Below are 224,005 nucleotides of genomic sequence, written 5' to 3'. Positions count from 1 at the left end.
AGTGCCAAAGGCTGTGTAAGGGCACGTCCTTATATGGGTCACACGGACTGCTGCCTGCAGCTGATCCAAAGCTCCAGGTGACTGGGCGACGGGAGACGTCTGCAGCTCGAAGAGCAAATGGTATCCTGGGCTCCATCAGAAGACAGGTGGCCAGCAGGGACAGGGAGGTGATTGCCCCTCTCTACTCTGCTCTTGTGAAGCCCCATCTGGAGTACTGTGTCGAGGTCTGGATCCCCCAGTACAAGAAAGACAGAGAGCTGTTGGAGAGGGTCCAGAGGAGAGTCATAGAGATGATCAGAGGACTGGAGCACCTCCCATACCACAAGCTGAGGAAGCTGGGCTTGTTCAGCTTGGAGAAAAGAAGGCTGCCTCACTGCAGCCTTTCAGTACCTAAATGTAGCCTACAAGCAGGAGCGGAATCAACTCTTTGAAAGGCTAGATAAACAGCAGGACAAGGGGAAATGGTTTTAAGTTGAGGGAGGGAAGATTTAGCTTGGATATCAGGGAGAAGTTCTTTGCAGAGAGAGTGGTGAGGAACGGGCTGCCCAGAGAGCTTGTGGATGCCCCATCCCTGGAGGTGTTCAAGGCCAGATTGGATGGGGCCCTGGGCAGCCTGGTCTGGTATTAAATGTGGAGGTTGGTGGCCCTGCATGTGTCAGGGAGGTTGGATATTCATGATCCTTGAGGTCCCTTCCAACCCTGGCGATTCTGTGATTCTGTCTAGGAATGACTGCTGTCTGTGTGCCCAGTTCTTTCCCTTGTCACCCTGGCTGTCTGAGGCAGGATACCAGGCAGGACAGTTCTTAGCCCAGACACCTTGCTGAGCTTGTGGGCTAGCAGGTCTCACCTGCCAGGGACATGTGGGTGAAGCTGGATGCTTCATGGTACACTAGCTCTATAAATCATCTGCAGTGATAATACAGTTTTCCTACCATATAAGGAGTAGGAATGGCTTACTCTCCATACACTGTTGTCTTATTCAGATCAGAGATCCCAGGTCCCTGCAAGACACTCTCAGTTCCATGGGCACATGCCACAATTCCTCAAGTGCTCAGATGAATGAAGTCCAAACAAAGGCATTTTCACTCCTCTGCAGCCATCAAACACAATTCACGTGGTTAAATGGCTGAAAGTGATTTATGAAAGGAAGAAGTGGAGAAATACACAGAATGTTTCAACAATTACAGTGTTTGAAAACTTTTACTATAGTTGCAGACTGTGACATTTTAAGCTTGAAATAGAAGAGCGTACAACGATGTAAAAACAAATTTTACTTTTTCTGTGCAGGTGTTGAGGTCTTGAAAATAATGATGTTGGCCACATGGGGTGTCTCCTTACCTTGACCTCTACAGAGGGGACCAGGTGCAGAAAATGGTAAAGAGGAATTTGTGGGAAAATTAGAGTACACCGCTCAATAATCTTATTTTAAAAACAGGCCTACCCTGAATATATTCTTTATTGCATTCACTGAAAGCAGAAATCTGAACCACTATATTTCCCTTGAATAAAATCCTCTCTGGTGTTAGGCTGCATAAAGCAGCCTTGAACAGCAAAGGATTTGAAATATGAATTAGCTCAGAGAGCTTACATTTTAGACTCTGGTTCTATAAACCTTTCTGCAGAGGCGGATCCTGCTGCCTGCATAATGCTCCAGTGGAGTTCTGTAGCATTCCAAACCATCTAGAGCAAACTGTGAGATGAGAGCTCTAGTTTGTATTCTATTACAGAAGTATATAGTAGATTTCTTTTCTATAAGCAATTGCAAAAAGCAGTCATCTCAGAGAACCTTTCTAGGAAGAGAGTGATATTCCTTCTTATGGTTCAAGAGAAATGTATACATCAATTCCATAGCTGTGTATTTTATTTTGTATAAGGTACGTTCGAGAGAAAACCACTAATTTGTGTGAAGACATTTATTTTTCTTGTGTTTGTTGCCATGGCAATGCTGTCTCTAGTGGAAAGCTGCATTTACATTTAAAGAGGCTTTTTTTTTTTTTTTTTTTTCTTTTTAAAGATAAAGGCAGATGGATCCTAAGAGTAATTTATCTTACTAAGAAGGTTGCTTTGTTTAGAACATTTTGAGACTGAATTCAGTGCAACAAACTCGATGAATGTTGGCCCAATCCCCAGCAGACAGGCATGAGGATGCCACATGGACTTCCTTGTTTTCTAGCTTGTATGGAATGATAATCCATTCCCCTGAACTGCAGAAACACAGGGAGTGGTGCAGCAATTAAATCCATACCATGTACTTATTCAGACCTGGGATGTCTCACCCTTACTTCTATTTTTATGTAAGGAAGACTTACAGCCATCTCGTTATAGGATATTTTTAAGTCCTGCACAAAAGCCACTTAATATATCTAGAAGTCACTTTAAATAGTTTTAGCAGTATTCGGAAAATCTCTGGTGAAGATCAGCAGCCCTCCATTTCCTTTAAACTACTTTTGTGTAATACAGTGTATGCAAACAAACATTATTGTTTAACTTTCACCTCCTTTAGAAGCAAATAAACATTTTTTCCTATGGTGCGGCTGTGAAAACAGGAATTGAGCAATATTTAGGAAGACACAAACTGCTTTTTGGACTATGGAGTTTATGGGGTTTGGTCCCCATGCTGTAAGGATGAACTCCCTACAGAGAGCACTGCTTCCACTGCTGCTCCCAAAACATAAGTATGCTAATTGCATTGCTGGATTTTACTGGCGTTGTTTTACATGAGCAAATTCTAAATAAGTATCAGATACAGAACAATCTGAGATTTTCAGTGGGGGCCCTAACAAACAAACAGACAAACAAACCCAACAAGCCATTGTCACAGTCATTGAATCATACCGGAGAAGTTTGTTATTTTGGAGGCAGAATATGGATCAGATGTTACAACAAAATACAGAATGGATGTACAGATGATTTTTTGTTACATTACTCTAAGTTGATACTGTTTTTATAACTTTCTAACAAAGATGATAAAACATGATTGAAATTTGTGGTTTATGCTACCTTCAAATATTTAACTACTCATGTATTTTTCCATATATGAGACTAATAATAAAGGTTAGCTAACTTTCACTATCTGCTGTTCCTTTTACAGCTTTTGCTTCTATATTCATTAGTAAGATTCTTCTCCTGAAGTTTGCAGATGCACCTGCAAATACAAAACCTGAAAGTTCAAATAACAATATGCAGATGATATTCTTATATTTATGCTCTGGGAGGTTTACTAAAATCAGTTTCCTGAATTTTGGGGCCCTGAGAGTTTCAACTAGTACTAAATTTTAAGCAATACAACAGTTGGAATTGAAAAAAAAAACACAACAAAACGAAACAAAACAAAAAACCCACCATCTAATTGAGGTTATGGGATGACTGAACTGAACTGCATAATAGAACGTTTTTGCAAGCAGGGGAAAAGTAGCAAGAACAGGATGAGAGATTTCCCTGCCCCCCAAGACTGCAAAAGGACGTCTAGCACCCTTAATTGACCAAAACAGCCCTCCAGTCAATGAAAAGCCAAAGCATTTTCATCATTTCAGCACAAGCCTGCTTTGATTGCAGCACAATAGAACATAATCTGGCAATTCAATTAGAATATTATCTGATTAGAAGTGCAAATATTAAATTTCCTCTATGAACTTTTCTTTTACGCTAATAATTTACTGTGCTGTTAAAAGACCTATTGTACAACTGTTGATTAATTGTATCAGTTTTTAAAGACTAATTGCTAAGGAGGTTGCAATGGGTTAAATAAATGAATGCCTCCAATTCCTTCAATTCTTTGTTTTCTAGCAGAAACAGAAGAGCACTCCTTAGAATCTTTTTTTTTTTTTTTTTTTTTCTTTCTGTCTTTTTTTGGTTTTTTAGGGAAATATGATAGAAGAAGGAAGGGGAAAGTTCAGAAGAGTTCCTTTTGAGATTTGTACTTCTGGCAGCTGTCATATGTCCATTTTACCTTATTGCTTTCATTTGGATTTTAAAACATGCAAGATGCAGCCCTGGAAGGGCAAGCAGAGGCAACAAGGAGGAGCTGATTTCCAAACTGCCGAGAGTATCTGAGAGGCTCTTACAAATCAAGAATGCTGCTATCCCTTTCAATTCCCTACTTCAGTATTGATAAGCCATAGATGGAATGGGTTTCGACATGTATTGCATAAAGAGCTGAAAGCATTACCAGTTAGGCAAGTGTAAGCACACTCTAGAGTTATACATCAGTGCATCTCGACAGGGTAGTCCACAAGACACATTAGTATGAACTATTTTCCCTGTTTCAGTGTAGAGTGACATTAAAGATGGTAACTTGTTCAAAAGCTGCAGCTGAATGTTACAGTAAATATATGCTTCTCTCATGAAACAAAATCCATTTTAAATAATGAGATACACACTCTGGTATCTGATGATCCACCCTCTCTGTGTACTAAGACATAGACCAAAGCTACATTCTTCCTGTCTAGGTAGTATCATTTCAGCTATATTCCACTGCTAGTTCTGATGCATCAAATTTAATGATTATAGCAATCTGTTGGAGATTTTTTAAAAATACACTTTCTGCATTTGATGTTTCTGATCACTACAGAAAGCTTCTGCTATTTTATAGTCTGCTGACTAAGCTCATCTGTGCACCAGCTGCATTTTATCAAGGCACAATGTTTGCCTTTTGAACTAGCTGATATATTTTACTTTAAATGAAGATGAGATATACATTCTTTGGCAACATTTAGAACCTTGTTCAGCACAATATCCATTTGCAGAAAGTCATAGCCTCCAACTAAATGGTACACCAAGCCATGGCCATCAGCCCAAAAGAGGCAGGGGGTAAAAAATCCTAGAACCAGAAAAAGACGCCAAGTTTATCTGATGGATAACCAAACCAGGATCACTCTTTGTCATTTGGACAACTGTTTGTCCTACTTGACATTGTGCAACTTCTCTAGGCTATTGTTACTAGTCATTATCCTGCTAGGAAGGTTTTTTTAGTATCAAATTTAAGCTGAGTCAATGGTGGTCAGAACTTTTTATCCAGTCTCCCCTGAGCATAGAAGGAAGATTGTTATTTTCCTTCTGCAGCAACGTTAAAACTGAAACCAGTACTGAAATGTTTGCACCTTTCCTTGAAGGAAAAAAATAGGAATCCCAATTCCTCAGCCTTCTTATGGCACATTTTCTAGACTTCTGTAAGATTTAGTTCTTTCTTGAAGAGCAGAGCCCAAAACCACATTCATAACCCCAGAATAGTCCAGTCAGTACCAGGAGATGAAGAACATACAGCAAGTCAAAAAGCTGCCAGCAAAAGGCACTGAGCTATTGTGAAAAAGAAAAGAAAATCCCTCTTCCAGTGCAAAACAGTGTGATTAGCTAGAAGGGTTATCCAGATGGACATAACTATGAGCCGTAGTAGCAATTCCTGTGCACAACCTAAAACTACTCTTAAAATGGATGAGGTTTTTTTTTTAATGTCTGCACTGTTTTTCCTACAACAAACCTAGTCAGAAACTACTTACCACCAAATGCATTTCAGGAAGTTGTTTTATTATGCCAACTTTTTGGTATCCCAAATCTTGTTGGAGCAACGCTTTGTGTCTTCATTCCTCGGGTTCTTTTTGCCCTTAGAACTCTCTGCATTCTCTCCCAGCATGGGGAAGGAGGTGTGTTTTGTTTTGTTTTACAAATGTTAAAACTATGAATATCCAATCATTTCACCTAATTTCAGCTCAAAACACAGAACTCCTTTATTTATATTTTGAGTCAGATCACCTTTGTTTTCCTGAAGAAGAACTACACATAGAGGATATTGATTTGAAGCCATCAGAACACTGAGATATTCTAATCAGTAAATTATTTTCCTCCCCAGAAGAAACTAACCTGTTAAATTTGAATTTGTATTTAGTTCCCAGTCATTGGCTCTTGGTATAATCTAACTGATACATTAAAGAGCTCTTCTGCATCCGTTATTATCTCTCTACAATTATACATGTACTCTTAGGTCAATTTTCAATTTTCTGACAAGGTTAATTTCTACCTTTCAGGAAACAAGTGTTTACTTTTTATATAGAAAGCACCTGAGCCCAGTCCTACAGAAAACAAACAAACAAAGGTGGAAATATACTTTATGTGTTTTCTTGCTTAGTATTGCTTAAACTAGCAGATATGCATAGTAAAATATACCTTATTTTCTCGCAGGTCCAATACTTGAAATAGAAACCATTTATTTCTACTTTACCATCCCCTGTGGCAACGAAAACTTAGGCTTTAGGCTGGACATGAGGAAGTATTACTTTTCAGAAAGGGTGGTCAGGCACTGGAATGGACTGCCCAGGGAGGTGGTGGAATCACCGACCCTGGGGGTGTTCAAGGAAAGACTGGATGTTGTGTTGAGGGACATGGTTTAGTGGGAGCTATTGGGAATAGGTGAACGGTTGGACTGGGTGATCTTTTAGGTCTTTTCCAACCTTGGTGATTCTATGATTCTATGAAAACAACTTTTAGTCTTTTTCTCATTATTTTAGTATGACATTACCAGCTAACATGCTAAGTTTGAGCATAATCTTGCATATTTAGAGCACAACTGCAAGCTGTTTTAGACATTAGCAGTAATTGTCAAAGGTTTGAAGCCTGTCTGGGGAGCAGAGGGAAGCTCACGCAGGAATTTCATGCACTGCTGGAAATCCCTACCAGACTGTATTATTTGCTTCAGAAAGCAGCTAGAAGATGTGCCTTGTACTAGGAACTTTGCCACCTTCTTTTTCCAAATAGTCTTTTAGTTCTGGGGAAAGTTGACTACAGTTCCTCTGTGAAAAATGGAGCACAGACAGTGTCTCAGCCTGTCTAGACATTCTGGATGCTGAGTGTTTAATGTCCTGGTATAACATAGCTGGACTATAGCAGTGGAAAGTGATGAAGGCAGGAAAGACAACAGGCAGAAATTCTGGTTTAGCAGGCATAAATACACTGCTGCTTTAGCTGCTCCATACTGGTAGTCTGCAAGAGGCTTAGGAACAATTGCCTAGATTATGTCAAGGAAGATTTGTCTAGAGAAATCACAACTTCTTACCACAGAGATACATCCTTTTTTGTATACCTATTTGCTCCAAGAAATAGCTGGAAAGAACAGTTAGCTATCAAAAATTGACACTAAAATCACAGTCCAACAAGTCCAAAATGGGAAACAGGATCTGGTTTGTTATGTTTTCCTTTTAGCCGTATTCCTACATGGATACTGTTCTTTCACATGCTCTTTTCTGTTTTTTCGTACTCAAACACAGTTTTAAGGAACAATTCACTAAGATCCAGAAAACTAGGAACAATACACAGGAAAACGTATCTCAGAGGGCAATCCAAAAATGAGGAACCTCAGTAACTGATCTCTGAAGTGTTTGGGAGCTGCACAAATGATTGATGTACAACATTTAAGTGTGTTAATTAGCTGAACGAAGAAACGTGAAATAGCCTTTATGGCTCTGAGTGGCTGTAGAATTTGATTAAGTGGCATTAAATTAATTAATTGGCATTAAATTAATTAATTAAATGGATTTAAGTGGTTGACCCACTTGATTCTCAGGTACAACTCAAGTACCACAGTCCACGAGCACTGTCACTAAGGAAGTTTTGAGCTATTGCAAAAATTGGAAGATATTTTAACTTATTCCATTTCCCTGCAGATGTTGTGGCATCACAACTGTAGACACCACTAAGATCTCTTATATTAACGACTTCAGTCTTCAGTTGGACTAGCAGTTGCTGAAAGTGTGTGCTTTCAGCCTCATTTTATGTAACAAAGACCACTTAAACAACATGAAACACGAAGTCTTGAACTGCTGAGCCACAGTTTGGGCACAGGGTTCAAAGCAGACTGAAATATGAGAGAATTGGAGATATTACGAGACTTCAAGTCCTACACAAGGTGCTTTATTATAACCATTTCCTTGAACTTTCATTTTGTCCTTCTGTTGTCACTAATTTTAGAAGAAAAAAGGCAGGGGATTTGCATTACATTAGGGCAGATGGGAGTCTCAAATTACAGATTTAATAAGAGCTGTTTAAGGCTTCTTTCTACAAAGGAACCGTCACTCCCCAGTCTGGAACATCAGCATAGCCACCCCAGCTGGCTCACTACCTTCCTTGGAACATTACCTTTCTGAATCATCTCAAGTACAGCTCAGGTACAGTCATGTAAATTCTGATTCAGGTAAATAACTTCACCTGAATTACAAAGCCAGCAGAACCAATTTCCCAGCATTTCCTGAAGTCTAAAGTTACCTACTGAGGTTCTAGATGCAGGCCAACTTGTGCCAGGGAAGTTTTTGGGTGTTTTGTTCTCTCATTACAGTGAAGATCACTCACTACTCAGTGTTTTATAATTTGGAATCATCTTCAGGAGTGTCACCTTCAGATAAAATGATGTTCTCATGTAGTTACTGTTGCAACTCAGTAATACCATGCAAAGTTTTCTCAAAACTGCATTGTGATTGAAATAAAAAGAAATACAAAAGGAAGAGACAAATAGATGTCTAGGACACAAAGATTTTATTTTCAATTTATTATTCATCCTCTTCAGCTTTTTCTATTACCAGAGCCCACTAGTATTTTGGCCTGTTAGCCTTGGACCATGATCAGTATCTATAAGTAAATGTAGATGTACAAGTTTGCTCAGGGCAGCGGATGTGGACAGAAAAGCAAGTATCTCTATCTGGATATTGCCTCCACACCTAGGGAACCCCTCACAAGAATGATGCTGAGCTGTTGGGGTGAGTCCAGTAGAAGGCCATGAAGATGATCAGACAACTGGAGCACCTCTCCTACAAAGAAAGGCTGAAGCAGTTGGTCTTTTTCACTATGGAGAAGGCTCTGAGGAGACCTCATTGCAGCCTTCCAATACTTAAAAGGGGCTTATAAACAGGGAAGATGCCAACTCTTTATACTGTCTGATAGTGATGGGACAAGGGTGGATGTTTTTAAATTAAAAGAGGGGAAATTTCTATTTGACATTAAGACTTTTTTCTTTTTCTTTTTTTTTTTTTTTTTTTTAAAAAAAAAAAACGCTCAGAGGGTGGTGAAGCACTGGCACAGGCTGCCCAGAGAAGCTGTGGATGCCCCCATCTCTGGAAGCATTCATGGCCAGTTTGGATGGGGCTCTGGGCAGCCTCGTCTGGTGGCTGGCAACCTGCCTGTGACAGGGGATTGGAACTGGGTGACCTTTAAAGACCCAACCACTGTCATTCTATGGTTTCATGATTGATGATCATTGTATGATATAGACTTGAAGATATTAATACAAATAACAGTAGTTGCTGGAATTTTTAAAGGTGTAGAAAACCGGAATAAAGAAGATGGGCTAGAGAAGAAGGGGTCACTCTTCTCAGTGATGCCCAGTGAAAGGACAAGAGACAATGGGCACAAACTTAAATATGGGAAATCTTACTTGAGAATAAGACTTCATTGCATAAGCACTGGAACACTCTGGAACAGGTTGCCCAGAGAGGTTGTGAGGTTTCCAGCCTTGGAGATGTTCAGAACCTGACTGAACAAGTCCCTGAGCAACCTGCTGCAGGCGACTCTGCTCTGAGGACTTGGATTAGACAGTTGCCAAAGGTCCTTTCCAACATCAACTAGGCGGTGACTCTGCAGCAATCTCTATTCAATTAAATGACACAGCAACAAACACAATCATCTCCTCTTAAACCCAAGACTACAATCAAGTTCCTTCTCATCTCTGCTCCTGTGGGTCTGTACCTTTCAGACTGTCATTGTAAGATGTAATGTTTCATTACTGTTCTTACAGTAAGGAGGGTTTTAAATCAATCCCCCTTACGGGCTAGTTTTAAGTGTAGCCTGAACAAATGTAACAGATAGCTTGGAAGACTCCTAAATGAGAACAGCAAATTAAATGAAGATGTTACTGGCTCACTAGACAATTTCTGATAGTTTTAATTTGGTAACAGGGCCAGGAATAATTAGGAAACCCTATTGCTTAATCGGCGCGAAATCAGTAACATTCTTTGTCTGCATCCTGTACACCAGGAAATAATAAGAATTTTCACCAAACAGGTAAATATTATTAAATAATGGCTATCACTGTGCTGTAGAACACAACAGTAATTTGTCGCCTTTCCTGACACAGAAACTTAACAAGCCTGGTGGCTGGAATATAAGAAAGCTATGTATCATTTTTAATTCAATCTTGAGCTAATCTGCTGGCAGGAAGAAAGAACTGCCATTTAATGAATAAAAATAGCAATCTGAAGAGTTAGTTAATGGTAGTTACCACATATGACAGTGGTTTGGACAAAGATAATATCAAGAAATTGTCCTTCAGTGATACATAGATGATGATATAGCAAAAGCAATAGTATTGCATTAAGAAAATGCAAAGGAATTTGTATGACATAGCAATAAAAGTGATATTAAAAGAAAGAGAACAAAGAAACTGAGGAGAAAGATAGTACTGAACCTTTAAAAAAGGCATTAGCTAGAGGAACGCTTTTCAATGACTGTCTATGAACTTTTTCTTTCCACCCTGATAACAGAAAGAAACAACATTTGTTTCCCCTCACCCAACAAGGAAGTACTCATAAGTAATATTTTAAAGTAGTTTTTCATACTTAGCACATAATTAGTGATAACTAAGCTCAGCTACCTCCCATCTTGGATATGGAGTATTCCCAGCCTTCCAAATATCTGATGAGTCTTTTATAACTTATCATGCAGTAGTATGCTAAGTTATATTTTTACTGTAACCATTATCTGTTTTAGTTATGTCAGAGTAATACTAACATCCAAATAATTTCAACCTAAAGCTGCTGTCAGCAGGAGCCCTTACCTGCAGAAACATCAAGGCAATTTGCAAGTAAACTAGAGAAATTCAGCAAAGAAGTTACCCCTATGAGAACAATGACACAGTCCTTAATACTGATCTTTTGTTGTTATTTTAAGGTGCATGAGAAGCTTTATTTGAGATTTAAGTAGAGTATTAATCAAGCTTTAAAGATTCTGCCTCCTAAGTTGGAGTTGTTGAAGGTGCTTACCACACATCATGCTTTCAATTGAAGCAGAAGGTTTTAGTCAAATACGGCAGTTCTTCTTTTCCCTGTGTAACCTTTATTAGTTAGGGTCTCACATAGTGTATTAGCTATCTCCAGTGAGGACAAATATCCTGGTTTAGCTCCTAATTCAAAGAGAATGGATACACTTATTTTAGCGGTAATTATAAAGTGATTACTTGGGCATCATTAAATCATCACACAAAGAGTATGAATGACTAATACATACAAAGTTGGGGTGGGTGCTTCCCATACAGAAGTAAGAATTGTTTTCACAAATTTCTTCTTACTGTCGCCCATCTGCTAATTTTCAAAGCCTTGCCACAGTAAAGAGATAACAACAAACAACATTTTAGTGTTACATAATGATAAGTAAAAATACACCCCAGATAACCCATAAAGTTGGTGCTTTTAGAGCTTGTACAACACAGGTATTTCTATAGTTATACTACACTGTTATAAGCAGTGAAACACTGGCCTTAGATAGCTTAGGCTTGAGTAGGCAGATAGAGTGGTTAATACCTTAAGATGTCAAGTAACTTTCTGAGGAAGGGGATGCACAGAAGGCTATATTTCAGTTGTAGATGTTTCCACTTACTCAATGGAAGTGTTCAATATCAGGTTAGAGAAGGCTTTGATCAAATGAAAGATGTCTCTGGTCTCAGCAGGGCAGTTAGACTAGATGATCTCTAGGGTCTCTTCCAATCCAATTTATTCTATGATTTATTCATTCATCTTTTGGCTACTCCTTATATTACATTCAGAAAGACTAACACAGCAGAAGGACAATACAGGAACATAAGAGCAAAAGGACCAACACAGACAGGACAGTATGTCAAAGGAAAGTAAAGGTGCTTGCCCATCTCCAAAGATGTAGGCTCAGTGAAAAGACTCCACATGGGAGAGATCTCCAACCAGAGATCCTTCCCAGGTGGCTGTCAGCCCTTAAATGAGGGTCTAAGAGTACAGCCAGGCTCCACCCAATTGCCTTCACCTGTGCTACCAGGACTGACCTGGTCTTTTGCACAGATGCTCCATCAGCGCTTCAGGTGCTGTAACTCAACAGTTCCCATACACCTTGTTAACTGGAAGAGAAAGAAATGCTAGAACCAGGGCATATTTTATTTTCATCTCAGTTGCAAATTCACTGTAAAACAACCCCACCGCATTCCATATTGTTCTCAGAACTGATAGAGCAGCACCAGGTGAATTACAATGTTTTCTAGTACAGATGTGGTTGGAGTGATTTGCACATGCAATAAGCGGAAATTTTCCTCCTTTGTGTGCTGTAGCCACAGTGAGGACAACATTAAGGAAGTCCTGCAGGCAATAGCTGGGTGTGGGGAGTGGTGGTGTATTTACCTGCAGTGTAAATATTGCAGTAAATTTGCAGCCCTTTTACATGTTAGAAATCTGAGACACGGGAAAGGATCAGGATTGGTCAGCCAGCAGCTCTGAATGGAGCTGCAGCTGTAGACAATCAGAGATAAATAGTAGTGAGTCACTGTATGTTACCTCCATGAGACTCATCTCTTCTGTGATGTACCTTTGCACTTTTATTTATTTATTTATTTATTTTACATTTCTGTGTGTACCGGCATTAAATAGATGCCTTTAAACAGCAATATATATTTTAACTAGATTTATGTCCCATTCAGTGTTTAAGGATTGCTTCACTACTCAATTATGTGCTTACAGAAGAAATTTCTCATAGGATGTATTACAAAAAGCTCTTGGTCTCTGTATAGTAGATAATGGGAAGGTAGTAAAAGACCAAAGTTAGTTTTGGAGGGGAAACACTGATATTTGTAGGGGGGAAGCTTTTCTCTTGGCTGTGTATTTTCTAGCTGAGAAACACTGAAAAATGAAATGATGAAAATTGTTACTAAGTAGACTCTTAATTTCCTAGTGGTGAGCCTTTGGAAGCAAAATGTGACTTTCCAAATCTCTGGTAAGTTACACATTCAGAGGAAAGTGACATTTATTATTTTCCCAGGAAACATAAAATGGATCTAAAAGTATACGCTATAGAATTCTAGGGAGAGCCGATTCAACATCCATTCCCCTTAAGAGTTGTGACTGCAACAAGTCATTTTCCCTTCCTCAATGAATTTTTTTGCTGCAAAGTGGAAATAGCCATTTCTAAGTGTAGTGTTTATCTGTACACAGAAGGTACAATTATTGCCAACACAAGCTGTGCTGCACTTCAACTTGAAAGTTAGAAATAGCTCCTTGTAGAGATCTTAATTTTGCAACTGACCTGTGTGTATAGTTTCAGGGATGAGAACTGAAAATATGTGGGTATAAATAAGTGATTTAGCAGTCTGTGACATTTAAAGGATGCCATTAGTAACATTCCATGCATGACAACATTTTCAGGCGACTGAATGTCCATCTGAAGAGGGGTAAATAGTCATAGAATCCACTTGTAGAAGATAGAAATAGCACCATTAATGTCTTTTCAATAACAGCAAAAGATGTAAGATGCTGTGATTTCAGAATCATGGAAATAGCTTTTCTCATTGCTTGAAAGGATAGAAGAAAACTGAATCTTTGTATCCCTCACTCTCCTATTCCTATGGCTTTGTGGCAGGACAGAGTTGCCTCTCTCAGGTGGGCTTAGGTGTTAAATGCTGGTTATGTGTGGCTAAGAAAGGATTGACCCAGCAAGCCATATCTAGCATCAGTGTTGCTTTGTTTTTTGTGGGATGGCTGAACTTCTTTTACTTTCCTGGGAATGCTGGTACCTAAGTCACTCAGTTGTGGCATTTAGTACCAAAGCTGTGCTAGGACTGTGGGTGTAAGTACAACAGCAGAGTTTCCCCTAAGAGCAGCCCCCTACCTTGGGGCTCAGCCTCAGGCACTTCAGTCATAGAATGCTGGGGTGGGAAATGGGCAAAGAGGGGTGAAGCACCCACAGATCAAGAGGAAATAGTTCCTGACACCTGAGGCAGGGCAAGGGTTGCATGGAAACGGCAAGGGTTGGAGTGAATTTGAGTTGGACTGTGCAGAGAGGGGCACAGCTGAGCCTATTGGGCTCATAGATCTGATGCTTGGCTCTGAGAAATTTGGGGGAAGAGCGAGCACCTGCATAAACAAATTGTGATTTATTCATTTGGTAGGGAGAAGCTGCAGAGGCAGTGAAATGCAGTAATGGGAGAGCTTGTCGGGACTCCTTCTGATGTCTGGATTTTGAGACATTTCACTTGGAATTTGTTTGCTATTCTCCAAGCTTGACAATGTTGGCTCTGTTTTGGTGTTGCCTGTCTGAGTGCTGCTGCTGAGCTCAGGGAGGCTGACTTCTCTGGCACCTTAGAGTAAATTGAGAGGAGGCTTCTTTCTACCATTTTCTTCAGAAGATGCATCAATCCATGCTGTCCTTAATCTTTTCTTTCTACAGACTATATTGAAAATCTTCAAGTATTTGCATAAACAATTGTCAAGGAAGTAGAGGTGCTGCTTTGAAAGGGGGATGGTTATATTGGTCTGACTCCTGGAAAGGCTTCTGAGACAGGAAGAAATCCTACTGCAGTGTGGTATGAGGGAACACTGAGCATTTACCAGCTGGTCTCTGCATCTTCAGCGCTTAGGCCCCAGCACAGCTCCATTGCCTTAAGTTCTGCTGCAGCTGGAAACTGAACTGATTTTTCTGGACACCGAGCACTCGGCACCTTGCTGTTTCCAGCTCCTTGCAGAGATGGACGGTGATAAGGAGGAAGCAAAGAAGGTGCTGGGAGGTGTGGTGGGGAGCTGGGCAGAGAATTCATTTGTCATCTGGGAACTGACTGCTGAAATGTAAACCTAAGCATTAATGTAATCAGTTCTGAACTATGCTGGAACTTTATTCAGGTGTCATCGCTTTGTGAGGTGATGACACCAGATTTGTTTGAAACAAGTAAAATAGTATTTGATTCTTAATAGTCTGTGATGATTACTTTGAAAACTAGAATACTTCTATGATAAATTCACAAGCTTAGCCAATTAGAACCATGTAACTCAACTTTTTTGGCATATTTTTATGGTTTGTTGCACATTAGTGTAATCTACTTATGTGTATAATTCAGTAATAATCTCAAATTACTCTTTGGCTAAACAAGAGGGAATCTAATAAAACTATAAAGAGTTTTGATATGAGTAACACTTATTTAGTTGTCCTTGTAACTGCTTTTTATACTACTTATTCTTAAAGTGCTCCATTCTTATGTGTCATTTTGCTCATTGTGCAAGGCTGCTGGTTTTTGGTCAGTGGCAGCATTACCTTGAAATGTGGATGAATGGCCTGTTTTGCTCAAATGCACTGTGTTTTTCTTCTGCAAGTTCCATGGAATGCATCTCCGTGCATCTCCAGCCAAGGTGATGCCAGGCAGCTCTGGGATCTTACATGAAATATTCTAATACTCTTTGTTATTCTCTTTAATTAACTTCTCTTGTACCAGAAGTTATTTCTTCCACTGAAATATATGGGAATGTGCTAGGCTGGCACTTCTGAATTATTGCTCTCGCTTCACAATCTATTTTTCACAAAGTGCACTATTCAAATTTGCTTTCCAGCGTTAGATGAGAGATCATTAACCTGCCCTATTGACAGCAGGCATACCAGTACAGAGAGCAAGAGCTCACAAGAGCTGCGCTGCTCGGTAACAGGATGAAAAATACCTTAAAACTCGGTCTCAGCTTTACTACACAGGCCAAGTAGAACAACAACGGATGGAGATGAACCAATGCATAATGAGGCCGTGCTCTGGGGCAAAGCCGGAGCTCTGAGCGGAGGCACGCTGTGCTCGGTGCCTAACGGCGGTGCTGGGTGCTGCGGAGTTCGTGCCTTTAACGGCTCGTGAGGGATAAAGATTCCCGTACAGCTCGGTGCTGGCAGTAAGGAAAGATGGATGCTTGGCCGCTTAGATAGCAAACAGCTAAACTGGAGGGGAGAAGAGGCGGCGCAGCTTGCAGATCCAGTCTCGAACTAGAAGCCGCGAAGCGGCTGTGCCAGCGGCACCCGGACTCCCGGTGCTCAGCCCCCTAGAACGGCGCGCCCCGGCCCGAGCCCGTGTCTAGGCTCCCCAGCACCCCACCTTCGTAGGACGCAGCGCGGGCAGAGCCTCGGGAAGGGGCTGTGCCCGCGGCCCTTCCGCAGAGCCGGGCGCCGAGCGCCGAGCGCGTGTCGGCTCACGGCGGACCCACGGTCTTCCCGGGGACGGGCACAGAAGCGGGGCGTCGCTTCTCCGCTCCGCTCGGGGGGACCGCGCGAGGCCCGCGCCGGGAGGAGCGGCCGCCACAGCAGCGCCCCGCGCCGCCCGGCCCGTGCCCTCTCCCTGCCGGGCAGGTGACGGCCGCCGGGGCCGCGCCGGGAGCGGAGCGGAGCTCCCCTCGGCGTCCCCCCGAGATCCGGGGACCCCGACGGGGCCGGGTGCGGCGGCCGAGCGCCTCCGGACTCTTTGCCGCGCGGCGGCCGCTCGCCCCCTCCTCGCGCGCTGCCTGGCGGAGGGAGACGGCGCGTGGCGCCGGTCGCCATGGCAGTGGGCTGCGTGGGCGGAGTCGTCGGGGCCGCAGCGCGGCGGTGAGCGAGCGCGGGAGGGAGGGAGCGCGCGCCCCCGGCCCTCCCCCGCCCCGCGGTGTTTGCGTCGCGCTGCAGCGGCGGAGCGGCCCCCGGCGCGGCCCGGCCGAGGGGCGCGGACCCACCGCGCCGAGGGAAGAGCCCCGCGCTGCCCCCGCCGCGCGCCATGGGCGGCCCGTAGGGCGGCGGAGCGGGCTCGGCGGCGGCGGCGCTGCGCGGCGGCCATGGCGGTGGCGGTGGAGACGCGGCCGGAGCTGGTGGGAAAGCGGTTCCTGTGCGTCGGCGGCGGCGAGGAGCCGGTGGAGAGCGGGCGCTGGCGGGCCGGGGTGATCCGCGCCGTCTCGCAACGGGACTCGCACAGCCCCGACCTGGCGGTAAGCGGGGCCGCGGGGCCGAGGCGGGGGGCAGCGGCGGGGCCGGGCCGGGCCGGGCCCGGCGTGACACAGCCCCGCGGCGGGAGGGCGGGCGGCGCCGGACCCCGCGGGGCGCTGGGGGGCCGAGGCTGGGAGCGCGGAGCTCAGCGCAGGGCTCGGCCCGGCCGGGGGGACACGGCGGCGAGGAGGGCCGCGGGAATGTCATTGTTTCCGCTCCTTTTATGTCCGCTGTCATTGCGCGCTCCGAGGCGCGGGTGCGGGCGCGGGGGGCCGGGCCGCGGCGGGAGGCACGGCCGCCTTTCCCGGGGGTGGCCGCGGAAAGCGCGGTCGGTGAGGCGGAGCCGTGCCCTGCTGTGCCCTGCCGTGCCGAGCGGGCTGCGGCGCGCGGGGCCGTCTCGTTCCCCGCTTTTGTGTCGCTCGGCGCTCCTGGAAGCGCGGTGGCACGCAGCGCGGCGATGTGCGGACGGGATCGGGGCGCTGCGTGTGCTGGGGGTGGCGAGAGGCGCGGCGCTGCCATTGGCGCGCGACTGTCGGGCGAACGGCCCCGGGGCTTCCGCGCCGCCGCAGCTCCGTGTGTCCGGCCGCTCGCCGCGCTCCTTGGAGCTCCGGCTCCCACACTGCCCGGGCTTTGGGCTTTGTTCGGAACGTAGAATGCGTGCGACACCTGAAACGCCGCTGCTTTTCTGGTCTGTACTGTGCGTTGTTTGTTGTTTCATCAGATACAACTCGCGTAGAGGTGCCGTAAGGAGGGCTGAAGCGAGGGGCGCTCAACCAGCATCGGGACCGTGGCTCCGGCTCAGCAGGTCCCACACGCTGTCCGCTATATGAGTGCACTCGTGTTTGCTCTTGCAAACTTTGGTGGCCCGGTGTTCTCCGGTGCTCTCCCCTTACGGGCTGGTACCGGACTTGTGGAGCATGGCAGGGCTCGGCGCGTGGCTATCTGGTTGCCTGTTTCCTGTCCCCAAGGCAGGAGCAGGTTTAAATCACAAAGGGTGGAGGAACCTGCAATGAGGCTTCTGTTAACAACAGGTAGTTTATTGGGTCAGGCTGTCCCACGTAAGTAATTAATCTCTCACTGGTTGATATTTGTTAATATGAACAGCCTCTTCCCCTGCTCCCCTGTGAAGAACAGTGGTATTTTTCTGTCAGGCCTGGTTCTATGTGTACTGTCTGTGAGCGCTGCTCTGATTCATCCATGGCTTCTGTTTTCAAGTGGCTATCCCTCTGAGCAGCTCCAGACCCTTCTGCTGCTCATCACTGGAGTGAAGTGGTAATTCCTGCCAGCAGTTTCACTGCACCCCAGCGGCTTTTTATCAGTGTGCTGGTAGGCTCCTGGTCCCTCTGAGCTGGATGGCCTTGATGGAATTGCACAGTGCCCGTCTCCACAAGGAGGGCATTTCTAAGGTGGTTCCAAAGGATCTGGTACTGAATTACCTCTTTGTTCTGGCTTCATGAGTACTGCCTCTTGGTTAGTGCTGTGCAGAGACGGAGAGGTGATGGGGAATGAGGTGGGTGGTGTGTAAAGATGGAGTTGGGGTCGAGAGGAAGAGCTGAGAGCTAACAAAAGCACAGGTTGAAGTGTCAGTATTTGGAAATGGGCATATATGGACTAACAGTTCTGCAAATGTGAAGAATCTTAGGGATGTGTGGGGAAGCCTGGAGGCAAGTGAGGTACTTAATGGTAAATGGCCACTGGGCTTCATAGAAGCACATCTGTTGGAAACCAGGTTTTGTTGGTTGTGGAGGAACAGCTCGTTAGATTTGGAGCTCCAGATCTGAATGTTGGACCACCCACTTTGCTGGGCAGCAGGCTTATGGAGAGTTCAGTTGTGATATACTAAGTTTCAGGGATGCATTTTGATAAGTAAGTACTGAAATATTTTCATAGTTGAAATTACTGTATGGGTAGGAAGATGAAGAGAAGTCAGTTACGTGTTTTCGTCTTCCTAAGATGTCTTTCCTATTCCCTGAAAGTATGTTAAATAGTTGTTCCCTTGCAGTGTAGCTAATATGTGATCTTTGGCTAAAGAAAAAAAAAAAAGACATTTTACAAAGACAGAAAAATGCTAGAGTATCTCCTGTAGTTTTATGGAAATGCTGCCTTTATCAGTTTATCCATTGGGCAATCCTATGGGGAATGTGTTATGCACTGCCAGTGAGTACTGTTGGTTCTCCTGGAGATGAGTGCTCTTGCTCCTAACTGCTGGAATCCTCCTTGCCTGGGTTCTTGCCTCTTTTTTTAGTCATCCTGTGATGTTTGCAGATCTTTAAAAAAAAAAACCAAAACTTGCTGCGCAGGTGCAATATGCATAATGTGGGAGTTTTCTTGATGATTTTCATGGTCTGAATCACATTGTGATAGCTAGACCTCTTGATCTTCCATTCTTGAACATTCCTGGTGCATGAAGAGTATTTATTTAAAAACAAACATACAAAAAGCCACACGCAAATAAAGGTTTCTTTAAATGCACATCTCTGTATGTGTATATATACATTTCGGTAGCTACTGACAGAATTCGTAGCGCTTTTCTGCTTAAGTAACAGTGAGTGTTATTGGAGGTAGCCAGGAATTGTATTTCTTCTTACTACTAACTGCCTGGAAAAGTCTGTGTGCTGCTCTGATGGCAGCGATAAGCCAGAGAAGAGAAAGAGCCGGCCAGCAGGAAGGAGGAGGGGCGGTGCCATACGATCCCCTGCTCTCTGCTGTCCTGTAGGAGTTGCTTTCTGGGGCACAGGTTGGGAAAGGCCTGTTGAGTGGCTTCTGCCAAGATTTGATGTGGTCATGGCAGAGAAAATTTCCAGTATTGCACTTAAAAAATGTTAGTTTAGTGGAGTATGTGTGTATATATACTTCCATTTTAAATCAGTTGAATTATTTTACTTATTGGAGCTACTTCAGAGATCTGTGACCATTCATGGTTTGGAGCTGTATATTGAGTATACTCACATATCCTGCTGTCTGCTCTCTATTATGAGAGAATGGAGGTAGGCTTTTAAATATATAATATGCAGTCCTTTATATAAAAATACAACGTTGTGATTTGTAATCCCATATGCTTTTATTACTGTTCTGCTGCCATGATGTCTATGCGTTGGAAGACAAAAATCGAGTACTTCAGGAGTCCTCACTATCTTCTGACAGAGGTGCCCTGTGACAGGGTTAGGTGTATTGCACGTACATCCTTTGTGAAACTAACATTTAGGGATTGGAGCAGATGCCTCCTTTTTGTTTACAGTGCAGCTTATATGCGACAGTGGGGGAAATGCATGAATAATTTTGATAAACCATACTTTTGTAATATCTCAGTTTGTAATTTGCTAATTAGGGATTGTTAATTCAGTCTGTCTACTGAAGCCTCCTGAAGGAAATAAAGGCAGACCATGCCTTTACCTGAATTTACCTCACAAGTAAGCCAGGGCAACTCACAGCTGAAATTTGATGATTGCAGTATGGCCTTGTCACACAGTCACAGAACTGCTGCTCTTCTGTGTGTTACGCTTTTCTGCCTTTCATTGATTTTAGTGCCATGTTTTGTGTGTTCCCTGTTTTCCTTTCACTAAGCTACTATTTAAGGAGAAACTGAATGTATTATTATTTTTTTAATGTGTTTGAGCTATTCCATTTAAACATGAAATATTTTTATTGTTCCCTGTTTTAGAATTATGTGCTTAGCAGCTTTTACTTGTTAACCTTGTAATATACTGAATGATGCAGAAACATCTTCAAAAATATTCTACAGGGTAAATAAAGAAATATGCTTTAATGTAGTTGTGCATAGCTTGGTGGTGGTTAGGGGGATTTAAAAATACTGCATGTTTCTCTGCTAGCATCTGGGGTAAAGATGAAGAGCAAGTTGTTGGTGAGAAGCCTGTCACGTTATTTACTCCAGCTCTGGGAGACGATGCTAAAAAACATGCCAGGGTTTATCACATCATTGCTGCCTCTGGATCCAGACAAGGGATATTGTTGCAGGATGTGTGTTGCGTGAGTTCTGAATTTGGTTTGGAATGAGAGGGAGGGGGGAAGCAGCAGGGATTTAGATGATTTTCAATTGTTTCTACTGTTCTGGGTAAGTCCTGAAGCCAAGCAGAGCCTTGTACATTATGGTGCATATCGGCTCGGCAATCTTTTCTTGGCTCAGCAGTAAAGAAAACTTCCTATTTCCTCTCTGTGTTTCCAATAAGATTGAGTTTGTCATCCTGTGTCTGTGAATGTCACCTCATCTGTCTCCCAGAGTCAGTGCAGTTGGTATCCAGTTTCCTAGTAACCTCACAAAAAGATCAAATGTGGGAGCACTCCTGTGAAGCCAGCTGCGGGGCTCAGGCTTTGTGCTGTCTGTGCCTCTCCTGCTCTTTGCTTTTGTACTCATCGGCTTTGGAATGTGGAAACCAACAGATAAATAAAGCAGTGCTGATGGATTTTGAGGGTTTCTTTGAATATCAAGACTGCAAACAGAATTTAGGTGCCCTAATCTAGGGAACAGGTTAATTAATTGGTTTGATTATTAATTTAGTTTCTCAGTAATGAGGTGATGGATGAGATACTGGAAAAGGAAAGTTTGTTCCTGTACTCTAATCTTTCAGGAGGCATTCAGAGAGACGCTCTGGGTATTTTGTTCATCCAGAAAGCAGTCATCTTACAAATAATGTATTATTCCTCATTCACATTACAGATTTTTTTAATTCCAGAACTTCACAGGAGCCTTTGGATGTCTGTTAGAAGGGCTGGTGCACAGCCATCTTCGGGCTTTTACAAATGAGTAGTCACTTTGTAAGGAGCCATTCGTTCTGTGCAGATGCCAAGATCTTAAAACCTGCTAGAGAGCTGCAGGACTTTGATGGCAAATTAAGTGATGGCAAAGTGGTATTTCTAAAATTTGTGCAAAAGTAAGCTCAGCTGCTTTGCAGTCCTGCTGTTGCTGAGCTGCAGAGATGCTTACTTCCCCCAGTGGTCCTGAATCTCTGCTAGGATCAGAATTGAGCTTCCATTTCAGTAGGGCTTCTGCTGCTTCTGGAAGAAGGTCATTGTTGATCGCCTAATAACTTTGCCTGAAGTTGATAGCAAGAAGGCTGTCTTGGAAGAGACATACTGCCATAATGTGATTTATTTTTTTTGGCCCATTTTCATGCTATGAGCACTGATTGCTGCTACTGCAGTGATTTCCATCCTAGCTTTCCACGATAGGAGCTAAGTCATGTTCTGCATGGATATGTGTGATCCATCTGATCCTTCTGGAGATTACTGTGTTCATGACTGAACTGAAGCCAGCTTGCTTCATTGTTTTGACTTATTCAGAAAGTTGCTCTCCTTAATTGATGTGTTGTTTCATACACCACTTATTTTCACTTCAAGTGGTGGAGTAAGAGCTCAGGAATGAGAAGAACCTCAGAGACCTTGCTATGTTTTGCTTTATGGCCTTATTTGGAATATACATGTGTCTGTGTGTGTGTGTGTGTGTGTATATATATGTATTTGTTACTACTTTTCAGAATTAAGTGGAATGGAGGAACCTGACTACTTATTTGGGAGCTGCCTGGGTGCATATAGAAACTGATGTTGGTCTGTATGGTGCTTCCTGGACACAAGAGCTGCAGGATAAACATTAAGGCCTCTAGCTCTACTCAACCATAGCAACATTTTTAGGCATTTTGGAGACTGTGGTTCCACAGACATTTCTCTTGGTGGCACTGCTGGCTTAATTTTTAACCCTGAACACTTTCCTGGTCGGTTCACCATATGGCATGCCAGGCGGTGTTGCTGAGGCTGAGGAGGTGGTATGGGATCACCTGGAGGCTGAGGGCAGGAGCAGCTGAAGCTGGCTGCGTTTCCAAGAGAAGTGTTGTTGGACCCATGGCTTAGTGAGGTGGTTGAAAGCTAGCTTAAATTACCTTTGTGAGCATTGCAGTAGCTACTAGATGCCCTAACCTTCTCAGCTCTCATGCAGGGGTTTTGTGCTGCAGATAGATGGATTATATTGATTCATATTGAACGGTCAATTATTTTGCTTGAATAAGGAAATGTATGTTCAAGATAGCCTGTCACATCATCAGCCACTGTCTGTTGGTGCTACACTTATTTGCATAGGCAAGTTCTGGAAAAAGATACATGAAGGGAAACATAAGCCTATCCATATGTTATAATGCTCACACCTCTGCCTCAAGTACAATGCTGCATATAACGTTTGTGCATGAATGTGATCTGTGTGCACGTTCTGACCAGCAGTGTATTTGCTGTAGATGTTGTGATGACTGCTGCTAGGCTTTGCTGCCAGTGATATTGCTGTGTGTGACAGCTCGTGTAGGCAGTGCTGGCCTAGGAGTTCAGTTGGCTCACCAGGTTTCTCTTTCTTGCTAACTGAGCCAGGCTGTTTAATACAATGATCCTTTAAAATCTGGAGTTGCTCTGCGATAGAGAGACGGCTTGCTGAGTCGTTGCCAGGTGGCCCAAGACAAATCTCCTTAGTCCTGCATGTCTGGTGAGGAAGGAAGAGAAAGCTGTATGTTGGAGGAACATTGGCAAGAGGGGGTTTACTTTGAAGCAGTCCTTCAGCATATTTCCTTCCTTCTTGTTGTTCTTGGCTTCTCCTCTTTCCTGAAATACAGAATTTACTAAACTTCACAAATAAAGAAAACAATCCCAGTGCTGATATCAAACAGACAAATGAATCAGCACAATCTTAGGAAATGCATAATGCTGAACTGCTCAGTTCCTCTAGAAAGTCCTGTGGAGTTCTTTGCCTGGAGTTTGTCATCAATCTAATTCTTTCTGAAGCAGAACTGGAAGGTTTTCATTCTGCAGCCTTGGTCAGCCTTGGCAGCTTAATCTTCAGAGGCAGGAGGGAGTGGATGCTTGGGTTGCGTGGTTCATGGGGAAGAATGACTGCTGGGCTTTGGGCTCACAATGATCTGCAGAGAATTAGAAGCTAATGGGGGTTGTGCTACCAATATTTCAATCAAATACAGAAGCTGATGTGTTGGAAGACTGAATTAGAACCACATCACATGATCCTTTAGGCTGCCACCGTGACACCTAGCTCTCCCGTCTCTACAGTTCTGCTACATCCTGGTTCCAGTTGCAGTGATGGGAAGCTTCATCCAGCAGGGTCTTTGGGTTTTATAGCCCTTGCTGGATTTTTCCTAAATGAGCTTGTAGGAATCTGTTTTTCAATCTCAGTGGCATCCTGTGGCAGAGATGGCTCAGGCTTTAACTGCGCTTTGTTTGCGATATCGCTTGCTGCTGTTTCAGACGTGTTCTGATTCCTGTGTTGGGTGTACAAGTGAAGTCATCCCTTATTTGCCTTTTGCACACCACAGATGATTCTATTAGCTCTGCTCTACCCTTCCATGCTCCCTTCCTGGCGTGTGTCAGCGTGGCAACTTTCCTTTACTATTTCTTAACCCAGGAAACTTGGAGATACCCATTCAGTGCGTCAGTCCCAACCAGCCCTCAGTGCCTGCCCAAACCAGATTATTCTGAAGTGCAGAGTTTGTTTGCATATCTTAAATGGCTGTCTGCAGTGAGACGTGCAACTGGGTGTTATTTCCTTCCTGCAGGTTCTTTGGATAGATTTAATTTCATACTGTCAAGTTGAATTTAAATGTTTTCAGGAAATAAAGTAACATTTAAAATGAGTTTTAAGTCGTAAACATTTTCTCCTGTGTAGTATATTGATGATTTTTATTTCAGTTAAGGCAACCAAGCTGTTGCAGGTTCATTTGTGTTGGTCAAACCTAGATGATGGTGATCTGTTTAATAACAGTGAAGCAGTGAGTAAAGATTAAAAAATGTGAGGGGAAGGATAATGAAATATTTATGGTTTGCTGACTGTTAATCTGGGTGGTCTGTCCTAAATATATCTGATCCTCTCGTATACTGTCGTATTTTAACGTTGGTATATGGGTCAGAATGTGGCATGAATTTAGACAGTGTCACGACCATTTCTCAATCTGGTGGTTAACTTTTCTGTGTAATGGGTTACTTACAACTTCTGTGTGATTTATTTGAAAAGATAATCAATTGTGGCTAATTGAAAGAAATTTCAGTATCTTTGCGTGAATGGAATATGGTTAAAGTGATTTGCTGCTTCGTACTGTGTTTTTCTTTCAGATACTGGTAGCCTATATTAATTTCTTCCTTTGTTTCCTGTGCGTTTTGACAAAATTTGCTTCTAGTGACAGTCAGGCCCCAAATGAGATGGATTACAACTTGAAAAATATGGTTCTATGTTGAATTACTCATTGGGTCACTTATTTTCTAACTCCATCAGATGTTTTTATGGTTTTTTTTTTTTGAAGCTGAATTTAGTCCTTTCATAAAACATGGTGCAGGTTCTAGTATTCTAACATGGATAGACTTGCCTTTCACTTGACAGTTGAAAAAATTGCTTACTGACACTTCCTCATTCTTTTGAGCTCTGAAATAATGCCTAGTCCCAGTGAAACAGGTGTGTGTCTGTATACATTTTGCCATGTTTTTTTCTTTGTCAAGACTCTTTTGTCATCGAAGGGCTTTTCTGTTATCAAAGTTGTTTTTTAAATGTTTTCTCCTTCTGGTACATTTGAGTGAGGCCCACACCTCGATAACAAGGCAGCACAGCTCACCAACTGGTTTCAGATGTGGTACATGGAATAGAAGTTGAGCCCACATGTTACTTTTCTGATAAAATAATGAGCACTAAAAAGCTAAGTGCAGCAGTTTGTATCTGAACGTAATGGAGTTCTGCAGCTGCTGCTGTTGATTTGGATGTAGTTGATATCTCTAGGGAGTTCTTGGGTCAGTTGGCTGGGGAAAAGGACAGCACTCCATAGCTTTTTTGAAGTTGTGCTTCACATTATAGCAGTCTGACTGGTTCCAGGTGCCTCGTACTTGTGAGGTCAGGAATGTTCACTGATATATTTGCAAAAGTTTGCTATTTGAATGGAAATAAGTATGAGTTGTATCTCAGTGTTTTTCCTTTTGTTCTTACAGAAGAGGTGTGCCTTGGAGAGGAGCTCAGCATGCCTGCTCTTAAGAAGTGTACCTTCAGCTGAGCAGAGTGCAATGCAGAAGGGTGCAGAATGGCCAGTAGGGGTTTAAAGACTGAGTTGGGCAGCATTTGGAGAGATGGGGAAGAAAGAATTGGAATTGTTAGTATTTTTGCTGAGAACCTTTTGTAAGAGACATTGACTACTCCTGCAGTAGGTGTGGACTACCTGCAGGCAGTGGGGAAGCAGCTCTGTGTGTGTCTGTGCGCATGCAGCCCACTCAGAGTTTGTGCTTCTTGCTGACTGCCCTTGCAGGTGATTTTTAACTAAAGCTGCAATTGAATTGTGTTAGTTATGAGAGCTCCAACAGGCAGGTAGCCTTGATGAGGATTAGTTTATCAGATGTCTGGTAAAGTGCAAACTGACTGCAGCTCGATCCACCCTCCGGCTATTCAGAATCTCAAGAGGGTGAGCTTATTGTCTGAACCCATAGACCAACAGAATTAACCTTTTCTTTCAGGTTTCTTTTTTTTTCTCAATGAGCTTGGAAGAGAATGATGTCTAACTTGAATATGCAAGCGTGGTACTGAAAGCTACTTTTAATTAATACCAAGTGCTTTCTTCACCACATTGCTGCCAGCATCACCCACAGCCCATAACTTTCTTTTGTAGCCTGCCAGCAGAGCTGTGAGCAGTGCAGTTTTTGGAGCCTTAGGCAGCAGCAGCCTCCTCACCACTGGCACAGGACATAACTGCACGTGGTCACATCTGAGTATCTTGCTACAGAACTTAACAATTGCTGCTGTAATTCTTGTGCAATAGAGCATGCAGGACTTCAGCTGTGCTGTGTTTTGCTGGTATTGTTGGTTGGGAAAAGAGAGCTAGGGTTGTGGGTTCTGTGGTTATGGCATTGTAGTGGTGAAGGCTCTTGTGCACACTGAGGATAGACTAAGGGCAGTGCGTGCTGTTAAGTTGTGCTTGGAAACATTTTTCTTGTTTCTCCATTGGTTATTTCTGCATAGAAGCACAGAATGGCTTGAGTTGGGAAGGATCATCAAGTTCCAATTCCTTTGCCTGTACAGAACTTTAAACTTTTTCCCAACCTGTCATTAATGTTCTTTAAAATGGATAATACTTGTTCAGACATTATAGTGAGAGATTTTACTACCAGTCTGGAGGAGAATGAAATCCCACTTGAGTGGAGTCACGCCAAGTGACTTAACAGTGTGAAGGGTGGGTAGCCACCGGGACTGGCTTCAACTCTGTGTCTGTAGCTTACAGCATGTGTGCACTGTGGGAGATAGATTCCTGAGGAAAAAGCCATACAGCAGAAAGTGTTCTAAATGTTACCAAAAAAAAGAAAGACAAAGAAATCTTCAGACCTTCCAGTAGAGTGGTTAATAGAATTGCACTTCCAACTTGAAGGCATTGTGAAGGTGCTTCAAAATGCATGCTATAAAATTACATCTGTGTACACCTTGCTGTGTTCTGTGCTTTTTCTTACCTTCTAATGTTAGTAATAGCAAACCTCCAAGATAGTTAGCTTAAGAATGTTGGCAATAGCAAGTGTTATGCAGGGAAGGTTATGTCTTACTGTCATGTGAGCATAAATGTGAGAAGATTAGGCTGATTTCCTTGTGGATGTGTGAGTCAAAATTATTGATGTTGCTTTTGATTTTTTTATCATCCAAACAAAACACTCCGTCTGATGTTGTCTTGGGCCTGTTCAGCATTTTCTGTTCTCTCTATACCCCACTGATGAGCAATATTGTAATTCCTCTGTGGCTCGGATCTCTTTACTGCGTCTTTTTACGGTCAAAACGTTTCAGGTTTCTCAGGCACATCCTCACAGTGGAAGGCCCGCAGGAAACGTCCCTTCTCTCAGGCAGTAAGGTATTATTTACAACTAGCTACTTCCATTTTTAATGTGAAGCGTAAAGCTACTGAAGCCGTTGGTCGTTTGTCTTAACAAAGACGAGAAGGGTACTGCTGTTAGCACTAGATGATTGCGCTGATCTGCTGGCTCTTAGGCTCTGTAGGTAATAAATAGAGCAAAGATTTAGTGGAGGGCTGTGATTTTTGTTTTCAGTGATCTGAAAGATTGGGGATGGTTAACTTAAATGGCTTTGTGTGTGTGTGATTTTGTTTGTCTGAAGGTAAGACTGAGATGTAAACAGGCTGTGAATCACATGATAAACCTCTGCCAAGTCACTGTGCTGGAACTGCTGAGATTACCATTTCTGTGTATTTCTGGGTCCATGCAACTGTTTGCTTTGCAGGACTCTTTGACCAAGACCACGCTGTGGTAGGTGCTGTGTAAACACAGAACTAAAATCATCTGAGCTGGGGAGTTTACAATCCACGAGGAGAGGGAGCTGGAATGAGGACATCACAGTGTGTTGTTTGTGTGCTGCTGCTGAGCCTTTGGGAAACCTTGTGACAGAGGAGATGTGAAAGAGGTTTTTGAAAGTAACTCGAGGACTGTTTCTTGGTTATGTTTGTCAAACATAAAGGACAGCCAGGAAATAAACTCTAAGGTGTTTCTTTTTTTGAAGCAGCCAGTGACAGAGATTTTGATCCAAGGTGGATCAGAAGCAGGACTTGGCACTGTGCAGTTGAGTCTCTGAAAGTTACGTTGATAGAGAAAGAAGGCAAAATGATGAACGTAAGACCAATTGCTATCACTGCAATAGGGTATGTAATACAGAATGACCTGTGTAGCAGCATTTGTGAATGGGTGTGTGTTGAGCTGGATTCTCTGAAGTCTAAAGGGAAAAAATGGTGTAATAAGCAAGGTATGAACCTAGGTAAGGCTGAAATACAGGTCTGAGTGTAAGGACCATGGAAGACTTGATAGAAACAATGCTGAAACGAAAACTGAAAGCTCTGTTTTAGCCACACGTTGCTTGAGAGTGCAAACTACGCAAGTTAGTATCAGTGAGTGAGTTTAATTGGTTTCTGTGACCCTAGCCATAGGGTTGTGCTAAGTAGTCTTATTCAGCTCCTACTTTAAGATCGATCTAGATTTCTTTTTTCCTGCAGAGGGAAAGTATTGTCTCCACCATGCATCTTCTGTTTCTGTGCTATGAATCTGGGAAGTTGTTTTTCAAATGAATTGCACTGGCGATTTTCAGCTCTGTGTGCAGACCATTTGTGGTTTAGGAAATTGAGTGGTAAGTGGGACCAAGTACTTTCATAGTATTTTTAGTAGAAATTTGAATGATTACTAATCTCAGAAAGCTTGAATGCTCACAATGACTGTAAGCTGGCAGTCACTGGTGTTTTGATGGCAAGGATTGGTGGCCACTTGAGTTATCACTAGGCTTAGTTATATACTAGTTGGGTTGTATGTTGTGTTTTATGTTACAGATGTGGCTAATGACCTCTTGATTTTCATTTTGTTGTAGCAGTTTAAACAATTGGGAGTGGCACTAGAGTTGAGTAATGGTCAAAGGAGCGTAGATTGCCTAAGCACATAATAATAGTTGAGTTCCTTTTGCTGTGAGGAGCTGACTAATTTGTCAAGATGTCAAATTGGTCACAAGCCAAGCTCATCACTTCTGTGGTTGCATCAAGAAAGACAGAAGAAATGCTCCATATGTTCTGATTGGTATTCGTTCAGTTTTGCCTAACAAAATTTTAGGTGTTAAGTAGGGTTTGTGACACCTTCCTGTTTTAACATCTCCAACCTGCTGATGAAATCTGGACCACCCTATCATATATCCTCGTGATTTACTTCTTACTTCTTCCACAGGAGGACAACCTTACAGAGTTGCCAGGGGAGTTAAAACCACCAGTGTGCTTGTAATGCTCTGAGGCTTTATGCCTCTTGAATTAAGAGCGAGGGATTATCCTCATTTGGTAGATTTGGAGCTTCTATGAATATTTTATATTGACCAAGTTGTTGGAACGCTTAGCTGTGTGAACATATTGGTTTAGTTTAACGGGGAAAGAGGAGGTGGAGGTGTCTGGGGAAAATAGGCAGGAGCAGAAAGAATTTTGTCTTGGCAGAGAATGCGAGTGCTGTTAAGCTGTCCTCCCTTGTTTTTTTTTCCTTTGCTTTATTTTTTTTTTCCCTTTGGCTTCTTTGTTTTTAAGCCTACAGGACTGGTGTTGTTGAGAAGAACCAAAGCTGTGGGTATGTGAAAGAAAAGTATTTTTTTCCATTTTCTACTCCTACTCACAAGAGTGGGCTGTAATAATTTAAGGATCCAGACTGAGATGTAGGAGTCCTGGAAATGGGTGTGCCTGAAAAACCAAGATAGCCTTAGGTATCATTGTGAGATGGTAAAGTAGATATCCTCTAGACTTATTTCATCTCTTCCGAAGTAGGAAAACAGTTTGTTCACAGGTTCCAAAAAAGATTATCTGAACTATCAAATGTGGTAAATAGGGCAGTCCCACTTGATGAAGGACAGAAGTGCAGCGTGTCATAGGGTTCAGTCAAGGAGCATGACTAAAGGACTGCATGGGTGAGCAGTTCTGTAGCAGTGCCTGAGTCCTCAGAGGTGGGTGTGATCCATCAGTGGGACAGAAAGCCAACTGCAGCCTAACCCAAATTCTGTCTTCAGTTCATTGCTCAGAGAATCTATGAGATTTTTCTACCTTACTCTTCACTGGTGAGAGGAAATGTGCCGTTGTAGGGAAACACTTTTATGGGCTGAATTGAGTGTAGCTTTCCTTCCCTCTGTTTATGTTGTAGGCTGTCTGATAAAAGGACAGATGAGAAGTGAGATCTAAATTTGGAGAACTGTGAAGAAAAACAGTACTCCTTGAAAGACAGACATTATTTTCTAGTCTTACTAGAGTGCAGACAAGCCCCATTCAAAGGTAGAGAAACTATTAATAGGTGGTTTGGTATAGCTGAATGCTAAAAAGCTTGTCCAGTCTTTCCCCTCAAGTCCTTTGTATTTGAAAGGGAAGTAATAGAGCTGAGAGGGTGGGAAGAGGGAGTGAAAGAAGTGCTAAAGGAAGTTTATCTTCTGGGAAAAGTAGTGTAGTTTTATTTTTGGAACACAAAGAGTGAATGGAGGGGAGTGAAATAATTGGGGTTGTGGCACTTTATATTTACACAGATCGTGTTTTTTGGTATCCGATGCAGTTAGTCCCCTGCTCTCATTCTTGGAATACATTTTTGAGGTTTCCCCTGTGGATCAGGGCAAAGAGAGCAGAGATGATTATTTTCTGAGCGGTGTCCTGCTCTGGCAGCTGGATATTTCTGTCTTTATAAATGTCACCTTAATGAGCTCTATTACAGTGACTTATCTTCCACAAGGCATGGAGTGCCCTGGATGAGGGATGCTGCAATTCTGGATGCAGCAGGTGTGAGATCCCAGGATTTTGGTGTCTGTGTTGTGGAATGTGTTTACTGTGGTGGCATTGGATGTGTTGAAGAGTCATTGTCTGGTGCTAATGTATCTGCTAAGAGTTGGGATGGGAGCCAGCTTCCTATTTTGGACAAAAGAGCCTTCGAAAGCAGCACTAGCAACATCAACTGATTTGTGAGCTTCGTGCTGAGTAGTCATTTCTTTATTCACTGTATCAGTTCTGCTCTCAATTAAAGCAGTTGTGTTGACTGAAAATGTTGACAAACCAAGACACAGTACCTTGCAGATTTGAATCTTCAGGTGCTGCTTTTATTTTTATTTACAGATCAGTGGGTCCAATTTCTCTGTAATGTTTTCTTAGCTGGTCTTTGCCTACCTTCCTTCTAGGCCTGGTTTTGCTAATGTGACACTCTGGCCTAATAAATCTGTTGCCAGGTAGGAACCCGAAGCCTTTGGTCAGATAAACGAGCTGCTGTGCTGCAGATGGAAGGCAGCTGCAGGATCCATGTAACTGACACTTGCTGGTATAGTCTGCTCTGGTTTATTGGTGAAACTAGTATCTAGTTGTCAATGCAGCACACAGCACTGTGAAGGCCTGAACCATAATTAGTGTTCAGCACTGTTGGCAAAAAAAGTCAATTTAGATGATTATTAATAAGGATTTATTGAACATTTGAGACAGTGAAGTTTTTCTCTATGTTGTCTTACTGGGTTTTCAGAATATATTGAACACAAGCATATCTTCCACAAAAGGCATTCAGGCTTGATTTGAAGGAATCCATCTTCCTTTGTTAGTGATTAATCACTGGAGTTAAAATAGCTTTCTATTTCCTATTGAGAAGCACAACAGGATGAATTTCAAGCCCTGTGATCCCCTCTGACCATTCTGCTGTATGTTACCAACTCTCTGTCTAACCTTAATGTGAGTCTTGACTTTGAATGTGAGCTAAAACTTTCTGCATTACGGATGGAAAAACCCATGAGTTCTTAGAAAGCTCTAGGGCTGCCCAGAGGTGTGCTCTCGGTAACAAGGAAATATAACTGGACTTTAAAAAGAATAACCTTATGTTAAAGTGCGGATATTCTTAAAAGAACCCAAGTCTTGGTGGTTATTGCCAGTGCTTGGCTTGCTGCTCAGAGCCAAGTGTGCTTTGTGCTGCTGAGAACAGGTTTGCAGGCTGTTAGCAACTCAGTTCATCTGGCACTGTCTTCACACTGAAGCTCATACATTGGTAAAACATCTTGATGAAAATGGAGTGGACGTGTTTGCTATGAGATTTGCTGTTGAGCAGAGAGTCTCTGTAATTAATTACTTGAGGATATCAATTTATTAGCTCCTGACTAATGAAAAGCTGTCTCATGTAGCGTTAGCTTTTGTCATGCAAAGACACTTTGTAGAAGAAGCCTCTGATCCTGGCGATTCAGACAGGATTTTCGCTTGTATTCTCAACAGATGAGTTATTTGGATCACATAAATGTACCTTGCCTTCACAAACAGCAAAAAGAGATGAATCATATCCATTTTCTATGAAATGTACGTAAATAGACATAAAACTTGAGGTTGACTGACTAGGCAGACATTTAAATGCTAACAAGAAACAAAGCCTCTTCCTGGCTTTATGCAGAGGATATAGATTTTTTTTTTTTTTTTAAAGCTTAAGCGATTTATTGGCTCTCAGCATCAAGTCCTTCCATTTTGTCTTTTTCTATATTAATGTCTTATACTCTAAATAAATCACTTCTGGTGGAGTTCGGATGCATGGCCACACGTCTCCACTGGGTATGTCAGAATTCCGGGTGAACATGAGGATCAAAACTTCTGGCTTGATCCTACCAGGAGGAATTTGCAGGTGTGTTCCAGCAAACACTGGCTCGTATGCAGCAATCATAGCTTTAGTGGAAATCACCTCAGGTCCTGACGCAAACAGAGCATCTCAAGATGTTCGGTCACCCGCTGCTACCAGCCGCCATTGCAGAGCACTGCCTCTGTTCTCAGCCCAATTTCAGGCCTGCTGAGCACAGAGAGGAATAGGTATCCTCTGTCTGCTGCTAAGGCTAGATGCTGTAAATCACTGCTGTCTTCTGGTGTCTCTTGTCTGTGGCGGTGCGGCTGCTGGCTCCTGCTGCGTTCCAAGCATGGTGGGAATGGGAAGGCTGGGGGAAAAATGTTACCAGCATGCTTAACTCCAAGTGTAAGGGAAAAAATAATACCATCCCAAAAGCTTTGAGAGGCTGCCAGCTTCTGTTCTAGAAAAAGAAATGGAACACTGAGCTGTGCTGCTTTCTCATGCCTGAGAAAGTTCTCTTTTTTTCTTCCCAGTTTATTAACATTTAATATTTTTCCAGGGTTTTTACTTTTACTCCCAGAGGTAGTCGATTGCTACATTCAAATCCCATCATAAAATAAAAGAGGCAAGTTAACACTTAAAGCACATGCAGGGTTTTTCCTGATGTGGTTATGACTCCAGTTGTGTCATCTTCCTCGTTGCACTGCTGTTGCAGTAAGCAGACCTTCCTTCTGCTGCCTGCGGCTCTTGTACTGCTGTCCTGCGTGGGCTTGCTGCCCTTTCCTCATGTGGCTGTTGTTACTTCTATGGTCCTTACACACTATTCCTGTATCTCCAACATGGTTTCAACATCATCTGTACAACTATATCAACTTTAAAAAAAAAAAAAAAAAAAAAAAAGACCCTAAATTAAAGATCTGCTAATGGTTCTTTATTTTCTTATTTTCTGTCCTCAAGCAAACCTATTTGCATGGATCACTTTTTCTACTTTGAGACTGAAGACAAGGGCCAGCTGTGGTGAAATTCACCATTCTTAAAACTCTGTATTCCAAACTACAGGATAGCCACGTCACTTGGGAAAGGATAGCAGAGGAGTGGTAAAGCCAACAGTGGAGCTGCCCCTGGCTGAGTCTCATCCCAATATACACACAGCTCTGAACCGTCTGGCACTGCACATCTTTGGTTCTGATGGCAGCACAGTGGGACCCAGGCCTTCTTTCGTCTCACCTGTGTTTGCTTTGGGCCCTTTGTCCTGTCCTTCTGGAAAGCAATAGTTATTCTGTATCTCAACAAGGGACAGTGCACCTGAAGGGACAGATCAGTATGCTTTGAAATGTCAGCCTAGGGAGTGGGAAGAAAAGTGCAATCGGCCAAACTGATTTCCTTACATGTGAACAGACGCTCCATCTAGACCACAAAAACAACAACAAAAATTGTTTGGAAGTAAGCAAAAGGCTCTGCCGTGCCTTGCTTATTAATACAGCACACAGTATCTGTGTACTGATAAGATTTCCAGTTTCCAGTGGAGAAAAGTTGGAATGATGGCCTTGACACACAGGCTGGCTTTTAAAGGACTCTTTTGGAAGAAATTTAGTTTGAGATGCATGGCTAACATTTTTCATTTGTTGTTGTTGCAGCCTGAGGTGTGCACTTGTGCTTTAGCAAATACTGACTGTAAATTGCTTGGCACAAAGCATCCCGGTTCAGAAGAACCTACTTTTAAACTGAAATTTTATCTATAAGAATTTTACTAATTTTTTTCAAAGGGCTCTCTTGCAAATTGCTGCTATGTGGCTGGAGAGATGTGCTGTGTGGCCTTCATGAATAAACATGAACTTCCTATTTAAAGTGAGGTTTCAAGGTATGGATGCTGAACTGCGAAGCTGCTGTCAGTGTGTGCTGTGCAATGGCCTCATGTGCAGCTGTGATTTAGTAAGCTGTACCAGATTTCAAGCCGTCTGCATTGCAGCCTTTTCGTTATTAATAGTTAATGATACCGTTCCCTGGCTGTAAGCAGATCCATGCCCACAGCCCAGCACCCGGCACAGGGGATGGGTGCATGCAGGATCCCTGCTGTGCAGCACAGTGCGTTTTGCTGAGAGTGGTGTGCATGGCTCTCAGGGTGGGAGCACTGCCTGGCTGCAGGGCACCCCTGGGCATGCTCAGCATCGGCCTGCTGCTCCTCCTGCATGGGCACACCCAGCATCGGCCTGCTGCTCCTACTGTGCTGGCCTTGGCCTGCTGCAGGACCGGGTTACTGTCTCATTCGTTGTATGTCTGCAGCCAGTGCAAGGTTTCAATTAGATTTGCCTTCGGGCGGTTCTCAAGAGACGGAGGGGGAGGAGAAGGAAAGGAAGCAGAGAAATCATTTGTGCAATTCAGAAGTCTTTGGAAAGGCTGCTGATGGGAGGAGATCTGAATTTCCAGGGTATCTCAAACTTGGAAGCCAGAAATGTGGATAACGCAATGTTGGAAACTACCTTTTATTTCTTGATTTGTTTTTTCTGTCACAAAAGGAGCACGGCCGACTTGATTTGTCCTCGGTTCAAGCAAGTTTGAGAGTACAGCGCTAAAAAATAACGGCTTTACTCTTGCACTTCAGAAACAAAGAAGGCAACTCAACCCCAAATGGGGACAGTGAAAAACAATCTCACCGTAGACTCTTCTCTTTTGCTGACAGAATGATGTCACCAGAACTGTTCTGCCAGTGCATTCCTTACCTCCTGCCTGCCTGTTATCTCTGCAGTTTTGAGTCCCTCGGGCTCCATCCTGCTCTGTACATACGAACAGGCAGGCTCTCTCAGGGCCTGAGGGCAGAGAAGGCATGAGCCTTTCCTACAGCAGAGAATGGAGGATATTGACATGCCGAGTGCATGACAACATGAACTGTAATTGAGCTATCAATAAGGCTTTGGAAGGGGACCATTTGTAGTTTGTCCTCTGAACAGAAATGAAAGAAAAACAGCATTATGTTTGCAGCTGCAGTAGCAGTCCTACAAATTTAATTTGTATTTTCAGATGGAAAATTTTCCTAATAAATACTGTAAAATCAACATGTGAAGAGAAGGACTTTAAAAACTATGTTTGGTACTGGTTGGCCATAAGCATTTTCCTCTATTTAGCCTTCATATTAGTGTTCAGACTGCTTGTGTAGTTTCATATTTGCACTTTGAAAAATGAATTCAAGTGGAAAGAGTTTTCATACTTGGAGCAGTTTTAGTTTTTTTCCTTTCAAGATACCTTAATTCCTAAACCTTTAAGCAGTGAAAAAGTCAGACTTTTCAAAAGTTAAATGTCTGTGCTGTTACTGAATTAACCATGCAGTGAGTCTGTAAGTCAAGAGTCACTCTTGGCAGGTGGCCCCCGCACAGGAGGTTTGGCAAGTCTTCACCATCAGTCGTCCATAAAGAACTGAATGTGGGCTCTCACTCCATGCCTTGGTGCTGCTCATAAGGGCATGAAGGGCATTTAGACCTGTCAGAATGTTTTACCGTGCTTGGGCAGAGTGTTGCAGTGAACTCGCTGTCCCTTGTGCCAGGAGGTTTGTTCCTAGTAGCTGCTTTGCTACGCATGTTGTTTGTGTAGCTTTATATAGATATCCCTCTGCTTGGTGGTATTGCACTCCCTTACATTAGAACTGAGATCTGTGTGTCCCAGGTGGGCCCCAGAAAGGCAACAAGATGCATGCAAGACTGTATTGCTTTTCCATTTTGATTAAGCTGCTCTGTGGAAGAAACACTGACTGCTGTCAGTGATCCAGAATGTTTGGGAGCCAATTAAAATAGATAAGGCATAGCCGGCTCCCTCAGCCAGCTTTACAGACTGTTCCTCTTATGGAACTGGACTCTGTTTTAGGGCACTTAGAGCCTAGATGTGAATTTCTAAGTTTGGAGAAGAACGTGTGCAGAAACGAAAGAAGTCTTAGGTAGGGATGCAGGAGGTGAAAATGAAATAATTGAGATAGAGTCACAGAAAGCCTGTTTGTCCCATAACAAGCCCTTCCAGCCAGATGCAGCAGGGAGGCTTTCAGAAGCCTGAGATGGTGTGTAGAAGACTTCTGAGAGTGGTTGTTTCATGGCTTTAATAGATGCCATTCATAATCAGTGATTGCTCTGAGGAGACAGTAATCATCTTCAACATTATGAATTTTGTCCTGAGAACAAAGGAAGAAAAGACCTATTAATTGCAAGCTGCGCCTTGCCTTTGCTAAGGTGATGAAAACCTGATCCTCTCATGAGTGCTGGCATGTGCTTTGATGTTTCAGACACCAGTATTACAATCCCCCTGTATTTACGATTGCAGCAAGAGTGTTTGCTTCCTACTTGTAATGCGTTAACTTGTGACATGCCCTAATCTAAAACAACTTTGTTCAGCAGCAAGACATGCAGCTGCTCTTTACTTTGAGCAGTTGTAATCAGTACCAGAGCTCTCATTATTTAGAGGTGTGGCAGAAATTCTTGTCTGATGCCATTTTTTCAGGCTTTTCCTTTACCTATAGTGGTGCTTTAGTTGGCATGCTGGCATGGCAGTGTGAGTGAGGCTGGCTGTGTTTGCTGGCAGAGGGTTCGTAACCTGGGCGTTGGAAAGTCTGGAAAAATGCATGTTGGTGCATTTTGAGTGTAAAAGGGCTGAGATGAGAAAGAAGCTTTGTGTGTTTGCACTGAAGTCATTAGCAAAAGGGAAGTGGAGGATGAAGCTGCTAACTTCCAAGGGTGCGGTGCTGTACCTCAGTGTGATGCTGAAGTAAGGCTTATGGAGCTGAGTGAAGTGACACAGAATATCCTTTGCTTGAGGTCTTTCTCTTCCTGGCTCTCTCAGGAGAGGAGGATGTGTACCCTGCCATTCTTGTGGGTCTCAGACCAGATCTCTGGCTGCCAAAGTAGTTTTTTATATGATTTCCTCAAAGTTGACTGGTAAACCAAGACTTTATTCCTTCTGTCAGCTGTGATTTCAGTGAGACAAATTATATGAGTGAGGTAAAGCAGGTGTAGTTGATCCATTTTCATGAAAGTTTTTCTTAATCCTGCGTCCAGTGGAATCTCAGTATGTTGGTGCTGGGTAACTTCTAAATAGAGGACTTTCAAGAGCTGCTGAAAGGAGCCAACAGCCTTGGCTGTCTTCTGGAAATGATGCGGTTCTCCCATGCATTTAGGCTATATCAACTGGCCGTATTAACACTTCTCAGATTGCTGCCTAGAATAGACTACTTTTACCATGAAAGATGATAGTTTAAAGCTTGCCAAAGGTCTGCAGACCACATTATTTTCTGTTTCCACAGTATCACACCATGCCAACCACATAAACTGGATAACTTCCAATGATTTTGAGCATCTTTAAGTATTTACAGTAGAAACTCTTTCTAGCAGTCATGGCATGGTAATTAGAAGTAAAAACGATGCATGAAAGAAATTTAATCCTGTAGGTAGATGAATATCTGTAAGTTTTTTCTTTTTCCTTATTTTTTTTCAAGTAGGGTGGTTTATTATTAAGCTGTGCTATCAAAATTCAATGAAAAACAACCACTGATATCTCTAACAGACCCAGAGCAAGCTTGATAGCAAATTCTACTAGACTGTCCTAGGTAATGGTTAATTATTGAAGATCATCTCAGTGTCTTGATGAAGCAGATATTAGTGTTATTACAAACACAGAATCCCAGTTGGCAATATTTTGGTATTTCTTAGGGGAAGTTGGGTGATAACATGGTAACTTTGAACAAACTTGCTTAGTGCACAAATAGGTAAAACTTTTGTCTGGTTTTCTCACTGCAGCTTTGTGGATAAGCAATTGGGAAAAGTTGTGTGTTATCTGGTAGCAAAGTCTGCAGATATAGTTATCCATTGACACAGAGATGCCTGAATCATCTTGTCAGAAAACAGAATCATTTGTAATTTGTTTTCCTTAGAGACCAGCAGGTCAGTGCTAAAAGGTCGAATCTGGCTGCTGCAGTCTGTGTCATCTTCTGCAGTGGATTTTCGGTTCCAGAGTGTGGAAGATATCCATCAAGGCACACTTGCAATGCAAAACAATTTGTTACCGAGCTTACGAGCCACACACAGCAACAATAAATAGGTGTCATTCTGCACTTCATAAGTGTATACTTACTTGATGGTGCTTACAAGGGTTATGTTGCTCTGTCAGCTACTTTGTTTAATTAAAAAAACCCCAGACCTATAAAAACCCACCTGCAAGGTCTGTTTCCAGCATTGAATGAATGGTGAAAAAGTTTGTCTTGGAAAGGTATTTGTTCTTTAGCTGCCAGCCAGTCATTTGATCAATGATTAATAAATTTCACACCAGCTCTTTGAAACAGTCGCAAACATGAAAACCTTTCCTTCTGATTCAGTGTGGAAATAGAGATGGTGAAGAACAGCTGGGCAGGTTGGTGATACGTGAGCGAGGAGGCAAGTAGCTGGTCTGAGGCAGCCCAGGCATGGGTCGATGGGCTGTAAATCGGAAACATTGCACAGCCCTGCAGAGATCAACAAATTAGCAGACCTTCTGTGCAGCAAAACCTCTGGTTCATTAAATAGTCTCTAAAACAGTCTGTTCTGACCAGAGTGCCCCACAAATGAGTAATGCCTCAGGGAGATCTGTTCCTGCTGCAGAGATTGGTATCCTGACAGGAGAACAGGCTCTGTGCTGATGTATTGCTTCTCCTGCAGGACTGGGAAAGGGCCAGGTAATCTCACTAGTTCTGGAATGGCCTCGCTGGTTCTGTTTATCTGATCTTGTACAGCGAGATTTATTTACGTGGATCCTCCAGTCAGGGGAATTCAGAATTTACCTCCGTTCAGATGTTAATGGCACTAAATCCATGGGCGCACACTGAAATCTGTGCTGTTTGTTCCTGGCCAACAAGGGGAGGCTTTTAGTGACAGCTGCTTGGGACTGGGAGGTAACCCTCCTGTTTGCTGTGCAACGATGGCTTCATACAGCACCTAGCATGATATGGGGTTCCTCTGAAACCTGGTGCTTCTTCCTTTCTATTACACCTCTATCTCTCTCAGGCTGGATTTACTGAAGGTGCAGCTGTACGATGCATTCATTCTGCAGGCTGGTGCACTGAAACGTTGCTGACCATGGCTTGATTTCTACATAGGATCAGCTTACTGATTGTGCTCTTCTGTCATCAGTAGAGCTGCTGCAAGGAAAACAAACCACAGCTACCTCTGGGTTAAATGTCATGTTGAAATGCTCCCTGACTTCCATGGCTTTTCTTCTGACAGAGTAACAGTTAAGATTTATTTCTGAAACTGTCTGAGAATCATTTTTATCGGTCCAGAATGCCTGTTTCTTACTGCAGTCAGAAACAAAATCATGCAGTCTGGTTATGCTGTGCTTGTGTACAACAGGACTTACTTGCGTAATGCCCAGATTATTTTGTTTCCTTTGACTGTGGGAAGAGCAATTTTTGTCTCAGAGTACTAAATTGGATTACGAATTGAGGCATAACAAGAAATGATATCAGCAGACGCTTGACTGCGTATTGGGACTTGTTCAGTATCATCGCAGACTGTCCTCTGAGTGTGCTTCAGTGCAGTCCTTCAGTGAGGGCTTGGAGTGAGGCTACGTGGTCTCCGTGTGTGCGGAAGGCCAGCAATGTGCTGATAGAAGCCCTGAGAACAGATGAAGCGAGAGCTAGCTCTGATCCATCCGCTGAATTTCTAGCTTCCACCTCCTGCACCACCAGGCTGCGAAGCGAGAGTCACATGCACGGATACTTGAGCAAAAAGCTGTTACTTAATATAACTATTGTGCTTAGAAATGTTCCATACTTGCCAACCTGTGGTCTGCCCTCTGCTCAAGCTTGTTTCACTGCAGCCACATGGGTTGCCTTGACCCTTGTGCTGTGGCCGGAGCCAGGGCAGGGAGGGAGTGTGACTCCCAGCCCAGCTGCTGCCCAGAGCTCCCTCTGCTCACGTGGAGTGCATGTGGAGCTCTGAGGTAAAGGGAATTGTAATTGCTGCCTTATAACTGCCGTCATTATACTGTAATGTAAATGTTTTTGGCAGAAGTGAAGCAGATTTACTGAAACTGCAATCTTTGTTGTTATGCTTTGATGTGGTTTTGCTTTTGTTTTTTTTAAGATGCAATCCTAGCGTGTGAATTAAATACAAGTGTGCTGGAAGAAGCCCTTTGCAACTGCAGTTCTTTACTCCAGTGGAATTATGTTGCTTGTTTTAGGTCATGTTATTTAAGAGGCTGAAGCTCACATTGACAGTTGGATCCCTCGAGGTTATTTGGTAGATGTGGTAGGCCCTTCTGTTTACAATTTAGTGTAACAAATACTCACAAATTTCTACTGGCAGGGAACAAAAAAGCCAAACCAACCTTACATTATAATTGCTTTTTTAATTGCTATCCACTTCCAGGTTATTATTTTCCCTTCTTAATTTTAACAGGCCTTTTCAAAATAAAGTGGTTTTGCTATGTCAGAGTCCTTTTCTTGATGAGATATACATTATCCAGTTCTTTTCATTTGCATTTGGATATCTAGTTTTACAGAAAACCATCTTTCTAGTATAGTGGGGCGTATTACAGTGGTGAGGCACAGAAAAGCTGTGGATGCCCCATTCCTGGATGTGTTCAAGGCCAGGGGCCCTGATCTGGTGGGTGGCAGCCCTGCCCTTGGCGACGTGGGAAGGCTGCTTCCAACCCAGGCCATTCTGTGATAGTAGATCTAACATTTCACTGATATCAAATGATTCCTGGCTTTCATATGCAGTGCTTGCATGTGTTTGTGGATTGCTTACTCTGTCTTCTGGCATGGTTCTTCCAAAACACGTATAATTCTTTCTACCTAGAAGGAGAATTCATAGGTATTTTCCCAGTCACACAGAGCATATGTTTTCTTCCTGTTGGCTGCATTTGTGTGCCTGTGCTTTTTTTCTGGCTGCAGGAAAATCGAGCCATCAGGAGGCTTGGTTTTGTAGACTTCTGCTTTCAGCTCTTAAATAAAGCAGTGGGCAGACCAAAGCAGTGAAGTATTTAGTTTTAAAACGTTAAGCTTTACATAATAATGAGTTGCTTTTCTTAATCATAAGCTCACTGCTTTTTGGATATTTTTGTTCTCTGGAAGAAAGCTGATCAGTAGTTTCTGTCAGACCTGTTCAATAGTTGGAAGCTATCTGAAGCCTGGCTGTTGCCATTTGGCAGCTTCACAGAAGGGGTAAATTACCCTACGAGTCATGACTTGCTAGATGTATGACATTATCTCTGCATAGATAAATCAGCAGCTCTGCAGTGCTTCAGGTCTAGTACTGCTGGGCAGGTACAGCATTCCTAGATAAGCACTGCACAGCCCCTTCAGAAGGAAACTTTCTACGTTGTTACAAGAATTGCAGCTCTTTGTCATCAGGAGTTTCTGAATTTCTCAGACTGTGTCCTAATCCTAATCTATTGCAAGCCTTTCCAGGCTGCTGTGTTTGAAGGGGTAAGTGACTTTGGTGAGGGTGCCTGTGTGTGTGTGAAGTATTTAAATCCTTATGTTCCTTGTCCTCTTTTTTTTTTTTTTTTTTGTTTTGGGCCATGTGTCAGGACAGCTTGACTGATGGCTTCCAAAAAGCCAGGGCCCTCTGCCCAATGGGTCATTGCTGGTGCAGCCCACAGAAGCTGTGGATTCCAGCTGACCCTCAGCTGCTGTTAGCTCAGTGTGCTGTCCTAGCACTGAAATATGGCACACGTACTTTGCTGTTGGCTGACAGGGCCTTTCACCTGTTTGGAAGGTCATTCTTGACTTTTAGTGGTTACTTGAGGCTGTGAGAGATGGATGAAGATGCTCTGATAGTGCTTGCATGTATATCTTTGTATATGAAACAGTTTTGATGTTTTACAGTGGTTTGAGTACGTCTTGAAAAGTATCTGAAATGAGTTGGTGTCTTTTCTGCCAAGTATGCTCATCCAGCCAGCAGCTTCTGGTTCTGTTTTTCTGCTTTATTTTCATGTGTTGCTGCTTGCCCCAGAATGGATAGTTACACAAACCACGTCTACACCCACCATAAGAAAAGGGATTGTCCTGTCCCAAGTTTCCCCTCACCCCAACTGGCAAGAACATAATTTTAAAGGTCTACTCTCTACAAGTGTTTGAGTCGCTAGCCAAGAGTTTGTCAAAAACATAGAAACAGTTCTTTCCTGTTCAGTAAATGTTAGTGTAGTGGGAGGGAGTTACTAGGTAGCAGATGCACTGTCCTGGGAAATGGTTTTAGAGTAAAAGAAGTTATTTAGACCTGTTAGACTGAGCTTTTTGTCTCTTCCCTTTTCTTCAGTTTTACCTATTTTAATCTGTAATATAATGGTTTGGAACAAAAATTGTGTAGTGTAATAGAGACTAGTTGTCTATAAGTACTTAATCTGTTGCTGCTTGAAGTCTGTTTAAACTTTATAACGATAACAACCCTTCCACCTCTACATGATTAATCTAGAAACCAGGGGAAGTTTCTAGACTTTGTCAGAAAGAAAAAAAAGATCTGTATGTAAAGAACCTTACTCAATTTGCACATGTGTTTTCCTCTTTTCTTTTTAGGTTATCATGTGATTGTGAGTAAATTGTGAGAAGTGAGCCTTACTGCTGAGGCTCATTTTCCCTGCCCCTTCTCTTCCAGCTCTACTGTTTTCTCTTACTTTCAGGTTTGGAGGTCTGTACTATTGGGCATGTCTCCCTGCGTCCTTTGTTGGCAAAGCTCTCCAGGAATTTGTCTCACTGCGTTTAAGTGGTGTGGGAGGGAACAGGGTGAGGCTTCAGGATGTTTTGAGAGATTGGAGGGCTTGGAGGCAGGGAATTCCAGGTACTGGAATAAAAACGTGCATCTCTGAGAAGGATTTTAGAGTAATGGGGTGAGAGTGTTTTGGAACAGAAGAAACTGCACTTCTGATTCTGGGACAGAAGTTAATACTGGAAAAACAACAGTCATAATAAAGCAGTGAATGGTATGAGAGGCTTGTCCTGTATAAGCAGCTGTTAATCAGTAGAAGCAATGAAGCAAGATATAATCTGTAAAGCAGTCTGTACGTGTGATGTGGAATAGGTCACTGAGAATTTTTTATTACCTACTCCCATGTAACAGCGTTCTGAATTGGGCTGCTACAAGTTGTCTCCTCGCAGACATGGGAACATCACAGAAAACCAAGTTTTACTGTTGAAATGGCATAGGAGAGTTCAGAATATGCGATAACAAATCCGATTTGCAGATTTGGGGAAATCTGTTCATTCTTCATGAAGTCTCAGTTGTTAGGTGGAAATCAAATTGCTGTTTAAATGATGGCACCACGAATTGAAATCAGAGACTAAACCATTGTTAAATGAGCACGTTCATTATCTACTGTTTTTAAGTCTTTGATTTCTGTTTCAGGTGAAAGAAAATTTCCAGTCTGTCACTGGATTTCTGAGAGAACTAATGGCTTAGGATGTGTCTGTGTTGCTTGCTGGGCTTGAGCTATGCACAAACATGAGCAGGCAGACTTGCTAAGGTAGCATTCCTTGTCACTAGTATACATCATCATTTGTATCTGTGCCTTTAGTACTGTGTGCTGGATGCAAACAATCTGTGGGGGTAGACTTTGAAACAGTGGAGTAGAGCTCTGAAAAAAGCCATGAAGTACTGCTTTTGGGGGCCTGTTTCCTTGCTGTTGTTTTCTGTCCACGCTCAGATTTAGCTGATCGTGTGATGCTGTTTTGTCTCAGCTTGTTTCTTCTGTGAAATTGGGCTGGCAGGCCGGCTGGTAGATGAATTAAATAAGGAGCTGATGATAGCAGTTGGTAGGTTGTTTACGCAATGCTACTGTGGGAGATAATTAAATACCACCCGGGTATTTAATGAAATACGGAAGGATGCTAATTCTGGGAGGTAAGAATAAAGAGTGTTCTTGTCAGATTTGGTAATTGCAGTACTCCTGTCTATCAAGTGATCCTGAATGTGTTTGCATTTTCTGGAATGAATGAATGTCACAACAATAGAAGTGGGGAGATCCTGAGCAGATAGAGATGAACAGCAGCAAGTTGAGAACTTTTACCTATTTAGAAAGAGCAGAGCACTGTGGGGCTGCTCAAGTGTTTTCCTCATCTTCTTGTAGTGTGGTGCTAAGGTGGGAGAACCTCTGCAGCAGTATGTCAGTAGCTGTTGCTGTCTGCAAGTTGGCTTCATTAGTCTGTGAGAGCCTGATACTGGCAAGTCCCTTCAGCTGCTGGGCTGCACAGGGTAGGTCTGGTTCTTGGAGTTGATTACTAATAGCTTGTGAGCATAATTGGATATAATGAGCGTAACAATTATATTCATTAGAGAAATGTCTTAAAGATATTCATGTTCTCCAGTCCTACTGTAGCCACTGCTGGGGTGTGTCAGCTGTGTTTAACCTCTGAGATGTTGGTAACTGTCACCCGCGTGAGATTTTATTAATTGGCCCCGCAGGGTCTACTAATTGGAACGGGCCAGCTCTGAGTGCTAATGTGTGAATTACGGGTCAGGTAATGATGCCAGAGCAGTGATGAGATCTGGCATTTGCAAGCTGGGGCAAGGCGAAACTTTTTTTCTGCCCGTGTCTTCAGTTTATTGTACTTGGGTGCTTGCAGTAAGAACAGAATATTCTTTGTGCTGCATGAACCGTAACAAAGCGGTAATTGATTTGGTGCAGTAAGCAGGTGTTACATCAGTGCCACTGTTACCTCCACTGAAGTAAGAGGCACCACGTGCGTGGTGGCAGCTGTGGCCCTACCCGCTGTGTTAGCAGCACAAGGGCACGTGCTGCTCTCTGGTTTGCCCTGCTGATGGATGCGCACTGCTGATGTTCTGCTTGGTCTGTGGCAGGGTGGGGACTTAGGCGGCTCTTCTTCTTCTTTCCACTTAGGCATTTTGTAATCTTGGGAGGAATATATTGCTGTACTTGTTAAGTTGTGTGGTATGCTTGATTAACTTCACAAACTGCCTTCTTTGCTTACAGTTAACTCAAAATTGAGCTATTGTGTGTTCGTGGATTATGTATAATTATACTTTCTAACTTGATTTCATTTTTGATGCTTTGATTAAACTTTCTAACCCTTGACTATTCACATCCTTGCAAGAGTAGGAGGGAGTATCGCAAGTGCTGTGCTCAGGGATATGCAACAAGAAGATTTAAGGAACAAAACCAATTGATTTAGCTGGCTGTCTAGTATGGTTTTCAATATGTTGAAAAAAAAATGAAACTAAAGTACAAAAAATCTGCAGGCATCACTGAGATAAAAGCATCTTGGCATCTCTATTTAAAGGCATAATTTATGCCATTTTATATTGTCTCCTATTCCTTGTTATTCCAGTGCAAAACTTAATTAAAGATGCAGGTTGCAAAATGAGGCACTGAGTTGTTAGGAATGGTAATGCTATCAGCCCTGCTGAGTGGTCCCACCTGTGGCACTTTGTAGCTTCAATGCACCGCAGCAAAATAAAAAGAGAGGTAGAGAAATTTGATCAGTAATTTAGAAGGGGGGAAGGATGTAGTCATCATCCGAACACCTGGGTCAGTAAAACCATACATTTCAGAATAATTCTTTAAGCAAATAGTTTGTTGTTGGTTGGTTGGTTTCTGAGAAATTAAAAGAAAATGGAATATGCCGCTCTGTTTGTGAAAGCCTGCATTTACCTGGTTTTGCTGTTCATTATGGTGCACATGATTAATAACATATTTTAAAGTTAGAGGTTTTTTTTAAGTCGTGAGCCCATCTTTCCCATGTAGAATGTTTCCTTTGATTCTGAGGGAGTGATGAATGAGCGGTTCCTTTGACCCATCTTTCGTGCTCCATACAAGCAGCTTTTCACCCAGCTTGTACAGAAGAAGGCCCTGTGGAGTGGATCCCAGTTAAACAAAGCAGACTCACTAGTTCAGAAGAGCATGCTGACCAGTGTGTGATAGCTGCCTTATGCATTCTGGAGCCATGAAGCACTGGGTAAGGCACGGGCAGCCGGGACACATTTGCAGCTGTTTTGCAGCAGAGGGACTGGACCTGCAGTTTAGTTTTGTTCCTGATACTGTCTGAACTGCAGACTTATTTTTTTCATGCTTCGAATGGGTGTGTGAAACATGCTGCATCTGAATTAGTCATCAAGGAAGGTAGATGGAAGGAGGAGATGTTTCAGTAGTGCATGGCTAGCAGATGCGCAGTGGCAATCTCTGTGCTTTTGTTAGTTCCATTGCTCACCATCCAGCTGTTTGGGACAGCTTTTGGGCAGCTTCCTTTCTCTGTTCCCTCTGCTTTGAGACAACCTCTGACCCCACTAACAAGATGCGTGGGTGAGGTGGCTCTGGTCCAGCAGCAACTCTGGGTGCGGTCCCGGCGCACCGAATGACCCCAGCTGAGCACACTGAGCGCTGGGCGTGCGCTGCAGCACAGCACCGCTGCTCTTGGGCTGGGTGGGAGCTGTCATAGCCACGTCACACGGAGTTCAAAGCAGCGCTTTGGCACTCGGCCTGGACTCATAAAACTGGTCTTTGCAGGTCCTCCAGCTCACTTCTGACATCTCTTCCTTGTTTGCTGGCTGCGGCCCAAGCTGCGCACTCAGTGACGCTGGGCCAGGTGCGCTTTGTATGCCGACTGCAGTTACCAGGCGGCACAGGCACTGGGTGTCCCAACTCGCATCTGTGTGGGGTTACTGTGATTTCATCCAAAGTTGTCTGAAAACAGGCATGCATGGCTTATAGCCTCTCATAAAAATATGGTTCTGTGTGCAGTGGAAGGCTGGATAAGTTAACCCCGTTTGGTATCCTTGCCAGACATGGTTTCTGCTGACCCTTCACCACAGTGTTTGGTTTCAGTGCTGGGAGCTATGTGGGATTACATGTGCCTCTGTGCTCTCATCTGTTTCAGTGTTTGCTCTGAAATTAAAAATGGAATTTCTTTTATTTTTTGAAGCCTAAAATGATCATGAAGATCACTTAGCAGCATGCACAAGAATTCAAAAAAAAAACCACAAAATTCCTGAATTCCATCAGTGTTTTGTAATTGGGGCCCCCCCCCCCCCCATCCAGTGTGTGGAAGGCTTTCCTTGTAAATCAGTGCCAGATTATCCACATAAGATGATACTTTATCTGTAAAAATAGAACAAACTCAGCAGTGCTGGAATCGATCATTTATTTCTTATGCATATGCTCTCACTAAAGCACCATTCTTGTGGCATGCGATAAGCTGCTGAAATACAGAGCATGCTGTTTTTAGCAGGAGCCAACAATTCCCTAATCTGTTAGGATGCTGGGATTATATTTCTGAGATTGCTTAGCAGGGATTTTAGGGCAGAGCGTAATGATTTCAGGCTGGTTTTTAACCTTAGGATCTTGCTTTGGAATTGAGCAGGGGAAGGTTTTGCTTTTTTTAAGTCATCAGGCTGAAACAAAGGCACCGGGTGTGTGAACATTCAGTTTTCTGAAACTGTTTACATGATGATTAACATTTAAATACATTACAGCCCCCTTAGTTTATATGTGTAGCTGTTCATTGCTTCCTTCAGTAACATTTCTTCTGGGAATGTGGTACTTTCTGGGCGCTACTTGACAAGGCAGGAAAACATGGTTAAGCATGAAGTCACTTGTGTTTGTGGTTAAAAAGCACAACTAGACAAATTGTGCAGACATTGCCAGGAAGGTGAGTGCTGTGTGGTGACAGAAGAGCAGGCTTTGCTAGCAGCGTTAAGGAGATTTCAGGCTGAGTTTCTTTGCTGATGTGAAACAGTGGTCTTTGTTTGGCTCTTCCAATGGCACTGGGAGCGCTGTGTAGCCTCATTGATTGGATCCATGCAGTGGAAATCTGACCTTTAGCAGATGTTTGAGAAGCTGCCAGCATTCAGAGTGATGGGCAGGCGAGACAGCTTGTTCCTTGTTGTGTCGATGAGAACTTCCATTAGATTGGTAACATGCGTGACAACGCCAAGCATTTAAATGATCAGCAAACATTGTGAAGCAAAGCAGATTTTCCTGAGCTGCAACAAATTACTTATTTTCTTGATGTGTAGTTTTGATAATTGATTAGCTGATAAAAGTATTTTGATAATTTAAATGTATTTTAATTTTTTTTTTTTAATTTAGATTTTAATTAAGTTTTGACTTTGCCTGTATTTGACTTAAAGGTCAGTTTTAGCACGCTGTTAGAGCATCAGTTGGGGATAAATGCTTTCAAAGAAAAAAGGATGAGCCCAAACGGGCTGGGGAGGGGGAAGGCAGCAGTGAAACATATCCCATCTGGAGCCCTTGGCTCAGAACAGGATGTTGCATGACTCCATGCAAAGTCTGCTCTCACGAACTGCATTCTAAGCAGTGTAGGAGATTCAGCTGCTCGGTGGTGGGAGTTCGGCATGAAACGAGGTCTGTTTTCTCAAACTCCAGCAGTTAGAAGTACAGGAAAGAGGTGGGACCTTATAGGAGATTTATGTGATGAATAACTCAACAACACCAGCAGTTGCCAGATTAAACCCTTTCCTGCAGGTGCTGGCTTTCCTCAGAGCTTTACAATTGTTTTTCAGTGTGTTACATGTGGGAAGAGAAATTATTTAAAGGATTAGGGGTTTAATGTGAAAAAAATATAAGGAGCGGTTTGCCTGTTTGTAGGTTTAAGTTGTAGAATCAATTGCAGAAGGATTTCTCTTGTCTTGGCACTAGCTGATTTGTGTACCTGTGTGCCTTTTGGGATTGGCTTAACCAGTTTGGGCATTCCAGATTTCCTTGGGCACAGTGTACCCCACCAGACAAGGCAGTGAGTCATGGATGTACTGGTGAGAGAAGCCGCATGCTTTAGAAAACCTGGAAATCTCTGCCCTTTGCTTGCAGTGCTCAGGAACACCTAATTTTTCCAGCGTTACAGAACTCGTTGGGTATGTTCCTTGATGATTCCCGTGAATTTGTGCCAGAGTTCTTTGGCAGCTCATTTTGGTATCTAATAATCTGTACCAAACCATATGAAGGATTTTTGGATATGTGCAGTGTTCTTATTGCTTCTTCAGAGAGAATGAGAGAAAAATGAGAGAAATTCCCCTTCCTTGTGTTTAGACCATGGGGCATTACTTGTGAGTCTTGTTTGTTCAGCCCCCATCTCCACTGATCATGAGGTAGCAGCTGCGGTCGTTCCCTGGATGGGTTAACGTTTGTGTCTGTTGTCTTTTCATCTGTGACCTCTTCCTTCCCACCCTAAGGGGATTTAGGAATGGGTTTTAGCTGCGGCATTCCCTCCTCCCCCCTTCTTTCCTGCGCAGTGACTGAGAGCGGGGCAGCTCAGCATTACCAGCTCTGTGGGAAGTGAAATGCATGGGAGGAAGACTGTCTTTTTTTCTTTCTGGCTTAAATGCCATTAGTTTTCATACATCACTGAATAAAAATAGTGGTGCCCTGTGAGTGATGTCTGTGAGTGATTGCAGACATTGACAATGCTCTGTACTCTGATATGTGAGGTATTGGTGTCACAGTGAGACAAGTCAATCAGAAGCCAAGAGAAAAACAATAATGAACATTACTTTCAAGAATATTCATCACATTCTTTTAATTTAATACTGTATTAATATGTTTGATGGTAAAAGAAAGATAACTGACTGCCCTTTCTTGTCTTGGATGCTTAGGTGAAGTTCTGTGAGTTGGAATCATTCCTTTCACATCCATTGCAGGTTTGCTGGAACAAGAGGTGTATTATATGTGCTGTCTGAAGGAGGTGAAGACTAATTTTAGAAATAACGTTCAGTTTTTAAGTGGTTTATGGAGTGAAGCAGAAGGCGTTTGTAGGGCACAGCACACACCTCAGGTGATTCTGATGTATTTTGGAAACAGATTCACGTCTTTGTTACTATCAGTAAATACTTGTGTTATCTCACACCACTAAGAATTCTACAGCTGGTGACTCCTTGAGTCAAAGGTATCTTCTTACAGTGTGTTGGTTTACCTGGAGGGGAAGTTATTCAATCATTTAGAAAACTGAAGCAGCTCTGAGGTGCATTAATATTGTGACAGACAAGAACTTGCTGATGATGATACCTTTCTGATGGATTCTCATTAAAATCCACATTTAAAATGTAATTCTCATTTGCAGGAAAGCTTCTAAAGGAAAAAAAAAAAATTCTGCAAATGCCGAATGAGTCCTCAGTACTGAAGGGAGGCTGGTCTTCATTTTCTGTGTATGGCAAAGGTTGAGTCAAGGGTTGCATAAAGCTAAACTTTTCAGCCAATGAGTTCTTACTGGGGAAGTAAGTAAGGAAGGGGAGAGATGAGAATTACCAGTCTGCACATTCGTACTTCTGGCTCCACATTTTAATTGTTCTGTTCTTTAGAGGATTTAAGTAACTTCCATAAATATCAGTCAGTGCAGTAGGTAACCTGTTGTATGTATCCCATCTAGCATTTAGAAGCTGCCTTTGACAAAAAGAAAAAGCTGTTTTGCTTTCCTAGAAACTTGCGCATAAGGTGAGCAAATTACCTGTGGCTCTGAATTGATGCTATTTTGTTCTCTTTAGGATGCCTCCTGAATTGCAGGAGGACTGTTTTTGAAGTTGCAGGCACAGCTCCTACAGTTGCAGCCTGTAACACCATTGTGCAGGAACAAATCTCCTTTTCATTTAGCATTACCATCTTTGAAATGCCGCTTACTTGAAAATACTTGCCTTGCTTTATTACAGGGAGTGCCCATTTGAGCTTTTCAGAGTCAAAAAGCTAGAGATGGCTAATACAGTAATTAAGGTTATTTATTTGACTAATTTAGCACCTTTTATGTATACTCATTGCAATTGTGTTGTTCTTATGTCCTTACCTGTGGGCTTAAATAATAAGAGTTTTTGGAGCTATCTATTGGATCTATTATTCTCTTGATGTTATCAATGGATCTATTATTTTGCCTTAGAAAGATCTTTACAAAAAAATTGCAAGGAGAGCAGAAAATCCCTGATGTTACTTTTTTTTTTAGCTGTGGTATATTTGACATTTCTTGGACAATTTCTCATTATAAAGTAAGGTATGTTATGAGATATTTATTTTTTTCACACAGTTAATGTTGGTTTGGAGAATTGTGGTACTGAGAACTGAGATTGGTTAATACTTAGTTAAAGATTAGGTGCACCATAAAAAGTTGAACCACCTTGCTCACGTATTTGAGATATTTGCTTGCAAGATGGAACAAAAAATGAATGTGCAGAATTGTGTCTTCTGAGTAACGCTAGCAGACAAACATTGAGAGAGGGTGTCTTCATGTGTGCATCAGAAGTATTTTCCACCCCTATATTACTGAAGCTAATAAGCATCAAGAACTGTGTGTCTGAAGTCTTTTCTGTGCTATGACCTTAGCAGCAGCACGACAAAGCAGGCATTGTCGTTGGAGCTGGTCAGCTCTGGTTCTGTGATCATGAGTGCTTTGTACTGAAACACCCCAGCAGCACCTGGAAGCCCACAAACATCTACACTGTGTTATCATGGAAGGATACCTGTCAAAACAGGTAAAATTGGATTGGAATGATTCTATTTCTGTTCTACGATACGGGTACTGCAGCGGTGATGTTGCGACTTGCTCTGCATCATGAACTCAGAGCAGAAACTCCTGACTCTAACCTGTATCTCTAAAGTTTGTTAAAACAAATCTGGCAGAAGACTTTTGGAATACAGAAGGTATTTGGGTAAACTGGGACCAAACAGTCCATGTGCATAACTAATAACTCATCATTCTGATTAAAAAACATTTATTTAGTATTGTGAGATGAAAAGAGGATTGCCTCAGTACTGCCGTTTCTTGGTAGTTTACACACTACCTGCAGAATTGTAATGCTTTGGTCAAATATCTGATGAAATCAGATCAAATTACAGATCTCTGTAACTGGGCAGTGGCTGCCGATGCTGAGCAGGTGAATTAAGACACTGTAGGAATTGAACAAAGCTGTGGTTTTGCTCCCAAAGTTGTGCTGAATTTTGGCAGCGTGTTTACTACTGTTATTTGCTCATGTGTGCTGCCAGCCCAGATCCTAATCTGCACTAAGGATAGCTCAGTTCAGAGCTAGAATGAATGTTGCTCCCAGTTTGTAGACCTGCATGCTGTGATGTAACAGGACCTGTAGTGACTCAGTTCTCTGTGGAAGGTCTTGTCTTGGAATTCAAATAAAGGAAAAAACACATCTGAAAAATCTTAAATCTTTTGAAGCTTCAGCCTGTTAGCGTGGATTTTATTTTCCTTCTCTAATGCTACAGCTACTGCATAACTTCTGCAAATTTTGGTTATGGATCTCTTGCTAGCAGGTGTTTTCAAGCTTTTGGACACATCAGCAGGTTATCTGAGCATTTATTTTTGAATGGCTGACGTCTCTGTTATAGAGGAGAAGACACAGATCAGCGCTGTGAGACAGAGGTGTGGTTCTGAAGGATGACACAGAGGGGGCTGAAACCCAGAGGCCTGAAGCAGTTTGTCAGTGAGGCAGCCAAGGAGGGGCTCTGCACATGGGGTAGCACAGAATGCCACCACCAGGCTGATGGGAAGCTGCAAGCAGGGTGTGATTCAGGTCTGCAGAACAAAAAAATCAAACACAGCGGTAATAAAATATGTCTGGGCCCTAACTAGGAAGAGCATAGAAATTATGTGTGCTATTTATGATGCAGCTTAGACCTGATTTAGGCAGGACTTGGAGAAGCAGATTGCGGACTGGGGTTATAAATAGCATTTCACACAGAAGGGAAAGTGAGTTACTATTAAGACAAGGTAGATATTACTTCTCAGATGGAAGCTTAGGCTTTAATTAATAGAGTACATTAGCTTCCCTACTCAAATATTTCTGGTTCTTTTATGAAGGAATACACTTCAGGGAAATACCTTCCAACATTTTAGTGGATAATAATCAATGAAGCAGATAAATATTTAACCAAGTGTCTTTTACCTTTCATGATTCTTGTCTTGATACTCTCATCAAGTTTTACTCGGAAAAGGAAAATTACCTGATGAGAATCACTTTATTGGCTTGTTGTTTAAGATCATTTTTCTTGTGTGTAAGGGTAAATACTTTGTTGTCATCAGAAAACAGAAAAGCGTGACTTGGTAGTTGGAAATAATATATAAAATACAATATCTTGTCTTCTTGCTAGATAATTTTTCCTGCCTGCTCTCATCGTACTTGTGCATTGCTCTCACAGTCTGGCAAAAGGACAGCAGTAAATTGTGCCAGGCTGCCTAACACCTTGCTGCAGGTGACTGGGAACAGGCCTGGAGAAAACAACTGCTACAGTGGTGCTGGGTGATTGGTGAATGCTGCTGCTTCAGCAGAGCTCAAGTCCTGGGGATGAAGAGCAGCAGTGAACCACTTCTGTCCGAAAAGTAAGCAATTGCTGTTACCACATGCTTCATTCCAGCCTCCTGTAGTGCTCTGTGGCCTCTGACAACCAGCAAGGCTAACTGTCACCTTGCCTTCATGAGGTATCACCACTGCACTACCAAGATCATCTGATAGCTGTTAAAATTTATCAGTTAACCCTCAGTGCTTGAAATGGCCTTATCTCCATCCAGTCACCTGTCACATCTGCAAATAAGATGTATATAGTTTAAAAAACAGCAACACCTTTTTAAAAAATAACTGTTTGAGACTTTGCAACAATAGTTTTTAGAAATTAACGTTACATCTAAATTATAGTTAGATATGGTAAGAAAAGTTTCCTGCATTGTCTGATGACAAAGAATTTGAAAGACTTCCTTTCCAAGTCTGCAGGACCAGGAAATTGTTATGTAACTGGTATATTTTAACTAGGTGCTGCCATGATTTAGTAGTTAATACATTCTTGAAATTTCAATATTGCTTTTATTTCTTATTTCAGATGAGAAATTTGCTGTATTTTTTGGCATCTAAAGCGTTTTGAAAGTGGTAATACTTGGCTTAGGTGTGCTTGAAAATCCCAGCATGGTCATAATTTAATTTTTGGTTTGTGTGTCACTTGGCTTTGCCGTTTGAATTTGGAGAAAAGGTTTGCAAAGTAAGTATGTCAAGTATTTTAAGTACCGCCAGTGTTTCAGACACATTTTAAATAAGATTTTGCATTCCTGTGGACTCTGTTTGAGAGGCAAATCTTTTTGAGAAACTCATTTAAAACTGTGAATGGCATAAAATACAAATACTGCTTCCTTCAGTGCAATGTAGTTCACGTTTTCTCTTTCTCAGCTGTCTGTGTGGAATATGTTTTAAAGTGATGCTTGGAAGACGTATCTGCTTTTTGAAATGTCCGTCTTTATTTTCCAGACATGGTATTGAGGCATCCTAGGAGGATGCTTTTTTCTTCACTCACCATCCTTGTGATCTTATTGATACTCTACACAGTGTGCTGGTTGCTTAGCAATCCAAGCTACAGGCAGCAGCACCTAACTGCAATATACTGGCAGTTTTCTTCACTTCTGCAGCCATTTTTATCTGCATCTTTTCTCCTAAAGTTACTTGTGTTCAGGTATGCATTGCAGAGAATGCAAAATTAGGATTTCAAAATTAAGCCTAAATTATATACATTGTTCATTTCTATGCTTATTGTTTATCCATATTGCATCGTGAGACTACTATTCGTTTGAAATACATGTTTTTATTTAAATAACTGTTTTGATGCTTTAAGATAGAAGAGAGCTACCTCGAAAATTCACGTTTACTGAAGCACGTATTCTTTGCTCCATCTGTTCCTGTTTCCTCCTGCATATGGCATATATTTAAATGTCTTTCAGCAGGCGTGCATCTCTGGTATATTTAGAGGACTGTACAAGAGATTAGAGTTGTCTTCCTTGTTCATCAGTGTATGAAGCGTACTGAGCTGTCTCGGCAGTGGAAGTCTATGATTACTGTAAGTCCCTGATCTGTGATTATTACCCTTTACTGATGGTTCGTGCTGGCAGCGATGAAGTCACTGAGAGAAGCCTCGGAGCTATCGGAAGGGACTTCAGGGAGTTGTGGCAGTTAGTGGATGGAGCAGGAGTACACGTAGCGTTCAACTCCATCCTTCCAGTGACAGACAGGGATGCTGAGAGGACTAGAGAACCCATCTGATAAATACGTGGCTGAGAGGCTGGTGCTATCACAGGAATTTTGGCTTTTTCAACCATGGGGCAGTGTACCCAGCACCTGGCCTGATGGCTGTGGGTGAGTCTCGCCTGTCTCAACGGGGGAAAGGGATCCTTGTCCAGCAGCTGGCAGGGCTCATTGAGAAAGCTTTAAAGTAGGAATGAAGGGAGAAGGCAATAAAATGAGGCTCACTGGAGATGAGCCATGGGAAGCAATGCTGGGATTGGTGGGACGAGTGGCTGAGCTGAAGTGCATCTCTATCAGTGGCAATGAGCAGGAGGAGCTGGAAGTCACTGTGTGGCAGACAAACTATGACTTAATTGCCATTACTGAGATGTGGTGGGATCACATACATTGATTTCCAGGAGCTCTGAAACATCAAAGGCTTGATGCCCTACGGATATTCTTCATTCTTTGTGCACTTCAGCTTTCTGGGTTGTAACTGAGGGCTGCCTCTAGGATGTAATGTGCCTGTACTATGTTCCTTTCAGTAAAGAAGGAATTAATGTCTTTAGAATAATTAGTATTATGCTTCATGGTGGTGGGCTACGTTGAAGGGGACTTTGAAGAGTTATCCCTTTTGCTTTCATAGCACAAATCAGAAGATGCCATCTTTGTCTCAAAAAGCAAATGAGTTGCAGGATGCCCTCATTACATTTAAGAGAAAGTGTTCTAAAATCCTTAGATTCATCGGCTTTGTATGTTGAAAGTAAATACTTTCCGGTCTGCAAATGCAAATGAAGAAATTGTGTTTAAGAAAGAGTATTTTCCAGATTGGTGGAAAAATATAAAATCATAACTGTTTGTAAGAACGCATAGAGGTAAGAAAACTCACAATAGTGAAGGATTTGGTAGTTTGAAACCAATCCGTTGCTGTTATTCCAACATTTGTTTAGCTTTTCCTTAGGCTATGTGGGCTGATGCCAATATATTCTCAAATACCCATCTTTTTTTCTCTACTGTTTTACTCGTATGGTTTGTAAAATGCAGCCGTATAGCACTTTTATGTATGAAACAAAGGAGTGCGATGATACTAAGAGTTTTGTAATGTGGAGTGACTATGAAAATTGAAATGGGAACGGGAAGGATGGGGAACATTTTGGAAGTATATAACCATATTGCAAGCTCCTTATTAAAGAGAAACCCTTCTGCTATCTTCTGTTGCTATTTCATTGCTTTTCCATGCGGAAATGGGTAGCACTTGTATGACACAGTAATAATTTTACTGCGTTAAGCTGTTTTGCTTTATAGTAAATTGTGCTTTGATTGCATTTGATTAGTTAAAGATATATTTAGAAAGGCTTGGCTGCTGGGTAATGCCATTTCCATCAAAGAAACAATCTGTAAAAACCTGAGAAGGCAGGGATATTGGGAACAGGATGGGAAGATTAAGTTTTATAAAAACACTCTTCCTGGCTCTGTTCCCTGTGTACGTTCAAGTAGCTTTAGTTTATACCAGCTAGGTATTTGGCAATGGCGTCCGTTTCAGAATGTAAATGGAGAAGTTTCTCAGAGCCTAGCTTAATTTGCAGCTCCACAGAATGCTAAAAAAGACTGCTGCGGCCCAGCAGAGCACCGAGGCCATCTGGAGCTCTTGACTCTGGCTGTTGTTCTCTCCCTCTCTGCCCACAGGGCTGTGCTCGCTGCTCACCTTGGGATGCCTGGCTCCATGGTGCCTTGGCTGGGGCTCTGGGCCTCCCTCTGGGGCTAGGTGTGCAATGGGAACTCCAGCAGCCTCCTTGCTGGGCCAGAAGCGAGCCGGTGCCAAACATCCCATTGCAGATACGTGCAGTTAAAGCCTACAGCTTACAGCTGATGCTGGAGGATGTGGGGAGGGAAATGCTGTTATGGGCTTGCATTTTCATTTGCCAGCGTGGGCATCTTGTTCTACATCTTACTGTTTGTTTTCTCGTTCTCTACATTGCTGTGTGCTAATTGGAGGCATCCAACGGAAATTTGCTTTTCCTTTGGGTGGTACTATGTTAAAAATTTCTTGTAAGAGATTTTATTTATTGTCATTGAAATGTGGTTATTGTAAACATAGTAGGTTTTGAAGTAAATCTCTGCTAAATTGTATCAAGGCCTGCATTTTTGTGTTTGAGGGGCTGGAGAGCAAGGCTGTCTGGCAACTAGCTGTCTGGATTACATACCAGGATTTTTAAGCATAGGACAAGGGGGATGGCTTGAAGCTGTAAGAGGGAGAGATTTGGATTAGATGCTGGGGGGAAAACACATTCCTCAGAGGATGGTGAGGTGCTGGCACAGGCTGCCCAGAGAAGCTGTGGTGCCCCATCCCTGGAGGACTTGAAGGGCAGGTTGGATGGGATGGGGCTGTGGGCAGCAACCAGCCATTGGCAGGGAGTTGGAGCTGGGTGGTGTGCAAAGTCTCCTCCAACCCTAGCTGTTCTGTGATCTTTCAGGCTATGTATCTAAGAATTCTGTATTTCAAGATGACTTTTAGCACCTGAGTTTTGAGTTCTCAACCCTTACTTTCATGCAGTACAGCTGTATATAGTGTAATGTTCTTTGTTTTAATTCAGAAACATTAAGGATAAAACTTAATGGGCCTTGGGACTCACGTTGAAGCCAGTAGTCCACTTGGTGTTGATGAAATAATATTCAACATGGTACAAATTAAGTGTTCTTTTTGCCTTATTAAATGCATATTATAAGAGGCGTTTGATTACACTAGACGTAAATATTTCAGTAGAAGTCCTTAGGTGAGAAACAGGGAACTGCACATCATGATTTCTAGTGCAGGCTTTGGTATAGCACTGGACTGCATAGTGACTGGTACATCTGCCATCACTTAGGAAAGAAATGACCTGTATTTCTTAAGTACCCATCAGCTAAAATGAGTCATTTTAGCACACAGGGATAGAAGCTTAGTAGCCACCAACACTTGTCCTCAGATCCAGGCAAGCAGTGGCAGCATGCAGGCAGAGTGACTGCATCCCTAGTGTTGGGTGTGTGGGTGGCACAGGGTTGTGCTGCCCAGCTCTATGTAGCTCTGCTTTCGTGACTGTTCAGAGGGCTGCAGGGTTTGTGTGGTCAGGCGTATTTATTTGGAGCAGTAGAGACTGGACAAGTCACTATTTGTGGTGCTGCATGTTGAAAATTTCACCATGGTTGTTGTGTTTTGGCTTTGGAATGGCAATATTTTGTTGCAATTGTTTGGCTGACTCTGCTGAACGTTAATTTGTTGTCTTGCTTTACTTGGAAAAACACTTGAAAAAAAAATAAGCTATGGGCTTATGCTGCTTCCTGTTGGAAAATAGTGAGTTACAAAATTAGCACATTAATGCCAATTATAACTATAATATCATCCCGGAGGGAATTCTCCCTTTCTGCACAAGTGTGTACGTGGTGAGAGGTCTTGAGTGGCTCTGGCAAAACAAACTGCTGTATAGCTGACGAGGCAAGGAAGCACGATTTGGCTGAAAAATCTCAAAATCAACATACTCTCTTAAGGAGGCAGATGTTGGAGGAGCTTTTGCAGTGCACAGTTCCACCAGCGAAGCAAGAAGATGGAGTGTTTTCAGGCTCTCTGCTCCTTGGCGGGGTTCGGGTTGGCTTCACGTTTTGCTTTCTGGCACAGGCTGCTGGATCGCTTTTGTTTTTCTCTCCCCTTTTTATTCCCTTTACTCCCTTTCATACTCTCTTCTCCTTGCAGCAGTGCGGTGTCCAGGGAGTGGGAAGCCCTGTTTGCTTCAGAGCCTTTACTCTTGCCTCGCAAAAATGTGTAACACGTTTTCCTGTTTTGAGCACGTATTTGCTAACAAAGAATGGGTGAAAGGTTGTGCTCCACGTTTTCCCTGTGCTGCTGCTGCCTTTCAGAAATGAACTCTGGAAAGCAGGGGGTAGCTAATAGACTTGGCACCAAGACAGGAGCGTGGTGAGGCTGGCAGTGCGGCTCCCCTTGGGGCTGTGGGCGGGAGGGATGCGGCGCCCCGGGCAGTGCAGCTGGCCCCGTGCCATGCTCCCTGCCCCGCTTCCCTGAGCCGCTCCTTTGCAGACCGGGCTGCTCGGTGCCAGGAGGCCCGCAGGCAGCTCACAGTAATTCCCACCACCATTGCACTGGATTTCGGTTTGTTTGGGGTGCAGATCTTGCACACAAAACACTAGATTGCATTGCAGTTATCCACCAGTTCTGGCAGGGGTCCAGAAGGCACAGCATGTTGTAGTGTGACTGTTTCTCAACTGCTGGATCCAGTTTAGGCTTATCTGTGTTTTTCAAAAACATTTGCTCACTTGATTCCCATTGCCTCCTGTTTTTAAACTCTCAGTGGTGCTCAGCCCTGTGCTTGGCCCCCTGCCGCATCACAGGCTGCCCAGGATCACTGAGTGTGATGAGCAGCAGGAGGCACGGGGAGCAAGGGAACTTCGGAGAATGATTTTGACTGTGCTGTCACTGACAGGTGTCTTCACAACGGAGCAAATGACAACATTTAAACATAACTTTCCCTTTAGAAGGGTTCAATGAAGGTGCAAATGCCAGGTGTTGCTGAGATGATTTGGGATATGACATTCTTCTGCTTTAATGCTGTACTGTATTTATTGTTAAATCTGTTTTGGTTGTCAAATTACTATTCCCTAGCTTTGTTACACATTCCATAGCTTCATTTCTTTAAGTCTTCTTCATAGAACTGTGCCCTTTAATGAAAGGTGGCTGTTGACAGTTTTTAGTTTGAGGCTTTGCCATTGCTTTCCACTCACTTGCTAGAATAACAGGTGGCAGTTTAATAACGAACAGCTGAGGCAAAAGGGTCCTTTCTGTATGAACTAACTATTCAAGTAGAGCTGATTATAAATGCTGCTGCAGGAGGGGAGCTGTGGAGTGAGCGAAAGTGGCAGTGTGAGAGGAGCAGAACCATCTCTGTCGTCTGTGTAGCCGTGCAGATTTTAAGTGGAGACGTGACTGTGGGCTGCCACAGAGGAGAGTAGCTGCAGTGGGTTATTATTATCATCAGACTCATGCTTGCAGAGGGATAGGGAGAGTATAGGAACAGGGTGGAAGTCATGTGGGTTTTAAAAAAAAAAATCTGTGAGGGGGGAAAACTGGGAAGATGAATTTTGGTATGGGCTCGGTGTAAATTTAAGTTGTGTACACCAAAGGGAGAGGGATGAGATGAGCAGGAGTGCTGTGTAGCACGCGTTTCACAAGTGTGAGACAGGCAGTCTAGACAAGGAAGCATGTTGCAGGCCTAAAATTAACTGAAGCTAGACAAGATTTTTTCAGTGACAGCAATGTAAGTTCTCAGAAGGAGATGGAGGAAGAATCTCCAGTTTCAGAAGTTGCCATGGGTGTGAGAGCTGAAATTCAGGAGAGCAAATCATCTTGCCCTGTCCTACGCCAGGTTGAGACGAGCAGTGATGTGTTTTATAGGAAGAGGTGTTTCTTCTTTGCAGTGTTGTAAAATGCATTATAAAAGTGGAAAAGAAGAAAAAAAAAAAAAGTGATCTTGTAATGTAACGCATTTATGAAGTTCTTGTTTTCTAATGTGGATAATATCTGTATAACTTTTTGGCTGCATGTTCCCTCCTCTCTTTACCAGAGGAGACAAATGACTTGGCATGGTCAGCTTGGTAAGCGCAGCTGAGGGGGGTTCTGGTTGTTCTCCAGCTGTGCACTGGGGAGAGCCCTGTAACATGTAGGGCAGCAATGATACAAAATCATACAGATGCAAACTGGCTCCAAGGTGATTTAGCTGGAAATGAGAAGTGTGGTGTTGTGAATGTTTTATTTATTTATTAAGCCAGAAGGATTGGGATCCCATAAGGGTACCAACGGCAAGGTGCCAAGTGGCTTCTGCAAGTGGAGCTGGGAGTTCAGAACTGTGTATTGGAGGTGCACAGAGCACAGAGGGCTTATGGTGTTCTTTCTGGTTCTCTTCCAACTGACTGCTTTTTTTTTTTCTTTTAATCCTTGAAGCAGTGTGGGTTTTTTTTTTTGGTTGGTTGATTAGTTTGCGTGAATTTAATTATGATAAATATTTGAACAGATAATAGGAATCATCCTCAAAGCTTATTGAAATATATTAGTAAGTATTTAGTGTCACACCTCAATCACAGGGTAAGACACCCAACATTAACAGCTATGTTTTGGCAGATGAACTCTTTATGTCTTCAGCACACGTGCTCTGCTGAAAAAAACATTTCTTCTGTGGCGCAGGAGCTGATTGAATTGTTATTTCAATACCATAACAGTAAAAGGGATAATACTAAATAAGCTCTCACGTGAAATTTTAAAACACGTGCTTTCAAAAGTGCATGTAGATTCTCCCATGCTGTGTACAAGAAATAATGTGTATCTTTTCCTGTTTTTAAATTTCTCCAGGTATATGTGGAATTTGATGACCTTGAATGGGAAAAGCGAGAATGGGTTAAAGTTTATGAAGATTTTGCAACCTTCTTGGTGGAGTACCAGCTGGTCTGGGCGAAAAGAAAGGACCCAAGCCAGACTCAGGGATCAAAGATCAAACAAATTCAATGGCCTGCATTGGTAAGATGCTTCAGCAGTCTCGTTTATTTAACTATTTTAATGTCTCTAATGCTATGCTCCTTAGGAAACCAGCTAGTTTACTTTGGTGGTGGTGGTTGTGGAATGTGGTGAGTGTGGAAAGGGAGGAGGGTAAGAAAAGGACAAAGAAAATACAAATAAACCATGTTTGTAATGAGAGGCTGAGTGTGATGTGGTAAGTCGCTCAGACTCATTTCTAAATCGGCTTAAAGCACTGCAAAACTAGTCTGAGTCACAGAGTAGAACTAATGGCTCTTTACATGGTCAGAGCATCTAAAAAATATTAACATAATAGGAACACCTCTTCTGCTCTGTGGAGGATTGAAACTAAGATGAAAAAGAAGCCTGTAACTTTGTAACACCTTCTTTATGGGAGTTGAGCACATCTAATGTTTGGATCAAAGGTCAGAAAGATGAGAAAAGTGAAGAAATATCAATAAAGTGATGATTGCTGTCTTGGCTCATGAGGTGATAGTTGTGATGCTTCCTTTCTGGATTGATGCCCAAGCATAGAGTTGCAGAGAATTGTTTGACTGCTGTGTTTGTTGTTGATGCATCTTTAGGTAGGTCTGATAAATACCAAGAGTCTGATGAGATAATCCTATAAGGAATAAACATGTAGCCCCCCCCCTCCCCATTTTTTTCCCCAGTATCACTTGTAGTACTGTAAAAATCAGAATTGTAGAATCCTTAGAGTTGGAAAGGACCTTTAAAGGTCACTTCGTCCAACTCCTCGACAATGACCAGGGACACCACACCTAGACCAGGCTGCCCAGGATCTGATCCAGCCTCACCTTGAACGTCTCCAGGGATGGGGCATCCTCCGCACCTATGGGCACCACCAGTGCCTCGCCATCCTCATGAGAAGACCCAAATAGCTCTGAGGCTTTAGGAGAGATTGGTATTGTTCATTTATAGAAAGTTGTGGCAGATTTCTCTGGGATTGTCAGGTGAAAAAGGAGCTTTACCATATTCCTCAAAATGGTGAGGAAGGGGACATTTTAGATATGTTTAATAACATGAAGCTCAGTATCTGCAACTTCAATCCTGGGTTTGCTATGGGAAGATGTGGTTTGGAATGGTACTTGCCTATGCTTACTGTTCCTTCTTGACTTACCTTGAATGATTGTGTAAATGTGTAAAACATGATAAAATTTTGGACATGTAGGCTCTTTCAGATACTTCCCTGTACAAACAAATTTTCAGTTTCATCTTAGTATATATATTGAAGGAGGGAAGATTTAGGTTGGATGTTAGGGGGAAGTTCTTTACTAGGAGAGTGGTTAGGCCCTGGAACGGGCTGCCCAGGGAGGTTGTGGATGCCCCGTCCTTGGACGTGTTTAAGGCCAGGTTGGACGGGGTCCTGGGCAACCTGATCTGAATGTGTATGTTTGGTGGCCCTGCCAGGCAGGGGGGTTGGAACTACATGATCCTTGAGGTCCCTTCCAACCCGGGTGATTCTGTGATTCTGTGATATCTCTCATCCCTTGAGAGAGAATTTTTAGTTTTACAGAGTAATGTCACTTGCTCTTTGATACCACCCATGTCTCCCTGATTGAGATGAGTATTTTAAAATCTGTTAGCAATTTGGAATGCAGTATATGTATACTTGGTTATTTTAAATGCTTTTAGTCTCACCCTCTAGGGTATGGAGATTCTTCTTGGACTTCAAAGAGGTGTCTTTCTAGAAGGTTTTCTAGTTTAGTTGGTGATCCTGTCACCAAGATAAAAGCATGTCTTTACTGATGTGTGAACATCAGTTGCACCTTCTTCTCACTACAGACTTAATCAAACTTCATCTGATCCAGCTAAAGGCAGAAACTTCTTTCACCCCTGTTTTATCAATTGTTTTTTAAATTCTTGCTTTAATGTTTAAATTCCTGAGGTAGCTGATGGGTCTGGGAAGGAAGGTCTGTACAAGGTCGATCTCCTGCTTTTACATTAAAAAAAAAAAAAATAATAAAATTCAAATCACATAGCCCAACACAGGGCTCAGTAGCTTGTTAGGGGACAGTTTCCAGATGGTAAGATGACAAGTTCTCAGCATTTGTGCTTGGCCGGCTTGCAGATGTTCTAACAGTTGTTTTCTGTGTCAAACTCTCTAGTCATCCATCCCTGTTCCAGAAAACTCTTCTTTAGGGGGGAGCAGTGATACAGAATATTAACTCAGATTAGAGCAGATGCCTTCCGTGGAGCCTTCCCAAAGTTCTGCTCCTTATCAAAAGCTGCACTGAGCCCACCAGGACTTGGTGAACATGGAGAGTGCTCAAACTGCTATCCTAAGTATGTTCTTTATTTCCAGCCCGTCTGAACACTGATGTAGAGTGTGACATCTGTGAAAGGGCATTTTTAAGTTAGAACAAGCCTTCTTAAAAATAGGGAAGCAATGGAAAAGGTGGTAGAAATGTTGGTTGCACAACACTGAAGGGAATATCTGCACTTTCGTGTTAAGCCCGTGTTGCTGATGTGGTTTAGAAGAGTTGTCTTGCCATAGTTGCTAAATAAAAGTCTCAAATGCGATGCAAGTATATTGAAAAATTATTTACGTACTGTCTTGTCTTCTTATTAACTACCAAAATAAGAGTTTCCGGTACAATTTCTTCTAGGTACCTAATGTATATGTAGCAAAGCAATATTTAAGTATGTTCACGTAGTACATGCTGCAGGATCTTGGACTTACTAAACATAATGAATGGAAACTGCTTGTTTATTTAGATGCTGATCACCTTTTGTTTTTCTCTTCTTTGATCAACGTACTCTGTATTTACTGGGTGCTATTCGAACTTGATTAGAATGCAAGGTCTGTAATTTCTGTGGGCTTTTCTGTAGGGAATCATCGCTGCATGCTTCACAATTACCAATTTCTTTTATTATTCAATTATGAGATGCGCTGCCATCTCCACTTCACATGTGAAATTGCTGGAGTTCAACTTGGTCACCACATGTGCTAATCTGAATGCCTGTGGTGTGCTTGTTAGCTTTGCTGACCTTGTCTAGCTGTGTTCTAAGGTTGTATGCTCCTAGGCCAGGTGCTAAGAGAGTGAGGAAATAAGAACTACTGCCTCTTTCTCCTTGTTTAAAACCTCTGTAACAGAGGCAGCAATCAATTCTCCCTGGAATTCAGTGTTTTTTACCATTAGCTTATCCTGTCTGATCCTACCTCATTTGCTTCTGGTGAATTTTCAGCAAATGAGCCTGGAGCCTTAGTGGCAGCATGCTTCATTATATCGGGATGGCTGCTGCTGATGGCTATCTATCTGTGAAAACCTGCTGCAAAATAAGGGAACTGTAATGCCCACCCATGCTGTGTTCAGATGCTTTTCCTTCTTGTGAGGTGGTTTTCCTGGACATAGCAGAAGAGAAGCCCTGGGCCGCCTGGCTGGCTGCTGTAGCTGGGAGCTGCCTCTAGACCACGACAAGAGAAGCTGTGATGGCACTGCCCCATAAATAGCTTTACAATAATGCAGGCTGCATTAACCATAGCATTTCTGAGTTCAAGAGTGCTCAGCTGTGCTGGGTGCTGTATAAGCTCAGAAGAAAAGACTATCCCTATCTCAAGAGAGCTTACAGGCAGTATAACAAGTCAAAGTCAGTGCAGGTAAGGAGAAAACAATGACAAGTGATGTCAAGCATAAATGTAGCCTAGGTATTAGGGAAGAGTGTTTGCAAGTAACTACTGGAGATGTTTTACAGATGTCAGTGCAGAAGAAGCCTTCTCAGCTGATGGAGTAGTGTGAAAAAGAATTACGGATTTTGAAAATACAACAAGTGGGTAGTGGAAATTAGTATGCATCTCTACAGTGAATGATAATAAAAGTAGCCTGTATAAAGTGTTGCAACTGAAGGCATCGGCTTAGTTTGGTAAGCCAGGGGGCTACAAATAGAAAATACGAAAACAGAGTGACAGGCTGAAGGTGTTGGACTAGAGGAATTACCAGTACCTGGGAAACAGGTAAAATTGCTTTTGAATTCATCTGAAAACAACTTTGAAGAAATTGAGATGAGGGATAATTTTTTTTAGCTGTGGGTGGAAAATAATAGTTGTATTTAAGGGGGAATAAATCATTCTCCCTGATTTAGAAATAGTCTGGGTATTAGGATGTTTCAGATCAGTGATACTGTCACGCCTATTGTACAGTTAAGTCTGGAGGCTTAAGGCTGTGATGGTATCTTCTTAGCAGCCAGCAAGGGAGGTGGATGTGAGTGTGTGGGCAGGGTGACAGTGGGGAGCCAAGATACTCATATGGACAAAATGAGATGCTTCTGTGAGCTGTCAATTTGAATTTAATTATTCTCCCTCTAACTGAACATAAAAATGCCTAAAAATAAAGTGTAGAGAGACAAAAAGAGTGAACTGAGGACAGAATCCACTAGAGACTCTCTCAGAGAATGGTAAAATGATGTGGAAGAAAGTTAAAGGTGATAGACTAAAAGAGCACACCAAGGTGGAAAACTAAATTGTGGGGTTTCTTTAATAGCATCAACTTTATGTTTTTAAGGAAGAGAAAGCTTTGCTATGGAAAAGTGATGGAAATGTCAATAACACGATGAAATTAAAGTTTATCACTGAGGATGGAAATAAAAGAAATTTTAGACACCCATTTTAAGGGATTTTCCCATCATCTTAGAAAGAAAATAGGGGAAGAAGGATAATTGAAAAACCAATTAAGATTAAATGAGTTTAAGATAGATAGATTATGGCAAGGCAAGTTCGTACGTTGAGGAAAAGGAGCCAGGAGTGGATAGGGAAGGATTGTAACTGGAGATAAGGGAAAGCAAATGCCTTGAATGGGAGAACACTTGAGAAACTTCTGCACATGCAAACGGAAATGAAAAGAGTATTGTAGAAATGGGGAAGGAATACTATTCTTTATTTTGGCAGTTTTCCTTTTGGAAGAAACTGGCAGTCTCCGGCGGGGTAGAAGCCAGAAGAGGGAATTATTTGACTGAATCAAATGTGATGAAAAGTAGGGGAATGGTTCGTTTAGCTGGAGGAGCAGAGCTGGGTACCCGGGAAGGTTGCAGATGGGCAGAGGTGACTGGTTAAGGGTTTTGTGTGCTCTCCTGGGTATTTTGTCAAGTGCGTGGTGCCTATTCTTACATCTATAAATAAAACAGTGATGTCTCCAGAGTTTGCTTTTGAATTCAGTATAAATTCATGTATAATAAATCAGAAGAATCCGTACTAATTCTCTAATGGTTTGAATGTGGAGGCTGTGCTTCGCTAGCTTTACAGTGCTTACCTTGTCAAACCAAGATATTTGCCCTATGATCTCAGCTAATGTAAAGCCCTGCAGTAACCGTATCACTGCCAGTTTCAAGACTGGCATACGGCAAGAACTGGTTCTACTCCAGTGGTACATTTCTGAAGAGTATATTTGAATTTTAATATAAGCAAAATCTGCTTAATGAGGAGATCCAGAATATGCTCACTGCCTGGAGGAGGATGGCTGCAGGAGCAACTCAATTCCCCAGCCCACTAAAAAAAAAAACATATGTCTGTTTGCCTGACTTTTTCTTGGAACAAGTGAAGTCATTGCTAAACCAGTGGCTTGAGAACAATCTTTCCTGGGACACTGTCCAGAGCTCTGCGAGAATACAGGGCCCCAGCCAGGCTTATAACAAAGCCAGGAACAAAGACTGGGTCTTCACATGCGCTCAGTAACTCTTCTGCACTGTGAGAATCTCCAGTTGCTTTACAGTAGACAGTGCCAGTGGCACCTGCGGGTTCTAGGCTGTCAGTCTGAGCCTCATGCTGATGAGGAGGTTGCCTTACAGAAGAATGAGATTTGTCAAGTGGTAGACTATGCATTTGTTCTGGTGAGGTGTAGAGAGCTTGTGCGTTCATGTGCTGACTGTGTGCTGCATTACTTGGTGGTAAAACTGAGGAGTAGGAGTGTTTGTGGTCATGTGGAGGACGGACTCATGCAGCCTTCCCCCCTCCCTGCCTCAGCTGCCCGTTGCAGAATCCATCCACTTGAGTGCAGTCTGCTTCAGCTGGCTTGACTGTGTTGGATTATGAAGCAGATGCTTATATAGTGCCAGATTAATGGCATTTGTGTCACCACTCTAGAGGAAAAAGTGCAGTCTGAACAGCCACTTTCCACAGAGCGTCCGGATATTCTGGAGACAAATATAATTCTTTATTTTTGGTATGATGATGGAAAGTAGAACAGGTCCCTTGTTAGTTCTTTTTTACACTGCGATGCACTACGGCCTTTTCAGTCACTCAAGAATTTGTTTTCTTTCTTGTCTTGATGGCCTAATTTTAGTTTTTAACAAGTTAGTCTTTACGTGGTGGTCCCTTGAATCAGACTGGCCTCCTTCAAGGTAGGGAGTTCCTGCAGATGCCACCTACTTGCCCCTGAGTTTTAACACATTTCGCGACAGCCCCTTCTGCCTCTGAACAAGGCAAATAGAGGATGGTAGATACCACAGTTAAGTCATTGTCAGGCATTCCAAATATTCTGTGGTGAGAAAGAAGTTCACAAAGGAGGTTGCTGCGTATATGGAAAATAAGGCAGAGAGAAATCTTGTTCTGCAGAGGCGTAGGAATTCATGAAGGATTGGAGTTTTCTTCAAATTTGGGGGGAAGAAGTGCTGTTGTTCCCAAGAAAACCGATCAAAACTACTCATGAAATTTTTCAGCGTCTCCATTGTCTGCGCCCAAAATCTGGTGCTTGTATACCTGCTAGTGTGGGGGCCTGATGGGGTGCATGCAGCAGAGGAGGATGTGCTTGGAAATTGTCAGCTTCATAGGAGATATTTAAGACACTTTTGAGCTTGAGGAAGAGAAAGTTTAAGTAACTGACTCAGCACAGCAGCAGTGACCTGATTTTTGCTGCATTGTGAAAGACAGTAATGCACAGAAACAGCACTTGGAGATGGTTCAGATTATTTTGTTGGAGAGTACATTGCTGTAATATTCCCACAGAACATAAATGTCTCGAGCAGTACCACATCCCGCCTGTGTACTTTGGCACTGGCTTTTTTAAACTGCTGCTTACTGGTAGCTCTTGCTCCCCATGCAGGCTGCAAAGCAGAGGCCATTACCTTCCCAGGACATGCTCCAGATGAACAGCTGTAGACTGAGATCTGTCTCCCCAGACGCCTCCTTGTGAAATATGGGTGTTGTCCTGCAGCCTCCCACTGTGGGAGCGAGTGATAGAGTGGAAAAACATGCTGCAGGGGAAGGTTTGTCTGTGGCCCTTGTACTTCTTGTTCATTTCGCCCTACTGCATACTATTCCTTGTTCCAAAGATGTTGTCTTAAGGTATTGCCAATGGCAAGTTTGTACTTTTTGTTTGTTTGTTTTTCTTTATTCATGTTAATTTTGAGATTCTAAGTAATGGAGATCAGTTTTTGAGAGGATTTAGCTTTGTAAAGCATACTTCCATAAGTTAAATAGGTAGTCTGCATTTTGCAATTGAATTGTGTACAGAGAATTGTTTTGAATGTTAAATTCATTTGCAGAAGTGCCAGAATTCCAAATAAAATCGGGTGTTTTGTTTTAGAAGCTAGCCCTGAGGTAACAGCACTGCAAATCATTTCAATCATACAGGCCTGAGAGCTGCCATTTGGGCAGATCCTCTAGAGAAAGCCTCTTTACTGTGTCACAGCATCCTGGAAGTTTCTGTGCTTCAGGCTGCTTTGTGCTGGTTAAGTATTTCCTCTTGCTCTCCAAGGATTACTCAAAATAAATAGCAGTGTTCTGCTTAGCATCCTTCAGCTGTAGCATTAAGCGGCACTCCCAGTTGACCATACCTCTGTCACTTGCACCTGTTCAAAAGGCAGCAGTGAAATGCTGATGGTAATTTGTATGTATTTCTACAGAAGATACAAATCAAGTTTTGTGAGATTCCATCATCAAGCTGGACAGTTCAGGCAGCAATTGCACGGAGCTTGGTGCAGGATATCTGCATGCATATTGGTTTTCCATTAGTGCTGAAGAAAATGAATGGCTTTGTAGCTCTCTGGATCCGTTACAACTGCCTTGAACTAGAAGAATCAGCTCCACTTTAGAGATGTGGTGGTGAGAGGATATAGGCAAGTGGATCCTGTTGGCTGTTTCAGCAGAGCGTTTTGGAAAGTCAGCTTCTGAAGTGTGGGATTTGTGAGGTTGGAGTAGATAATCTCCTGAGGCCCTTTCCAACTCCTACAATTCTGTGATTTGGAGGAAAAATTGAATGTTTACAGTGCCTTTTGTACATCTCTATCACTCTGCTCACTCATAGCTTGTTTGTTGCTGTTTATGTAACTAGTAATATAGAAGTATGGGTTTTAGATGTACTTATGTATGTATACAAATACACACACAGTTATGTATAAAAATAATGCTAGCATCTATTGACCCGTAACTGTTGAGAAGCTGTATAGTGAGGGAAGGATGTCAGCACAGTACTTGTCCGAGTGGTGGCTGCCCAGGATGAGCAGAGCTGTGCCAGAAAACTTCCATCTACAAGCAACAGCTCGGTGTTTTTCTTGTGATAGCAAGGAAGAGCAGCTGGGTTTTACACCTGTCAAATCCACTTGGCAACTAATTTTGAAAGCCACCCACTGCTAAAATCTCCACTGCTGCTTCTGTGCATTAATGACATGTCAGCTGTGCAGTACTGAAGCACTGCTCTCTTCATGCTGACTTGAGTAAGATGACTTACTGAAGGCATAATTAGAGTTTTATGAGTTTCTTTTCCTCTTTTCCCAGAATTCCAGCAGCTTATGCTGGGTGCTGTTGTGAAACCCATGATGTGCTGTCTTAATGCATACCTTCAACATAGAGCAGCATGGAGAATGCAGCCACAATGCAAAGCATTTTCTGAAAAATCATTTCCATCTCTTGTACGTTATGTTTGGATACATACGGCCTTGTGCCCACTACAGCATCAAGGCAGCCATTTCCTCTAAGGTAATCTTTTCTATGGAAAATTTTGAGATGCAAGAGCCAAGTTGAGAGATCTTAAAATAAATAAATAAATAGTTATTATTATTATTATTTAAAAACAAATTGGTATTGGTACAGGAAAAGAATCGATAACGCAGGCTTTGGAAGACTTCAGTCCTTTGAGTCCTGATGGTGTGGAACACAATGTTAGTGTTAGGGGTAACGAGCAAATTGAGCTGAAGAAAATGATAGTGCTTCAAATCATGGATCATGGTGCCAGTATGTTACCTGCGTTGCTGGAATGCTGTTGGTAGGAAAATGCTGTCATCTTTGTGTGTTTTTGGCAGAGGTTGGGAAAAAAAATCTCACTTTGCAGCTCAGAGTTGGAGTTCAGTAGTGTAATGGCAGTAATTTTTAAAGTGCTTCTGTTCCATACAAGGGTCAAACCAACAAAAAGGCTACCAGACTTCTAGCTCCATCAGTTACAGATGTGCTTTCACAACAAGTCCAGCCAATCTCTCACTGCAATTGCAGGGGACAGTGCTATTACCTCCCCTTTTCTATTCTTCTGCTTGCCCCCTATCTCCCTCCAAATTTCAGAAGATCAGCAATCTGTCCCTTGGGCTGTGTGCACACACTCTTGCTCCTACCACATTATATAAAAACATACCATGTAGGTGATTAAGTGCTTGTGAACAAATCTGTCATTTATTACTGTTATGCATCTGTACCTGAATGTAATTTATCATTTGTGGTTTATTATATTTTTATTTCAGTGTACCGTTCTGTGCTCTTAGTGCTCAGCATTTGAAAAAAAAAAAAGCTTTTTAAAGGAAGAGAGCTCAGCAGTTAGCTATCATTAACAGAAAGTTATTTTGCTGGCAGCTGTTGCAGGCTTTCAGCTGCACTAAGGCAGACTAATTTGAGCGCTTGTAGCAAAAGACTGCCTTTCTTCTTTGTCGTAGATGCTAAAACACTATAAATGACTTCTCCACAATGCATTTAAATCTTTTTTCTTTATCGTATAACAGGTTCTTGTGAGCCACAAAAAGACAAAGTCTCCACAGCAGCTTCCAGTGCTGCCTAGGATGTTCCAGCTGTGACTTGACAATGTTCATCTGGGATTTTTAATTTATATTAGCTTGTGGAAAGCGAGGAACATGGGGAATTAGTTGAGGAGCTGCCTGCCTGCTCCAGGTACTCAGCCTGCATGGGATGCTCACTGGGACACAATCTGTATTTCATATCGTCAGTGCACAGTCTGCGGTTACTTCATTTTTGGCAGGCACCTGTCAGGGGTTCAGGGTGCGTCACCTCTGAGCGTGCCGGGGCGGTAGGGCTGTGGGAGCCTGTTGTTTCACTGCTTCCCTTCTCCTGCCCTCCCAGTGACATCCTCCTGGCCCTGGGCTGCATCAGGAAGTGGAGTTAAGGGCTGGATGTGCCAAAATGAACGTCCAGTGACTTTTTAAGAGAAAAAGCAAAAGCTTCAAGTGGAGACGTTTGCATTTATTGTTTGCAGTGTGCGTCTTGCAGGGCAGATGTCTGTCTGAAGCAAATGATGAACAACACTGAAGTCATTTTAAAAAGTCATTAGGTATTGAAAAGCAACTACTTTGTTATATGCGTGGTTGTGCAGCACTGCTTTCTGCCGCATGGAATGTGCATGTGAATGGGAAAAGGATACACCAATGTGTGGATATTTTTTTGTCAAACCATTCTTTCTTGAAGTGAAGCATAGCAGTTTCTTCAGCAGTGGCTAGTGGCAATTCTTTAAGATAATTTATCTTAATTTTTTTAGCACGCACTGCAAGTGTAAAACACTGTTAAATAGAAGCAACATTTTTTTATACCAGAAAGCAAGTCAAAATAATGCTAAAACTGTCAGTTCAGAGCTAACCTCTGCATTTAATACTAGACCAGGCTGCCCAGGGCTCCATCCAGTCTGGCCTTGAACACCTCCAGGGACGGGGCATCTGCAGCCTCTCTGGGCAGCTGTTCCAGCACCTCACCGCTCTCTCTGTGAAGAACTTCCCCCCTGACATCCAACCTAAATCTTCCATCCCTGAACTTAAAACCATTCCCCCTCGTCCTGCAGTTATCAACCCTTTCAAAGAGTTGATTCCCCTCCTGTTCGTAGGCTCCCTTTAGGCACTGAAAGGCTGCAATGAGGTCACCCCACTGCCTTCTTTTCTCCAGGCTGAACAAACCCAGCTCCCTCAGCCTGTCTTCGTATGGGAGGTGCTCCAGTCCCCTGATCATCTCTGTGGCTTTCCTTTGGACCCTCTCCAAGAGCTGTCTGTCTTGTATTGGGGGCTCCAGAACTGGAGACAGTACTCCAGATGGGGCCTCACAAGAGCAGAGTAAAAAGGGACAATCACCTCTAAACCATCCTAGAAAAGTTCATTAGGCTGACTTTGTAAGCAGTCAAAATAATTCATTAGTCTCAGTTCAGGTGGTTTTATTCCACTGATTAGGGAATGGACCTTTGTTTGCAAATAGTATCCTTTATTGGTAATTAATATTTTACTAAAGAAACATGGCTGACCTCAAATGACCCTGAGTAAATCTGACTTCTTGTTTACAGATGGGTGAATTATTAACATAAATAAAGATATAGCGTTTATTTTTTTTCTACTGACTGTCATAGGATCTACACCAGTCATGGGCAGAAAGAAGTATTTTATTAAGCTTTTTGATCTTTTATTGGCTGCCTTTGTATTCCATTTTTATTGCTTTATGAAAAGGGCTTGGTCCATTAGCTAAACAATTATCAGAAATTTACATGAAATCTCTCAACATTCAATTTTTGAACAGAACTGTTCAAGAAAAAGTGAACTGTTCTTGTGTGTAATGCATCATTCTGAGGAAATCTTTGAGTATTTCAGTTTGAAATTTCTCATCAGTTCTGAGACTAACTAACTGGGTAAGTACCTCATTTCTTTTAATAAACGATGCATGATTGTATTTCTGTTCATGGCTTTAGTTCTGGATATTTTTGAAAAATTTTCGTATTTCATTGAAGGGTTTCATAGGGATTTTTAATGCATATACTGCATTGCTATAGATTGTTCCAGTACATCACAGTAAGAGTAAAATATTGCGTTGTAGGGCTGGCTGAACAGATCCCTTTGAAACACTTAGCTGAATCCTGAAATCAGCCATATAGTACTTATAATAGTTGGTTGATGAATTTAGCTACTTTGAAAGTATAACAACAAAGCTATACCTTCATATGAATACAACCAAAATCCATTAATTGTGCTGTATAGATTTTTTTTTGCATTCATTTTGCATTTAAGAGTGTATCTGTTTTTGGAGAACATTTGCATGCAGTTTGGTACATTCACCTGGAATAGCTCAGGGAGGTGGTGGAGTCACCATCCCTGGAGGTGATCAGAGAGGATGGATGTCACACTGAGTGATGTCGCCTAGAGCAGTCAGAGACATGAGTTGATGGTTCAACTAGGTCACCTTAGTGGTCTCTCTAGCCTAAATGACTTTACTCTAATCAACTGTCTAGCGTGGCTCTGTTACCAAGCTAAAGTGTGTTGGCTTTTCTGTTTGTCCGGGGGTGGTTTGTTTACGTTACTCTTACTATTCTAAATTGCAGTACTTTTATTACTTACAGTGCTTGAAGTAATGATTCATAAAACATTTTTTTTTATTACTTTTAATGCAGACTTTCATTTCACACCAAGATATCAAAATAACTATAAAATTTTGGGGTGTATCTTTGTAGCCTACTGGAGGAATAGCTTGAAGACACACGAAAATACATTCCCGTTTAGGAACCTTTTTAGTAATGGATTGTGTACAAGAGGTCTCAGTATCCCCCCCATAAACAGCTGCTGCAAATTTGGCAGAATGAGATCCTTAACTAAATCCTGAGACATGATGCTAACAGTTTTAGTTCTGAAGTGTGGGCAGTGCCTTCAGCTTTCAGAACGTGTCCTGCAGACTTCTTAGGACAGACCTAATTATTACTGAATAAGAAGCATTTTTTTAATCTGAGGGCCGTTAAAGCATTGGCTGATGAACCTTTATTGGCAAGCAGGGCTGGCAGGTATTTGAGTGCAGTCATCTTTTAAGACTCATGGAGTCGTATAATGGCTTATATTGGAAAGGACCTCAAAGATCATCTATTTCCAGCCCCCTCAACTCATGGTGCAATTAATTTGTAAATGGAGAATTAATAATATTTGGGGCATTTCACTGCAGTTTGTAGGGAAACAGCATTGTCAGGGAGATCTTTTGGAACCTTACTGTACTGGAAATAACCTAACATTTAAATGGAATCACTGGGTGTGTTTATTTATTAAGTACTGAGAACTTAATTGGTATTTGTCTACTTCCTGGTAAGATACTAGCTTCCATCCTGTGGAAGAAGCAGGAGTAGATATTGCATCAGAATTTGTAGCAAACAGTAACTTGTGGGGCATCACCTACAAAGAATTGCATGGAGCTCAGCTGGATGCAGCCAAGTGTGCTGGTGGGGCAGGCTGCAGGCAGCGGCGGTGTGATGGGGCAGGGCTGGTGCAGCCCTGGCAGAGCAGTGCTTGACTTGGTTTGGCAGCAAAAGCATTGCATCTGGTTGTTATACGTCTGACCGGTACGTGCAGTATGGAGAAAACCTGCTGTGAATTTTTCTTTGCCTTTTTTCATCCCCTTCCAAATGTGGTCAGGTAGAAATGCAGATCAGCTGTCTGCAGCGATTCACTTCCTTCAGACGTGCATCATCTCAGATGAACTTTTCATAGGGAAGAAAACGTTTTTCCAAGTGCTCTCTTATTAACAGTTCTAATCTTCTGTCTGTTTTGTATATATGCTCCATCTTGGCAATTGTTCTGGGTATATAAGCACTGTGGTATTTATAATAGTAGAGGATTATGCTTACAGCAGTGCTTGATGGCATTCCTAATTGATCACACGGTTATTCTACAATGAGCTATTTTCCTTTGTTACTGTCAAAATACCCAGTGAACTGCAATTAATCATATTTTGGCACATGACTGTGAAATTACTGCCACTGCTGTAGAATGTTGATTTCGACATCTTTGGCCGCTGCAATTGCTCAATTTTTAACGATAGACGTACTTGGAGTTCCTTCAATACAAATAACATTATTGGCACACGTACCATTGTGTACTAGATTATTTATTAGAAAAACCACTGTACCTTTTACTGGGTTTTTAAACCCTCTGAATATCTAAAACAAGCTTGCTTTTGAAGTGGCAAAGTGACCAATGTCACCCCTTTAAACTTGATGAATGCATGCACAAAATAGAAGTGAAAGCAAGAAGGACGACTGTTACAAATGCCCAGACGGTTAACCCAGAAGGTTAACTCTGCTGGATGTCATTTCACTGGTCCTGTGTCTGTCTGCCCTTAGCTACAAAGAAAATTGGTAGGACTGGAAGGGATTACAGGCTCTGTCATCTCCTTTAGCGCTTGGTATAACCCCTCCTCAGGGCCTTTGTTTATGTTGCTTTAAGCAAGTTCTGGATAACAGAAGAGTCGGAGTGGCTTTTTTCCCCTTCTGCCAATTTTTATAGGATTCAAGTTTCCTTTTATATATTCATGGCACTTTAACATATGCTTTAGGTAATGTATTTACAATGTGGCACTGATCTCTGTTTTGTTTTGTTTTTAGTAATTATTTAAAGAAAGTACAGATCTGTTAATTAGCAGTGGATGCTAGTTGCCTTTTGAGATTCTTTGACATGAACTAAAAGACCCATTTATTTTCATGAGGGAGAGACGAAGATGGGAGATAACAGGAAAGTCATTGCAAGATTTATAAAACACATGAAATTCTGAATACTGTTGTTATGCCGGCTAGCAGTAACATTTTGACTTTAAAAAGTAAGAGGAGAAAAGCCAGTAACTGTTTATATCAAATTTCTTACGGAAAAGGCATCATTAGGCCAAAGCAGATAATTGCTTGTCATGTGGAATTCTATTTTCAACCATGATAAAAAGCTGTGAGTAGCCAAAAAATATTGGTAATCAAATATGCAGGCGACAGCCATTTTAATTTATCAGAAACCATTGCTTATTCTTCCATTTTCAAAACTAGCTATGAGAATGTATGAACTACCCACAAATTAATTGTAATTAGTAGGGCTGATTGATATTGTTGTGTTTTTAAGGCTGTAATGTCTTCAGATAGTCTTCTCATCAGAGTAGAAGACATAAGAAAGAGAAGGAAATCCATATGTAAGATGATTTTCAATCCTGTGTGTTTTTCAACAGTTGTAATTCTTGACCACTGGCTTTATCATTATGCTCTTCTAAGTCATCTGTCGTGCGCAGTTCCTATCTTCAGCAGCACGTTGGGTGTCACTGCCTGTAGCTTGGATCCACCTTCATGGAATCTTTGCCCGCTCCCCCTCTTCCTTAGTGGCTTTGATGAGTTCTCCAGCACATATTTCTGCCTCTCCTGTCTTGCAGACAAAATGTGTATTATGTTCACTATATTTTATTGCTTACAGGTTAGCCACCCTCTGAGGGACTAGCTTACAAGTGGGAGCTGTTGTGGAGTGGGGGGAATAACATAGTTCCACACTGCAACGAAATGATCAAGTTCCTTAGTAAGAAAATCCATCTTTCTGCTGTACGTGGAGAAATGCCAGACTTTCACTGCGTGAACGTGGACTGGGTAGTGCTCTGCTCTGAGATTAACAGGGCACTGTACAGACCTGAGTCATTTCTCTAGGCTCACACAAGCAGTGATTTGCAGCCTGGCAATAGTGTTAGGCTCAGCTTGCAACCACGAAGGCTGGAAACATAATTCTGTTACTGAGAAATCATTCTCTTGAGCAGTTTTGTGGCAAGACATGAGATGATTTGTCACTACGTAGGATCCCTAGGCATGGGAATAGGAAAGATTTTTTTCCTCCTTATCTTGGTCAGTTTCCCATTTTGATAAGATTTCAGCAATCAGCCAGAAATTTTGACTCTGTTAATCTGTAACTGCTATTGGGATTGCTGCCAAGCTGGGAAGGGAGGATGCAGTCACTTCTGCCTTGACTTCAGGATGTGCTGCTTGTCTTGACGTGAGGTTGTATCTCGTTCTGAAAGGAGATGCTGTCAGTAACAGGTAGGGGTGTCTGCTTGAACTGCTTGTGTTTGGTTCTGAGGTATGACTGGTGCCTGGGTGAGTTCTCTGGTGCTGTTTGATAAAACTGCAAGCAATATCAGCACGTCTTGAGCTGGCTGAGGGGCGGGCTTTGGGATAGAGATTGCTGGCAGGAAAGAGGAAACTGGGAATTCAGCACAGAAGTAAAAAGCTTAGGTGTGAGGGGTACTGGGGATGGAATGCAAGCATCGAGCATAGTTGTGTTGGTTACCTCCTTTTCTGGTTGCTTTGATTATTTCTTTATCATTTCACCATCAGCTTTTGTTTGCCTAGATAGAATCTGTTACCACGCAAGGCTCAGTCTCTAGCAGGCGCTGCACGCTTTCTTTTCCTACCCGTAGCCAGGATGAGGTATATGCTGAAGCACAGCTTTCTCAAACAAATGACTGCCAGGATATAAGGTCATCCTCCACATTCAGAGAGCTGATGCAGAAGCGCTCTGGTGTTGGAAGAGGGAGTCTTTGTTCTCACATCAGCAAAGAGAGGCTGAAGGTGGATTGAATGATTCTGTGCTGTCACTGCAGCACGTAGCTACAACCTACTGAGTTAAGTGCTGTTGGTGGTAGCTGTTGTCCTCATTTTACCTTTGAAAGGAAAATTATTGCTGCCGTGGAAAACTGCTGATCAGAAGAGAATAGAATTCAGAGGATTTTTTCCTTTTTCTCCATCATGGCAATGTTTTCATGCTGTTATTTTTGGAGGAAAGGATGAGGAGGGTCCCTTGCACTGATCCTAGGGATGTTGAGTCAAGCACTGGCTATCTGAAGGAGGATGTGTGGTTGTGTGCTTAGAATTCCAACTGCAGGACTCTACATGCACAAATTTCATCGGAGCTCTTGGAAGGAAAACTGAAAGCAGGACACTGTGACACCTCCACTGCTTCTGCATGTCCAGGATGGAGGAACAGGGTGGTGGTCAGAGCAGCAGTGTTCCACAAGTTCTTCACAATGCCTAGGTTTGAGGGATTGCTGATCCCTTTTTTGTGAATGTCACTTCAGCCAAACATGATGCTGAGGGGATACAACATTCTTCTGCATTCTCTTTTTCCTCTCTTTGCCTCATGTTTCACAAGACTGATGACTGGAGGGAGGTCATCTCGGACAGATTATAGATAGTTTTTGTGTAAGACAGAGAAAGCTTTTCACTTCCAGGATGTCCTAAACCTGTAGGGACAGAACAGTGGCTGCACAGCCTGTTATGTTGTTATAGAAGGGGCTAAGCAGATTTCTGAGGACATTCAAAGATGCCATTTAGCTATGGCTTTCTTCCTGTGGCTGTAGCAGATAAGAGGTCCTGCAGACATCCCTTTTGAACCCTGTGCCTGCAGTATGGCATGCCAGGGCAGCATGTGGAACACGATCTTTGAGATCAGGTCTTAAAACCAGTGCTTCTTGACACCTCCAGTACCTTAAGGGCTGCTCATTAGCTTCACATCTCCCTTCTCAGAGCATTCCCTTTATGGGAACTCTAGTTTCATGTCTGTTAAGAATTCAGCCTCAGTAACCTTACTTTTGCAAGGAAACTTGAAACCATAGTAGTCTAGACAAAAAAAAAAAAAAAGAAAGAAAAAAGCAGACATTACAAATGTAGACGCAACATGTCAGAGTACCATTTGTTCCTCCTCTCATTCCCTTACAGTTCCTGAGAGCCATTTGGCATTCACTCAGTGACCTGATCCTCCTTCCCCTCTTGTGCTGTGAGGGGCCATGTCGTGGTGCTGGTAACTTGCCTCAGGCACAGGGTGCCTGCCTGCAGCTTATTGCTTTGCTTGGGAACTAGCCCGAGAGCAGTGGCACTGGAGCCTGGCATCTCTGTGCAGTACAGCAGTGTTTGCAATGACCGGCTCCTCCAAGTAATCCTTGGTATCTTCTGAGGACAGGATTTTTCATGCACTCAGTTCCGCTCCATGGTTCCTCTTTTAGAGCTGAATGCTGCATGCTTATATTGTGCACAGTGAGTTTAACGAGTTCACAGGATGCACAGCATGCAGCTGCTCACAGGCACGTCACTAAGACAAAGACGGTGTTTCAGTGTGACAGCTGGTCACCTGACAGGGTGCCATCTCGGGGCCAGGATGCTAGCTGTGCCCATGTGTCCAGCTGAGAGCACTGCCATGCAGGCTGCAGCAAGTTAAGGGGCTGTGGCCGCATGCACAGCTCCCCTCGCTGGGCCCAGTCCTGGGCACAGAGCGCCTGGCAGGACACCCACCTGCTGTGAGCCATGGCCTTGCCTGTGCTGCCATGCTGTCGGGTGTCCCAGAGTGGAGCTGATGTGCCACAGAACAGCACCTGGGCTTGTTGATGCAATCCCCAAAGTACTATGCTGCCTAACAGGAATGAGTTGCTGCTCTGGGAGGAGCATCACTGCCATATCTAGGGGTCTGTGTGTTACTGCACAGACTGTCACTGCTGTGTGGTGCTGCACTTTGTATTTAAACCTCTTGTTCATCTCCAGTTGGCAGAGGGAGGGCAGAGCAGTACGTTACTCACTAAGTATAAGCTGCTCTGGGAAACGTATTACATAATTAACAGATTTATTTGGGAGATATTTTTCATATGTATTGACTGTTTCTCTGTGTTTTTCACACCAAAAGCATGGTAAATTGTCAATATAGTATATACAGGTAGTCTTAATTTTATACTAATCATAGTAAAAGCAGAAGGAGGCAAGAAAAGACTCGGTAAGCTAAGTGCCAAAAAAGCATAATAACTTATCCATTTCCAGTGTATGAAGGATGAGTGAGGGGAACAGTTATAAGAGATACAGGTAGGTATACAGACAGGTGTAAACATATGGATATTTTTTTATTTATCAAGCCATGGAGTACCAAAGATCTATCTATATAGGTCAGGCAGGTTGCATCATCCTCTAATGGTAACCTTTTGTGAGAAAAATGAGTTACAAATTTATATTCATACATTATGGTACAGATCTCAAATTGTAGCCTTATAAAATGCATGCATGTTTTAATTATTGGATTGCCATATTCATACCAGTCTCAGATTCTGTTTTTCTAGACAGTTATTTACTGCTATACTTACGGTGGTTGTACTGGGGAGAAGGCAATTTATATTATTGAGAATGGAAAATGAAACTTCTTCCTAATTAAACCTTTAAATTGCAGTCAGCAGCATTGATTCTTCTAGTCTGGCTCTGCTTTATGTGCAGGAAGGGACAAAATCATATCTAAGAACATCAGAAGAATAACAAGACTTGAGTTAGGTACAGATCTGTTCTTTAAGAAAGAAAATACTCATTAGGAATTGCTGCTTTCTCTGGACAACTGTATTCTCTTGGAAAATGCTGCAAGTGGTATGTAAAGCCTGCAGCAGGTATCTGGGGGACTGTAACAAGCTCTGGAAATTAATACATTTTTCATGACGTGTTTCCAGCACTGTTAATGGAGTCGATGCAGCTCTTTATTGTAGGACCGCATCCTGCCGTGTAGAAAACAGGCAGGGCTATTGGCCAGGCCTGTCTGTGGCTTGCTGTTAGCGCTGGAACTGAGTCCTGCCGTACACTCGGCACTGCTCTAAAGCGCTTTGTCACACGTTTTCCTTTCCCCCTTTCTAAGAAATGCATTGGCTTGCTTTTTGAGGGGTCCAAAGGAATGCTGGATTGCATGAACTGTGAAGGTGTTCTTTGGCTGTAAAGTGACCCTTTGATGTCAGGACCCCCACCGCAGCCTGCTGGGAGGGAACAGCTGATGGAAAACACTGCCTTCGGTGTCAGGCGCCTCTTATGTTTCTCTGGGGTGCTTACATGGCCAAAACATCGAAGGTGGTAAATTTGTAACGCGCTTACTGAGGCGGAAAGGCCAGTTATACTGAGAATTACACTGGAGGTTGTTAGCATGTAAGAGTCAAAGAGCAGACTTAGTATTTGCTGTCTGCTCGTGTTGATCTGTTCTTTTGGTTTTGGCAGCGTGCTGCGTGTGAATCATACGCAGAGGCCCCGGGAACACAGCCGCCCGCGCAGCAGCATCTGCCTGAGTCAGCAGCAGCCTGCGGCAGTCGGTGCCCGCGGGGTGCGGTGAGTCACGGCGCTGCTCCTGCGGGCACTGCGGCTCAGGGCAACAGGGCACGGTGCGAAATGAAAGTGAGCTGCTGTGCTCACCGCAAAAGGGAAAGGTCGTACCATAAGGAGGGGGAGGAGAGCCCTCTAATATGGTGTAAGGATGTCGTATTTTTGGGTCGCCAGGGACTAGTTTACAGGCGAAAGATTTCTGTAGTGCGCGCAGAGTCTAGCTGCTCCATTTCTGTGAGACTCGGGTGTTCTTTATATGAGTCAGATTCGTTTTAATGGGTCCTCCTGTACCATGTGCGGTCTTATCATCGTCTGAGCCAAGCAGATAGTTCTTCAAATGGCACTCCGTTATGTTGCAGGAAGTGTGAGTACGAAATTAATTATGCATTAATTCTGGCTGCAGCACCTCTCATACGTGCGGTTGTATAGGAATATCAGTATGAGTATGAAGTCACCTCTATATCTTGTAACTGTTACAGGAAAACCTTCAAGAAGTAGTGTCATTTCCCTGCCTGAAGTGGTAAGAGCACTGAAAGCACAAGGGCTGGCTGGAACTGGCCAGGCAGAGGGTTACATCTCTGAGAAGGCATGCTTCCTATCAGAGCTAAAAATAAAACCTGCGAGTCCTGAGCACCAGAACTTGCCTACCAGCTAATTACGGGACTCATTTACATAGGCTTTCATCTCCTTCTAGGGACTGGTCTGAACAGCCTTCTGTTTAAATACTGTTCCAGCTCCTGTGTCTGCCTTGCAGCGCAGGTTTTTAGGCTCCTTAGCTCAAAAGGCAGCTGATGAGGGAGGTTGGTTTTGAGCAAGGTCTTCTGGATTTGTGTTCCGTGGCAGCCTGCCAGGGCCTCCAGTTCCTCAGCTATTGGAGGAACAGAGCTGCTTGGCTTGTGAGCAGCCACATGCTTGGTATTCGGTTTTGGAAGCGCAAGGAGATCGTAATCTCAAACTGTAATTTTCTTCCAGGGGAGAGAATTGTTTTAGAGTGAGAGAAAACATGTAGTTCTAGTTAGGGGCCCCCACGCCTTCCACGCCTCGCATGTGCTTCTCTAGGTCGGTAAGTGGAATATTAAAGCTCAAATGAGATTGCTGGTATCTCTGTGAGGTCAGTATACTTCCTCGTGGTTGAGTTTCTGTAATATCGGTTTCCATTTGGAGTCTTGGAGATCACAGAAAAAACAACTCTTGCTTTTAAAGCCATTACCCAGGCTGCAAAGTCAGCCACTGAAAAATTAATACAAACAGTATTTTTGTTGAACTGAGTGTATAGTATTCTGGTGTGTGGTATATTAAATGTTAATCAAGAATTCAGTTGTTCCGTTCCATTGCTGATGCTGTAAAAAAAAAAATAGAAATGATCAGGTGTCTTTAATTAACTAAGCATTTTTTTAATGTTTACTTTAGGTCAAGGACTATCTAGTGCTTATTTCCAGTATTCTTCATAGTTTCTGCTCTACTTTCTAATGCATGGAATAGTTTTCTTATCAAGAAGTATCAGTTATGAAGACATATCCTTTGTTTTCCTCCTTTATTAAAGTTCTTAATAATGCTTTGTGCTCAGATGAAATTGAAGTCAGATTGCTTTTAAGCTGGTATAGCACAGAATCAAGTACACTTTTCATTTTGGTAATAAAAACAAATATTTTTTTATAGGCACAACTTTTGGAGAGTAAACTGCAGCATGTTTCCTTTCTGTCCAAGAGGATCTGTTGATGGATACCTCATAGGTTGTTGCTGCCATTAAGTATGCTCTTTTAGAATCTAGGACCTTATTGAAGGTTTTAGACTTCAAACTTTCAAGAATTGCATACAGGATTTTTTTCTCATTTTCTGGTGAAGTGTAACAGTGCCTTTCGTATGATCTTGGAAATAATATCAGTACGTCTTTCTTCTGTTCCATGTGTGTATTTGCTCACTGCTTTGTTGGCAAACTTCTTTTTGAACACCCAGTCTTAGAAAGTATTTTAATGTAAAGTTCACCCAAAATAATGATTCAAAATGTGCTTTTGGTGTTTGGCAGAACACAAAGGGAAGACTAACGTCACAGAGAAGTGTTGGTGAAGTAAAGAAACTGGGAAAAGTCTGACGTTTTCCTCTGACACTTGTGATGGTTTAAAGATACTGTGTGCTTGCAGATCTCCTTAATACCCCGTGTCAGTTGGTCAGCTATTGTTTTATAGTAGTATCCTTTGATACCATCTCTTTACATCAGCCTTGTCTTCGTAATGTTTTCTTCTAATATCTCATCTGTAAGATCTTGGAGAAAATTTAGTTACAACACTTTTCTAAGATAAGAGTTTTTGTTGGAAACTTCTTTAAATGCACGAAATAAATACATAAAAATGTTCATCTGAGCAACCTTTTTAACTAAGGACAATAATAATGATGTAGATGTAGATCTTTACAAAATCAAACCTATTTCAGGATTGTAGAGAAGTAGTGCAATCTTAAAATGTTTTATTTGGGATTGTTGCCCATCTCTCACAAGAGAGAGGCGTTGACTGCATAGAAGTGTCAGCTGTATCAGGTTCTCTGTAATTCAGAAGCATTCGCATTTTTAAAAAAATATTTTGGTAGTGGAATACCACTAGCTGTCTCATTTGATTGTTTTACCAAATACTGTATCATTGTTCCAGAGAGCAGATAGTGCTCACGTGCCCTTATTTGACCTTTTATACAGCCTGCTCTTTTGGTCTTGGTGTTAGCTCTAGGATTTGTTTGATAGTGGCAAGAGGTACAAGAAGAATAAGGACCACAGGAAGGAAGCAAAAGGAAGTGCTTTGTCCGAAAAGTAATGGAGATATTGCTGTGTTGTGCTTGCTGCCCAATGCTGTGCTACAGTGATAACAAAAAAAGACTAAAAACAAAAAAAAACACACACAACAAAACTAAGCATGTGGACACAGCAGGCAGTTACACTGACTCACAGAGGACGAAATAGGATGTGGGCTTGGCTCAGGAAGTCAGTCCGTAAACCGCTACTTGCCAGCATTGCTGGGTCACCGTGTGTCCCCTCCTGCCTCTGTGGGGCAACCGAGGCTGCAGGGGTGGGTTGGAAGCAGGCAGGCCTCCTTGGCTAGCTGCTTGTGGCTTTGTTAAGAAAGGGGGGAATTGGGGAGTGACCAGTTCCTTCTGCTGTTCTACACCACTCAGACAAGATTGTGTCAGCTAGTTTCTGTAGGAAAGATTGCTTTTTTGATTCCTTTTTAGCTTTCTGATATTTTTTTTCCTCTTAACATCCTTTGTGGTTCAGAGAGCTGTACATGTGGTCAGAGAGGGAATTAGGCTGTTCCATGTCGACATGCCTTCTTCATGTTCTTTTTCTGCCCTCTTAGAAGTTTCTCTTTGTCCTCTTGTGCCCCTGCATTAAACTGAAGAACTCTCTGTACTGATTTCAGCCTCCTCCATGAAGACAGATAGGATAGATGACGGCAGCAGCACAAAGAAACGAAGCTGTTAAGCCAGATTTCTGGGCCTGGCTGTTTTCTCCCCCTCGCTAGCAGCAGTGCTAAATGCCCAGATCTGCCCCAGTCCCTTGTGACTGCTGCAGCTTAATGCTGCAGCACTGGCTGCTGTGCATGGCCCTGGCTATTGTCAGCCTGAAGGATTCTTCCCCCAGGACTTCAAGGTGCCTGGAGTAGCTCTTTCATCAAAATCTTCTCTGGTCTAAAGTATGCTTTACCAGAAAAATTAATGCAGCAAGACAAAATACTCCATAGTTTTCAGCCTGTGGTCTTCGTGACGTTGGTGGGAAATCCACGCAATCCCTAAGTTTGTATATGGTTTTGTTTTGAGCTTTGAAAATGCAAGATAGCAAAACCCGATAAGGCCGTTGCTGAGGTCAAGCTTCACAGTGATCCTGTCTGGCCTGTGTTGAGGGCTACCACTGACATGTCTGTGGGGCACAGAGATAAAAGGCAGCGCTTCGCTGCTTCCTCAGCTGGGCCCTTGGGCTCTCCGTATGAGGGTCATTGGTTTGAATGCAGTTATCAGCGCTGCTGCACGCTGTAAGGAGAAGAGTGGAGCTCCTTGAAGACAGCTTCCTGCTATCAGTGTCTGCTAACAGGGCAGTGCAGTCAGCTGCTCTGAAACCATCAGAGAAGGAAGAGAATTGGAGGGGTTGCCAGGTGAGGGACCAGCTAAGCTGATCACTGCGTTAATGGCAACAAAGCCTTGTGAGAGAGGGCCTGGCATCTCAGGAGCTGAGCAAATTGATACGGGGAAGCCACTCCATATTTTTTTTTTCTTCTTTGTTCTCAGAAGTAAAAGTCCAAGGTAGTACAGTAATGTGATACTGCCACAAAGTTTCATGGGGAAAGCCTTCTGTAAGCTGCTTTCAAGGAATGGTTGTCCTCTGTGCAAAAGTTGGCAGCCCACTGCAGTGTTCTACCTGCATGAACAGTTGCACGTATGGATTTAAGTTGTGCTGTAGGTCAGTATTTTGAAGTATTAAGATACAAAGTGAGGTTTGATGTGCAGTTATGCTTCCATGCTTCAAAAGTACCTGCACATGTGAGCATCTCTTAGAGGAATACACTTAGGAGGAATACAACTCAGTACCTGAATCACCCCTTCGGCTAAACACAAATGTTCTCAAAGGTACCGGGTTTGCACTGTTTTTTTTTAACATGTGTTGTTGTATAATATATATGAAAGCATCTTGAACTTCTCGGGTGGGCACAATGTGCAAATGTGGAGATATTTTGGTAGAGCTTCAGATGGGTTGCATGTGGTGCCCGTGGCCGGGAGGAGCCACACAGTACTGCAGCACGTGCGGCAAGTCCCAGTGCTGGGTGCACCGTGCCAAGCAGTGAGCATCTCACACGTACAGTGAGCAAACATGCCAGCTGGCATCCCTTGTGTTTTGTGATAGTGGTGTGAATGTTTTGATAGCAGCTCTGCATGTTGAGACCTGTGATGAGAAGCTGCTTTTTTACAGCCCCGCCCTGGGCTGCTCTGTCAGCCAGCGTTCCTCATGTTTGAGGTTTCTCAGCCAGGGTGGTTATCTTTGAGAGGCTGGAAGAGGTTTCACTGAACTCCGAGGAACATGAAGGAGTCAGTGCAGGTTGTGCTTTGGTCTGCTGCCCTGCACCTATATTTTGGAAGAAGAGTCTTTATTTTTTTTTCCTTAATTCTGAAGAAAATCTCATCTTTGGAAATATACTGAAACAAGGTGTTAATGAACAGATGCAGGGACATGTGCTTGATTCTTCAGAGAAGCAGAGGCAGTAGATTGGGAAGTTATAAGAGGAACCACACACTGCAGGATAGAGGTGGCACAGCACATGACTTGCTGGGGAGCCTGGCCAGCCCAGCCTGACAGAAGGCCTCTTGTAGGGGAGGGAGGCACTACCAGCCGAGCCCGGGACTTCCTGGCCTTTGTGCTAAGGTTAAGCTTTCCTCACGTCAAACACGTGCTAGAAAAAGGATGTGGATTTTTGCTACTTGAAACAGAGGAAGCCTGTTGATGCAGCTGATCCTTCACCTCAGCTCCAGATAGACATCAGTGCAGTGGCTGCATCTGTCACCTGCTGCTTCTGTGGGGAGCTGAATGTCATGGGCTGAGTTCTACTGGTGAACCACTGTTATTTTAAATTACTCAAGCTGCGAGTAAGAAAGTGGGTAATTTTCAGTTCAGGAAAATAATCCTAAGCAGAAGAGGGTTTTCAATCTAATTTCTGTCATGGATGTATTTACATAGGCTCTGGTAAGCTTTTGTAAAAGTACATGCAAAAAAATGTAATGTGGTCACTCTGCCGTACATCTGTATTAGTTCAGTTGTTAGTGTAGAAACTGATCTTACGCGTGCTTTTCTGAGCAGCACCTCATATTATTTAATATTTTTCCTTAATCTATTAGGATAGGAAGAAGTCATTCTCTTACACAATTTTTTAGCTACATTGACATGTAACGCAGTAAGCCTTTTCTGTTTGTTCGGTAGGCCCAAGGATCTCCTGCATAATTTAAGACTAATGCTTTCAGAAGCTTGGTAAGTTTTGATCAGTCTCATTTCAACCCCTTTATTTGTAAATATGGAAATAGGAGTATTTAATTAACAAATATTGATACTTCCTGGGCAGCCTGGCCTAATACCAGGTTCGGAGGTTGGTGGCCTTGCCTGGCAGGGGGGTTGGAACTCTTTGATCCTTGGGATCCCTTCCAACCCAAGCTATTCTATGATTTTATGGTACTTCTGAGACTGATATTCATCTAGACTCCGTGTTCAGTGTGGGAAAAATGGCAGTAATTTGAGATGTCCTGATGTGGTAACTGTTGTCAAAACAGACTGCCTATGGAAAATCATTCTGCAAAACTTGGTAAAAGATATTTCTTCTCTGCCCTTCACCAAAGACTTCGCAGACTTCAGATTAGCAGAGAGTCAGGTTCCCGTGAAAGGGGGGAAGGAAACCTTTCTTCCGAATCAGACTGTAAGAAGATCTTGAAACTGGGCTTCCCTTTTTGGATGTCAGCATTTCATTGCCCTACTGCCCTGTTGTGCAAGAGGTGGAGTGGCTAACGAGTGGTTCAGTGAACGTGGGGGCCTTAGATATTGCCACGTAGCAGTGCTGCTTAGGACAGGAGTTCAAAGCAGATAGACTTTGCTAAGACGGGGGACCTGAAGGAATTCAGATTCTGTAAATGTGCAAGAATATGGAGTTAATGATCTTTTTCTATTAAGCCATTCCTTTTCAGATTAAAGGAAAAATTATCTGTGTTGTAAGGGTTGTCAAGTGTTACCTCTGTCTCGAGGGAGAATTGTGCTCAATTGTGCTTTCTAAAATGAGCAAAGGCGATGTCACCAGTAACAGGAAATCTGAGTGTGCTGTCTGCATAGCCTCGTTTGGTTACTTGCGTTTTTCGTCTCTAAGCTTTTCCAACAAACTTCACTGAAAGAAAAAAGTGGGGGTATTTTATATGAGTTCAACTGTCAGCACCATCTGCCCCAGGGATAGAAGGGAAGCTCTAGAGTATGTGTGTCCAGCCTTCTGACTTGCCTGGGCTACTCTGGGTGAAGAGAGAATTGTCTTGGGCCACATACAGGATGTATGTAAGTGGCACCGTGGCCGTGCCCTGCATCCTGCTGCAGGCTGCCTTTTGTGGCATGAGGCCTCCTCAGAATGGCTGCCATGAATAGCTTTCTTTCTCTTTCTCACCCTCATCTACTTTGGCCCTTACAGCATAGTTTTTAGCCTTACTTTAGAGTTCTCTGTTTTGAAAAGCCAGCTTGTGCAACAGAATGCTGACTCCAATAAGGTATATATTTCATACTATTAAAGCAGTTCTAGTCTAGTGTTCAGCAAGATGTGTCAGTGCATCACAGAGAAAGTGCTTTCGTCCTCTAGAAAGAGACAAAGCCCTAAGTGCTTACATGTGAGAGGCAAAGCTGCGAGGTGTTACTGGAGTGGAGAACAGAAAGAATGGTTTTCATCTTTTCTCTATAAGAATCATGGCTGACAGAAGGAAGGCTGAAATGTGAGTTGGCAGGACGTTTTAGCAGGGAGCCAGAGAAGTATTCCAGTGACTTGCCAATGTGCTGCTAAATGTTTAAACACCTAGGTAACAGCTCCATTCCGGCTATGTGGTCGGCTGTAAGGCTTACATGCATGCCATATACTGTTGGGAATTGCCTTTGGGCGGGGCCTAAAGCATTTTTATGTTCTAGTCCTGTGGCTAATAAAATATTTTTTTTATATTGCTTTTTGGTATATTCTACCACATACGTGCAAGTCGAAGTAGATTGTAATACAACACCCATCACACTTGGCATTGTGCTTTTTTTTTTTTAAATTCTTCAGCTTTGCTGAACAAGTTGTGTTTTTTTCTACTTTTCTGGCCCTGAGTAGGTGATGTCTGGTTAGAACTGAAATGAAAATATATTGGATGTATTTGGAATGGAACATCTGGAGTTGCTGGAAGTTGTATACACTAAATAAACGAGTTAGGGTCACCTTGACTATTTTTAATAACTGCAGACTGGAAACGTTTCTGTGACAAAGCGAATGAGACCAATTGAAAGGCAAAAGTCACTCATAATTGCTGTTTCACTTGCAGAGGATCAGTTTTCTGAAGTTTGTGTCAAAGGAGTAACTGAGGGCTAGGGGAAAAAAAACGCAACAGAAGAGAAATCCTTAATATTTTTATAAAATAACAGGTGGAGTAAGGCTTGTGGAAGAGGTAATGTGTCGTACTGGTGTGACAGATGGAGAAGAAATTAAACCACTGAGCTTTAATAATGTAAATTTTTCTTCTGTTCTGAAATAGAAGTGTCAGTTGTCACGCATAGACTTAATAAGCACAGCACTACTACTGGAACAGATATCTGGTGTCACTGTAATGTTTTAATTCGTTTCTGTTTGATGGGTCATAAATAAAAAGTTCGTAATGGAATGAAGGGCTTTATCCTCTTAATTTCTTTAAAGATCTAGAACTTAACTAAGTTAATCTTCACTTTCAATTTTCATATGCCTCCCATATTCTACAAGATTCATTTTAATTTTGGTGTTATAATTACATGTGGCAATTACAGTCATTACATATAAATTTATTTCACTTGACTTTCTTGTACCACTCATTCATGTGCAGGAGCTCCTGCATCAACTTCTTGCAAATTCTCTTGCCCTTCAACTCTAGCAGATTACTATCCTCAAAAGAAAGGTGGTGTTTCTAAATACAGAAACCTAATTTAGAGTCTGCTGTGACAAGCAGCCACTTCTTCTTTACTTTCAGATTTATTTCTCAAGTCCACTGCTATATTCCTGAAATATTTTTCTTTGACTTCAAGCTAAACTTGATGACAGTGGAAGGTGCAATTTTTATAAATATATTTGAATCTGAGAGATCTTCCATTGCTAGAGATATTCTATTCCACCTTCATACACCAGGTACGTATGTAGTTCTTCATTATAGCCACAGTTATAGCTACTTAACACAAAGTTGCTTCTTCTGAAATAAACTCAAATCTGTGCATAGATCTCTTTAACTATTTTCTTCTGGTTCTGATTAGCAGACCTGACAATATTTATACAGAAACTCACCTGATCTAGAGGTTGGCAGCCCTGCCCATTGCAGGGGGATTGGAACTAGATGATCTTTAAGGCCCCTTCCAACCTAAGCCATTTTGTGCAACACCACAGATGTCTCTTTTAGAGACTGAGTAATGCCTGGAAGAGAGAAATTACAAATTCTGCAAGTACCCCAGACTGTTTTTTTTTTTTTTTTTTTTTTTGGTTTGGTTGGTTGGTTTTGTTTCTTTCATTTTTTTCCCCTCTTTTAAGGAAAACGAGTCCTGAGAGTGTCTGTGCTTATTCCTCAGTACTGTCTTATCTTTGATATTTATTGGAAAAGAGTTGTACCTTTTTTTTTTTTAATAGGCTGAATGGTTGTAGTTCACAGCTGATTTTTGACCAGAAGTAGGTCATTCATTTTGTAGATTCTCCTGTAATAATTTACTGAGCTATGAAACGGAGAGAAAAAAGTGTGCTAGAGATTTGGTGCTTGCCTTGCTCGTCTAGCTCTATTTTTGTGGGTCTTGCTCTGAAGGAAGTCTCTTAAGAAAAGTAAGGACCTGCAAGAGGGAGTTGTTACTCTTGTTCCCTCAATCCTCAATTCCTAACTTCCTGGAAAGCTTTTTCTTGTCATTTTAGGGGTGGGGAGGGAGTAAAACCTTCAAATCATTTTATCAAAATGAGAATATAAAAGGAAGCTTCATTTGTTAGTTTTCCACCCACTGCTTCCTTCATTTCTTGACTATGTGGAGCTTGAAGGTAGTGTAAGTGGATGAAACAAAACTTCAGAACTTTTGAATGCTCCCAACTTTCACACGGCGCCTGTTCTATAGATTGTTTTCTATCAGCTGTGTGTGGCTTGCTAGGCTGTACCAGAGGAATGTAATTTAAAAAACTGTTAATGCACAACTTGCTCTCACCACCATTTATTCTTTCTCACCCTTTTTGTGGTTCTTTTCCTGTGTCCTGTGTGCTTTCTTCCGAGCTTGCTTCTTCCTTTTGGTTTTGTGCTGGGTGCAGCAGTGGCTGGCACTTGTGGCCCTGCTGGTCAAGAGCAGTGGCCACAGGGAGGGGAGGGAGACCCTTGCCAGCCCTTCTCACTTAAACGGGCATTGTGGGGGGTGTTTCAAGGACCTCTAACTGCCATGGCAATAGTAAAAACATCTCTGGCACAGTGGTTGGTTACAAAGCACTGAGGTTTTAGTAAGGATCAACAAAGACAGCACAGGACCCCTGCTCAGGGGAAGGAATGAAAAAAAAACAAACAGAAAAACCCAACCAGTTAACACCAAGATCTGTTTCTAGAGGATCAGTGAATGAGTGCATCTTCTGTCTGCTGTTTGATTTGGATGAAATTATGGAAGCATTTGAACTCAAATGTGAAATTGATTCGTGCTGTGCTGCTAATCCCAGCTAAACTGATCGAAGAATTGAAGCTGTTTCAGAAGTCGAGCCGCTGATGAGCAGTTGCTGTGTGGTGAGTTCTTCAAGGGAGTTCGATGTGTGTCCTTCTTGAAGGCAAGGACATGAAAGAGATGAGTTATAGTCAAGGGAGCAGTGGAGGAAACCTGAAGAATGGCAGATTTAATAAAGATGACTAAATATAGTATGCATGAAATCACTGATAGAGCTTAAAAGTGAAAGGAAGAAAAGAAGCAGGGGGAAGGTTAAGATGCAGCTGGAGATGGTGCTAGTGCTTAAACCGGATCCAAGAATTAAGAGAATGCTTATGGGGCTGAGAAGTTGCAGGCAGCTTGGAGGGACTTTTGAAGTTGCTGAATGAGAAGATAAGGGAGAATGAGAAAGCTGAGAAAGGTCCTGAAGGGATTTGAGTGGGAGTGGGAAGGAAAGACTCCATCGTTAGCGTTTGAGATAGCATAAATGACAGCAAATTTTCTGCCATGGTGGATTACAGATCTGCAAACCATACTGGAAGACATAAAGTAGATATTCTGGTGCTCTTAAGTGGAATTACAGTCCCTGGGAGGGAGGAGAGCCCCGAGGAAACCACTCTTACAGGCAAGCTTTACCGCCAACTATGCAGAAGAATTACCTTAGAGAAGAAGGCTAGTGCACTGACTGGGAACCTCACTGTAAGGAAAAAGCTTTTCCCAACCTATTCAACTTCCATTCAGTCTTCAGCTCTCAGCAGGAGGTGCTGGGTAAACCCTCATTGCTGTCTCAGCATATGGAAAAGTGCCAGTGGATAGAAGACTGGTATTAACTGAGAAAGGAAAGAGTTCCAAGGTTAAGGAAAATCATAATCAGACATTGCAGCTAGGGAAAGATTTATACTGGATAAGAAGACTGTTGTTACTAAGAAACAACTGAGATGTTTTGTATACATATTGAGGCCCTGGGCAACAAAATGGAGAAATTTGAGCTTCTGACAGCATTGGGGATAAAACACCAAGTAGCAGAAGCATGGTAGATTACAATTAGTAGTTAGACTAAATGTATTAAAGCGCTTTGTGCTGCAGAAGTTGTGCAGTAGTAATTATATATTAGACTAGAAAAAGTATATTGGTGTGAAAAGGACAGACCTAAATCAGTTTGGCTTAAAATCACTTTTGGAGAAAGATGACAGGAGTAGAGAATCTGTTACTAGCTCCAGGGTGAGACTTGAACAGGGATAGCCATCTCTGTAGTGTTGTTAGATAAAAACTGCTTGTTATGAGGTGGCTTACTTTCCCAGGTAAAGATTAGAGAAAAAATCCTGGATGTGATTGCTGGCAAGTTTCTTCGTTAAACTAGTCAACCAACAAGAACTCATTGGTACTTCAGACATCGTTTTGCAAAGCAGCAATGATATTCTAGAAAATCATTTTGGATTGAAGAGGCAGTTTCACTTTTTGCTTAATCAGCTGTGGAAAGGGCTGGCTTCACTATTCCTGCCCCTGCTTACGTGATCCCAGCAGTCGTGCAGCCAAGATGAGAGTTACATCAGCAAGGTGACTGCGAGCAAATAAGTCAGTCAGGTGACAAGGTGAGCTCTGCTGGACTGGGCTGCAGGGAGAGAGGCAGTGAGAGAGGATGGGACTGCTTGGGCCATCAGCACCTTCCCATTCTGTACTCTGACAGTCAGATTAAGCACAGTTGAGCATTGCATACTGGGCAGTTGTGAGATGACATGGTTTAAAATGCAAGGAAGAAATAGATGAAGATAGGTTAGTTTGAAATTCAAGTTTTAAATCTTAGTAGTAAATTCAAATAAGTAAAAACTGACTGCAAATGTAAGGAGCCCAAGGACTGAATGTTGTGAAGTCAGAGATGAGATTCAGTTTCCAGACAAATCTTAACTAAGTTCTCCTGGTGTGCAAACCAAAAAAGATGAATATCCAGAATGAAGATGTCCAGTAAAGCAGGAAGCCCACGAACAAAGAAGGAGAGGAAAACTTTGGATATCTTTGCTTCTCAAACCAAAATCTGATCTTGCAAATTATGTGAAAACAAAACAAGAAAAATCTTTTGTATGATAAGAAGGATAGAAAATAATGACAACACGCATCTGAAACATTAAATACAAAGCATTAAGTTTTTGGCTGAATTTCAAGTGAGGATGATAATAGCTGTGAAGACAAAGGCAAGATGTATAATAAGAGAATGGTAATTACTACAACTAGAAGGAGTAACTTAAAGATCATAAAATACTCAGACACGGAAATTTCTATCTCAGAATTGGGAAAGAATTAGCGCTGATTGTAACTATTTTAGCTAATCTTTCCTTCAGGGTGGTACCCGTGATTGGAGAAAGCAGTGCCTACATAAGGAGGGGGAAGGGAAGAATTATGCAAGTAAAAGACTGTCAGTCTGCCCTCTGTGTAAATATGGAAAGCTTTGGAAGGCATTTTTGAAAGTTAGAATAATCAAGGACTTGGGAAATTAAAGAAAATGGAGTAAAGTACGATACAGCTATTTCAAAGAGATTGTTAGTGATTCAGTACCTTTCTTTTAAAATAATTAATTTCCTAAATAAATAAGGCAAGCCTGTGGCCTTCGTGTCGGGCACGAGTTGACAGTGCTTTTCCCAGCTGGCAAGTAAGTCTCATTGTGCTCCGTTGGTGGGAGTCCAAAGATGGGATTAATACAGAGAGAATCAGACAACCACAGAATGTCCTGAGTTGGAAGGGACCCACAGGGATCATCAAGTTCTCCACCTAAAACCCAAAACCTATCAGAGTGGTGTCCGAATGTTCCCTGAACTCTTGCAGCTCAGTGCTGTAACCACTGCCCTGGGGATCCTGTTCCAGTGTCCAGCCACCGCCTGGTGCAGAACCTTTTCCTGGTATCCAGCCTGACCCCTCTCTGTCTCAGTTTTGTGCCATCCCCTCAGGTGCTGTCACAAGAGAGCTCAGTGCTGACCCTCCGCTCCCTCTGCAAGCTGCAGCCACCATAAGGCCTCTACTCTGCCTGCTCTGCTCTGTGCTGAGCACATCCAGGGACTCAGTTACTCCTCATACACCTGGCCCTTGAGGCCCAAACCACCCCTGAAGCCCTCCTTTGGATGCTCTCTGTCGGCTTTCTGTTCCTCTTACATTGTGGTGCCCAAACCTGCCCCCCGTGCTCAAAGTGAGGCTGCAGCAGTGCAGGGTGGAGAAACTGGCACCTCCAAGCACATGAAAGTGCTTGAGTATTTCTAGCAGGGAGTAGGGCTTGAGGTGCTTTATTCTGCACTGCAGCCCCCTAAATACTGCCAGTCTGTGGCTGCTGAGAGAAGCTGGGCTAAGGGGAGATGTTGTAATGAAAGCAGATTTAAATGTAGCATTAATTTGAGGATGTGTTTATAAGTGCTGTTTTATTTGGGAAACGTAAGTGACCCTGCAGAGATGCTTCGGAATCATAAGACTGAAAAAGACCTTGAGATCATCTAATCTAAATGAAGGCTGTTAAAGTTTATTACGTCTGCTATAGAGGCTATTATTCCTTGCAGCATCCTGTTTTCCTGTGTGAAGACACACCCTGCTCCCTTCAGTCTGTATTCGTCAACATTGTTTTCCAAAGTGCTGCTCATTGTGCTGCTCTCTTTGGAGCACATATCTGTCTTTGAAGAGCAGAGTCCATAATCTTCTCATTATGTAGTTCTCCAGCTGAGGCCTTATGGATGCAGAACACAGGATGTACTACCATTCACATATTCCAGTACTGTGTGTGCATGATTCTGCCAGCTTGTAGCACTTGTGAAGTTGAACGTAACCTGTTTTTTTCATATGCAACTCCTTTGGTGCTCCGTGTTCCTGCAATTGACTGCTCCTGCCTGTGTGTGATGCTTTCCCATTTTTCCAGTTTGTCTTTTTGTCCTCCAATGTAATTTGCAGTCCTACCAAGCTGGTTGGTTGTCAATTTAATAAATGCAGTCTGTGTTCTATCATCTGGGTCACTAATGAAAGTACCAAATAAGAGCAGGCCCAGCGTAGGTGACTTTGGGAACTCCATTCTAGATACATATTTTGATGGTGAACTAGTGATGTTTTCTAATTTTTTTCTTGATGTCTGTCTACATTAACGTCGGTTTCATTTGGATCTGATCTCTTTAGTTTGCATACGTAAACGTCACAGGAGATGGTGTCAAAAACCTTATTAAGGTCAGGATATAGATCTGCTTCTCAACTCTCCTCTTCTGTTTGAAAAGGATATTTGCTTTTGACATAATTTATTCTTTTGGAATTCATGCTGGCTTTTACTCATCGCTGTGTTTTATTTTAAGCGTTTACAAACAGACTGATTATATCTGCTTTGTGTTTGCTTCCCTTTTCTTAATCATGGGCTGGTCTTGTCATCAGCACCTCGAAAAGCTGCATCATGGACCCACTTGAACCAGGCTGGTCGGCTTTGTGCCAAAGCAAGAAAATGCAACTAATATCATTCGTCCTGACTTCTGTAATGCATTCCACCACCACGTGTCGAGTGACGAGCAATCAGAGGAAGATGAGGATTGTTAGTGTGAACATAAATTAGATAGGAATTAGCTCATAAGACATTAGCTATGTAGTGTTGAAATAGGTGGAGCTGTGTAGTGGTGAAGTAAGTCTGAGTGCCAGTAGTTCTTCACACATTTTGGGAATGACGTGCGTAGTATTTTCTCTGAAATGTTTGGGCTAATTGATTACATTTGATTCAATGTGCAGATGGTACAAAATAGGAGGAGCCCTTAACACGGAGGATGAGGATTTTTTTATGCAGCTAAAATTGAATGCCCTTGAGATATGAAGTAATAGAGGTGGAACAGAATGTTACTGTATAAAACAAAGTCGTGGATTTAGGAGCAGATGGCAAATGTAGATGAGAGCTTATCCACTGGAAGCACTGGCACAGAGCAGGTCTGGCCCTTCTGGTCGGGCAGAGGAGGGCTGTGAACCTGCTGTGTGATGTTCAGAAGATCCCAGGCAAGGCTCTGGCGTGCACAGGATGTGTTCCTGGAATGGAGGAATCCAGTGTCTCTATACAACTATCAGCCACGAGTCTGTTTTTAAAATAAGATACCTAATTCTAGTGGGCCATGCTGGAGAAGGATCAACTCAAACTCGATGGGATGCATGGGAGGGCTGTGAGGCTAGCCAGGTTTGGATCTGCGGTCTAACAAGAGAGAGAGGTGGGAGTAGTTAGTGCAGAACGGTGGCATCGTCATGCATGCTGTTATGGGAGGAATGAGGGAATGTAGCTACTGCTATAAATATACCTTGGAGGTAAATACTTCTGATGTACTACACAAACAGATCCTGAAGATCCTGAATTTACAACACAGGCCTGAGAAACAAATTGGAAAAAATAAAGAAAACCAAGCACAACAGTGTTCTATAGTTCTTTCCAATAACCACCAGTGTACTTGAGCTTGGAAAAGGAATGCATTTCGTGCTTAGTGGGGAACTTAAGTGAGACACATTGTGACCTTTCGGAGGCCCTAGAGAAAGGAGATGAGCAAGATCTGGATCATTTCAGTTTTATCTTTAAACTCACAGCTGTCACAGTTTGGAGATGAGTGAATTTATAAAAAACGGAAAACTTGTTATCTGAGAGAGAGATAGTTTCAACACCATCTGTCCTGTGTTTTCCTGAAAGGAAAAAAGTGCCTGTTGAGGTTGCTGCTGGACAAGCGTGTAGGAGGACAGATGTGAGAGCCTAAAAATAACGCTGCCTGGGGGCGGGGGGTGGTGCAGTGTGATATCTAGGGTTGGTTCTGATTTTTTTTAACTAGGTGATGCCGGTGGTGTTTCAACACAGTTCAGTGTTATCCTGATGCAGGGATGCACTGACTAAAACACTGCCTACTCTATCAGGCTTTTTATTATCAAGTGTAAACTTTTACCTCAACGTCATGGTGGTTTATGGCTGTAGTTTGTCCTGCAAGGAATAAATTGTCTCTGAAAAGTTCTCCCAAGCCTCTTAAACAACAGTCAGGAATCAAAGCAGTGTATTAACAACTCTGTAGACAGTCTGACACAGTCACAATACAATGATAAAACAGCATAGCAGTAAAAAATACTGCTCAGAAAGGTTAAAAGTTGTTTCCGATTATAGCCTGAAACTAGATTGTATCTCTCCTTGGTTACATGACACGTGAAGGTGAGATGAATGGTATTTTTATTTGAGCATTATAGTTACAGACTAGGATGTTGTCTCGCTAAGGTGGGACGTTGTACAAAGTTAATTGAAACACACAGTATCAATGTAGCCTAATACTTAAATCTTAGTGTTTAAAAATATGAAAGCATTATTGTCAAGGTACTCTGTTATACCTAATGTGTACATATTTAGAATATGAAAAAGATGTATTTCAAAACAAAGATGGCCAAGCGTGACCTCACCCCCGGCAAGCTGGAGCTAAAAGAGTGTAGAGGCACTGAGTCCAGAACAGAGCCATCCCCTCCTGCCCTGACAGGCTGTTCTCCATTAAGGAAATCCCCAGATCGCCAGATAGGAAGAGCAAAGCTGGCGGGTGTAACCTCTGGCTCTTTGGGGACAGTGTGTGTAGGGCAGGAGGAAGGAGCTGTCGCCTTACAACAGTGTTCGTGAAAAAAAAGCCCTTTCTGAATGTATTGCAAATTTATTATATTTAGAAGTGTATTTATTCTGCAGCTGTTATGCTTCCTAACAAACAGTGAAATACACTGCTGTCAGTAAAAAAGAGTAAACACAAAGACTGGAGGGATGGTCTTGCTGAGGAGTCTTGCTCTTCTCAGCAAATGAATCTCAGTTTCACTGTAATGCATTCTTTCATGTGATAAGTGTATTTTCCCTTCTCTAGCTCCGGTGGGATGTGTTCTTCTGAAATCCTGCTCTCTGTTCTTGAGTTTTTGGAAAGATTCTTGCACTTCATGTTTCACAGGCTTTTGAGGCTTTTGTTGTCTGAGGTATTTCCAAACACGAGCTCCTGTTCAAACTGCCTTCTACTTCCAGCTGTTTTAGGAGACAGTCCTGCTCCCTGAAGAGCCTTTCTGGTTAACTGAGTCATCACAGATGACTGAGGTGACCCTTAAGCATGATGTCAGGAGCATGTTGTGTGTCCTGGGTGTGTCAGCAGGCACACAGGGAGCATTTGCTGCTACAGGAGTTGCTTGGATACTGCTGTGGAGCTGTGGGAATGGAAAATGTCAGCATGGGTGCATTCTCAGCTCTGCAGTAACAGGAAGCAGTTCCGGGAGCAAGGCCTCTCCAACCTGTGCCCTGCCCTGGGGCACCTTCAGACTGAGCCAGCAGGCTGTGTGCAGCACTGCGGGGCAGCCCTGGGTCTGCATGGTGAGGATGCACCTGGAGCTCTCTGGAATAAGAGCAAGACCAAAAATGTAAAGTGAAATGCAGTCTGCTTAAGAGCGGAGATTCGAATGTAGCAAGTGGACAGCATGGCTTAGACAATGGAAAGGGTTGTAAGGCAGGGGAACTGGAAGAAAAAAACAGCAGAGTTAGGAAAAATACTGCTCTGAAAATTGAAATTAAAGGTATAGGGAGTGAGATGGAAAAAAGTGAGGCAAGTAGTTGAGCTCCAGCAAGGGAGAACAGAAAGGACGTCTATGACTGTAGGTACAGGTTGCCCTTGTGAAGGGAGTTACGCTCCACAGAAGCACATGGAATGAAGCGTGAGAGGAGGCAGGAAGCAGTGGGAGGGCAAAAGGTGGAGTCCGATGGACTGCAGTTAGTGGGATGTAGGAGACGTGCTGCCGGATGCTGAATCAAAGAGCAGCAATGCTAGAATCCCGAAGCTGGTGTTCTAGGTTGGGTTGTTTTGCTGGAGGTGAGGCTGGAAGGAGGGCAGATAAATGGATCCAGTAAGTTCAAGGGGAAAAGGATGCAAGAATGTTGTGAATGTTGGCAGTAAGTATGGAAAAGAGAATAAAGCCAAGAAATGAGCTGGAGGAGCTTGGCACTGTTGTGAGGGAAGCAAGGAGGCTGAAGGAGCGTGAATGCTGAAAAACATGGATGGCACCCAAGTTAGAAGGGGTTTGATGAATATTGCAGAAGGAGTGTGGGTAAGAACATTATGATCCTGCAAGTGTTGTGCTTGCTTTGTGGAAGGCAGAATCCAGTCCCAAGGTTAATTACTATTGTGGCATGTTACCATGGCACTGGGAAAACCAAGTGAAAGACCAGGATTTCATTGTGCAGTCAGCTGTAGAACAACTGTGGGATGAGAAAGATTCTTTTCCCCAAGGAGTTAAAATCTGAGAGTAAGTCAAAAGCAGAAGACATATATATGTATGAAATAAGAGGCATTCCTTATGAGAATAAGATAAGGCTTCCATAAGGTAGTGGCCAAGGCATTGTCAAGGGTTTAGAGGTCATTACCGCAGGGAAGCTGTTGAGAGAGAAAATTGAAAGATGTTAATGCATCAGTTTTGTGAGTGCTGCCAGTAAGCTGTTCCTGAAATTGATAAATGAGCAATAGTCAGATCAGGAGACATTGTTTCTGAAAGTGCACTGTGATGTGATGCTGGGAGAAGGAGAGCCAACAGTGGGCTGTGGGCCAGAGGTGTCTGAGACAGCTCTGTGAGCAGATCTGAGCCGGGCACATATGCATTAATTAAGGCTTGAGTAATCAGAATGCAAATAAGTGTGGGTTGGTGCTCTTAACTACAGAAGGAGCAGAAAAACTTGTGTTTCAGAAATGCTGCAAGAGTTTCATGTAATGTAGACCCAGCACTGGGAGTGGGAAGGTCACACTTAAAGATGACACTGATGTGATTGGACTCGAGTGAGTGGCAGAGTTCATGGCAGTGGTACTCAGCTGATGGAGAGAGGGGGTATAGAGAAATGGAGTCTGTTACAGCAGCATCAGGCTTGAGCTGGCAATCCACAGGGGGATATGCAAGAGACTGCTCAGTATTTTGTCTTTCTATGTGAATTATAAAAATGGCCTTAGAGCACAGCTTTGCAGCTCTGTGTTTCCAGTGTAAGGGCTGGTGTCTGTGAATGGCATAATGCAGGGGAGAGGCAGAGAAAGTGCGTGTGACAGGCTGCTAATGGGAAGTGAACCGTGGAAGGTGTAAATGGGCTGGGAAGAAATGAAACCGCAGAGAGCAATTGTAAAATGCGATTTAGGTAGCTTAGACGTGGAAAAGCAATCCTTGTACACAGGATTGGGGTTTGTAATGGGAGAAATGAAAATAACTGTGTCTCTAAAATTATTTGTGAACATGAAAATACGTGGTTTCTGAAGCTCGCTGATTATCTAAGCCCTGCTTTTTCCAGGAAATAAGAAAGCTTGTGCAGTACCATTGCCTTCAGTGGTGGTTTTTTAATGCCATGCTTCTGGCTTTTCTTTTACTGAGACTGTAACAGGGACACCAGTTCAACTACAGAACTAGAGAAAGTTTGCTAGCAGACCTCATTGCCAGAGCTGCGATTACAGTGCTGGTGTCAGATGAAGCAACGGGGGAAAATTGCACAGTCATGTTGATGCATGCAGTATTGAGAGCATTCCACGATGGCTGCTGGTGGAAGGGCACGAGTGATTTTAGAAGCTGACTGAAAATACTGCAACGGTAGAAACTGTGTTTGAAATCAGATCAATTTGAAATGACTGCAGAATTGGTTAGTGCAGATGTGCTAGTGTACTGATGGTGGTGCTGCTCATGTTTCTCTACACCCCCCGTTGTCTTCTGCTTCTCAATTCTGAGGAATTGCTGAAGATTGCCTGGTGAAGTTATGGCTGTGTTTGGCCGCCCCCAGGCAGTGTCTGCACATCACCCAGGAGGCAAGGTTACACGTGGACTGATACCGCGGTGACTCTATTACATGGTTGCAGCCCTAGCAATAGCGATTGTTTCATGCACACGAATTCTCCTTTGGAGTTTGGCTCCTTCACTGAAGCACACCATTTGCACTCAGCTGGTGTGCACGGCGACGTCAGCAGAGCAGCCGTGCAGCTCCGCTCACATGCTGTGCTATTTCTGCAGGATTGTCCCTAGGAAACCATCTGCCTTGCTCAGGAAATGTGGGGCATGCAAAGGAAGGAGATGAGCAGAAAAAGGCTAATTTCAGTTATGGAGATGGATTTACACACCTTTGATTTGTTTGTTTTAAAGGTTAAATATTTATTCACGTGTTCTTTCCTAGCGGGCAGCATCGCATGCATGCTCTCTCTGGGTTCTGTGTGTTTGGGGATTAATCCCTTTGGGTGCCCAGAGTGGGGTTCAGCAGAGCCCTGGCCCTGTGCACATGTCGGTGTCCCTATGCCTGTGTGCTTTCCACCACTGAATAAACAGAAGACAAAGCAAAGTGGTATGTCAAGCGGGGGTACTTCATGTGGTCCCTTAACACACAGCCCCTGCGGTGTGGCTGTCCTGCCAGCTGAGCCCCCCGTGCTGCTGCTGCGAGCCCAAGGAGAGTGCATTCACCCAACTCCATTGATTCTAACGATTATCTGTAGTGGTAGCGATTATCTGCAAAGTAGGGCAGGCGGTGTGAGCAGCAGTACATGAATCCTGTGGCAGCCAGCCAGGGCAGTAATTGAAGGTCATGGCGTGTTTGCTGAGCGCAGGGCTGCGCGCTGCCTGTTGGCGGGGCCTGGCAGTGCCCGGAACAAAGGCGCTCTGTTCTGCGGGCGGCAGTGGGAGTCGTGCTGCTGTCCTGCGCCTATTAACCGAGCTGTGCCCAGGTGTGCTGCTTGGCAAATGTAACAATCTTGGTATGATTATTTTTCATAGGCTTCAGGACTCTAAGGTTTAAAATTGTTGCTTAAAAGTCAGCATTAGTGCTTTTGCATGGCCAATTGGTGCGTGCATATAATGATATATATTGCTGTGTATGTGACCAGCAGTATGAACCCAGTGTTATGTTGCCGTCACACATTTAGCACCAGCAGTCACACCGGCGGCAGCTCTGTGGCGTCTGTGCCCTCCGAAGGCATTTCCCTAAAGCAGCCCCAGCTGAAGCAGCTGCTGGGTGGGTCACTGCTCCTTGCAGTGCTACTGCCCCTGAGTGCTTGCAGCCAGATCCTGGGGTGGTACTGAATGGGTGCTACCGCCCTGGTACTAATATTCCTTGTTGTCTAGTCATAGCTGTTAGTAAAGCGTCGCCGGCCTGGCCCCCAGGCAGCGTGTGAGCTGTAGGCGTGCAGTGCCCGCGACGCAGTGCCGCTGCGCGCACTCCGGGACAAGCCCTGGTACCAACACCGGCCCTGGGGGCGCGGCCCCGCAGCCCTCGTTGCTCACCGTCCGCAGGTTTACTGCTGCGTCAGAGCCCGTACTCACTGGGAGGGCTCGGGATGAGAACGCGGAGGTACTCAGGCATCGACTTCCCATTATTCTCATATTTGCTTGGCAAAGTGCGCGTTTGGTATTTTTTCCACGAACTAAGGAGCGCGCAGCTGCGCTCGTTTAAAGGGCTCGGAGGAAACGATGCCTCTCTCCCCGCCTCCCCCGTGATTTCGTTGTTTCTCTCCAGGCCGCGTACGCGAGCCGAACCCGGGGGCCGCACCCGGCGCTGCCCGGCGTCCCGCACCGCCGTTCCCTCCGCGCGGGGTTACCCCGCCGCCCCCACGTGCCCGCGCTCCGCCCCGCGGGACGTGGCCGCCGCGCGCCGCCCCCCGGCCCCGCTCCGCCCCGCGCCCTCCCGCGAGCGGCGCAGCGCCATGCGCCAGCGGCGGGGACGCGCCGGGGCCTCCGCGGCGGCGCCAGCTGCGCGCTAAGCCCACAAAGGCGGCGGCCTCCTTCCTCCTTCTCCTCCTCCCGGCTCTCCCCTCCTGCTGGCCCGCCCCCGCCGCGGCCGCCCGGCCCGGCCCGACCCGGAAGCGGCGCGGCGCGCTCCATTTTGCTCGCTGTTCAAAGGCGGCCACGGGCGCGGAGGTCCCGCGGGCCGGGCGGGCGCGCCGCGGGGCGCGGAGCCAGGTACGTGTGTGCGGGGGGCGCAGCGGGAACCCTTTCCTCCTTCTCCTCCCTCTCTCTTCCTTCCGCGGGGCCCCACGCTCCTTTGTTCGTGGGGGGCGGCCGGGCTGGGCTTTGTGCGGCGGGCACGGCCACGCGGCGGGGGCGGACGGGCCGAGGAGCCGGGCGGTTGGAGGTTGCCTTCCGGGGTCGCGAGCCGGGCCGGCCGCCAGTTGTCGGGGAGCGTCGTCGGAAACGGCTCCGGCGGCGGCCGCGGCTCGCGGCGCTGCGGGAAGGGCTCGGCCTCGTGGCGGCCCCGGCCGCCCAACGGCCACGTCGCTCCTGGACCGCGGGGACCGTCCCGTAACGGCCGCCCTACAGCCCGTCGCGCCGGGACGGGAGGGGAGGGGAACGGAGGGCAGGGGAGCCGGCCCCAGTGCCGGTCCGCAGCGCGGCGTTCTCTTCGGAGCACGCCGCGGCCGCAGCCGGTTCTGGAGGAGGGGCGGCCATCCCGGAGCGTAACGATTGTCATAAGAAGAGGTGCCAGCGCCGCGCTAACGCCGACCCAGGAGCTCCGCGCCGCGTGGAAAAGTTTTCCTAACGGCACATGCAAATTAACGTCTCCGTGAGCTGCGCCGGGTTGGTGTGCGCGGCCCCGGGGGCCGTGGCGCTGCCAGGGCGGCGAGAGGGGACCTCCGGGATCGGGGGCTTGGGCAGCGTCGGTGGGCAGGGCTCCTCGTGGCCGAGCGGGCAGTCAGAGCTGATGAGATAAAGCAGTGGGACTTTGGGGTTCTTTATTTCAGAGCAGCGGTTCAGAGGAACGCTGAAGTCAGATGTCACTTAAAATCGAGTGTGTGTTCTTCATCGTGGCCTTCAGGGAGAGAAGTTAATGTGGGTGTCAAAGAATGCTCGGCGCCAGCTTGAAGGGGGAGACTTGAGTGTGGCATTGAGTTTGTGCTGGTTCAAGCCTTCCTAGGCTCATCCTCTGCTTGGGAATGAAAAAGGGAGCGCCTTCCTCTGCAGGGAGCTCCTCAGCCCGTGTTCGTGTCGCTGCACGTCCCGCGTGCCTGCCTCCAGCAGCTGGCTGCTGTGTGTGGAGCGCCCGGCCAAGCTGCCTTTGTGCATGCACGGTGTGAGGTTGGGTCACGTCCATCCCTGCTCGAGTGCCCCGGTGCCCTGCCCTGCCCCGAGCCCAAGGCCATTCTCAGAAGGCAGCTTCAGAAGGGTGGGGTTTGGTGGTGCTTTGGCAATGTGGAGGTTCTCTGGGGCCTGACAGATGGCAGCTTATGTGCGGTAGAGCAGCCATCTCTGTAGGAGGATGTATGTGACATGGCATAGTTTTGCTTTATTTATTTACATATTTTTCCTCTGTGCTTGTGGGATGGCCCACATCCTTCACATGTGTATTTAGGGGGCGTTGGCCTGTCTGGAGGCTTAGATCTGTGAAAGCAAATGAGGAGGCATTACGTTTCTCTCCTTGGCATAATCACGCTTGCAGATCTATATTTGGAACTGGTTCTTTTAATGCCAGCAGTAAGATAAACTCGTGGCTCACCCGCACCTTAATCTGTCATCTTTTCTAAATCCCGAGTGATAACTGCAACTGCATTCCATGCAGTCTCCTTTCAGCTAACCATGTGGTATGTCCTGTTTGTGCTCAGAAATGTGTTTCCTGACCCAAATAATGAGACAGAAGGGAAGGGGAATGGTGTGAAAAAGTCAGGTGGTGTCTGCTTAGACCTGGGGGCAAATGAAAAACCCAAAGGCTGCAGCACTGACGTTTGGAAGGAAAGTTTATCCACTTGTGGGTTTGTACACTCATGCTTTGCAATGCAGTGGTGTGAGCTCCACCCTCCTAACTCAAACCATTAGCACTGCAAGAGCCAATCTGGAACGGTGGGGCAAGAGCAAAGGGCCTTTCTGAGCCATTAGAGGTTAAATAACTATTTGCTATGCAGGCTGCAGTTAGAATATTATCGTGCTCTCCTGCCCTCCTCGCCCTTTCATCCAGTTATCGTGTCACCGAGATGGCTGGCTGCCCAATGGCGTGGTGTTTTTTCCCCTTGCTTGCACAAGAAAGGGTAACAACTGAGGTGAAACCTTAAATAAAACAGAAAGGAGGATGCAGTGTGCTAAATCTGTACGTTTGTAGTGTGGGGTATATTTACTAGAAAGTAAGATGCAGCCCAAACGAAAGGCACTCCTTTGCTTGGCAAGGGCATGGCTTCAGCTCCCCGGGGATGTGGGCTACGCCAGGGAGGAAGCACAGGGCAGCACTTGTACAGAACGGAGCGGCACCCTGAGCTCCCTCCAAGGCTGCGGCTGACACATGGACGGCTGTGGGCAGCTCACTGTCCCGCAGTGGCCCTGGGGCCTCGTGCTGCCTCACGGAACCAGCACCGCCTTCGGCCTGCGTCTGATGGGCTGGCGCAGCTGGGGTGACCTACAGGGCACGGCGGCCTTTGCAGTGCTGTGTGCGGCTGGGCTGGCCTTTGTTTCTCCGTCTTCTCCTGAATTCTGGTTTTAGTCAGGTCCCAGAGGGCAGCTTGCCATTGCTGCTTTCCCTCAGCCCCATTTTCAGTTCTTTCCTGGTGTTCAGTTCCTCCACGTTTTCCCTCGCATCCTGCTCATTCTGCTGTTCATTAGTGCCTTCCTCTTGCCGCTCGCCGTCTGCCTTCAGAGCCAGCCGCATTCTCTCCCCTCCATCCGCTGGGATTTCCTTTCCACCTGACTCATCTCCTTTCGGCACAGCCGCGCTCGTTCCAGGGAAGCCTGCCAGCACGCAGGGACTGCTCAGCCCCTCTCCGGGAGAGCTCTTTCCGTCAGCGTTCCCTCCACCCGCCTGCGCAGAGCCCGCTGCGGGGGGGCCGGGGGCCGCTTTGTGCGGCTCTGCGGCCAGATGGCACCGCGGCCTGCCCTCGCTGGTGGAGCGCGTCCAGGCCTCCTGGCACGGGGCCGGCTGAGGCGCGGGCGAGCGGCTGTGCGGAGCAGCTGGCTGCTGCAGGGAGGAGCGGCTGCGGGGGAGGCGGGCGGCCGCCGAGGAGATGCAGAGGCTCAGGGAAATGAGAGGGTTGACTTGAGGCAAGGTGAACGATTTCAGAACAGGAAGGGGAGCATTCTCGTGTCTGCAGTTGTTTCCACTTCGGTGTCCTCGCTGTAATTACCGCTGTGCTAGCTGGTCCTGCAGGCAGAGAGAGGATCTGCGTGCTAAGCTGTATGTTCAAGATATAATCGTGCTCCTGCACTTTGAGCTTCTGTGGTAAACACTCTTGCTCAAGAACAATGAGGGAAAGGAAGAATGTATGTTACAGTTCCCTTTTCTTGCTGTTTTTTCCACCAACGTCGCAAAGGAAAGGCGAAAAACACAAACCTCTCCTTTCTTGTCTAATTAGCAATTGTTACTCTGTTTTAACTTGTTTTGATGGAAGAAGTACTGCGTCAGTGTTTATGCAGTCCTGGGGGTTTGATGTGCTGAGCTTTTTTTAATTTGTTTGTTGTCTTCTTTTTTTCTATAGACATTCAAGCCCTTGGTTGGAAAAAGTGTATACGATTCGATTACTGCAGTAGAATTCCTTGTGGACAAACAGCTGGATTTTATAACTGAAGATAGTGCCTTTCAGCCCTATCAGGTAAGCAGTGTGGTCAGCATATGTGTACTGCATGTTAACCGAGTTAAAATCCTTGTGATTGTTATGTGAAGGGCATGAGAAGTCCTTTCCACAGTCGGGTTCTGTGCTGCAGGAGCCATTTCCTATTGATTATTGGCAGTGAGTGCTCCTCATTTCGTGAAACATTACGTCTGGTCTGGGGAATTTGATGATGCTTAGGAGTAGCACGCAGCTAATGTCATTGAACCACCTTTTAAATGAAATATCTGATCCCTTTAAAGGTTAATCAGTGCAGTTAATTGTAGAGCAGATAATATCTGTCCTCCTGAAACCGGGCTTTGATTTCTAGGCCTTTGCAGTAGGACAGTGATGTCTGACTTATTGTTTGTTTGAGAATGAGCAGGAAGAGTGTTTTTCTTGTATCAAAAATAAACTGTTTCATGCTGTTGTTTCTAAGCCTGCTAAAAGTTCCAGTAGCTTTGATTTTAATGCCTTCTTCATTAATTAGAAATGCAGTCATATATTAATGTGCATGTATTTAATGGAGAAATAATGACTTTTGTTCCCCTCCCTGAAAGAAGGTCTAAAAATCTTTTATGATAAATAGAAAAACATTTGATACTTCAGTTTACATGGGACCAATTGCAATTAGAATAGCCATAAATTCCTTCCTATGGCTGGGATGGTACACTGCAGTGATACAGAAATAGTACTTTGAGTCTTGGAATAACAGATGGCCCTGAATAAATGCTATGTAATTTTGTCCTGACACCCCTTGTTCTCTCCTCCCCCACCAAGACGTTTTTTTCCCAATACCAAATATAGAGCTAGAAAAAGAGAAGCAACTTGGAGAGAATGCTGGGGAAAGGAGAGGGAGGTTCAGCTCATGGCAGGGCTGCTGCTTAGCATGTCTGCAGTGGGGAAGCTCACTGCCTCTTCTCAGGGTGAAGTGAGGTGCTGCGGCTCAAGCTGCTCTGACAGCTTGACTTTGGTGAGAAGGACACTTCCCACTGTCAGAAAGCCACGCTAGCTAGGTCAGCCCTGCCTTTCAGAAAGGGAGGTGGTGCTAGTGATCTGAGCTGGATTAGCAGAGGGTGCAGAGCACTGCAGCCTGCTGAGGGGGGGGCGGCGTGACGCAACGCAGTGGGATATCCTCCTTTGGCAGCAGCAGCCTCTTAAATCAGCTGAGCCATGAAGTGTAAATTCACCCTCAGAGCCCAACCGCAATCTCACAGATTCATTTTACAAAGCAAATACTTGCGCTAGCGTCTTTCCTTTGCGTGAAATCTGTCAAGATCGTGTCTTTGATAACTTTCATTCCAGTAGGAGTAATCAATCTCCTTTTGGCAGTGGATCATTTCTCACAAGATGAGCTGAGCAAAACAAATTGAATCTCAGGGAAGGACTGCCTTTTGTAAAACAGCCTTGTTGCCAAGCCTGGCTGGCAGCAACACAGCTATGCTTTAGGACATTTCGGGTCCTTCTTCAGGGATTATTTACTGATGATCTGAGACCCTGAACTGCTTCCATTTGGGAAGGTGCACACAAATGGAAGATGTCATTCTTGAAAACATCCTTTGTGAATAGCTGACTCATTGCCATCTTTGTAAATAGTACTGTAATTAATAGCATTATCAAGTTCAGTTTCAAAGGTTCTTCACCAGAAACCATTAGAATGCAGTAGCTTGTGAAAAATAGTTCCAGGTACAAGCTTCATCTCCCTGACTGTAGCCTTCTGTGGCATGTAGAGGGCAGCTGCTGTGTGAAAGGTGAGGTTCCACCCTCCTCAGACAGCTACCTGATAGAGCCTGAGGTGGGGACTGCCGATTGGCATGCATTGGGAATAGCCTGGGGACAACAGACATCTAAATGCTTCCTTCACTTTATCATTGCAAGAAGGTTGCTGGTGGAGATTCCTTGTGAGCAAAAAGACATCAAAGATTTTTTTTTTTTTTTTTATTTGTAATGATTATAAGAACTTTTGGAAACTGCATTCATAGGGGTATCTCTTTGCAGGCCTGTAAAACCTGAGTGTTACAGTTGAATGATATAGGTGAGAACTTGACTGAGTGGTTATATTTTTAAGAGAACGGAAACTATTTTAAAGTGTTAACCAAATTAAGTACTGGGAATGCACTAGACGTTAATTTTGTCATTGTGTAACTGTTTTCTCACTAAATGTAACTTAAAAGGAAGATTGTTACTATTTCATTCTGCTTGTTATTTTCTGTTAATTTTTGGAAATCAGACTGCGCATTTTTAGCCCCATCTCACTGAATGTAAGGTGGCTTTTACCTGCCCACTCTCCTTCCCACCCCCTTATATTGGAGGGCCTCCATTCTCTTTGCCATGAGAACAAGATCCGAGATAAATCCCAAGTAATCTTCCTGTGAGAATCTGCTTTTCTCAAAAGTACAAAAAATGGTCTTTTTCTCCCTTGTTTGGTTTGGAACTGCTGACTAGTTTTTGAGCAGAGGACAAACCGAGGACCCATTCTTTGCAGAGATAACCATAAGTCTTTCTAAACATGCTCAGTTTTTGGTTTAAGCTCTCATGGCTGTGCATTTTCAATATGAAGTCCTCCAGAGACCTTGGTGATCTGAACGCTTTTTTATTGCATTTTGCTGCTAGTGCCTGAAATTCCAGTACCTTTCTGCCAAAGCAAACAGAGTTTGAATCTGTGTGGGAAGACTCCATTTCACTTCAGATACAATTCTTAACTACTGAGTAATTTTTCCCATCGTTGCGTGCACTTGTAATATTGTAATGGGCAGCAGAAGGGGGTTTGGTGTGAGTTCTGCTCAGACCAGTTCTCATCAAAATACAGGGCTGTTTAACATAACTATTGGGCTAAAGGGCTTCATGAATAAGGCGGTGCTGTCGTTTTGAAGGTGACAGCTGCTCAAGGCAAAGAAAACAGCGCACTTGGCACACTCTTAGCCTTGGCAGGAACAAAGTTGGAGTAGGCAGAGAGCTAAATTACTCTCGTTACCAGAAGTGGCTCTTCCAGAATCAGACTGAAGACACTTTGGCAGGACTCGCTGGGGAATCATGAACCACAGATTCCCATGCCATGTCTGCTCTTTGCATAAATATGTTTCAATTGTTACAAGATTCAGCAACCTTCGTAAAAGCTCGGTGAATATCACTACTATAAGCAGGGTGTGCAGCTGCACCATACTAGTCTTGCTCCATTTTTTCCCCATTTCCACAGTGCTTTGTTTACCAAGTGTTTGTTCTTTTTATCTAAGTTCTCTGTGATGTTCTTTTTCCCCATACACGTGTACTCCTTTGAATCCTGCCTTCTCCATAAAAATGCCTTGGATTCTACACGTGTGGTGCCTTAAACACCGACCCACAACTTGTTTCCGGCAGCTTTTCTCTGGGTTGCTTCATAGAGGATACAAATGGTATTATTGTCTACATGAAACTTGTGTGTGACTGTGAATGACTCATTCATTAATCTGGGCTGGTCAGACCATGTAGTCATGTTGTTCTTTTTATGGTGGTGGCAAGAGGATCCTGAGGAGAAAGCAGATGCAAATGTGTTTGCTGTGGTAATTTGCATAGCAATGAAATGAAAATTATATTCCTTTGCAGGAAGCAATGGACAGAATATTTACAGCATGGTTTTTTGGTTTTTTTTTTTGTTAAATTAGTATCTGTAAGGAATGGACTTGCTTATCACATTTTAAGACCACATGCTCCTAATATTTTTCTGTTTTGCAGTCCTAGTGCATCATGTATATTTTGTGACCTCTCTCCAAGTAAAAACCCACAGTTAGTGGGCTTCACGGTGGTGTTTGCCGCAGACTGAGAATAAACATGCTTTCACATGCGTTTGTTGTTAAAATAAGTGAAACTACAGTAACCCCACTCAAATACCAAAAAGCAAAACTTTTTAACTTAACAATACTATTTTGTGGCCGTTGGTCTGTTAGTTGTATTACATGTAGTTAGTGAAGCAGCAGATGATGCCTTTCTTTCAGCAATGCAGTTTTCTTTAAGGACTGTAGATGGGGATAAGAAGAATTGAAGCTCAGTGTGGGGTGCGTGCAATCTCATCAGCCTGGTGTTTCTGTCTGGGTGGTGGTTGGCAGTACCAGGCACCGCTGGGCTGGAGCTGGTGCTTCTGCTCTCAGTGCTGAAAAGCTGAGCTCCAGCTCTACAGCTGGGCTGAGTTGTTTTACACTTCAAAGGAGCAAATGAAAAATAACAAAAACCATGTTACACTGTACTTTTCCACACCAAAACACCTGTGTGGAAAAACCAGGAAAAAGTCTGCTTTGTCCAAGGCTCAGTGCTTTATAGCTCTGCCTGAGTTGGGCAGAGCAGGAGTGTGCTCACGCATAGTGCTGGGGTTCTGCTGGCTCCCTGCCCTTCCAGCACAGCTGCTCCATGGTGTGACTTAAAGCACTGCCTTGTGGCAGGGGCTTTTGTGTGTGTGTGCATGTTTTAGCAAGATAGTTTCCAGAGGATTTGTGAGCACACAGCACTGGAACAAATGTGCACAGTTGAGGCAGTGCAGAGAATTCAAATTAAGTTCCTTCATAATCGTTAAACTTCCTGTGAGAGGGTATTTCACCACTCAAGGAAGGAAGTGAAAGGGTGTGCACACAGGCTTCAGAAAGTCCCCTGTGTGATGGTTTTAAAAAAAAAAACAAAAAAAAAAACAAAAAGTAAAAACAAAATGAGTCAAGCAAGAGAATGAATCAAGAGCACAATTCAGTTCTCTGTGATGGAATTTTCTTCACTCCAACTCACATTTTCCTGAAGGAGTATGTATTTTTTTATTATTATTATTATTAGTTTTCTTTAAAGATAAGGCTGATTGCTGATAGCTTTGGTATTTCAAAATGGTAAGGTCAGCCTGTCTACCTCTGTACTGAAGGTTCTGGATGTAAAGATATGGCACCAAGAAATCCCCTGTGGGAGATATTAAATGCAAAATGATAGGTGTGTGCACTTTGCTCCTCTCCTGAATGTGCACTGCATGCTTGAGAGTTGACAGGTCAAATGTCTAACACACCTTAATGATTGTTCTAGTAATAATAATACTAATAATCTTGCCTACTAACCATGAAATAGAAACTCGGACTGAGGATCTAAGTACTATTAGATATATTAAAAATTCAAGTTCTATATGCCATGAAGTAAAGCATGAGAAGGGAGTGTTGTGCAACTCCAGCTCTCTCCTTTTCTAGTTATTACAGACAGGTACTAGGTATTTCAGGCTTGGATGCTTTGGGGTTTAATTACCGTGCTCATGCAGACAAGCAAGTGGTGTAGTAGGGCCTGTGTAGTAACAACATGCACCTATTTAAGAAAAAAAAAATCAAACATGTTGAAACAGGGAGTAAAATAAGGTATTTTTTTGTATGTAATTTAAGCAGCCCATAATCACACAGTACAGACTTCTTTCAGATTTCTACTTCGGGCTCGAGGCTTAAAAATAGCTTCTGCAGCTACAATTGCTTTTCCCATAAACTTGCACTTCCACTGACCAGGCAGGCAGGAGGTTTGGGGCTTGTCCCACCCTTTGTGGTTGACAGAAGCAGCCCAGGAGCTCCGGGTGCTGACCAGCTGGCAGCTGTGACCATCATGTGTTTGGCTTTGTTTCCTTCACGGATGGCAGAAGCACACCACTTTCTGCATCTTTAACTCTTTTCGGCGTTGTCTCTAAGAGCTGCCTCTATTCCTTACCATATCTCTGGTGTCTGGACCACCCATCGTCAGTCCAGCTGGCCTCTCTGGCAGCATCATAAGGAGCGATGATCTAAACATCTTGTTAGTGACACATCTATGTTCAAGTGTAAGTTCCTAATGTGAAGGAAAGCAAAAGGCTGCATCCAGCTAGAAGTGGGTCAGATGACTCACACCAGCCTTCACCGCCTGCTGCAAGTGTGGTACAGAAGAGTTGCATCTGAGTAAATGTAAGGAGAGAGGAGTGAGGTTGGGAGTCACGTCGTCCATTTCCAGAACGGAAAGAGGTGTGCATCAATTCCGTGGCCTGTCCCTGTGTCTGCCTTCACATAAGAGTTGCATTTCCAAGGACTTGACCTGTCTTTATTCTCAAAGTAAATGGAATGGAGCTGTACCTATTCTGCCTTAATTTCTTAAGGAAAAGAAAGCTTATTTAGTCACGCTTTCATCTCTCTCCTGTTGCTCCACGTGTTAGTGAAGTTTGACCCGGGAGTGGAGATGCTGTGGGTCTGATGGGCCTTGGGGAAACGAGCGGCGTGGGGGAGGCCGGCAGGCAGCACACCTCACAAGCAGGGCTGCAGCCCCGGGGACTGAGGGAGTGCTGGCTGGAGGGCCTCAGGCCTCAGGAGGTGCCTGGGCCCCATTGGGGGAGCTGCAGCAGAGCTGGGCCTTGGGGCTGCAGGTCGAAGGAGCATCCCTGGGCCTGCAGCTTTCTCTGTGACAGCAAAGTAAAACCTGTTGGACACGTCCCTTGGTTTTTCCAGATTTGCAGTCACTTAAATGGTTTGACTCATGAATTCTACATCAGTAGGTAGGATTGAAATAAATACTGTGAAAATTGGGAATTTGAAGCAGAACGTATGGGACAAAACTTATTTTTTCCTGCAAAGATGAGGTCAAAGCCTTTCCTGGAAGTACTTCTGAAAAGCAGTCTTGATGTTACTGGGTTTACACGTCTGCCCAGTGTTTCTGGGAAGAGAACGTCCTGTGTTTGATCACAAATGGTTATTTTTTTTCACCAGTAAATGCCTGTGGAAAATACTGCTCAGGAGTAAGAGAGGCTCCTTGTCCTCAGTTCTCTGACCTTGGGCATTGCCAGTCTGCACGTTTGATTTATTAAAAATGGAAGTTTTTTTCATAGTTGTTTTTCGTATGTGACATCTTGACCAATACTATTTTCATAATGCAGATACAAAGTCAGCTCCTAGAGAAGCTGGTTTCATTTTTTATAACCAGCTGGCGCTTTCCCAAATAGTTGCTGTCTGTAGGACTGGGAATTCCTAGCGCCCTGGGGAGCAACTTGGATGAGGAAAATCCTGCAGCCCTTGGGAAGGAGTGCTTAAATGGAGGAGGGAGGAGCAATCTTTCTTGCATTTTGGTTGGGCAGGGAGGAAACTTCAAATTTTATTGATGTGGATTTTTACAAGAATTTAAGTTTTAGCTTAAATTTGACCTGATAATAAACATGATCTGATGAAATGTTTGTGATTATGTTTGTTATTGCTCCTTCCCCTGGTATGACATAGATTTGTTGATGCATCTGCTACAGAATACTGCAGCAATCTGTGGTTTCACTTGGTATGCTGTTTAAATTAGGAAAGTACGGGGTTTTGGAGCAGCTTTATATGGGGAAGATCAATTGTGTTCTTCCCCCAAATTGTAAAGTTGAGAAATTGGAGATAAGGAATGGTGACTGACCTGAAGAAAGCCTCATTTATGCAGAGATCCATGAATTTGACTTTAAAGAAAAGGTCAGATTTATGATTTTCTTGGATTTGTGTGGATTTAAATAACTAGCATTGCAAGGTCTGTGAGGTAGTATGTTCAGTAGTGTTCCGCCGGGGCATGGCTGAAGGCAAATGGAGTACCCCGACTAATTGTAATCTCCACATGGCTGCTACCTTGTAACATTTTCTTCTACTATACCTGTTTGAAATTACCTTTGTGAGAAGTGCTCATTTGGAGTCCAGAATCTGTGCTACCTGAGAAGTGTTCTCTGCAGCCTTCAGCAAGTTGCAGTTAAAGTTGAGTGCAGTAGTAGTTTCAATGCCTAAGTGACTTCCTCAAGTTTACCTCAAGGACTTTATTGCAGCAACAACTGAAATATCCGTGTTTTCTCATTAACAATTCAATCTTTCCTCTTTACAAACCATTATTCATCTGTTCTATAAAAAGACATAGCTACTGCTTTCTCTGGAGCTGCACAGTGTTGCAATGTTGATCCAAATATGATATGCATCCCAGCTGGTCAGGCTTCTGTTATTTATAGGGAAATACCTAAAATGGCTCCGGTAGGTCAGAACAGAGCTCTTAGCATGAAAAAGTACACGATGATGGCTGCATCGCCACTTTTGCACAGTGATCAGCTAGCTGTTTTACACCCAGCCTCTGTGCCTCTGTCCCTGATACCAGGAGAGTGCAGCTTTCTGAAGGAAGTTCTGCAAGAAAATGGCCAGATTGTTTTCTCAGCCCACATACATTGCTCCTGTGCAGCTTTGCCTTCAATCCTATTCGAAATTAACTTTGAAAAGTTCATTCTTAGTATAGTGGTGGTCATTTACAGCATGAGAGAAATGATTTTTAGTCTCCACTACTTTACTTTTTTATTGGTATGTTGGTCATTGGTACTTTATAGCAGTAGCTTAGGAAATACAATTTCAGACAAACCTCTGATGGCTGCTGGAACATAAACCATTAATGTAATAGTAATTAAATGGACTAAAGTCCTCTGAAAGGACTGTGAAGCATGTTGTAGCTTGCTTTGAAGGATTGTTTAAAGATACCAGATACATTACTTTATTCTGACAGAAAAACGATTAAGATCTTTTTATTAATGGGAAAGTTTTGTATTCTGTATCTGTATCCATAATCCTCATGAGTTGTGGAAGTCACGTGGTCCCAGAGCTCCTGAAGAGTTTGGAGTTTGTGTAGAAAATAAATAAAAATTGAGGACGTCTGCAGAATGGCTGCTGATATTCTTGAGCTAATGGTAATCCACTGCCTAGCTGAGAGTCGGTCACAGGAGCGAGACATTTCGGGAGGCAGTGACAGGAGCTGTCATCCAGCTGCTGTTTTATGGTTTTCTTCTGCAGATTGAATTGAGAGACCTTTGCTTTTTAATACATTAAACTTGTAGTTATCAGTAGTTTTATCAAAGAATACTGTGTTGCTGAGCAGTGCAACGGATAAAGACTTGCTGGTGGATAGATCACCTTTAGACAAGAGGTGCGATATCTGCTGTCTTTTAACTATGCTGGCAGTGCACTGCTTTCCACCTCAGACAATTCAAGCTGCTGCAAGTGATTTCTGCTGGCCCTAATGCCAGGGTGCCAATTTCAGGTTTCCTGAAAACATCTGTTCCAGATCAAGAACTGAACTCCTAGCTTGACTTCTAGAGATGTTGAGCTGCCTTTTGGGCAGCCCATTTTTTCTGGACTGCTGACGGTCATAGGAGCACACTTTTTTTTTTTTTTTTTGCCTGGAGACACCTCCATCTGTGCAACTTGTCCTTTAGGTGATACTATTTGGAGAGTAGTTAGATACCTTCTGAAAGCTGTTTGTGATTCACAAGGTGTCAGAGCCTGTGTTTAAATTTTAATACCAACATAGAAAAGATTTTTCTACAATCTGCTCAGTTAGCTACTGTCTTTGTTAGCATTAACGTGTCTCTGCTGGTTGTTTGCTTCAGGGAAACGTCTGCACTTTGAGGTTTCTTTTCCCATAGATAACTACAGTAGTGGCATTGAGTTGCTTAGTAAGTGATTTAAAAGCTTGGTCTGATGTCCCCACATGACTTCAGAATTGCTGGCTGTGGGGTTAGTCTGATATTCCCTGTCTCTCTTCAGGAGTTGAGAAAATGCATAATTGGGAGTAGTCTGGGTATTGCTGAGATGATGGTGATAGATGTGTGGAGCCTGCAGTGATGGGCAAGAAGCATTATTCTGTGGAAAACAAAAGAGAAGCAAGTGTATGGCTCTGATGGAGGAAAAAGGTGTGGAGGAGCGCTGATCACTTGGGCTTTCTTTTATCTGTAGGTGGAGAAGAAGGTAAGCAGTAGGAGTGGTTACCATGGCTTTGTAAATGCAAGCTGACAGGCCTTCAGCTCAGGGAGTAGGAGCTGCTTATTTGGGGAAGTCTTTAAATCACGGGTGAAGAGAGACATTACATCAGGAGATTCCGCTTTCTGTCCCACGCAGTTGAAGCAAATAGTTCTTCTGTTTCCCTCCTAATCTGCAAATCAGATCAGGACTCAGATTGGGATTACGATGACAGCATTTATCCCAGATGCTCGGACAGGGTGACATAACCGGGAGTGTAAGGGTCATCTTTTTTTAATCTCTGTTTTTCAAAGAACAAACTACTGTAGCAGTTACCAGAGCAGTTTTTAAGTTGTTTGTGGCAGCATCTGTCTGACTGAGCATTGCTTTTGCTTCTGTGTTGACGGCTTCTTGCGTCCCTGCTGCATGCTTGTTCCACGTGCTGCTCTCATCTTCCATCCATCTCTCTGTACTGGATTTTCACCTACAGGTATGAAATAACGTGCTGCCTTGTAAGAAGCAAGGCTTTCAGTGGGCACGTTCCACCTGAGACATTGGTAGTCCTCCAGCAAGGCAAATTTTTCTGCTTTTTTTTGTGTTTGTGAGCTAAAATCAGAGAAAATACTTGATTGTAAGTGGTTTTTCTTTTCTGCTATAATTTGTACTCCTAACTATAATGTATTTTTCATAGCATAACCTTTTATATTTTTGACAGAAGTTGGTTGATATTCTTAGCGGTGTGAATTATTCTTGCACAGCTGAACAAATCAGTGCAACAGTACTTCGTCTGGCTTGAAAGCATGACTTGGAGAAATGTGCCCTACTCCCTCTGATTTTCAAACCTGGTAATTATAATTCAAAATAACTGTCAACTCTCTAAGTATTGTGCAGATGAAATGAGGAAGGAATTAAGAGTTTGTGGAGAGAAGTGTTAGGCATAAGGAAGAGTGAGGAGCAGAAAATTGTTGATAGCTTTTCCTGACAGATGTTAACTGACAGTTGAAAAGTGACTAAATTTTTAGCCTTCATCTCCTTTTCCTGTAGCACTGACTTTCTATTCAGAGGTAGTGCTGTTACACACTGCAAAGATCCTGTAGTCTTAAATGTGTGGTGCAGAGAATATGTAAGTGTCTGTCCCTCTGCTAAGACTGCATTCAGAGCCTCTTGTAGAATGAGGACGTGTTTCTACCCTCTTCCTGTGCCCCAGAAGCTGCAAGGCAGCACTCAGCTCGATCTGTGCCTGAGCTGGGGGTGAGGGCTGTGCCCTCCAGCCTCATGAAACTGGCTCACGAGTAGCCAGCAGCAGCTGGGTTTGCACGAGGCAAGTGGTGACCGTGCACCCAGGAGCACCAGAAAATAGGTCAAGTGTGGGTTGGGGTTACATAGAGAGCACCAGCATTGTCTACAAGCCTGAGCCTCTGCCCTTTGCACAGACAAAGCCATTTAAGGTAAAGCGGGAAGTTAGGGTCTCCCCCAGAAGTGGTTATCCTCCTGTAGCCTGTTTGTGGCCAGCAGCCTCAGAGGAGCGGCACAGCCTGCTGCTGGCTGCTCCCAGCATGGCGGCATGGCAGGCAGCTGGCCTTTGGAAGCGGCTCAGAAAATGGCTTCTTAGAAGAACATGCTAGGGGGCTATGCACGGGTGTAGGAAGACAAGTAGAACAACGGAAGATCTATTAATTTTAGTCTCAGTTAAAGTTGATTTTTGCTTTGCAAGAGTCTGGTGTGGTCCACTTTGCTTTGACGGTGGCTGCTCTGGGTGATGCTGCCTGGGGGACCAGTCATTGCCGCCGCCTTTGCGTGTCAGTTGGATTCTCATCTTTTGCTGCTGGAGAAAAGTCTTGTAGCTTGGCAGAGGAGAGTTACCAATTCATAGGTAATGTCCTGTGAATATCTCTGGTAACCTGTCTGTCCAGACCTGTTTTTTCTTTTTTAAACTCATTGTCAGGCAAATGCTATTAAGGTGTGAGGTTTGTTAAAAACCGAAGATTGTAATGACTGGAAGATGATTACAGATCAGTGATAAATTGACATCTATGCCAAGTGATACAATAAGTTAAAAAGAGGGGGAAAAAAAAAAAAGGAGAGGGGGGAGGGGAGGAAAAGAAGGCTATTTACCTAATGGAATGGAAGCAAGGAGACAATTCTGCGCATGTTTCAGATGATGAGTGCATGGATGTGGGTGTGTTTGAAGCCAGCTGTTCACATGGCTTTCTTTTTTTTTAATGGGAGAAATTTTTCTTCTAAAAAGATGTCATTAATGAGGTAGTGTAAGTGCTCAGCAGTCTAGGTTTGACAGTCAATACTTTTTGCTGTGTCTGCTCTCTGAAGAGTGCTGTGGCAGTCTTGGACTGTGTTTCTCAGAATACTTCCAAATTGAATCTCCCTGCAGTCAAAGTCCATGCAATTTTCAGATTATTTGGTGCAAAAGGGGAAGAAAAAAGAAGCTTATTTATGGAAACTATCTCAAGATGTTCACTGATGGGATGAGAAGAAACAAGATTTTGCAGCTTGAGGGAAAAATACATCCATCTGATGAATATAGATTTTGGACATCTTTATGGTGAAATGACTCTTTGAGGCAACTTTCACTTTGCTTTGAAGCGTTGCAGGTATGGATGAAGTGAAGGAGTAATGTACTGCACAGATTTGCAAGCAACCTAATGCGTTTCTTCAGATGCAGTAGGGGCAAAAGCAGTGTTGATAAGTGGTGTGGTCAGAAATACAGGGAAATCTAAATATTAGACAATTGAGCTGGTAAAATGTGCATGATCAGGAAACGGAAGGGGCAAGCTTCTGACTCTTCGAACTCTGAATTTTTCATTCGCACTGTTTGAATTTAAATGAGTCCTTCTATCATTAAAGCACTAATGAAATGCTTATTCTTATGTGCAGCCTGTTCTGTGTAAACATTGTAAGCATGACTCTCAGGTTGGTTATGTACTAGTTTTCATTTAATTCGTGTCCTAAATCATCAGAAAACCTCTAAGCAGCCAGAGGAAGCTATAGTTAATTAAGCCACAGATGGTGAGGACTAATGTGGTGTTGACCTCTGAGAGGACTGCAAAATCTGCTTAGTTGATCTCTGTAAAACGCTAGCTGAAATGAGTTCCTACTGATGCTGAAGAGATGTCCTTTATGCATTGAATCCAAATGTGGATTCTGTGGCCAAGGAAGGAGATCTCCCAAATAAATACGTGTTGTTTTTTAATGTACGACGTGGGTTGAGACTTGGCCTTTGAATCAACAATTTGTTGTTGTTGTTTTAGTAACAAAAGCCACAGCTTTCCACAACTGATTTTCCTGAAATACATATAATCAGTTCTCCTCCTTTTCACGGAGAAGAAAGCATTGACAGCTGGTGGTGGACTTAGTGTACCTTTCTATGAGCAGCACACACTCGGTGTGATTGTGGATGTGGAGATGGAAGCTGTACTTGAACGTACTCTTGAGTTTTTGTGTCATGCACTGGACTTTCATTTCTCAATTCAGTGAATTTGTTTTTGTCCCTCAAATTTGTGAAGGGTGACTTTAACGTGCATTTTAAAATGCTGAGAAGACATGTTGGTTTGATAGCACAAAGCTTGTTGGAAAGATAGAGAGCTGTGGGAGCATTCCCACCACAGACATACCTTACTAACCAAAAAGGAAAAGGAACTCGCTGTCAATGGAACATTTCAGAAGGCACTTGGGATGGCTTTTTGGGCAGCATGCACATTCTGTTCACCTAAGGATGCTTGTCAGTGTGGGAAGCAGTACTTTGAGGGTAGGGCTTGAAGTAGAACTGTGTACGTGTTTGGATTTTGTCTTCTTTTTCTGTGGATGCTCACTTTGAAATTCCTGTTTGATTCACAACTGACAGGAATTCAGAAGCACTGTAAGTGATCTGTCTGCACTTGTTCACCTGGGACTGTGAATTGTAACTTGCTTGTGTCTGAATAAGGTCTCTGAAAATGCTTCTCTGAACAAAGATCGCTGCTTCCTGGGAAGAGGTAGAGGTGAGGTGGGCCTGGCTGGAGCAGTGTGGTCTGGAGTTTCCACACAGCAGAAGAAAGAATAGGGATACTCAGAAAAACACTGAATCACTTCTTTTTTGGGGGGGGAAAAAGTTCATTCTTGATGCTTCCTAGGACTGGTAGAAGTCCAGCACATAAGAATTACCATCTTTGAGTTCAGACTCAAGTACTGTTTGAGCAATTAAGCAGAGTCCACTCCACCAGAGGTAAATTCCTCTGACAGTCTGGCAGGAAGGAAAAATAGCAGCAAAGACCTGTAAAGCCTGGCACAGGTTGGCACACTTGTGGTAGTCACATTAATTCATGTGCCTGGCTCCCAGAAGGGCAGGAAGAATTACTCCTGCCATATCTTTGTGGTCCGTAAGCCCTTTGCCTTCTTCCTGCTGTTGCATGAAGCCGTTCTTGAAACAGGGGCCACTGCTATATGATGTATATAGAGAGCATCCTAAGTAGGTTTAAAAAAGGAAAATTGCAGTCCCGTTTATTTGATTTGCATTGCATAAGGGTTTCAAACCAGAATTAGCATCCTCTTAGGGGATGTATTCCAAGACTAGTGGAAAAACTGCTTTGAGAGAGGGACTGTATTTATATGCCAGCATTCATATCAGTTGACTAGAGTTGTTTTTTCTTGAATAACATACATGCAGTTTAAGAAAGGAGAGTGGGTATTGCAGTCATCTGCTCATCCTCGGTACTAAGACAGAGACAAGACTGCAGATATCAGCCTTCTTCTTGTTGCCCTGTTTCTGTGATAAACCAGTTTAGTTAAGGCCATCACTGCCCAGTTATAACACGTTATGCAATTAATTTCCTGAATTTAGGTACTCAAATTTAAGACTAATGATGGAAAAAAACATCAATTGTGGCATATATTTTTATATTTAAGTAGGTGATAATTTTTTGAGATTTCAGGAACCATTTTGATATTTCTGGAAACGTTTTTTAAATATCTTGACATTGAGCTTCACTTGTCAGTTACAATTTTGCTTTGCCATTCTAATTTACGTTGACCAGCATATATAGCATGTGCACATCTAGAAGCAAAATATTTTCTTTAGTGCAAACTGACAGTGTGTTAAATGCATATTTTGTGTGTGTGTGTTCATAAACCTTGGGTTCTCTGTGGTATCTTCCACATAATCTCAGTCTTACCTGCATGCAGTTTGCATAATGGATCTTTGATCTCTTGTGCTTTTTTTAAGCTCATTTTTTACATGGGCTCATAGTTCTCCAAAAGGACAGCAACACAAAGTGATGTTAGCAGTCTCATTTTCTAGGTGTCCAGACAAAGCACTCAGTCAGTGATGCCAGTACATTGTGTGTCAGATTAGGAGTTGGAACAAAAAAGGTTCAAGTGTGTTGTCAGTGAGTTCACTGTTATCTTCAGTGTTTCAAGTTCAAAGAAAGCAAAGGTGGTTAGGAAGGATGTGATGTCTAAGAGGAAAGCAGTATCACGTGTTGCCTTCAGAAACAGGACTAATCAAACGTTGTAAAGATCAGAAACTTTGCAGAAGGAACTGATGGAATTAAAATAACATTAGCATTACAAGCCCGATTTCTGAGTGCCTAACTAATGTGTACGGTCTTGACATGAGAGTATTAGTGCTCTAAAGGGGATCGAAGGAACTTAAATGTACAAGAACTGAGTTAGCTGTATTTTTTAAGTCAGCCAGGCCAGTGTTGCAGTGCCTCAGTTGATTGCATAAGTTTGTGGATCTGCGTGGTGAAACGTGGTACTAAGTTTAGTGAGCAGCATTGGTGGATGGTTGGACTGGATGATCTTAGAGGTCTTTTCCAGCCATAATGATTCTAAGTTGTGGAGATGGGTGTCTCCTGCAGCTGCAAGTGGGAGTGCCTGGCAGCAGGGTAAGGGGTCACTGCACGGCTACAGCCACAGCATTGGTGGGACTCTCTGCCAAATCATACCCTCCTTTCAGAGCTGTTACCTCAGGGTAGGGGATCGATCCAAAGATGGGTTTGCAAGTGAAAGTAGATCATATCCATTCAGATCATATCCATTTTGATTGCCTTAGGAAAGGGAGCATTTTGCTACTCTACTGTTCCTGAATAAATTCTAGCACGGCCCACCCTGCTCCACTGATAATGTCAGCAGCACGTTTGTGTGCTTTGTGATTTTAACCCAATGGCCAAGGTTGTGTCAGCTTTTTGCTTTTCCTTCGTTCCACATCACATGTGTTATAAAGATCACCTTGACCATTCCTTTCAGATCTGTGGCTGTTATCCTTTTCAAAGCACAAGGAGAGACTGAAATAATTTTCTCTCATAGCTAAAGCATTGTTGCGCTCTCCACTATGGAGCATGGCACATCTTGAAGTGTCAGGAAGTGAGTGTTGAATTTGCAATAGACATCCTGTGATCAGTGAGTTAGCAGGAATAATCTCGTTCGGATGAATAGAGAGAAATTGCTCGTGTCACTCAAGGGCCTGGCAGCAGAGCATGATTCTCTGAGTGTTGCTTGTATCTTCGTTTGCTGCGGCTGGAGCTCTTCATAATGAATTGTGAAACATCAAGGAACTTGTTGGAGATCAAGGAAAGAAATTACTTGATCTCAGCAGCAGCACTGATAAAGCATTTCACATTTTGTGTGTTGAGAACCACTCTGATGATTTTAGCTGTCTGAAGTTCTCTCCGCACAAATGAGTGTTCTTGCAGCTCATGGATTTCCAGAGCCACCTTTTTACGAGGAGGCACCAAGCTGCACCACAGCTTTATTTCTCTACCACAGCCTCAAAGGCAGGAATAGCAGATTGGCTCTGAAATGCAGAGAAATAGTCATTCAAAGGGCCCAGAGATGAGTGATGGTTTAAGCCATGCTTTCAGGGATATGAAATGGATGTGGGCCTTTTTTTTTTCTTAATACACTGACTGTGCTGACAAATAGGACTTAATTGCTGGAGTTTGTTCTCTCTCAAATAGCGGAAAAGAATCTTTTCCAGAAGTGACATGGAAACTAAAGCATGCCCTATGTCAAATTGTCTAATTAACAAAGGCTCCTCTAATGGAGGAATAGTAATGGTGTTTCTTTCTCTTGCTGTACAGGTATCTCTTACATGGTATCTTGTTTTTTTTGTCTGTGTTTATGCTCAACATGTCTGTATTAAATTTGACAAATATGCAAAAATGAGGGAAATCTTTTGATTCGTTTAATCACAGCTTAATTCTTTCTGCATACCTGTAAACACTGAAGTCTTTGTAGGCTAATTTTAGCTTGTAGTAAGACAGTATTTATGAAAGTGTGATCCTATTAATAGCTTACAAGTCTGGCCACATGCAGGCCCTGACATACTGTGTTCCTGTGAAATAACTTCTAGCACTGCATTGCACTTCAGAGTTGGTTTTTTGTTTTCTAAAGGTAACACAGGGATTTGCAGGGAATTGGTAAAATTAGCATCAAACTACTTAAAATTGTGCCCGAAGATATATTTAGGAAAATAAACAGAAATGTTGCAAGTAAACATAACATATGGTTCTTTTTCTAATCTCTACTTTAGGACGACGTAGACAGTCTAAACCCAGTTCTCAGGGATAACCCGCAGTTACATGAGGAAGTAAAAGCCTGGGTAAAGGAACAAAAGGTTCAGGAGATTTTTATGCAAGGTAATTATTTGGGAAATTGTGTTATTTTTATTCTGTGTTAGCTAGCTTAAGGCCATTAGTTGTGTGGGGCTCTTCCCATAGCATTTGTGGTATAATGGAGGATGTATTTCTAACTTGGTGTTTTGGGAAGTGTTTGTTAAAAGAAGAAAACAAGCCTGTGTAAGAAGTTGTGCATGACTTCTTCAGACTGTTTGTAACTTGTTTGATGTCAGCGTTTACAGCAAAAGCTGAATATGGTCAGTCTGAAGTGGAGATGTTTTATGACATTGGTTGTGAAGTGTTTGAAGGGCAACCACACCCTCTTTAGTCTGCCTAAAACTGTTGTGTGCACTGTTGGTATTATTGTTCTGTGTGAGAACTTTGCAGATAGCGATTTGTGCCTGATTCTTCACAGTTCTGTCACAGATGAATACTTTCAAATTGACCTGGGCCCAGTTGAAAAGCATCTTTCAAATAAATTACAGTCACAGATACAAGTTATGTGGAAACGGGTATGAATTGGAATAAATTATTTTGGCTCAGCCTTGCTAATGCTTTAAATACTTGTGTGTGTTTGCAGTGTATTCATTAACTTTCTACAGATTTGACAGCCAGGTAGCTCTATGGAGGCATTTCTAGCAATGGGAAGCAGAAGCTAACATCTGTGGGTCTGGGCTAAAATTCCTGTCTCACAGCAAAGCAGCTTTGGGGCAGAAATGCTTAAGTGCATGTTTTATAAATGAAGATTGGGAAGAGAGCAGTAAATAATCTAGTATTTTAAGAATGGGACTGAGATTTCTTTGCTGTCAGGTTTCTTTGGTAAACTAAGATGAGAAACATGGTAAGTATAATACGGATGCTACAAAACAAAAACAAGTGAACAAACCCAGCCCCACAGTTTTGTCCTTCCTTTTGTGTAGTTTTTAATTTGCTTAGGTAGGTCTATTGTCAAGGGCCGCAGAGGAAAGATGCTGAAGAAGCAGTGCACAGAATTGTGTAGAGAGTAAATTGGTAGGCTCGTATTAGGCATTTTGGATTTTATCTTAATATCATCAGATACAGCACCTGTTGGTGAATTTCATCCACAACTGGACTAGGAGGTAATGTGGAGTCAAATTATGGCTCTATGAAAAGGGAACTGAAATTGAGCTTATTATGTTTCACGCGAGTAACGAAATAATAATAAAAACACATTTATAAAAGTCTGTGTGCACAGGTACAGAGGCAAAGCCCCAGCAACATCAGAACAGTCGTGTAGATGAAACTGCCAATACTTCATATACACAGCTCACTGAGGTCCATCCCGTCATTCCAGGCGCTGCCTTTGTGTCATTCACACATATATATTACAGAAATACACTATTTACGTGTATGTATATAATACATAATTTATCAAATGGATGCTTGGATGCATTGATGGGAACCAGATCAGGAGTATTTTAGATGAAGAGCTGAGACCAGCAGAGGCATCCCTGCAGACCAGCCTCCCTTGTCTGCACTCGTCAGTGACTCAGGGAGAGCTCCCTGGCGGTGCTGGCTGCTGTCAGCTAGTCATGTAATCCTTCCTTTCTCCTCCCTTCCATTCGCTTTTTCTTTACCCTCTCTGTATCACTGTTTTCCTGTTCCCTGTGGCTTGAGCAACATTTTCACTCCTGCTCTGTCCAAAGCCATCTGTTAAGGTTGCTGCCATCCTCTACACCATTTTTAGGATTCAGCCTTTTCTTCATTCTCTCACGCTGAAGTCATCATCTCGTATTTGTTGCTGTCAGAATTCTTTTTCTGGGAAAACAGGAAGGTTGGAGAAGAACATTAAAGCCTGGTTCTGAATGCTTGGGAGGAAGTGTGTTAGTTTGAGGAGGGGTCATCCAGTCAGAACTGCTCCAGTTACAAGAAGTGAGATGAGGAAAAAGCTGTCCCAGGTGACCTGTTCTTTGGGTGGCAGTCAGAGCAGCATGCTTCCTAGCTTTGGCGGAAAGTAGTTTGTTCCTTATTTAAAGCAAGCAACTGCCAAACTTGGCCGCTTCAAAAGCTGTTGGGAAAAATAAAGCCAGTTCACGGAACTTATTCAGCGAAGTGGCTTTGATTTTTAACAACTGAAATCTCAGCTTTATCTTTTTCCATATCAGGTTTATTGTCACTACAATCCCTGAGACAGAATATATAGTAATTCTCTTGAAACTCTGAGAGTGCTTCAGCAGTGCAGACATTTCCTCATAGCGCTGCACATGCTGTTTCAACAGTGTGTAGCCGAGCATGATTCAGTTGGGGCTGCAGACAAAGGCAGGCCTTTCCTGTAATGGCTGCTTGGGGCTGGGCCGAGCTGGAGCCTGGCCGTCCGGTGTCGTGTAACCGCAGCTTCATCTTTCTCCTTCCTGGCACCCAGCAACACAGAATAGACTACACTGTTTTTAAAGGTGGAGAAAGTCTGTTTTGCAAGTAGATAGGATAAAGGCTGGATGAATGACAGACACAGATGAGAGCAAGAAGTGTGAGGGAAGAAATTGGCACTGGGTCAGCACAGAAGAATACGAGAGGAGTTGGAAGTTGATGGAGAAGGGTGGATAGAGCTTGTAAACTGAGAAGACTGGGAAAGGATTTGGAAGCCAGCGATCGGGAATCGTAAATGCTAACATGAGGCAAGAAGCTGGGGAGAGAGGAGAGGCTGGATCTGGTTAAGCAAGACTGAGACTGGAAATCTTTGTGCAGTTAGCAGTAGGATTGAAAAGAGGGAGAGCTGGAGTACGAGAGTGGGAGTGGAGCATTGCACAAAAAAACCCTGGCAGAGCTGTGGGATGGCTGGGAAGGGCTTGTGACATGGAGAGTGTGGTTGATGCAGGCAGAAGTGTGGGAGCTGAGCTTGAGGCATTTGGCAGGGGCATTTGGAGTAGGGATTGCAGAGAAGCCACCAGGAAATGTGTCCCCATGGGAGGCCGGTCTGGTTCAAGACCAGGAACGTGAGACAAGTTTTTAGATTTTTGCTTTTTTTCTGCCTCTGCATTCTGTGCCGGGCAGCGACTGCCCTGGTGCTGCTGTGACCCTGGCTGTGCAGCTGGAAACACCCTCTGGGGATGAGCTAGCTCCAGTGGCTCGTGTGGTTCAGTGGGATTCAAGTTCGTAACGGTGCAGTAAGTGATGTGGATGTGGGCAAAAGAAGGGTGCCATTGCATGTTGTTGCTGTTTTCTCAGCTGTTTGGATACCCAGATACAGTTGTTCTAGGATTCCAAGGTTAAGCCCCTAGACCACTTGGAAACGTCTACATTTAGATTGTTTTGTATTTCTATTCATCTCTTAAATGTTAGCATTAAGAAGTCTTCATGATTACGGTGTTTCTTGTGCAGAGAGTATATTGGACCAAGAAGCGTGAATATGGGTATTTTAGTTGAGAAGGCTGTCACCTGTCCTGTTTGTTGCAGACACTGAAGCTTGCTTAATATTCTGGGCAGGGGCTAGAAAGACAGGGCAGTCCTGTCCTTACCTGTGCTGCTGAACAACCAGGCACTTTTAAGTGAATCATTTAAGTTAGGCATTTCCCAGCTCAACCAGTCAACCCAGTGACTGGTTTGACTTGGGGTTTGGTTACGGAAGTAGCGAAAACCACAGCAAACTGAGCTTAGAGACAGTGCTACTTGATCACGTGAAGTGCTGTATCAAGACTTAAGTGCCTTGGAACTTAGAGTCCTGATGGTCAGGTGAGACACGGAACATGAATAGAACTGTTGAGCCTCTATTTCTGGGTCTTGAAATGAGCTGTAAACTAAATACTGTATCATGCCATTTTCTTTCCTCTCTCCTTGTGGGCTTTTGGAGATGAATTCAACTCATCTTTCCAGAAAGTCGGTGTGTAGAGTTTCTTTGCAGTTGGTGTATCTTAAAAGAGAAGCAAAGTCTTCCTAGTGTGTGTATTTTTGAATGTTTTGTGGGGCTGTAGCTGGGCTTGGATTGCTCAGCTGCCTTTTGACTGTTGTAATAGAGAGAAACTCTGTGGTCACTTTTGGGAAAGGCTTGGCAGATACAGAGTCTAAACACCAAAATCTGAATCGTTTTGCCAGCAAAGCATCTGGGCATGTGACGAGCCTATGAAATAGCTTCTGTATAACCTGCTGCTGCCACATTCTAGCCTTTCAGGTTACTTTTCTGTGGTTGCTATTTGTCAACAGGAATTTTCCCATCATTTGTCATTAAAATTGCAGAAAGATTTAGTTAGATAACAAAACTGTTTGTTGAAAATGTTGGCATTACAGTGTACCACTTGTGTTTCAAAATGTCTTCCTAAATAAAAGTAAAATCCACAGACAGGGCTGTGCTGGAATTGCTGGTAGCTTGCTGTCCATGCTGTTCACATCATATTTTTGCTGTGAAGTTTAAAAAAAACAGGGCAAACCTATTAATGCTTCTTTTTTTCCTCTTTTTTTTTTTTTTCTTCCTGATTTTCTTAATGGCTTTCTTATTTCTTCCCTTTCTGAAGGTCCATACTCCTTAAATGGTTATAGGGTGAGAGTGTACAGACAGGATTCTGCCACCCAGTGGTTTACTGGGATCATTACTCATCATGATCTCTTCACTCGCACTATGGTTGTTATGAATGACCAGGTGAGTTTGTGTTGTTGGCAAACAGTCTTCAAATAAGCTACGCGTTCTGAGCTTTTCCATTTTTTGTGGTACTCCGAAAAGCCCTAAGCAGTTCACCCCCTTCGAGAGAAGTCTGTCACTTTCTCTGCAGAAAATTCAGCCTGACTCTGCACTGGACTGGCCATTCATGCCATCCTCAAGCTGAATGTTTGCGCAATGATATGATTAGTTCCATCCCTACAGTTCTGCTTTTCTTCTGTTGTTGCTGTTTGACTTGCCAAGTCTTTGAAATGAAGCAATCTAGTTCTAAGAACTGGTCTTTCCTCTCAGCTCTGTTGAGAATTTCTTCACTGAAGTCTTCTAGTACTCCAGTAACAATTAGTTCTTTTAAGCAATTGAAATGTCCACTTTCCGCAATTTATTGAATGAAGCCTTTGCTGCAGCTTAATTTACATTTACTGTGGTGGGTTTTATTTGTGTTCCTGAAGCTGGTGTTACAAAAAGAATTAATGGTGGTGTTTTTAGTGGCAGTAATGAATTGTGTTTCAGGAGACCAGAGCAATGATTCAACATTAATATAGCAAATGACCCATCTGCCTTGAAATGACTGACTAAATCGTGTGTGACAGTATGAATTCAAGACAGTCTAGTGCTCAAGTCTGTGCTTTCGCTTCGTTTGCTCTAATGATTTTCCCCAAATACTCTTTTTACTTTGCAGCACACTGGTTAAAGATCTGCTGAGCATTTCTTTCTTTTTGCAGTATTCTCTCTCAGTAGCAAGAGTTCTCCCAGTTGTTCTGCTTCTTTTCCTTCAGAAGTTGTCCTGCTGCTGGAAGCAGTATTGCAGTGTGTTTCTGCAGTAGACATCACAAAATACTTGATCATTTTAAGTGCTACTTAAAGATTACCCCCTATGAAGATCTCAGTATCTTTTAATTTCAAATTTGAAGGTATTTATAAAGGAAGGAGCCGTAAAGTGGTGGCATTAAAAAAAAAAAAAAAAAAAAAGGGGGAAAAAAGTTATCTTTAAAGTACAATTAGAGGATATATTTGCTTTGTTTTTACTCAGTCCCCAGCCTTTGAAAGTGACTTGAGTATCAGTTGTACTTGTCAGTGTTATGTAGGCTTTTCTCTAGTTTACCTTTTACACATAGCGTAGACTGGTGAACACTGGTACAGGAAATGTAGATTGGACAGTGTCCAAGCATCTACTGATTATTTGTTTTCCTTTTTTTCTCTCTCAAAAATTAGGTATTAGAACCTCAGAATGTTGATCCTTCTATGGTTCAGATGACTTTTCTAGATGACGTTGTTCACTCTTTGTTGAAAGGTGAAAATATTGGCATCACTTCACGCCGGCGGTCTCGTTCCAACCAGAACAGCAACACAGTTCACGTAGATACATTTATCTTTTTACCTAAATATTCTTGTATACAGTGAATATTAAAAATGTATGTTTAGAGTCTCTAATTAAAATTGCATTTAAGTCTGTTAACCACAGCATTATTTTTAGGGTCATTATACGCGTGCACAAGCAAATAGTCCCAGACCAGCAATGAATTCCCAAACTGCACCAAAACAGAATTCTCACCAGCACCAGCAGCAGAGGAATACTAGGCCCAGTAAGCGGAAGGGTTCTGATAGCAGCATGCCTGATGAAGAGAAGGTGAAAGAGGAAAGATTTGATTATATAGGTCGAGGAGGTAAGAATGGTAATGGAAAAGCAAGGGAAAGCTTCTTAGAAAGGTGCCAGACTGAAACTGATAAATATGCATGTGTTTTTTTTTAACAGAAAACCCCAAAAACAAAAATAAACACTTTCTTAGTAAAAGAAGAAAACCTGAAGAGGATGAAAAGAAATTAAATATGAAGAGACTGCGGACAGACAATATCTCAGATTACTCTGAGAGCAGTGACTCAGAAATCTCAAATAAAAGATTAACAGATTCATCCTCAGAGCAGAACTCAGAGAATGAGTTAAAAAGCAAGAACGCTTCAAAGATAAATGGAGAAGAAGGAAAATCTCAAACTGTTGAGAGAGTGGAACAGACACTAACAGATAGGCGGTCTCCATGGGATGAAGTACAGGAGGATAAAAAATGTGAAGAGCCAGAAAGGCTGAAGTCGTCGCTCTTAGATCAGCAGGAAAAGCCTTCGCTCCATGCAGCAGAGCAGCCAACACCTTACGAGCAGAATTCCAAGGATCCACATGTTCAAGAGTGCAATGCAGAGAAACATCTCGCTGCGGAATTAAAAAATGAGCAGTTTGTGCCCAAACCTCCTACTCCGAAAAGCATTGTTGATAAAACTAGCAAAAACAACTCTGAAAAGGAGAGCCAGGATAATGCTGCAAGTACCTTTGGATTGCAAACGGTTCAGAAAACAGAATCTCATAGCAGTGATTTAAAACAGCAGTTTGCAAATGCCAATTTCCTGGAAGCACGAAAGCAGGAAGGTGATCAAAGTTGGGTTAGCTGTGTTGTAAACAAAATGGATTTGATACAACCTGGTGTTGTGAAAGCATTACCAGTAAATGAACATTTAAATCCTGAAAAAGAGAAAGTGCAGTATGGCTCATTTATGTCTTCGTTAAATGTAGCTTCTGTAGCGGAAGACAGTAAACTGCGTAAACAAAGTCCAGTCCCTGATTCTGTGAAGTCAAAACCTAGTGCTTCAGTTGATCATCCTAAAACAAAGTCACCTGATGTTAAGCCTAAATTCACCCCATCTTCTGATACTGTGAAGTCTAAGGTTAGTTCCCAAAACAGCCATACTCCTGGATTAACAAGGTCAGCCAATAAAACCGATCATGATTTGCCTAGGTCTAGTTTTCATCCAGTTCCAGCTAGAGTTAGCGCTCTAGAAGCTACTAAAAGTCCTCTTATAATTGACAAGAACGAACATTTCACAGTGTACAGGGATCCCACTCTGATTGGACAAGAAACAGGAACTAATCACATTTCACCTTTTTTGCATCAGCATAATTATCCTCTGCATTCCTCATCCCACCGAACCTGTTTAAATCCAAATGCTCATCATCCTGCATTAACTGGTTCATCCCATCTGCTGCCTGGGTCTTCAACTCAGACCCCCTTGTCTGCTATTAACACTCACCCCCTTAGTACCGCCCCTCACCATTCCGTTCATCACCCTCATCTACTTCCTGCAGTGTTGCCCGGAGTGCCTGCTGCCTCCTTGCTGGGTGGCCACCCACGACTAGAGACTGCTCATGCTAGCAGCCTAAGCCATTTGGCATTGGCTCACCAGCAGCAGCAACAGATGTTACAACACCAGTCTCCACATCTTCTCGGACAAGCTCATCCTTCTGCTTCCTATAATCAGCTAGGGCTTTATCCAATTATTTGGCAGTATCCAAATGGAACACATGCTTACTCAGGACTCGGCCTGCCCTCCTCGAAATGGGTCCACCCAGAAACTCCTGTTAACGCAGAGGCTTCCTTGAGAAGGGTAAGTCGTGCTGATTTCCTAAGTACATGCTTAGCTGAGGCTGGTGTCTTCCAGTAGTGGTTTCCTAGGTGCAGACAGGATAGTCATGCCAAGTGTGTCACTGAGTATGCAGTGAGGGCGGTGTTCTTGTGTAGATGTAGAATTAGAAATGGAAATCCAGTGATAACTGTTGTTTCACGATGGATGTGAGTTCTTCCAGACCTTGATTTCCTCAACACTGTAAAGTAAGGTGAAATGTTTGGTTTTACTTAATCACCAAGTGAGGTTGGCCAGCGCACTTGGGGACAGGGCGAATGCTTTCTAACTTAAACCATGGAAACCATTGGATGAGAGATGTACTGGAGGAGGTAGGATGGTTGTCTGCGCAGTGAAATGTTGAGTGTGTGTGCTAGAAAATGGAGAATGGCAGGGACTGAAGGAGTCCAAATCCAATGGGAAGGTCTGAAGAGAAATACTGTGTAGCATTTGTAAATCTGGAACTGAACACTCATTCCTCTTGTGCTTAACACCTGTCTGTGTGCCTTTCATTGGCACCTCCTTCTCTCCCCCTCTGTTCCTGTTTGCCTTCTCAGCTGCTTTCTTCTCTGTACTCCAGTCATGAGGATTCCTGTGTCTCCGCGCTAAGTGTATCCACCGCAGCCTCAGGAGAAATCAGTTGTTTTCAACCCAGTGCTGTGGTGTTTGTTGGCAGTCACGCACTACAATTGCAGGAAAAGTTTTCTCAGTTCCTACAGGTTTAGGATACAGCATGCTCCTTGCAGGCACCCTATAGGAGCAGCATAAGATGAAGCATGTGTAACACAGACAAGCCTGGGAGAGCTGTACTGCCAGCTTCACTCAAACTGAGCATGTGCGTACTGATATTAGAGGCTTCCAACTTGGCCTAATTTGGGCAGGTTTTCTCAGGGACCACAAGAGGCATGTCACTGACAGTGGTCCTTCTGCCAGATTGTAAGCCTTTGCGTCAAAGCTTGGAGTTTCTGAATGGTTATAAGGATTGTTTTCCTTTTCATCACGGGGAAGGCAATTCTTCTCCAGCCTCATTCCTGAGTGAAGCCAAACCATTGTGGCTGAGTCTTTCCCAAACATTCAGCTTGAGTTGGCCTTGTAATACAAAGTCAGTTTGATCTAAACTGTGATAAAGTCAAATGCAGCAGCTTTAAGGGAAAACTAAAGGTGGATTTATCTCTTCATGTTGCTACTTGCTCCACCCTGTACTGAAGTCCATTTTGACGAATGTATGATAGACTGTTTTCACTTAGGCTGCCTGAAGTATGCAGCCATGCATACCAAGGCACGTAGGTTTTTAATTATGTTGATATGTGGCAATTGTCTTGTGGTGACTTGTCTTCTGGCTCGGGCACTGGAGGCCTTTTCTAAATATGTCTTAGAACCTCAGAATGGGCGTTTCCAGTAAGAGTTTGCATGGATGCCATGAAGGGAGGAAGGGTTCTGTACTGCAGCTGGAGCAATAGCAGCAGCCACCCTTGGTGCGGGGGGAGCTGTGCTGCGGAAGGAAGGCTGCAGGTCCTTGGGCTGGGCCACAGCTGGTTGCAGGTGGAGTTGTGAGGCTGTTTGGGTAATGCTTGGTGCTCGGGCAGATGTTCCCCAGCTCCTCTAGGGAGAAGGTGGTGGGTCTTTTTGCATAATACTGTACCACGGCTTACAGGCAATTTGTGGGAACTCGCCACAGCATGGGAACTCCTGGCCCAACAAGTGTGTGCACTCAGACTTGTGCAAAACCCTAGTGGTTGCTTTAAATATTCAGAAGTCTAGAAACAATAACTTCAAAGCTGTAGCACCTGCAGATCTATTCTATACTCTGTGTCCGTCTGTGTCATGAGAGCTTTGCTGCCCTTTACTGCCGCGTTTCTCTTCTGGTAGTCAGCAAGGCTGGGGAGAAGGAGAGGGATGTACTGATGGGGAGCAAAGAAGGGAGATGTGCTGGGCAGCTCCAGGAGTGAGTGGTGGAACTGTACTGAGAGACTTTGGGGTGTGCATGGGAGCTCTGCTTTCTGTCCCCCTCCCTTCTTCCGGGCTCATCCTTGACACTTGACCAGCGTTCCCCAGCAGAGTGCTTTCCCTTTCTGCCCAGGCTGCAAGTCTGCACATATTTTTCCTAAGGAGGCCTCGAATGGGAGGGGGGAAGGAGCCTGAGAGCTCTCAAAATGTGGTCCATTTTGCAGAGCTGTTCAACAACTTTCAGAAAAGATGCACAAGCAGAAGCTGATTGGCATTGCCAGGTGTATTTAGGTATACAGTATAAAACTGTGCATTCTCTGCAGTTACCATACTGCAAAAATGTATATGCTTATGATTTAATAGTATGCTGATTATGAAATTATGATGTATAAAAATATGTGGCAACATAAAGCAGATTAATTGAGATTATCATACTTAATCATCTGGAGGGGGAGGAGGGGAATCAACCAGAAAAGAGATGCTTGTATTGTTCACCTTTCTACGCAGGTAGCAAGGCACTGTGACACTGCTCTGCTTATTTGTCAGTGACCCTTTTCAGAGACTTGTTATATAGTTGTTTTCCAGAAGTACTGAACCTTGTTTGTCCTTCAGAAGTGGCACTTCTTGCAAGATACTGAGCGCCTCATGGGTGTCTTATTAGTAACTGAACTTACATGCTGTCAGGCTGTCATTGGCTTGGTGATTTTGAGGAAGGAAATTGTGATGCTATTCTCTAAATTAACTATTCTTTAAATTAGCAATTCCTGATGAATATTTAAATAGTAAACTGTTCCAAGAATGCTTCTGATAGATGTGAATTATTTTTTATGCTGGAAGTCTAGGGAGAAATATAATCAGATGTTCCAGTTGATCATAAAGTCATTTAAAATGTTAAATTTTATTTGCTGAATTTGATTTGATGCTGAAATAAAATATTTCACTGTACTCATCGTTAGACTGGATATAGAACCTCTTGTGGTACTGTGCTGAAGATCCCGTGATGTCCTTGAAATCTGACTTTTTCTGTGTTGTTGTTAACAGAATACTCCCAGCCCGTGGTTACACCAGCCCACCCCTGTGACCTCAGCTGACAGCCTTGGATTGCTGAGTCACATTCCTGTGCGACCATCCAGTGCAGAACCCCTTCGGCCTCTCAAACTGGCAACACATTCTAGCCCACCACTGTCCAAAAGCATAGTAGAGCATCACAAGGAGTAAGTTCACTGTTGTTCTAACTCCCAGTATCACAGCATGCCTGAGGGTGGTGGCACCCTCTGTCTCTGTTTCCACTCTGCTCCAGCAGGGACACCCAAGAGCGGGTATGCCCAGGACCACGTCCAGGTGACTTTGGAAGGTCTCCACAGAGGAGACTCCACAGCCACTCCAGGCAGCCTGTGCAAGAGCTGTGACACCTGCATAACGCAGAAGCACTTTCTGGTGTTCAGTAGAAACCTCCAGTGCTCCAGTTTTTGCTCACTGCCTCTTGTCACTGCTTAGAACCTAGAATCACCAAGGTTGGAAAAGACCTCTGAGATCATCCAGTCCAGCCATCCACCGATCACCGCTATTTTCCCCTAAACCACATCCCTCAGTACAACATCTACGTGTTTCTTGAACGCTTCCACTGATGGTGACTCAGTTGCTTCCCTGGGCCCATTCCAGCACCCGGCCAGTCTTTTGGAGAAGTAATTTTTCCTAATGTCCAAACTGAGTCTCCCCTGGTGCCACTTGAGGCCATTCCCTCTAGACCTATCTCTAGTTACGTGGGAGAAGAGGCTGACCGCCAGCTCACCACAGTCTCTTGCCACAAGACAACACTGAAAAGTGCCAGGCTCCATTGTCTTTACCCTCTCCCTTCAGCTATTTATAGTCTTTGAAAAGATCCCCTCGGAGCCTCCTCTTGTCCAGGCTGAACAGTCCCTGCTCTGTGCATGCTGTAAATAGAGCGCAGGACAGGAGGGTACGTTTCAGCAGCTGACATTGTCTTCTGGATTTGTTTTAGTTTGTTTGCAAACGTGGATGCCTGTGATAGGGAAAAGTTTGTCAGCGTGCTGCAAAATAGACTCTGCTCTGTTGACTTTTAATGGTACTTGAATTCCTGAGTCATCTGATGACTTTCAAAAAACTGCCTAATATAAAGAAAAGATTATTTTGTGCTAATAGATAACTTTGTTCAGAGCACGGGAAGAAAAGTCTTCTGTTTAGCTTGTAGTGATACTTTTAGACTAAACTGTGTCTGTATGACCTTTTTTAAACAGAGAATTGGAGAGGAAAGCATTTATTGAACCTTTACGTTCTGCTGCGGCTGCGCCGATAAAGACAGAGCTGGAGCAAAGCAGAACACAGGCAGCAAAGGAGAGCCATATGCACAGACATTTTGCAGATCCAATGTTGAACCAGCTGCCAAGGCCGCCACAGGAGACAGGGGAGCGACTGAGCAAATACAAAGAAGAACACAGGCGAATACTCCAAGAAAGTATTGAAGTTGCTCCTTTTACAGCTAAAATGAAGGCACTGGAGGGAGAGAGAGAGAACTATTCCAGGGTAACATCCTTATCTTCAAGTCCCAAAAGCCATTCAGTAAAGTATGACAAAGATGCAGAACGCTCTGTGTCAGAACTGTACAAAATGAAGCATTCGGTTCCACAGAGTTTGCCACAGAGTAACTATTTCACCACCTTGTCTAATAGCGTGGTAAATGAACCACCGAGGTCTTACCCATCCAAGGAAGCTTCGAGTGCATATGTTGATAAGCAAACTAATTGTCCTTCAACAGCAGCCAGTCCCCAGTCTCTTCCTTCTTACGTTTCTTCTCTCTCGAAGCCTCCCCCTTTAATTAAGCATCAACCTGAGAGCGAAGGCTCTGTGAGCAAGATCCCTGAGCAGCTCTCACAGTCCGTGCAGTCTCACTCGGTTGGTTCTTTTAGAAATGACAGCAGGAGCCCTACTCAGTTGTCAGTCTCATCTTCAAATGCACTCCGAAGCATGCCTGCCTTGCACAGAGCGCCCGTGTTTCACCCCCCCGTGCACCAGAACCTCGAGAAGAAAGAAAGCAGCTACAGCAGCCTTTCGCCTCCCACTCTGACCCCCGTTCAACCTGTTAATGCTGGTGGTGGTAAGATACAGGAACTGCAGAAACCGCCAACTTTAGTACCTGAACCTAAGGAAGCTCAGACTGTTTACAAGGGCTCTTCTGAACAGAATTTATCAGAAGTGTGGAAGTCTAACAACGCTGCCGCTAGTGAAAAAGTGGACTGGCATGCTGAGAGAGCGAGTGGAAAGTCACAGTCCGCCACGGCATCTGTTATTGTGCGTCCTCCTTCGAGCACGAAATACGAGAGCGTAGCAGCGGTGCAGTCAGCTTCCAAAGATCGAGTCAGTGAGAGATCTTCAGCTGTGACAAATCAAGCAGATTGCCTGAAAACAGCGGAAGCCAGGGAGACTGGAAGAGTCATTCTGCCAAATATGAACTCAGACAGCGCTCGCACACAGTATGAAAAGAAATTTCCAGCTGTCTCGCAAGGCACTGTTGCTCGTTCTGTCACCCCTACCACAGCTATGATCTGCAGTACCAAAATGGACGTGACCACATCTGCGGCCACAACTACCAGCGTGTTGAGCTGGGGCAGCTCAGAAGTGACTTATTCCTCGTCAAGCACAGCCCTGGCCTGCACGCCGCTGGAGAGTGCCGGCTCGAGAGCTGCAGGTCAGGCGGCAGCACCGGCCCAGGAGTGCAAGGGCAGCACTCCGGCGCCAGCTGCACCCATCCCTGGCAAGGCAGGCAGCGCTGTGCAGCCTGGCCCCGGGTTCTCCACCTCTGCCGACTTCGTCCATTTGAAAAAGCACAAGGCGGCATTGGCTGCAGCTCAGTTCAAAAGTAGTAACCCCAGTGAGACCGAGTCCAACTCTGTGAAAAATCAGACATTTTCAACCTCTCTCTCCCTAGACAGTGCTATCGTCTGTAATACAATAAACAAAGCAAACTCTGTAGGCAGTGGGCAAGCTTCCCAGGCGAGTCAGCCAAACTACCACACTAAACTGAAAAAGGCTTGGCTGACAAGACATTCAGAGGAGGATAAAAACACTAATAAAAAAGAGAATTCAGGGAACAGCGTTTCAGAAATTATTAAGCCATGTACCGTCAATTTAATAGCTTCTACATCAAATGATTTGCAAAATAACATCGATAGTAAAATCTTGGCGGATAAGTTCGTGAAGGAAGATAAGCACCCTAGAAGAAAAGCAAAACGAACTTACGAGTCTGGCTCTGAAAGCGGAGACTCTGATGAAAGTGAGAGCAAGTCAGAGCAAAGGACTAAGCGGCAGCCCAAGCCAACTTACAAAAAGAAGCAAAACGATTTGCAGAGGAAAAAGGGTGATGCGGAGGAAGAAGTAAAACCAAATGGTGTTCTTAGCAGGAGTGCCAAAGAAAAAAGCAAGCTGAAGTTGCAGAGCGGCAGTAACAGCAGTGAGTATATTAATCTGCTCTGGAAAAGACAAACTCGTGTAAACTGTGCAGTATTAATCCTGGAGGGTCTGTGCGTGGTACGTGCGGTACCTGGGAAAAGTGTGAATGAGTGTGCTTGTGAAAAAGCACCCAGTGGGTTTATCAGGCTTGGGGCCCTCTGAAATATCCCGGTGTAAGAAGTTCAGCGTTTTATGCATATGTGTACAAACTGGTTCTTGGCCTAAAAATAAGCCGTAAGCAAACTGGTTTATGCTGTCATACTGGAACAGACTGATGCATATAGTTAGCTATGCACCTTGTACTGATTTTTTGGTGCGTCTAAAAGCTCTGCTGCGTTTATTTTTAGAGTAGTACTGGAGGTGGAGATTGTCCATTGTTGAACTTTAACTTGTCCTTTGATCAGAAAGCCGCAGGCAGTTCCTTGAGAGCCTGATGCCACTGTTACAATTTGGTTAATCTAATAAAGCTCTGAGGGAGAGTCACTTCACACTCCTGACAAGAATGCGTATTGATTGCGTGGTGCTCACATTCCTCTTGTTTAAGGAAATGTAGGGAAATGGGAATTTCAATTTATATGTAATGATGTTTCACATACCAGATTGTAACTAGATTTATCTCAAAAAGAGAAACTGGTCTGTCAGCGGGCGGGATTTTATTCAAGAACTCAACCCTGTTTTTTATCCTAATTTATTCTTCTCTAAGGAGTATTCTTTTGTCTTTGTTCTGGTGAGCATGAGAAAGTCTACAGCTAAATTACTTTTTGCAAGAATTTTGAAGTACAGTTAGTAAGAAAATGAGCACTGCTCCATGTAATTACATTCCTTGGCTTTTCACTGCCTGATGTATAAAGTTACTCTTCTTGTATCTGAGAACACTTGCTGCCTAAGCTGTGCTGTGTCCTGGCTGTGTTGCAATCTGTCTGAGGTATTTTGGCTTGGGTCCAGCAATGGTATTAGTGCATCTCTTGTTCTTGTTTTTTCTTCCCACTAAAGGGATGATAAGAGAACACGCCTTTTAAATGTCTCTAAGTCCTGGTTTCCCTTTTTTTTTTTTTTTTTTTTTTTTTTTTCTCTTTAAAGTGAACTGTAGACACACAAGTGACATGTTAGGTCTTGATAACCTTTGTATTGTTGCAAAAGATTTTTTTAATGGCTTGTTGTGGAAAGGTTCATTAGATAACATAAGGGAAAGCAGTGTCTTCTTGTCCCGACTGGTGTTACAAAACTGTGAAAGCAATGTATGGCGGTACGTTATGGAGTTGTTTCCTGGAATGCAGGTCCAAAAATGGACAGGAGCTTTGGGTGTTCTGCTATGTTGTCAGTAGCACAGGCTGTATACTGTACCTTAACATTGTGGCTCTATCCCATGATAGCAGCCTTGTGAGCTTACCTACTTCTCATGATACCTGGATAGACCCACAGTCCTTCTTAGACGTGACCTGTTAATCAATCAACGTTTTGACAGTTCTGTCAGATGTCTTGGGTCAGCATCTTTACAGTTTGAGAGGGACTGTCAGAGCTTTTCTGACAAAGAGGGCTTTCCCCAATGATTCATCCCAAACCGTACTTGGCGTGGAGCCTGCAGGAAGGGGAAGGCCCTGGGGGTCAGCTGCCTGAGCCCCTGCAGATGGCTGAACAGAACTGCTGCAGCACGGGGGCTCGGTGGCAGTCACCACGTGGGTGGTATGTGGATGCTGCCAGGGCTGAAGGCTGCGTTGTCCCTGTGCCACTGCTGAAAGCTGTGGGAGCTGTGTGCAAGCCAGACCGCTGGGAGCGGCGGGCTGCAAGGCTCCCTCCTGCAAAGCAGGAATGTCGCAGTCCTGCGAGTGCTGGGGGTCCTCCAAGTGCCTGCCCACAGAGCCTGGAGTCTGGCAACTAACAGATGATTCCCAGCATCTCTGGATCCAAGGCAGTAAACGTTTTTCATGGACTAGCAAACTGTACTTTGGCCTTTTACTCTCGAGTTTTAGTCCAGTTACCTTTGTGCTCCTCGAATGAGTCAGTGTATTTTGCGGGCAATGAACTGAGGCATAGAGTTTGTCACCTGCAGTGTTTGTACACGAAGTCTGTGGCAAAACAGTGATCTGAACTCAGGTACCAAGTCCAAAGTTAGCACACTCGCCTCTGCCATCCTGCATCAGATCTGTGCTCACAGGACGTGAACTTTCAAGAGCAGTGGTAGATTAAAGGACAGATACTGCTATCTATCTGCAGGTGGAAACTGGCGCTGCTTAGAAAAGTCATTACATCGAAACCCTGGTTAAATTACAGAAGGATTCAGTTTCAGAATGCTTATGTGAGAATTACACGTCTTACTCAATTGAAAGTGGTAGATGGGCGGATCTGTTCAGTCAAAAGTGGGATGTTTCTGCTTGGTTTTCCGCAGCTGACATATTTGAAAGAGAGTGAAGGGATTCTGTGCTTCCTTACTCTCGGTGCTTTACACTGAGCTCAGGTGAGCTATATGGGTTTAGAACTGCTCTTCTGGAATTCCCAGCGCACAACAAATTCTAAAGAAATAGGATTTTTACATTTTTTAATGCTTTCATTCATTGCATTGTTGCCTTGAACGCATTTTCACTTGAAACAAAATGCAAACCTTTCTTTTCTTGAAGTACTGTATTACCTTGTGCATTTTTAAGAGGGAGATTTTGCAAATGGCTTTAGGGGAATCCTTTGTGAATGGCATACTTAACGTAGAGGAAGGCAGTGTGTTTAAGTTTTTAGACTTGTGCTGACAGGAGAGAAAATGGCCGTGATGGTGCAGTATGTTACGGGTGTCAGAGATGCACGCGTAGTAGTGCAGAATGCTGGCTGATCTGAGCGTGCCCCGAGTACGAGGGCTGCCTGTGCCTCATCTGAAACCCCTCTCACTTTTGCAGCTGGAATACCTCGCTCGGTGTTAAAGGATTGGCGCAAAGTGAAGAAGCTGAAGCAAACAGGAGAGTCCTTCTTACAGGACGATTCTTGCTCTGAAATTGGACCAAATTTGCAAAAATGCAGAGAATGTAGGTTAATAAGAAGCAAGAAGGGTGAAGAACCAACTCACTCGCCGGTGTTCTGTAGATTTTACTACTTTCGACGGTAAGAGCGGCTGTTTGCTGATCTCTGGTGTTCTTAACTTTTGAAAATGATAATGACAAAGGGCTTTTGTTCTTGAAAGCTTGTCTGATTTTTCCGGCTCACTTTGCCTGATAAAAGATGTGGTATTTACATGTATATTTCTTGCTTCTTTTCTGGATTGACTGTGCTTCTATTTGAAGCTTTTACAGTGGTCATGAGAACAGCTGCCCGGTGTACCTTAGGCAGGCAGAAGATGGAGCGCATCACCATCACACAGGTGTCTGACATTTGAAGTGGCATTTTCAAAACGCAGCCTTCAGTCGCTCTGGACAAGTTGTACAACCGCAGGGTTGTGCTCATTCATAATTGTTCTTGTGCCAGTAGGTGGTGGGAACGCTGCTTAAGGCTTTATGGGAGTTGTCTGAGGACAGAGGAGTTGTGCCCTCCCTTCTCCCAGTTCTGGCAAACCAAGGAGCCTCCTAGATCAGGAGGAATGCAGCGTAGCACGCATGGCACAGCAGCACAACTGTCAGCACGGGTCTGAACAGCATTAATTCGGATGTGGGCTCTGCTGGTGATGTAGATCCAGCGTGTGTTGGAAAGGACATTGCTGTTCCCCAGATGGAGTTTTAACTTTTTGGAACAAAGCTGTAGTTAGAAAAGTCAGTAGTCCTGAAAGGGTTTGTTTTAAGGTTGCACTCAGAATACATTGGCATATTTGCCTCCCTGTGTGGCAGTGATAGATTGTGAGCTGCTTCTCCTGCATGAAAGAGGCAACATCAGTAATAAAACTCTGCCAACGTTTTCAAACACTGTCATGGAATGTAAAGTACAAATGTTTTGAATTTAATGTGGTATATTTTACAGCTTTTTAATTATTTTCATTGTTTAGATAGTGGGAACCAAATTGTAAATGAGGCTTCCTCTGCTGTTGGTAGTCATTATTGTAACTGAATACTCATCTTTTCTTCTATGCACATCTGAATACGGTGTTTTTTGTTCTTCTGAATTTGGGACTGTTCTACTGACATTGCTCTATGTTATTCCTTAAGTATTATAATAATCATACATGTTTGTTGTATTATGTGAGATAGAGTAACTGACTGCGTAAAATAGGCTAAATATAGGCATGGCTAGTCGGGTGGTGTTGAATAGGATCACAGGAAAACCTTTTGTTATTTTAATGGTGGGAAATTAGCTGACACGAAAATGTCATCTTGTATTGGTGATTTTTCCTTCCTCGATAGACTTCGGTGTGGTGTTCTGACTCCTGTTTTCTGAGGTTGAGAGCAGTAGGATTGGAAGCGCTGTAAAATAGAGTCACTGAGTGATTGCTGTCCTAGATGCTGTAAAAACTAAAGGCGAGGTGTGGGTGGACCCAAACTTCAGGCAAACGAAAAAGACAACTTTTCTGTCTGCCATTTTAAAGCAGTAATAAATGTTACAGAGAGAGAATGAATAGTGAACTGAATCCAGTATGTGGTCTGCCTGAAAAGTTTCATATCTCCTTGCTGTTCATTTTAAAACCATTTTTTGTGGCAAAATTCATTTTTTAAAGTGGGAAATATGACAGAATGGTAAAACAGAGAACGTTTACTTGTTTTAAGACATAAGGTAAAGTAGTAAGTAAAGTGAGCCACAGAATGTAATGACGCATGCAGTTAAACTGTTTGTTTTCATTTGTAGGTTATCTTTTAGTAAAAATGGAGTGGTTAGGATAGATGGTTTCTCCTCTCCTGATCAGTATGATGATGAGGCACTGAGTTTATGGACACATGAAAACTATGAAGATGATGAACTGGACCTGGAAACTTGTAAATATATTTTAGATATCATAGGGGACAAGTTTTGTCAGTTGGTAACATCCGAGAAAACAGCCATGTCCTGGGTGAAAAAAGACGGTAAGGGACTCTGAGATTCTTTGTTCTCTGTGTTCTGCAGTTTTATTGAGGCATTTGCACTTGCTGTGATGTTCTGCCTCCTTCTGAGCACTTGCTTTCTATGGGGGTACTGGGGACGGGTCAGGAGCCTTCCTCAGCGGGCTGTGGAGCTGCAGGGAGTTCCCTCCTGGTGCCCAGGGCAGGCACCTGCCTTAGCATCCGCCTTGCCAGCTCAGCTGTCTTGAGATTAAATGTATCCTGTAGGCAACAAGGTGAAAACCCAGCTTTCATTTCTTGGGAGTTAAGAGTATGTTTTAAAGAAGTCCTTCATCATACTTGCAGTGCACATATGATGAGAGGGAATATTCTTTCTGTATTGTTTTAGTCTTTGGTTTTGAATGCTTTAACCTCTTTGTAGTGTCTTGACACAAGCATTGATGGGGATGTCGTGTGATGCAGCTAAGGGAATAAACGTTGGTGGCCTATTTATGAAGGATCACTTTCCTTCTCCACGCCTGGTTGCATCTGAGGGGAAAATCACAAATGCTTCATTTATTAAGACCATTCATTCTGTGCTTTGCATTTAAATTTCCGTCCTTTTATTCTGCTTATTTTGTATTTCAGCCAAAATTGCATGGAAGAGAGCAGTGAGAGGAGTCCGTGAGATGTGTGATGCATGTGAAGCCACATTATTTAACATTCACTGGGTCTGCCAAAAATGTGGATTTGTGGTCTGCCTAGATTGTTACAAGGCGAAGGAAAGAAAAAGTTCTAGAGGTCAGTTCTTTGTGAACCGGAGTGGTGTATATGCTGTTTGTTCTCATTTGTTTCAAAGCTGCTGATCCATTAAGTGTAACTGACTTTCTGTAAAACATGAAGTTAGTACTTCTGTGTTTTGGTGTCTGTTAATTTCTCCTCTTTATTTCTTTTTTGGTAAGTAAACATAGAATCATTCAGAAGGCAACTGATGAGGGGCTTCTTTAGGTCTTTATCCACTTTTCCTTTGTCTTGCGAGCATCGCCTTGGATATTGCTTGTGCCTGCCCCTCAGGGATGAATCTGGTTCTTTAGCTGCAGAACTCTCTTACCTCCTGTTCTATGATAGCTCCCTGCTGTTAGGGCTTGGTGTCAATGCTTTCTGGAGTTTTCTCTTCAGAAGTACATGGATTGTCATACTGACTTAGCCTACTTTCTTATAACTGAAAAAGCAAGACGGGAAAAAATAGTTCACCGCGTATTTAAAGTGAGTATTAATGGAGGTTTTAAAATTCAGCAGCCTCCACATACTCAGTTTGATCTAATTCCTGTGCTTTAATGGAAACGTCCACCTTAATGCGTGGTAAGGTGTAACAGGACTGACCGATTTCTGAGCAACCCAACCTGATTGCAGCTGAGTTGGGGATGGTCTTGGAAGGTGGGTCTGGACATCAGCTCTCTGCCATGACGTGGCTGCTCAGGCTGGTTGTTTGGAAGGGCTGCCTTCCCTGGATGGCAGGCATTGTGCCCTGGCACAGTCCTGTGGTGAGACGCTGTGCCAGAAAAAGATTCAAGTATAATGCTGTTCTGAGAAGCATTTCCATGTTTGTCATAGCAACGTAATGTCACATATGTGAAACATTAGTAAAATAGTGTGCAAGTATTAGATGGCAAATCTTTAGTAAATTTAGAGATTCTCATCTGCTTTGTCCTTGGCTGTCAGCGAGGAGCCTCCAACGCTGTGGTTCTAAGAAATGCTCTGAGATTGTCATCGAAGTTTCTGGGGAATGAACGCTGGTGTTTTCCAACACTGAGAACAGTCATTAATGCTTGAAGTATGGGAAGCTGCTCCAGCAGCTCTTAACTGGCTTAAGGCTGCGTGTGCACATATGTGTGCATTTGTCTGGTGTGGCTTGGGATATACTCTGAATATTATTTACCCTAGTGGGAACATGCAATCAGAGGCTTTTTATAGCACGTGTTATCCAGCCAGGAAAATGTTAGTAAAACCTCTTCAAAGTTTAAAAAAACAGGGTACAGAAGCAAGCTTCAGTCTTTCAGCAGGGAAGCATTTCTCTTTGCTGTTCATCACAGCATTACACGCAGAAGCAGAAGTATATCCTCCCTCTCTGCAGCTTTACTTCTCATGATACTGCAGGGTTAGTGTAGACCTTTACTTTGGCAGCCTTTCAAAGCTGAGAACCACCCACCCTTCTCTGTATAATACCACTTTATATTACAGCATTTTTCCTGGAACTGGTAGTTGTTTTTACAGTTGCTAAATGTAATGGAGAATACACTGGTTTCCCACTGCTTCAGCAGGAATGTTAGAGGTTCAAGTGTTCAATATTTAAGTATCTATCAATGACTTTTCTTATTACTTTAGAACATGAATGATTGTGTGTCTGTTTTCACCTTCGTACGGTTCCTGGCACCCTCAAGTGGAGTGCCACGTTATGGCATTCTGGTGATAAAATACGTTTGCTGGATACATGTGGCTGTGGTTTGGATTTATATTCATGTTCAGTTTTATATTTCAATGCGTTACAAGTTGCAGAAACAAGAAAATAGCTAACGGATTGAATGCTTGTGTGCAAGGAACATCTGGTAGGCTCTGTACATTACAGTGCAAAAAATAATGCTCTGAGTATGCTAAATGCATCTTCTGGTGTATTCAGCTTGTGCTGCTAACTACAAAAAGCAGAGCAAACTGGTGAAAAGTTTTGAAGTGTCTCTGAAAAGTAGTGGTTCTGTGGGTGGGATGTAAGGCTGGCAATGGAGAGAGAAACTGTGTTCCTTTTGCGGCCCAAAATCCTGTAGCAGATTGGTGACCGGCTGCCTGGCCAGACATTTCTCACTCTCATTCTTTCTCTCTTGTCTTTACTCTGCACCTTTTTTCTGGCTGGGACAGAGCATCTCTCTCTCACTGGCTCATCCCTCCCTACTGCCCCAGATGATTTTCAACCAGCACATACAGGATGTGGTTTTATGGTTGCTTTAATCTGACAGAAATCTGTGATGCAACTTCCCTCTCCTTTATGCCACCAGTAACTTTGATGTGGCAGTGTGTTTGCCCGAATCAGAACTTACTCACCTGTCAGTTGATCTTTCTGGCTTGGTTGGCCCTCTCTGAGTCGCTGCCTTACAGTTGGCTGCTCCCTACATATAAAGTGGGTGTAGTTTGAGGCTCTGAAGTTGTTGATGAGGGTCTGTGTTACTAACCTGGCTACTTCAGATTTCAGTAGTACTGTAAAACTGCTTGTTCTTTTCCTTATTTTGAGAAGATGTTGAATGCAAATATCTGTCACACAGAATACCAGTGCAAAAGGCTTTTACAGTGTGTATAGAACAGTGTTTCTAGATAAAAACAATCAGAATACATTATCTCTGTGTATCATTTAAGCAAAGTAAAACAGTTGGGATTGCTTTACAGATAAGGAACTGTACGCCTGGATGAAGTGTGTGAAGGGCCAGCCTCATGATCACAAGCACCTGATGCCAACGCAGATTATCCCAGGCTCTGGTAAGGCCACCTGTAAACAAGCAGGATGGTGGGTTTTTTTTCTCAGATCCTTCTGTGAAGACAGACCAGAGTGGTTTCTTGAAAATTTCCTTTTTCCATTTAGAAACCTGCCAGCTGTGTCAAATCTTTGCAGGAAGGCAAGTGATTCTGGTCTGCTGAAAGTGGTGATGAGAGGAGGAGGTGTAGGCTGACAGGTTTCTGAAGAGGTTTGGGGGGCAGGCAGTGAGGGCACTCAGGGCATTTGCTGAGGCTGGTTGGTACCTTTCCAAAGCAGAATAAAGCAGCCAGAATGTGCTAGTAAATCTTAACTTCAGTGTTAAAAGAAAGTTTCAGAACAGTGCCAACAAAGAGCATTATGTGGCACCAATTCTTCAGAGCTTTGTTTCTCACTATTCATTTATCTCTGTGCAGTTTGTTTTTATACTTTTATACTGTGCAGTTTGTTTTTTTTTTTGTCTCTCCTTGCCCCTGAAGAAGAAATAAAAAGATTCACAGTTCTGGCTGGATGTCTGCTTGAGCATCATCAGGCAGAAAGCAGTGAGGGAGCTTGTGATTAATGAAAAACTGGCAGTAATTCTAAAACAAGTTTCATGCAGAAGTGTGGTTAGATGCAGTCATTGCACAACTGTCTCTGTGATCTTCAGTAGCACTGATACAGAGCAAGGAGATGAAAACCCAAATGTACCTTTAAACGTGTTAAATAAATTGCCAAGTTATTTTAAGCTGGAAATACAGGCACAGTTGTTTTTTTTAATAATTTGTTGCCTGTTAGTTCAGGTAAAAATAAAGGTTGGTTGGATTCTATAATGTATTCAGATTGTGTCATTCCCCAGAACAGGTTCTGTTCTGAAACTGGCTTTAATTTTAAATTGTGAATGAACCGCTCATCTGGCACAGTGAAGCCCGCCTGCGTGCCCTCTGCTTTTTTGTTCTGTGCATATCTGTTACCAAACAGACTTACAGTACATGATCACATCCTAATTTTTTTTGGTCCAGACATGGCTCACTTCAGTCTGTAGTTGGGCAGTTTTATTGAATGAAGCAGCGATGTGCCTGCTGACCAGTGCTGGGTGACTGACTGGCCTGCTCTGAGCCATGTGAGGGGAATACGGAGGGGAGTTCAAAATACACAAGAGAGTAGAATGCACTTAGTTAAAGGTCTCATCTCTTCCAGTGTGACTTTCATGGTAGATTGGACAGTCCTTATACAGTATTTTTGAGTGTTCAGCTATTAACAAAAAGATAAATGGAAGTTTTTGAAAGATATGCAGGTAGCATTTTCAACTCTGCAAGCGTGTGTACTATACAAAGGGCAGCAAAACAACTCACAAATGCTGATCATTTTCTTCTCAATTGTTTTCTAGTTTTGACAGATCTTCTGGATGCTATGCACAATATTAGAGACAAATTTGAAATAAAATCCCACTGTCAGTGTACTAGCAAGCAAAACATGCAAGCTGGCAAGCTCCCAGCAATGAACGGTGTGTCTCAGGTGAGTCTAAAATGTGTGTGCATGCACAGCAGTCTGTCTGGTACATGTGGATTTTTACATCTGAGCGGTGTCAGTGATTTGCATACGCAGTGGTTAGGTGCTGTCGTTGTCTTCTATATGCGTTAAAGCAAAGTTATACACTTAAATTTGTTCTTTACAGGTTTTGCAGAATGTCCTTAATCACAGTAATAAAATTTCTCTGTGCATGCCTGAGTCTCAGCAGCAGAATACCCCTCCGAAGTCTGAGACAAACGGCAATGCAAGTCCGAGGAGCGATGTCAGCACAGACAGCAAGCTAACGCCGCCCGAATCCCAGTCACCGCTGCATTGGTTAGCTGATCTTGCAGAGCAGAAAGCCAGAGAAGAAAAGAAAGGTACAGGTTTCATGTTGTCTTACCACATGCATGATTTTGAGGCACCAGGAATAAGTAATTCAATTCGTTAGGAATAGTTCACTCTATTTCTTGATTAGCAAGAAGAAAAGATGATACTGGTTTTCTCCATAATTTTAATCTAGAAACTTTCTCCCACTGGTATCAAAATCAATTGCCAGAAAAACTGCTAGCAGAATGCATGTGTAATGGGGCAGTATTTCCAGCCAGAGCATCTTTCATTTGTGACAGATACTCAGCTGTGTGTCCGAGGTGCTGAGGAAGGCGCTTTCATGGTTGCAGTGTTTGCGCTTTGGAGGATCGAGTTCATTCCCTGTTGCGTTTTCTGGTGCTCTAGTGCTACAGCATTTTAACCACCACTATAAAATGCAGCATAACGGTGTCTGCATGCAGCAGTGTAAACTCCCAGTGATTATTTTTGTTTTAGAAAACAAAGAGTGTCCTTCTGGAAAACATTCGAAGGAGGAGAAAGACCAGGACAGTTTGGAGTCCCAAAACTGTAAAAGCTCCCCTACTGCATCTCAGAACAATGAGCAGGGCTCAACCTTACGAGATCTGTTAACAACAACAGCAGGCAAACTGCGCCTGGGTTCTACAGATGCTGGTATTGCTTTTGCTCCGGTTTACTCTACGGGAACAGCAGTAAGTGCATGGGTTTTCCTTTGGGGTTTGAAAATCTGCAATATTTGTTCTGGTATATTGTAATTCCAGCAGTCTGATAGGTGTATTGCTTTAGATAGTAATTTGTAATTAAAAATTTAGTACAGATTTCCTGAACGAACTGACAATTATGCGTATATAAATGTGTGCACACATATTTACTTGAATGTAATGTGTGTGTATATATAGATGCAGATAATTGGTACATGCTGAAGAAAATGTTTATGAAGTTAGATAAAACAGTTACTTGGCAAAAGAAAGGGAGATTATGATAGTTTGAGTTTTGTTTTACCTGTGTATTCCTAACCTGTTCCAGGTAAGAATGTTTGCAACTTCCCACAAAGGAAGTAGATAGCTGTAAGCTTTTCAGTGATAATGAAATGTTGTCATTCTGCTGCGGGGGGGAAAGAGTCACAATTCTATTTGTTTTCACATTTTTAAAACACACTTCTGTTTGTTTTCTAATAGAGTAGCAAGAGTGGAAGGACTATGCCAAACATTCTTGATGATATCATTGCTTCAGTGGTAGAAAACAAGATTCCGCCAAATAGAGCACCAAAGATGAATGTAAAATCTGAAGTAAAAGATGAGCCAAAGGAAGACAGAAAATGTATTCAGGATGATGGCAATAAGTTGTACAGTGATATTCAGTATTCTTGGATCTGTGATAAACATGTTTTGTGGCTCAGAGACCATAAAAACAGCAACAACTGGAAGCTCTTCAAAGAGTGCTGGAAACAAGGGAGGGTAGGTACTGGGCAGTTCTGCCTGTAAGATGACCTCAGTATGAAGTCTGGTGAAGGAGTTATGTTACAGCACAAAGTTTGCTTGTCTCCGTGTTTGAAAGTGGGGTGTTATCACATTTTAGTACAGTGGGCAAAAGTTAGTCAGCTATCATACCAGGCATGTACCTTATGTAGTTCAAACTGAAATAAACTGCTAGTAATCAAGAAAGAATTACTGTTACAGAGATAAAACCATCAAAAATCTGTTTGATGCCTTGGGTATGGTTGGAAGTTTTGATAGCAGCTCAGTACAACCAGAGCCTTCAGTGCATCTTTCAGAAGCATTTGTATTACAATTTAATTGAAGGATGTGTTTTCTTCAGAAAGGATAAGTACTTCTGTTCTTTTTTTCTCTACACAGCCTGTTCTAGTGTCTGGTATGCATAAGAAAATGAACTTCAGCCTGTGGAAAGCTGAGTCCATTAGTCTAGATTTTGGAAACCAGCAAGCTGATATCTTGAACTGCAAAGACAGTATTATTTCAAACACCAACGTCAAAGAGTTCTGGGATGGTTTTGAAGACGTTTCAAGTATGTTATTTTGAATATATGATTCCATAGACTCTAAACACAGTCAGTGTTAGAAACAGTAATAAACTTTATCGATCTTGAGGCTTTGAAGGAAATTTAATTTAAAAAGAAAGCTCTAGCTAATCTATTTAAAGGGAGTAAGTATAATGAAAGCTTGTGTTTTGTACCTTCGCAGAATTTGAGATACACTAACACACAATTTTCTAGGTTAGATCTTATTAAGAAAACAAACGGCATAACTGGTTCCTTACCTGGTTGAGTTTGTTTTGTGTTTTTTCTTGAATCTCTGACTTAATAATCCCCTCTTTCATGTGTGAAATCTTGCATAAGCAGGTTAATGTTACAAGCAATATTTTCATTGAATAAAGTAAAACACCTGCAGTATCCTCATTCTTAGTAATTCCTTTGTTACTTGCAGAACGGCAGAAAGTAAAAAATGGAGAAACAGCTCTACTGAAATTGAAAGATTGGCCTTCTGGTGAAGATTTCAAGGCTATGATGCCAGCAAGGTATTTGAGTTTAACATTCAGATATTCTAGTTTCTGTTGATTTTTATCTCTACATGTAAATGACACGAATTCATAATTTTTTCCCTTTCTTCAGATATGAGGACTTACTGAAAAGTTTACCCTTGCCTGAATATTGTAGTCCAGAAGGGAAATTAAATTTGGCTTCTCATCTGCCAGGGTTTTTTGTCCGTCCAGATTTGGGACCCAGACTATGCAGTGCATATGGTGAGTGTGCCCTAGAAGTGTAGCAGTTAGCTCTTCCCTTATCATTACAGAATGTTGTTTCATATTGCTTGATAAAAATCTGAGCATGATTGGAGGATAATTACTGACTGAATGTTGAAGAAATCCTTTACTGACTCACTTACTGACAGTGCCTCATGTACATCAGAAACATGAGTTTATATTCTTCTGCCTTTCTTCTCATCTTCTCTTGTGCTGTTTGTTAGTCTCCTAAAGCACGTAAATGGTTAGTGACTTTAACACAGAGATCTCATCTTCAGCAATTCCATATGAGAAAATACTTCATGAAGTATTAGTGTTTATAATCCCAGTCATAAACAAATGGCAAAACTTTTATCGTCATTTTTATCCATATTGTACACTGTGCACTCATAAATCTGTTCAGAAAATTTTGTTTCCCTCAGACCTTTGCCAGCTGCCCCTTCTTTTGCAGATTTGTTCAGTTCTGTCCTACAAATCTGTCCTACAAATTGTTTTAACGGCACAAGAAAATAGTTGTGATTTATGAGGACTGTGATATTAAAAAAAAAAAAATCCGTATATCCTTTAAGATAGCAGTCAAGGTGTGGATGTGAAGAACTGAACTGTGATAGTGATATGTAATGCTGCTGTAAGACTTTGTTTTCATGTCATTTTGAGTAAACATAATATATCTCTTAGAACTAAAATTTATTTATTTTTCTTTTGGGGGGTTTCCTATATGTTCTTTCCTTTATATTGATCTTAATTTTACCTCAAATTTTTATCTTGTAACATAGGTGTGGCTGCTACTAAAGATCATGATATAGGAACTACAAATCTACATATAGAAGTTTCGGATGTAGTGAACATCCTTGTTTATGTTGGCATAGCGAAAGGAAACGGAGTGCTTTCCAAGTCAGGTAAAGGCAGCTCATTGTAAGAGGTGTGAATAGGTGGAGTGATAAGTTGCTTTTTAAATTGACACTGCTTTTTTGAAGTGCCTGAAGCACTTGCCCAAATGTGGGAGATTCTTTGTCTCATGGAAGATTTGTCCACAGATTAATTCTATCTAAAATACATTGCCATTTTTGAATTATGGAATTGTATTTGAAAGTCTTCAGACTTGTATTATTACTGTTGTTATTATTGGTACTGTGTGTAAGTGCTGTACCATTCCTGAGCTGGGGCTGTCAGGCCTAATGGAAGTGCAAGATAAAGGACGTTCTTAGAAACTGCTACTTCTAACACTTATGTCAGGGTGATGTATTTGCCAAATCCTCAGTGCTCCCTTTGAATGCCCTGTTTGCCTATTCAGTCTGGGCTGTGATGTCATTTTTCATCATTGGGGAGCTTAAATTAGTGTACGTCAGTCTTCTGTATGAGGTTCATTGCTTATGTGGAAGTCCTTCAATCACAGAAGTAGTTTTGTTTCCTCTCCTTACTCTGTTGTTTTCTGGTTCCATAATAGGCAAATGTGGGTTATGGGTCTGACTAACAGAAGTGCAGTCTAGGGTTTGCTGTCTTTTATTTGCCTTGTAAATGCCTGGAGCAAAACTTAGCACATGAGAATTCTTGATTCTTGACTAGCTGTGCTGCTGAATGGTATTGAAGAAACAACCACTAACTGCAGAAAAAAAACCTTATCTTCTATCTTTCTGGTCCAAGCCACGCTTGTTTATTTCAGGGAGGAGAATAGTTCAAGTAGGCAGATGTGTTTTGTAAAATTGAAGAGAGGTAAAAAAGAGTTTAAATGTAGGATTAAAGATAATTACAGCACGTGTGTTCTACTGACTTCCTGAGTACAAAAAAGGAAGAGAAAGGTCATCCGGGTGCTTTTGTTGTATTTGCCAAACTTTCATCTGCGTGGTCTCACACGAGAAGTTGGAAAAGGTGTTTTGTTTCAGCTCTGCTACTGTTTCACTCCTCAAAAAATTTTTTGTCAAACCTTAGGAGTACTGAAGAAGTTTGAAGAAGAAGATTTGGATGACCTCTTAAGGAAGCGGTTGAAAGATTCAAGTGAATTACCTGGTGCTTTATGGCATATTTATGCTGGCAAAGATGCTGACAAGATCAGAGAATTTCTGCAAAAGGTTAGATTTACAGGAGAACATGGACATTACTTTTAACTCTTTTCTAATGTGCTGCTTTTTTTTTTTTTAATTTACTAGTGTTTTCATAGTAACCCTTTTCTGAAATAGTTGTTATCAGATGCTGGAATACTTGTGAACAGTCCCAATAAAAGCAAACCAGCCCCTACAGCCCAGCAGCTTACCAGTCTTCATAAGGACTAGCCTTCATTAGCTCAGACAAAGAACAACTTTCCTCATCTCTTAGTGAAGAGGAAAGCAATGGGGATAATATACACAAGGGCAGAATTCTGCAACATTAGCTACTGTGCAGATCTTTATGCAGCATGTGATGAGCAAGTCAGAGCCAACTTAGAACCTCTCACGTTCTGTCTCAAAACGTAGGATGAATGTCTGCCACTGGCCTGCTGGCAGCAATCAGTGCTGTTACACAGAGATGCCATGTTGGAGGCAGTTTTCTGAGCCCTGCCTTGAGCATGTTTTTGTGTTCTAGAAGACAGTCTTGATGGATGACCTAGAAATACCAAAATATCACTGAAGCAGTTGGTCATGGGAGAAATCTACAAAAGAAGCTTTTTCTCTTCTACTGTGGCAGTAATTTGATGAGTTTTAGCTGCCTAAACTAAAGGGCTCTGTAAATGAGCTGGAGGCCAGTGTCTCTACTGCAAGTGGGGAACGTGTAAGAAATGTAGCAGAAAGATTCTCTTGGACTGTATGCCTGGGTTTCAGTCCCACGGGAGCTGTCCTCTGGTGACTTGAACATTTGCTCTTTGACACGATGAACTGTGGGAGAAAATGAGCACTAGTGAACAAAAACACAGCTAATTCCAGGAGGCTATGAATTACACATGCAATCTTTTCTGCTTATTCAAAAATGTGATGCTTGTGAAGTAGACGATGGCCTTTCAGTTTGGCAAAGAGAGCTGGGAGTGGCTGTGGTGAACAGACTGGTGAATGCAATGGAATAGGTGGATAATGGATGTTATTTGTAGTTTCTTCTACCAGAGCAACTAAGGGACATTGTGAAACTATGGGAGCAGCAGACTTAAAACAGAAGAGGCACTTCTAGTTATGATGGATGGATTGGATATGTCTTATTTTTTTTCTGTAGTCACTATGATTCATTAATTAGCAATTGATTGAGGTGATGCTTGTTCCCCTGTGTTGAACTTAATAAGAAATGGTTGTTGCAGTACCACTGTGTCAGGAAGTATTTTTATTTTTTTTAATGTCAATCGTGAATGGTACTGTTTTTGTAGGTAACCTGCAAATGTTCAGCTTCTTTTAAAAGTCACTTTGAGATCTTTTCTGTACTTACAGATAGCAAAAGAGCAAGGCTTAGAAGTTTTACCAGAGCACGATCCAATTCGTGATCAGAGTTGGTATGTGAACAAAAAACTTCGCCAAAGACTTCTGGAGGAATACGGTGTAAAAACCTGCACGGTTATTCAGTTTCTTGGTGATGCTATTATTCTACCAGCAGGAGCCCTTCATCAGGTAAAGTACTCACGTTAGAAGACATGCAGGATTAAATAACATAAATATCATAAAATAATTCAGATTTTATTCTCTTACTGGCAGCTATTACTGCATAGGAATGCTCTATAAACTTTACCAGCTCGTACAGATAGCTGCTACTAGCAAAGAATTTCAGCACTTGATATGTAAACTGTTCGATTTTTCCTTCGGAATGAAAGAGTGTTCAGATTATTAGTAAACCCCCCTTTTCCACGTGTCATTTCATTTGCAAATTTTCTAAATACACTGGTGCTAGTTAAGACAATGTTAGGTTAACTTCCCTGACCTACCTTAGATTTACTTGGGCTAGGTAAACCCAAGGTTAACTTAGCCCTGGAGAGGCAGGGAAGGAACCCAAACAGAGGAATACGTGGATGTCAGGTGTCTTCTTGTTTTCTGCCTTCAGCCACAGGGGAACTGTGGAGAAAGCTTAGGTGTAATTAGCAAGGTAGTTCTGCAGCAGAATTTGGGTGATGGTTTTCCACTGCACAGTAAGTTCCTTTGTACATAGAAGGTACATCAGTCAGCAGCAGCTGACTGCAGCAGCTTTCCTTGCCATCAGAAAGAAGCAGCAGTTTAATTTTGGCAGCAGCTAGTCTGATCCTATTTGCAGTTCTGTAATAAGAAGTATTACCAATAGAGCACCTCTGGAGAAACAATATATGGATTTGTGTAGCAAGCTTTAGTCCTCAGCACATACATTTTCTTACTTTGCTATTTTTGTCACCAAAGAATTTTTCACCAGATGATTCTCTTTGGTTGTTCCTTCCCCTGTTAATTTTGTCCTGTTAAAACAGGAAGTGGTGCCTGCTCCATTGCTGCCTTCCTATCTGCCAAGCACCACAATTAGGTGGCTGACAATCAAGGAGTGAGGAGCGTCCTCATCCTGCAGTAGGGGTTGTAAACCATCTTGCTGTTAATGGTTTATCAGTGATCTGCTCTTGGGTTCAAGCAAGGTCAGGCCTTTCTGAAGGCAGTGCTGTTTGGTTGCTGATCTGCAGAGCAGCTTCCAGCCACCATCTCTTTGGAGCACAGAGGGAGCAGGGCTTGCTATGCTGATGCAATGTAGTTTTCTGTGCTTAAAAACTGAAAATAAGAAAATGACATAGCAGTGACTAATGTCAAGTCCCCAGTCTTATTGGCCTTGGAAAGCAAGAAGTCCCTTTCCCAGACTAGTTTCCTCTGTCGTCTTTCTCTTTAGGTGGGCTTCACGTGATGGTATGTTGTGGATTTGTTTGTGCCAAAGATGTGCCAGATGATCTGTGTGGATTTGTTTGTGCCAAAGAAAGTGAGAGAACCCAAATTATCAGATGTTGGGTTGCAGATTGCCTTTCCCCATGCTATGCTCCAGGGGCTGGTGATTTTAAGCCTTTACAGAAGGGTGAAGGAATGTCTGGCTTGTTGGTATTCTTAGCTTTGTTAGGCTGTAGTGATTGTATTCCCAGAGTCAGTAGGATTTGTATTGTCTTCTCCATTAACCTTACTCTGATCTCTTGAAACAAGGGAGATCATCCCAGATACAAGACTGAAAGGGGAACCCACAGAGAATCATAAACATACAGAGAAAATTGTTTTATAAAGCACGAGGCATTTATATAAGGCACACAATACAAAACAAGACTGTTCCAGGCTTCACTGCAGTCTGTAGGTTTCAGAGCCAAAAATAAGACCACTGTTATCTTTATCTCCTTGGCTTCAAACTCCAGATTGCTTTTGAAGTGGTAATGCTCTAGCTTCTGGCACCAAGGAGTTAATAACGTGGTGTTTTTAAAACCTTAGTGGGTGAAGCTGAGAACCTTTTCATCTTCAGTAAGTTCCTGCGAATCTGCCACGTAGGAGGAAATGAAAGCATCGTGTTCTTTCATGTACGTATATGCTGCTCTATATAAAGATGTATAAATACTGACCTTAGGGATCAGTACCAACACTTCACACATACAAAATGCATTTAAACACTTAAAAATAAGTCTGAACAAGAATATGTACCAGGTTAAGTTTACATGTTAAGCATTTCAGGTTTACATGTTAAGTGTTTTAGATTTACATGCACATAATGAATCTTTAATAGCTAAAACTGGGTAACAGTTGATAGTAAATTTGGTGGTAAATTAACATTTTTATTTTTATTTGCTCATCTGCAATGTTGTGGAACAGAGGAAATGAGGCCAGTGCATGGAGGTAGAGAGCCCATTTGCCTGTGATCGCTGTGCGGTGTAGTCAGACACTTTCATCCTGGAACCAGTTGGGTTTCTTGTCTCATGTTTCTGACTGCTGCCCTAGAATTTTTCAGCTCGAATGTGGCAGAGGTTGTTCAGATTTTTTTGTTGTCTTTCCAGCTTCTGTGGATTTGCATCTGGCTTAATTTGTTGTTGCTATTTTATGGTAGCATAAACTGTTCCTTTTGCTTCCTTTAAAAACAAACCAAAAAGCAATAGCATTGGACTGGTCTCTGTATGGATATGTCCTTGAATATACCTTGAGTCTTGCTTGGTAGGTTTGTATCTTTCTTAGCTGTACCAATAGGGGATCTCTTTCTTTCTCCAGTGCTTGTGACAAGAAGCCCTCAGCTCTCTGGCAAGCATTCCTAGCTGAAACAATGGCTTTGTAGTTGTTCTTTTGAAAGATTCCACCCTTTCTGTGGCTCTGTACTGAGTCATCCTTTGTCACAGTCCTCCTCCAGGGATGCCTCTCTGGTCTTAGTTTCGTGATACCCAAATTTGCAAAGTACTGTAGTGATAAATTGAAAGATAGCACTGCTTGAGTCAGTTTAGACTAAATGCAAAAAATTGCTCATAGTAGAACTGGTTATTATAATGTTTTTTTTTTTTATAGCTGCATTATCTTGATTTAACAGCGGGATTATACATTGTATAATAACCTGCTGCAGGTAGTACGACATCCTGGAGATGTTCTGATAAGCAGGGATGACAGGGCCTGGGGCTTGTGTGTGCAGAGCGTGAGCTGGGGGCTCTGCACGAGGACAGGATGGGGGCAGCTCCCCTAGTCCTGTGCTCCTGCCCCGCTGGTGCTCCGGGATGGCCAAGGGGATCCCATGGGCAGGGGGTGAAGCTGTTCTGTGAGCTCCGCAGGAACTGACAGCCGTGGGAGTGTTGTCATCCTCACCCTGTGGGCCTCAGGGGAGTCGTTGCTAAACATACTTGTGTGTGTGTCATTCTCAGTCAGTATCCCAAGTGCATACAAGTAGAACTGCCTGTGGGCTGTCGGGGGCATTCCTCTGTTAGCAGGCAGGCAAGGTAAAATCTGCCTTCCCCTGAGATAAGGCACTGCCTGGGAAGAAGGCGTAAGGCACAGCAAAATGAGCGATGTAACAGCAGCAAATACTGTCAGTTCTGTGATGGAGGGAGGCTGAATTAGTAACATCTTGTCTCAGTGAGTAGAAAGAGCTGGGTGGGATTTGCATGTGGCAAAAAGCAAAACAGGGACGGGTATGGACTTGAAATGGGTGAGAAGCCTGCAAGGGAAGGGGGCTGGAGTCAGCCGCCCGCTGTACAGCGCAGAGGTTTCTCCTGCAGCTCTAGCAAGTTCCCTGAGCACCAATGGGCGCCTCTGGGGGCACCTCTGCAGCTCTTTCCTCACCTACGGCTTCTGCAAGTGGGAAGCTGAGGCCGTGTGGCATCTGCAGAAGGGAACAGTTCACAATTCTGCTGTGGCTTTTTATGAGGTTGCAGAAACCTCATGTAATGCTGCTGTCAAGCTACATCACTCTTCAGGATTTCACCTGCAAGCTGCCTTATAAACCAGGCATTGCTTTTGAAGAATAACTTTAAAATGATGTCCTCAGCTGTGTAGGTCCCAAAGGTTCATTGAATATCAGGCATCACGACAAAAACTTGGGGTTGTACATCAAAAACACCTTGATATTGCTAGACGTGGGTTTAAGATCCCTGGAGCTCTTATCAGTATGGAGCAGGGTTGGGACTGTTTGCTGCAGTAGCAGAGGCAGCCCTCCCAACACCTCAGAATTTGGTAATTTTGCAGAATTGAGCTTGCACAACTTGATGAGTGGCTGTTAGAATTTGGGGAGAGGAGAGTGCTGATGTGCTGAAGAAATGGTACAAGTTGTAGAGGTTTGGGGATGAAGCGCTGTAGTATGTTTGTTGGAAGAAGGCAAACAGGAATTGACATCCAGGGCCCAACCAGGGAGCATGTTTTCCCGTCTCTTGCCTCTCCAGATGGGACCTGGTGGCAGCAGATGCTGTCTGTTTCTCTCCTAGACATCTCATCTGTAAAAGCAGTGGTTAAAGGAAGAAGTGCTTTTTGCCCTTCTGGACGTGCCCTCTGTTCATGGCTTTTTTTTTACCTTTGAAATATGCTGACTTGCACTTCCTTTCCAGCGAGCACAGCAAGTTCTGCCTGGCAGTTCAGGCACAGCCCCAGTGTGTGTGGGTACCTGAGGTGCTGGTCCAATGCCCAGTATGCTGCTCTGGACGCGGCCGTGCAGTGATGCTGGCAGCAGCAGAGGGGGGAATGGCACAGGAGGGAATGTAGAGCAAATGTCAGAGCCAGCTGTGGGAAGAAGCACCAGAGCAGAGGGAAATGTGCATTGTCCCAGGCGTAACTTTCACCAGAAGCCAACTTGTTAAGTCTGAGTTAATTGCTCTCTACATTAACAGCATAAAGGTGCTCTTTAGTCTGAGAAGCATGTGGTCATAGAGTAGAATAGAGTAGAGTAGAAAACACTAACAGTAGCCATCCTATTTTTATTTTGGATAGGTGCAGAATTTTCACAGCTGCGTTCAAGTAACCGAAGACTTTGTGTCTCCAGAACATCTCGTACAGTCGTTTCACCTAACACAGGAGCTGAGGCTGTCAAAGGAAGAAATCAATTATGATGATAAACTGCAGGTAGGAAATGACTCCTGCTCTGGGAGGTGAAGGCAGGGCGTGCTGGGGCTCATTGAGGTGCGGCACAGCCGTGGAGATCCCTCCTTGCTGCTGTTCACACAGAATAACAATGAGCAGCAGCGCAGCGCCAGGGGGTGTAAAGGACTCTCCCTGGAGTTGCTGCTTTTATTTATTTATTTCACATTATGTTTTAGAATGTGGAAAAAGGTGTTTCCTTTTCCTCTGACTTGGTTCTTCAGCCTTCTTGTTTTTTTAGAAATCTACCCAGCTTAGTCCTAACTGCATTTACGTGTAGGATGTCCTGAGGAGCGGGTCTTACTAAACTGTCTGATGTTCTTGCAGGTTAAAAATATCTTGTATCATGCAGTTAAAGAAATGGTGAGAGCTTTGAAGATTCATGAAAGCGAAATGGAAGATATGGAAGAAAACTAAGCTCTCGCTGCTTTTTTGTGTTAATGGCAAAACAAGGGGTTATTTTTTCTAATAGACGATCGGTATGCACACTAATTAAAGCTTCACAAACCATCAGTGCCAAGAAAATATAGTCATCTTATTGGTAATGACACTGCAACGGTAGAGCTTCATATCACAGCCACTGTGACTCTGTGTTAGACTTGCAAACAACAAAGCAGCGTTCTGCTGTCCTGTATTATAATGTACATGAAGTTTGTTAAATGTTAAAGATTTAAGATGATGTATTTATTTTTGGAAGAAAAAAAAAAAAACAAACACAAAATTCTATGCTATATTGTTGATGAAATGTAAATGTGACTTGTACAGTTTGCTAAAATAATTCTGATATTTTTCACTACATTGAGACAGTTACTGTGAGAGTAGGACACAAACACCAGCTATTGCCTGCATTTGGGATCTTGCTGAGTCCGCACAGCAGTCATGTCATAATCTGAAAATTACTGCCAAATAATTGTAAACTTTGTAAAATATAAAGTATATAAAGTAGATATTAAATACAGACACTTCAGTATTTTATTGAAGCTATTCAGTGTACAATTAAACGTTTTCAAAAGGTGTAATTTATTTAAAAATTGTCTCATTTTGGTAAAATTTATGTGAACTTTTAAAGCTAAATATTAAACTTAATATGCTATGTAAATATATACATATATACATTCAATGATGTATTTTTTTAAAACATTGGCTTGCTTTAATTTGTTAAAAGTGCAAGTGTTACACATGCTTTGTACATTGAAGTTGAAAGGGGTTTTACATTTTCCATTAAAAGGACTTTATCAGATGTTGTCTCGTGTTCACTTTTTGTTTGTGGCATTGCTGCGACAGCCCGAGTTATTCAGTCCCAGGAACTGCTGATGTGTCCACTGTAGTGAAACAGAACAGAGGCGTTCTGTGTGGCTGCTGTGCGCCCTTCTGCCCTCTCTGGGTTAGAAGCAAAACTGCCAAGGGAGCGCTGCAGCACAGCCCCGGGGCTGAGCCAAAAAGCGCCTCGGAACAAAACAACTCAAACATTGCTTACGTTCTGTTTTCAGTAATCCTGCACGTTTTAGAGGACATTGTTTTTAACAGCATCTTGGCTTTTTGCAGTCCAAGTAATAGAGCAAAGTGTTGGGGTTTTTTTAATTATATGTTTTTAATTAATAATGATGAATTTTCTTAGGCAGAATTCTGGTTCTTTAGGTTGGTCTGAAAAGTTGGAATTGTACATCAACTTGTATCATGATTTGAACTAGCTGAACATTCAGGTTCCTGTGTGAAATGCTGGAGGCAGCTGTATGCCACAGCAGGGCAATCAGTGTCCTGCTCCCAGTGCCAAGGAGTCTGACAGGATTGGGGCATACAAAAAGAAGTTGCATATGAATTACCTGAAGATAACTGAGATACAAGATGTGGGGGTCCACAAGTAAAGTTCCTTACTGAACTGGTTTGAACTTGTTTGAAGTTGTTAAGAGAAATATTGAGGATAACAGTTGCAGCTGATTGCCTGGTTCACACACAGTGTGAACACCTTACCTCATGCTGTGTGTAGCACAGAACCATACTGTTAGCTGCACTTGGAGTTCAGAATGTGCAAATGAGTACATTTTTATCTCAAGTCCGAATGTTTTTTTCTCCTCGAGTTTTGGTGCGGTACTTTAAACATCTGTGAGATGTGTGAAGACCACTGAAATGTGCGTTCCTGCTGCAGAGCGTCGGGTCCCGTTCCCCCCCACTTATTTTTCCCACACAAAGAGCACTTGTTAGGGCACGGCCTGAGGGCTGTTGAATAGAATTGCTCATTTCTTTGGTTCCTGGCAGAAGGTGTCACGTCGCTGTCTGTCCTGGTAAAGCCTCGGGCTCCCTGCTCTGCTTTGAATCGTGCCAGGTGCTTCCCTGTCCCAAAGTGCTGTGCAGGGAGCACCCAGGCGCTTCTGGATGTCTGAGTGCTGGCCCCGAGGGAACTGAAGGCTGCCCTCATCCTGCACAGTTCTGACAGTGCCAGTCCTCATCTCTGCTCATGTCCAGTGAATCGCTGAGCAGTGGCTCATTCTGATTTCCAAGTGTCACTGCTCAAATTCTTTGTGACCACCTGTTCCTCTTCCATGTCTGTTCATGAATCTGTAAGTATGTGAGAGATGTTGATCCATGAGAACATGTGGCTGAAACTGGTAAGAAACAGCAAGAATCCTCTCAGAGAGAAAGATCAGGGAGATGGACAGGTTTGAAGACAAAGATCTCACTTTGGAGAGATGGAACGGATGGGATCAAGCTTCAGTGCTAAGTGAAATACTGCACAGCCCCACCAGGGTTAGTAGATCTTTGCTGCTTTCTTAGCAAAGATAAGTTGATAAGATCAGAAAAAGTTTCAACTGCATAAATAGGACCTCTCTGTAGAGCCACCATAGTTTAACTCTCCATTTGATTTGCTTAGAAGAGTTTATGTGAAATAAATTGATACAGTAGTTACGCTAGAAGTACAAAGACTTGTGGTTAATGGGTATATCTGATAGATTCACACTGTAAAAACCTGATGTGTTTTGCACGTTATTTGCAATGTCCTGATAAACTGCCTGCAACAGTGACGGTGTTTCCCCATAACTAAAGGCAGGGAAGATGCCAGAGAACTGAACAAGGAAACATGGCACAAACTGAGCACAACAGGGAGTGCTGTAAAGCGCTTTGTACTGTCAGCATAAAAAGCCTGTGAGTCACGTGCTGCGCGCTGCATTAGCAGACCACAGAAAGTGTTGAAGGTTATGGCTACTCCCAGTGCGAGCAGTATGAAAGGCCAAAATTCTGTTCTTTTGAATTGGTATCCCAAATTCAGCTTTTCCGTGTCTTAAGATTTCTGGCTCCTTCACAATGAAGTTGAGCTCCTGGCTGCTATACAGGAAATGAGCGCAGGAAGCGGGGTTAGTGTTAGGCTGATGGCCAGAGCCAAGCAGGATTTTCAGAGCTGGTGTCAGGGCCAGGGGGTTGTTTTCAGATCAGTTTTTTTCCTTTTGGCCATTTTTGTGTTCTGTAATTCAGTATTGGGTGTGTTCTCTCTTTTCTAAAATCTTTTTAGGAAATTTTCTGGTCTCAAATATTTTAATGCAGCTGAAGAATTCAGTGACAGCAGACACAGCTGTTTGAGTGCAGAAATGCTTTCATCCATCTTCTAGAACAAGAATATAAAGTACTATTGTCTTTTACCAGCTTCCCATTCAGATCAAGCTCTGTCTTGATCTACTTTATCCTCTGTGAAACTGATTTATTTATTTATTTATTTATTTATTCCCTGTGAAAGTTCACATCTCGTCATCCTCTCCCCATCCACCCTTCTTACCTCACCCCTTCCAGCTCCTCACTGCCATCCACTGTACAGACACACATTAAAAGAGCAGGGAACATCCTTCCTGTTGTAACTGCAGAGGTAACGAACAAATAAGTGATCGGCACAGAACAAAGTGGGCTGCCGGGATCTGAGCTGTTTCAGCATGGGTGGATGTCTGCATACATTTCAGCTCCAACAGAAGTTACGGGGTTGCTGGAATTGCCAGCAGTGAAGCTGTTCCTTGTTACACATCAGGCAATACTGGGCTGTGACAATCTGATGTTAAAATCTGTTTACTCTTGCAGCTTGACGGAAATTGCTCAGATCTGTGTAAGCCAAAGCACCATCTGATCAGCACTACGTTCTCATGCTCTCCGACCTTCTCAGTAGGTGGTAATTCTGTTCATACTCTCTCCCGTGACATCTTGTGAAGTCCTCTCTTGGTCTCACAACTGACAACCTTCTCCGCCCAGTGCTCATAACTGGGAATTTCCCTTCCTTCCTCCTTCCACAGCCGCTGTGCCCCGTTCTGCCACTTTCCCGTGCAGGATGTTTGTGCTCTCCCCCACATCCGCACTGGATGTGCTGCCTCCTCCTGCTACGACTCACACTGAGGCTTTGCAATGCCGTTCCCTCCTAACCCCCAGCCCTGCCTCAAAGAACAACGTCAGCTCTCCCGCGTCCCGCCCTTTGACTCTTTTTTCACAGGAGTGCAGGTCCCCTTTGGTTTCCCTTCTCGGCCTTTTTGTTCCCATGATGCGCGTGCCCCATGGGGCCGCAGGGGCTGCTCTGATGCGGTATCCACAGCCACATCCCTTCTTTCCATCTCAGCGGGGTGACCAAGGAAACTCTGACTGAGGGGCAAACGATCCATAGCATCAGACGTAACAGACTAACCTCTGTGCTTTTTCATTTGTTTTTGTAGGTTTTGAAAAGGAAGTTACAACCTATATATAGCTGGTAGGAAAATGTTGCCTCAGAGCAATGTGTTTTACCTGATGCATTACAGCTGCACTTTAAACACGGACCTCTCTAAAGCAAAGTGGTAGACAGAGAATTTTTGTTGTTGCACATCAAAGCAAACATTCTGGGCACCTTTCAACCATACCACATGTTGTATTCTCTGTTGCTTTCTCCAGTCCCGGGCCATGTGGTTTATCATAGCTCTGTGCTTCCTTAGTGGTATTACAGCGTCGGGTTAGTAGCTCCAAGGCAGGAAATCCTGTATTTGTACAGCTCTGAGGATTTCACGTTGTTTGATCTCAGTACTGCCTTAACTCACGCAGCAAATGGTCCAGGGCCTGGACAAGGTTAGGTTTCTTTGGATTGCAAAACAAAGATTGGAGAGAAAGGCAATGGGGGAAGACAGCCATAGCATTGGGGTTTCAAGAAGCAATGCTCTTCTGTATGGTTAGGCCCCATGTGTCACATTCAGAAAGGTCTTGCAAATGCTGCCTGGACTTTTCATGACTTGGGGCACCACACTGCTGCTGATGCCTTTTGGATAGTTGTACTGATTGACTTTGTTTTATACTGTATGTTTAGTTATAATAAGGAAGGGATTTTATTATCTATTTTCTGGCCTGCTTTCATTTCATATTTTTAAAGAACTAACTTTCGATATGTTCTCTTAAAACAGGGAGGATAGACATGAGATAAATCTGGAGTTATTTCAAGCTGTATCAGAGAGATGCTGTATCTGCCCAGCTGCCATCACCTCTCTGCAAAGCTCAGCTCAGGATCAGGTCTATCACAGCAGTCTCTGGTGCTGGGAGCTGTGGATGGCCGAGGAGCTGTTGCTGACACGAGGACAAAGGATTTTAGGACCAGAGATGTCCTGATAATAAAAGTGCTCTCAGAGGAAGAGGTCACCACATCCAACTTTCCTTTTATGTAAGACCAAAATGTAAAACCCATGCTGCTACATTTTGGGTTTAGCTGTCATTTTAAGTACCGCTTAAATCTGCGGTCTGCAGATCCCAGGAGGCTCCACGTTGCCTCCCAGCTGCTGTTCCTTGGCTTCCTCTTTGTGGGGTATAGTCAGGGTCTGGGTAATTGCATGTTCCGCAGTGCGTATGTTGGCTGCGTTCAGCAGGGATAACACTTCTGTGCTCCAAAACAAAGTGGTTTCTGCGGTAAATGAAGGCTATGAATAGCAGTCGGTGTCTGGACACATGCTTAAAATTGGTTCTTGGTGAGACACTTTGACATAATGGACCACAGGGTTTTGTTTCATCCTATAAAACAATACTGATCCAGTTTAAGGCCCATGGGAACCTTTCCACCGGCTGTGCAAGGCTTTGGTTACTCGCTTTATGACCGTTTGTAACCTCACACGGTGTTGCTGCTGCCGTAACTCATGCAGTTTACTTCACTTACCGTATGTGAATGCTGTACTCGTTAACTGCACAAGCCGGGGGAGAAGCCCGCTGCCGCGGCGACAGCCGGGGACGAGTGGGGCGGGTGTTCCGGTTGGAGCCGCGCGGCAGCGGGCGCCCAGCAGAGGGCACCGGAACGCCGCAGCCGCCCCAGGAGCGGCAGGGCCGGGGGGACAGAACGGCCCTCTCGGGCTGGGGAGCACAGGTTGAGCTGCTGCTGCGGGGAGGGAACGCCCCGAGCGCTTCCGATCGTTTCACGACGCCGGAATGCGAGCAAACTGAAAAGCAATGGTTATTTAAAGCAGTTCTCAAGGCTGGGGCGCGAGCTGGTTGCAGACAGAGCTCGAGAACTTCCTTAGATCTACCACCGTGCACCTATCAAACTTGCTCTCTCATAGTATTCCTTATACAACATCTGTCATTGTTTAAATACACCACATGACCGCTCATGTACTGAGTACAGACTGAACGGTCCCTTACTTAGCAAAACCACAATATTTGGTCTTATTCCACTCACTCGGCTTTCTGCCTGGAACATAAAGCACTTTTATAGAGAGAAGTCGGCTGTGAGATGTTCTCACAAATGTCTCATGCTGTCAGAAGGGAAGGCTCCATCTGCTCCCACCCTGGCTCTTTGCAGGGAAGGCAGGGCGGAGGCTTGGGCTCTCCTTCCAGCAGGAGCACACAAGTTGGGTGCCAAGCCATGCTGTGACCTCAGAGCTATCATCTGCACCATGTTCAGGACAGGCTGTGCACTGCATAAGAAGCAGTTTTCCCCATGGGCCATGTAATGCCAGCTGTGTTCACACTGCTGGAAGGCCTGTCCTATCACAGAGAATGTTACATCCAGTCTTGGTACTGCACCACTCATGGGAATAGAAAACTGTCAGTGTTAAACCACGATGCCCTAAATTTGATTTCAGCAGCATTCTTGTGTACAGTGGGTGGCACACTGCAGAAATAAACAAACAGTTCAACTGCAGAAGGAAGAAAAGTGTTAGCAACATGCTGCAACTTTCAGAAGTGGAGATTGCTCCTTCTTGGATGTTTTCCTACAAAGCAGCAGCTTCCTTCAGATCTGCTGTTCTGCTTATGCAGCAACAAGAAGGGACAAGTGGCCACATCATAACACCAGAAGGCAGAGCATGCTGTGACCCTGCCCCTCTGTAGAATCCTGATCCTTCAGCAGAGGCAACCAGGCTGCAAATTGCTTCCCACTCCCCTATCCCTGCTGTCTGCAGGCAGCTGAGATGTTTGTCTATAGCGAACAGCCCTGGCAGTGCCATGAGATGGGTGCTTGCTTAAATAACATATTTCCTCCCTGTGAACATATACCATTTTCTTCGCTTTACATTAACAAAATCAGTGTGCTATACTTCTTGACAACCTTAGCAGCTGGGCAGGCAGCAGGTGACAGCAGAAATCATCACCTGCTCTTCTTCCAGAGCACCAGGCTGGGGACTGGCCAGAACAGGTTACCTCATCACCACCGCTCTTCAGGATTGTGCGCTGCAACTCTTGCAATACCAAAGTAACTTTTTTGCCCCCAGGAAGATGAACTGCCTGCTGCAATTCAGTACAAGGGACTTCTTACCTTTCTGCTCTAGCTTTTCCTAGCCTGAAGTCCCTACGTCCTTTCAAGCAAGCAACACAACAGCCCAGGTACACAGAGACATGGGGAGAACTGCACAGCATAAGGTGCCCTTGCTGTACTTCACACGTATTCTGGAAAAACAAAAGCAGGCTCAGAAAGCAAGCTTACACTGTAACAAGAAGAACTTAAAACGAATTGGCTTGCAACGCTCAACGCTTCTCATTAATCAGTAACAGCTAAAGTTAATTAATGCCTCCCCAACCCATGGCTCCCTCACCTCCCTCCTGCAGGAAGCCTGGACCCAGGGCATAACCAGTGCTGGCCAGGGCTGGCTGATGCTGTGGGCAGCCAATGCCCACCTCGGACACCAGCTGCCACATGCTCTGCACAGCCCTCACAGCATCATCTATTCTGCTCCCAGCAGCCTGGCTCTGTGCAGATACACAGTACTGCTTTCTCTGAGCTCTCCCCTATCTGCTGGTGTTAGAAGCAAGCTGTTAGCCAAGTCACATTATGTACCAGCATGGCACTCTGAGTTCATCCCAGCTTTCCAGTATCTGCTGATGGATGAACACAGAACTTCAGGTGTACATTGTGTACTAACATCATTAGTATAAATTTGTTTTTATACCCCCCAACATCTGCACAGATTAACACATGCTTGGTGTCAGAACACCTTGGTTTTTATTTTCATATCCTTTTTGGATCAGGTTAAGCTGTAAACAATTTCTTTTTCAATCAAATACTGCCAGCTTGAATTACTTCCATTCACGCATCACCAAAAACAAAAAGGGTATTTTTCCTTACGTATAGATTTCTTTTTTTTTTTTTTTTTGACAATGTCACTTTATACAGAAACCAATAGCTAGATTTGATGCACCCTGATTAGTTATGTAAACAGATAACCCCCCAAAACTTATCAACAGAAGTAATAAGTTGGTTCCTTCATAGAATGGAAATTTCAGTCTCTCCTGACTTGAGGTTAACTTGGTCAGGAGCACAGAGTGTGGCACATAAATCCATCTAGGAGGTGTATAAATTGCACTGTATCTGAATTAACAAAGTTATGCATAATGAAATGCACAGTTTAAATTCATGCTAGAAAGCATTTTTCAATATGAAGTGGCAGCCAACTGGCAACCATAACAGTTAGATTCTGCACCATCATTTATGGCAATATAGATAACTATTACATATAGTATACTTTAAACCCCTGAAGGATTCTGTTACATGAAACATTCTCCAGGCAGTCATTTGGTTTGAAACATTGGGAGAAAGACTAAAGAGCTTGCCATAGTATACCAGTCACGGTACCTTCCGATTTTATGAAGTAGATTAGATATGATGTGTATTTCACAGTAACAAAGTTGCTTTAATGCCTTTTCTCCAACAGTAGGATTGTGTAAGATGTTTCTGCCCTCAGGCCATCATTGTCCTGGTGGTTTTCCCTTTTCTTGGTTCAGGTAACTACATAGAGCACTTTTTTTTCCTGTTTTTTAACTATTCATCAGTCCTTTTAGTATATCTTCAGAGAGTTCCAGCAGAGGGAGTTCAGGGGATGGGATGTCCAGGGGGGGAAGGTTGGGTATTGGAATGTCCTTTGCCTTCCCAGCAGTTGTTGCAAACTCCTGCCAAGATGGAGCTGAAGAAGCAGTTTCTGAGTGTTGCTGCAGACCCCACAACTCTGACTTCTCTACAAAGTCAGCATCTACATCCAACTCTTTCTCTACTGGAGATTTTTGGAGTCTAGCTCTTTCTGCTTTTAACTGCTTATTCTCCCTCCTCAATCTCTCATTTTCAGCTACCAGAAATTCTACATGCCGCTTCAAATCTGCAATTTTGGTTGCCTGCTCTTCTATGATTGTTTTGTCATCTTTTGGAGCTTTACTCCCAATACACGCTTCCACTGGCTCATTTTTTTTCTGAAGCAGAAATAACAGTGTATCCGGGTCCCTGTCAAAGACACCCTGAATATCTTGTAGATGCTTCTCCGTGGAAGGGCTGTATTTCTGAGTCACGGGAATCAACACATTTTGTTCATCAGATTCTTCAGCTGATGGCTTAAAAGAAGTCTGAAGATGTGCAGCTAATTCTCTGTCCACATTCTGTTGAGCTTTCATTTTTTCCTCTCTCTTTGCCCTTTTCCACCTCTCCTGGATGAGCAGTAACTGTTTCATGTGACTATCCCTTTGTAATTCCAGTGATAGCTGAGCCTGAGTAAGAACAAGATTAAACAGTTTAATTGGTGATCCTTAATCCACCTGAATATTCACTCTAGTAAAGTTACAAGCATGTAAACATTTACATAAACAGCATCATGGCATGCCCCAGGGAGAGGAGGAGCCTTTGTTATTCAGATACTAAATCCAACAAAAAATGCTCTCCACTTTTACAATGCAACAGTTTCAGATATGTCACCCAAATATAGTGGGTGGTATTGTTAAGGAGTTAATGTTTAGTACTTTTTTTTTGGGCAAATCACTAGCCAGACTGTTGATACTCCTGAGCAGATGCACAGGGAGTCCAACTGATCTGCAATAAAACACCAAGGAAGTAGAGATTCATTTGGCATGTCATAGATGAGCTGCTACTTGTATCTAAGGAAAACAGCCTAAGTGCCTCACAGCAAAAGTCAACCATGAAACTAGTTGTATCACCTGCCTGAATACACCCTGCAGACTAGAAAACATTGCTGGGGAAACCCATGAAAGTATGTGTTACTAGTTCTCTTGTCCCCTGCCTCACTTCAGCTTGCAAAAACTCTCAGGAAAGACAAGCATCTCTGCACTTTTAGAATTCCCAGTGTAGTTGCCATGGGTCTCAGAAAACAATGCAGATTACAGCAGGGCTATGATCATCAGGGCACAATATAAGACACACATACATAGAGTTCTGGCATCTGCAGCACGTGGCTCTCACCTGCTCTGACTGGGTCAGCTTCATAGCTTCTGTAAGGTATGCTGTGGGAGAGAAAATTAATGAATGTTTAGGGCAAGGTTATAGAGTCTGTACGTTTCCTCAAAAGCTAAGAAAATGCTTCAGACTTTCCATATTCTGAACACTTACATCAAAGAAACAGTCAAAAGGCGAAGTATTTACCAAATTACAGTGGCTGGAAACATCCACTGTTTCTCCAAAGTCCAAAAGTCCATTAAGATCATGTAATACATTCTACACCCTTGCCATGGCATCCTGGTTGCTCAGCTTGAGACAATTTGTATTTCAGAGGACCAGAGCTTACTATCATGGCAGACCTTTCCAGAAAGTTCCCAAAAAAGAACTTTTTCCACAAAGAGAAGAAACATGGCTAAGAAGAACTGGACTATTAATATCCATGCTATTTAACACAAATGTAGTAAGTAAAATACTCTCTTCCTTGATACACCCGTGTTATTAAGTCATGCTTTAGTTATATTCTTGATGAAAGTATACAGTCTGTTGTTCTCCACTTTCTTTCATTAACTTCCCCTCCAAATCAGAAAATGTGCTGGTTTAGTGTCAGAGGAGCACTTCAGACTTCAACCTTTGGTTGCTAGTTAAAAATGACAAAATGTAAGAAATTCTTAACCAAATTCAGGCTGTAAGATAACGATACAGAATCATCAACTGAAGAAAAGCAAGTAACATTCAATACGTTGGGTTTTGCCTTGGTAATATGAAGCGAGGGAAACCAGAAAGAAAAGTCTGCATATCAGGGGACATGCTATCCCTTGCTGCTCTTGGTATTCACAAATAACAGGTTTTTCATTCTATGAGGTTTCCTAGTATTTATGAGTAGAAAGGGAGAATGCCTGGTATCTAGGTTACGATGTTTGGAGAAGCCACTTCTTTTCTGCACACGAGCCCTGTCACTGTAAATGTCCTACTCACTACACCAACTAAGACCTCCTCTTTCTTCTTCTGCCAAGCAGTTGCCGAACTGTCAGACAGCTGATGGACTGCAACACAAATAATTAAGCATGACTGGTTAAATGGACAGGTAAAGGAACAAAGAATCACTTAGGAGAAACTGCCAGTCACAGCACCAAGTCTGTGATGCACTCTGCTGTCCTCGAGTTCTAGGGAAGCTGAGCTCACCACTTGTTTTCAGTTGTCTTGACTCAAACATGAGGAATAAGAAGTAAATAAACTTGTACAAAAGTCTGTGTATTTGCTTTATCAACAGAGAGCATACTACTTCAGCCATGAAAGAACTGAAAAGGAAGTGCAAAGCAAAACCAGCTTGAAGCGGGATCCCAGCTGTAGTTTGTACATGACACAAAGAGTTGCCTTTGTCTTGAATCAAGAACTGCCTTAACAGTAATAACCACCCCCAACAACCTCAACTGTGGGAATTTGTGACTTCGGCTGCCCATGTTAAAGTTTCTAAAAGGTCTGTGATCTGGTCTGAACAAAAAACAATTCACACTTGAAGAATAAAAATATATCTTATAAGTAACTAGATAATTAGTCCCATGAAACATGTAGATACGCAAACTGATTTTAAAAACTGGAATGTGATGAATACCTACTCACCAGCAGCTTTTCTGTGACAAGAAATTGCTTCTTCATATTTCCCTGCTGCCAACAAGCGGTCTGCTTTTCTGCTCTGCTGGTGAGCCTTAAAATTAAAAAGAGTGTTACATCAATGAGGGTTAACCAACAAATAGTTCTGTATGTTTTAAGAGAATCTTCCACTAATTCCAGTTCCCAGGCTTTTAGGCACAAACCTCCCAGTCCTTTCTGAGGTCTGTAATTTAGTTTATTTTTTAATATTATGTCACAAGAGTCTGCACTGCACAGGTATGAACTGAAGTTTGTTAAAGCAGCAAAGATGGTGTGTATGTGTAAAATTTGTTTGAAGCTCTCTTCTGAAAGTTCATCTTCTTCATCATAGAAAGGCATTCACTGCAGCTGTGTAAAAAGATCACCAAAGTTACCTGATGATGGAAAGTATTTAGGACCATTTTACCCAGAAGAATGTAAGATACTTGAAAAGTGCCAGGAAATGAAATGGTTGGGCAGTTTCTGCTCTGCCTCTTTGTTAAAGAAAGTGGAGAAGACCTTGGAATTTTTGCTTCTATTGCACATAAATTAATGGAATCAGCACAGCCACAATTAAAGGTATCAAAGTCACTTCCTTGCTGTACAGCAGTTAAGTCTATACCAGCGTCTGTAAGCTACTACTGCAAACCACAAGGGTAGGCTGAAGATGTTGCTGAAAGCAAGCAATTGCTGCAAGTATTTGCATACGCTTATTGAGAAAGAGTATTACGTAAACAGCACTGCAGCATTCATGAAAGCAAATCTTTTTGTCATTACTACGAGATACGAATTTTATGGCTCCGTCTCCAAGACAAGTTATCTCATATGAGTGGCTGTGACCACCAAAGCAGTAAGATGTCAGTAATGCACAGGATTCATGACTGCTTTACTACATGCTGAATTTGAAATAAGCAGACAAGAAGCAGCTTTGTTTTCACAGTTTCACTGGCTTTGTGAAACAACAGAAAGCAACTCAAGGAACTGAAGTCTTCACCTGTTTATTTGTGTCCTTAAAGATTACAGTTTCTCAAGAAAGCCTTTTCCAAATCCACACAGAAGGAACTTGTAGGGACAACAGAGCTGAAGTCTGCCATCCGCCTCTGCAGTTTCATCTCTGACCAATGCAAATTCTCTATTCCCTCCCAATTAGACACAGTGTATCAGACTCGAGATGTTTTTGAGTGTAAGTCGCTGACTCCCTTGAAGCCTGTTCCAAGAGCACTATCAAAATGGAAGCATTTGTCCATACCTTAAGATATTAGGAACATTGATTCTGACATCTTGGTAGAAGCATCAAAAGTAAGATAATCCAAACAAGACAGCCATGTGATTCTATCAAGACTAACATGATACTAATATCCATTTTAAAAGAAAGGTTCTCAAATGCAGATGAATTATTTCACCTTCAAATCAATTTAACCTCTATGTTGTTACAGTAAATTCTATTTTCTACTAGGATTTTAGCAGCTCTGAAACCATGGAAGACAACAGTGTGTACAGAAAACATCCTTTGTGGAAATATCTGCTCTTAAACCATTTCTAGCTATTTAATCACATTAAGACATTCTGCTTTCTAAAAGCTGATTTTATATGCTAATATAGTATGTATTAAAACAAACCAACACCAAAACCTTGATTCTTCACAACAAATACTAGTGATATTCCTCATTTTCATTCAGTCCTCACAGCACTGTGTCAGCAGTCTCTATTTCTTCTGCCCTGAGGTTAAATAATCTCAGCAAAGTGTTTTTCTATTGGAAAATCATCTATTTTATGGCCTTTTTCTATGGACTCCTCCAAATGACAAGTGCCAAGACAAGAAGCTTATTTCCCATGGGAAACAAGCAAGTATCAGTTCAAATTGAGTCCATTCCTCATTACTCAGGGTAGGTCTTTCAGTTACAAATTAGCTATGTCATGCACATAAAAACACCTGAGCTACATCTTTGCAAAACAATTTATTCGATAAATGAGAATTGATGCAGCTTCTTCTGCAAACTACATAGGCAAGTCTAAAAAACAAGGCAGCTAGAGACAAGAGATCTAAGAAAGCAACTCAATAAGCAAGGGGACTAGTTCCATCTGTTAGTTTCTACATATTAGAATTTGAAACTGACTGTTGTCAAAGGTTATTTTCATACATTTTAAACTACTGGGGGATGGTCTTATTCAACTCACATCTGAACATGCAGAACATCTGAGGACAGTCAGCTGTTCTTTCATGGAGCAATGAAATTATTTCCATTCCCAGATAATTCCCAGTGAAGTTCAAGGGAGTGTAAGGAAGTTGGGCCAGGCCATGAATGAACAGTTTGGAAAGCAATGCTAGCAAAAAGTCAGGATTCTTTGACTGCAAGGTCAAAATGCCTTTCTCACTGATGCCAGGACATCACACTCTGCTGCAGGGCAGCTGACTTCCCAGTGGAAACAACGGAAGCTGAGTAAAACCAGTGAGTAAAATCCAGCAGAGCCTGCTATGAGAAAGCTAGGTGCCTTGCAGTTAGCTGGGAGGAAAGAAATTCCTCATTCTGAATGTTTGTCTGCCAGCTTGACAAGGAAAAATTTTGACATTTATTCCACCTCCGGAATGCTTCTTCCAATTAGATGATTGTGCAAGGATCAAGGGAATTCTCCCATTTCCATTGTAGAATACACAAAAACCAGCAGTTTGAAGAAAGTTGTGCAGCTGTTTCCTGGAAGCAAGTGAAAAATCTGCAACATAAGTACTTGAATGCTTAATATGCCATTATCGTTGGTAAGCATCTACATCTAATCTTTACTCTTAGCATTCAGTTACATTTGGCCACGCAGCATCCAACCACTGTTAGCAAAGCTATTCTGAACTCAGAGTGGTCTGTATCCCATTATAAAACTTGCAATGGAAGAATGTATCCTATACCATAAAGTGAAAAAAAAAAAAAGGTTTTGAGTCTATCTCCAAATCAATCTCATGCTACATGAAGGTGTTTACACCTGCAATTCTGAAGTTGCTCTGTTGGTCCCTAACAAATCAAACAGGAATGCCTTGATTTTGGTACTGCTGCTGTAATGACTGCAGAAACAGCTGATGAGAAATTGCAGCAAGTTCTGAGTTTTCCTTCCTCTCCCAGCAGCAGTGTTGGAAATATCTGTAGGATGTTGTGTAAGAATAATTACAATTTCTTAAGAAACTATGGAATTGGAGGGGTGAAGCAGTCAAACAACTACTTCCTGATGTCCCTCTCCATCCAGAAGAGCAGGAATTCCCAGTAAGCAAATGGACAGGTGTAGCAACTTGACTCATATAAAAGGAAGCAGGTGTGAATGATAGATGACCAACCTAAAAAACTTCCTCAAGTTCCTTCAATGCATTTAGTTCCTAAGGGATTAGTGAGTGTCTTACTGCAATGCCTGAACTGTGCTGGAGGAGCTGCAGAAGGTAAGCTAGACAGCTTTTCTCACTTTCCAGCTGTAGCTGAGATACTAAGGGATGATCCCTGCATTTGTAAGTTAGCACTGGTATTTCAGATAAACAACTCCTATTTGATTCTCCACCCAATTAACCCAAACCATTGTGGATGGCATCTCTGAGCAACAGAGTCGAAAGAATAACCAAAATCCTCCCAATGCAGTAATACAGGTTTCTTATTAGTATTATTTTTTGTCTAAAGATTTCTTTAGTAGTCCAAAATTAATACTTAGATTTTTCTTTCCCATATAAACTAGATAACAGTGCAACTGCAGGCCATGTAAAACAAAGCCATGTAGCCCCCTTGCCACACTTATTTCTACTCTCTCAACCTTCACACAAAAGAAACTGAAACCATATGGAAGTCCATTACCCTCTCTCCAGAGCAGTTATTTGCAACAGTTCTCCTGTAGTCGAAATAATCCTGTGTGCGTTTTGTTCTGTTCCTCAGCAGACAAAGCCTTGTGTAAGATCTTAAGCTTGCATCCTTCTTCCTTAGTTCTAAGGAACTCTCTAATAAATGATATGTTGTAATGTGATTATATGTAATGTGATCAGAGATTATAGTTAGAGATTACAATAATCAAATTAAAAATAAAGACAGGAAAAACCCAGCTGCTAAAATAAGGGGGCCTGAGGAAAGCAGACTGCAAAACAAGTCACATGCGATATATGTTCATAGAAGTTTCAAGTGCAACCAAAATCTGCTGATAATATCCTCTATTTTATGCTATGAATATAATCTGTTTGGTGGCTTGTTTCCTTAAGGACACAGGACTCTAATTTCTAAGATTGTATTTTGAGGAAAGAAAGAATTAGAAAATGCAGATCGTGTCACTTCAGTAATGAACAAGAGTATGCAGAGAACCTTCCATGCAGATTTTTACGGCAGCAGGCCACAAAGAGGGGCGAGGAGGTGCCTGGTTGCTTCCTTCACACACAAATGCTCTGTCACGCTGTATGTGGCACACGTACACGACCTATTTTAAACATATTTTTTACCTGGAAAGAGTGAAGTTGGAAATGTTTGTATGGTTGTGTCTGCATCTGCACTGACAAACAGAATGAAGAGAATACTAGTGTGAAACTTGACCTGAGGGGTCCAAGGATAAATTACAGCCATCTGTTAAATGTATATGTATTTTAATGATTTTTTTTTAATTAGAAAATGCTTATTTACAGTTACAATAAACACAAAAATATATATTTTTAAGAATTGTGCTATAACTTACACGAAACAAGGGCAATACATTTGCCACTAAACCTAAAGAAACTGCAATGTGTAGCTTTATAGACAGAAGCCAGTCCCCTTAAAAATGCTCACTGTGTGGTTTTAAGAAAGATACAGTCAACTAAAGGAGAAACAAACAAAGGCAGGATCTGTTGTGGCTGCTCAACCAATACCACTTGCCACGTGCTAGTTCAATTTTGCATTTTAAAGCCTGTACTTAGCAAGGTTGACAGAACAATGACTCAACTGTAAATTACAGGTTAGTGTGACTGTAGAGCAAAATAAGTATTCTCAATATTAACAGACTCTTCAGTCACTTCTTACTGAACTGTGAAGATGTTGAAGTTCAACTCTATCGTCAGCAATAGTATCAGAATTTAAATACAGGGCAGACATGCAACCAAGTTATTGTCATTTTGCCAACCAACATTAATTCACTGAATAGCTCTGACTGACTACACGTGTGTTCCCAACCTATTCCAAATTTAAAGTAAAACATTCCTCTCCATGCACATGTGATTAAGAGATCTGGCATGAAATGAACTCAGATTCACAATGGTGGAGTCTGCAAAACCCCATGCAGGCATAGCGGCAGATCTTTTCTCTGATGAAGTTGCGGTATCTTCTTTACCTAATGCATACTAAAGTTAACCTCATGCTCTTCCTTTTTGTCCATGTTAAATGGACTAAATGCTTTAAGCTGGTTTTCAAAGCCATTTCATGTATCTACAGTTCTTGTGCTTTTTGTCTCCTCGTATGTAGTTCCACAGATGGTACTACACAGGTCACAGTAACAGGAGGTTATAAGCTAAATGCTTATATGCCGAAATGCTCCCATACGAGGAAAGGCTGAGAGACCTGAGACTCTTCAGTGTGGAGCAGAGAAGGCTGAGGGGGATCTCATCACTGTTTATAAATATCAACTTGACTCCTGCACTTTAGATGCAGGCTCTGCGATGTGCAGCAATGAGGCAGAAACTGAAATGCAGGCAGCTCCACAGTAACAAGAGGAAGTACATCTTTACTGTGAGTGTGGTTCAGCACAGGAACAGGGTGCCCAGAGAGGCTGTGGAGTAAACAGACTATCTCTGGGGCAAAAATTTCAAATAAGCAGTGCAGAAAAGCTTCAGTATGCTGCATCACTGTGCCTCCAGGAGGCTGCTTCATTTTGGTCTTTCAAACTCTACTAGGCGTGCTTCCACAGAGCCACAGTGCGCAGCCCTGTAATATGCACGTACCAGTCAGTAAGGCCAGCATGGCTCAGCAGAAATGTGCAGAACCAGCAAGGAAATAATGTTTCTGCAAATGACGTATTGCTTAGTTACTTCTGGACTGGAAGCTACTGGAAGCTGCTATACATACTACACAGAAGAGCTTGGTGTTGTACTTTTAGTAGTAATTACTTGAATGAATACAACGCTATTGAGGTTTCCAAGGGGGTTAATGGTGAAGAGGCTGTTCAGCTGAATAGCCTATGGATCACCTCAGTACCTTCAGTCATTTTTCTCAGTTATGCTGCTGTCTCTGGTGCAAACCTTATTTTTCTTCTAGCTGGAAAGAATACTCCCATATATATATTATGTTGTTAAAGAGAAAGCCAATGCTTTTATTACTACAGTAAAAATAGACTTCACTAGGTATTCCTATGAGATTCTTGCCTAAAAGCTTGTTTTCTCTAGTCTGAATTCAGAACTGAGTGCATCTACCTTTTTTTCTTTTTCATTTTAGATTGGAAGAGCAAGTAGAGCAGCTTTCAAAATGCGCTTTATTTAGAAAATAGAGTAAAAACTGGGGAAACCACAAGCAGGATTCAGTGGTTATTTCTGTACATGAACACTATCTGTCTTCTCCAATCAAAACAACAGAGGTGCAGGGTAGCACTGAATCTCAAACACACTGGCCTGCATGGTTGCAATGCTATGGTCGGTCTCTAGTAAGCTTTCATACGTCCATTCTCTTTTTTCTCTTGCTCTTACATACTGTGAACTTGGACTGCTATTTTCCCCTCATGTGGATAGACTACTCACTTCACTTACAAACCACTTGTTAATGTGGACCGTTGACTGGCTTGCACTGGAATAACTGCTACCAATACCTTACAGCATTAGCATTTAAAAATGTTCACTATATGCAATTCTTGCAGTATTTGCTTTGTGTTATTTTTATACGAGTTGCCAGTTCATGCCTTCCAGTTTTTGTCAAAACAGCTCTTCACACTTCCCTTACACTTCAAGAAATGTGGAGAAAATAGTATTAGTCAGAATTAGGATTGTATCTTATATGCTTTATGAAATGCTATTATCATGCAGTAGGAATAAAAGGTAGAGGTTCCTTAGAAAGCACCTTACAGAAAAGTAGAGAGGTATTACAAAGTTCTGGGTACCGGACTGCATGCAGTGAGCAACGTTTCTTTTTTAATTTCTTCTTGAGGTTGATACTATTTGCCTCATATATTTACTTCCAAACTTCTTGTGGTCACCCACATGCTTCTTAAGTATAGAATCAAGTGTTCAGCTGGACTAGATAACCACTGTCACGCTGCCTATAGGTGCAGGAACAGGTCTTTGCTCAGAGCAGTTCTAAGTTCCATGGCGCACCCCAAATACCGTATTTGCAGAGCTGAAGATCTAACTTCCTTAGCAGCAAAATAATAAGAACCATGTCTTTAACCCACTCTTCTGTAGTACAATGATGTTTCTTGTCTGCAAAGCATGCAGCACACTGTTCAAGTAGAAGGGGGCAGAAGACAGAGAGAAGGAAGAAGGCTGAAGTATCAGAGCTTCCCCAAAGCTCCAGCAAGTTGGAGGGTCGTAAAGAATTTTGGAAAAGTTGCTGCTTATTCCTAAATGAAGTAACACTGGGTACAATAGACACCTTGAGGACAGCTCAGTGGAAAAATCAAATTGCTGGTTATATATATATATATATATATATATATATATATATATATATATATATATATATATATATATATAGCACAAGCCCTAAAAAGGTTAAAGAAGGAAAGACGGGTTTAGACTCAGAATAATTATTTGTTGTTTTGCCTTTGTTGCATGCTTAAGTTTAAACAAAAACACATGAACTAAAGGCCAAACTCTAAAAAGGTAGGTGCATTTCTCATTGAAGTCATCAGATCTGAGGGTCAACTATTAAAACTCCATTAAACTAGAAAACAAACAAACAAACAACACACCACACAGATGCTGAAACCAGCTGGGAAAGCAAAGCAATATTTGTCAAGAGTTACATACATAAATAAATCAGAGATTTGTGGAAACCAAAATATAGTTAAGAAAAAGAAAACTTTGTTAGTTTAAGGCCTTGATTAAGGCCAGCTACTTTTATCCAAATATTTAACATTTATATTTCAAGGGATAGAAACTGAATGCAACTGAAGTCAGCAGAATATGAGGTATGATATGCCACCTGTAATTAGGAAGGCTAAGCAAATAATGAAGTATTTAACTGGACACCGCCAATACAAAATTAAAGCACAGTGAGCGTGCTAAATGTTGGCAGAAATGCAGACATTAGGATACTGCATAACTACTAAGGATTTCTTTTCAGTTCACCTCCCCACAAAAGTTAGGACAGTGTCTATGCTTTCAAGTAACTAAGACTAACAAGCTTGCAAATGCGATGTGAGCAACACCCAAGAACTAGAGCAAGTTCTAATGAAAGGCCTTAACTACAGGAAAAGCTATTTCATTAGAATTAGCAATCACCAGCACACTGAAAGAAGGAAAGTATCTTGTACTTAAAAAAAGAGTCATTTATATCAGATAAATAAACCTAACTACAAGTGCACGCAATACCACATAGAAGCTTAGGAGTTGTTGCTTTTATTTCTCCCTGCTGCCCTCCTAATGGCAACTCTGGAAAACACTGCGGTTTTCCAGTCCATGTGACCTAGATATATGTAAGAGATTTTCATGAGAAGCAAGTAAAATGCATGATCAGGAACAGCATTAATAACTTGAATGAACATTCTCTTACTGGAGGATTGGCACCTTCCCTGAATGCAGCAAATCTGAAATTTATCTGCAGAGTGCAACAGTGAATAGAACCTGGAAAAACTGAAGTTACTTGAAACAGTCTGGAAACAGTGTATTTTTCTAAGGACATCCATAGTACATCAGTTTCAGAAAAAGGGAGTGTTTTGGGACACTCCCTGCAATGGAGTAGGAATGTACACGCTGGCAACTTCCTAACTTTCTGTATAGGACTATATAAAGCAACTTCTTCCTGTATCATCCGCTATGTAGAAGTATCTTGATCTTATTTTTAGTCTGGTGCTAGACAGGTGCGGTAATTGCAGTCTACTGTTGTGGTGAAAAGATCATCTGTTAGGGTTGTAGCCAAGCGTTAGTCATACTCTTGTCACTCACAATCCTTATGGCACGGCCTCAGTAAGAAACACTGCTAAGCGGTGATATCTGCGCTGCCACTATGTTGCTACCTACAGGCACTTGCTAAAGAACATTTGGTTAGTTCTCCTTACACTGGATCTACTTTTAAGAAGTTTCTAGAATGTCTGCAAACAGCAATAGGCTTTCCCTCCTCCATCGCTATCTGAAAGTTTGTCCGACTTTGTACCCAGCAGGTCTGGCAGCAGGCTGGGGCATGGACTGGAAAAACTCAACTGACACAGGTCTGCAAGGCCTGAACGGCTGCTTCTGCATCCCACACCTGAAGGCAGGACGGTCTTCAGAAACACTCAGCACATCACTGCATCTAAGGTACAGTCAATATGCAACTTCTCAGGTTTTTAATTGGAGAATTAACAGGTCTTCACCCTGGATCTTATCTGTGTGGCAGCATGCTCCTAGCGCAGGCTGTTTAAAACCCGATTAGCTTCTATGAAGCTGCAGCTTTCACACATTGTAGTTAAAGCACCGCAGAGACTTATTTTTAGCAGAGTTGTTACCGATTTAACGATATAAAGTACTTCACCTCGTGAGGCAAAAAACAACCTAGTCAGGAGCTGGCCCGCGTGGTCTCAGCTCTTGGAGCTGGCACAGGTGAGGCCTGCGTCACCTCCACGCTCCCCCCCGGGCAGCGCCTTCCCCGTCCCCGGCTCGCGGCCAGGCCGCCCTCCGCCCCGCTCCTCACGGCACGGCCCTGAGGCGGTCCCCGCTCCGGTACCGGGCGGCACCGCGCGGCCCCACCGCCGCCTCCCTGCGCCCGGCACGGGACGGAACAGGTGCTGCTGGCGGCAGGAAGGGCGCTCTGCCGCCCGCGCTAAGGGCGGGGGTCACCCCGCGCCCGCTGCCGCCCGAGGCTCGGGACGCGCTGACGGCACCGCCTCCCGCCCCGCGGCCGCGCGCTCACCAGGTTGAGGGGCCCCTCCATCACTTCCATGGACGGAGGGGGCTGCGGGCACATGGGCGCGGAAGCGGCCTCCTCGCCGCTCCCGGTGCCCCGGCGCGGCCCGGCTGCCGGCGCCGCTCCTCCCCCCGCCCCGCCCCGGTGGCTTGTAAACACGGCGGCGGCTTCCGCCACGGCGCCGCGACGCCTCGCGAGAGACAGAGTCTCGCGAGACGGGGGCGGTTCCCGCCTCTCCCCGTCGCGCCCGGCGAGTGTGGGGCACGCGCTCGGCTTGCGCGGCTGACTTCCCGCCCGAGGGCGCGCGCGGCGGTATTACTGCTGGGACTCGGTGTGAGGGGAGCTGCGCTGACTCTGTTGCGGGCCGGTGAAAGTGGGGTCCGGCCCGTGCCTTCAACCCTAAATAGGCGGCTAGTACAGCTCGCTGCGTGGTGGGGAGAGGCAACGACGTGCCCCAGTGTCTCGTCACTCATTGAGTTGTGTCTGTGATTGCAGTACGTGCAAACATGACAGTGACAGGGGTACCAACACTGCCCCGAGAACAGGTATGTGCTGACAGGCTGCTGGCACTCATCATCCAAATAAGATCCCCTGAGAGAAGTGACACGTTGAGCTAAGCACATTGCTGAGCAGCTAGTGAGCTGGACAGCTAATTGCTGGTGATCGTCCTTATCTGTACAGTGTAACGTTTTACAGAGGCTACAGACAAAACTGTTGTGAGGGGATCAAGTGTAACTTCCACAGATGCTGAGGACAGCCTGAGTTTGTAAAGGTGCAGGTGTAATAGACTGAAAGGGTAAAGAGGGGAAGAAAACAGGAGAGAAAAGAGGACAGAAGTTAGGGGGAAAGGTGAGACACCCCAAGACTCTATTTGTTCCCTTTATAGATGTGATCCTCGGACATCACAGGCTTCTGTGGTCTCTCTGAGGGAGCCTATGTGCCTGATGTGCTGCAGCTCTCGGCCGTGCCTGCGCTGTGGGGACTGGCTCTGCAACGCAGCAATGCTGGGGGAGTTTTCCTTCGCCTCATGTGGTTAGACAGCATTGTCTCTTCAGGCACAGTACTTCTGTAAGGTACTTTACTATTTCCTGTTCTCATTTGCAGTAATTTATGTATTGCTTGGTTTAATTATGTATTACCTAGTCAGATCCTATGTAGTCCAGAGCGGTTTTGATCTGAAGCCTGCTGATTGAGTACGAGATAGGTGAAGTTGTCCTTTATCAGCCATCAAAGAGGTTGGTCAGCCAGGATGGGGGAGAAAGGCCACTTGGTGCTTCACTGAGGGTGCTTGGACATACGAGCTGATACATTTTAATTGGTTTTAAAAGCTTATGGTTTCCTTCTTCCCGTTAGCTCACGTACACATACAGACCTGCACATACATGTACACTCAGGAAGGGATAATGTTTATTTGTCACCTGAAGGAGTGCAAATTCCATGGTGATCATCACATTTCTTCACCATTTCTGTTTTTGTAATGACAAGCCCTTCTCTAGCCCTGATACTCCCTTTTCTCCATCTTGCCAGCAGTGCTACAGTAGGAATAACTCTACTAAAAATCTTTTCACCTGCACACAACTTGTTTTTTCAATTGTTAATGAAATTGTACTGAGTTAATGTGTCACAGTTTGCTGACTTTCTGGTCTCTCTGAGATTTTACGCAGAATCACAGAATTGTAGGGGCTGGAAAGGACTTGTGGAGGTAACCTTATCCAAAGCGCTGCTAAAGCAAGTTCCCTACAGTAGGTCACACAGGAAAGCATCCACATGGGTTCTGAATATCTCCGGAGAAGGAGACTCCACAGCCTTTCTGAGCAGACTGTTCTAGCGCTCTGTCACTGTCACAGTAAAGCAGTTCTTCCTCAGAAACTTAGCTGGTTGGTCATCCTTTTCCTTGCTGCATTAATCCAGTGGCAAATTTTGAAGATTACTAAATATTATGTAGGATGAGACTTTAACATACACTGGCAGTTTAGTTGCGTATTGTCAAGCTGTTATTTCTTACCACTCTACAAGCACCTTTTCTCATCTTTGCTGACTAAACTGCAGATATTTTGTTGTTTGTTGTTAAACTCTATTGCTGATCTGTTTGTGTGTATTTTTGAATTTTGCGTAAAAAGTTTGACTCATGACAAGAAGCTACATGTTTGTTTTTTACCGTGCTCATCAGTTCTCCATAAATCATACCAATTTGCCAAAGTAGATCATTAGGTCAAATGTTTTCTTAGAAATAAAACAACCTAGTTCTGAGAAATGTTTTCCATTACTCCTGCTGGTGGACAGGAAAGACATTTTGATTTCCTGGGTTTAAAAGACAGTCAATGTCCATTTCAAGGAACATTATCTTCAGTGCAGGAAGATAATCTACCACTTGTAGAATGGAAGCTAAGGTAGTGGGGGAAATGTTACCAACAGAATAGAAGTTTAGGAGCCATATTGCTGGGCTGAACCCAGATGTTACAGTTTGTTTGTGGTTCGGGAGGTAGCCAGCAGCACTGTTCTTCTAGCAAGGCAGGCAGTGACTGTACAGCCCTCAGGGAACCTGGTCAGGCGCAGCTGGGGACTGTTGGCAGAGGCTTAAATTGGGTATTTTCCACAATTTGCGTATCAAATGTTTTGTTTCTCATACATCTAGAGTGGCTTTGGAGACATTAAAAAGCCCAAGGCAAATAAAAAGAACACTGACAAGTTCATGTTTTAAAATCTTGTGATTTAAAAGCTGCTACTAATACTCAGTTTGCTTCAGAGCCATCATGTTGGTGTTTGCAGTGCTAAAGTCAAGGCAATCGGTGTCTAGTGTGATTTGTTGTTTGTTTGTTTCCTGATGAATAGCTAGTGCTTTTTGACTATGGCAACATGAAAATATCTCTGCTCCCTCATCCTTTAAGAAGCATCATGTTGCCAATTCCTGAAGCTGCTGTGGAAGACAAGTAATGCCTCAACAATTAACTAAAATTAGTAGCAGTGTAAAATAGTTCCCATTTTTACTAATTCAAAATCTAAATTTGTATGGGAGGTCTCCTTTGCTCAAGGGATAATCTTGGACATTTTATAGAATTTTATCTAAAATCCTGGTGTGCTGGATGCTGTATACTCATTTGAAGTTGTCTCTGTCCTGGGCTGAAAATGGCTTCCAGTTTTTAACAATATCTGCAGAGTTGCTCTAAAAGATACAAAGTTGTCCTTCAGAGAAAACAGAGAACCACAGTAAACAGCCGACTCCATGATCTGTAAACTCTTCAGTGAAAATAAGGTAATTATTTCTTTTCATTACCGTCTTTTCAGTGTTTTGCATGTTTTGCTCCTCCCTAGGGACTGCATGGGAATATCATGCTGACTGTATAAGTGTAAATTAAATGTTTGTCTAAAAGAAGAACTATTAAAATGTAATTCTGGCAGGATGTGCCTGTCAGCAGGAAGCTTCCTAAAATACCCTGTGTTTTAAGGGTGGAATTTTAGAGTAGGAGGGAAGTGTAGAATTGCTATTTACCTGTCTGATGCTGCTTTTGACACACATGATGAGCCAGCTTCATTTGACTGTCACCTCCTTAGGAGGCAGAATTCCTCAGCCCACACTTCTCTTAGCATTGACTACTTCTTTATTTACTCTTTGTGCCTTTGCATTTTATCTGGACTGTGCACTTTCAGTTAAGCTCCAGTTAAAGACAGGCTTCTCAGTCACGGCATTGTAGGAGGGCCTGCAGAGCCTCCCACACAGTGCCTTCCTCAAAGAGAGCTGGGGAAGTCTGTTCCTTTGAAGAAGCACTTTTGAAACAAAAGGGATTCCCCCATATCTCTGGCAATTTATTTCCCACCACACATGTACAGAGCCGTTGGACCGATGGACCTGCTTCCATCTGTCAGATTGTTCAGAATAACCAGATTCAGGATCTCCACTTAGATGTGCTCTGTCCCTTCAGGTCGCCTCTGGGGAATGCCTCAGAGGGGCTGCGCAAGGCGGTGCATGAAGGAGGGCTTTGACAACTGGGGCTGAGGGAACCACTTCCAGAGAGCTGGGAGATCTCTCAGAGAATGAAATTTTGGAGAAGGCGTAAACTAAATGAAATCCCTTTCCTGTCACCTTTCTTCCTCCTTTTCTGTCTATTCAGATTTTGACTTTTTAAGGTTCCCCTTATAATTACATGTGGTTAGCAGTCAGAACAGCAAGCAAACAAACACACAAAAAACACCACAAAAGAGCGAGCCATTAAAATGGACAGAAAACTTTCAACTGAGGTGCCTTCCCATGCAAATTTTTATTTTCAAAAGCATTTTTGGGCAGCTTAGAAAACAGCAACCGTGATTTGGCACTTTCCTTAGCTGCTAGAGCAACTGATAGAATTAGACATCTAGTCAGATTTACCTGGAAGAACGAACTGGTGAGCTAAAGAACAAGAACACAACCAAGACCATGTCTGAATAAATTTCCAGTCGTGTGTACATAGGCCACTTATTGAGAAAGATAAGAAAAGAAAAACTAAATTTTCATAATCCTGATTACATGCAGAGGATTGACCCAGATGCATGATTTTAGCTGTATTTATTATATTTAAATACAATGTATGCCTTCACATGTGTTTGCTGAAAAGAGGAACCACAGCCATTTAAATTAAATGCCTTTTTAAAATATTACTATTTAAAAAAGGAACTATTGAATTCCTGCATACTAAGAAGTAAAGTATATGACTGCGGTGTTCTAGAATTAATTAATGTCTTATTTTAGTTTTAAAATCAAGAAGATATTTTCTCATTGCTTGCAGAATAAAACAGCTAAATCCTCTGCTTAGATCTGAAAGTAGTTTTGCCCACAGCAATCAAACTAATATTTTCTTTATAGCTCGTTTTCTCTGTAAGCTTTCTACTGATTTCATTAGGCTTTAGATCAGGTTCCAAGTAACTAATTATATTTATAGTGTGATTTCTTTGCTTGGCATAACTAATTTAGGTAAAGGATCTGGTGGGAATGGTGAAAGGCTAAGTAGTATACTTTTACTCTGCTTGTCCAGGTGCAAGATACCAGGAAAATTCTGGACTTGTAATCTCTCAGTATTTAGCTGAGCAGAAACTTAGCTATTTTCAATCCTTTGTGAGTGCATACTGATGAAGAGTTGATACACTGAATCTTTCCTTTGTCTCAACTGGCAGCAAAAGTAGGTGTCATACTCTGGGTGTTTGAAAGTGGTGATAAGAATTCAAGCATGGGGACGAGAGGATGTCTGTGTATTTTGCTCATTCTCCATTGCCCTAAGCTGTCTTCCTAACATTTCAGAGTATATATCCCCTCCTACAGGTCTGCTGCAAAGCCACCACCCTCCCTTTCATCACTTTCCCATCTTTGCCACAAATCCCCTCTCACCTATAACACACAGGCCTGCCCCTGTTTCCCCTGATCTACAATTCCATCTTTGAACGTGCCAGCTGCCCCTTTGCTTCTGTTACTGCTTACCTAAAGGTTGCAACAGGCAGCTGGATAATGCTTCTCTCAGCTGGCCCACTCCTCAAAAATAAAACACCCTTCAGCTCTGGCTTCTGAGGATAAAAATGTTGGACATAAGTAGGTTTGTTTAGCAGCTTTACTTTGTTAAAGAATATTTTCTGAAATCCTTTTCAGTGAGCAATGCCTATCTTGAGTTCACAGAATCTTTCTGATTTGTTTCGTTTTTTCCCACCCAGATTGAAATACAAAGGCAGAGGCCCAATTCAAGTTGACTTTCTGACGAGAAATATGGTATTTGACAGAACCCTGTAGACTATAAGGCTATAAGGGGGATATTTAAAGAATGGATCTTGATGTTAACAGAGGACTCTCAGAGGAGGCCAGCAGGTTTTTTTGTTTGGTTTGGGGTTTTTTTTGTTCTTTTTTTTTTTTTTTTTTGGAGGCCTGAGCCGTAACATCATGATCTGATTCTAAACTTTACCGACCTTGAGCTACCTTTTTTTTTCCTGATATGTTTCAATTCCTGAGAAAAGCAAGAGCTGCAAGCCTGACTTATAATGTACTCATTCAATTAACCACGTGAGAGCAAATCAAACCTTTCCAGGCAATTTTGTTTGAAGTGTCTGCACTCTTCTCTGCATCGTATGAGGTGCCAACACCAGTGGGAGTTTGCCTGCGGTAAGAGCTGTGGGTTTGGATGTATTCTTCCATTTTTATTAGGTCTTACACACACACAGAAATTTTGTGCTATTTAATCTTTTAACTGTACAAAACTTATCTGGCTATGAAGGAAGATAACGTAGTGATTTCCTTTAATTATTCTCATAACTGTTCCCATTATGTTCTATGAGCTAGTTACACCTAAAAAATTCCAAACTCCCTTTTTACAGAAACAAGGTGTTTAACTGAAATCCTTGCACCGTAACTCTGATCAGTATGAGCTTCCCCAATGATGCTATACCAAGATGGCTCATCTGAGCTCCTTCCCAATTAATCCCACTTGGTGATCTCCATTTTAGCATTCTAATTTCCTTCTTTCTCTCCATTGATTACCTATATGCTTTCCCTTAAAATATTTTATATGGAATGAAGCTTAGCAAAACATAAGCGGTCCAAAAAAAGAGTTCTAACTAAACTTGTTGAATATTTATTGCTCTTAATAGTCAGGGTATAATTGCAGAATTGCTTAGTTGGTTTTTTTGTTTGTTTGTTTGTTTTTTGTAATGTATGTACTGAGAGTTCCCCTCTGGCAATACGTACACATAACACAAGACAGTCTTACAACCCCCTTTCAAGACAGGAGGAATTATTGAAAGTGAAATCAGGATATGAAGAAACAAACAAACTTTGGAAAGGTCACTTTGCCAGGGCCATACTCTACATTTTCTAATGTAATCAGTTCAACAGTTATGCAGGACTTGCACAATACTTCACATACTCATCAGAGGATCCAGTGGTGTTTGATGTCTTGATATCAGAGGGTATCAAAAAGATGGTCATATGACAAGAATGCTTCCATTTTTATTCTGTAAGGTACAAACAAGTGAAAGACAAGAGCTCTTTACTGTGGAATTAAAATTCTGTACAAACATAATCACGGATTATAGTACTGATAGTTTAGAATTGACCCCTAAGAACATTTATTTTTAGGCACTCTACACTCTGGGATGTTTCTTTTCATTATGGTTTTTGCTTAATTGTTCTGTTACGGTCGTCTTTTTTTCACTACTTTTCCCTCTACTACTGGTATTTAGAGTTCATCCCCTTTCTTCTGAAGCATCATCTGAGTCTCATAACATGGAGATAAATTATTCTCTGGGTAAATATGTTCATAGAATCATAGAAAGGCTTGGGTTGGAAGGGACCCAAGGATCATGAATCTCTAACCCCACTGCCACAGGCAGGGCCACCACCCTCCAGATCTGGTACCAGAACAGGTTGCCCAGGGTCCCATCCAACCTGGTCTTGAGCACCTCCAGGAATGGGGCAACTGCAGCCTCTCTGGTCAGCCTGTGCCAGCACCTCACCATTCTCTCATTTAAAAAAAAGAATAATGCCTTGAAATTGAATCTCCAGTTAAAGTGTTTAGAGAGAGAGAGATGTCCGAGGCAGGCATAGGACAATAAAAGCAAATCCCTTCTAACTTTTCATTGGGACAGGAAGTTTAAGTAAATAAATACACTTAACAGCTCTAATTTTTCTAATATTTTCTAATTTTTTCTAATATTTCAAAATGCAGCAGTAAAAAGCTGATTCTGAATTTTGTTTCCTTGCTGCCACTTAAAAGAGCAATACAGGAACGTTGCTAAATATGAGTTCCAGACTTTCAAATCAACAGATTCTTTACTGGCTTAAAGCTGAGAAGAAAGCTATTGCCGGTAGCATTAGAGGCACATTCTCTTGTTTCCCAGGATGAAACCATTTAAAATTTGCACATCTAACATAAGAGCACTAACCCACCATTTATCTCCCTGTACATGCTCTGCAAAGCTGTAACAGCATCATTTGGGTAAAACTGAGCAGACCAACTGTGTTCTGTGTGTCAGACACTCCGCTTCTTAGATCACAGCAATGTTTTACATTAATTGGGATACATTTCTCCCAACTGCAGTGAAGAATAATGCTATTTTTTTTTTTACTACCTTGGCCATCTCTTTTGGGAAGGGTCTTTCTGCAGAGTGTATTGAAAGAACGGGACAACTTGTAGTAGAAGGAAACAGAACATTCATATCACAGACATTGGAATACTTTAGATGGATCTCATATTCAGGCTTTGGCTGGAAGGCAATTTTAAAAGAAGCAACTAGTTAAACTTGAAATACTTCTATTTCCTCATAAGATTTACTTCTCCTTAATCTGTAACTCTTCATAGTGAGTTTCTATAACCATCAATATGACAGAACAGCAATATTGCCTCATCTGTCATGATTTACTTAATGTTTTCTGAATTTAGTAATATTTGATTAAAATTTAATGTGAACATATCATGTCATGCCACATATATTATTGCATCCATTAATCAGGTAACCATAATAATGAAATGTCGGAAGATTGGATGAAAAAAGAGCTGAAGTCTTTGATATATGTTTGGCATGGTTTTGTGAGTGATTAACGAAAAGATATCCAGTCAATTGTGTAAAGCTTCATTAATATACATTTACAATCATCTATGCACTGTATCATCAGATATTTTTAACCTTAGTTAAACTTGATTTTTTAATTTACTGAACGACACTAAATATTAATAATGATGAAAAATATGTAGTATTCTATTAACTCTCATAATGCCAGAATGATTCATAATGTGTCTTAATGCTTTTGTAACAAAATACGTACTAAAAATATTGTCAGAGTTAATGGATCAGTTTTGTTATAGGTGGAAAAACAAATGCTTTATGCATGGCTCTATAAGCCTCAAATTACGTGATTGTATTAAAATGAATGTAAGGCAATATTCCCATCTACTTTTTTTAATATATAAAGGTAATGTATGGCCTAATTTAGCAGAGTATCTATTCCAGCTTTGGAGATAATGTGTTGAAGAGAGTAAGACTTCATTTAGGGCTCAAAACTATTTTGATAAACATCTGAAGACTTTCCAAATTTTTTAAAAGTCTGTAAATCCTTAATCTTCTGCACATGAAGCAATGAAGGTAAGGTCCAGGTAAACCAAGAGATGTGGCACTGTTTTCCCGATCTTTGTGACAAGGAGCCCTCATCCTACAGTCTGGATCTGTGTAGAAAATTCTTTTTTTGTGAGGTGGATCATCTGTGGAGCTCTTTGTAGCAGCAGAAGCACATGTCTGGATCTTCAGCCCTATACAGTTAACATGCAGAATGTTCCCAGTGGCTTGGGGTCTATGGCAATCATACAGAACATGAAGTACACTTACTGTGTGCTCTGGAATCCTGTGTTGATAAGGTGCAGCTTTTTAAAAGGCTATTATTTGCCTTATCCCCTCTTTTACTTTTTGTAAGAACTTCATATTTATCAAGTTTTCAATTCTTGATTGCTTTGTGCTGCAGTTGCAGATAGATGTACACATTTTCACACTATAATAAAACAAAATCCCTTCAAAAAACAGATCCCTTCAAAATATTTTCAGAATGCAGATGCCATGTATTTATCCTGTTCTTTTAAGCTGTCTGTGATTTTAGGCAAATAATCTAAAATTCTACCCAGTGCCTTCTCAACACGTGGTCTATGCATTATAGTCCAGATAGTCTCAAACCACTGTTTGTGAGCTAATCTCTAAACTGGAATATTAGCACTATGGAAGGCTGCTCAGAGATCATCGTTGCATGGCGTTACTCTGTATGAGCAAGGAGCAGTATATCAACATCTAGTCCATATTTTTATCCTACAATGACTTGTGTCCAGCTGATTCAGGAGCTCTGTTCTGAGCTCTGGGCAAAAAGCTGGCAGCAGTCATAAGCTACCTGGATAACAGCTTAGTTTGGAGCAGGGTGGATGAGCGTGCTCATCCATCTACTGATAGAGGACATTAAAAACAGTCAGGCCAGGATCTGTGAACCTTCTAAGCTAAATTCAGCAGAAATAAGCCCATGCAGCTCCATCTGACACCAATTCTGCTAAGAAAGGTGAAATTACGGATAGAAAAAAAGTAAGGAGGCCAGTTACTACCTATTTGTGAGTTAATACATCCGTAAACAATCTTACTGCACTCTAGCCTGACTTCCTCTGTTTAGCCGGCTTCTTTAGACACCGAGGAAGATGTAAATAAAATTACTATTCCACCTATAAATAAAGTTATTCACCCGTTCTGACAAAATTTTAATATAGTTTTTACTTTAGAAATATTAGATGTGAGCACAGAGGCTCTGTGTAGGTGCTGCACCAGTTACTTCACATCATGTAATTCATGCCCTGCCCTGGATGCACGTAGGTCGCAGCGTTTGTCTTGAGCGTGCAGACTGGTGATGAAGAAAAACAGGCTGTGTTACGTATTTGTGAAGAAGTGTTAAGAAGACACTTTGCAGAATTCTTTCCTGGGCTTTAGGTGGACTTCTGAAAACAAATTTGCTTCTGAGCTCCTGTCAGTTAGACTAGCCATAACTCATTCTCTGTGGCTGTTAATCCTGCCTGTGAGGGGGTAGGGATAGTCATTTTCTTTGTAGCTGAAGGCAGGAACAGCATCATAACAAATAATGACTTTAGGATAAGACTAAACGGATGAACTGCAATTGCAGTTGTCCTTCAAAATTAAGAACGAGAGGAGAAAAATGCAGAAAATATGATCTAAACTAATATTATTTCCAGCTTTTGTGAGTGCTTTCCAGCCTAGGACCTGAAATGGCTTGCAAATGCTAAGGCAATGAATGTTGAAACATGTCTATTAAACAGTTAATTGTCCATGTTTTTATACAGATGGATACTGAATATACGTGTCCCTTGTATGGCCAGAAAATTTTTGGGCAATGCTGTTCGCCACTGTGAAGGTAAAATTACTTGTAATGTAGTTCCCATCCTTCATGTAAAGCATGTTCTTCATATTCACAGATTTGGGCTCGAAGAAAGCACTTCAGGAATTTGGTGTCTCTAAACGGTGCTTGATCTTTAGTTGTAGCTGGACAAATGGTGTCACCAATTTGCATGGAAAGCCACAGGCAGGAACTCCTAAAAGCGTATAGAAAGATTCTGTTCGGGTCATTTTTTTGATGGAAGGGGTTGAGAAAAGGTCATCCTTGGAAATGTAGCAATTGCTCTGGAGTGCTTGAAGTTATTTCCTCCTAGTAGAATCATAGAATCATAGAATCACTAAGGTTGGAAAAGACCTAAAAGATCACCCAGTCCAACCGTTCACCTATTCCCAATAGCTCCCACTAAACCATGTCCCTCAACGCAACATCCAGTCTTTCCTTGAACACCCCCAGGCTCGGTGATTCCACCACCTCCCTGGGCAGTCCATTCCAGTGCCTGACCACCCTTTCTGAAAAGTAATACTTCCTCATGTCCAGCCTGAATCTCCCCTGCCGTAGCTTGAAACCATTCCCCCTGGTCCTATCACTAATGACACGAGAGAAGAGGCCGACCCCCAGCTCACTACAACCTCCCTTCAGGAAGTTATAGAGAGCAATAAGGTCTCCCCTGAGCCTCCTCTTCTCCAGGCTGAACATTCCCAGCTCCTTCAGCCTCTCCTCATATGGCCTGTGTTCCAGACCCCTCACCAGCTTTGTTGCCCTTCTTTGAACACGTTCCAGGGCCTCAATATCTTTCTTGCAGTGAGGGGCCCAAAACTGGACACAGTACTCGAGGTGCGGCCTCACGAGTGCTGAATATAGGGGAACAATCACCTCTGCTCCTGCTTGCAACACTGTTTCTGATGCAAGCCAGGATGCCATTGGCCTTCTTGGCCACCTGGGCACACTGTCGGCTCATGTTCAGCCGAGCATCAATCAATACCCCCAGGTCCATTTCCTCTACGCAGTCCTCCAGCCACACCGCCCCAAGCCTGTAGCGTCGCCTGGGGTTGTTGTGGCCGAAGTGCAGGACCCGGCATTTGGCCTTGTTGAAACTCATCCCATTGGCTCCAGCCCAGCTCTCCAGCCTGTCCAGATCCCTCTGTAGGGCCTCGCTACCCCCAGGCAGATCCACACTTCCAGCCAATTTGGTGTCATCTGCAAATTTACTGAGGGTGCACTCGATGCCCTCATCCAGGTCATCAATAAAGATATTGAAGAGGACAGGCCCCAGCACCGACCCCTGCGGAACACCACTCACGACTGGTCACCAGCTGGATTTGACTCCATTCACCACCACTCTCTGAGCCCGGCCCTCCAGCCAGCTCCTTACCCAGCCAAGAGTGTACCCATCCAAGCCTCTGCCTGCCAGCTTCTGCAGGAGAATGCTGTGGGAGACAGTGTCAAAGGCTTTGCTGAAGTCTAGGTAGACCACATCAACAGCCTTTCCTTCATCCACCAGATGGGTCACTAGATCATAGAAGGAGATCAGGTTGGTCAAACAGGACCTGCCCTTCATGAACCCATGCTGGCTAGGCCTGATCCCCCGGTCACCCTGCACATGCCGCATGATCTCCCTCAAGACGATCTGCTCCATAACCTTCCCTGGCACCGAGGTCAGGCTGACAGGCCTGTAGTTCCCCGGATCCTCCTTACGACCTTTCTTATAAATGGGAGTCACATTGGCAAGCCTCCAGTCTTCTGGGACCTCACCAGTCAACAAGGAGCGCTGACAGATGATGGAAAGCGGCTCGGCTATCACCTCCGCCAGTTCCCTCAGCACTCTCGGGTGGATCTCATCTGGCCCCATCGACTTGTGACAGTCCAGCTGGAGCAGTAGGTCTCTGACTGTTTCTTTCAGAATCACAGGGGGGTTAGTGTGCTCCCCGGCCAAGTAGTAGTAGCATCTGGTTTTTTCCTTCATGAGTAGAAAATGCTGGAGTGATACTACTACTGCCTTGAGCTCTAGAGGAGTCCAAATAAATTAACAGTTGTCAGACTCTGATGCCAGTGACTGGGATTTTAAATGCTTGAGGAAAAAAAAAAAAAAAAAAAAAAAAAAAAGGTTTTTAGCCTGTTTTGGCAAGAGGGAAAGTGAGCAGATCAGAGTCTGTTTCTCGTATCATTGAGATCATTGAGGAGGTGTTTGAGACCTGGCCTTCTGCTGAGATGGAAGGGAAGTTTCTGCACAATTAAAAGGGTTTGTTACATCCATGTAAAATCTGTGGCCCTCCTTTGATGTAAGAAGCTTTGTACTGCTTCTATCTGCAGTTGTGGGTAGTCAAGGGAGCTCTGCACTTTAGCAGTCAAGGGGGATTACATTCTGGGATGAACTCTGAAGGTCAGAGTTGACAGTTCCTTGTTCTTTGATTGCTGGAATATGTAAATACTGTTTGGGGCTTGAGGGAAAAGAGCAGTATGGGTTTGCCAGTTCTGATGTTCTTGTCATTACTGCAGTAGTCTCCTATATGATGAATGAATTCTTGCAAGTAATTTTACTTATTCCTTAATACTGTGAATGTGAAACAATAGTAGGGAGGGCTGCTTCTAGCAGACTGCATCTTGCAAGTTGGGGAAATGCCACCTCCACTAAGCTTAGGATATGAAGATTAACTTTATTCTCTTCCACTCCTTTCCATTTTTATAGGGTTTTATGTTATTGTTTTCAGCTGAATATTTGAGAACCTTATGGTGCTTTAAACATCGGAGACTTTGTCACCTTACCTGTGCAGCTAACTGGGAGAGAGCTGCAAACAGCACAGGTTCTTGTGTGCAGCATAGGTAGGGCTCTAGGCAGGTGTTCTCTGGCTTTAGATTGTTCATTTGGAAACGAGGGCACTACTTTGTGTAAGTCAGGGAAAGCAAAGTGACAAAATGAGGTGATTTATTTGGCATAACTCAGATAACAGTTTGTGCAGCGCCCTCAGAACTGTCCATTGAGAAATTTCTCGCCTGTGCATACACCATCACTCAGCCCCTTTGTGCAGCACTGAGCTGAGTTACAGTACCTGAAATTTCCAGTGAGAAAGGAATCTTGCTGTCAGGCTCTCTCTGCCGCGCTGCTGATACAAAAGGCTGTGGGAGGCGAGTAGGAACGCCAAAGTGTCTTCAATTGTTACCAGATAGCTGTTCACAGAAAGGTCTTCCCAGAGTTTGCTGCACAGAAAGCACAACCCACACATCATTGTTATTCATTCGTTCACTTTAAGAGGCTTGTTTTTCTCAGATGTGCTCTTCCTGTTTGGCATTTGTAGCTTAGGATTGTTGAGATTTTCAGCTGATTCACGAGCCACTTTTGTTACCTACTGCAGAAGAAGGAATATGGCTGAGTCCAAAATGCAGGTTAAGCTGTATTTCCACTGCAGTACATTATACTACTCTGGAAGAGTAAAAATAATGAAGTCTTAATTAAGAGATACACAAAAATTCAGGACCATTTTTATCTCAAATAAAATGGGTAAAGCAATTAAAAGACAGTGGTAATGACTACACATTAGCCTCTCTTACTCATCTGGAGCCTATGTAGAGAGAGATTTTAAAATAATTAACCAAAATTACATGGCAAATGAAGTAAGCAATCAGTGTGTTTCAGTAGGCTTTTGTGCCAGAAAATTTGCCAGACGTGCTTGGAAAAAGGTGGTAAAGCTCGAGAGAAGGGGAGGAAGTTAATTACATCAGAATAATCAGACTAATAACATCAAAGCCATTCATGGGTGTATAGGAAATAAGTTGTGGAGCTTACATTAATATGAATCTAGATATGATATCTAAGTTAAGGATACAGCCAAGTAGCGTGATCACAGATAAGCAGTTGTTAATTGTTGTTCCAGGGGAGAATTATCAGATAAAGTTATTTCTGCCTAAATTTTCTTCAGCATACAAGTATCATCTCATTTCTAACTTTAATAAAGACATCTAAAAAAAAAAGATAATACTTACTTATTAAAAGATATTTTTTAAGTTATTTGTGTGCAAGTGTAACTGAAAACAGCTCTGAATTGTCAAGTCTGATTTGATAAAGCAGCGTCTTTTCGGCAGTGGATTAAATGGGCTCTCTGACAGTCCCATTCACAGCTGTATCTAGGAGTCCCCTCCGTAGGAATTCACGTTCGTCTGAAACAACACTAAGCATGAATATGTTTATTCTCCAGCAGGCTATCGTGGCTTAGGCCTCTTTAGATCAGTGACTTCTAAATGGCAGGGATATCTTTTTAATCCATACAAATTACGTTAAGAATTGATCCGCATAGAGAAAATGCTTATAACTAAAACAGAAAAGCCAAACAGCAGGTTTGCACGTAGAATGAATTTTGAGGGCAGTTTTGCATCAGAGTGAGAACACAATGAACTATCTTTGAAAATCACTTCATTAAATTAAATGTAAAATAATTATTCTGAATTATTTAATTGACTTTTCATTTTCAGTGTTTAATGTTCGCTTTGCAAGCTGCTTTTAAAACTAAATACTGAAGATCTGATTTATTCTATGTGAGCATTGTCAACACGTGGGAGAGAAATATCCAAATGGAAATCAATTGTATTCACTTCATAAATTATTGCTGCATTAACATCGGGTGTTCTGGTATTCTTGGGAATCTTTCTTGTCAGTGAATCTATCACTAGGAAGCCAACAAAACGCTTTTATTGATATTAATACATGGGTTGCTCCGAAAGTAATGCCTCTTGTTGGGGGGGGGGGGGGGGGGGGGTGGAAATGATTGCAGCTATGAAGAACATGATATTAGGTAAAGCACTACTAGGTAAAGCAAATTCTCAGCTACAAAACACTGTTTTTCAACATAGCCACCACTGTAACCCATAGTGGTGGTCATAAAAATCTGTCCCAGTGGAAATGACCCACTATCACTGTCACCACTGCTGAAATACATCACCCACTGCTTCACTGTGTTCACATCCACTGTAGGTTTCCACAGACCTACAACCAAGTGTTGACGAATGTTAGAGGGTGACATTTTTTTTCACACTGGGGAATTCATTTCCACACCTTAGTTTCATATGCACTTCCATGTCAGGCATCATTTTGTCAGACAACGCGTAGCAGATAATTGGTGAGAAGGTTCAACCCCTACTGCTGTACTACCAACATCTGCCTCTGATGTTGTAGGCCAACAGAATAAAATAGGGGGCACTACTTTTGGAGCAGCCCTTGTATAATACATGTTTATTTTGAAGGATCGGCGAAAGAGAGAGGAGAGACATCTAGACAGTGTAACTTCTGCGTAGAAAATATATACACTCAATTATATGGTAGAATAAAGCAGGGTGACTTTTCTGATGCTCTGCAAACCTTGCTTTTTTTTCTTCTCCCTATTTTTTTCTTCTGTCCATTTTCTGTTCTGAAACATGACTTTTCAGATCTTTTTGTTACCATTACACAAGTCACTGTCCTCCCAGTCTCTGAAGATGACTTTTCTCCAGCTGAGATTTGCAGGGTCAGAGGCTATAATCCTCCTGGAAGCCATCCCCAGCTAATTACATCTTGTCCATCCTGAGGAACATGGGCACTTGCAGCGTGCCCTCATTTCCAGTCAGTCCTCCCATTACCCAGTCCAGGGTATAGCTTCTGTGCTTCTTTTCCAAATGTCCATAGTATACGTCCAGATTTCATCCCAGTGCAGTATAAGGGATCAGTGCAGGCATACTCTTGTGCCTTCAGCCAGAAAGCCAGGATGGCCATGGGTCTCATCACCCTCATTAGCAAAACATCAGAAACCTCTCTTTACGTTTCTTACAAGGAACTTCCCAAACCTGGAGAGCAGCAGAGAGCTTCTAAGAAGCCAGTTCCCTGATCCCTTTCCAGAGTCACCTCCTTAAAGGATCCTCTCATAATGGGAACTGATTACCTGTTTGGTCTTGGTAAGCCTCAGTTTTGCAGCTGTACAGGTGCCTCAGGGCTACTGTGGCAGCACTTATGACTGAGAGTATTTGTGTGTACATGGATTTCCGCACAGTATTCGTCCTGCAGTTAAACACCTTAAGTAACCCTTGGAAATGATTCTAGCTGTATTTAAAAGTGGTAGCATAGCAACTGAATTTTTTTTTTTTTTTTTTTTCCCAAACAGTGAGAGAAGTGAATTCTAATCCTCTTGAGGGTGCTGTTTATTAAAATTTCCACAATGGAAATGAAGAGTATCTTCCTCTTTGCCTAAACAGCTCTAAACGAATTGTAACAGGAACATTTTCTTTGGTTGAGATATAGAAAACAAAGAAAACTTTGTTGTTGATCCAGAAAGCTAAAAAATATAGAAGTATGAGGTTTGTTAGTGCATATATTAAATAATGGCTTTATAGAATGAGGTTAGATAGGAGAGGATATGGACTGTTTGAGTGTTCTGTGTAATGGGTCATGAACCTATGCTGGGAATTAGGGTGCCTTGTAAATGGGCTGCCATCACACTGTGAAGGCTGAACTGGGTTGCCTGATGAGCAGCGTGGTGACAAAGAGCTGGTGTGCTGTGGCCCTGCTGTGGCTGCCTTTTCTTATGGCTCAAGGACTGCACTTGATGGGAAGTTTTCTGCTTACAGCCCACGTTAATTGAGGAGGGGAACTAAGTGTAAACAAACTGGTGTTTTAAGTTTGACTCTTAAACACCCGTCTTAGAAAAGGGTGATTATACAGATTTTTCTCTTTTCGTACTGAAGGTATAAATTCTCTTCAATTCTGTTAGTATAAAATGCCTTGTTGATATGAAGCATCTCTGCGCAATGTAGGCATTTCAGTCTCAGTCCATTAAAGGACTTCATGATTATCACAGTATCTTAACCTTAAATGTTCTTCTGGCTTCAGAGGGAGTACACAAAACCCTACAGTCAAATCTGAGTCTTTGTGCTTTAATGTGCTGCATCCTGAGAGACTTGGGCACAGCCAAATATGTAATAAACTGTGTGTATTGAAATCTGTCATTTCACACATGAATTTATTCTATTGGATTATTTTCACTGTATGTGCAAGGTATTTGGAACTCTATTCTGTTAATTATTCCTTTAATATTAGAGATGTTGAAGACAATGTATTTCTTTGTATCTGTTTCAGGCTTCAGTGAAACTGGAGTGTCACAATTTAATCAGTTAATATTGCTTTTAATGTCCGCCTCCTTTTCTAAAAAGTCGTATTGGTGTTGCCTATTGCAGAAATTGTCCAGAAATGTTCAATTTACTCAACATGTTGTAATGGTGCTTCCTCTCCATTTTATTGTACTAGTTGGCAATAAGTCATTCAGAATCTGCTTTACAAAGGAAGGTATCAGAAGTAGTGAGAGAAAGATGTAATGACAATAAAAATTGAAATGCACAGTGGTGGCTGTTAACCATTTAAGTAGAGATGATTACACCGATCGTATCTACAGTAAATGTAATAAATATTGGAAGTGGATTAGTTTTACAAAATTGTAATGATTTTCTGTTGACAGCTGAGCCATATCCAAGCATATAACAGCCTTCTTACTCTGAGAGCTTCTACTGTAAATAGAGTGTCCCTTTTCCCACCACAGCATCACCGTGCCAACCATACTGGTTCTGGATAGTACTGTCAGCAAACGTAGGATAGGAGAAGCTGCAACCCTGAAACAGATGCTCACATATGTGGCTGTAATATGGGTCTTTATAGCACACACAGCCCAACAGCCAGTGCTTCCTGGAGGGCTCCTCTCCTCTCTCCTTTGGCAATGCTTCATGCTGCTTACCTGGAAAAGCCTTTCCATTTGAACATTTCAATAGCCACATGCTAGATGAGAGGACCGAACTAAAGAAGGAATCTTGTTCTGCCATCTCAATAGCAAATCTGTTGTATGTGTGGGTTGTCTCCATAATACAAGTGAAATTTTGTAAATGATTTTTGTTTTAATAGTTAGAACTTTAGATGAGCAAGGGAAGGCATTTTAAATAATGATTTTGCTATTTAAAGCTGGAAAGGGGAAGAAAAGAATATGCCAAAGGCCAAATCAATGAGATTGTCGTGTAAAAGAGGCATGAAGGATGGTCCAGCCTGATGATTGTTTCCAAACATGGAGCAGGTGCTAGTATTAGAAGCAAACAGCATCAGCTCAGTAGAAGAGACTTCATCTTTAACAAGGAGGCAATGTAGTGTAAATGTGATAGAGAACCACATACTCCTCTAAAATGTTTGAACTTCAGGAGAATGCATTAAGCTGTATTACAAACAGTTACGGAGCAAAATGAACTCCATTACTGAAATGTATGTTTTGCTGTCTATCCCCATAATGACACGAGTCAGCGTTGGATTTATCATATAAATAGCACATAAGAAAGATTTTTAAACCATGTGCAATTTAATAAAAACGTTTCATGTAAAACCACACACTGAATATAAAGAGGATTGCGTCCTTGAAGAGTCTGCGAAGAGCAGAAAACTTCACAAATTCTTGTGTTTAACATTACTTTTTAATATCCCTGCATTGAAAATGAATGATTACTTTTTAATATTACTTGTAACCAACTATCCCCTACCGTATAGATCCATTTCTTGTATGATTTTATTATATGCTCAATAATAGTACCTATAAGCTCAGATTTCTTTTGAATATAAATGATTGGAAACAATATCTACCCCAAAGCATCTTTAATGTCATTATAGATGGGTAGGAGTAAATTAAGCGGTATTTAGCCACCAAAGTCTTTAATTTCATTGCATTTGAGTGGGAGTTAGACATTATGAGGTCCAATTAAAAAAGTCACTAATGTTTTTACATCTGAGTAGGAGTAAATTAAACAAAATCACTCCTGAGCTGCTAATATCATTTTAATTGAATGTCATTCAGTTTCTAACTGCTGTTACAACACAGTAGATAATGAGTCAATCTCAACAAATCATCTGAGCTGCAGGTACCATGGCTACTAGGGGTGAACACAGAGTTTGGGGATGGAGAGGGAAATCGTTGGAAGTTAGGAAGCTGACAGGAGTGATAGCAGACCTGACATCTCTTGGTTGATGAGACCTACGTTCATCTAAAAATATCACCCTAACTAAGAGCTAATCTAGCAAGGCTGCAAGCTAGGTCATTATTTCTGGTGTTCAGACATTAAAAAAAGAAAAAAAAGGCATTTATCCAGAAGATGCGATTTACAGAGCGAATGCTAGAAAGGCTAATTCCATTTATTCACACCTCATGAATAATTCATTGTTTGATTTAATGTTAATCTTGATGATGAGACAACAGTGAAACAATACTAGACAAATACATAGACTTAAATATGTGAAAAATAAAAAATCATCCTATCATAAGCTTTATTATTTTTTGATCTATAACAGATAATATTGCATTTTCCTTATACCTGGAAATCTTTTTTACTTTGGTAAATAGTAGGTTTAAGACAAGCTGTGGCACTTTGTATAGAGAACGTTAAAGAGATTAGAGTGAAAAATACTTTCCACTGGAACTTGAATTACTATAAAACAGTAATAACAGCAGCTCAACCCATTACAGGATGTTAGGCTTATATAGGGAAAAATGGCAGGGTTTTAAACTAGTTATTAATTTGTGCGAATCTTGTTTGTTCTGATGCTGTACGTGTGCACACCTGACTGCTAAGAGCAAATACTCCTTTCAAATACATTTGACGTAAACTGGCAGAAAATAGGATCTTCTGAATCAAGCTCAACGCCCTGTTCCATGCTCAGGCTGGGTGCTGGCTTTATTTACAGTACATACACGCTTCCTTTTGGCCTATTTGGCTTAATGCTTTTGTCGCTCTGCAGAATATGGTGACAGCGAAGACGTTATAATCTATGTATGCGCATGTATCTGGGGCTGCATCTTGCTCATGTTATGTGTTCAAACAGTGCTGTCTATTCTGTCATCTACTCAGAAACCACAGTGAGTTGACGGAGGCACAACTGACTCTTATGTGTGTAATCAAAACCACAGAGGGAAATTTTGCAGTCCTGACTATTTCTTATATATTGGACAATTAAAGGAAGTCCACTCTAGCAGATAGCATAGATCTGCCTTTCTCCTACCTCTTCTCTGAAGCCCTTTCAAAGGACTTGAGACATACTGCTTGTTCTTCCTAAGGAGAATAGAATGTCAGTGCTGCTGGACAGGGGAATGGGCTGCAGAGTGTCTTTGCAGGAATCTGACTGGAAATCTCTGAATCCAGAGCATGCTCTGTTGCAAAACCTCAGCTTGCAGGTAGCAGCAGCAGCTCCCATTTTCCCAGGGCTTCTCCCCCAGCCCCTGCCTCTTGAAAACAGCATGCCAGAGTGGTGGAGTGGCAAAAGCACTCGTAGAGATATCCTTTGTCTTTCCAGGATTTAGCCCCCACATTCGAATAGAATAGTTCAGTTGGAAGGGACCTTCAAAGATACATAATCCAACTGCCTGACCTTTTCAGCTCTAACGAAAAATTTAAAGCATATTAATGAGGATATTGCGCAAGCATCTCTTGAACATTGGCAGGTATGGGGAAACAACCACCCCTCTAGAAAGCCTGTTCCAGTGCTTGAGCATCCTCAGGGTAAAGAAATTGTTTCTGAAGTCCAATCTGAACCTGTCCTGGTGCAGCTTTGTTCTGTTCCCATGCATCCTGTCACAGTTTCTCAGGAGCAGAGCCCAGCAACTCCCACTGCACTTCCCCTCCTCAGGAAATTGCAAAGAGTGAGGAGATCACCTCTCAGTCTCCCCCAGACTGGGCAACTCAAGTGTCCTCAAATTCTTCTTACAGCATATGCCCTCCAGCCCTTTTGCCAGCTTGGTTGCCCTCCTCTGGATACCTTCAAGAGCCTATCAACCTTTTTACATTGTGGAGACCAGAACAGCACACTATTAAAGGTGAAGCCATATTAATGCTAACTATAGTAGGAGAACTGCTTCTTTTGACTGGCCAGTCAGTGCAGGTAACTGCAGAATTTTAGTTGTAGAACAGGAAAATTACAATTCCTTCTTGGCAGAAAGAACAGAATTTCCCAAGGACACTGTCTTTTCCGCTGCTTCAAATACATTGCTTTGACAAAGATGACTATTGTCAAACTCTGCTTCTTCCTGAGTGTTTCTCTTATTTAATTGTGAGATTCTCCATTGACTATCAATTATAACCCACTATGTGTCAGTATGCAATGCTGGTATCTTTTACCTGTCTCGCAATAAATGGATGTCTGACTAGACATTCTGCACAAGTCTTGAACAGATTTTCTGTTTTCCAGTTCTCTACTCTCTCTCACTGCCTCTACCACACCTTATTATGGTAAAGTTTATCCGCATGAGAAGTGTTAAAAATAATTTTCTGCCTATGTGGTATGCACAACCCCATTCTAAATCCTGTTGAACACAGATTTTTTACTAGATTTACAGTAAATGTACTTTTTTTCCTATTCTCTGTAGTATATGTTCTTTTTCTTCCTTTTTATTTTTCCATATTATGTTCAAAGCTGGGTGGTAATACACAGCTCTATAGCTCTTACAAAATATGCTGTGTCACTGAGTATCCGAGAAGCTTGGAAACAGTCAACACTTGATTTCCCAGACCAACATCTGCAGATTTATGTGCCAGTGCAGTGAGTTAACATTCATCTTTGAAAAGCTTATGCATCCATCTGCAAAACTTTAGAAGCAGGTAATTTTGTACTTACAACTTTTACTTGGAGTAAGCAGATGAAAGAGGAGTAAGTGCCTGTGGATGTGAAGAGGAGGCAGTCCGCTAGACTTCGGAGTGCCTTTCAAAGGAAAGACTGAAGTTTGGGTCAGTTGAGGAAAGAGAGGTAGAATTGTTCATTTGAGTAAGTCTTGCTTTTAGGACTGACTTTCAAATGAGCAAATATGAGCAAAAGTTCCTGCTCAGAATTCAAGTCTGGCTACTTTTTACATTCTCCTTCTCTGATGTGGAACACCAAGGACACCCAGTCTTGGATTTTGGCTCAGTATTCCCAGCAGGCAAGAGAGCAAGCTCTGTAACTTAAGACTTTTATGGAGGTTTTGAAGAAAAGTTTGAGATTGAGCGTGGGCTAAACTCTGTGTGTAGATGTATTGTTACCACTGTGCTCTGGGACATACCAAATTATATTGTTACTTGAGGGAACAATGATGAAATGTTTTGATGCAGCCTTTTGTCTTTTCTGTGCACTCCAACATGTTACAGCTTGTTTTAAGTAAGCTGTTACATAGGTTGGTTTTGTCTCTTGTCTGTGAAGTTCCTGTGATAGCACTGCAAAAGTAATTACTAAAAACCCTTATCTCATCTAGCTGGAGAACAGTAACGACTCCTGAGGAACTTAATGGCTCTGTCATGCTCAGATTTACTAAGTAGGTAGGATTGTAGTTATTGAAATGCAAGGACACAGATCTCAGTTTGGAATACTGCTTAATGCCATGCCTGTGGCTAAGTGGCATTTTGTGAAACATTTTGAGTGTACGTATGCAGTTGTTCTAGTTGGAGTCTGTGTCTGCCAACAGTAGAACAACAAAGCTTCTTCAAGGGGTCTAAGAACTACTAACTCAGTGTTAGAATACTAGATCTGGGTCTTACTTTTCTGAAATTCAACCTTACTTTTCTGAAATACAACCTAACTGCAGTTTTTATTACCACTCTTCTCACACTTCCATTGCATTTCCAATATCCCAGAGACTAAAAGGTTTGTGTGCTTTGAAGTACTGGGGTGGGATGGATTTGCAGGTAAAGAACTTGGGTCTCATACTGACACGAGTATTGCTAGGGTAGAACAGAGCATAGCTGATTCTTGTGCTCGCAGCAAACAGCTTTTTGGCTTGGGGAATAACAGTCACAATATAGTAGAAGATGCAAATAATAAATGTTTTCATTTTTTCTGTTCCTGTTGATCCTAAGTTACGCATTTGATTCCCTGACCTGCTTTTAGTTAATCAGAGAAAGTTCCTTAGCTGTCAAGGTATCTACTCTCTTTGGTTCAGTAGTCCATTCGGAGAATTTTATCTTAAACTTGATCAGGTTGAGTAAAAAATATCTTTTCTTTCAAATGCACCATTTTAAAACAAAAATATATTTCTCAAAAATGTCTCGGTCTAGAAATGGTTAGGCATGTCCTGTGTGAATTTAGATTTCCTTTCACTAATGAAACAGCCTTTTTCCAAGCACTTAGTTTCCTATCACAGAAACTATCATTTCCTATCATTTATCTCCTTCGTAGCTGAGAACTCAAGTTTTGCTCAGTGCATGTCAGTACAGAGCCAAGGAACTCTTTTCCCTCTGACTGGAGCGCGTAAGCTATTCTCAGCATGTAACACAAAGATACCTCTGAAGTGTGTGGGCACATAATCAGGTAGAAGAGCTTTTGAAAATGCATCTGGTTTCGAATAAGGGACTTTATTTTTTCTGTAACCATTAGTTATGGAATTAGTTTGATGGCAAGATTTACGTTTACATTGTGTTCTTAGTTCTTGCTTTGAAGTGCGGCAGCAAATGCAAAAATCAAACTGTCCATTGAATTAATCACCAGTGAATCCAGTTTGACCTTTTGCAAATGGCAGTACATTCAGTGCTAGCAGTAATGGTGATCTTGAGAGGGTTGTTTGTTCACTAAGTCAGAAGGAAGTCACAGAACTGGCTCTTTCTGGCCCCTGCCTGACCGTGGCCTCCAGGAAGCTCAAATAGTGAGGTAATGGGGACTCCGTGTCTGAACCATCTACCCTGTAAACTGCTCTGCCAGAGTTGGTAAAGTTGCACTGCAGCTTTTTCATTATTCTGACTATTGAAAGAATCGATATGGCTTACCATATTCATGCACTGTGCTGCTAGCATTCAACTCGTATACTTTTCAGAGTACTTGAAGCTGGAGATACATTAGGCCTGCCTGAGCTTCAGCTGGGCAGTCTGGGTGTCTATGTGTTTGTGTGGTATTTAGATTAGAGAGAAAGCTGGAAGGTCTTAATGTGAAAGACCCAGAACTGCTGCTTGTGAGAGGGGGAAGTACTCACACTCTGAGATCCTTGTACCCCGCCAGCTCAGGTGCAGGTAGCCAGGCATGACAGTGCTACCACAATCCATTGTCCCAGCTGAGTCTCGGGGAAGAAGAGGTGTTGTGGCTGTGACTAGGCAAGCTGCTAAGTTTTAAGTGGGACATCTTCTTTCTTTAAGGATACTCTGAGGGACACACCTCCTCCCATCCATATTTACTGACAAGGTTTGGGCCAAGGCAGATCGGGCAAGTTCTGTGCATATTCAGCAGCAGAAGAAAGATGCCCTCAGAGTATCATATAGAGTACTTAAGTCAAATGTTTAAAATTAGACACTCTCTGTGCATTTCAATAATCTTTTCTTCTTTATTTTGTAAACCAACCTGAAAACCTGGATGCTAGGAATAGTTCCTGAGCCTGTGGGCAAGGCTGGCTAGATGATCCTCTGCATGGATACTTGCACTCAAGTGTGTTGTCTTTCATCAGGTCTGCAGGGAACAACAGTACTGAGACTTGTCAAGTCTGCTGCCCCTTCATCTCTGTCTTTCCCAGGTACACAGCTGTCAGAAGTTCTGTTTGCATAATACTGTCTTGTTCACCATCTTACAAGATGCAAAGAAGTGAAATTCTGTCTGTAATTTGTTACATGACTTTTTCATCAGCAGTTAGGAGTATTTTATCAGGTTAGAAAGTTTCATATGATATAATGGCGGGTTTCGATTTAGAGGTCCAAAAACATGAAAAAGAAATAAAAGTTTTTTGTGGTTTTTGTCCTGATGAGCTTTGTGAAGTTGCTTGTTTGTGCCCTTCTGGGCAAACTGCAAAACAGCCTTTCAAACTTGATAAGAGTATAGTGTGGAGCAGTGGCTTTTGAGCACAAGCTAGATTAAAAATAAACAAATAAATAAAGTTTAATCAAAATCAATAGTATATCACAGATGTAAATAGATTTGTTTAGAAAGTAGGTCAAAACTTAGAGCTTCAGATTAGCTTAACAACTTGCTTAGGAAAGTGTGTACCTATACCTCTAGTTATTTTTTCTACCAGGACATCAGATTTTACAGTGAACACAGCTATGTGATAAACACATATAGCTGCTGGCTGCTGACAGAGGGACATAATTCCACAAATGCCCTCTTATCTTCATTGAGGCTTAGGTAGATTCTCTCTTGTTCAGGCTGATAAAAATTGAGCTCAGGCACTCAACAACTAGAAGGAACATGGTTGTTAGGATGGTTTTCCACACATGCTCTACTCACATACAACACATGAGACTTAACCGCTCTGGCAGTCAGGTGGAATATGCCTGTGGTTCTCTGGTATAAATTGAGTACAATTGATTGCTTTCGACATCTAGTTCTCAGTGTCTTGGATATGTTTAGAAAATGCTGGTGCCAGCTGGCAGATTGCTGGTGAGGCTGAATGCACAAGGCTAATGTTCTTTCAGTGGCATTTCATCCCCACCATCCTTTCATCCGTTCTTCTCAATTAAGATAGATGCTTTGCCTACACCTTTTTTGCCTTGATTTTCTAAGGCTTGACTTTCTTTCTCAAGCCTCACCTTGACTTCTGATTTTTGTGGTAGGATTTTTTTTTTAACTCAGATTCAAGCAATTAGTTTCTTCTTTTTCCCAGCTAATTGCTCTTACGTTAGCTTCACTAATCCATAAGTGCCAGTAGTCTCTGAGATACTGGGTCTCATTTAATTTCCAAAGAAGCAGAAGAGAGCTAAAACAAGAAAATGTCACAGCATAAACAGACAACAGAAGGGAAGAAAAAAGTAGATAAAACAGTTTCTTATCCTCCTACTTTACATTCATTCACTCAGCTATATCACATGTAACATCAGAGCATTATCATCTCTTGAAATTTACTTCTCACAAGATTGATAAGTAGACAATGTCCCCTAATTTGTACAATTGCACCAAGTCAGATATTCTGAGGAGAGAGATTGTTTTCCTGCCCAGCAGCTGTCATGGCATTAAAGGTTCCAATGCTTGTCAGTAAAGGTAGTCAATATTACTTCAATATTTTCCCTGAGAAAATAAGACTGTGAAATCAAAGCTGTATTTCAGGGGGAGGGAGGAGGAGGAGGAGGATTTTTAACACAGTATTTGTTTAAAAAATATGGAAGAAAAGCTTTGAAACTATGGAAATGTTTCTTTGGATTTTCTTTAAATGAAAAGTTACATTTTTAGTTCAAGTGACTTTTCACTTAGGAATTTAAATTGATGTAAAAAAACCAGAGTGGAATGTTTAAAAAATCTTGAAGGATTTTGATTGACTTAATCTGTGTTGTATCTGGGTCTCCATTTGTGGAAAGTTTCATCTTTTTATTCTGATTCCATTATTTTCTAAAAATAGAGGACATATTGAGGAAACTTAAGTATTATAATACGAGCCATTGAGAGGAAGAGCTAATACCTCAGACTTGAAATTATATTACCCCATTTTCTTTAACAGGTAGAAAAAGAAAAAAGAATTTTGCACAAGTTCTAGTTCATAGCAGTAAGAGTAAAATATCTGATGTATGCAGGAAGTTTAGCAGAGAAGAGAAGAGCTCAAAGAATCAAAAGACAATTTCCTTATTCATGTACAGATTCAGATACAAGCCCCCTTTGGCCAGCATGAGATGAAAAGTTTTTCCTTTTTTTTAGAGGTGCTTCCTGTTGCTTCCCAAATTAGCTCCAAATTTCAGAGCTGCTTTGGACTTGTGTTTGCTTTGAAGTGTGATAAGCCTTATTGTTTTCTACTAGTTAAATGAAAGGCTGATTGATTTTATCAATCTCGATTTTAGCTCAACCCTGAAGTTATCTGTTAGCCTAAAGAAAAATAACAACAACAAAAACAGAACAAAGGAGAAACAAAATATTGAGTGTAACATTTAGAAAACCTAGACAATAGCACTAGAGCTTCAGATTTCAGCCTTTGCTTTTTATAAATTAATACCAAATTCCTTGTCATTAAAGATGTTTTTGCCAAATTATTGTAGAATTGGAGAAATAATGTGATACATTTTTCTATGTCGGAGGCTTGGATGAGAAAATCTTCAATTCAGGTAAAAACAAACAGGACTATAGAGTATCTTAATGCCTTGGGGGACGCTTAAAGAAATGAAATGCCTCACTGCCAAAACCTGTACCACCTCACTGTTCAGGCAGAACTCTGCAGTGGAGAATTCCGTTTTCAAGTAGTTGCTTGATATAGACAGTTTTGAAATACAGACTGTGGACTTGTGCATATATTTTTGCCGTTTATTCAGAGAATTTTGGTTGTACTATACTATTTATTTGCAGATATTAGTATTAACTTGATATTTATAAGCCAATATTTGAAATATCGTGTCTTCAGACGTCATATGTACAACAATTGTCCATCAGGGCTGGTACATATATGTGCAACTTACACAATCATTTCAAAAGATCTGAATAGGTAATTAGAGGAGACAGTTATGAAGCTTTAAATAAAATATTTCCCTTTCAAAACCAAGCTAAGTGGAATGGAATCTGTGTAATAGCTTGATTTGAACACATTTTTCATTTTTAATTAATATGTTTTAGTGTTCTGAAATTAAAATAGTTTTATGGAATGAAAAATTCCTCTGTGCTTTCAAAACAACAAAAAAAATCAATTCCAAACCAAATATGAAGTAAAAATATAACAATAAAGTATTGCTGTTTTTAGAAATTAATGGAACATTACAAATGGTGTGATGGAAACCTCGTATTTTTTCATTCAGACAGTGTGTCAGTATTTTGGCATTTGTTGCATTTGAGACAGGAGTTTTTTAGAGGTCTTGTGGAGGAAACATTTCATTCTGAGTAGGAATTATAAATGGAGTAAGCGTAGCTCTATGATTTATTCTTCCCAGAAGCAGTGACCTGGATGAGTAAGAGTAAGAACTTAAAACTCAATGACAGCGTATGTGAAGACAGTTCTTTATAAAGGTATTAATCTCTGAACATTGGTGTAGTCAAGACCCTATTTGGTTCATGCCTGCCTGAGGCATACCACATCCACTGGTGTCCTTGATATTCTGTAAGCTATTACTCCATAGAAAGATTGCATACTGAATCATTCTGTTGCCTGAGAGTCAATATTATGTGTGTCCCAGAGAAATGACAACATCAGCTGATAGACAGAATTTTAGAGGTGGAAGCGAGGGACAGTTTCTGATCAATCAAAAAGGTGAATACTAGGAAGTAAGAAACATACTTTTAATTGTATAAGTTTGGAGGTGGCTACCGGACCATGGATGCATAGATTGAGTGCAGTTTTCCTGCTGAATATATTCATCACAATGGAAAATTGTCTCCAATCTGTGAATGCTTTACAGAACTGCTTGAAGAATCACGACTACGAGGACAATTGTGAAGTACATAAGGGAAGATATTTATGTTTGCAAGCCATTGCTCTCATGGAAAGAAGCCAGCTTTAGTGCAGTACTGATTATTAGCATAGATCTGCTTATTCTTCTCATATTAGTGTGTGTAATCCTGGTGAGAAATACTCTGAATTTCTTCTGCTTGTTGCCTGCGTAGTGGCTCTGCCATGGATGGGGTTAGGCCATCACAGCAAAGCAGACCCTTTTGTTATCTCTGCTAGTGACATGATGCTAAGAGGTCCTCAGCCCACAGGCTGTCACATAGCCAGCCCACCTAATCCTCATCCTGCTGCTGTGGCTGGAAGAAGGTCTTGTGGTCATTTTGCCACAGCTGCAAAATTTCTGCAGCAGAGGATGAAGCAGATGAATATGGAATTAATGCCTTCAATGCTAGGAGGAAAAGGTTGCTATTCCAAGATGCTGAGTACCTCCCTCCTCACTGGGAGCAGCTCATAGTGTTTACTACCTTGCAGAAACATTGCAGATCCAGCCAGTTAGTGAAAAATGCTAGTTTTCTTGATCAGACTGACTGAAAATTGTGATTATTTGTATATTTGTAGATGAATAACTGATAGGCTACCATTTTTAGTTTAGAGAATATTTTGTGGTTTAATGGTTTCTGACAAGCAATATGAGCAAATGCTAAATTGAAAAAGGCAATAATATATGGAAGCTCACAAATGTGAGTGTCACTGGCAGCAATTCGTTCTTTCTTGTTTGCTGCCCAGCCACTTCTCATTAGGTTATTCTTCATGGCTTAAAGTCGACCAGTTCCAGGAACAAATCAATACCAGGGAAATCCTTTTGTCTTTTTCTAGGGCAAAACATGTAAAGAAAACTCAGTCAATGTGTCTTTTAATAACATCTCATGGAAATGCCTGGATTTCCCTCCATGTTCTATAATTAATTGAGCTCCTTGCCACCCACAACGTATAACTGTTCCCCTCTATAATTCTCTTTTGGCTTAATTGCCATTTGTTTTTCTGTTCTATTTGTCTTTTGCTATTTCTTTTCTTTTTTTTCCTTTTTTTTTTCCTTTTTTTTTTTTTTTTTTTTTATGGTGTTGGATGTGCTTTGTACTTAGTTTTATCTTTCTGTGCTTTTGCTTCTAAATGTCAGCATAATTTTTCTGCCTTATAATATTGGAGATGTTATAACCATCAATCAGTCCAATAGAAGAGCAGAAAAGATTAGATACCATTTATCTGTATTGGTTGCCCATTGTAATGACCCAGTGGACAACATGAACAGATAATCTGTTGCTTTGATGGAAACTAATTATTCTTAAGAGTGACAGCATAGAAATAGCTTTTGTGACATTGTTTTTAAAAATGATGAGTACCTAGTCATTGCTAGTGTGAGGCTGCAGTTCCATGCTATTCCTCAATGATTTCCCTGTATAAGCAGCAGGAAACCTCAATTTTTTATTATTTTTTTCCCTAAAGAAAGATCCCTATTTGCAGAGTCAAAAATATCTGACATCCCATGTAAAATGCCTATTAAATTTAATACAGAAAACACTGCACTGGCTGCTGAGAAGTAAAAGTGTGCTGCCATCTTATTTCCGTCGCATGCAGTTGATCTTGTTGTTCTGTGAATATGAAGCCTGTTTTATTTTGACAGCTAATGGTTTTGCTAGTGTACTGCGCTGGCATTTCACCTCTTGAAAAGAAAGTTTCCTGAAGCTAAAATATATGTCTAATTGAATGATGGAATTAAAAGCAAGTGATACAGTTAAAAATAGCTGTTTCCATCCTTTCCAGGCACATGTAAATCACACAACTTTTACTTCGTGTCAATTAAAGGACTTGGAGAAGGAATGCAAAAAATTACTGTCTCTTGCAAAAACTTCCAAGAACCTCCTTAAAAATTGCCTTTCTGATGGCTGGGTTCCGAAACTCAATGCACTCAAGTTGTGGTTGACAGGGGAGGTATAATGGAAGAGTAAAGGCAATTGGGTCTGAGAACTGATGCAAATGGTCTGTCTGTGACCACAAATCTTTATAGTTATGGGGCTGTCCTTGTCCTTCAAAGGGTGCAAAGTGCTTGCATGGCAGGCACTGTGTGCCTTAGCCAGAAGCCAGTAGCTTCCTGAGTGTCCTGCAGCTGTTGCTAAGTTTGGATGGCTGTCTAGTGGCCTCTGGGGCAAATCAGATAGATGAAGTGCCCTTTGGTGGTTTGCTTTCAGGGGGCACACATGGTGTGAGCTGTGGTAGCTGAAAGGCTGGTGCTTCTGCTCTCAGAGGTGCTAGATAGGTAGCTGGAAATAGCATTGCTTTCATCCCAACTGTATAGCCAATTATTGGTGCATCTGAGAGGGACTGGAGCACAACCCTATCTGGCTAAGCAAGGGAAGGGAGATACTAGGTTGAGAAAGTTAAGCTGACTCTCATGGGTAGATGAGTGCTTTTTCAGTGGTGTCATGATTTCTGTGGCCAGTAGGTACGGGATGTCAGGCTGGTCAAAAAGTCATTTTCATGGTCACCTTTGAGGAGAATTCATCCCATCTGGACTGTTGTAAATCAAGGTGCCAGTTTCACCATGTCGTAAAATCATGTAAATGGCATTGTGAGGCTTGGATCTCTGCCAGCACATAAGGGCAGATCTCTACCAGAGGTCTGTGCTCTTCTGTGGTCTCTCAGTGAGTCCAACAACAAACTGAAATGGCTGAAAAATACCGAAGGCTTTGCAGTAATAGCAAGGCTTGGTTGCTATGCTCTTCTCTGCAACACTTTCTTGTAAGACTGGAAAGAGAAAGCTCAAAGGTTAGGAGGATGGGCTTACTAACCTGAACTGTTTGAACTGATGCATACTATGAGTACTAGTCCAGCCAACAGTGGACTAAAGTTGTTTTCATGAGCGGTCTTGACATTGTCTTACTTACATAGTCTTTTGTAGTTGAGAGCAAGTGGAAGATAATGAAAATCTAGACTGTTAACTAACTAAAAATCTAAATGCATAACCTAACCTTGTATATTTTTAAAAATAGTAATAATACCCTGCAGCAGAGCTCCTAGAAATCCTTTTGCAGCATCTGAATGGAATATCAGGATAGAAAGAGTTGATGTTGCAAAAAAATTCAGGCAGTTTTGCAGTGAACACGGTACCTGCAATTACATTTTTAAGAAGTGCACTTACTATAGGGTGGTTTTTGCAGCCTGTCCTAAGCTATTTGGTCCCGTCCACCTCCTCTTCTTTTTTTCACAGGTCTCTTGTTTTCTCTCTGTACAAATAACATAAACCTATGTATGAACTGAGGAATTTTGCTAATTGCTAGAAACTGTTTTTTGTAGGAGTTTTCAGCAAGGCATGCTTTGATACTGCATATGTATTGTATTAGAAATACATTCAATAGAGACATCTCTGTACATTTCAAATACGCATGCGTGTTCATGTATTTTTTAAAATTCTCTCAGAAATTCCACCATCTCTTTCTATGTTTTTCTCATTCTTAAATTGCTCTGGTGGTAGAGCCTGCTGAAATCAGCCTTTTTTAAAATATACAAAGCAATCTGTCGTCTTCTACACAGCACTTTGGATCTTTCCAAAATGTCTGTGACTGTCTTAGCATCTCTAAAAGAAAAGAAAAAAAAGAAAAAAAGAAAAAAAGAAAAAAAAAAAGATGTTAAGAATTGCAAAGTTAATGACTAATCAGCAGTGTCTGGTCCCCATCCTTGGGACATCTTGTAGAACAATCAAGCCCTGCTCTGTCATAGTCCCAAGCAGTGATTGCTCCTGCATCCTATGAGTCTTGAGGCACTAGGGATGAAGATGGAACACCTCAGCAGCTAATTAAACAAGGCAACTTACAACTAAAGTACATGCCTAGCTAAATAGGCTGGAGTGCAGAGTCTGTCAAACAGATCTGTCTTTAAGTGCTTTACACCCTTCACTGTACCTGGTTGAACATTAACATCCCAAATTTGCTGATTTTCACCAGTATCCTGCCACATGCAGAGAACTAGCTGAAAGAAGACTGGTATTTTTTGTAATGTAGTTTCTTGATGCATTATCCTAAAAAAGACATCAATCTTCACTGTGGCAAAGAAACAGCACAAGATGTTTTAAACATTTTGAAGGGAAAATGCACTGTCTGTACTTTCCTATTTCTCTTCTACTACTTCCTCTCTCATTGGGGTGTATGTTTTTGTAAGAATTCAGAAGCTTCTGAAAAAAAAAAAACAAAGAATGGTAGTAACAAAGTAAATTATCTGTTCTTCCCTGCTTGTTCACAATTTTTCTGGCCTTTTCTGTTGCTGAACCTTTTAAAATTCTTATCTGCACATTTCAAAGACCACCAGAACTTATTTCTGAAGAGCAAGTGAAGAGAACTCTGATAAATACGAAGCAAGAAGAAATGCAGATAGAGAGCTTTTCCTCAAAGCATTTTATCTTCATCTCCTGATCCTGTCTGGATCAAAAGAAATACCTGTGCCCTACTTAAAGAAATATTTGTTGGCAATAGACACTGTAAAAGACTGGGGTTTCTTGTTTGTTTTGTCGGTGGTTTTTGTTTGTTTTTTACCAAAAAATACAGATGTGGAAGTAGAAATGCATAGGAAAAAATAGCATCAAGAAGCTCCAGCTAGCACAGCTATGAATAGTGGTAATCTTTGAGAGAAGACAGAAGAGATCACAGAAGGAAATTCCAAAGTCAATGGAAAAGTCTGTGCTGTAATAGAAAGATGTCAATGTTTCAAATACTCCATCAAAAGAGATGGAGTATTTAGCAAATTTGGCAATGACTACTGGTGTCTGAGCAGAGCTGAAAATGAATTTTTCTTTTCTCTAGGAAAGGTTGTGCTTTTATCCCTACAACCACCTTAAATTCTCTGTTGCCCTTCAACAAGGGCCTGTGTGAAACAATTGGAGTGCACAGTATTGAGGTCCAAGCCTAGACCACTTGGATAAGAGGCTTGATTCTTGGTGGAAGGGGTAAGACTTCTCAAGGTGACTGGAGAATTTGGAAGACTTTGAAGGAGAGTGGCGTGGAATTATCTTTCATGACAATTAGTACTGATTGTACAAATGAAAAAGCAAAAATAGTTTTGAGGTTTTTTTTAATGGAAGATTCTGACCGTCTGTTGTGTGTGATGTGATTTTTAAGGAATGAGAGCAGTTAACATGAAACATAAACATGGATGTCCAGCTATCCTGCACATATCCAGCACTGGCTGTCATAAGGAACATTTTGATATGGTGGAAGAATGGAGTAAATACGTATGGCAGGATGGATGAATAAAATTGAAAATGTGCACACGCACTCAGGGGCCCTGCCAGGGTACGTTTGGCAGTCCTACAACATTGTAATTAAAGACAGACAACATTTCTGAGAGTTCACGAGTGAGCGTGGGTACTGAAGCCTGGCTTCAGAATGGCTTAGGCCACTGAAGGTTCAGCAGTATCTGAGCTGAAAGCGGAGCATCCAGCTAGTCTTTGAGCAGTGTGTGGACTCCAAGCCTTATTCTAAGTGCTGTGATACTGTTCATACCCGCTGTCACCCTTCACTCGCTCCGTCCTGTAGCTGAAATGGGAAAGTTGGAATGCGCCGTTACTGCTGAGGAGGCGCTTTGAGCTGTGGAGGTGGGGGATGGAGGCGTCTTGGACAGAGCCAAATAGAGCTTTCATCATATGGCAACTGCTAGCCTGTTGCACAGAACTGTGTATCGTAGCGCGCAGTTCATCTGCCTCCTGTGCTGAGAAGGTGTATCGTACAGAAGGAGTGGTCTCTGCACTGCTTTTTACCGAAGAGCGCTCTGAGCAAGTTCCTTCCTGAGCAAGTGGACAAGATTCTGGTTTTGTAGCATAAATGCTTTTGACCAATTTGTTCTGTCTGCAAGAAGTTACTTGGGGTTTGTATATCTTTCAGTCCTCAAACGTCTATTTCTATTTATTTTTCAAAGCTAAGGTGTTTTAAAGCTGCACTTGGGACTGAGACCTTTTGTAGAGAATGTTAGGTAAAATGGAATGTTACTAAACGTTAGCCAAAGAAGTAAACTATAAAAATACTGACATAGGCTAAAGTCTGGAAGTGCAGATGCATTATTGCAGTATTTCTCATTCTAATTGTCTGTTTAACTTTTCTGTTAAATGAGTGAGAAAATGCCAATTGTTATAATTGGAATGAAATTGGAGTTAATTTATATTCTAAGTGGATGAAGTGATTTGTGAATGTTTGTTCCCACAAAAAATGCCTTTTGAGATGTAGAAAATACAGCAGTTTTCAAATACATGGCGATATTCCTGTTTTTCAGTAATCCAAAATGAAAAATGTTTCAACTGAACCTGAAGCTAAAATAAAAGCACACAGGATTTATTTGCCCTCCTCCCATCTCCACCCCCCAAAAAAACCCAAACAACATCAACATATATTTTTAATACATATATAATTATTTACAAGTCCTTTTTTGCACTTGTACTACTTTCCTAATATGAAACAAAATCAATAACAAAACTAGTAAGCAGAGGATTGATTCCTTTTGACATTATTCACATTTTGCTTCTTGTTTTGTCTGGTGCAAAACTAGCATCAGGCTGAGCCAAACAGCCCTTATTTGTTCAGTTGCAAGCACCTTTCAAATCAAGTGATCAGCAAAGTTTTCAAAGGCAGTAAGGTGTTTAATGTCCATGTATTTCTAAGCAGGTGGAGATACTTGATTATTCTGCATTAGTGTAGGTTAGTGCCTAAACTGCAGTGCACTGTGAATTTGTCTCTAAGGCTTACTCTTACACCACTTGCTTTCAACTCTGGGGAGAGCATGATGTAGATAAGGGGAGAAGTGGTGCTCCAGATGGGCGCTGGAACTCAGTTTTGGTCTGAGCACTGAATGTGCAGAGTTCAGCTAATAGCAGTTAAAGTTTTCTCATTGCACTGATATTCAGTGAAACAGCTACAGTAACCCTGAACTGACAGAATTAGAAGTGGAATTAGCAGAATGCTGCAAGACAATATTTCATTTCCTGCAAATGTTTTCCCTGTTAATAAATGTCTGCCAGAAAGGACTCTGTGGGGCAAGAACATCTGAAGATACGGAAAACTTGAAGAAGCACTCTTCTGTGTTGCTAATGACTTGGTCAACTGAGAGCATGAAGTACAGCTCATTTTTGTTTGTTGTTAAGCAAAACATGCTTGATTCCTAAGTGTAGAAAATATGAGTTTTTGATATCACTACTTAGTCTAATTGACTCATCTGAGTCCTGTTTGAACCCTATGATTCATCATTTTTCAAATTAGTAGGGACATAGGTAGGATAATCTGTGTATATCATCAGTAGAACATTCTCAATGCTTTCCACTGTAATGGATTATCCTGTCATTTACAGTATCTCTTATTTCTGTTATTATCTCAGCTTCACATCCCAATTAAAAGCCTCATTAGTTCATTCCTGAGGAAGCTGCCCCTCTGCGTTGCTGCTGACAGCTGAAGGAAGTGTGTCAGCTTGCTGTGTAGAGCATTATTTGCTTGAAGCTGGCAGTTCGCTTTAGCATAGCCACCCTCCTGCTACACAGGAGATACTTAAGTGTCAAGCGTTTTCAGGCCATCCATCTTCTTTGGTTGTTCCACCCACCCATGCTCGAGCCACGTCCACCAGTGCTGGTGCCCCTCTCTGCCTTCCCTTTGTCGTTATGTCATTGTCAGTTGTTCAGTTTACTCAGTGATTAATCATCATTTGGAAGGTTCTGCTGGGAGAAAACAGAAAAGGGGGTATTACTGCAGGTGGTTTCTCTCTGATTAGTTAAAGCCACAATGGCCAGCTGCTGGGTCTTTGTTTGGGCTTCTTCTGAAGACTGCATGGGCTTTTTCCTTACCAGAATTAAACTGCGCTGCTAACTGTGGGACTGTCGTGGGTATCCCACTGCTGTATGCTGAAAATTAGACCTGTTAAGCTCAGCAGATTTGGGCTGGTTGTAATGGAGGAATCAACTCTTCTGCAAAGATTGATAGAGGGTTTTTTTAAGGAGTTCCTTTTTCTGTATTCACACTAACCCTGTTATGGGTTTAGCAGCAGAACTTTGCACCGCTTATCCAGAAGCACCTGCCTGGATCTTTTGTGCATGAAAGACATAACGTTACCCAGAAGTTCAGTATCACATTTCTCCTTTCTATTTGTTTGTACCAACTTTTTGATGAAGTAATAATTATGTAGAATAACCTCTAAGAAGGAGGAATGGTAACATTCAAAACTGTGGTAAACAAGAGAACTCTTTGGAATTTTGCTTTTGTCTTCTGCACAATGACTTGAATGCAACTTTTTCAATATCTGAAGAGTTAAATATTCCACATATTGTCTCTTCTTCTGTACTTCTTGACAAGCATTACTTACCAAAACTTATGTTCAGCTAGAAACCTTGTTGATGACAGTAACAGCTATTCCATGCTTTCAGATCTGTTAGCTTGCCTGAGTATTAAATTGCTCTTCATATTTCTCTTGCAGATTAGTATTTCTTTTTATGCTACAGCAGCTTTTAATGTCATCAAAAGGAGATGAGATGAATAAGATATGTGTGGGAGGATGAAGCAGTGGTCACTCAAAGTATCCTGCTGTTTACTCTGGCCGCAGAGTTTATAGTCCCTCCCACAGGACAGCTGGCACTGGGCTATGATTTTAGTACTTGCATTATTTGCAATGCACAGCCTCCAGTCATGAAATGACAAACTCTAAGCATTCAGGTAAACCTGTAGCAGTTGTATTCTGATGGGCAGGTTTGTTAATATTATGGGGTAACTTTGAGCAACACAGTGAAAGGCTACTTTTTTGCACACTTATTTACTGTTTGTTTTATTATATGTGTAAGAAAGGGTGGCTGGGTGATTAACTGTGGGTGGAAAGAACTTGAAGCACAGCTAGATATACTGAAATCTGAAGAAGATGCAGACAGGGGATTAGGTGCTTGCACATTTAGCTAAAAGCATTTCTCAGGTTTTGTGCAAAAGGCCCTTCTGTTTGTATTTTTCACCCCACCTGGTAAGGGCGCTCCTCCACATCTTGTCTACATGCAGGAAGTGAAAGGCAAGAAATCCAAGGCAAGCAAATAGTGGTGGTGAATGAGATAGCTTTAAGCAGTTTTGTCATGCAGACCTGCTATTCGAGCGCAACTGGGTATGGCCATAGTGAGCATTCCTCTGCCTGGGAATGATTTTCCGGGGGTGTTTCAAAGAATAAAAAAGTAGCCTGCATGCCCTTTATTGTCCCAAGGCCTAAGCTAGGACATTTCGGGGGAGGGAGAGAGATAAGACAAGCCAGTAGTTGCATGTATGAGACTGTACACGGGCCTGTGTCCTCACCAAGAATGCAAGCATGGGTGGTAGGTAATGTGCTAACAACTGCTGTTGTAAGCTGAACTACTAGTATGTCTTCAATTCTGGGGAAATCAGGAGTCAGAAGAAGGGGAAAGAAAAACAGGAGATTTGCCTGAATCAGAAGAAGAATCAGAAGAAGAATCAGAAGATTTTGAAACAAGTTGTTTGAGGTTTAATTGCTCACGCTCTGAGCTTTTGGAAAGTGTCCATCTAACGTTTCTTATGAGGCTAAATTTGCTGTCTAGCAGCACTTAAAATAAAGAACACAGGGAGTTTTCCTCAACAACATACCTCTAAGAGGGATGAGCATTTTGAGGGAAAGCACCAAAATGCACATGGCTTTCAGTAACATCTCAAGGTCTGGTAATACCTCTAGCTGTCAGTGCAGGAGAGCTCACCTGCCCAAATGCACAGACAGAGCCTCTTACAGTTTGTGTTAGTGCAGCAGAACGCATTCTGGTATCACAGTGTCCCTACACAGGTGGAGGTGTCCCTATGCAAACAGGAGATGTTTGGTTTTTGCAGCCCTAGATCATTTTACTGTCCAAAATGGGAGGCTGCAGAGGAAAGAGTGGCAAGAGACAGGACTGGGAGAGATCATACCCATCAGGATGGCTTTTCTTCCAGGCTTTTCTGCCTGGTACGCACCAAGAAAAGAGCCTCTCTGAAACAGGTAGTTCTGGTCTTGGCCTTTCTTTGCACTTACTCAGCATTACAAGAAAAATCTGGCTGTGAAACACTTGTCACTCACAGTATTCATGTTTTGCCAATTGATATGTGACTCATGCTATTTCACAGCTGTTTCAGAACCTTTTGCAACTACTTGTTTATTGATGTGTGTAAAAAAAAGCCGATGAAAAGGTCTAGAGAGTAACTGAGCTTTTTAGAGACTTACTCACAAGACAGTGCTATGGGAAAGAATTGGATCATGTTTTCAGGGCTCGTGTGAGTACTTCAGATAAAGCTCACAATGTTGGCTGCAATTTGTTTGCCATGAAACATAAGAAAATGGCAGAAATGGAGGCACCGAGGAGCTATCTCAAAGCCCCTTGCCCTTATGGCTCTTCCCCTTCCTTGTCATCCCACAGCCAGTGTGGAGGAACAGTACTCAGCTAACAGCAGGGGCTGGGGCTCCTAGGACACAAGGGACCTTTCCCCTTTGGAGGAACGGGTGTCCTCTTTCTCCTAACAAAGCAGAAGTCTCCAGGGTGTGTACCCAAATGACATCCTAGCTGTTGGGGTCAGCATCAGCTTGTCATCAAGAGGTCAGTTTGCTTCTTCTGTCCTGTGTTTGCCAGTAGCTCCTTTAGGGTCTTCAGCACAGAGCCAGGCAGTCCTTGCAGCTTAGGAGCTGGGAGAACCACAGAAACTGACTATTGCTTTTGTGTTGGGTGCTCAGAACTTTGCAACATCAGAATTTTC

The 224,005-nt window shown here is 42.6% G+C and overlaps 2 protein-coding genes across 8 annotated transcripts; one reads left to right on the top strand and one right to left on the bottom strand.

The window, feature by feature from the left end:
• Positions 1–16,872: 16,872 nt before the first annotated feature.
• Positions 16,873–163,065, top strand: JMJD1C (jumonji domain containing 1C). Of its 6 annotated transcripts, XM_042862674.1 has the most exons (26): positions 16,873–16,958; positions 62,368–62,532; positions 108,417–108,530; positions 125,775–125,880; positions 130,326–130,450; positions 131,681–131,824; positions 131,943–132,132; positions 132,222–133,897; positions 136,901–137,073; positions 138,118–140,327; positions 143,209–143,410; positions 145,076–145,290; positions 145,894–146,046; positions 148,678–148,767; positions 150,132–150,259; positions 150,420–150,633; positions 151,079–151,293; positions 151,780–152,058; positions 152,458–152,626; positions 153,045–153,135; positions 153,230–153,360; positions 154,137–154,259; positions 155,290–155,429; positions 156,747–156,923; positions 161,679–161,810; positions 162,153–163,065. In XM_042862674.1, the coding sequence occupies exons 4-26, from the start codon at positions 125,874–125,876 to the stop codon at positions 162,240–162,242; spliced, it is 7,074 nt and encodes a 2,357-aa protein (XP_042718608.1). In that variant the 5' UTR covers positions 16,873–16,958; positions 62,368–62,532; positions 108,417–108,530; positions 125,775–125,873; the 3' UTR covers positions 162,243–163,065. The 6 variants fall into 6 exon arrangements, with proteins under 6 accessions (XP_042718608.1, XP_042718610.1, XP_042718612.1 ...); XM_042862678.1 differs by lacking the exons at positions 16,873–16,958; positions 62,368–62,532 and adding an exon at positions 104,904–104,925; XM_042862679.1 differs by lacking the exons at positions 16,873–16,958; positions 62,368–62,532 and having other exon boundaries at positions 132,222–133,180; positions 133,799–133,897.
• A 7,147-nt stretch (positions 163,066–170,212) lies between these two features.
• Positions 170,213–184,189, bottom strand: NRBF2 (nuclear receptor binding factor 2). 2 transcript variants are annotated; one of them, XM_042863020.1, is made up of 4 exons: positions 184,086–184,189; positions 174,067–174,151; positions 172,471–172,511; positions 170,213–171,764 (listed from the first exon to the last, which is right to left on the bottom strand). In XM_042863020.1, exons 1-4 carry the CDS (start codon positions 184,137–184,139, stop codon positions 171,048–171,050), a joined length of 897 nt encoding a protein of 298 aa, XP_042718954.1. In that variant the 5' UTR covers positions 184,140–184,189; the 3' UTR covers positions 170,213–171,047. The 2 variants fall into 2 exon arrangements, with proteins under 2 accessions (XP_042718954.1, XP_042718955.1); XM_042863021.1 differs by lacking the exon at positions 184,086–184,189 and having other exon boundaries at positions 174,059–174,096.
• Positions 184,190–224,005: the final 39,816 nt, after the last annotated feature.

This window comes from Lagopus leucura, unplaced genomic scaffold (genome assembly GCF_019238085.1).
Source record: "Lagopus leucura isolate 7727_CA_CO unplaced genomic scaffold, USGS_WTPT01 Super-Scaffold_739, whole genome shotgun sequence".
Lineage (NCBI taxonomy): Eukaryota > Metazoa > Chordata > Aves > Galliformes > Phasianidae > Lagopus > Lagopus leucura.
This window is presented reverse-complemented; position numbering and strand designations above follow the sequence as displayed.

Bases quoted from the DNA above. Each gene is read 5' to 3' on its own strand.
- NRBF2 (XM_042863020.1), bottom strand. From the start codon at position 184,139: ATGTGCCCGCAGCCCCCTCCGTCCATGGAAGTGATGGAGGGGCCCCTC. The intron at 172,512-174,066 runs GTGAGTAGGTAT...TCTCTCCCACAG, and splicing joins TTGTCACAGAAAAGCTGCTG to CATACCTTACAGAAGCTATG. The intron at 171,765-172,470 runs GTGAGAGCCACG...GTTCTTACTCAG, and splicing joins AGCTGACCCAGTCAGAGCAG to GCTCAGCTATCACTGGAATT.
- JMJD1C (XM_042862674.1), top strand. The intron at 130,451-131,680 runs GTGAGTTTGTGT...CTCAAAAATTAG, and splicing joins TGGTTGTTATGAATGACCAG to GTATTAGAACCTCAGAATGT. The intron at 152,627-153,044 runs GTATGTTATTTT...TGTTACTTGCAG, and splicing joins TGGTTTTGAAGACGTTTCAA to AACGGCAGAAAGTAAAAAAT.